The sequence below is a fragment of the Dendrobates tinctorius genome, unplaced genomic scaffold, assembly GCF_039654945.1.
Source record: "Dendrobates tinctorius isolate UK_male_01 unplaced genomic scaffold, ASM3965494v1 ptg000040l, whole genome shotgun sequence".
Classification (NCBI taxonomy): Eukaryota; Metazoa; Chordata; class Amphibia; order Anura; family Dendrobatidae; genus Dendrobates; species Dendrobates tinctorius.
Genome location: NW_027361708.1, coordinates 25,713,570 through 26,001,927, shown reverse-complemented (window position 1 = coordinate 26,001,927; position 288,358 = coordinate 25,713,570). Strand labels below are relative to the sequence as shown.

General features: G+C 44.5%; 1 long non-coding RNA gene across 1 annotated transcript; it reads left to right on the top strand.

The window, feature by feature from the left end:
* The first annotated feature begins 84,433 nt into the window (after nucleotides 1-84,433).
* LOC141088753 (uncharacterized) lies at nucleotides 84,434-217,878 on the top strand. The gene is made up of 5 exons (XR_012232047.1): nucleotides 84,434-84,611; nucleotides 86,232-86,359; nucleotides 210,810-210,894; nucleotides 215,664-215,774; nucleotides 217,662-217,878. It is a non-coding gene; the product is annotated as an uncharacterized lncRNA (long non-coding RNA).
* Nucleotides 217,879-288,358: the final 70,480 nt, after the last annotated feature.

Genomic DNA, 288,358 nt, shown 5'->3' with positions numbered 1-288,358 from the left:
TGGCTAAATTTGCTGCAAAAAAAGGACTATGTATGAGGCAGTGACGCACGCTGAGCGGACTACAGCTAGCGGTGGCTGTAGAACACACTGCAACGTGAGCTGCACTCACACACAGAGAGACCTATCAGACAGCCAAAAACAGTGCAGAGAAATGGGCTATAGCACTGAAAGGCTGCTGAAAGGCTCCGCTGTCCACTCCTTTAGTGTTTGCAACCAACGTATATGGATACGTATGGAAGCACACTATACAGGAGAAAAAAAAAGCAGCAATAAAAGAAAAATGTGTATGAGGCAGAGACACACGCTGGGCGGCCTACAAGCAGATGTGCCTGCAGGACACACTACACAGCGTGGGTCTGCACTCACACAGCCCTTGCAGACAGCTGTGAAAACAGCACTGCTAGGGAGAAGCAAGCTACAGTGGTGGTTTATGTAGCCTGGATAAAGCACAATATTGTTTTTAGAATCGCTATTTCTAACTGTCCCTCACAGTCTTCAACAGCAGCCTGTCCCTAACTGAATTCACAGCAGAGTGACCAGAAATGGCGGCTGCAGCGCTTTTTACAGTGCATCTTGACATCATTTCAGCAGCCAATCACAGCCATGCCAGTAGTTAACATGCCTACATGCCTAACAGGATACTCCCACACTTCTGAGGATCCCCATTGGCTGAATCAAATCGAGCGGGCTCCTAGCATTATGGGAACTTCCGATTCCGGTATTCGATATGAAAAAAGTATCGGAACTAAGTATCGGAATTCCAATACAGCTAATATCGGCCGATACCCGATACTTGCGGTATCGGAATGCTCAACACTACTAATGACATAGAATCGTCAAGACCAGAGGGAACAGGAAATCCCACCATAGTATCTTTTACGGTTTCTGACAAACCCTCCTGAAAGAGAGCTGCCAAGGCACCATCATTCCAAGTGGTGAGAACCGCCCACTTTCAGAATTTTTGACAGTACAGTTCTGCAGAATCTTGACCCTGGCTCAATGCCAATAGGGTCTTTTCAGCTTGATCAATCGCATTAGGTTCATCATACAACAACCCCAAGGCCTGAAAAAATGCGTCCACATTAGTTAGAATAGGATCATCTGGTACTAAAGAAAACGCCCAATCCTGGGGATCACCGCGCAGCAAGGAGATGACAATTTTAACCTGCTGCGCAGAGCTCCCCGATGAGTTAGGCTTCAAGGGAAGAAATAATTTACAATTATTCTTAAAATTCAAAAATTTAGACCGATTCCCAAAAAACACATCAGGAGTGGGGATTTTTGGTTCAGCAGCGTGTGAATGAGCAAGATAGGCAGAAATTGCTCGCACTTCAGCAGCAAGCTGCTCCACACGATCAGACAATTGCTTAAACTCCATCAGAAAAATAAAAAATATTCCTCCTACGGCCTCAGAAAAAAAGAGGAAAAAATATACACAAAAAAAAATTCTGACACCTTTTTCCTTTTTTTTTGTTTAAACAATTCCTTCCTGCTTTTGAGTACCCTAGAATCTGCGGTATGGCTGGTGATTCTGTTATGATTGAGTCACCGAGGAGGAAAAAACAAAACACAAGCTCAGCCCAGAAAATCAGAGAGGTTGGAAACTAGCGGATTGTAGACCCCTAATCCTATCACACAACTAGCAGTAGCCGTGGAGTGTTCCTACGGTGATCCTAGACACCTCGTCACAGCCGGAGATCTACATAAGCCAAAAGAGAGAAAAGGGAAAAACTGACTGCCCCAGAGCAGACCCCAAAGCAATAGGCAGCCCCCAACATATAATGACGGTGAAGCAAGATGAAAACACTAACACAGATAGAAAGATAGGTTGAGCAAACAATGGGGCCCAAGCTAACTAAAAAGGACAGGACAGGACAGAAAAGCTGCTGTCTGCAATCCGAGAAAACCCTGCTAAAAAATATTACCAACACAACTGATAAGCAAAAAGGACCGTGAAGTAACTAGACTTCAAATCCTATACCAGCACTCAGAATATTCTGGAAGCAGAGCAAAAACTTATCTTTGGGAATCAGGAATCAGACTGGTCTCCAAGAATCCAGCAGAGAAATCACCAGCGACTCAGAAGGGCGTCGGCTGCCTTATATCCAGTCTGAAGTTCCCGTTACCCAGTCACCATCTACCTGATCAGGTGTTTGGTTTCTTTCATCTAAATCAGCCTCACTATCTTCCTTCACCAGAAGAGGGAGATCCTCGGACACAAAAGATGAATGAACAGATGAGCTCACAACATTCTTTTAGTGTGTGACAGCTTCCAAACATAAAAATTCGCTATAAAAACTCACTATAAATTGTAAATCAAACCTGCTTTATCACCCCCTTAGTTAGGCTACTTTCACACATCAGGTTTTCGGCGTCAGGCGCGATCCGGCGTCGTGCCGGAACGCCGGATCCGGCAAATGTTTAGTAAAACCGGATGTGACGGATCCGGTTTTCTGCCGAATCCATCTTGTTCTTGACAGACAAAACCGGATCCGTCTCATCCGGTTCATCCGTTTTTCTATCCGTTTTTCGACGGATTACGCCGGATCCGGTTTTTAAAATTGACCCTTGTGGCCTTCCGAACGGGATTGGCTACTGGAAAACTATATATAGAGTGTTCCTACAGCCCTTCTTTGACAGGTTGTAGAGGAGAAAGTGCAGGTTGGAGAGAAGAGCAAGTTACTGGCGAAGATGGATGTTGTGATTGGAAATATTTTGAAGAATTTGGCGGATTTTATAGCGGAGGCGAATCGTTTGAGGGTGATTGTTCTGGAGAAGGAGAGAGCGAGACAGCAGCGCATCAGGCATCGTAGACGACGTTTGTGGATCCACCCCAACACAGCCAAGAGAATGACGCGTGGGGTCTATTCTACACTCTGCATGGACCTTCGACGAAACCTGGATAAATTTTTTGGATATGTTCGGATGAAAATGGAGAATTTTGATTACTTGGTGGAGCGCATTGCACACCTCATAAGAAAAGCAGACACCTATTGCCGCTTCTCTGTTTCACCCGCAGAGCGTCTGATGGTGACTTTAAGGTAAGCCACATTTATTGGATGTGATCGCATCAGAGCACACTTTCACTGCAATCTTGTTGGTGGTAGTTTGTATCTCCAAGTGTTATAGCTGAGTTTTGGTATGTAATGCTGTGATTTTAAACTAATTGATTGTTTTTTAATTCCCCACAGATTTCTTGCAACTGGAGAATCCCTTTCGTCACTGCATTTCCAGTACAGACTCGGGATTTCCACCATATCAGGAATAGTGAAGTACACATGCCGTGCACTGTGGGACTCCTTAGCTGAAGAGTTTTTACCAGAGCCCACAACAGAGAGGTGGATTGAAATTGCTGACAAGTTTCAACAGATATGTCAGTTTCCCAACTGTTTGGGCACTGTGGACAGGAAACATATCCGCATTGTAAAGCCAGCCGGATCGGGATCGGAATATTTCAATTACAAGAAATATTTTTCAATTGTCCTCATGGCCATCGCTGACGCGGAATACAAATTTATTGCTGTGGATATTGGGGCCTATGGCCGCTCCAATGACTCTCAAGTTTTCAAACTGTCTGCCATGGGGCGTAAACTGTATGGAAACACCTTCCACTTCCCACCCCCTAGACCGCTGCCGCAAACATCTGGTCCACCTATGCCATTTGTCTGTGTAGGGGATGAAGCCTTCCAGCTGTCAGAACACCTTTTGAAACCATACTCTAGCAGAGGATTGACAAGACCAAAACGCATTTTTAATTACCGCCTCACAAGAGCAAGAAGAATGGTTGAATGTACCTTTGGTATTCTGACAGCCAAATGGCGGGTCTTATTGACTGCGATCAACCTCAAGACAGAAACTGTTGACGAGGTGATCAAAGCTTGCGTGGTACTCCACAATTTTGTTATCTGCAAGGAACCCATTTCCATTGAGGACACCTCTGAAGAAACCACCTTGCAAGATTACCATGACATTACCACTAGAAGTTCTGTGACGGTTTCAGTAATGAGGGACAATTTTGCACTATACTTTATGTCACCTCAAGGCAGAGTACACTGGCAGGATGACAGAGTGTGAAAGATTTGTGCCCTAACCAAACTTGTGTACCTTCTGTACCAACAGTATATACCTTTGCCAACCAAAGTTGGCTATCTTGTCATGGTCTCTATTTTTAGCTTTAGGCCACAGGTGTGTACCTGGTTGTGTTTTATGCAAAGTATTTCACCTTTTAACAAAAGTTGTGTACATTGTTATGAAATCACCAACAATAAACACAACTTTTTAGGTGAAATACTTTGCTTCAAACACAACCAGGAACACAACTGTGGCAAAAAGCTAAAATTTACCCACAGTTATATACCTGGTTTTGAATACCTTTTTACCTTTTAAATACCCTTTATTTAACCTTTTTTTTAAACATATTTTGCCGCAGAAAGAAATGACAGACAACCAGTGTAAACAATAATTTAACTTTTATTTAAAATATTTTTTTGTTTGTAAACTGTTAAAAAAACTTTTTTAATAAAGGTTTGAAAAAAAACTGGGCATTTTTATTACAAAACACATCATAAATCTGTGTAGTGTGGGGTGGAAATACTGCTGGAGGGGCTGCGGGACACTTCGACACTGGGAGTGTGGAGAGAGGATTGGGATCGTGGTGGGGAAGGAACAGTTAGAGGTGATGGTGTGGAAAAAGCTACAGAATGGGTGGACATGTGGGAGGCAGAAGAGGTGGTGGGCGGTGGATTGGAGGGTTGGGCAGGGACTGTAGGAGCAGATGATGTTGATGGAAAGTTGTATGGGGAAGGAGTTTGGTACGGGGAAGGAGTTTGGTACTGGGCAGGTTGCTGGAAGTGGGTAGATGTCTGGTACTGGGGAGGTTGCTGGTACTGGGGAGGTTGCTGGTACTGGGGAGGTTGCTGGTATGTAATAGGAGGGGGAGGATGGAAAGTGGCTGGAGGGGGTGCAGATGATGTAATAGGAGGGGGAGGATGGAAAGTGGCTGGAGGGGGTGCAGATGTAATAGGAGGGGGAGGATGGAAAGTGGCTGGAGGGGGTGCAGGTGGAGGAACTACAGTGGTGGGAGGTGGAGGTTGGGAGGTAACCTGCTGTAGAGCACCGTGGCACGAATGCATTACATGCATCTGCTGGGTAGGAGATAGTGTTGCCATGCGCTCCACAACAGACCTGAAAAAGGTGTGGTTTGGCGAAGATCTTGCTTCTGAATGCATGGTTTGCAGAAGTGTCTTCACCTCCAGAATGCTGGAGTTGATCTGCTGAAAGCCTGTGGAGATTTGCTCTGACAAGACTTTTAGACAGTTCTGGAAAGATGCATTCAGATGCAAGAACTCTGGTGCATAACTCTTTTCCTGACCCCTCTGCCGCTGCCGCCCAGTACCCGCAGGTGTACTAGAGGTGGCAGGGGCAGAAGGGTGGGGTAAAGGGAAAGCGATCTCCTCACCAGCAGCTTCATGTAATGTAGGCGGCCACGATGCTCCTCTGCTGGTGGATGGGACAGATGGGTCGAATGTGTGGGAAGGCTGGGAAGGTGCAGATGTATCGGGGCGGTCGAAGTGTCCCTCGGTGCTGGTCTCCTCAGGGATCGCCTCAGAAGGGTCCAATCGTGCAGGCTCCCGAGTGCTGCTCACCGTGCTGTGGAATAGAATCATAGAATCATAGAATCGTAGAGTTGGAAGGGACCTCCTGGGCCATCTGGTCCAACCCCCTGCTCAAAGCAGGATTCGCTAACTCATCCCAGTCAGATGTCTGTCCAGCCTCTGTTTGAAGACTTCCATTGAAGGAGAACTCACCACTTCTCGTGGCAGCCTGTTCCACTCATTGATCACTCTAACTGTCAAAAAGTTTTTTCTAATATCTAATCTGTGTCTCCTCCCATTCAGTTTCATCCCATTGCTTCTAGTCTTTCCTTGTGCAAATGAGAATAAAGTTGATCCTTCTACAATGTGACAGCCCTTAAGATATTTGTAGACAGCTATTAAGTCTCCTGTCAGTCTTCTCTTTTGCAAACTAAACATTCCCAAATCCTGCAACCTTTCCTCATAAGACAGGGTTTGCAGACCGGTCACCATTCTGGTCGCTCTTTTCTGAACTTGCTCCAGTTTGTTGATGTCTTTTTTAAAATGTGGTGCCCAAAACTGGACACAATATTCCAGATGAGGTCTGACCAAAGAGGAGTAGAGGGAAATAATGACTTCACGTGATCTAGACTGTATGCTTCTGTTAATACATCCTAGAATTGCATTTGCCTTTTTTGCTGCTGCATCACACTGTTGACTCATATTCAGTCTGTGATCTATTAGTATACCCAAGTCTTTTTCACATGTGCTGTCACTTAGCCCTATTCCTCCCATTCTATATATGCTTTTTTCATTTTTATTGCCCAGATGTAGTACTTTGCATTTCTCCCTGTTAAAAACCATTCTGTTAGTTGCTGCCCACTTCTCCAGTTTATTTAAATCTTTTTGAATCCTCTCTCTCTCTTCTCTAGTATTAGCTATCCCTCCTAGCTTTGTGTCATCAGCAAATTTAATCAGTTTACCCTCAATTCCTTCATCTAAATCATTGATAAAGATGTTGAATAGGAGGGGGATAGGAGGGGGAATAAAGAGAAGAAAAAACAATTAAAATAGTGACATGGTATGGCCCTGGCTGAAAAAAAAAAAGTTACATCTAAACATTTTTTTGTCACATGTGGTGTGTAATATTTACCTTCTGGTGAGCATTGTCTCCCGGAGGAACGACAGGGCTCGTGCGTACTTGTACTTGTTCCTGCGTCCTCCAGATCCACTCGGGGCCCGCATCTCTTTATTGAACTCCTTCTTGAAACGATCCCTCACAGACCACCACCGCTTCACAATTCTCTCCCCTGAAACAAGAAAGGACAAAGTGGTTAGTATACAACATCAGTGTTTCCCAAACTCCAGTCCTCATGGTCCCCAGGGGTCATGTTTTCAGGATTTCCAAAGTAAATAGAAATCCTGAACACATGATCCGTGGGGACCACGAGGACTGTAGTTCGGGAAACACTGGTTTAAATCAAGCAACCGGTACTGTATATACTTACGCTCTTTAATCTGGGCCCGAGCTTCGAGGTCCTCCCAGCGGTCCACAAGGAGCGAACAGATTTCCTCCCAGAGTCGTCGGGTAACGATCAGGTCAGCGTGGCGGCGGTCAGCCATATTCCAGAGCGGCTCCCTTTCTCTGACGAGATCGATGAGGTGGTCCACATCAATCCCTCCATCCTCACCGTCAGAGTCGGGAGCACGCTGTGAAGGCTGTTAAAGAAAAAGACAAAAATAACATAATTAGCCTCCACAAAAGAAATGAAATAAAAAGTGCAAAAAAAACAAAGCAAAAATATTTATACTTACACGCTGGTGACCGCCGCGCTGCTGTCGCCGACGACCCTGGGAGGCACTGCGAGGACCTCTTGGCCGAGCACCAGATTGGGAAGACTAGAGAAGAAAACAAAAAATGTTATGTCTTTGGATGTAGGCATTTGTTTGCTGTGTGTGGTCTGCAGAACATTGTTTTCTATGTGTTGTGTGTAGTGTGATGTTGTGTTTCTGCGTTTGATGCAAAAAACTTACCAATTGTGAGCCCACTCCAAGTGTCTGTCCACCCCTTCCTTCTTCTTCTGGGAGCTCCTCTTCATCTTGTGATTCCTGTTTTGAAATAAAAGGCAATGAATACACATATATTACAGAGATGATGGATTTTGGAAATAAAAACTTACCGTCAAACGCTGACGATGCGAGGGAGGGCTCCCAGAAGAAAATGTGCTGTCTTCCTCATGGCCAGACTCCATGGCTGTGGGTGGTGTTTCTGCTGCTGCCATTGCTGCTGCTGCTGCTGCATCTATTGGGCGGCTGTTGAATAAAGAGAAACAAAGGGCCAATGAATATCTTGATATTCCATAGCCCTAGTTTGGAGGAATGGGGGATTTGATAATTACCGTCTCTCATCTGCTGCTGGACTCCCCTCCCGTTGTTCAGCATGCTGCTCCATTTGGGGTGGTGCTGATGGTGCTGCTGCTGCAGATGTCTGCTGCCTTCTCCTGCTCCTGGTTCTTGGCTTGGGTGGCATGTTGGGTGTGGCTGAGGGTCCCACTGTCTTGCTTTTATATATGTCTTGTGGGCAGAGCTACTGAGCATGCTCAGACCAAAGAAACCGGATCCGGCCGCCGGATCCGGCTGTCGCCGGATCAGGCGCATTGCGGCGCTCATAGGCTTTCATTGTATGAAAAAGCCGGACACTCCGGATCCGGCGTGTCCGGCTTTTTCGCCGGAGACAAAAAACGTTACAGTAGCCGTTTTTTCCAGACGCCGGATCGCGTCACATTGCCAGATCCGGCGAAAATCGTATGAAACGCATGGCCATCCAGCTCGATCCGGCTCTAATGCAAGTCAATGGGGGGGAAACCGGATCCGGCATTGCATTTCGCCGGATCCGGTTTTAGTCAAAAGCGCCGGATCGCGCCTGACGCCGAAAACCTGATGTGTGAAAGAGGCCTTAGGGAAAAAATAAAATAAAAAAAGTATTTATTTTCATTTTCCCATTAGGGTTAGGGTTATGGTTGGGATTAGGGCTAGGGCTAGCGTTAGAGCTAAGATTAGTTTGGGGCTAAAGTTAGGGATAGAGTTGGGGCTATAGTTAGGGTTTGGGTTGGGCTAAAGTTAGGATTACGGTTACGGTTGGGATTAGGGTTAGGGTTGGGATTAGGGTTAGGTTTGGGATTAGGGTTAGGGTGTGTTAGGGTTAGGTTTGTGGTTAGGGTTATGGCTTGGGTTGGGATTAGGTTTAAGAGTTTTTTGGGGTTAGGGTTGGAATTAGAATTGGAGGATTCCACTGTTTAGGCACATCAGGGGCTGTCCAAACACGACACGGCATCCGATCTCAATTCCAGACAATTTTGCATTGAAAAGTCAAACGACGCTCCTTCCCTTCCGAGCTCTGCCATGCGCCCAAACTATGGTTTACCTGCATATGTGAGGTATCAGTGTACATCTTTTGGGGTCCAATTTCTCCTGTTACCCTTGGTAAAATAAAAGCAAATTGGATCTGAAGTAAATTTTTTGTGAAAAAGTTAAATGTTCATTTTTTTAAATATTCCAAAAATTCTTTGAAGCACCTGAAGGGTTGATAAACTTCTTGAATGTGGTTTTGAGCATGTTGAGTGGTGCAGTTTTTAGAATGGTGTCACTTTGGGGTATTTTCTATCAAACAGACCCCTCAAAGTGACTTCAAATGTGATGTGGTCCCTAAAAAAATGGTTTTGTAAATTTTCTTGTAAAAATGAGAAATCGCTGGTCAACTTTTAACCCTTAAAACTTCCTAAAAAAATGGGTTCCAAAATTGTGCTGATATAAAGTAGACATGTGGGAAATGTTACCTATTAAGTATTTTGTGTGACATATCTCTGTGATTTGAGGGCATGAAAATTCAAAGTTGGAAAATTGCAAAATTTTCAAAATTTTTGCAAAATTTCCATTTTTTTCACAAATAAACGCAATTCATATCAAAGAAATTTTACCACTATCATGAAGTACAATATGTCACAAGAAAACAATGTCAGAATCACCGGGATCTATGGAAGCATTCCCGATTTATTGCCTCATAAAAACAGTGGTCAGAATTGTAAAAATTGGCCTGGTCATTAACATGCAAACCACCCTAGGGGGTAAAGGGGTTAAAATGTTTATATACAAAAAAACGATACCATTTACAGTAGATACCATACGAATGAAATACAGATGTAAAAACATAGAAATGGATGAAACACAGATGGCATGGGGATCCAATTGTGGATATCATTATTGCATGTTTTCTGAATGAAAAGCAAGCAAATTTCAGACTAAATGGAGCTCGGTCTTGGAAGAATGAAAAGGCAAAAGCATGAGAATGAAAAATACTTTCAATAAGAAGAGATTAATGGAAGAGAAGTGTCATGGATAACCATTACATATAGATATTTACAGTACATTACATTTCAACAATGGAATTCTAATGTTCAAAAGTCAATTATTAAAAACCTTTTTTGAATTTTTTTCTTTACTGCAGATCTTACACTTCGGAGTACAAAGTTTATGCTACGTTTTTAGTCTGGCATTAGACAAAAACAGCGAGATCTGAAAAAAAATAATCCCAACAGTTCAAATGTTTAAATGTATTTCATGAAAATGTGCATCTATTTCCTCAACTTGCATTGATTAAATGCAAAATATGACTTTGTAAGCTCTAGGTTAGGCAGGCTGCATGACTAATGAATAAGAATGTGCAAAACAGCTGGACTTTTTCATTAATTACAACCTTGTTACGTCCAGGAAACTATGAGGAATTCTGAAAATAAAGGTCAAGGAAATAGTTCATTTCTTGCCAGATAATGAACTGAGTTTTCAACATGTACAATGTAATACATCACTCTATATAGCATTTGGGATACACACAGTTTTGATGTTAATTGGTAGCAGTGCGCAAATCCTATAAAATGACTCTAAAATTGGACAGTGAGTGGAGAGTGTTTTAGGTTCTTTTCTTACTGTACTGTGTGTTGGATTACTAGAAGATGGTGGTCCTTATCTGTATATTTGAATCATATTCATTCCTTTTTACAGTTGAATGTGTGAATAAAGATTCCAAATTCCAACTGAATTAGTGTTAATCCATTAGGTCTGCAACAAAAAAGTAAAAATCAGGATAAGATTAAGTCTCTTGTCAAAAATTAAACTACTGATGACCTATCTTAAAAATAGGTCCAGTATATGAGATATATTATATATAAAATATGAGCTCCATGGCGCTGTGATATACTGCATCCTTAGGCCGAGTTTAGATAAGTGTATGAAAAATCGCTTGGTTTTCATGCTGAAAAAAAGACACTTAAAGGCTACTTTCACACGCACATAAAAAACGCATCAATACATTGCAATACATTTTGGAGTAGATCCTATTTATGCCTGAGGATGAGTAGATTCTACTCCAAATCTTGTGGCAACAAATTGGAAGTTTATTACCCTTACCACCTGGATTAACATTTGTCAGTGCACAGAGCCTGAAATCAAGTGCACTCCTCTCTCCTTTACTTATTATCTCCTCTCTCCTTTTGATGTGAGTGCATCAGATGGAGCAGCAACCATAATTGGATTATACAGCACTTTTCAGTAGTTTTACTAAGAATAATCTGATCAGGTGAGTGACTAATCCTACAATTCACCCTTTTCTGTTGTCCATGGTGTTACACAGGGAGCACCTCTTGTTTTTTTATCTCTTTATATCTTAATAAGTGTATTAGATCCATGAAAAATGCATGTCTTATGGATGGTAACACTTAAGGGGGCTTTACACATAGCAATATCGCTAGCAATATCGCTAAAGCGTCACCGATTTTGTGACGTAGCAGCGATATTGCTAGCGATATCGCTACATGTGATACTCACCTCCGACTGGCTCCCCCGCTGGCTATCGCTGATCGCGCAAGATCGGCCCGGTCCTTTTCTCGTCGTCGGCTTCCTGCTGGCGCCGACGAGCGAGCCATGGACGCAGGCGGAAGACGGACACCCTCGCCGCTTCTGAAAGGTAAGTGCAACCTTCGACCTCTGCTGCATCGCTAGTGAGATCTGCCTGTTTGGCAGCTCACTATCGACCATTTAGCAATGCACTAGTGATCCTGACCGGGTCATATCATAGTCGCGATCGCTGGTGCATCACTAAATGTAAAGTGGCCATTACTCTTATGGATGTATCAGAGGCTGCAGACCACTGCAGTACATCTGTCTGCAGAAGGCCTCTGTTGTTTGCTTAGCAGACTAGTGGTCACTTCCCCGGTGCTAATGACCACACCGAGACCTGAGTTTTTATAACTCCCTACTTTCTGTTGGGAGGTGTGGGTGTTATTTTAGAATTCGACCTTTTATTTCTTCGACTCTGCAAAAACTCATACTGTTTCTCTTATGTGTTCTCGTCTGGACTATTGCAACTCTCTACTAATCTGCCTCCCTTTTACCAAAATATCCCCTCTCCAATCTGTCTTGAATGCTGCAGCCAGGATCATATTCCTCACCAATCGTTATACTGATGCCTCTACCTTCTGCCAGTCATTGCACTGGTTACTCATCCACTCCAGAAACTAGTACAAACTTATTACCCTCACCCACAAAGCTCTCCATGGCTCAGCACCACCCTACATCTCCTCCCTTGTCTCAGCCTACCACCCTACCCGTGCCTTCTGTTCTGCTAATGACCTGAGGTTAACATCCACAATAATCAGAACCTCCCAGTCCTGTCTTCAAGACTTTTCACGTGCTGCACTAATTCTTTGGAATGCACTATCCAGGTTGATAAGATTAATCCCAAATCCCCACAGTTTTAAGTGTGCCTTAAAACTGCATTTGTTCAGACTGGCCTACCGCCTCAACTCATTAACCTAATTATCACTGTGTGGCTCAATCAAAAATATTTTTTACCATATTCATGTTTCTTGCATCATGTTTTCACATGTTTTATGCATTTAATAGCTCTCTGTGTCTGTACTGTTATGTACTTAGGCTGTTAACTGGTTCATGCAGCATTAAAGGAACACCGGATTCGTACACTATGTCTCGTCCGAACAATGAAAGCAATTGTTACCATCCACCTTTTATGTCTCTCCTTTTTCCTTATAGATTGTAAGCTTGCGAGTAGGGCCCTCATTCCTCTTCGTATCTGTTTTGATCTATATTTATTGTTATGTGGTAATGTCTATTGTTTGTCCAAGTCCCCTCTATAATGTAAAGTGCTGCGGAATATGTTGGCACTATAGAAGTAAAACTATTATTATTATTATTTGCATTTCTCTGTTGAGACTTGGAGCTGTAGCAGTCTGCTAGCATCTTCTTGGAGTTTGGAGGGCGTTGGCGTTTCTCTGTGAGTCTAATCAAGCTAAGTGTCCCCTTAGTTTTATATATCATTCCTGTCTTTAGTGTTAATGGACTTATTAAACTGCATAATACAGTGATGCTATTTCTAGCCTAACAAGTTTTTTTGTATTTTGATGTAGAATGGCAGCACAAAAAACGCTGTAGAAAAATGTCACTGATGCAAAAGATAGCAGTATTGCAGGAAAATTTGCACAGTAATGAGGGACAATTTTGCACTATACTTTATGTCACCTCAAGGCAGAGTACACTGGCAGGATGACAGAGTGTGAAAGATTTGTGCCCTAACCAAACTTGTGTACCTTCTGTACCAACAGTATATACCTTTGCCAACCAAAGTTGGCTATCTTGTCATGGTCTCTATTTTTAGCTTTAGGCCACAGGTGTGTACCTGGTTGTGTTTTATGCAAAGTATTTCACCTTTTAACAAAAGTTGTGTACATTGTTAGGAAATCACCAACAATAAACACAACTTTTTAGGTGAAATACTTTGCTTCAAACACAACCAGGAACACAACTGTGGCAAAAAGCTAAAATTTACCCACAGTTATATACCTGGTTTTGAATACCTTTTTACCTTTTAAATACCCTTTATTTAACCTTTTTTTTAAACATATTTTGCCGCAGAAAGAAATGACAGACAACCAGTGTAAACAATAATTTAACTTTTATTTAAAATATTTTTTTGTTTGTAAACTGTTAAAAAAACTTTTTTAATAAAGGTTTGAAAAAAAACTGGGCATTTTTATTACAAAACACATCATAAATCTGTGTAGTGTGGGGTGGAAATACTGCTGGAGGGGCTGCGGGACACTTCGACACTGGGAGTGTGGAGAGAGGATTGGGATCGTGGTGGGGAAGGAACAGTTAGAGGTGATGGTGTGGAAAAAGCTACAGAATGGGTGGACATGTGGGAGGCAGAAGAGGTGGTGGGCGGTGGATTGGAGGGTTGGGCAGGGACTGTAGGAGCAGATGATGTTGATGGAAAGTTGTATGGGGAAGGAGTTTGGTACGGGGAAGGAGTTTGGTACGGGGCAGGTTGCTGGAAGTGGGGAGATGTCTGGTACTGGGGAGGTTGCTGGTACTGGGGAGGTTGCTGGTATGTAATAGGAGGGGGAGGATGGAAAGTGGCTGGAGGGGGTGCAGATGTAATAGGAGGGGGAGGATGGAAAGTGGCTGGAGGGGGTGCAGATGATGTAATAGGAGGGGGAGGATGGAAAGTGGCTGGAGGGGGTGCAGATGTAATAGGAGGGGGAGGATGGAAAGTGGCTGGAGGGGGTGCAGGTGGAGGAACTACAGTGGTGGGAGGTGGAGGTTGGGAGGTAACCTGCTGTAGAGCACCGTGGCACGAATGCATTACATGCATCTGCTGGGTAGGAGATAGTGTTGCCATGCGCTCCACAACAGACCTGAAAAAGGTGTGGTTTGGCGAAGATCTTGCTTCTGAATGCATGGTTTGCAGAAGTGTCTTCACCTCCAGAATGCTGGAGTTGATCTGCTGAAAGCCTGTGGAGATTTGCTCTGACAAGACTTTTAGACAGTTCTGGAAAGATGCATTCAGATGCAAGAACTCTGGTGCATAACTCTTTTCCTGACCCCTCTGCCGCTGCCGCCCAGTACCCGCAGGTGTACTAGAGGTGGCAGGGGCAGAAGGGTGGGGTAAAGGGAAAGCGATCTCCTCACCAGCAGCTTCATGTAATGTAGGCGGCCACGATGCTCCTCTGCTGGTGGATGGGACAGATGGGTCGAATGTGTGGGAAGGCTGGGAAGGTGCAGATGTATCGGGGCGGTCGAAGTGTCCCTCGGTGCTGGTCTCCTCAGGGATCGCCTCAGAAGGGTCCAATCGTGCAGGCTCCCGAGTGCTGCTCACCGTGCTGTGGAATAGAATCATAGAATCATAGAATCGTAGAGTTGGAAGGGACCTCCTGGGCCATCTGGTCCAACCCCCTGCTCAAAGCAGGATTCGCTAACTCATCCCAGTCAGATGTCTGTCCAGCCTCTGTTTGAAGACTTCCATTGAAGGAGAACTCACCACTTCTCGTGGCAGCCTGTTCCACTCATTAATCACTCTAACTGTCAAAAAGTTTTTTCTAATATCTAATCTGTGTCTCCTCCCATTCAGTTTCATCCCATTGCTTCTAGTCTTTCCTTGTGCAAATGAGAATAAAGTTGATCCTTCTACAATGTGACAGCCCTTAAGATATTTGTAGACAGCTATTAAGTCTCCTGTCAGTCTTCTCTTTTGCAAACTAAACATTCCCAAATCCTGCAACCTTTCCTCATAAGACAGGGTTTGCAGACCGGTCACCATTCTGGTCGCTCTTTTCTGAACTTGCTCCAGTTTGTTGATGTCTTTTTTAAAATGTGGTGCCCAAAACTGGACACAATATTCCAGATGAGGTCTGACCAAAGAGGAGTAGAGGGAAATAATGACTTCACGTGATCTAGACTGTATGCTTCTGTTAATACATCCTAGAATTGCATTTGCCTTTTTTGCTGCTGCATCACACTGTTGACTCATATTCAGTCTGTGATCTATTAGTATACCCAAGTCTTTTTCACATGTGCTGTCACTTAGCCCTATTCCTCCCATTCTATATATGCTTTTTTCATTTTTATTGCCCAGATGTAGTACTTTGCATTTCTCCCTGTTAAAAACCATTCTGTTAGTTGCTGCCCACTTCTCCAGTTTATTTAAATCTTTTTGAATCCTCTCTCTCTCTTCTCTAGTATTAGCTATCCCTCCTAGCTTTGTGTCATCAGCAAATTTAATCAGTTTACCCTCAATTCCTTCATCTAAATCATTGATAAAGATGTTGAATAGGAGGGGGATAGGAGGGGGAATAAAGAGAAGAAAAAACAATTAAAATAGTGACATGGTATGGCCCTGGCTGAAAAAAAAAAAGTTACATCTAAACATTTTTTTGTCACATGTGGTGTGTAATATTTACCTTCTGGTGAGCATTGTCTCCCGGAGGAACGACAGGGCTCGTGCGTACTTGTACTTGTTCCTGCGTCCTCCAGATCCACTCGGGGCCCGCATCTCTTTATTGAACTCCTTCTTGAAACGATCCCTCACAGACCACCCCCGCTTCACAATTCTCTCCCCTGAAACGAGAAAGGACAAAGTGGTTAGTATACAACATCAGTGTTTCCCAAACTCCAGTCCTCATGGTCCCCAGGGGTCATGTTTTCAGGATTTCCAAAGTAAATAGAAATCCTGAACACATGATCCGTGGGGACCACGAGGACTGTAGTTCGGGAAACACTGGTTTAAATCAAGCAACCGGTACTGTATATACTTACGCTCTTTAATCTGGGCCCGAGCTTCGAGGTCCTCCCAGCGGTCCACAAGGAGCGAACAGATTTCCTCCCAGAGTCGTCGGGTAACGATCAGGTCAGCGTGGCGGCGGTCAGCCATATTCCAGAGCGGCTCCCTTTCTCTGACGAGATCGATGAGGTGGTCCACATCAATCCCTCCATCCTCACCGTCAGAGTCGGGAGCACGCTGTGAAGGCTGTTAAAGAAAAAGACAAAAATAACATAATTAGCCTCCACAAAAGAAATGAAATAAAAAGTGCAAAAAAAACAAAGCAAAAATATTTATACTTACACGCTGGTGACCGCCGCGCTGCTGTCGCCGACGACCCTGGGAGGCACTGCGAGGACCTCTTGGCCGAGCACCAGATTGGGAAGACTAGAGAAGAAAACAAAAAATGTTATGTCTTTGGATGTAGGCATTTGTTTGCTGTGTGTGGTCTGCAGAACATTGTTTTCTATGTGTTGTGTGTAGTGTGATGTTGTGTTTCTGCGTTTGATGCAAAAAACTTACCAATTGTGAGCCCACTCCAAGTGTCTGTCCACCCCTTCCTTCTTCTTCTGGGAGCTCCTCTTCATCTTGTGATTCCTGTTTTGAAATAAAAAACAATGAATACACATATATTACAGAGATGATGGATTTTGGAAATAAAAACTTACCGTCAAACGCTGACGATGCGAGGGAGGGCTCCCAGAAGAAAATGTGCTGTCTTCCTCATGGCCAGACTCCATGGCTGTGGGTGGTGTTTCTGCTGCTGCCATTGCTGCTGCTGCTGCTGCATCTATTGGGCGGCTGTTGAATAAAGAGAAACAAAGGGCCAATGAATATCTTGATATTCCATAGCCCTAGTTTGGAGGAATGGGGGATTTGATAATTACCGTCTCTCATCTGCTGCTGGACTCCCCTCCCGTTGTTCAGCATGCTGCTCCATTTGGGGTGGTGCTGATGGTGCTGCTGCTGCAGATGTCTGCTGCCTTCTCCTGCTCCTGGTTCTTGGCTTGGGTGGCATGTTGGGTGTGGCTGAGGGTCCCACTGTCTTGCTTTTATATATGTCTTGTGGGCAGAGCTACTGAGCATGCTCAGACCAAAGAAACCGGATCCGGCCGCCGGATCCGGCTGTCGCCGGATCAGGCGCATTGCGGCGCTCATAGGCTTTCATTGTATGAAAAAGCCGGACACTCCGGATCCGGCGTGTCCGGCTTTTTCGCCGGAGACAAAAAACGTTACAGTAGCCGTTTTTTCCAGACGCCGGATCGCGTCACATTGCCGGATCCGGCGAAAATCGGATGAAACGCATGGCCATCCAGCTCGATCCGGCTCTAATGCAAGTCAATGGGGGGGAAACCGGATCCGGCATTGCATTTCGCCGGATCCGGTTTTAGTCAAAAGCGCCGGATCGCGCCTGACGCCGAAAACCTGATGTGTGAAAGAGGCCTTAGGGAAAAAATAAAATAAAAAAAGTATTTATTTTCATTTTCCCATTAGGGTTAGGGTTATGGTTGGGATTAGGGCTAGGGCTAGCGTTAGAGCTAAGATTAGTTTGGGGCTAAAGTTAGGGATAGAGTTGGGGCTATAGTTAGGGTTTGGGTTGGGCTAAAGTTAGGATTACGGTTACGGTTGGGATTAGGGTTAGGGTTGGGATTAGGGTTAGGTTTGGGATTAGGGTTAGGGTGTGTTAGGGTTAGGTTTGTGGTTAGGGTTATGGCTTGGGTTGGGATTAGGTTTAAGAGTTTTTTGGAGTTAGGGTTGGAATTAGAATTGGAGGATTCCACTGTTTAGGCACATCAGGGGCTGTCCAAACACGACACGGCATCCGATCTCAATTCCAGACAATTTTGCATTGAAAAGTCAAACGACGCTCCTTCCCTTCCGAGCTCTGCCATGCGCCCAAACTATGGTTTACCTGCATATGTGAGGTATCAGTGTACATCTTTTGGGGTCCAATTTCTCCTGTTACCCTTGGTAAAATAAAAGCAAATTGGATCTGAAGTAAATTTTTTGTGAAAAAGTTAAATGTTCATTTTTTTAAATATTCCAAAAATTCTTTGAAGCACCTGAAGGGTTGATAAACTTCTTGAATGTGGTTTTGAGCATGTTGAGTGGTGCAGTTTTTAGAATGGTGTCACTTTGGGGTATTTTCTATCAAACAGACCCCTCAAAGTGACTTCAAATGTGATGTGGTCCCTAAAAAAATGGTTTTGTAAATTTTCTTGTAAAAATGAGAAATCGCTGGTCAACTTTTAACCCTTAAAACTTCCTAAAAAAATGGGTTCCAAAATTGTGCTGATATAAAGTAGACATGTGGGAAATGTTACCTATTAAGTATTTTGTGTGACATATCTCTGTGATTTGAGGGCATGAAAATTCAAAGTTGGAAAATTGCAAAATTTTCAAAATTTTTGCAAAATTTCCATTTTTTTCACAAATAAACGCAATTCATATCAAAGAAATTTTACCACTATCATGAAGTACAATATGTCACAAGAAAACAATGTCAGAATCACCGGGATCTATGGAAGCATTCCCGATTTATTGCCTCATAAAAACAGTGGTCAGAATTGTAAAAATTGGCCTGGTCATTAACATGCAAACCACCCTAGGGGGTAAAGGGGTTAAAATGTTTATATACAAAAAAACGATACCATTTACAGTAGATACCATACGAATGAAATACAGATGTAAAAACATAGAAATGGATGAAACACAGATGGCATGGGGATCCAATTGTGGATATCATTATTGCATGTTTTCTGAATGAAAAGCAAGCAAATTTCAGACTAAACGGAGCTCGGTCTTGGAAGAATGAAAAGGCAAAAGCATGAGAATGAAAAATACTTTCAATAAGAAGAGATTAATGGAAGAGAAGTGTCATGGATAACCATTACATATAGATATTTACAGTACATTACATTTCAACAATGGAATTCTAATGTTCAAAAGTCAATTATTAAAAACCTTTTTTGAATTTTTTTCTTTACTGCAGATCTTACACTTCGGAGTACAAAGTTTATGCTACGTTTTTAGTCTGGCATTAGACAAAAACAGCGAGATCTGAAAAAAAATAATCCCAACAGTTCAAATGTTTAAATGTATTTCATGAAAATGTGCATCTATTTCCTCAACTTGCATTGATTAAATGCAAAATATGACTTTGTAAGCTCTAGGTTAGGCAGGCTGCATGACTAATGAATAAGAATGTGCAAAACAGCTGGACTTTTTCATTAATTACAACCTTGTTACGTCCAGGAAACTATGAGGAATTCTGAAAATAAAGGTCAAGGAAATAGTTCATTTCTTGCCAGATAATGAACTGAGTTTTCAACATGTACAATGTAATACATCACTCTATATAGCATTTGGGATACACACAGTTTTGATGTTAATTGGTAGCAGTGCGCAAATCCTATAAAATGACTCTAAAATTGGACAGTGAGTGGAGAGTGTTTTAGGTTCTTTTCTTACTGTACTGTGTGTTGGATTACTAGAAGATGGTGGTCCTTATCTGTATATTTGAATCATATTCATTCCTTTTTACAGTTGAATGTGTGAATAAAGATTCCAAATTCCAACTGAATCAGTGTTAATCCATTAGGTCTGCAACAAAAAAGTAAAAATCAGGATAAGATTAAGTCTCTTGTCAAAAATTAAACTACTGATGACCTATCTTAAAAATAGGTCCAGTATATGAGATATATTATATATAAAATATGAGCTCCATGGCGCTGTGATATACTGCATCCTTAGGCCGAGTTTAGATAAGTGTATGAAAAATCGCTTGGTTTTCATGCTGAAAAAAAGACACTTAAAGGCTACTTTCACACGCACATAAAAAACGCATCAATACATTGCAATACATTTTGGAGTAGATCCTATTTATGCCTGAGGATGAGTAGATTCTACTCCAAATCTTGTGGCAACAAATTGGAAGTTTATTACCCTTACCACCTGGATTAACATTTGTCAGTGCACAGAGCCTGAAATCAAGTGCACTCCTCTCTCCTTTACTTATTATCTCCTCTCTCCTTTTGATGTGAGTGCATCAGATGGAGCAGCAACCATAATTGGATTATACAGCACTTTTCAGTAGTTTTACTAAGAATAATCTGATCAGGTGAGTGACTAATCCTACAATTCACCCTTTTCTGTTGTCCATGGTGTTACACAGGGAGCACCTCTTGTTTTTTTATCTCTTTATATCTTAATAAGTGTATTAGATCCATGAAAAATGCATGTCTTATGGATGGTAACACTTAAGGGGGCTTTACACATAGCAATATCGCTAGCAATATCGCTAAAGCGTCACCGATTTTGTGACGTAGCAGCGATATTGCTAGCGATATCGCTACATGTGATACTCACCTCCGACTGGCTCCCCCGCTGGCTATCGCTGATCGCGCAAGATCGGCCCGGTCCTTTTCTCGTCGTCGGCTTCCTGCTGGCGCCGACGAGCGAGCCATGGACGCAGGCGGAAGACGGACACCCTCGCCGCTTCTGAAAGGTAAGTGCAACCTTCGACCTCTGCTGCATCGCTAGTGAGATCTGCCTGTTTGGCAGCTCACTATCGACCATTTAGCAATGCACTAGCGATCCTGACCGGGTCATATCATAGTCGCGATCGCTGGTGCATCACTAAATGTAAAGTGGCCATTACTCTTATGGATGTATAAGAGGCTGCAGACCACTGCAGTACATCTGTCTGCAGAAGGCCTCTGTTGTTTGCTTAGCAGACTAGTGGTCACTTCCCCGGTGCTAATGACCACACCGAGACCTGAGTTTTTATAACTCCCTACTTCCTGTTGGGAGGTGTGGGTGTTATTTTAGAATTCGACCTTTTATTTCTTCGACTCTGCAAAAACTCATACTGTTTCTCTTATGTATTCTCGTCTGGACTATTGCAACTCTCTACTAATCTGCCTCCCTTTTACCAAAATATCCCCTCTCCAATCTGTCTTGAATGCTGCAGCCAGGATCATATTCCTCACCAATCGTTATACTGATGCCTCTACCTTCTGCCAGTCATTGCACTGGTTACTCATCCACTCCAGAAACCAGTACAAACTTATTACCCTCACCCACAAAGCTCTCCATGGCTCAGCACCACCCTACATCTCCTCCCTTGTCTCAGCCTACCACCCTACCCGTGCCTTCTGTTCTGCTAATGACCTGAGGTTAACATCCACAATAATCAGAACCTCCCAGTCCTGTCTTCAAGACTTTTCACGTGCTGCACTAATTCTTTGGAATGCACTATCCAGGTTGATAAGATTAATCCCAAATCCCCACAGTTTTAAGTGTGCCTTAAAACTGCATTTGTTCAGACTGGCCTACCGCCTCAACTCATTAACCTAATTATCACTGTGTGGCTCAATCAAAAATATTTTTTACCATATTCATGTTTCTTGCATCATGTTTTCACATGTTTTATTCATTTAATAGCTCTCTGTGTCTGTACTGTTATGTACTTAGGCTGTTAACTGGTTCATGCAGCATTAAAGGAACACCGGATTCGTACACTATGTCTGGTCCGAACAATGAAAGCAATTGTTACCATCCACCTTTTATGTCTCTCCTTTTTCCTTATAGATTGTAAGCTTGCGAGTAGGGCCCTCATTCCTCTTCGTATCTGTTTTGATCTATATTTATTGTTATGTGGTAATGTCTATTGTTTGTCCAAGTCCCCTCTATAATGTAAAGTGCTGCGGAATATGTTGGCACTATAGAAGTAAAACTATTATTATTATTATTTGCATTTCTCTGTTGAGACTTGGAGCTGTAGCAGTCTGCTAGCATCTTCTTGGAGTTTGGAGGGCGTTGGCGTTTCTCTGTGAGTCTAATCAAGCTAAGTGTCCCCTTAGTTTTATATATCATTCCTGTCTTTAGTGTTAATGGACTTATTAAACTGCATAATACAGTGATGCTATTTCTAGCCTAACAAGTTTTTTTGTATTTTGATGTAGAATGGCAGCACAAAAAACGCTGTAGAAAAATGTCACTGATGCAAAAGATAGCAGTATTGCAGGAAAATTTGCACATCTCATATGAACTGGCTATACTGTAGGAGAAATATAGTGATGCTATTGACATTCAACCAAGTCTGTATGCTTTGTATACAGGTAAATACTTCTGATTTTACTAAAAAAAAACAGGAAAAGGTGAATGCCACAACATAATGGAGAATAATTAGCAAAAGTAGAAATTTAAAACAGAACATTTAATGATACATTAAAAGGTTTAAAGATGCAATGAAACATATAAAATCAGATCCCTCAAGAACCTGCAAAGACTACTGCAGGCTCAATGAGGGCACCAACTGTCTATACTGTATTACCTATGCCAGTACCACTGGCATGTAGTGAAAGACCCGATGGAGTATAACAGAATTACATATGCCAGTACTACTGACATGTTGTTAAAGACCGAATGAGATATTACAGATCCATACAAATAAACTAGAATGGTATCACCCAATTCCGGTTGTTGCTTGGACCTCTGGAAAGAATTTTGCAAACCCTCATGTGGAGCTGTGCGCATTAAGCCACTGAGAAGTCATCCATGTCATGGGTTGAAATCAATATGCCATTTCAGAATGAAACAAAGCCTCCAAACGTATTTCATCCCATCAAGGACTCATCAGGGGAAAGGGAAGCCAAGATAGAAGGACTCCACCATGTCATGTGGAAAGAATGAGCCTCCCATGAGAGGCATTTTTTTAAATTCTGAAATGGCATAATGAATTCAACCCATAAAATGTGACCAGTGTACTGAGCATAGCATCATGGGTATTATATAGACCTGATGACACTATGTGGCCAGCCAGTCACAGTAATGCCACAACCAAGATGACTATGGCATTACAGTGAATGCAGGCAATCCCCACATGTCTGTCGACTGTCTAGAAAGCACTAAACATGACGGGCGGGGACTCCAGCTCCCGCTCAAGCATTAAAAAAACATTTTGCTGCGTAACAAGCATCTCGATCAGACTGATGTTTGAATGAGTAATGAGTAGTGACGACCATGCTCGCTCATCACTATTGCTGTCATCTAAAAAAGGAGCAGACACATTGCCTAGCATTTAAAATTTAGCACCACCCCATCACTGACATCAGACCCATAAAAGGACGCAGTAGGCTCTACCTGGACCAATCACATCACAGAGTTGGATCCCTGCTTCTATGATGTCATGGAGGGTTCAGCCACAGCAGCTAATAGTAACATAATTTTCCCAGTAGGTATGCACCATGCAGTCTGTAAACAGGTGTATACAATATAATAGAAGGGCACCACAGCATAAATGTATAGCTACTGGCCATTGTTAGAATGCCTATTGTTCAAAACTGCAATGGTAATCTAAAGTTAAAAATAGGTAAATCACAGTGTACTGTACATATACACTTAACGTAGCTAATGGACAAAAATATAATTTCCCATCACTCAGAACCATCACTAGCAGCATAAATCGCAATGCCAGGCACTATCATGCAGATAGACTGCTAGGAATTATGCTTAATTGCAGTTTAATTAATACAACATTTAAACATGATCCAAATAGTGAATAAATCACAATGCAATTGCCAGAATGATAAACACTGATATTCAAATAGAATGAAAGGATATGGACGTAATAGGATCTTAATGAATTCATATGAATGGAACAAATAAAATAGCATCACTGAGATCCATTGGTTTCATACTCTTAAACCAGGGTCACACTTGCAAGTGCAATGTGAGAAACTCGAGCGAGTCTCTTACATCATTGCCCTGCACTGCCAACGGTGGTTCAGACCGGAGCGTTCAGCTGCAAGAAAGACATATTGCACTCGCAAGTGTGACTGTGTCCTTAAAGCACAAAATCCACTGAGCCTCCTTGTTCAGGACCCTGTTGACAAAATCTCTCTTTCTCAGGGATGGGTGGGCAATCTCTATTCCCTGAAAACTCAGATATTGGGCATCATTCCCATAATTAGAACATGTGAATGTTTTGCCACTAGTTTTCCTTCCCTTCTTTTGATGTCCCCTACATGTTCTAGAATATAGGGTCTGAAGTGTTAGCGTGCCACTTGGCGTTGCATCGGCTTAGCAGTCTAAATACACGTAATATGTATGGGGCAAGGGATTTTAGTGGTCTATTATGAATATGGGAGGACAGCTGTTAGTGCGATCAACTTTGTGTGGATATTGAAGGCATTGTGCCACCCTAAAATTTAACCACTAGCGTGCTGAATCATCGGTACTCTGCAGCCACTATACGGATTAATTCACTGCCGACATGGGCATTGAAGTATGGCTTCAAATTGTGTGCACTATGTCACTTTAACATCAATATTCTTCACTAGTTGCATTGCATAATTGGTACATTAATTACATAGCAAGCATATGCATCAATCTGGACTATGGGTGGACAGTTAATGGTGTGATTATTTATATGTGGAAATCGAATATATTGTGTCACCTAATTATTTAACTATTGGTGTACCAAGTTATTTATACTTTGTAGCCACTATAGTGTTTGATTCACTGCCAACAAGGGCATTAAATAGGGCTTCTAATTGGATGCACTATGTCACTTTAATACCAATATACTGAATTATTTGAACTGTATAATTGTTGGCATATTAATTACTTAAAAATTATAAGCAATAATATGGACCACACACATATTCTCCTGTATATTGTTGTATTGCTGTAGCTGACCTTCTGGTGTGCTACTGGGTTTGAGGTATCCCATTTTTATTTGTACAGTATATGTTTTTTATTATTGATTAAAATAAAGTAATATTTTTTATAAATAATTCCTTTAGTCATATATACTTCTTGATCCTGACATGGTTGAATTGCTGTAGGGATCAGTATGTTTATGTATTGTTTGAAGTGTTGCCAATTCCGGTTTTAGGAAAATGGGCTTGGGTAGTGTGCTCAACATGTTCTACAATATGTCTGCGGAATTGACAGATGATCTTCAATACATATATCAGTAAGCATGGGCATGTAATCAGATAGACAAGGCCAGTTTAGAAAATCTATACAGGTATACTTAGAACCCATCAAAACACTATCAAACTCTGATCAGAATTGAACAAAGTCACGCTTCTTACATTTAACACATTTAAAGCTTCCTTTGGGTATAGTAAGGTGTTGCAAAACTATTAGACATAAAATATAACTTTTAATCAATAAATATTAAAATATGTAAACAAACTAAGTGTTAAGTAGATGAAAGATGCTTTATCACTCAGCAAAGGTGCCATAAGTAAGATCTCTGGAGCTCATCAGCTGATGAACTTGTGTGCCCTCTCTCATGGCAGCTCGGTACTATACACTGTGGGAGTGATAAGGCTCATGTCAGTGCATTGCCAGATGTGACTGTTCCACAAGTAAGATTGCCGTGGGACACTCTTGATAACATGGACTATGGTGGGCAGGAGAGTATTATTATTATTTAGTACTATAGCGCCATTCATTCCATGGGGCTTTACATGTGAGGAGTGGAATACATAAAACGAGTACAGTAATCTTAAACAATACAAGAGACCCACTGGTACAGGAGGAGAGGGGACCCTGCCTGTGAGGGCTCATAATCTGCAAGGGATGGGTGAGGATACAGTAGGTGAGGGTAGAGCTGGTTGTGCAGCAGATTGGTGGAATGAGGGTTGCTGCAGGGTGTAGGCTTTTCAGAAGTGGTAGGTTATCAGGTTCCTTTTGAAGGTTTCCAGGGTAGGCGAGAGTCTGATAAGTTGGGGTAGAGAGTTCCAGAGAATGGGGATGTGTGGGAGAAATGCTGTATGCGATTGTGGGAAGAGCAGATAAAAGAGGAATAGAGAGGCAGCAAGCTTGTGGGACTGGGGAGAGTGAGCAGCCATTTGCTTTAATTGATAGGTCTCTTGAGGGAGTTGAATGAGATGAGGGAAAGATGATGAATTCTGTTTCATCCATATTAAGATTTAGAAATCTAACAGAGAAGAAGGATGAAATAGTGGATAGACAATGTGGTATTCTGGTCAGTATGGAGGTGATACCAGGTCCAGAGAGGTAGATCTGTGTGACTTCAGCATAGAGGAGATACTGAAAATTGTAAGATTCTATGAGTTGTCCCAGGCCGAAGGTGTAAATGGAGAAGAAAGAAACGCGTAATTAAAATTTAACTTTTATTTCATATGAATTAAAAAAACTAATTTATTTCTATATACATGCATTCAGTGCGGATGTATATTGGGTCACAAGTTGATGTTAATTGTGACCCATTAATTCCAGGTAGTGGTAGAGTTATCAAAATAAATAGGAATTCTAGTCTAGTGTCCCTTATCGTTCTCAGTCTGATTAGGTCCCATAGTTAATAAATTCAGGTTTTAAAACCAGGGGTAAGAGCAGATATTAATGTTTATTATACACATGACTTTACAGTGAAGCAAAAAAATTATTTGATCCCTTGCTGATTTTGTAAGTTTGCCCACTGACAAAGAAATTAACAGTCTATAATTTGATGGGTAAGTAAATTTTAGCATTGAGAGGTAGAATATCAAAGTAAAATCCAGAAAATCACATTGTATAAATTATATAAGTGTATTTGCATTTTGCAGTGCGAAATAAGTATTCAATTCCTCTGGTAAACAACAAATTGGTTGGAAAACCCTTGTTGGAAAGCACAGCAGTCAGATATTTTTTGGAGTTGATGATGAGGTTTGCGCACATGTCAGGAGGAATTTTGGTCCACTCCTCTTTGCAGATCATCTCTAAATCATTAAGATTTTGAAACTGTCCCCTGGAAACTCGGAGCTTCTACTCGCTCTATAAGTTTTCTATGGGATTATCGTTGTTTTTGCTGGTATAAAAATTGACTCAATTGCAGTCAATGGATGAAAAATGCTAAAAATCTGCAGAAAGAGTTGACTTGCTGTAGAATAAAATGCACTGCAAATAGTCAAAGTAAAATTACCAATCATGTGAACAGCAGATCATGATTCTCATTGAATTAGCTGGCCTAAGGATTCCCTAGCAATACCGGCTCTATTCCGAGTGGGAAAAATGCTGCAAAAATGCATAAACGCACTGTATACACACAGTCTTGACCTCAACCTGACCAGAAATGACAAACAGATGAAAAACAACAACAGGGACCACCTATAAAATAGACAAAATAAAAGTGAACATCAAAAGATTATTATTGCACAAATGAAAAGCAGTTGAAAAACACCAAAATCTAGAAAAAGCCATAAATACAAATATGGATTGCTCCCATATAAACCATAAAGTGAACCTGTCATCAGGATTTTGCTAAGTAAACTACAGACATTGTCAGGTTGGCACCATTACACTGATTAAAATTATACATGGGTTGATGAAATCCATCTTGTGTTTGTTTAATCTGCATGTGCAGTTTTAAGTTAATGAGATTCTTATGCTACAGGGTATGCCCGCGGTTGGGTCTTGTTTTGGTGCTCTGTTCTCATATTCATCCATATGGGCTTAAATGACAGTTTACTGAACCTTCAGTGATCTGCATCCTATTTTTAATGCTGCTTTTGCTCAGTTCATATTTTGGTCTTTAAAAGAAAAATTAAATACAGGAAAATGGCACAGATGGCACATGCACAATATCATCTATCGGTGTGCCAATAGAAGCTACTGTGGAGGCGCCACCTCCATTTTGTTGGATTATAAAAAATATGGCTACATCAAAATGGCACCAGCGGTGGCATTACTGCAGTAGCATCTATTGGCAAGATATACACACATGGTCAAAATTGTTAATACCCCTTGTTTAATGACAGAAAAACCCACGGTGGTGACAGAAATAACTTGAATCTGAAGAAAATAATAAATCAAAAATCTATGAAAATGATCAAATGAAAGTCAGACATTGCTTTTCAACCATGCTTCCACAGAATTTAAAAAAAAAATTAAACTCATGAAATAGGCCTGGACAGAAATGATGGTACCTGTTATGAATGGGTCACCGAGGAGGATGGCAGGAACAGGCTAAGCCACCAAGAAACCAGAGAGGTTGGTAACTCAGCGGATTGCAGACCCCTGATTCTAACAACACAACTAGCAGTAGCCATGGAGCGTTCCTACGATGCCCTAGACGCCTCGGCACAGCCAGAGAACTAACTAAGCCTCAAGCCTGAAAGGTAAAATATAAATTGCCCCAGAGCAGATCCCCAAAGGAATAGACAGCCCCCAAACATATATTGTCGGTGAGACAAGATGAAACACAAACACAGGCACAAAATAGACTGAGCAAATGATGGGGTCCAAACTGTCTAGCTAGGACAGGACAGAAAAGATACTGTCTGCAATCATGCAAAAACCCTAAAAAACACATCTGATATACAAAAAACCTGAGGCCACATGACCTCACCCCCGCTAGATCAGCACTCTGATGTTAACTGGAAGCAAAGCAAAAGATACTAATATAACAGGGGATTGAACAAACTAGCACAAGCTGTAACATATGGAGAAGGGCCCAGCGCTGCCCCAGCAGGGAGTATGCTGAACCCTTGCAACAAAGCAGAGAGCAAAAAAAAGGCTCAACCAGATAAGATGCAAAGGATTAGCAAAATAATCACTTAACTGAACCATGCAGAACAGGCAGGAGACTGAAGAGCTCAAAATGCACAAGGAGCAAATCACCAGCAACCACTAAGGGAAGCCTGCTCACTTATATGCTCCCAGCCAGTAATTCCAGATTCCCAATCATCGTCGTCAGGTGGCAAACTACCATCAGACTGGCCAGCTCCACTACTCCCAGTAACCACCAGAGGGAGCTCCAGCTCTGAAGTTCGAGCAAGGGAATTCACAACAGGTACCCTTAACTTAATATTTTCTGGCACAACCTTTTGAGGCAATCACTGCAATTAGACAATTCCTGTAACTGTCAATGAGCCTTCTGCATACCACGTATATTTCAAACTGAGAATTGACTTATTTTGTAAGTTTCAAAAGTACACACACAGAAACAACGACAAACTTTTGAAGGTGAGTTGACATAAAATGTGGTAAGTACAAAAATGTAAATTCAAAAGAGACTGTAAAATTTTTGCTAAAAAGTATGTAAGAATTGACATACTAAACATTTGTTTAAGTTGTTTCACAGTTCAGGCATCGTCGTTAATTTATGGCGGTACATTGCCCACACAAGGATTTATGGCAAGTCATACAACTTCCAACTGATCTATTCTTTTTGCATTTTTGTTTTGCCAGGCAAAATTTTGCTTGCAGCATCACATCAGAAGAATTTGTGACTTTGGACACGCCACGCTTTCACTGAAATCTAACATAAGGATCACCCAACTCTGTAACAAGCTTTTGCAAAAGCATCTTGTGTGAAATGTTTTCGGAGGTCATCTCCTTGTACACTATCCAAGCATTTATGCATTTATACCTGCTAAGTCGAGGGTATTTTCAAATGAGTGAACAGGCCATCTCTGAGTACATGTTCTTGTGTGTATTTGTGTGCCATTTGATCTACGACATCTACTCCGTATTTAGTTTCATTATAAAACATTACGGTTTCAGGAGTTTTTTTGGCAGATTCCAAAGCAACGTCGACATCGAAATGGATGGAACTTAAAATTATAACATTCTTGCTTAGATTCCCTTGATACACAGCAAGTGTAAAATCATCTTCGTTTATAAAAACTTTAGTGTTGAACAAGTTTTCCTTCATTGATTTGATCTCTTCAGGCACTTCTCGTCTTTTCTTATTTATCGTTCCCACAATGGTCGTTCCCTGGCTTTTTATTTGTTTAGCAAGTTTGACTGACGTAAAATTGTTATCTGTGGTAACATTTCTTCCTATTTTCAAAAACAGCTGCGTTAGTTTCATGACTATGTGGTCAGCTAAACGGCCATCAGTACAGTGTGAAACATCTTTTCCAAGATAAGGGAAGCCATTTTCAAGATATTTGATATCCATGTCAACAGTTAGCCAATATTTATGGCCGTATTTGTCCGGCTTGGCAGGAACATACTGAGTGAAGGGACACCTAGTTTTGCTGGGAAAAAGTTGTTCATCAACAGTAATGTACGGGCCAGGTTTGTAAGAAGCAATGCAGTCTATCCCACACTATAGAAAATAGAGTAAACTTGTCTTTTTTGAGTCACTGGGATCAATTGGACTTCTCATAAAATCTTAGGTAATGCAAAATTTCTACAAAACGGATCCTAGATATCGTCGTTTTACAAAATGGTATTCCCCAGTCATTTGACCAAATACTGGCAATCGAGTGATGGCTCTTGCCTGATATTTCGTGAGCGTAAAATATTGCAATAAATGCCTCTAGCTCCTCATCAGAAAGAATAAAATCTTCATCATTTTTAAAGCGTGCTTCTGCAATTGTACATCTTTTTATGTGAGTCAAGATGAATGAATCGAAATATAATAGCCATGCACTCAAAGGACTATCACTAATTATATTCCTTCTCGACTACCCTGTAGAGCCAGGTGCTTCTATAAGTATGTTTTGGTCTGCACACCTACCAGGTAAGTGTTCTCCAATCTCGAGAGGTTTCCTTCGAATTCCATCCACTGAAACAAGCATTCCTGGAGATTCATCATTGCCTTATGTGGTGTTGGTTGCTGCATCGCCTTCATTGCCACCATCATCTGTTGAGGACACATTTTTGTGATACTTTGCAGATTGTTTCTGTTCATGACCTGGAGGATGGTCGCGAGGCTACAACGCCGCACTAGCGTGATCCCCAGTTGATGAGCTTGCAACTTCTAGAAAAAAGTTGTTGAATATTTTGTATTTTTCCTTTGTAACTCAGTGTATGGAAGAACAAATAAATATACATAACTACCTACCTTCCGGATTTGTTCCTTCTGAATCTTCAGATTCACTAGAAACGTTTTGAGGATTGAAATCTTCATCAGTGTCAGCATCAAATTGATTTTCCTCCATTTTGCATTCCGATTCATCCCCCGGTATTGAATGTAAAATAGCAAGAATATCGTCAGGCTTTAGCGCACTTCTTCTAACCATATTAGCAATTAGCAAAACTGCTGGACGTATTCTACAGAAATTATGTAGTCCACTCAAGAGTTCACTGGTTCACTGATGGATGTCCTGTATATGTCAAGTATATTTGCAAAAATACTAATTATTCTAAGTCTAAGCCAACATTTATTCTAAACTTATTCTAAACATACAAGTAACTGAAAAGTTAAATAAATAATAACATTTAGTGACAAAGACTAGCAAAATATAGTAGGGAGTCAAAGTGACTCCCTTTCGTAAATAAAGGTAAATTTTGAAAATCTTTTTTTTCAAAAATTGTCACAAAATCTTTTTTTGCATCCTAAATGAGTAAAATCACCGTGTCTCAAGTCAGAATTCGGAAAAATGTAGTCAAAGAAGAGACATTAAAATTGCAAGACATAAAAATGACTCCATTGGTAGTTCTAGTATTGTAACATTTCTTTCAGGGTGTTGGCTATTGGCAAGAAAAGCTCTTTTCAACAGTTCTTACATGGAAACCCTCTTGTTTTGCAAAAGCAGGTTATTCTGCCAGACTGATGCCAGATTTGCGACATTTCAACCTCCTGAAATTCGACACTGCATATGGTAAAGTATCTCTTTCATCAGCATAAAGTTTGAGTGTGGGATCCTTTAAGATCTACAGCTTAAACTGCCTACTGAATTCCTTAGAAAAGTAACCAAATTTTACAGTAGGGAAAAAAAAACACTCAGCAGAATGCAAGAGGGGCTGGGGTAATAACAGCAACATGTACATTTTCCTCACCAACATGTGTCTGTTGGGGATAAAATCATGAAAAGGACAATAGCAATGCAGTCCATGATGACAGATCATTGCTACCATCCAGGTTGAAAATTATATAACCCCAGATATGGATCACAGAATGGGACAGAATGTCAGACAGGTGAGGGATATGGTTCTTTTTTATTTTTGCTTTATTACAGAAGACCATGGCTTCAATGGAATGGGCATTATGGGAGCATAACTGCTTGATGTTTTTAAATAAAAATGGAAAAGTATGTTTTGCTTTAATTTCAAATAAAAGACTTTATACTTGCTGTGTGTTTACTTACAATACAACTATATGATTTGTAATGGATTGATGTCTTATAAATGCCTCTCCATTTCTAAGCCATGGGCTTTTTGTTACCAGACAATGCAAAGTTTACTTCAACCCCACAGATATGGACCCCTCTTGCCACCACCATAGGACAAGTGGTAAGAGCTGGGTAAAATGCCAGAATTGGCACATGAAATAGATGTGCATTTACTGGGCAGTTGCACACTACTAATTTTAAGCTGGGGGTCAATATCCATTGCCCCTTACCAGCCTGAGAATTCCAGTCTCCAGTTGTCTGCTTTAGCAATGCTGGTTGTCAAAAAAGGGGGGGTCCATACTGGTTTTATTTAAATAATTTAAAAAGAGCGTGAGGACCCCACTACTCTTGATACCCAGCCTTGCTGAAGCTGAGAGCTGATGGTTGCAGCACGCAGATGTCAGTTTTGCCTGGCTGGTTATCAAAAATACATGGGAACCCTCATTTTTTTTTATTCATAACGCAGTTGCTGGTTGATGAATACTCCCGTCAGCCGGCGTCTGCTGTCTCTGTTATTAGCATCTTCAGGTGTGGGTTTATGGGAGTGGTAGTCCCACTAGCTGATTCCTGTGACTGGAGGTAAACTTTTTACATCTGATCACAGCTGTGGGCTGGCACCAACATTTGACAGTGTGGGAGCTGTGGCTCTCTGACAAGCGGTAATGATCTTTTGGCCAATTAGAGGCAGTGTTTGCCACGCTGTCATGCAGATGTCAGCGTGGCAAAAATGGAAGTTCAGACCCCCCTATTCATGTGAATGGGGGTCGGGTTTGGATTCAGGTAGTGTTCTGGTTAGTGTTGAGCATTCCGATACCGCAAGTATCGGGTATCGGCCGATACTTGCTGTATCGGAATTCCGATACCGACTTCCGATATTTTTTCAATATCGGAAGTCGGCATCGGAATCGGAAGTTCAAAGTTGATTGACAGCCTGACGTCATCATGATGCGCGGTGTGTGCGCATCATGATGCGCCGTCATTTTGGGCCTTCCGGGGGTCTCTGCCGGCCTGCCGGGGGGCTGTGCCGGCCTGTCGGGGGGCTGTGTGGACTGCCCGGGGTCTGTACCGGCCTGCCGGGGGGCTGTGCCGGCCTGCCGGTGGTCTGTGCACCCTGTGGGGGTCTGTACCGGCCTGCCGGGGGGCTGTGCCGGCCTGCCGGTGGTCTGTGCACCCTGTGGGGGTCTGTACCGGCCTGCCGGGGGGCTGTGCCGGCCTGCCGGGGGGCTGTGCTGATGTCCGGGGGTCTGTGCAAGCATCGTCCGATGGGACTACAAGTCCCATCTGGCGATGCCTGCTACCATGACAGTGATTGACACATTAGCCAATGATGGGACAGTAGTAGTCCCATCATCCGGCTAATGTGTTAAATGTTAAAAAAAAAAAAAAAAATACTACATACATACTACATGCATGCTACATACATACTACATGCTACATACATACTACATACATACTACATACATACTACATATATACTACATGCATGCTACATACATACTACATGCTACATACATACTACATGCATGCTACATACATACTACATGCTACATACATACTACATACATACTACATACATACTACATGCATGCTACATACATACTACATGCTACATACATACTACATATATACTACATGCATGCTACATACATACTACATGCTACATACATACTACATATATACTACATGCATGCTACATACATACTACATGCTACATACATACTACATATATACTACATGCATGCTACATACATACTACATGCTACATACATACTACATATATACTACATGCATGCTACATACATACTACATATATACTACATGCATGCTACATACATACTACATGCTACATACATACTACATATATACTACATGCATGCTACATACATACTACATGCTACATACATACTACATATACTACATGCATGCTACATACATACTACATGCTACATACATACTACATACATACTACATGCATGCTACATACATACTACATGCTACATACATACTACATATATACTACATGCATGCTACATACATACTACATGCTACATACATACTACATATATACTACATACATACTACATACATACTACATGCATGCTACATACATACTACATGCTACATACATACTACATATATACTACATGCATGCTACATACATACTACATGCTACATACATACTACATATATACTACATACATACTACATACATACTACATGCATGCTACATACATACTACATGCTACATACATACTACATATATACTACATGCATGCTACATACATACTACATGCTACATACATACTACATATATACTACATACATACTACATACATACTACATGCTACATACATACTACATATATACTACATGCATGCTACATATATACTACATGCTACATACATACTACATATATACTACATGCATGCTACATACATACTGCATGCTACATGCATGCTACATACATACTATATACATACTACATGCTACATACATACCACTTATATACTACATACATACTACATACAATACATTCATACAATACATACATAGACATACAGTACATATAACATAGAGTAACATACTTACCAATACTTGTCACATTGTTCCCCGAAGCCATTGTCTTTTACGGAATAAATATTAACATAACAAACCACAAAAATGCTCACCCACGATCCGAAGCAGTCCACGAGTGTGTCCCACGACGATCTTGGGTAGAGAACTGCAGCATCAAAAGTCCCTAGTCCCTAGTCCCTAGTCCCTAGAAATTCCCACGCAGCAATGGCATAAAGTGAGACTAGGGACTTTTTTTTTTTTTAAGTGGCGGAGGAATACAGTGCGGAAGGATACCTACCTTCCGTCATTGGATTCCTGCAGCCCGTAGAGAACGGCAGCAACAGCTGATGCTGCAGTTCTCTACCCAAGATCGTCGTGGGACACACTCGTGGACTGCTTCGGATCGTGGGTGAGTATTTTTGTGGTTTGTTATGTTAATATTTATTCCGTAAAAGACAATGGCTTCGGGGAACAATGTGACAAGTATTGGTAAGTATGTTACTCTATGTTATATGTACTGTATGTCTATGTATGTATTGTATGAATGTATTGTATGTAGTATGTATGTAGTATATATGTGGTATGTATGTAGCATGTAGTATGTATGTAGTATGTATGTAGCATGCATGTAGCATGCAGTATGTATGTAGCATGCATGTAGTATATATGTAGTATGTATGTAGCATGTAGTATGTATGTAGCATGCATGTAGTATATATGTAGTATGTATGTAGCATGTAGTATGTATGTAGCATGCATGTAGTATATATGTAGTATGTATGTAGCATGTAGTATGTATGTAGTATGTATGTAGTATGTATGTAGTATATATGTAGTATGTATGTAGCATGTAGTATGTATGTAGCATGCATGTAGTATATATGTAGTATGTATGTAGCATGTAGTATGTATGTAGCATATATGTAGTATGTATGTAGTATGTATGTAGCATGCATGTAGTATATATGTAGTATGTATGTAGCATATATGTAGTATGTATGTAGCATGTAGTATATATGTAGTATGCATGTTGCATGCATGTAGTATATATGTAGTATGTATGTTGCATGTAGTATGTATGTAGTATGTATGTTGCATGTAGTATATATGTAGTATGAATGTAGCATGTATGTAGTATGTAGTATGAATGTAGCATGTATGTAGTATGCATGTTGTATGTATGTAGCATGTAATTTTTTTTTTTTTTTTTTTTTTACATTCAACACATTAGCTGGATGATGGGACTACTACTGTCCCATCATTGGCTAATGTGTCAATCACTGTCATGGTAGCAGGCATCGCCCGATGGGACTTGTAGTCCCATCGGACGATGCCTGCACAGACCCCCGAAGCCTGCACAGCCCCCCGGCAGGCCGGCACAGCCCCCCAGAGCCTGCACAGCCCCCCGGCAGGCCGGCACAGCCCCCCGGCAGGCCGGCACAGCCCACTGGAGCCTGCACAGCCCCCCTGGCAGGCCGGCACAGCCCCCCGGCAGGCCGGCACAGACCACCGGAGCCTGCACAGACCCCCTGGCAGGCCGGCACAGCCCCCCGAAAGGCCCGTACAGACCCCAGAGAGGCTGTACAAGGGAAAAACAGGATTTTTCTTATTCCGATACCGGAAGTGCCATAGACTTGAATGGGACTTCCGGTATCGGAATCGGCGATACCGATACTTTTTTTTAAGATCGGCCGATCCATTCCGATCAGATACTTTGAAGTATCGGACGGTATCGCTCAACTCTAGTTCTGGTACATGAACCAAACCCGAGCATCAAGGGGTTCACCCATCACTATTTGGTATGTAATACTCAAAAAAGTATTGGTATTTGGCCAGTCTATGCGCTAAATATCTTGTTTTATACTGTAATTTTTCATAAAAATGTTTCAGATTATTTCATACTTACATTACACAGTGTTTTCCCATTTTCTATGTCAATAATGCAGTTCAATGTTCTGGTTATCATTCTTAGCAATTCAGATGCAACCTTATGGTTTAAGTAGACCCAATCAAGATATGACTTTCACAGGTTCAGAATCTGCCATCTTCGTAACAGGCGATTAAGAACACGATAGCAGTGGTAGGGAGTAGAAATGCAGCACAGTTATAAAGGTAAACAGTATCAGCCACTAGTGGTCAATTCGCAGAAGGAGAACAAAAGCAGGCAAGATCTTGTAACCAAGTAAAAGGGACTAAGTTTTTCAGTTTCTGTTGGTGTATCTTTAGGCTGCCCTGGTTTATTTCACAGTGAGCAATGTGCCCTTGGTAAAGAACATAAAGTGGAAAAAAATGGAGTACTCAAAGGAGCAGCAGGGATAAAATAGGAGCAAAAACTGGGCATTTGGATTTGGTGAAAGGCCCTTTTCTTTAAGTGCCTTCTTTTTTAATTTATTTGAAGGTTTGAAATAATATTTGCTATTTAGATATTTTGGGTCATAAAATTATTTAGGAGTCTGAGTTAATTTTAAAGTGTGCTGAGGTTTGAATTTATTATGGGTCTGACTCGGGTTCTAAATTCATTTATTGTTGCAGTTTGATTACATTTGATTTCTGGATCTGATGTTAAGGCCACAAAACAATAATGTCCCATAGAGTTTCTTTTAGGCCGGAGTCACACTAGCGAGAAAATCGGACGAGTGCAATGCGATAAAAAAATCGCATTGCACTCATCCCAATGTTAATCTATGGAGCAGCTCCCAGCATCCAATACTAACTAAACAATATATTAACTATTCACATTGCCTTTGAGAGCATTTGCATTACATTATTCTTTCTATGCAAATTGCCTCTTCAGAGAAAAAGAGGACTTGAACTCTATAGCGCCACCTGTTGGTAGTAGCGATTCTACAAGTCACAATCAACCCTCTTTTTCTCTGAAGAGGCAATTTGCATATTATTTTCCCAGAGGAGCATTGCATGGCGAATAAGCCTCCTTACCTTGACAAGCCAGAGCTGGCATGTCACTCTCCACAAGGAGAAACCTTACCCCTTAGACCTCAGTCCAGAGCCTCTTACCTAGCCAAATAAGTTCTCATACTTTGCACTGACAAGGGCCAATAGCCCAAAACACCGTGTCTGCAAATTGAGATTCTGATTTGGCTTTTATCCTTAGTCATATTACAAGACTCGTTAAAGGGTTGATTGTGACTTGTAGGATCGCTACTACCAATAGGTGGCGCTGTAGAGTAAAAGTCTTCTTTCTCTCTGAAGAGGCAATTTGCATATTAAATTTCCCAGAGGAGCATTGCATGGCGAATAAGCCTCCTTACCTTGACAAGCCAGAGCTGGTATGTCACTCTCCACAAGGAGAAACCTTACCCCTTAGACCTCAGTCCAGAGCCTCTCACCTAGCCAAATCAGATCTCATACTTTGCACTGACGAGGGCCAATAGCCCGAAACACCGTGTCTGCAAATTGAGATTCTGATTTGGCTTTTATCCTAAGTCATATTACAAGACTCGTTAAAGGGTTGATTGTGACTTGTAGGATCGCTACTACCAACGGGTGGCGCTATAGAGTTCAAGTCCTCTTTTTCTCTGAAGAGGCAATTTGCATATTATTTTCCCAGAGGATCATTGCACGGCGAATACGCCTCCTTACCTTGACAAGCCAGAGCTGGCATGTCTCTCTCCACAAGGAGAAACCTTACCCCTTAGACCAATATTCTTTCTAAAATTTCTAAGACAGAGTTGATAAAAAGCTACAGGACAATAAGAGGGTACATTCACATATCCATATTTTTGGACTGGGTTAAAAAAAAACTGACTTAATGTCAGTGTGAAAATAAATCTGTTTTTCAGATAAGAGTCACCAATTCAAGTCTATGGGCGTGCAATAAAATTAGATGTTCCATGTGGAATTCTATTTTTAATGATGCAATTATTTACAGGCGAAACTGTATTTGGACTTGTAAGTTTTATTGACTTCTGATTTATAAAACCAAATGATATATGGATGTAAAAAGTGGCCATGCACACAGCATAGACTTAGCATACAAAATGAACATAGATGCATATGGGTGACAATACTAATGAAAAATCAAGCGTTTTTTCCTGGATAAAAATCAGATGATTCTTTATACGTTTACTTTATCCTAGCCTTAGATGGAAGAATTTGCTATTGGAGTAGTTCTATTAAAATGTATGGCAAATGTGAAAGATTGATCTTAACTGCCCAGATCTTAACATAAAACACTTTAAAGTAAGAACATTATTAAACAAGCCCTAAGCCTACAGTTACATGAACATTCAGATATTAAAAAAGACATTAATCCAGATATCTGCTGAATTAGTGAAGGGCTAAGGCCCTGGCAAATGTCTCACTGTGACTCTCATATACAAGCGGATTTTTTTAAAGAAAAATGTTTTATTAAGCAAAGTTGTTATAATTGAATCCTAAAACCAGCAAATGTCTTATGTGAATTCTTGATAGCCTAACCTAGGGATATTATATCCTAGAAATACGTTTAGGCTATATTCACACATTACCTTTTTGCGCCTTTTTTTTCAGTGTTACCTTATGCAAATTTTCTGCTGCTTTTCACAGTACCAACAAAGTCAAAGAAATTAAAAGAAAAACTCATGCACACGCCTTGATTTTTTTTCCTATTTTTTTTTTACAAAATGCAGCATGTCATTTGTTTCAGCATTTTTTCAGCATTTTCCATCCATTGGGTAGTGCAACAACGCTGCAAAAACTAAGCAAAAAATGCAGGTATCAGGTTGTGCTACGTTTGCTGATGAAGTTGAATTAGATTTTTTTATGCACAAAACTTTATCTGCATGCACGAGAGACAAATGTAGCCTAGCAAAAACGCAACAACAAAAAAAAGCCACAAAGATTAAGCAGAAAACACAACACAACATGTTTACATAGCCTTAAAGTGTTTTAGGGATGGAATTCCAAAAAGTAAGAGATGTCGCTGACATTGCCCTGATCTTTCTGAATCCTAAGCAGATATAGTTTCTAGGTATTTGTTGAGGTAGGCCGGGATCACACACAGCGAGATACGGCCGAGTCTCGCAGGTTAAAACCAAGCTCTGGCACTGGCACTCCGGAGTGGAGCGTGCAGCCGCACAGCAATACATGGCGCTGCACGCTCCGCTATGGAGTGCTGGTGCCAGAGCTTGGTTTTAACCTGTGAGACTCGGCCGTATCTCGCTGTATTGTGACTCCGGCCGTACTCTGATAACGGTCAGACCAAATGTAGTTTGTCCCACCATTTCCTAAACATTTCCAGTAATAATGGCATCCAGCTCCTGGAACTATAAAGATTACTCAACTGATACATTGGTGCAGAAATATAGATACAAGTTGCATTTTTGACTTTTTCCTGCTAACTGAAATCTAATGGCCTTTTTTTCTTCTCATCGCCTAATAAGAAAATGTACTCCGGAAAAAGCACAGAGCCATGTGAGATAAAAGTGAAATATTTCCTATCATTTACTGTTTACTGCTTCAGCAGAATCTCTGTACAGCTGCTGGTAGCGGAAATATCCACCCATGCCTCAGTTAATCTCCTAATTGAAAGATTACTGTGCAAGGTGCACTTGATTATAGATGGTGCTAATGAAACAGTAGCCGTAAAGGAGAAAAATGGCATGTTTATTGCAGCCCCTTATCTGTCTCAGCTGTAAATTATCGGATATTTAATGCCCACCAGAAATGCTGAAAACTGTAATCAAAAGTGTAGCATGGCGTGTGTAAATAAATGAAGAATAACATTCATGTTCTGATGGGTATTTAAAACTAGATTATATATTTTTAATTTTATCGGTGTGTGTATATAGTGTCGTCATCATCATAGCACTGTAAATTGATAACATTTAAAGGTACAGTAAAATTCCCATAATCTGAACTCAATATCACCTGGCTAACACTGAATTACGAAATATCTTTGAAAATACTTGAAAATCTGTGCTGGCGAGAGTAAAATACTTTCAGGAAGAAAGGCCAAAAGAAATTAAGACAAGATACAATATGTTTAGACTTTTTTCACACCCCTTCAATAAAAGACACAGCAATGCAATTTTAAATGGATTGTACTGACAGGCACCACTGATTATAAGGGGGTACAGTCGGATAATTGTTCTTTCTTTTGACAAGAAAAATAACAAGTGCAGTGTAGGGATGAGCAAACATGCTCGGTGATATGCAGCTTTCACTCGAGCATCATGGTGCTCGGATGTACTCATTACTTGACAATCTATTGGCAATAGTGATGAGCGAGAGTGCTCAGATAAGGTGTTATTCTGGCACGCTCATATCCTAATTGAGTATTGCTTGAAAAAAATGGTACGGTCACCTCGGCTGCATGTCTCGTGGTTGTTCGACAGCCACAGCACATGCAGGAATTGCCTAACAAACCAGCAATCCCTGCATGCATTGTGGGTTGTGGCTGTCGATCAACCGCGAGACATGCAGCCACAGCATCTCAAGCAGCTAATGGGCGATGCACTATGTAAAACTCGAATTTTCACCCTTTATTTTTGGCGCCTGTTAAACAGCTCATAAGCATGCGGGGATTGCCTGCTCATCACTGTAATGCCATAGCCATCTTGGTTGTGGCATTACTGTGATTGGCTGGCCATGTGACATCATCAAAGGTTATAAAAGAACAACTGCCTCCTGGATCGGCACACCAATGCCATTGAAGAGCTCTGTGACACTTCATATTGGAGGGCGAGAGTGCTAGTCTATTCCTGTGTGCAATCTATAACAAATCCGAGACCTGTAGTGTTGGTACTGGTGCTAAAGCTCCCCACCATCCTATAGAATGTAAGCACACAAGGGCAGGATCCTCTCTCCCCTCTATATCAGTCTGTGATTGTTAGCTTGTTTACTATAAGTGATATCTGTAATTTGTATGTAATCCCTTCTCATGTTCAGCACCATGGAATCAAAGGTGCTATATAAATTAATAATAATAATAATAATAATAATAATAATAATAATAAAGCTGAACCATCATACTAACAGCCTTTCCAAGGGATAATAGTTTGCTGTGCTTGACGGAGAGAGAGTTACAGGAGCAGGGAGAGTGAAAGAATCTAATCTATAGACAGGGATTAGGGCTCTGCAGTCCGTTGGCATACATATAGCTGCAGCTTTTTTGGGTAGAGTGAAAAAAATTAATAAATTTTGATCCATTGAGTATTACATGATTTGCATTATTTTTTTTGTGTTATATAACACTCAAAAAAAGTTAAAATATTTATCTGGGTTAAATTTCGTATCCATACAATATTATGTATTCTTGATTATTTTGTTTTTATATGCAACACTTCAAAAAGCATTTAAAATGTTTGTATGCTTAAATTTCTCAGCCATACCGTTTCTGTGGTCCATTTCTGTGGTCTCTAATACTAGAAAAAAGCGTTAAAAAATTCACCTGATTACATTTCTCACCATTACACTAATCTTCTGTGACATTATTTAACACTACAAAAAAAAGTTAAAAAATATTGGCAAGATTACAGTTCTCCTCCATACACTATTCTTTGGTCTGGCTGACATTTCCTGTGATCTATAAAACTGAAAAAAAAGCATTTTTAAAATTTTGAAAGGTTAAATTTTTCAGGCGTACAGTATTATTTGGTCTGGGGTACATTTCTGTGATTTATAGCACTCAAAAAAGTGATAATTTTTTACCGTTAGTCATCCAAACAGTGTAAGGTGCTTAGTGGGTGGCAAATATGGCAAAAGCATGCGAGACTCCCAAGGGAGTGATCTCAGGAATATCAGAACCAGAGGACGCTGGCGCAACAGCAGAGATGGCAGGAGCATGTGTTCTTGATCCAGCCCATATCCTGGACCCACCAAAGCTCAAACCCAGGCAGCATCCTTTCCTGCTGGGGTTCTTGTGGACTTCAGACAGGAGAGCCAGGATTCAGGAAGTGGACTGTGGGGCCTAGGCTGGTAGGAAGAGACAAAGGTGAGCCAGAACCAGGCCTGTGAAAATGTTATGGGGCCCTTCTAACCATAACCTTATGACAGTTGGCAATGTGGGGAGTGGTACTTGTGAGTGTCATCAGAGAAGGGGGTCCATTGAAGAGTTTTTGACTTCTCATTACATCTTGCTCAACCATCAGGGAGCAGAGATGGAACACTTGCCTCAAAGGCGTCAAGAGCTGATGGCTGGAACTAAGATCACACTCCTCAAAATGGAGAGGCAACATCGCTGGTAAGCAGTTGGTGTGATCCCACATGATGATGTGAACCTTTTTGTGGAATGAACAGGCCTGGGAGAGGCTCCTTGAGGAGGATAAAGACAGGGCTGCTACCACCCCACAGAGATGACATAGTTCCCTACCTCCTATGCTTGAGCAGTCGATGAAGCAAGTGACACAGGGGGCTGTTGCCCATTTCTATATTTTGGTGTTCTAGCACTACCTGAAGCCGGGTCACTTACAGCTCAGGCACCTAGGAATTGAACTCCAGGAAGAAGGTGGAGGCAGTAATCCCAGCCTCAAGAGGAGGGAGAAGAAGTAGCAGACACCAGAAGAGAATTACTGCATTACTCTGCTTATAATTTTTTCCTGGCTTTGTACTTTGCGCAAAGCCTTTGTGATGGTAGGAGTACAGCACATACATTTTTTAAATATTTGAATGAGGACTGCAAGTTGTTGCCTTTCAGGGCTCTATGGATGACTCTCCGTCCTTATAATTTTTTCCTGGTTTTAATAACATCTATACAGTTTAACATGGTTATTTTTGCATTATGATGGTATGTAAAACTTGGTGGTATGTAACACGAAAAAAGCATTTAAATATTTTGTTTAAAATTTAAAAATTTTGATGGGTTACATTTCTCAGCCATATAGTATTACGTGTTTTCAGGTACATTTTCTTCATACATAAAACTCAAAAATCTTTTTACAAATTTACCGTATATACTCGTGTATAAGCTGAGATTTTCAGCCCATTTTTTGGGGCTGAAAGTCCCCCTCTCGGCTTATACACGAGTCATATACCGGGGGGATCGGCGGGTGTGTCAGATCATACTCACCCTTCTCTGCAGCTCCCCTGCTTGTTCCATGTTGTCGGCGCTGCTCTCTTCCTGCTTCAGCTGTCAATTGGTACCCGCTCATTAAATATGCGCATATTTAATGAGCGGGTACCACGTGACCGCTGAACCCGGAAAAGAGCAGCACCGACAACATGGAACAAGCTGGGGAGCTGCAGAGACAAGCGCCAGGACCCGGTGAGTATGAACGGGGGGGGAGGCATATTCACCTGTCCCTGCGCTCTGCTGTCTTGCGTCCTCTGCAGTGACATTCAGGTCAGAGAGTGCTATCGCTCTCTGCCTGCACAGTCACTGCAGAGCGCAATGCTGATGAGCAGGGGGCAGCGACGGAGGTGAATATACAGGTTTTTGTTTTTTTTTTAAGGGAGGCAGCGGCAGCAGCAACTTGATGGGGCCACTCACTGTGCATGATAACTGGGGCCACTCACTGTGCATGATAACTGGGGCCACTCACTGTGCATGATAACTGGGGCCACTCACTGTGCATGATAACTGGGGCCACTCACTGTGCATGATAACTGGGGCCACTCACTGTGCATGATAACTGGGGACACTCACTGTGCATGATAACTGGGGCCACTCACTGTGCATGATAACTGGGGCCACTCACTGTGCATGATAACTGGGGCCACTCACTGTGCATGATAACTGGGGCCACTCACTGTGCATGATAACTGGGGCCACTCACTGTGCATGATAACTGGGGACACTCACTGTGTATGATAACTGGGGCCACTCACTGTGCATGATAACTGGGGCCACTCACTCTGCATGATAACTGGGGCCACTCACTGTGCAGCGTAACTGGGGCCACTCACTGTGCAGCGTAACTGGGGCCACTCACTGTGCAGCGTAACTGGGGCCACTCACTGTGCAGTGTAACTGGGGCCACACACTGCAGATAACTGAGACCACTCACTGTGCACCCTCGGCTTATACATTAAGTTTTCCCAGTTTTTTTGTGGCAAAATTAGGGGGGGTCGGCTTATACTCGGGTCGGCTTATACTCGAGTATATACGGTATCTATAATATATTGCTCACACATAGGGTATTATGCTTTCTTGGGGGCTTTTTCTTGCTATCTAATCCTCTAAAAAAATTTAAAAATATGTATCGGTATTATTTGGTACATTTCCTTGGTCTATAACCCTCAAACAAGTATAAAAATTGATTGGTAAAGTATATTTTTCATCCATAAAATTTTACATATTCTTGGTATATTTGGTTGCTATATAAGCCTCAAAAAACTTATTCGAAGTTTTATCGGTATTATATTGCTCACCTATAGACTATTCAGTGATTTGGAGTACATTTTGTTGGTATTAAAGTAATGTTTGGAGTCTGCATGGAATAACTACTTTTCAAGCACTGAGCCCGAACACGAACTTCTCTAGGAAGTCCTTGCTACTGCTTAGGTTCGGCACCCCAAACACTGGATTTTTCTCGCACAGTGTTTGCGTCGGTGGTGCTGGTCAGTGGTAAGATTATTACCTCTGTCACAGCAGCATCGGCGGATGGGAGTACTACTCCCATCAGCCAACGACTGCTGAAGCTGAACTTTCTTGCGGTGACCTGCGGTAAACTCACTGAGCTCAGTGCTGCATCATGAGCCCTTTTCTCACTAAGGATACCGCAGTTCATGGGCCCGGCTGGGAGCGCAGCCTCAGTGACCTGCGCTAACATCGATGACATCGCTGCTAGTCAATGTAGCTGCATTCATAACAGCTCATTCTCTCATAGTTTTCAGCCTGGGTGGTCACATCTTGGCACTTTCCAGGTTAAAAACTATTTATCGCAGACATGGATTATGTCATGGGACAAAACATCTGACAGGTGAGGGATACTGTTGCTTTTCCTTTTTGTTTTTGTATATACGAGACAAGGGTTTCAATTGAATGGGCATTTTTGTTATTTTTTATTTTATGTTTTTTACAAGGAATTAAGGGTTCAATAAAATGGGAGTTATGTGAGCATAACTATGTTTTTGTATATTTAAATAAAGTAAAATGGTGTGTATTTCAAATATAGGACTTTATTCTTGCTGTGTGTTTATTTACAAAATGACCAACGGATTAGCAATGAATAGGCATTTTACAGTATAGCTGTCTATCATTTACTAACCCATAAGTTTGGCGTAACCTGACAATACAAAGGTGACATCAACCCTACAAATATTAACCCACTTGCCACTGCCACAGGGCAAGAGGGAATAGCTGGGCAAAGCAGCAGAATTGAAGCATATAAAAGATATGCCTTTTCTGGAGTGGCTGCTTACTGCTATTTTAAGGCTGGGGGGGGGCATATCCATGGCCCCTTATCAGCCTGAGAATATAAGCCTACAATGGTCTGCTTTAGCTTAACTGGTTGTCAAAAATGGGGGGACTCCACACTGTTTTCCGAATTTAAAAAAAACACTAGTACAAACCACTAAAATACTTGGGTACTCATTACTCGAGTCGAGCAAATCATAATGCTCAGGTGCCCAACCTGAGTAGTGGGTATAATGGAAGTCAATGGGAAACACCACAATTTTTGCAGCCTATCCCCCCGGGAGGTGGAAAAAGCCCCAAAATGGAATGGGAAAAGTATGGAGAAGAACCCTGGAATCATCTCTGAAGAATCACTGCTGGCAACACTGTTATCAGAGCTTTACACCACTTTTACTGACTGCCAATATAACATACAAAACCGCCGTCAAAATAGATTTGACAGGGAAAAATTTTAAGAAACATTCTTTTGAGGATAATGACTTGTATTTAAGCCAAAATATGTGAAAAAAACATTGTACAGAAAATGCAATTTTTATCATTTTAAAACTTTATCTGTCCATTTGGTGTGAGACATAATCAGACACATCCTGTTTAATTTATGAAGACGGGACTCAAAGTCACCATTTTTTTCAGGCCCATTAGGATGACACCACTATTTGTAGAGGGCTATCAGGTGGAGCTTACTATTGTTAGTGGGCCATCAAGCGTTCTTCACTCTAATTTTAGAAGGCAAGCAGCCAGCCCTCACTAAGCATTTTTGGAGGGCCAGCAAACTACTGCAATATGATATATCCATTTGAGTTGGGCATCTGGCGGCCCTTACAAATTATAGAGGGACAGCAGGAGGCCATCAATATTTTTAGGAGGCCAGCAGGACTTTTGTGGACATATGAGACCAAGCCATATTTTTTGGTAAGGTACATCATTCTACTGCCTACTGTAAATGGAATGAGGCCAACAAATAAAAGAACACAGTGTTTACAGTGAAATATGGTGGTGGCTCAAATATACTTGGGGGCAGTTTTGCTGCCTCTGGCCCTGAGAGCCTTGATTGTGTTCAAAGTATCATGAAATGTGAAGATTTCCAAAGGATTTTTTGTCGCAATGTAATGCACAGAGTCTGAAAGCTGGGTTTGTATCCTAGTTTATGGGTTTTCCAGCAGGACAATGACTTCAAACATACTTAAAGAAGCACCCAGAAATAGATGAAAACAAAGCACTCGAGATGTCATAAGAGGTAATTCCAGCTCCAGCAGTGTAAAGTGTCCCACCACTGCCTCTTAGGCTGGTTTCACACTAGCGTTTTATCGAGCAGCGCATTGTGTGCTATCGGGCGCAGCGCATCATGCACTATCGGGTGCACGCGCAATGTTCCCCTATCTTTAACATGGCAATCGCAGGGTCTTGTGATTGTACGCGTTCATCAGCGTTTAGTGTGCGCTGCACATTTTACAGGTGTGCGCCCAGACGCGCCGTACGCTACATGTTGCATTTTTTTTTCCACCTACATCGTTAAAAAAATCGCGAGCGCACATTGTGCGCCCAAAAATAGCATTACAGTCTATGTGTTCGCTGACTTGCACTTGGCTGCGTGCACGTCAGCGCCTTATGCGCGCACACAATTTGATTAAACAATGTCTAGACACTTGTCTTAACCTCCTCCTAAACAATCAACATTGTTTGGGAGGAGTGTGGATAAAAGAAGGTGTCTTCAGGGTCAGACAATTACTCTACAGACAGCCTTGCAGAGAGACCAGATAAGAACCTATAAGAAGCTTCCACCTGTGGATTCAAGCTTCAGGAGCCAAAATGTGAGTATTCTTCAACATAATGTCTGTGTGTCCTGTACAATTTTATAATGTACTAATGTATCTTTTGTTTACATTTCAGCATGTCTTCTTCTGGATCACTGTATTTGCCATCTCGGCAAGAACTGGCCCAAGCTGATCGTGAGGTGAGGATATTGCTGCCTTTGGGTAAGTATAGCTGCCTCTAGAAATGTGTTTTCATTTTTTTTTTCTTTACAGACAACGGGCACGGGCAGTGAAGATGAAGTGCGGGAGCAGTCTGAGCGGGAGCGGTCTGAGCAGGAGCAGTCTGAGAGGGAGGATTCTGAGCGGGAGCAGCGTAGTCAAGTCGTGGTGAGGAGACGCAATGTATATAATGTGGTTTTTTTCTATCTTTATTTTCATCTTTTATCTTTCTCCTTCTCTGTTTCTTTTTGTATCTTTTTAATTCTCCAAAATTCCAAACATTCTAATATTTTTTTTTTATAGGTTCCACAATGGGAGACAATGAGCACCTGATCCGCCTAGTTGAGGAGCGTATCCCGTTGTGGGACAGCCGTGACCAGCAGTACAAAGACACAGTGGTGACCCGGCAGCTCTGGAATGAGGTGGCCGCAGCGATGATGGATGGCTGGGACAGCGCCTCTCCGAGTTCAAAAAGGGCGTTCAGTAAGTATAAAGATGCACTGTGATACTGCATTGATTTTTGGTCCAGATGGTGCTGATGTGTTTGTGGCAAGATATATTCTTGCATCAAACACACCAATGCCTTGTGGAAAACAGTGATTGATTTTTGTATTCAACTGCTGTCTTTAAGCTGCATTGATTTCTGGTCCTGATGGTGCTGTTGTGTTTTTTGCAAGATATATTCTTGCATTAAACACAACAATGCCTTGTGGAAAACAGTGATTGATTTTTGTATTCAACTGCTGCATTGATTTCTGGTCCTGATGGTGCTGTTGTGTTTTTTTGCAAGATATATTCTTGCATTAAACACAACAATGTCTTGTGGAAAACAGTGATTGATTTTTGTATTCAACTGCTGCATTGATTTCTGGTCCTGATGGTGCTGTTGTGTTTTTTGCAAGATATATTCTTGCATTAAACACAACAATGCCTTGTGGAAAACAGTGATTGATTTTTGTATTCTACTGCTGCATTGATTTCTGGTGCTGATGGTGCTGTTGTGTTTTTTGAAAGATATATTCATGCATTAAACACAACAATGCCTTATGGAAAACAGTGATTGATTTTTGTATTCAACTGCTGCATTGATTTCTGGTCCTGATGGTGCTGTTGTGTTTTTTGCAAGATATATTCTTGCATTAAACACAACAATGCCTTGTGGAAAACAGTGATTGATTTTTGTATTCAACTGCTGCATTGATTTCTGGTCCTGATGGTGCTGTTGTGTTTTTTGCAAGATATATTCTTGCATTAAACACAACAATGCCTTGTGGAAAACAGTGATTGATTTTTGTATTCAACTGCTGCATTGATTTCTGGTCCTGATGGTGCTGTTGTGTTTTTTTGCAAGATATATTCTTGCATTAAACACAACAATGTCTTGTGGAAAACAGTGATTGATTTTTGTATTCAACTGCTGCATTGATTTCTGGTCCTGATGGTGCTGTTGTGTTTTTTGCAAGATATATTCTTGCATTAAACACAACAATGCCTTGTGGAAAACAGTGATTGATTTTTGTATTCTACTGCTGCATTGATTTCTGGTGCTGATGGTGCTGTTGTGTTTTTTGAAAGATATATTCATGCATTAAACACAACAATGCCTTATGGAAAACAGTGATTGATTTTTGTATTCAACTGCTGCATTGATTTCTGGTCCTGATGGTGCTGTTGTGTTTTTTGCAAGATAAATTCTTGCATTAAACACAACAATGCCTTGTGGAAAACAGTGATTGATTTTTGTATTCAACTGCTGCATTGATTTCTGGTCCTGATGGTGCTGTTGTGTTTTTAGCAAGATATATTCTTGCATCAAACACACCAGTGCCTTGCAGAAAAACAGTGATTGCTTTTTCAACTGCTGTCTTGATCCTGTTTTCACTCTTGCTCTGGATGATACTGTTGTTTTGGCTGCTACATATATTCTAGCAGGAAACATAACAGTGTCCTCAGGAACAACAGTGACTGCATTGTGTCTATAATTTATTTCTGCTGCAGCATTGACTGTTTGCAAAGTTGTATCAGGTGTGTGTGCTGATAATTAAGTTGCCTTCAGTGCATTGTCTAACGTTTAATTTTTTTTTTTCCCAACAGTGAACAAAATCCTCACACGTTGGCGCTCGATGAAGGAACGCTTCAGCACTGATATTCATGCTGAGGGACAGGTTCGGAGTGGTTCAGCAGTAAGGCGCAGAAGAAAGTACTGCTATTATCGAGAGTTGGCTTTCCTGAGACCGGTCCTTGCCAGCAGAGCGTAAGCTTTTTTTTTTTTTTTTTGGTTTGTTATTACTATGTGCTTTTCAATTCCACAGGTGATGCTTCTTGTAAATGCATGATACTAATGTTTTCCCTTTCTTTCCACAGTACTTGGAGCAGCACCCTGCAACCTGTCCCGGGAGCTGTTCTTCATCGATCGACTTCGGACCAGTCCCAGCCATCCGACAGCCAGGAAGCATCTTGCAAGTCAGCAACACAGACAGCTGGTGACCAGGAAGCTGGTCCATCAGGTGTTCCCCTGTCCCAGGTCTCTGTCACTGGTTATGCAGGCACTACCCGCCAGTGGCAGAGGGCCTCGGATAGGCCTGTCATGCCCGAGTTCATGCTCTTGAGCGAGGCCTTTAAGGACAGCCTCAAGGCGCTGTCCGCCAGAATGGAAAGTGTTTTTTCCCTGATCGAACGTGGTTTTAACCACATGGAACACTGCTTCCACTCTGTTGATCAGCGCCTTGACCGTCTGGAGGCTGACCTCAACAGACCAGCGCACCATTTTTTCAGTAAAATTGAACAGGGCATGGTGGAAAACCTTAGTCCTGAGCAACAGCTGAGTGTGTTACAGGCCTGCAACACTGCTTACTTGCAGGCTATGCAGCAGAATCAGCATGTTCAGCAGTCAGTGGTGTCATTTCCAACAGTTCCACTGCTGACTCGCTACACATCCCTACCGACTTCTGCTGCATACCACTGCACGGCCACCTGCTTTCCCAGCGAAGCCGGACACCACTACACCACCCGAAGTCTGAGTGATGCTGGACACTCCTCCGTCACCACCACTATGGCCAGCGCTGCTCCTGTATGGAGCACCACCACCGCCACAGCACCACCAGCTTGGAGCCAAACCACCACAGAACCTGCTTGGGCCACCGACACCACCAGTCAACATGAAAAGAGCACCGCCAGCACTCCTCAGCAAAAGAGCACCGCCAGCACTCCTCAGCAAAAGAGCACCACCAGCACTCCTCAGCAAAGGAGCACCGTCAGCACTCCTCATCAAAGGAGCACCACCAGCACTCCTCATCAAAGGAGCACCGCCAGCACTCCTCATCAAAGGAGCACCGCAAGCACTCCTCATCAAATGAGCACCACCACCACTCCTCTTCTTAAGAGCACCGCCACAAAGTCTCCTCCTCGGAGTCCCCCAAGAACTTCGGCTGAGATCCCAGACAGGCAGCCTCCTTCTAGGAGCACCGACACGACAACTTCTTTGAGCACCGACCCAACTTTGTCCCCTTCTAGGAGCACCGCCACTGCCACTTCAAGCAGCACCGCCACCGCCACCACAGAGCAGCAAAGGGGTGATCCCCATTCACTATTTTACAGGGCAACGCCACAGTCCACCATCATCAAGCGGTCGAGCAATGTAAGGCGGTCACAGGGTGCACGTCGGTCCGGGCAGGATACTCCAGTGGCAAAGAAAAGGAAAGAAAAAACTTTGTTCATCCATCCACCCTCTCCTCCTAATGTGTCTCAACCTGCCTCCATGTCCATTCCAGAGCTCCCTTTCCCCAGTACTTTCGTCGTCCCTTCTCCTAGAACCCCTTCTTCAACCTCCAGTCATTCCTCATCTCTCCACACACCCAAGCATCCCAATGTTCCCCCAAACGTAATTCCTAATAAAAATTTCTTTTTTTATTTTATTTTTTGTTAAAAAATAAATGTGCAACTGGGCTTTCAAAATATTTGGATTGGTTACTGTCTCAATCGCCGACTAAACACACTGCGCCGTACACACACTGCGCCGTACACTTAGCGTTTTTGCCACCAGATATCTCCATTACTGAGACATGTTTTTTGTGTCAGTCTTGGAGATATGTGTTGTCAACGAAACCAATCTACATGACTTGTCTTTTCCACAGCAGTCTCTACATTCTTGTTATATTGCACCGACTGGATCCAGCATGGTTCCACAACTACAGTCCTCAAGGGCCACCAACAGATCATGTTGTATGGAATCCTCTTTTTTTTTCTCTTGTGAAGCAGTTATCAACAGAGCTATGGATTTCATGACAACATGATCTGGTAGTGAACCTTGAGGACTCAAGTAGTGGAACCCTGCTGGATCCAATCTGTGCAATATTACAAGAATGTAGAGACTGCTGTGGAAAAGAAAAGTAATGTAAATTGGTTTTGTTGACAACATATATCTCCAAGACTGACACAAGAAACATCAGTAATGGAGCTATCTGGTGTATTGCACACACTGACTTGAGCAGGGTTCCCCAACTACAGTCTTCAAAGCCAACAAACAAATCATGTTTAAAGTAATTCCATTTGAGGGAAAAAAAAACCTTTAAACAGGATCTGTTGGCTGACATTTAGGACTACATTTTGGAAACCCTGGCATAGAGGATGGTGTTGAGTGCAAGGCATATATATGGTTAACTTGCCTTTTTTGTACCGTCCTCATTTATCTATTAGAGAAAAAGCAAGGAACTATAGATATACCTTGTAATTTGCCACATACTCTATTATGTGTTTGTTGAAGAAACAAATTAATGATGGTGAAAATAAATGTTCTATCTAGTTGACAAATACCCTGACCTTGCATCACTATGACACCTGGGCAGGTCAATAGAGTTTGAACCTGCAGCGTTACTTAACTCTCCATATATTTTGCATAAGAGTGTAGTGATGCTGCAGTTTAATCTGTATTGTAATGTCCATTTGATAAGTATTCAGCATGACACAAGGTCTGGGTACTTTACCAGTGTGCTTTCTACATGAAATCCATAGTGGTGTTATATTTTTGTAAAATCACGCCATGTGACAAAGTTGCATTATCTCCACCGTCGCTGTTAATTGAACACACACTGAAGAGATTATAAAGGTAGTACAACTTGTGTGTATGTATAGTTACCTACTCAGGAGTATTAGTGAATTCAGGATGCACAAAACACAGCATCATAAATTCACTGATACACCTGGATACTTGCTAATGGTTTTGGGAGTGTAAAAACAGAGAATGCACTCATTACAGGTATCAAAACTTTTTTTTATTAACATACCAACAACATGTATCAAAAACGTTTTTTTTATTAACATAACATGAAAGTTTTTTGCACCATTTGCACTTGCCATTCCACCCGTCCTACATCTGAGTTGAAGTATGCCGCAAATTGGTCCCTCATTTAGCCAACTTCAACGGATGACCTGAGAGGGTGCTGAGTAAATTCAGGCAATGGATTAGGAGCATCATCAAGATCTAAGATCGGGTGCTCTCAAGAAATTACAAAATTATGTAGTACAACACAGGCCTTCACCACCTCATCCACTGTTTCCAGTTTCAGATTAATAGCTGTGCCAAGAATGCGCCATCTAGATACAAGTATACCAAATGCACACTCTACTGTTCTCCTCGCCCTGGTGAGCCTGTAATTAAAAATTCTTTTGTTGAAGTCCAAGTCATGGCTGGAGTAGGGTTTGAGCAGGTTTTGGCACATCTGAAATGCTTCATCACCAACCATTACAAAGGGCTGAGGCAGACCTTTGGTGTTGAGAAGAGGCCGTAGCATGGGGAAATTGAAGTTGTTGCCATACAACCTCCTGCCCATGTCCGAGTTCTTAAAAGCCTGGGAATCATTCCCACGGCCAAATGCCCCAATGTCCACTGCAATAAACATATAGTCTGCATCCGCAATGGCCATCAGTACAGTAGAAAAGTACTTTTTGTAGTTGTAGTACTCAGAGCCTGTTCTTTTGGGCTTGATAATCCGGATGTGTTTCCCATCAACCGCTCCCAAACAGTTAGGGAAATTGCAGACAGTCCAGAATCTTTCGGCAATTTCCAACCACTTTTCTGCAATTGGCAGGGGCATGAATTCGGGACAAAGAACGTTCCACAAAGCCCGGCAGGTGTCAGCTACAATTCCAAACAACGTGCAGATTCCAATCTGGTACTGGAAGTGCAGTGACGAGAGGGTCTCTCCAGTAGCCAGGAATCTGTGACACAAACAAAAAAACAAAAATTAATACACACGTTAAATTAAAAAAAAAAAAACAATTATATATCTGCAGCCTTTGGTTCAATACATAACATCAAAAAATTACCGCAGCCTTTAGTCAACTACATGGCAGAACTATAATTCTGCCAGATTTGGAAGAGCACATGTCACAACCAAGAAAAATCTGCAGGCATTGGTTTAGCAAAACAACGTACCTTAATGTGACCAGGAGCCGTTCCTCAGGAGTAATCGCACGACGGAGCTGCGTGTCCTGTCTCCGGATGGCTTCTTTTACCCGACCAAGCAAATAGTTAAAAGTTTCTTGGGTCATCCGGGTATAATCTGTAAGCCTCAGCCATCCTCATGTCCAGGTCCAAGTCAAGGTCAAAACTCTTCCAGCGCAGATCCATGTTTCTCAAGTCAAATGCAAGCAAATGTAAAGAATTCAGCTGTAAACAGGGGCTATATAAAGAATTTCCATAAGACACGCCCACTGGTTTCCCATTGGTGGAGTGTGTTGCAAGAATTTTTCAAGGATTTTTTCTCCTGTTTATTGCGCATAAGAAATGCAAACGCATGAAAAACGCTTACAAACGCATAAAACGCTGCAATTTTTTGTTGTTATGCGCACAATAATGCTACAAAAAAAGTGTTTACAAGCGTTTGCATGAGCTTTTGACATGCATTTCATGTGCGCTCGATACGCTGCACTAAAAGGCGCAAGTGTGAAACTAGCCTTACATACAAATGATAAAGAGGAACTGTGAATAGACACATTAAATTAGTTAATTGTGCCTGCTTTGATGAATTTCTCAGTGTAGAACATTGGTAACATTGTAAAAAACATGAATCGGTCAGTGAGTCAATGGAAAAAAGCAGCAGCAAGGTAAGTAATTTATAAGGCATTTTTCCCTGATGAGATGCCTGACATATGATACACCTATTGGAACACCTCACAGCAGATGAATTGCAGATAAGAATGGTATTATTGTAAAATATAGAAGAGAAAAACAAAATTTGGCACTCCTAGTACAGATGCAAGAAAAAATGAAAATAATTTTGGTATAGGTACATGCAGTTTGACGTTTCGACCAACACTAGGCCCTCATCAGAACTATAATACATAGAAAAAGAACAAAAAAAAGTTTGTTTTTTGTTTTTTTTCAATGTACTGTACAATAGGAAATCAATACAGCGATAATGACTAGTGATTAGCGAGCACTAAAATGCTCGGGTGCTCGTTGCTCGGGTAAAGAAAATTGGAATGCTCAGGTGCTCGACACGAGCAATGAGCCCAATTTAAGTATATGAGAAAACTGAATATTTTTATCGCAACCCCCTGAGGGTCTAAAAACGTCTGAAAATGATGTTCTCAAATGATATTGGAACAACATGAGGAAGACCCCTGGAAGCATTTCTGACTCCAAGGTCACAGCTCGACCAATGTTGTCAGACTCTTACGCCATTTTTACAGGCACACAATAAAACATACAAAAATTAAATAAAAATGGATGTTCCTGAGAAATATGTTAAGGAACATCCTTTCCAAGGTAATTACTTTTATATAATGCAAAATAGATAACATAAAACTAAAATATTCCTCCACCACTTGGGCTAGGTTCACACGAAGCATTTTTGATGAGTTTTTCAACTTTACCATTGCTTTCAACCAAGACAAATGCATTCACAGGGAAATGTTATTTTAACATTTTACAACTTTATCTGGCCATGTGGTGTTTGACACATCATCAGACACATCCTGTTTCATTTATGAAGGAGGGATTCTGAAAGTCACAGAGAGTGGCAGAGCTGGCCAAAATTTTGACGCACCCCAACAACACATTGAACAGACATCAGGGATGACCACATGAAATCAAAGTTCCAAGTATTCATTTGGTACTCCCATGCTGTTTGCTTATGCATTTATTGCAAGGCCTGACCTGCACCAAAGTTACACACACCCCAAAAAGCTTTTGAAACATGTACTGGATGGCCACATGAAAACCAAAGTTCACATTATTCATTTGGAACTCTCATACTCAGGGGTGAACCTAGCCTCTCTGCTGCCTGTGGTGAACAGCAAAATGATGCCCCCCCACACAAAGTAAATTTTCATATCTACCCTGTAAAACTGAGTACAATAGTGGACATTTTGATTTAGATAAATAGAAAAAAAAGGTGTCCAAACACAAGGATGTCAGCGAGATCACACGCACATACAAGAGCAACACAGGTATCCAGAACAAGGGTCATTTATGCCAATGGTAGGCGTGGCACAGGGCCGGACTGGGGAAAAATGAAGCCCTGCCACACAAATCCCACCAACCCACAAACTATAATACTCATCAGCCCCGATCAGTGAATTTTTGCTATACTTTGTTGTCCCTTCATCACTCTCTTAAAGAAGTTATTTGAAGAGCCACATGTGAATGGCACCACAGTGCATATGATTGACCACAACTCCATTTACATGGTGCTCTTCAAAGCTACGTTTCCCTGGATCATGGGGGTCCCTGAGGCCAGATCCACAACAAACAAAAAGTCATCCCCTATCCCCACATAATGCTCCATACAGTATAATGGGCCCCATATATTACTTCATAAAGTATATCGGGCCCCCATATATTACTTCATACAGCATAATGGGCCCCATATATTACTTCATACAGCATAATGGGCACATACACTCACTGGCCACTTTATTAGGTACACCTGTCCAACTGTGTGTTAAGACTTAATTTCTAATCAGCCAATCACATGGCGGCAACTCAGTGCATTTAGGCATGTAGACATGGTCAAGACAATCTCCTGCAGTTCAAACCGAGCATCAGTATGGGGAAGAAAGGTGATTTGAGTGCCTTTGAACGTGGCATGATTGTTGGTGCCAGAAGGGCTGGTCTGAGAATTTCAGAAACTGCTGATCTACTGGGATTTTCACGCACAACCATCTCTAGGGTTTACAGAGAATGGTCCGAAAAAGAAAAAAAATCCAGTGAGCGGCAGTTCTGTGGCCGGAAATGCCATGTTGATGCCAGAGGTCAGAGGAGAATGGGCAGACTGGTTCGAGCTGATAGAAAGGCAACAGTGACTCAAATTGCCACCCGTTACAACCAAGGTAGGCAGAAGAGCATCTCTGAACGCACAGTGCGTCGAACTTTGAGGCAGATGGGCTACAGCAGCAGAAGACCACACTGGGTACCACTCCTCTCAGCTAAGAACAGGAAACTGAGGCTACAATTTGCACAAGCTCATCGAAATTGGACAGTAGAAGATTGGAAAAACGTTGCCTGGTCTGATGAGTCTCGATTTCTGCTGCGACATTCGGATGGTAGGGTCAGAATTTGGCGTAAATAACATGAAAGCATGGATCCATCCTGCCTTGTATCAACGGTTCAGGCTGGTGGTGGTGGTGTCATGGTGTGGGGAATTTTTTCTGGGCACTCTTTGGGCCCCTTGGTACCAATTGAGCATCGTTGCAACGCCACAGCCTACCTGAGTATTGTTGCTGACCATGTCCATCCCTTTATGACCACAATGTACCCAACATCTGATGGCTACTTTCAGCAGGATAATGCGCCATGTCATAAAGCTCGAATCATCTCAGATTGGTTTCTTGAACATGACAATGAGTTTACTGTACTCAAATGGCCTCCTCAGTCACCAGATCTCAATCCAATAGAGCATCTTTGGGATGTGGTGGAACGGGAGATTCGCATCAGGGATGTGCAGCCGACAAATCTGCGCCAACTGTGTGATGCCATCATGTCAATATGGTCCAAAATCTCTGAGGAATGCTTCCAGCACCTTGTTGAATCTCTGCCACGAAGAACTGAGGCAGTTCTGAAGGCAAAAGGGGGTCCAACCCCTTACTAGCATGGTGTACCTAATAAAGTGGCCAGTGAGTGTATATTACTTCATACAGTGTAATGGGCCCCATATATTACTTCATACAGTATAATGAGCCCCATATATTACTTCATACAGTATAATGGGCACCATATATTACTTTTGATAGTAGTAGTGATTTGTTTGTACCCTGTTGTCTGGGGCTGGCACACTTTATGGGGGTGCTCTGGGCATATAATTATACACCAATATAAGGAATGAGAGGCTCAATGTGACCAGTGACACCTAGTTTCCTACTCCTCTTATTCTACTGGTACTGTGGACACACTGACTGGTACTGAGGAAAAGAAAGAAAGAACAGACAGAGAAAGAAAAAAGAGAACAGAGAGAAAGAAGGAAAAAAGAACAGAGAGAGAAAGAAAGAGGGGAAAGAAGAGAGAGATAAAGAAAGAAGGGAAATAAAGAAAGAACAGAGAGAAAAAGAAAGAAGAAAGAAACAAAGAGAGAAAGAAAGAACAGAAAGAAAGAGGGGAAAGAAACAACATAGAGAGAAAGAAAGGGAAAAGAAAGAACAGAGAGATAGAGAGAAAGAAAGAACAGAGAGAGAAAGAAAGAGGGGAAAGAAAAAACAACAGAGAGAGAAAAAAAGAAAGAGGTGAAAGAAAGAACAGAGAAAGAAAGAAAGAAGGGAAAGAAAGAAAGAGCAGAGAGAGAAAGAAAGAACAGAGAGAGAGAGAAAGATTAGAGAGAGAAAGAAAGAGGGGAAAGAAAAAAGAACAGAGCAAAAGAAAGAACAGAGAGACAGAGAAAGAAAGAGAGGAAAGAAAGAACAGAGAGAAAAAAAAGAGTGGATAGAAAAAAGAACAGAAAGAAAAAAGAAAGGAGAAAGAAAGAACAGAGAGGGAGAGAGAAAAAGGGGGAATGAAAGAAAGAACAGAGAGAAAGAGAGGAAAGAAAGAACAGAGAGAGAAAAAGAAAGAACAGAGTGAAAGAAACAAAGAAACAAAGAAAGAGAAAGAAAGAGGGGAAAGAAAGAGAACAGAGAGAGAGAAAGAAAAAAACAGAGAGAAAAAGAAAGAATAAACAGAGAAAGAAAGGGGGAAAGAAAGAACAGAGAGAAAGAAAGAACAGAGACACAGAATGGAAGGGAGGAAGGAAAGAAAGAACAGAGAGAGAGAAAGAAAAAAAGAAAGATTAGAGAGAGAAAGAAAAAACAGAGAGAAAGAAAGATTCTATAAAGATACTATAGCAGCCCGTCTTCCATTGTAATGCCCACTTGAGTCTCCCGATGCAGGACATATTATGATTTGCTCACATGGCCGGCATCCCCAAGTCCAAGGCGATCCCGCTGTCCGCACTGTTGGAGGAGGACACGGTGATGGATCTGAAGCATTCCCTGAAGTGCTTCCATGGTTCCGTCACAATCTCCTCCCAAAATTACCTCATTTCCGGTCAGCTTCTAGCACATCACTTCCAGTGGAACATCTCGTGCAAATTTTAAAGTGCTCCTCGGGGCTTCGCCATGTACTCCTGTGTCCACGGGAAAAGTAAGCTGGGGCAGTGGGGCAGACTCTCTCTCAAAATCGGGACTGTCCCCCTGGAAGGTATGAATGCTCCCCACCATACACCTTGTACACATATGGCTCCGCACATCTCATACACACACGGTTCTGATTTTTATGCCTCGTACACACACGGCTCTGCTCTGTGCACCTCGCACACACATGGCTCCACTGAGTACACACATGGCTTCACTCCGTAAACCTCGTACACATGCGACTCTTCTCCGTACACCTTTTACACATGTGGCCACGCTCTGTACACCTTGTACCTTGTACCCACATGGCTCCACTCCGTAAGCCTTGTACACATGCGTCTTTGCTCCATACACCTCATACACATGCGGCTCCGCTCCGTACACACACGGCTCCACTCTGCACACACATGACTCTGCTCCACTCTATACATACATGGCTCAGCTCCATATACTTCATACACACAGGGCTCCATTTTGTACGCCCCATACAAATGCGGCTCTGCTCAGTACACACGTGGCTCCGCTCTGTACACCTCGTACACACGCGGCTCTGCTCCGTACACCTCATACACACGTGGCTCTGCTCTGCTCCGTACACCTTGTACACACGCGGCTCGTACACATCTCCACTCCATACACCTCGTATACATCTCTGCTTCATACATCTAGTACACGCACGGCTCCGTATACTTTGTACACACATGGCTCTGCTCCGTACACCTTGCACACGCGCAGCTCCGCTCCATACACCCTGTACATGCGGTTCTGCTCTGTACACCTTGTACACACATGGCTCTGCTCCATACACCTCATACACACACGGCTCCGCTACGTACACCTCGCACACGCGCGGCTCCGCTATGTACACCCTGTATACACGTGGCTCCGCTCTGTACACCTCGCACACAAGCGGCTCTGCTCCGTACACATTGTACACACATGGCTCTGCTCCAAACACCTTGCACATGCATGGCTCCGCTCTGTACAACCTGTACACGCGCGGCTCTTTTCAGTACACTTTGTACACACATGGCTTTGCTCTGTACACCTCGCACACGCGCGGCTCCACTCCGCACACCTTGTACACACATGGTTCTGCTCCGTACACCTCACACACGTGCGGCTCTGCTCTGTACACCTTGTACACACATGGCTTTGCTCTGTACACCTCGCACACAAGCGGCTCCACTCCGTACACCTTGTACACACATGGTTCTTCCCCGAACACCTTGCACATTTGTGGCTCCGCTCCGTACACCCTGTACATGTGTGGCTCTGCTCAGTACACCTTATACACACATGGCTTTTGTCAGGATCCTGTCAGCGTCGGCAAACTGCCACGGCTGAGCAGGGTGACTTACCCACACTACGGGAGGGCCCGGGGTCCGATACTGCAGTGAAAGTTCAAGCAGACAGAACCTGCGACACTGAAAGTAGTAAGGAGTAAAAGGACCTACGATCTTGTGACTGCAGGGGGCGGGGCTTAGCATCCTACTGCTGCAGATTATGTAATATACTTACTGCAGGGATACTGTAGTAGAGGAGAGGGAAACGCAGATCAGACAAGCAGAGGTCACACTCCTGCTCTTACTCCTCCTCCTTCTTCATTGTCAACCAATCCACTTTGGAATGGCATGAGGCTGGGCTGTTTGTAATCCACCCATATGCTTCCCTGCTCCATCTCATCGTGCTCAGCCTGCAAAGCCACCTCTTTGATTGTGAACAGAGATCATTTCAGAAGACAGAGATTTGGGATGGTGATGCTAGTTATGGCGTCATCGTGGCTACCCATCTTGGTGAACTCCTCAAAGTTTTGTAGGATGATACATATGTCTGACATCCATGTCCACTCCTGAGGTCTTTGTGTGGAGTCTGAACTGAATACCGACGGTCTTTTTGATGCTGGTAGTAAACAGCTGCCCTCTTCTGTTCACAAATACTTTACAACAGGTGAAGTGTTGAGTTCCAACTAGGGATGGGCGAATCCTGAAATACTCGGAATCGCTAGACTGTAACGAGTCCGAGTCGGAAACTCGCTACTTGTTGCAAGTCTAGCGAGTCCAATGTTAATGAATGGGGATGCGAGTATTGCAGCGATTCCTGTGCTGGGGAGAGAGAGAGATATTACTACAAGCAATTCTAGTTTCTTAGCGATTTTGTGTCCCCCTGCTGACACAAAATCGCTAAGAAACTAGAATTGCTTGTATTAAACTCTGAAAAAAAAAAAAATAGGAGTCTTAGCGATTTTGTGTCCCCCTGCTGACTAGTGTTGAGCTTTCCGATTGGCTGCCGAAATGACGTCATCATGATGCGCTGTCTGTGCGCATCATGATGCGCCGTCAGTTCGGGCCTTCGAGGGGGCTGTGCCGACTGTCCGGGGGTCTGTGCCGGCCTGCCGGTGGTCTGTGCAGGCTCTGGTGGTCTGTGCCGGCCTGCCGGGGGGCTGTGCAGGCTCCGGTGGTCTGTGCCGGCCTGCCGGGGGGCTGTGCCGGCCTGCCGGGGGGCTGTGCAGGCTCCGGTGGTCTGTGCAGGCTCCGGTGGTCTGTGCCGGCCTGCCGGGGGGCTGTGCTGGCCTGCCGGGGGGCTGTGCAGGCTCCGGTGGTCTGTGCAGGCTCCGGTGGTCTGTGCCGGCCTGCCGGGGGGCTGTGCAGGCTCCGGTGGTCTGTGCAGGCATCGTCCGATGGGACAACAAGTACCATCGGGCGATGCCTGCTACCATGACAGTGATTGACACATTAGCCAATGATGGGACAGTAGTAGTCCCATCATCCGGCTAATGTGTTGAATGTAAAAAAAAAAAAAAAATGACATGCTACATACATGCTACATACATACAACATACATACTACATATATACTACATGCAACATACATACTACATATATACTACATGTAACATACATACTACATATATACTACATGCAACATACATACTACATACATGCTACATACTACATACATACTACATGCATGCAACATACAACATATATACTACATGCATGCAACATACATACTACATATATACTATATATACACTACATGTAACATACATACTACATATACAGTGGGGAAAAAAAGTATTTCGTCAGTCAGCAATAGTGCAAGTTCCACCACTTAAAAAGATGAGAGGCGTCTGTAATTTACATCATAGGTAGACCTCAACTATGGGAGACAAACTGAGAAAAAAAAATCCAGAAAATCACATTGTCTGTTTTTTTTTCATTTTATTTGCATATTATGGTGGAAAATAAGTATTTGGTCAGAAACAAGCAATCAAGATTTCTGGCTCTCACAGACCTGTAACTTCTTCTTTAAGAGTCTCCTCTTTCCTTCACTCATTACCTGTAGTAATGGCACCTGTTTAAACTTGTTATCAGTATAAAAAGACACTTGTGCACACCCTCAAACAGTCTGACTCCAAACTCCACTATGGTGAAGACCAAAGAGCTGTCAAAGGACACCAGAAACAAAATTGTAGCCCTGCACCAGGCTGGGAAGACTGAATCTGCAATAGCCAACCAGCTTGGAGTGAAGAAATCAACTGTGGGAGCAATAATTAGAAAATGGAAGACATACAAGACCACTGATAATCTCCCTCGATCTGGTGCTCCACGCAAAATCCCACCCTGTGGGGTCAGAATGATCACAAGAACGGTGAGCAAAAATCCCAGAACCACGCGGGGGGACCTAGTGAATGAACTGCAGAGAGCTGGGACCAATGTAACAAGGCCTACCATAAGTAACACACTACGCCACCATGGACTCAGATCCTGCAGTGCCAGACGTGTCCCACTGCTTAAGCCTGTACATGTCCGGGCCCGTCTGAAGTTTGCTAGAGAGCATTTGGATGATCCAGAGGAGTTTTGGGAGAATGTCCTATGGTCTGATGAAACCAAACTGGAACTGTTTGGCAGAAACACAACTTGTCGTGTTTGGAGGAAAAAGAATACTGAGTTGCATCCATCAAACACCATACCTACTGTAAAGCATGGTGGTGGAAACATCATGCTTTGGGGCTGTTTCTCTGCAAAGGGGCCAGGACGACTGATCCGGGTACATGAAAGAATGAATGGGGCCATGTATCGTGAGATTTTGAGTGCAAACCTCCTTCCATCAGCAAGGGCATTGAAGATGAAACGTGGCTGGGTCTTTCAACATGACAATGATCCAAAGCACACCGCCAGGGCAACGAAGGAGTGGCTTCGTAAGAAGCATTTCAAGGTCCTGGAGTGGCCTAGCCAGTCTCCAGATCTCAACCCTATAGAAAACCTTTGGAGGGAGTTGAAAGTCCGTGTTGCCAAGCGAAAAGCCAAAAACATCACTGCTCTAGAGGAGATCTGCATGGAGGAATGGGCCAACATACCAACAACAGTGTGTGGCAACCTTGTGAAGACTTACAGAAAACGTTTGACCTCTGTCATTGCCAACAAAGGATATATCACAAAGTATTGAGATGAAATTTTGTTTCTGACCAAATACTTATTTTCCACCATAATATGCAAATAAAATGAAAAAAAAACAGACAATGTGATTTTCTGGATTTTTTTTTCTCAGTTTGTCTCCCATAGTTGAGGTCTACCTATGATGTAAATTACAGACGCCTCTCATCTTTTTAAGTGGTGGAACTTGCACTATTGCTGACTGACTAAATACTTTTTTTCCCCACTGTATACTACATGCTACATACATGCAACATACATACTACATACATGCTGCATACTACATGCATACTACATACAACATATATACTACATATGCTACATGTAACATACATACACTCTACATGCTACATACATGCAACATACTACATACATGCTACATACATGCAACATACATGCTACATACATACAACATATATACTACATATATACTATATATACTACATGCTACATACATACACACTACATGCTACATACATGCAACATACATACTACATACTATATGCATATTACATACATACTACATACATACAACATATATACTATATATACTACATGTAACATACATACTACATATATACTACATGCTACATACATGCAACATACATGCTACATACTACATGCATACTACATACATACAACATATACTACATGTAACATACATACTACATACATGCTACATACATACTACATACATGCTACATACATACCACATGCATGCAAGATGCATACTACATATATACTGCATATATACTACATGCATACAACATACATATATACTACATACAATACATACATATAGACATACAGTACATATAACATAGAGTACATACTTACCGTCACTTGTCACTTTGATCCCCGAAACCATTGTCACCTGAGGGTTAAATATCAAAATAAAAAAACACCAATATACTTACCCCGATCCGCAGAAGTCCACGAGGGTCCCACGTCGATCTTGCGTGGAGAACAGCAGCATCAGCTGATGCTACCATTCTCTACCAGCTCCAGGAATACAATGACGGAAGGTAGGTATCCTTTCGCACTGTATTCCTCCACCACTGTAAAAAAAAAGTCCCTAGTCTCACTTTATGCCATTGCTGCATGGGAATTTCCCACGCAGCAATGGCATAAAGTGAGACTAGGGACTTTTTTTTTTTTTTTTAAAGTGGTGGAGGAATACAGTGCGGAAGGATACCTACCTTCCGTCATTGTATTCCTGGAGCTGGTAGAGAACGGTAGCATCAGCTGATGCTGCTGTTCTCCACGCAAGATCGACGTGGGACCCTCGTGGACTTCTGCAGATCGGGATAAGTATATTGGTGTTTTTTTATTTTGATATTTAACCCTCAGGTGACAATGGCTTCGGGGATCAAAGTGACAAGTGACGGTAAGTATGTACTCTATGTTATATGTACTGTATGTCTATATGTATGTATTGTATGTAGTATATATGTATGTTGCATGCATGTAGTATATATGCAGTATATATGTAGTATGCATGTTGCATGCATGTAGTGTATGTATGTAGTATGTATGTAGTATGTATGTTGCATGTAGTATATATGTAGTATGTATGCTACATGTACTATATATAGTATATATGTAGTATATATGTTGTATGTATGTAGTATGTATGTAGTATGCATGTAGTATGTAGCATGTATGTTGCATGTATGTAGCATGTAGTATATATGTTACATGTAGTATATGTAGTATGTATGTAGTATGCATGTAGTATGTATGTTGCATGTAGTATATATGTAGTATGCATGTTGTATGTATGTAGCATGTATGTAGCATGTAATTTTTTATTTTTTTTACATTCAACACATTAGCCGGATGATGGGACTACTACTGTCCCATCATTGGCTAATGTGTCAATCACTGTCATGGTAGCAGGCATCGCCCGATGGGACTTGTAGTCCCATCGGACGATGCCTGCACAGCCCCCCGGTAGGCCGGCACAGACCACCGGCAGGCCGGCACAGCCCCCCGGCAGGCCGGCACAGACCACCGGAGCCTGCATAGCCCCCCGGCAGGCCGGCACAGACCACCGGAGCCTGCACAGACCACCGGCAGGCCGGCACAGACCACCGGCAGGCCGGTACAGACCCCCGGACAGTCGGCACAGCCCCCCCGAAGGCCCGAACTGACAGCGCATCATGATGCGCACAGACAGCGCATCATGATGACGTCATTTCGGCAGCCAATCGGAAAGCTCAACACTAGTCAGCAGGGGGACACAAAAATCGCTAAGACTCCTATTTTTTTTTTTTCAGAGTTTAATACAAGCAATCTAGTTTCTTAGAGATTTTGTGTCAGCAGGGGGACACAAAATCGCTAATAAACTAGGATTGCTTGAATTAAACTCTGAAAAAACTAGGATTGCCATTGATTTGTATTGGACTCGTTACTGTGCGAGTAATCGCTTGGAAATTTGCAGAGTACCGACTCCTGCGAGTCCCCTACTACTCGCAGAGTAACGAGTCCTAACGAGTAGATTCGCCCATCCCTAGTTCCAACACTTGGAGACATCACACATCAGTCGGTGAGCCGGAAGCTGCAAACACTGCTGAAGCACTGCAAGGGCAGTGGAAGCTGGAGCTGACTTTCTAAAATGGGCAAACAGGCGGTGTACTTTGACAAGCAGATCTGGAACCTCTGGGTAGCTTTTGAAAACAATTGAACAATGAGAATAAGCACATGGGCCAGGCATGGTACGTGTGTGAGCTCGCCTCGCCTCGCCTCGAAGCCGCCACCAGGTTCTGGCCATTGTCACACACGACCATGACTGACTGTAGGTTCAGCAGTGTCAGCCCCACATCTGCCTGCTCTTTTCTGAGCTGTCAACAAATCTTCACAATTGGGCGGTTTGTCAACTAAGCATTTTATCTTCAGTACAGCCTGTTGATGCTTGGCTGAAGCAGTGCTGCAATGCTTCCAGCTTGTAACTGATGTGATCATTTTGGAGATGGAGGCTGAAGAGGAGGAGGAGGAGGAGGTGCAGGAGCTGTAGACTGTGGGGTCAACCCGCAATCCTTGGTGTCGGGAGGATGTGTTCCATCGCAAGGTCCCTCTGGGTCCCAACTTCCACTATGTTAACTCAGTGTGCCGTCAGCGAGATGTAGCATCCTTGCCCACCAGCATTTGTCCATGTGTCTGTGGATAGGTGGGCTTTCAAAGTAACAGCATTGTTTAGGGCACAGGTAATTTTGTGGGTCACGTGCTTGTGTAATGCTGGGACGGCACACCTGAAGAAATAGTGGTGGCTGTGGAACAAATACCTTGGGATGGCCGCTGCCATTAGGTTGTGGAAAGTTTTCATCTCCATGAGCCTAAAAGGCAACATTTCGAGCGCAAGCAGATGAGAAATATGTGAATTTAGTTCAGTGGCCTGTGGGGTGTTGGCTGCGTATTTACTCTTGCATTCCATTGACTGGGGTATGTACAACTGAAGACTGTGCTGGGACAAGGACTTGGACGTGCTTGATGATGGTGGTAAAAATAAAAAACAGTAAAAAACAAAAAACAAAAAAACATATAAAAAACAAATCTGAACGGAGAAAGTAAGTTAATGTGTATGCACAATGTAAGTGCATATTAACACATGACCATTAACCAGAGAAAAGAAAAAGCAAAAAACACAAATATCCTGAACTAAAAAGTAAAAAATATACTGCAAATAATGCATAAGGTAGTAATAATAATAAGGGTATTTAGTAAACATAATTTTATTATTATTACTACCTTTATGCATTATTTGCAGTATATTTTTTACTTTTTAGTTCAGGATATTTGTGTTTTTTGCTTTTTCTTTTCTCTGGTTAATGGTCATGTGTTAATATGCACTTACATTGTGCATACACATTAACTTACTTTCTCCATTCAGATTTGTTTTTTATTCATTTCATTGTGCATTCAGTGCATATATGGGTGTGACCGCCCTTTTTCTGAGCTGGGAAAGCCATCCAGTCTGACCTAAGCTGTTACTAGTGGTTCAGCCGCTCGATCCTTATTCACATTCACATCACTTGGCAAGTGAAAAGGTTTTAAATACTAGAGTAGGGACTGTCCCACAAGGGTTGCCGTGACGTGGCGGGATGTCTTGTACATTATTTTGATCAAAATTATGTTTACTAAATACCCTTATTACTACCTTTATGCATTATTTGCAGTATATTTTTTACTTTTTAGTTCAGGATATTTGTGTTTTTTGCTTTTTGTTTTCTTTGATGATGGTGGTAGTTGAGTGTGGGCAATGACAGGTGCAGGACAGGAGGCATCTTCGCATGCAATGTGGACAGGCGATTGGCTTGCATGCACAACAGTAGAAGAAGCAGTGTTTTCACCCACAGACACTGTCAGGTGCTTTGCTGCCATGTGCTTGATCATGCTGGTGGTGGTTAGGCAGTTAGTTTTGCAACCCGTGCTGATGCAGACATGGCAGGTGGTGCAAATGGCCTGTTTTGGGTTATTGACAGTCTTTAAAAAACAACCAGACTCGGGTAGACCTAACAGTTGTTCTGCCAACTTCTGTCCTTTTGGTGTTACGAGGAACGGTTGCCTGCCTTCTGCCTTCGGACACCACAGTGATTCTTCCTGCCTGTTGGGGTGGGTGCTAAGCCTCCCTCCCCCTGTGTGTTGCTGTCTTTACTCTGCATGTCCTCCTGCCAGGTTTGGTCAGTTACTATATCATACACCACCTTGGCTTCCACTTCCGTACCCTAGTCCTCCTCCTGACTTTCTGGCAATTGTGTTTCATCATCGTCCACCTGTTGTGACACCTTTCTACGGTCACCTTCGTGTTAACATGGCTGCTCAAATATTTGGGCATCACTACATGCAATCTCATCTTCATGTGGACTGGGCGAGAGGCCAAAATCTTTAAATGAAAAAGAGAACAGCTCTTCGGAGTGCCTAAGTATGGGATCAGTTGTCTCTGTGCATTCAGCATGGTGGGAGTTAGGAGGATCAGGGTGAAGAATATGTGCTCCAGACTCATGGCTACTCAGACTTGACCGTGTGGAAGACAGGGTGCTGGTGGTTGTTTACAAGTGACTGGAAGCATTATTGTCTATCCAACCAACAACGTTTTGATACTGCTCTGGTTTCAATAGTGCTGTTCTGCGGTCCTCTATGAATTCAGCCAGGAAGGTCATGCGAGAAAATGTGTTTGTTTTGGCCAAATTTCAGCTTGCACATGGCTTCGGCCTCTGCATGTACCATCACCATCACGTCCACTTCCCCATCCCTTCCCACGCGCCTTTCCGATTTTAAATGGACTTCAATATTTTCCACGTTCACTACAAATGGCTGAATTGGGAGCGAACTTGCATGTGATCCGTGTGCAGAAAAAACACACTTTAAAATATCTGGAATGTAGGTAGAAAATTATTTTTTGTTATCAATCCGGTGTCAATAACTAGGGTAAGACACAGCAAATACAGTGGTATGGAGGCCTAAAATGCCACAATTTGTAGCCCACAGATAGATCAGGCGTCTGATGGAGATACTAAACTGTTCAATATGTGGCCTGCATTTTTTTTCACCCCAAAATAGTGTATAAAACTAGGGTAGCAAACAGCAAATGCAGTGGAAAGGAGGCCTGATATGCCACAATTTGTAGCCCACAGATTGATGAGATGTCTGATGTAGAGTTGAGCGAAACAGATTGGTCAAATTTAAAAGTCGGATTTCCCAGAATGCTTGCACGTGACTTTTTTCAGCCACTAAGCAAGGACATACACTGTGGGCAACGAGATGACATGTGCAGCGTCCGGGGAGAGCGAGAGTTTTCGCGCACTTTAAAAAAGCGGTCCGGCATGTAGGTGTGTTTACTGTCCTCCACTCCCTGCCAACTTTGCTTCCCCATTGACTTGCATTGGGTTTCGTGTTTCAGTTGGACCTTCGACTTTTCACGATAGTTGGCCGATTTCGTTCAACTCGACTTTTGAGAAACTCGGGTTTTCTCTAGTCTGGTGGAGATTCTACACTGTTCAATATGTGGCCTGTATTTTTTTATTTTTTACCCCAAAATAGTGTATAGAACTCGGGTAACAGACAGCAAATACAGTGGAATGGAGGCCTGAAGTGCCACAATTTGTAGCCCACAGATAGATGAGGCATCTGATGAAGGCACCACACTGTTCAATATGTGGCCTGCATGTTTCAATTTTTTAACCCAAAATAGTGAATAGAACTAGGGTAACAGACAGCAAATACATTGAAATGCAGGTCTGAAATGCAACAACTTGTAGGCCACAGATAAATGAGACATCTGATGGAGATAGTCCACCTTCAAATATCTGGCCTGTATTTTTTTATTTTTTGCCCAGCTTAATTGTGTCAACAAGTATGCTAAGAGAAAACAAAAAAAAAAAATCTATGGAGGCCTGAAATGGCACAATTTTGAGTGTAATGATATGCGATCCGTGTGACGGATAAAACCCAATGTAAAATATCTGCCCTGTAGCTAAATATTTTTTTGGCAGCTAAGTATTTCTTGGGCAGCAAAATGGTGTCAAGAAATTATATAATACATAGTATTTTGGCGTGCTCGGAGATTTAGTTTCTGTCGAGGCAGCTGCATGATCTGCGGCTTCTAGACAGCCTGAATACATGTGGGGATTCCCTAACAAACAGACATTCCTCACATGTATTCAACCTCTCTGGCAGCCACAAATCATGCAGCTGCTTGACAAAAGCTAAATCTTCGAGCATACCAAAATACTGAGAGGACACCCGAGCATGCTCGGGAAAACCCGAGCAACGAGTATACTCGCTCATCACTAACCATTGCATATGGTTGCTTAATCATCAGCGATTCACTGAGTAACACTCACCTAAAAAGGGCATAGAAAATCCAGGAAAAGTGCTCGTGATATGCACTGCCATGCCAGGGGTGAGGCACTAACATTGTTGTAGAGAGAATGGGTTTAAAAAGGGAACCAAATGACTTCTTTGGCGTTGTCACGCCACAGTCCCGGAAATACGCCACCAGAGGTGATGTCAAAGGACTGGAGGAATAAGATTTTCCCCTATCTCCAGTTAGTATATATGCTAGTGTAGCTACAAATATGTCTCCTCACTACAGATAATCGCGATAAAGGTTCCGGAAAACAGGAAAGGTTTAGCTTGAATTCCGCAGTCTTAAAGAAACAGAGCCTAGATAGTATATGTTAAGCATAAATGGAGATTACTCCAGTATGTGATAAGAAGTGTGCATATGACATATGGGGAATAGGGAAGCCATGAAATACCTCAGAAGCTATAATAATAATAATAATAATTTTTATTTATATAGCGCCAACATATTCCGCAGCACTTTACAATTAAGCGGGGACATGTACAGACAATAAATTCAATACAAGTTAAGACAATTCAAACAGTGACATTAGGAGTGAGGTCCCTGCTCGCAAGCTTACAATCTACAAGGAAATGGGGGGACACAGTAGGTGAAAAATGCTTGTTAATTCAGGTCTGGCAATTATAATACATAGGGATTTTCATATAAAGCTGCATGATCCGGTCATCAGCCCATGTGTTTAAGTGCAATAGACAAGTATCAAGTGCAGTTATCATGTGCATGAAGGGTGTGGAGACAGATGAATAGTAGGGTGCAGATTTAGAATAATATTTGGAAGGAGGGAACAGGGCAAAGTTAGCTTGCTGGGTAGTTGATGTGGTAGGCTTGTTTGAAGAGATGGGTTTTCAAAGCGCGCTTGAATAGGTCAGGGCTAGGTATCAGTCTGATCGCCTGGGGAAGTGCATTCCAGAGAGCTGGAGCAGCACGAGAGAAGTCTTGGAGGCGGAGGTGCGAGGTTCGGATTACGGGGGATGTTAGTCTTAGGTCATTTGTAGAACGGAGGGCACGTGTAGGGTGATAGACAGAGATGAGAGAGGAGATATAAGGCGGTGCAGAACAGTGGAGAGCTTTGTGGGTGAGAGAGATGAGTTTATACTGGACCCTGTAGCGAATAGGTAGCCAGTGTAATGACTGGCACAAGATGGAGGCATCGGTGAAGCGGCTGGACAGAAATATGACCCTGGCTGCCGCATTCAAGATGGATTGGAGAGGAGAAAGTTTGGTAAGAGGGAGACCGATCAGAAGAGAGTTGCAGTAGTCCAGGCGAGAATGAATAAGAGCGACAGTAAGAGTCTTAGCAGTTTCAAAGGTGAGAAAAGGTCGGATTCTGGAGATGTTTTTAAGATGCAGGTGACAAGAGCGACTGAGTGATCGGATGTACGGAGTAAAGGAAAGTTCAGTGTCGAATATGACCCCAAGACAGCGGGCATGCTGCTTGACAGTTATGGTTGAACCCTCCAGGGTTATTTCGATGTTAGGTAGAGTGAGGTTAGTAGAGGGGAGAAACACAAGAAGTTCAGTTTTAGAGAGATTTAGTTTCAGATAGAGGGAGGACATGATGCTAGAGACAGCAGACAGACAATCCTTGGTATTTTGAATTAGGGTAGGGGTGATGTCAGGGGAAGAAGTGTATAATTGGGTGTCATCAGCATAGAGATGATACTGGAACCCAAATCTGCTGATTGTTTGTCCAATAGGGGCAGTGTATAAAGAGAAGAGGAGGGGGCCTAGGACTGAGCCCTGCGGGACCCCGATAGTCAGGGGACGAGAAGAGGAAGAGGAGCCGGAAAAAGATACAGTGAAGAAGCGGTCAGAGAGGTAGGAGGAGAACCAGGAGAGGGCTGTGTCCTTGAGGCCTATAGAGCGGAGCATAGTGAGGAGGAGCTGGTGATCCACAGTGTCAAATGCGGCAGAGAGATCCAGGAGAATCAGCAGGGAGCAATGACCTTTCGATTTAGCTGTTATTAAATCATTAGAGACTTTAGTGAGGGCAGTTTCAGTAGAGTGTAAAGAGCGGAAACCAGATTGTAAGGGGTCGAGAAGAGAGTTATCCGAGAGATAGCGGATTAGACGGGAGTGGACCAGGCGTTCCAGGAGTTTAGAGATGAAGGGAAGGTTAGAGACAGGTCTGTAGTTAGCAGTGCAGTTCTGGTCCAGGGATGGCTTTTTAAGTAAAGGGGTTATGATGGCATGTTTAAATGAGGAGGGAAATATACCTGAAGAAAGATAGAGGTTAAATATTTTAGTCAGGTGAGTGGTGACCACTGGTGAGAGAGACTGCAGGAGCTGTGAAGGAATAGGGTCACTGTTGCAGGTTGTAGGCCGAGCAGAAGAGAGGAGCTTGGAAACTTCTTCTTCTGAAACAGGCTCAAAGATGTCTAGTGAGCTTGAGGTGCGGCAGGGAAGGGGATCCAGGCACTGAGGAGATAGGGCTGAGATATCCTGATGGATGTGGTTGATTTTTTCTAGGAAATAAGTGGCCAGATCCTCACCGCTGAGGTTGGTGATGGGGGCCTGTACTTTAGGTTTCAGGAGGGAGTTTAAGGTTTCAAAAAGTCATCTTGGGTTGTTGGATAGTGAGGTGATGAGGGTGGTGAAGTAGGATTGTTTGGTCAGATGAAGGGCAGAGTTATAGGTTTTGAGCATGAACTTATAGTGGATGAAGTCTTCTGCTAAGAGAGATTTTCTCCACTGCCGCTCTGCACACCTCGAGCAGCGCTGAAGAAAGCGTGTTTGCGTTGTGTGCCAGGGCTGCCGTTGTCTGTGTTGGGTCTTTCTGCGTATAGAAGGTGCTGCTTCATCTAGGGCATTCTTCAGTGTATTATTGAAGTGTGACAATGCTATGTCTGGACAGGAGAGGGTGGAGATGGGGGCTAAAGATGTGTGGAGATTGTCCCTAAGCTGTTGGGTATTAATGGTACGTGTATTCCGATAAGTGTGGTAAGTGGGGGTGTTCCGGGTGAGGAGACAATTCTTGACAGAGAAGGAAAGAAGGTTGTGGTCCGAGAGCGGGAGGGGTGAATTAGTAAAGTCGTGCAGCGAGCCGGGACGGGAGAAAACCAGGTCCAGAGTATTCCCGTCCTCATGTGTAGGAGAATTAGTAAACTGTGAGAGGCCGAATGAAGAAGTTAGAGAAAGAAGATGAGAGGCAGACTGGGAGAGCGGATCATTGATGGGGATGTTAAAGTCTCCCATGATGAGGGTGGGGATGTCACAGGATAGAAAGTGAGTAAGCCAGGTGGTGAAGTGGTCTAGAAACTGGCGGGAGGAGCCTTGAGGGCGATAAACAACCGCCACTCGTAAGGAGAAGGGCTTAAAGAGTCTGATGGCGTGGACTTCAAAGGAAGGAAATGTAAGTGAGGGAACCGGGGGGATGACCTGGAAAGCACATTGTGATGAAAGGAGCAAACCAACACCTCCACCCTGTCTGTTCTCAGGTCTGGGGATATGTGAAAATTTTAGCCCACCAAACGAGAGAGCGGCAGCAGCGGTGGTGTCTGAATGCTGGATCCAGGTTTCTGTAATAGCCAGAAGGTTAAGGGAATTAGAGAGAAAAAGATCGTGAATGTAAGTCAGTTTGTTACACACAGACCGTGCATTCCAGAGAGCACATTGGAAAGTGAGAGGAGAAGGCATGCACTGAATGTTAATAAGATTAGCAGGGTTTCTATATGCAGATGGAGGAGAGTAACGTATGCTGGTGGAGGGAGGCCCAGGGTTGGGGGAGATGTCACCTGCAACTATTAAAAGGAGAAAAAACAGAAAAAGCAGGTGGTGGGATGATTTGTATGAACGTTTTGAGTGCTGCATGGTGGTTTTGGATGGTTTGGTGTGGGTAAGAAATGTCAATAGAGCCTCAGAGTTATACATGGGAGAGGGGAAAAGGGAGGGGTGGATATGCAGAGAGTGCACAGAATGTGTAAAAGGGCAGGCGAGTTGTTAGAAAGCAGAGGTGAAGACAAAAAAGCAGCAGGTTGATATGATCAATGCATATGTAGTACGACTGACCAAGAAGCATGCGTGCATGAAAAACTTATGCACCTTACCTGTCTCCTGCCCTATCCAACTGCATTGTATAACTGCAAAACACTTGATCCCGTTGCACTTAATATCTGTTGCACGCGTGCTATCCCAACCAGAGCTAAATATATATGAAATGAAATGTCTGCTAGCTTCAGCCACCAAAAGGCCACAATCAGTAATTAACCAATTAGCACAAGGCCAGAGCAGGCATTACTATGCAGGGTAAATAACTAACGCTGGACAAGGCCATCAAACAGAGAAAGGGAAAAAAAACCTTTCTACACTTCAAAGCAGAAACCAAATAGTTAAAAAAAAAAAATAAAGACCCACCACAGGAGTGATGGAATGAAATACCATAAAAATATCTGGCAATATATGATGCAGTTCACACTTGTCAGACAGCATACATGGATGATGGAATGAAATACCATAAAAATATCTGGCAATATATGATGCAGTTCACACTTGTCAGACAGCATACATGGATGATGGAATGAAATGCCATAAAAATATCTGGCAATATATGATGCAGTTCACACTTGTCAGACAGCATACATGGATGATGGAATGAAATACCCGTGTGAAGAAGAGAAGAGAGGAACATCAGCTTCAATGCATTGTCTAACTGCAAAACACTTGATCCCGTTGCACTTAATATCTGTTGCACGCGTGAGCCCGCACGCGTGCTATCCCAACCAGAGCTAAATATATATAAAAAGCTATAATTATGACACAGCAATAGGCAGTCAATTATACAAAAATAGAAATAATAAAAAAATAAAAAATAAAAAACAAAATAATAAAAATAAGAATAAAAATAGAAATAAAGATAATAATTATAAAAAAAAAAAAAATAAAAAAAAATGTTAGTTTGGATTACTAGTAATGAGCGAGCAGGCTCGGTAATGCTCGTTACTCGCCCAAGTATCGCTGTACTCACAGTACTTGGCGAGCACTGAGCATTTCCAGGATTACTCGGTGGGAGCTTGTTCTCTGCCCTGCAAGTTTGGTGCTCTTTAGAATGCCAATCAACATGCAGGAATGTCTGCCATGCACTGTAATGCCACAGCCATCTTTGTTGCGGTATTACAGTGATTGGCTGGCCGCAGTGCATCATCAGGTCTATAAGAGACCTGCCGACGCCCTGCTCGTCAGTCACATCTGGAATCAGACAGTGTAGGAAGAGCTGCTGCTAAGATAGGGTCAGATTTGCGGGTTTATAAGTTAGTGTGGGTATACCATCATAGAATCCATAAATCCAGCTAAACCAACAGTCTTACTAAGGACTAATTACGGGGTATATAGATTGCAGTGCTAGGTAGGCAGGGGAGTGCATGTGGCTATATACATATCAGTGCAGGGCATGCAGGCACTGTAGGTGGGTATATAGATATCATTACATACATCAAGAGGGTCTATTCCATCACTGTCTGCTGCTGCTAGCTATTGCCTATATTGACTGTATATACCTAGCCCCAGGAATCAGTGGCTAGAAATAATTTTTTTGCATCCTAATCCTGATTATTTTATTCCAAAGCATCTCCATTTGCTTGTTGACAATGCAGACTATAGCCATATCCATTTAATAGTACAGTGTGAAAATCCAACAATTTTGAAAGGGTTAGCCCATCCCAGGCACCACATCTGAGTGTGCAGAAAAATCTGCAATTTTTTGTGGCACTGTAGAATTTTTTGGGCGTGTCTTATACAATTTTTTCACACCATTTTGGTGCCAAAAAATATTTAGCTACAGGGCAGATATTTTACACTGTATTTTTTCTGCCACATGCATCGCATATGATTGCGCTCAAAATTTTGCCATTTCAGGCCTCCATAGAATTTTTTTTGTTGTGTCATAGCTTACTTATTGATACAATTTTGCTGGCCAAAAAAAAAAAAAAAGAAACAGGGCAGATATTTGAAAGTGGGTTATCTCCGTCAGATGCCTCATCAATCTGTGGACTACAACTTGTTGCATTTCAGGCCTCCATTCCACTGTATTTGCTGTCTTTTACCCTAGTTCTATAGACTATTTTGGGGTAAAAAATAAAAAAATTCAGGCCACATAATGAACAGTGTGGTATCTCTGTCAGACACCTATTCTATCTGTGTGCTTAAAATAGTGACATTTGATGGCTCATTCAACTGTTTTTGCTGTGTGTTACAATAATTCTATACAGTATTTTTCTTCAAAAAACAAAAATACAGGCCACTTATTGAACAGTGTAGTGTCTCCTTCAGATGCCTGATCTATTTGTGGGCTATAAATTGTGGTATTTCAGGACTACATTCACTTTTTTTGCTGTGTCTTAGCCTAGTTCTATAGACTATTTTGGGGTAAAAATTAAAAAATACAGGCCACATATTGAACATTGTGGTATCTCTGTCAGACGCCTCTTCTATCTGTGTGCTAAAAATAGTGCATTTGAGGGTTCCAGTCAACTATTTTTGCTGTGTCTTACTCTAATTCTATACAGGTTTTGTCTGTAAAAAAAAAAAAACAAAATACAGGCCACATATTGAACAGTGTGATATCTCCATCAAACGCCTCTTCTATCTGTGGGCTGAAAATTGTGGCATTTGAGGGCTCCATTCAACTGTTTTTGGTGAGTCTTACCATTATTTTACACAGTATTTTTCTGTAAAAAAAAAGTACAGGCCACATATAGAACACTACTGTGGTATTTCAATCAGGTGCCTGATCTATCTGTGGGCTACAAATTGTGGCATTTCAGGCCTACATTCATATTTTTTGTTGCGTCCTACACTAGTTATATAGACTATTTTGTGGAAAAATAAAAAAATACACGTCGCATATTGAACAGTGTGGCATCTCCATTAGATGCCTGATCTATCTGTAGGTTACAAATTGTGGCATTTCAGGCCTACATTCACCTTTTTTTGCTGTGTCTTACACTAGTTCTATAGACTATTTTGAGGTAAAGAATAAAAAAAATATAGGCCACATGTTGAACAGTGTGGTATCTCTGTCAGACGCCTCAGCTATTTGTGGGCTACAAATTGTGACATTTCAGGCCTCCATTCCACTGTATTTGCTGTGTCTTACCCTAGTTATTCACACCAGTTTGATAACAAAAAATTAATTTTTACCCACATTCCAGATATTTTAAAGTGTGGTTTTCCCGCACACGGATCACATACAAGTTCGCTCCCAATTCAGACATTTGTAGTGAACATAGAAAATATTGTAGTCAATTCAAAATGAGCAAGGTGCTTGGCAAGGGATGGGCAAGTGAACATAATGGTGATGGTGCATGCAGCGGTCAAGGCCATGGGCAAGCTGAAATTGTGCCACAACAAACACCGACATCTTCAAGCATGACCTTCCTGGCCGAATTCATAGGGGACTGCATAACAACACTTTTGAAACCAGAACAGTGTCAAAATGTTGGTGGTTGGATAGCCGATAATGCTTCCAGTCACTTTTCCACCACCACCAGCACCCTTTCTTCCACACGATCAAGTCTGAGCAGCCGTAAGTCTGGACTGCATACTCCTCACCCTGATCCTCCTTCAACCCGCCCTGCCAAGTGCCCGAAGCCAACTGAATCTTGGACACTCCAAAGAGCTGTTCACTTTTCCATTTATAGATTCGGGCTTCTCGCCCAGTCCACTTGAAGCGGGGCAAGATGAGATTGCATGTAGCGATGCCCAAATATTTGAGCAGCCACGTTCACACGAATGCGACTGTGGGAACATGTCACAACAGGTCGATAATGATGAGGCACAATTGCCAGAAATTCAGGAGGAGAAGCAGGGTGCGGAAGTGGGAGCCGAGATGGTGGATGATATAGTAACTGACCCAACCTGGCAGGAGGACATGCAGAGTGAGGACAGCATCACACAGGGGGAGGGAGGCATAGCACCCCAACAGGCAGGAAGAAGCAGTGTGGTGTCAGCAGACAGAAGGTGGGCAACCACTCCTCATAACACCAACATGAAGGAAGTTAGCAGCACATCTGTTAGGTCATGCCGAGTCTGGTTGCTTTTTAAAGACTCTGTTAATAACCCCAAACAGGCCATTTGCACAACATGCCATGCCCGCATCAGCAAGGGTAGCAAAACTAACAGCCTGACCACCACCAGCATGAACAGGCACATGGCAGCAAAGCACCCGACTTTGTGGGCAAAACACCAGGCTCCTATGTACCATCCTGCAAAACTTTGAGGAGTCCACCAAGATAGTGAGCATCATTGATGCCATAACTAGCATCACCATCCCTCTTCTCTGCCTTCTGAAACGGTCTCTGCTCACAATCAAAGAAGTGGCATTCCAGGTTGAGCATGATGAGATGGAGTAAGGAAGCATACAGAGTGATTACAAACAGCCCAGCCTCATGTCATCCCAACGTGGATTAGTTGATAATGAGGAAGAGGAGGAGGAAGAACAGGAGCTACTTTCATGCGCTATAGATGGTACTACAACCACAACTGTCATACCGTCTGTTCAGCGTGGATGGCATGAGGACAGGGAGGAAGAGGAGGGCATGGTCATTCGTGCTCTTAGTGAGGAAACAGAAGTCTTGCCTGTTAGCAGTCTGCCACACATGGCTGACATTATGTTGCGATTAGTGATGAGTGAGTATACTCGTTGCTCGGATTATCCCGAGCATGCCCCGGTGTCCTCCAAGTATTTTAGAGTGCTTGGAGGTTTAGTTTCTGTTGATGCAGCTGCATGATTTTCGGTTGCTAGAAAGCCTAGATACATGTGGAGATTCCCTAGCAAACAAAGCATTCCTCACATGCATTCTGGCTGTCGGCAGCCATGAATCATTCAGCTGCATTAGCAGAAACAAAATCTCCGAGCACACCAAAATACTCAGAGGGCACCTGAGCATATTCAGAAAAACCTGAGCAATGAGTATACTTGCTCATCACTAGTTGCACTGCTTTTCCCGTGACCCTCGTATTGTCAAAATTTTGGCTGACCGTCATTACTGGTTGGTGACACTTCTAGACCCATGATAAAAGAATAGCCTTTAATGTCTTCTTCCAGAGGCAGACAGGTGAACTAAAATGTTGCAGTACCAGAAGGCTCTTGTTGCAGAATTATTAAAAAAATTACCATCTGAAAACGCTGGCAGCAGAGGTCATAGTTCATTAGAAAAACAAGGAGCACAGGCAGGAGAGACACAACTCTAATCCTGCAGATACAGGGGAACACTGGCAAAGTTCTGGGAGACTTTTCTCCAACCCTTCCATCGCAATGGCCCTGAGACGTGGGGTACTCTCACAGTACTCTTTTGGAAGATGGTGAGGGAGTACCTTGCTGACCGTACCAACGTCCTCCAAGATTCCTCTGTGCCTTTTAATGATTTGGTATCAAAGCTGGATGTGTGGCATCAAATGGCTCTCTACGCCTTGGAGACCCTGGCCTGTCCTGCTGCTAGCATTTTGTCGGAGCACGTCTTTAGTGCCGCTGGTGGAATTATATCTGATAAGCGCATCCACCTGTCAACTGAAAATGCTGACAGGCTCACTCTTCTAAGAATGAACAAGGGCTGAATTGAGCCATACTTCTGTACACCACAGCATGATAACAGTGAAACCTAACCTCAAATCCAGTGTCTTTTTTGGGGATGTATAATCCCATGCACCTCTTCATACCCACACATGGGTAGCTGCTTCCTGATTTTGGCTATTTGCTGTTATCCTCCTTCTTCTCCTCTTCCTCATCATCCACCACCACTAGATCTCCAGTGTGAGCATGTTCCAAGATTCAACAGCCAAGTAATTTTTTTCATTGGTGTTTATGATGCCCATTCCAAAAATATTTGCACTCTATGTTGAGGTGTCCCTCCCTCAGGGTAAAATGTTTTTCATCCTATACACTTAGTGTGTGGGCATTACAAGTAAAGGGGACGCATTCCTTTAAACTGAGAAAACATTTTTCAGAGACCATCCTCCACATTTCTTCCTTGTGGGATTGGAGTGTAGCAAATTTTTGGCAGAGTTTGTGTTCTTTTCATGGGCAAAATTTAGGTGACTTAAAACAATCTGAAAAATGGGAACTTTGGTTTCATGTGGCAATCCAGTAGATGTGTTCAAAGGCTTATTGGGGTGCATGTAATTTGGTGCAGGGCAGGCCTTGTATTCAAAGTAAAAGCAAACAGTATGGGAGTACCAATGAATAATGTGAGCTTGGTTTTCCTGTGGCCATCCAGTGCCTTGGTTGAAAGGCTTAATGGGGTGCATGTATCTTTGGTGCAGGGCAGGCCTTGCATTCAATGCATAAGCAAACTGTAGGGGGGCACCAAATGACTAATGTGAACTTGGTTTTCCTGTGGCCATCCGGTATGTGTGTTCAAAGTCTTATTGGGGTGCGTATAACTTTGATTCAGGGAAGGCCTTGCATTCAATGCATAAGCAAAGAGTATGGGAGTACCATTGAATAATGTGAACTTGTTTTTCCTGTGGCCATCCACTACATGTGATCAAAGGCTTATTTGGTGGCGTTTAACTTTGGTGTAGGGCAGGATTTGCATTCAATGCATAAGCAAACAATATGGGAGTGCCAAATTAATAATGTGAACTAGGTTTTCCTGTGGCCATCCAGTACCTCAGTTTAAAGGCTTATTGGGGTGCATGTAACTTTGGTGCAGGGCAGGACTTGCATTCAATGCATAAGCAAACAGTATGGGAGTACCAAATGAATAATGTGAACTTGGTTTTCCTTTGGCCATCCAGTACATGTGTTTGAAGGCTTAATGGGGTGCTTGCATCTTTGGTGCAAGGCAGGCTTTGCATTCAGTGCATAAGCAAACAGTATGGGAGTACCAAATAACTAATGTGAACCTGGTTTTCCTGTGGCCATCCAGTGCCTTGGTTGAAAGGCTTAATGGGGTGCATGTAACTTGAGTGCAGGGCAGGCCTTGCATTCAATGCATAAGCAAACTGTAGGGGGGCACCAAATGACAAATGTGAACTTGGTTTTCCTGTGGCCATCTAGTATGTGTGTTCAAAGTCTTATTGTGGTGCGTATAACTTTGATGCATGGAAGGCCTTGCATTCAATGCATAAGCAAAGAGTATGGGAGTACCAATGAATAATGTGAACTTGTTTTTCCTGTGGCCATCCAGAACATTTGATCAAAGGCTTATTTGGGGGCGTTTAAGTTTGGTGTAGGGCAGGACTTGCATTCACTGCATAAGCAAACAATATGGGAGTACCAAATGAACAATGTGAACTAGGTTTTCCTGTGGCCATCCAGTACCTCTGTTCAAAGGCTTATTGGGGTGCATGTAACTTTGGTGCAGGGCAGGACTTGCATTCAATGCATAAGTAAACAGTATGGGAGTCCCAACTGAACAATGTGAACTTGGTTTTACTGTGGCCATCCAGTATATGTGTTCATAGGCTTATTGGGGTGCATGTAACTTTGGTGCAGGGCAGGCCTTGCATTCAATGCATAAGCAATCAGTATGTGAGTACCAAATTAACAATGGGCACTTTTGTTTTCCTGTGGCCATCCAGCACCTCAGTTCAAAGGCTTATTGGGGTGTGTGTAACTTTGGTGCAAGGCAGGCCTTGCATTCAGTGCATAAGCAAACAGTATGGGAGTACCAAATGACTAATGTGAACTTGGTTTTCCTGTGGCCATCCAGTACGTGTGTTCAAATACCTATTGGGGTGCGTGTAACTTTGGTGCATAGCAGGACCTGCATTCAATGCATAAGCAAACAGTATGGGAGTGTCAAATGAATACTTGGAGCTTTGGTTGCATGTGGTCAACCATTATGTCTGTTCACTGGTTTGTTGGGGTGCGTTCAAATTTTGGGCAGCCCTGCCACCCACTGCATACGTAATAACAGTATAAGAGACCCAATGTTTAATAATGGGAACAACAAAGCATAGCCGGCTGATGGCTCTCTAAGAATAGTGAGGGCCATCTGCTGGCCCTATAAAAACAGACTTTGTGACTTTCAGAGTCCCTCCTTCATAAATGAAACTGTGTCTGATGATGTATCACAAACCATATGGCCAAATAAGGTTGTAAACTGTTAAAGTGACATTTCCCAGTGAATGCATTTGTCTTGGTTGAAAACAATGGTAAAGTTGAAAAACACATCAAAAATGCTACGTGTGAACATAGCCCAAGTGGTGAAGGAACATTTTGGTTTTGAGTTATTCATTTTGCCTTATATAAAAGTCATTACCCTGGAAAAGATGTTCATTAACATATTTCCCTGGAAAAGGCATTTTGGTTTCGTTTTTGTATGTTTTAGTGTGCGCCTGTAAAAGTGGCGTCACACTCTGACAATATTGGTCACAGCAGTGACCTGGGAGTCAGAAATGCTTTCAGCGGTATTCACCATGATGTTCTCATGTCATTTGAGCACTGTTTCCATCATATTCAAATGTTTTTAGACTTTAAAAGGACCCCCAGGGGTGGGTCGCTGTAAAAATTCTCGGTTCTCCCATAGACTTACATTGGGCTCAATGCTTGGGTCGAGTATTCCTATTTGCTCGACCCAAACAATGAGCACCCGAGCATTTTAGTGCTTGTTCATCACTAGTTTTAACCCCTTTATGGCCTTAGACATATCCATACGTCCAGGTCGCCTGGTACTTACCAACCATGGACGTATGGATACATCTAAGCGATTCTGCATGCACAGAGGCTGTAATCGCGTGACCGCTGCAGAGAGTCAGTTAATTCTGATAGCTAACACCCGGCTCTCAGCACCAGGTGTGGTGCCTGCAATGCTCCCAGCACTTTGTTCCCCGAAATGCTGCAATTGTTGTGATCACAGCTTTTAGTGAGCAGGCAGAATGAGGAAAGCCACTGGATCAGAGACACTGCGATGTCACTGCAGGGTCCCGATCTTTTCCATGGTGATCCAATGTCATCATGATGGCATCCAGGTTACTAGACACCAGCAAGTTAGTTACATCATGCACAATGCATGATCTAACGAACTTCTCTCTGCAGGTCTGACAGGCTATAAGGTATAGCAAAGCTCCTGCAATGCTATACCTTATAACTCTGATCAGACTGCAGAAAATGAAAGTCCCATAGTGGGAATAAGTACAAAAAAGTAAAAAAAGATGTTAAAACATTTTTTCTTAAATCAAAAAATAAAAGAACAAATAAAAATGTATTGTGCCCAAAAAGAAATATTATGAATAAAAAAAACAAAAACAAAAAAATACAGATATTTGGTATCAATGCATCCGCAAAAATCTGTAAGGATTCTGGACTTTCTTTTGTGTCTGTTTGCCCTGTTCCAAGATGGAGTCTTGTATCTCACCCTGCCATGGAACTTCCTGTCTGTCCTGATTATTTAAGTCCAGGTCGTGTGCTCTTTGCCTGAGTATATTGTTGCTGTTAGCTCCTGCTGGTGGACTTGCTGTGGCTCAGTACGCTGCCTCTCCTCGTTCTGCTGCCTACAGTCCTCTGGGTGTCTCCCTGATGCTGTCTGTGCTTAAGTACTATCTGGACTTCTAGCTTGAGCTATTCACCCCTGGAACTGCTGAGGCTTATAAGGAATTCTGACATCATCTTCTCCTCTAGGTCAGTGTTTGTGTGGGCTGCTGTGCGGAACTTGTGTGGGACTTACAGCGCAAAAGGTATACATAGTGACCTTGTCTTGTTAATGCCACTCATGTATAAAGCTGGATTTCCATGTTTAAGTACCGAGTGCATTCCCACCTTTATGATTGCTGGACTTCTACACTTTAGTCCTGTGTGTGTGCTCATTCTTAATATCGCTGTAACGCCTCATTAAATGCGATGTGCTTACTCACATACTTTCTGCTGGACTCCTATGTTTAGTGCCTTGTAAACACCATTGTTATATTACTGTTGGACTGGTTATATAAGCGGTCGCATCCCACTCTTCAGCTACTTTGGACATTTCTATATTGACATGTGTTTTCATTATAATTGCAGGAAGGGCTCTGTTAGTTTTTCTTTACTTGCATCATTTCATATTGTGCTGTGTTTTTGTTACTATTGCAGGAAGTGCCCTGTTAGTTTTGTTACACTTGATAAATATACTTATTTGCATCAATTTTGGTCTCAGTGTCATATTATCCCATGCAATCAGATTCCGCAGTGCCCATATAATTGTTACACAACCTGACCTATAAAATTAAAAAGGAAAAAAATTCCAGCGATGCGGAGGGCAGCTAAAATATATAATCTTTAATCCGACTTCAATAAAAACATAATCTGGCACAATTTGTCGGGTACACTGCAAGCAGAAACTGATCAACTTGCAGTGTACCTGACAAATTGTGCCAGATTATGTTTTTATTTAAGTTGGATTAAAGATTATATCTATTAGCTGCCCTCTGCATTGCTGGATTTTTTTTTTTCCTTTTGTTCAGTCTGCTCATGTGGATCCGTGCTGGGCAGAGGTCAGCAGAGAGAGATTCGAACACCGTATGTGGTGAGCTGCCTAGACCCTCTTTTTCACCTATAAAATTGTTCCACTAGTTAACCCCTTTAGTGAGCATTGTAAAATAACAAAAAAAACATTAGGCAAAGAAGGATCCTTTATCATCATACCTCAGATCAAAAAGTGTAACAAAATGCAATAAAAAAGAGAAATGTAAAGAAAAAAGAAAAATGGTGTAGCTGAAAACGGTATAGCCAAAAAATAAAGTTATAGCTTAGAATAAAACACTGCAAAAATTTTTTTTCTAGAAAATAGTTTTTATTGTGTAAAAGCACCAAAACATAAAAAAGCTTTATAAATGGGCTATCACTTTATTTGTACTGACCCGAAAAATAAAGCTGCCTTATCAATTACCAGAAGGCATAAAAAATCCTGAATTGTTTTATTTATTCTGCCTCCCATAAATCGGAATAGAAAGTGATCAAAAAAATGTCATGAGCCCGAAAATGGATGGTACCAATAAAAATGCAAACTTGTCCTGCAAAAAACAAGCGCTCATATGGAAAAATTATAGCTCTCAAAAATGATAATGCGAAAATTAGCTTTTGAAATAACAAAAAACATTTTTTAGTGTGAGACAGCACTGAAGCAAAAAAAAAAACTGATATAAATCTGCTATCGCTGTAATCGCTCCGACCTGACAATTTAAAGTGTCTAATCACTTATACTGCAGTGCACGGGCACAACAATGGCAGTTTTCACTCCGCAACATCCACTGATGCTTCTTTCAGGAAAACACTCTTGAAGTCAGAAATGGCAGTACACCTGTAGATAAATTCAGAAGAAGCAGAGCAAAACGTGCGCGTCGGGGCAGAGGAACGGGACTCCTATCCATGTGCTTAACGCTGCTAGGATCCAGGTAAAGGTCTCCATGACTTCCATTGGCGGTTTTACACTATCGGGTAGTTTGGGATAGTTTGCCCGTTTTGGGTGCAGCATGTTTTTTGTGACATTAATGCTCTTATTTGAAACTTGTAATAATTCCTTTGAGTAGATGTTTATTGATTTATAAGTGTCAGTCATTATCTGCTGCACCTAATTAAATGGACATGGTTATCTGTCTATATCCATTCCTTTTGTTTACTGTTGGTACAATTTATGAGAATATGTGGGTTGTGTAACTGGAGTAATGTAGATATCATAATTTTGGGGCAAATCATTCCTACCTTTAGATACTAATTAATTGGGTGGTTATTGTGTCCTATTGTGCAGCAATATTTGATAGTAAGTAAGAGTCCTATGCTATGTACCTCTTTTCTTATCTTGTATCTTTTTTGCTATATTTTGTATATTACTCTTGTCAATAATAAAATGTGATTTTATGAATAATATTTTGTTTTTTGCTCACTTTTTCTTTGCTGTACTGTTAGCAGAGAGATGGTGTAAATTGATACATTGGGTTTATGTAGTATTGTCTATTTGTGCCTCTGATTTACATTTTTGCTTACTCTGGATTCTCCAAAGCAGTGAATGGCGGCTATTTTTTCATAAAATTCCAAGTTAAACTTTATTCACCTGTACTGATTTTTTTTGTAAATTTATTCGTATCCTATGTTCGATTTAGTATAGGCAAGGCTAATTCTCTCCTCTATGAAGTTGCATACTGGTCAATTACAACAAACTAGAAAATGCTAAACATGATTCATACTGAAAAGCATGGTTATTCATATACGTTTATGAACAACTTAAAGAAATCTAATAAAATTACTTTAGAATGAAATAATGATAAAGGAACTTGGAACACATAAGTGATGTGTGTCGTTGCTTACCAATTCTACTGATTAAGAAAATGCAAAAAAGCATGTATTGGGTACATGTCCAAGATTTGATGCCTATAGGAGGAATCACACTGTGAAAGCCAGTGCTTTTCCCTAAGGTTAATGGTGTGCAGCCAGTTTGACACTGTTTGCTGTTATTTTTTCCATGTTATCTATTCCAAACATATATTACAGAAACTGACCTAAAGGCATTCCTTTATCATTATATGCTTTGATTTTCTTTCATCTTCTGTCATTACATATTATCCTTGCTTGGTTTATGTGAAATGTTTTAAAAAAGGCACAAACTTCAAATAATGATTAAAAAAGGTTATCATGCTTGTAAAATGTGGTAAAACCCGAATAACATACATGCAATCTTAAACTGATTTGATCATGTACATAATATGATTTACATTCTAATTCTTAAATAAAGAATGTTGATTCATTTATAATTTCTCAATAGCAAAAGATGTACGGTGGCTCAGTGGTTAGCACTGTAGAGCTGGACCCCTGCGTTCAAATCCCACCAAGGACCACATCTGCAAGGAGTTTGTATGTTCTCCCTGAGGATTTCCTCCGGGTTCTCTGGCTTCATTCCACACCTCAAGGACATACTGATAGGTAATCTAAATTGTGAGCCCATCATCAGTGATGATGGTGTCTGTAAAACACTGTGGAATTAATGGTGCTATATAAGTGAGTGTAATAAATAAATATTTGAGAACAAGAAATGTCAAAGCATTTAGTTTTTGCAAAAACCACATCTTTTCAAGATTTTAAAAGCTTTTAATACATGACTATGTTTCTTGACATTTATAGAAATAAGGCCATGTCAAAACTTTGAATATTTGGTTAATGTTTTACCAAAACCTGGAGTGTTTGATTCAGAGGTAAAGTATAAAAAAAAAAGTGCACCAATTCTGCATTTATCACCTACTCTTGGTTTTGGCTACAAATACAAACCCACTCTTGGTTTTGGCTGACAAAAAGCCATCCAAAGAATATTTACAATTGAAATAGAAAAAAGGCAGAAGAACAAAAAAGCAGGAACAGTAAATTATGAAGAACTACAAATAATGCTGCCTTTTGTAAATTTCCATCTGCTCAGTTAAATTATTGAGTGTTAACATACGGTTCCACCATTTCTTATAGCAACACAACATGGCTAATCAATACAGCATATTAAAGAGGTTGTCCACTACTTGAACAACTCCTTCTTGATCTAAATGTTTGACCCTGATAAAATAAAAAACTTATACTCGCCTCCCTTGCTGGCGCCGTTCCCACATTGTTGGCACTCACACTGCCTAGAGTTCTTGTGCTGCTGTTGGACATGTGATTCCGGCCCCCAATCAGTGCTGGCATCACTGTCTCCACCTTAGTACGGATTGAATATGAAGAGGATGTCCGGGGTGCAGTTGATCTCGGACTTCTTTTCCATGTTTAATTTTACAGGAGGTGGAGACAGTGACATCAATGCTGATTGAGCGACAGAGTCACACATCACAACAACAGCATGGGAGCCCTGGGAGAGCGAGTAAAGTCACTGTGGGAATGGTGCCAGTACGAGAGGTGACTTTAAGCTTTTTCCTGTTTTATCGGGGTCAAACATGCCTTTTGAGAAGGGAAATTGACTGAGCTGAGGTCACAGGAGTCACTGAGCCTGTGCAAGCTGACTCCCATTCATTCCCCAGTAGTTTACATCCCAAGCACTTGTATTAGCACCTCCCCCTTGTAAACTGATTATCCCCAGATATGGATTGCGCTGTGGGAATGACTGTACATCGGACAGGTATTGTATATTGTTGGCTTATTTTTAATTTTTTTTACAGGAGTTCGAGGGATTCGAGATGGGTTTAGCAGTGTAATAAAGATGAAAAAATGTGTGGTGTATTGTTTCATTATAAGACTTTATTCTTATTGTGTGTTTATTTAACTCTTTACTATAGGATTAATAATGGATAGGTGTCTTATTGACACCTCTCCATTACTAAGCCAGGCTTTATGTCACCTTACAATAGAAAAGTGACATTAACCCCTTATTGCCCTACTTATCACCACTACAGGCAAGTGGGAAGAACCCTATAAAGCACTAGAACAGGAGCATCTAATAATTGCGCCTTTTCTGGGCATTTGCCGGCTGCTGTTATTGGGCTGGGGGGGCCATATTCAAAGCCCCTTACCAGCATGAGAATAGCAGCCCGCACCTGTTAGTTTTGCTGGGTTGGTTCAAAATATAAGGGAGAGCCCACATCAGTTTTTTCATTAATTCTTCCCTGCTCGCACTGTTGCCAGCAGAGCAGGGAGAATGACAGCCACGTTTAGCACCACATGCAGGGTAACAGCGCTTACAGTAGTGCTACTCCCCAGCGGCCAGCCGTGCTCCCGGAGGACAGTGTACACTGTTCTCTGTGTGCACGTGTAGCGGCACATGCGTCTGGGTCAAAACGGACATGTCTGCGTGTTTTGCACACGGACACACGGTCCGCGAAAACACACTGCCATCTGCATAGACCCATTAATTTGAATGCGTCTACGTGGGTCAGTGTCTCCGGTACATGAGAAAACTGTCACCACATGTACTGGAGCCACTGACGTGTGAAACCAGTCTAAGATGAAAGGGGAGGAAGAAATGCATAAGCATAAATTGTCTATGTTGTGAATGAGTTAATATACCTTATAGACTTAAATAGCCATTTTGATTGAAAAGAATATAAGATAGGACATGAAACAAGCATAAAAGGAATGCCCCACCAACAAAGTTCATTTTATTTAATAGATCACAATTGGATATGTTATTTTTTTTAACTATACATGGAAATAACTTCCTTTAGAGAAATCCACAGCTGAGATTCTGTGCTGTCCTATCTGTATACTCTCTTTTGTTTCCTCCTCTGGCCATGTGGTATGTGAAGACCAAGCTACTCCATGGGTAGCAAAAGCCAGTACACAGTACATAGCAGGGGCACATAAATAAGATCATCTCAGCACAGGAACTTTTTTTTTATTTTTATGGAACTTATTTTTATTCCAAGATTTATTAACCCCTTAACTCCCAGAGCTTTTTTTTCAGTTTTGCATTTTCATTTTTCTCTCCCCTTCTTCCCAGAGCCATAACGTTTTTTTATTTTTCCATCAATATGGCCATGTGGGGGCTTATTTTTTTGCTGACCGAGTTGTACTTTTGAATGACATTATTGGTTTTAGCATGTCGTGTACTCGAAAACGGGAAGTAAATTCCAAGTGCGGTGAAATTGCAAAAAAAAGTGCAATCCCAAACTTGTTTTTTGTTTGGCTTTTTTGCTTGGTTCACAAAATGCTTAAACCTTCCTGCCATTATGATTCTCCAGATCAATATGAGTTCATAGTTTGCTAAAAAAAAATTGTGCCATTTTCCGATACCCGTAGCGTCTCCAGTAGAGTTGAGCGACTTTTGGATTTTTAGGGTCGCGTTTCGTTTCGTGAAACCCGACTTTTCCAAAAGTCGGGTCGAGCAAGATCGTCCGATTATAGGGAAAAGTCGGGGTCGTCCCGAAACACGAAACCCAATGTAAGTCAATGGGGAATAAAAGTCGGCAGTGAGAGGAGGACAGGAAACACACCTACAGTGCCCATTTGAATACCAAAAGCATCAATTCTTCTTAAGCTTGTCAACCTTAATTAACTTCATAATACAAGTTACACACTGAAAAATGGGGGTTATTTGGCTACAGTTGTGGGGGGAGGGCTGTTTCCAGGTTTTCATGTGCCCTGGGTGAAAGAGCGCCCCTTTAACACATACCACAACTCATCATGCTCCGATACGGAAGAGAAATAGCGGTATAGTACAATGAAAAATACTTCACTTTTTACATCTCATGACGAGGCCCATCTATTTCTCCATACAGAATCATTGGTCCCATATAATGTTTGAAACAGTATATGATGAGCTCCACATAATGCTACAGTATATGTTGGTCCCCATGGATGAAGCTCCACTGTCTTATGGGCCCAAATAATGCTCCAAACATAATGGGCCCCATTTCTAATGCTCTAGTGTATAATGGGCCCTGTAAATGCTGCTCCAGTGTCTGATGTCCACCTTTGGAATGTTCCAGTGTATGGTGGGCCCCATCTATCATTCTCCAGAGTATAGTGCTCCCCAAAAATTGCTGTCCCAACATTGAAAACAATCAAATAAGTCTCCTCGCTAGGGAATCCCTGTACTTGTCTGGACTCCTCGTCGTCCCCATCTTCCATCTCACTGCACAGTATTTCAACTTTGCAAGTGCTGTGATCCTGAGCAAGCAGGGGGGGCCCACTCGTTGGCGACGGCACTGGCACAGGGCCCCTGATAGTACGGTGGTGTGTCTGATGGTGGGTGGGCCGAACCTGCACTTTCATCTGCAGCTTCCTCTTTGTCACCGTGTAAGATGGAACTATATATGGGAAGGGTAACCTGAGTTTCATCAGGGTCAGATTCAGGCCGTGTAGCGTGCGAGGGGAATGTAGTGGTCTGGGTCAATGTACCAGCAGATTCATCGAGCAGTGGCTGGGCATCAGTGCACTTGTGTCGCCCCCAGGAGTACGGTCGCCACAGTGGCATTACCTTCCTCCTAGGGAGTGTGATGTCATGCTTGGGAGCAACGAACGATCTCTCTAGCAGGTTAACTGATTGGGCGGCGTTATTCCCACGAGTCATGACCCTCCAAACAGCGTTCATGAAGGCAAAGTGTTTGTTTTACGTGGGCAGTATGGTTGCAAAGCTGAACCTTAAAGGAATGTCCAGAAGGGCACCACCAGGAGTGGAGCCTACGGTTAAATTTGACTCCACCTGGGAAACCTCAAACATGCCAGCTACAGAACAGATGCACACATTGCAAGCTTAATTCCGTTAACGAACGAGACTCCGTCATGCCCCGCGGTCCGAGTCCGGTTTACTAGAGGGACACGTGAGGCTCTGGCACATGAGATTGGCCAATAACTGGTGTGTCATGCCCTTACATGTCCGTGGCTGCATGTGCGCTACACTGAAAAGGCCAGCGTTTGTCGCTTACAGGTGCAGATAACCCGCTGAACAACGTTAGTGATGGGGATCACTGATTACATTTATTACCCGCGAACAATGATTTCCCAGTAAGTGCAGGTCAACCGCAGTTCCGGAATTAGGCCTAACCGTCATTCCTGAAAAAATGAAAAACTTACGTGTGCAAACCACAGGTGCTGTAGCTTGCTTAACAGCTTGCCAGCCGTTCTCACGCCCAGTATGGATTACATGTGATTGCACAAAGGTTAGAAAGGGGACCGTATCCCCAGATAACATGTATGGATAGCGTACACATTCAAAATATATGTCTATACATCAGGAGGCAGGCTCAAACGGTGTCAGGCCCAGTATGGATTGCACGTGATTGCACAAAGGTTAGAAAGGGTACCGTATCCCCGGATAACATGTATGGATAGCGTACACATTCAAAATATATGTCTATACATCAGGAGGCAGGCTCAGACGGTGTTAGGCCCAGTATGGATTGCACGTAATTGCACAAAGGTTAGAAAGGGTACCGTATCCCAGGATAACATGTATGGATAGCATAGTGTACACATTCAAAATATATGTCTATACATCAGGAGGCAGGCTCAGACAGTGTTAGGCCCAGTATGGATTGCACGTGATTGCACAAAGGTTAGAAATGGTACCGTATCCCCGGATAACATGTATGGATAGCGTACACATTCAAAATATATGTCTATACATCAGGAGCCAGGCTCAGACGGTGTTAGGCCCAGTATGGATTGCACGTGATTGCACAAAGGTTAGAAAGGGTACCGTATCCCCGGATAACATGTATGGATAGCGTACACATTAAAAATATATGTCTATACATCAGGAGGCAGGCTCAGACGGTGTTAGGCCCAGTATGGATTGCACATGATTGCACAAAGGTTAGAAAGGGTACCGTATCCCCGGATAACATGTATGGATAGCGTACACATTCAAAATATATGTCTATACATCAGGAGGCAGGCTCAAACGGTGTCAGGCACAGTATGGATTTAACGGCCCAGACTACACAGCGGAGGAGCAGGGAGAGGTAAAGATTGCAAATGCTGGGGCCCTGCCCAAGCAAGGGGGGCCCACTCGTGGGCATCGGTACTGGCACTGGGCCCCTCATAGTACGGCGGTGTGTCTGACATCGGGTGTGCACCACCACCGTCAGAGACACTTGATTGCACTATGAGAGACCCTGTGCCAGTGCCCGCGCCCAAGAGTCGGCCTACCCACCTGTCCAGGGCAATGGCACTCGCACGGTGTCATGTGCTAGGTGGTGACCCCGGCCATGGGGGGGGGAGGCAGCACAGTTAGGGAGTTTTAGAAAGTGGCATATGTTGATGTTGGACATTCAGCTGATGCAAAAGGTGAAATAGGTCAAGTCCCAGGAAGAGGTGGACCAAAGCAAGCCATTTTTCTGTCACCCTATGTGTCATCAGGGGAAGGTGGGACAAAATCCTTGGAAACCCATGCGTGGTTCATTTTAATGAAGGTTAGATCATCCACATTTTGGGTTGACAGACGGGTCCTTTTTTCTGTCAGGATTGATCCAGCTGCACTGAAGACTCTTTCCGATAGCACACTTGCAGCTGGGCAAGCGAGGTCCTGTAAGGCATATTGTGCCAATTCAGGCCAGGTGTCCAGTTTAGCGGCCCAATAGTCAAAGGGGAATGACCTGTGTGGGAGAACATCGATATGGGAGGAAAAGTAGTTTGTAACCATAGTTGACAACTGCTGTCTCCTGTCACTTTCCATCGATGCAGTATTACCAGTTGTGTGAGCGGTACTTGAAAAATCAGTCCACAACATTGTCATGAAACCCCTGCCTCCAATGCCACTTCTGCTGTGTGCACCACGAACACCTCTGGCAAGCTGCCCCCGGCCCGTACGGCTCGTGTGAGAACCATCACCGCTCCTGTGTGCTGGGAATGCCTCAAGCAACCGATTTACCAGAGTTGCTTGTTTATTAGCCAATATTAGGTCAAGGTTCTCCTGTGGCATGATGTTTTGTAATTTACCTTTATAGCGTGGATCCAGGATGCTGGCCAACCAGTAGTCGTCATCGTTCATCATTTTGGCAATGCGGGGGTCCCTTTTTAGGATCAGCAAGGCATAATCTGACATGTGGGCCAATGTTCCCGGTGTCAATGATGCACTGCGAGTGCTGGTTGGAGGAGCACTTTCTGGCAAATCCACATCCCTCCAGTCACGCACAAACCCTGTACCAGACCTTGCCACGCCAACATTTTCACTTGCCCCACGAGATGCATCCTCCTCCCCTAAGTAATCATCCCCATCATCCTCCTCCTCCTCCTCCTCTTCTTCCTCCACCTCGTCCAGGAGAGGTCCCTGAGCAGAAAATGGCTGAATGTCATCAAGGATTCCCTCCTCCTCTTCTTCCTCATCAACATTGGCTGCAGAAGCCTGCTCCTTAAGGTGCGTGAAAGTTTGCATGAGCAGACGCATAAGTGGGATGCTCATGCTTAGGATGGCGTCGTCTGCGCTTACCAGCCGTGTGCATTCCTCAAAACACTGAAGGACTTTACAGAGGTCTTTCAGCTTCGAACACTGCACACCTGTCAACTCCATGTCTGCTTTCAAAGTGCCTGGCCGTGTATCCTCCCACAAATGCATTATGGCCTGCCTCTGCTCGCACAGCCGCTCCACCATGTGCAGGGTGGAGTTCCACCTTGTTGCAATGTCGATAATGAGGTGGTGGTTGGGAAGGTGGAGCAATCGCTGCAGCTTCTGCATACGAACGGAGTGTACAGGCGACCGGCGGATGTGCGCGCACAGTCTTCGCACCTTCTGGAGCAGGGCTGTTAACTCCGGATAATTTTTGAGGAAGCACTGCACCACCAGGTTCAAGGTGTGAGCCAAGCAAGGTATGTGGCTGAGTTTTGAAAGGGCTATGGCTGCCACAAAATTACGGCCGTTATCACTAACTACCTTGCCTGCCTCAAGATGTACACTGCCCAGCCATGACTCAGTTTGTCGCTTCAAGTACTCGGCCAGCACCTCGGCGGTGTGTCTGTCGCCCAAACACATCATCTGCAACACAGCCTGCTGACGCTTTCCACTAGCTGCTCGATAAGGGGACACCTCGTGTGCAACAGTGGCAGCTGCAGATGGAGTGCTCGTACGACTGCGCTCTGTGGACGAGCTTTCGCTTCTGGAGGAGGAGGAGGAGGAGGGTCGAATGCCTACAGCCAACTGTTTCCTATACCGTGGGCTAGGCAGCACTGTCCCACCACCGCTGTCCCCTGTGGACCCTGCATCCACCACATTAACCCAGAGCGCAGTGATGGACACGTAACAGCCCTGGCCATGCCGACTGGACCATGCATCAGTTGTGAGGTGCACCTTTCCGCTCACTGACTGCTTGAGTGCATGGACAATGCGGTCTTTCACATGATGGTGGAGGGCTGGGATGGCTTTGCGAGAGAAGAAGTGGCGACTGGGTAGGTCATAGCGTGGTACTGCATAGGCCATGAGTTCACGGAAAGCTGCGCTTTACACCAACCGAAAGGGCATCATCTCAAACGAGATTAGTTTGGCAATGTGGGCGGTCAAACCCAGTGTACGCGGATGAGAGACTGAGTACTTTCTTGACCTACTCATAGTGTCTGGGAGGGTGAGCTGGACTTGAGAGCTGCATATGGTGGAAGTAGCGGTGGACAGGGCGGACTGAGAGAGGGTTGATGATGGTGATGGAGTTGGTGTCCTTTCTGATGGCCTAGAATCAGTCTTTCAGTGTGGGAAACAATGTAGCGTTGCTGACTACCTTCGTTGTGATCAGTTGCACATGTGGCACTTGAGGTTTGGTGTTGTGTCCACGCTTGCAAGTGCATGGTGTTTAAATGTCTAAGCATGCAACTGGTATTCAAATTTTTCAGATTTTTCCCTCGGCTAAAGGTCTTTGCGCACTTCTTACAGATAACCTTGGCCTGATCATGAGGATTTTGTTCAAAAAAGTGCCACACTGCACTCTTCCTACTTTGGCAGACATTTTGCGGCCTAGCACGCTGTGATCTTTTGACCCTCTGGACAAGCTGTCCAGCAACTCTTTTGATTTTTGGAACCTGTCTTTGGAGTGCTCCGGGCCTGCCAGATAACAGCTGTTGCGATGTCGATGTCTGCTGTGGATGCTCCTCATCTGAGCTATTGTAAGCAGCACCCTCTTCCCCCAATGGATGCCAATCTGGGTCAACAACCGGGTCATCCATCACCTCATCTTCAATGTCATGTGCACCTTCCTCTGTGTCACCGTGTATGGTGGTATAGTGTGCGGGAAGGGGCACCTGAGTCTCATAAGGGTCAGAATCTGGCTCTGTACACTGCGAGGACAATGTAGTGCTCTGAGTGAATGTACCAGCAGAATCATCCATCAGCGGCTGTGCATCAGTGCACTCCATGTCAGATTCATCTTGGCCTGGGTAATTCACCATTTGACTTGATAATCCAGGCATGGTATGTGAAAACAGCTCCATGGAGTAATCAGTAGTATGGCCTGCGTCATCCTTCAATCTTGGTTGGGGTGAAGGACACAAGGAAAGGTGTGGTTCATGAACATGAGCCTCCAATGACGACTCAGTGCTTTTACTTTTTACAACTGAAGAAGAGGAGGCGATAGAGCTGGAGGCTGAGTCAGCAATGTAAGACAAAACTTTTTCCTGATGCTCTGGCTTTAAAAGCGGTTTGCCAACTCCTAGAAAACTAAGCCTTCGAAGCCTTATGGAGCCAGACGATGACGTAGGCTCAACACCTCCTGCATTCGGTCCTATTTTGCTCTTGCCACTACCATCAGATCCACCACCAACACCATCATTACCAGCTGCCAACCCCCGCCCAATTCCACGGCCTCTTCCACCAGCCTTCCTCATTTTTGGTAGAAATGTAGACAAAATCCAACAAACTATATAGTAATGTAAAACAAGGTACAAGGTGTCTATAGGACAGGGGAGATTTTGAATTTCTGCTCACACTAGTGGACACTGGACACTTTTGGATTGTGTGAGGCCCACTGAATATCTGAGCGCTATGTGACAGGCTCGATGGCACAGCTGTGACCAAAGTGACTAGAGGATAAGTGAGATTTTGAATTTCTGCAGACACTGGACACTTTTGGATTGTGTGAGGCCCACTGATATCTGAGCGCTATGTCACAGGCTCGATGGCACAGCTGTGACCAAAGTGACTAGTGGATAAGTGAGATTTTGAATTTCTGCAGACACTGGACACTTTTGGATTGTGGGAGGCCCACTGAATATCTGAGCGCTATGTCACAGGCTCGATGGCACAGCTGTGACCAAAGTGACTAGAGGATAAGGGAGATTTTGAATTTCTGCAGACACTTGTGGACACTGGACACTTTTGGATTGTGTGAGGCCCACTGAATATCTGAGCGCTATGTCACAGGCTCGATGGCACAGCTGTGACCAAAGTGACTAGTGGATAAGGTACAGGAAAGATGTATATCTTTGTACAGTGTTAGCCAGTACATAGAAAAATATTCAGGATTGAGAGTCCTCAGTAGTTGATACCTTTTAATGGCTAACTGAAAAGATGGTAATACATTGCAAGCTTTCGAGACTACTCGGGTCTCTTCATCAGGCTAGACTAATACAAAATCTGAAGTCACATATTTATGCATTTTTTCTAGGCTGTATTGTGCATAAATATGTGACTTCAGATTTTGTATTAGTCTAGCCTGATGAAGAGACCTGAGTAGTCTCGAAAGCTTGCAATGTATTACCATCTTTTCAGTTAGCCATTAAAAGGTATCAACTACTGAGGACTCTCAATCCTAAATATTTTTCTAGAGGATAAGGGAGATTTTGAATTTCTGCAGACACTGGACACTTTTGGATTGTGTGAGGCCCACTGAATATCTGAGCGCTATGTCACAGGCTCGATGGCACAGCTGTGACCAAAGTGACTAGAGGATAAGTGAGATTTTGAATTTCTGCAGACACAGGACACTTTTGGATTGTGTGAGGCCCACTGAATATCTGAGTGCTATGTCACAGGCTCGATGGCACAGCTGTGACCAAAGTGACTAGAGGATAAGTGAGATTTTGAATTTCTGCAGACACTGGACACTTTTGGATTGTGTGAGGCACACTGAATATCTGAGCGCTATGTCACAGGCTCGATGGCACAGCTGTGACCAAAGTGACTAGAGGATAAGTGAGATTTTGAATTTCTGCAGACACTGGACACTTTTGGATTGTGTGAGGCCCACTGAATATCTGAGTGCTATGTCACAGGCTCGATGGCACAGCTGTGACCAAAGTGACTAGAGGATAAGTGAGATTTTGAATTTCTGCAGACACTGGACACTTTTGGATTGTGTGAGGCCCACTGAATATCTGAGCGCTATGTCACAGGCTCGATGGCACAGCTGTGACCAAAGTGACTAGAGGATAAGGGAGATTTTGAATTTCTGCAGACACTTGTGGACACTGGACACTTTTGGATTGTGTGAGGCCCACTGAATATCTGAGCGCTATGTCACAGGCTCGATGGCACAGCTGTGACCAAAGTGACTAGAGGATAAGTGAGATTTTGAATTTCTGCAGACACTGGACACTTTTGGATTGTGTGAGGCCCACTGAATATCTGAGCGCTATGTCACAGGCTCGATGGCACAGCTGTGACCAAAGTGACTAGAGGATAAATGAGATTTTGAATTTCTGCAGACACTGGACACTTTTGGATTGTGTGAGGCCCACTGAATATCTGAGCGCTATGTCACAGGCTCGATGGCACAGCTGTGACCAAAGTGACTAGAGGATAAGGGAGATTTTGAATTTCTGCAGACACTTGTGGACACTGGACACTTTTGGATTGTGTGAGGCCCACTGAATATCTGAGCGCTATGTCACAGGGTCGATGGCACAGCTGTGACCAAAGTGACTAGAGGATAAGTGAGATTTTGAATTTCTGCAGACACTGGACACTTTTGGATTTTGTGAGGCCCACTGAATATCTGAGCGCTATGTCACAGGCTCGATGGCACAGCTGTGACCAAAGTGACTAGAGGATAAGGTACAGGAAAGATGTATATCTTTGTACCGTGTTAGCCAGTACATAGAAAAATATTCAGGATTGAGAGTCCTCAGTAGTTGATACCTTTTAATGGCTAACTGAAAAGATGGTAATACATTGCAAGCTTTCGAGACTACTCAGGTCTCTTCATCAGGCTAGACTAATACAAAATCTGAAGTCACATATTTATGCATTTTTTCTAGGCTGTATTGTGCATAAATATGTGACTTCAGATTTTGTATTAGTCTAGCCTGATGAAGAGACCTGAGTAGTCTCGAAAGCTTGCAATGTATTACCATCTTTTCAGTTAGCCATTAAAAGGTATCAACTACTGAGGACTCTCAATCCTGAATATTTTTCTAGAGGATAAGGGAGATTTTGAATTTCTGCAGACACTGGACACTTTTGGATTGTGTGAGGCCCACTGAATATCTGAGCGCTATGTCACAGGCTCGATGGCACAGCTGTGACCAAAGTGACTAGAGGATAAGTGAGATTTTGAATTTCTGCAGACACTGGACACTTTTGGATTGTGTGAGGCCCACTGAATATCTGAGCGCTATGTCACAGGCTCGATGGCACAGCTGTGACCAAAGTGACTAGAGGATAAGGGAGATTTTGAATTTCTGCAGACACTGGACACTTTTGGATTGTGTGAGGCCCACTGAATATCTGAGCGCTATGTCACAGGCTCGATGGCATAGCTGTGACCAAAGTGACTAGAGGATAAGGGAGATTTTGAATTTCTGCAGACACTTGTGGACACTGGACACTTTTGGATTGTGTGAGGCCCACTGAATATCTGAGCGCTATGTCACAGGCTCGATGGCACAGCTGTGACCAAAGTGACTAGAGGATAAGGGAGATTTTGAATTTCTGCAGACACTTGTGGACACTGGACACTTTTGGATTGTGTGAGGCCCACTGAATATCACAGCGCTATGTCACAGGCAGAAATTGGCTAGTGTATCACAAATTACAAGGTGTATGCAGAATTGGGCAGAGTAGGAATCTCTAGAGTGCAGGTCTGTAAGAACGGAACATGTCCTCGTCTTATTCTCACAGAGTGACACAGATAGCTTCACTGTGGCTGTGATAACAGCCGTTACACGGTACTGTGTGAGGAGCGTACACCGCTGTATGGTGTGAAAAAATGCACGCTCAGTACCTCAGCAGGACAAAAAAAAAAAATTGGGATTGCTTTTAAAAAAGCAGTTTGCAGCTCAGTACCTCAGCAGGACAAAAAAAAAAATTGGGATTGCTTTTAAAAAAACAGTTTGCAGAGCAGTGGGTAAACAACAATGCAGCTGTCAGGAAGCCTTAGAAGGCAGCCCAACAACCAACACCACTGATACACCACAATATAGCCTCCCCTTGCACTGCACACACAGTGACTGGTGTGTTATACAGGCACAATCGCTAGCAGCAGAAGCAGTTTTTTTTTCTTCTTCCCTGCCTAACGCTCTCCCTACAGAATCAGCACCAACCTCTCCCTATGCTAAGATCGGCAGAAGTAAGATGGCGGTCGGCGTGCACGCCCTTTTATACCCCCTGTGACGCCCACCAAAGCAAGCCAATCACTTGCATGCCCTTCTGAAAGATGGTGGTGACCCGTGCCTATGTCATCACGTAGCCCACAGTGTCCGTGGATCCTGATTGGCTCAAAACCGCAAAACAAACTTTTGAAACGCGACTTTGGCGCGTAAGTCGCCGACCTCGTGGCCGACCTCATCCTAGGGTCGGGTTTCGTTTCATGAAACCCGACTTTGCCAAAAGTCGGCGACTTTTGAAATTTTTCGACCCGTTTCGCTCAATTCTAGTCTCCAGTTTTCGTGATCTGGGGTTGGGTGAGGGCTTATTTTGCCCACTGAGCTGACAATTTTAAGGATACCATTTATGTGAAAATATGATCTTTTGGTCGCCCGTTATTGCATTTTAATGCAATGTCGCGGTGACCAAAAAACCTTAATTCTGGCGTTTCTACTTTTTTTCCCTCTACGACGTTTAGCATCGGGTTAATCCTTTTTTTATTGATAGATCGGGCGATTCTGAATACAGCAATACCTAATAGTGTTTTATTTTGTATGGGGAGAAAGGGGGGTGATTTAAACTTTTATTTTTTTCATATTTTATAAAAAAAATAATAATTTTGGCATGCTTCAATAGCATCAATGGGAGGCTAAAAGCATCCACAACTCGATTGGTTCTACTACATATAGGCGTTGAGCAGATTGCATATATGTTGCAGAATTACAGCATTGCTATGAAAGCCGGCCACCGGGTGTCTCTCATAGCAGTGACTCATCAACAACCATAGAGGTCTCTATGAGACCTCAGGTTGTTATTTCAGTGCATCGCTGACCCCCGATCATGTGACAGGGTCAGCGATGCGCTCATTTCCTGTCCGGTGGCTGGAAGCGCCAGTTAAATCCCGCTGAAAGCATTTGACAGCGGGATTTAACTAGTTAATAGGCACTGGTGGATTGCCTATTGTGGGCACATGTCAGCCCATCAAATCAAGGAAGTGTGCAAAAATTCTCCAAATATATATTTTACAGTATGAGCTTTTTAACGAATCAGGAGCGTTTGACTCCAATACTCCTTCTCATCAGGACCAGCTTTGCTCAATCAGATCTCAATGAATCATGGTCTTTGTTAGGTAGACTGTTGTGTTTTAATTTCTGGAATTATGAGATTTTTCATTTAGCCTTAAAAAAAAATATGGTTTGCCCATCTTACAATGCAGGAGGCACATTTTCTGTGACACACAAGCTGCATTGATCGTTATGGATCCTATGTTATGTTTATATATATTGACGGTGAGATACTGACCCGTGTGAACCCTCATAAGACATATGGCTGATCATATTTAATTCTTATATATTGTTAATATATTTGGTTGGCATATTTTGTCTATTCTGTCATGTGTGTCTATATCAGCTACACATATTCATTAGCTTATGTTGTTATTCAATGCTACGGCTTTGTAATAATTATTTGGGCCTATCAATTAAATTGGTGTGTGCTCCAAAGGTTCCCTTTAATAGGGATCATTCTATTTCCTGTGTATTCCTGCAGTTTATTACCCTGTATTGCTTTTGGGTCATTTACCAGATATATCCTATTGTATTGCACTGTAGTACTTTATTGTTTAGTAATGATGGAGGTTTTTGAATATTCAGTCCTTTCGGGGGTCATTTAGGGACAGCCTGCTTTGAGTGAGGGCTCCGTATTGAATTTAGGGTGCCAACCTCTGCAGCAAGGTAGGGCAAGTGAAGATTATTACACTTCCACTACCCCTTTTAGAATGGCTTTCTCCCTATCTATGGTTATTAACAGTATTATGTAGATATGTCCTTTATCCTATAGTGTGTTATGTTTACGTACGGGTATTTTTTAGCTGCAGGAATAAAAGTTACATTTTAGGAGTAATTCTTTTTCACAGATTAAATAAGGCCTTATAGTTGGCCCTCTTGTTTCACTTTTAAGAAGATGCTCACCTTCACAGAAGTTCCTGTTACAATCTTGTATATAACTTACAAGGGCATAAGTCAATGTAATTTGGGTATAGTTTGAGAGAGGTAGAATTCATGTTGAAGTCTATCCATACAAACCTTCTATGTCTCTAATTTTAATGACAGCTAGCTCACTTACACCTCAGTGATTTCCTTTTTTTCATGTCAAAGAGGACACCTAAAATGATTAAATAAAAGTGAAATTGTTATGAAGTTTGTATAAGGAATATGACAATCAATGATCTCTTTATATTAAAGATGAAAGGCAGTTTCTCTTGTTGGTGCAGATTTCTTCATAAACTGACCAGCATTACTGTCCATAGGCTGTAGATGCAAGAACATGTCATCATCAAAAAAGCAGCTTTCCCACGTGGGTTGTTTCACAATTGGTGGAGTCTAATGGACCAGTCTAGTCACAGGCTTTTCCATTAACAACCATTTTACACACAATAGTGCTCTGCAGTTTTTCCAGAAGGTAGCACAAACAAGAGACAGTGGACAACCCCTTTGAGTCTTCATTTTTCTATTATTCATGTTTCATTACAAATTAATAATGCATTAGCAAATGAAAACTTAAATTACCATGCTATGCTTTTATATACAGAATGTGACATCAGGTGTGAAAAGTCAATAATCTAAGGGGAAATAAGATTTAAAGCCATGCATATTTCAATATTTACTACAAACACGAGAAGTTTTACATTGGAGGAAATTTTTGAACTTTAAATATTAGAAGAATATATAATTAGAGCTGGGCGGACACCTGGATATTCGGGTCCAATGGGTTGAGCCAAACAGTTACAAAAAAAATTTGGGTTCAGGAAACAGAACAGTACCCAGACTCGAATCAGAACTCGGACCCAATTGACTTGAATGGGATGTCCGAACATCCAGTGTTTGGCACACTGTCATGTGTATGACAGTGCCACAAGCACTGCTTTTGATTGGAGGTAAAATTGTCACCGCCAGTCAGACAGCCGCTGTGATCAGAGGTATAAAGTTTACCTCCGGTCACTGGTGTCAACTGATAGGACTACTGCTCCCATCAGCTGACATTTGCTGCCGATAATAACAGTGAGAACAGGAGCAGCTGTTGGGAGAATTCTTCATAAGATACCTGCTCTGAAAAACCATTTAAAAAAAGGCGTCGGTTCCACCATATTTCTGTTTACCAGCCAGGCAAAATTCACAGTTGGTGAGAATAGAAGACCATAAAGGATACCATTTAGACAAAATACCATAAGACTACTAACCATGTGATTAGTTCTCAGGCATACATAGGATAGACACTCCAGGATATATCATAAATAAAAATATATTATAAAATTCACAGCTAGTGGCTGCAACCCTCAGCTGTCAGCTTCAGCAAGGCTGAAGATACCTGCTTTGAAAAACCATTTAAAAAAAGGCGTCGGTTCCACCATATTTTTGCTTACCAGCCAGGCAAAATTCACAGTTGGTGAGAATAGAAGACCATAAAGGATACTATTTAGACAAAATACCATAAGACTACTAACCATGTGATTAGTTCTCAGGCATACATAGGATAGACACTCCAGGATATATCATAAATAAAAATATATTATAAAATTCACAGCTAGTGGCTGCAACCCTCAGCTGTCAGCTTCAGCAAGGCTGAAGATACCTGCTTTGAAAAACCATTTAAAAAAAGGCGTCGGTTCCACCATATTTTTGCTTACCAGCCAGGCAAAATTCACAGTTGGTGAGAATAGAAGACCATAAAGGATACCATTTAGACAAAATACCATAAGACTACTAACCATGTGATTAGTTCTCAGGCATACATAGGATGGACACTCCAGGATATATCATAAACAAAAATATATTATAAAATTCACAGCTAGTGACTGCAACCCTCAGCTGTCAGCTTCAGCAAGGCTGTTTATCAAGAAAAGAGGGGTCTCCATGCTGTATTTTTTAATTATTTAGATAAACAATTATAAAAAAGGCATGAGGTCCCTCCATTTTTGACAACCAGCCAAACTAAAGCAGACAGCTAGGGGTTGGTATTCTCAGGCTGGTAAAAGGACATGTATATTGCCCCCAGCCTAAAAATGGCTGCCCACAGCAGCCCAGAATAGGCGCATGTACAGTATCAGATGCGCCAGTTCTGGAGCTTTGCCCGGATCTTCCCACTTGCCCTGTAGTGTTTGCAAGTAGGGGTAAAAATTGCGGGAAAAGAAGAAAAGTTCCAGCTTTAGGTAAAATTCCCAAAATTATCTTTATTTCATCAAAATGAATTAAAAGTAGTGGACAGGATGGTCAGCTTGACAAAGAACAATCATGTTCGAAACGCATTGCTTGCATCCTGTCCACTACTTTTAATAAATTTTGATAGAATAAAGATAATTTTTGGAATTTTACCAGAAGCTGGAACTTTTCTTCTTTTCTCTGTATTTGCCAACTTGAAAGGTTGGCTCGTGGTTCCGTGAATGCTGGATTTTAATGAACTTCAAAAGTTGAGCTGTCATGATCTTTTTTCTGCTTTTGTACTAAAAATTGTGGGGTTGATGTCACATTTGTATTGTCAGGTGACATCAAGCCCATGGATTGCTAATGAAGAGGGGTCTATAATACACCTATCCATTACTAATCCTATAGTTGTATGATAAAGACACAACCAGAATGAAGTCTTTTATTTGAAATAAAATAAAACACACTTTTACCTTTGTATTTAAAAATAACAATCACAGTTATACTTACCTAACACCCGTTCCATTGAATCCTTCATCTCCTATAATAAAATAAAATTAAAAACAACAATAACCCACACATGTCAGTCTTTCTTTCCCATGTCATAATCCATGTCTTAAGAATAAACAGTTTTCTCCTGGTGAACTGAGGTGAACTCACCTCTGCATTGTAAGACTTTCTCATGGTATAGCGGAGATTTCACTGAAGTCACTGCAGTTCAGTCCAGATGTGAATGCAGCCTCAGTGTCTGACGGTAATCTCAATGATGTTATCACTAGTCACTGATGCGGTGCTCGCAGCAGCTCATTCACCAGCGCTTTCAGCCTGGACGGTTGCATTTTGGCTTCGTTCAGGTTGAAAATTATTTATCCACCAGACATGGATTACGGCATGGGACAGAGCAATGGACCGGTAAGGGATATTGTTGTTTTTTTTGTTTTTTTTTTAACTACAGGAGATGAGGGATACAGTGGAATAAGGTGTTAGGTGATTATAACTCTGTTTGTTGTTATTAAATGAAAAAGTAAAAGTATTGTATTTTATTTCAAATAAAATACTTTTTTTCTGGCTGTGTCTTTATTTACCATATAACAATAGTATTAGTAATGGATGGGTGTCTTATACATGCCTCTCCATTAGTATTCTATGGGCTTGATGTCACCTGGCATTACAAAGGTGACATCAACCCCACAAATTTAATCCCCACTTGCAATTGCTACAGAACAAGTAGAAAGAGTGCCCTGTCATGATACAGGATGGGATTTTGTCTTTGTCCCATCCTGGTCAGACAGGGGTTAATTGTTTCTGCCTCTCTCTGGCAGAGTTAGTTAAATTCACTGCACACTCAAACAGACTTTATGCAAATAGGTGTTCATTTTATTACATGTGGGAGCCAAACAGGAATATAGCACACAGTGGAAGCGATATAAATAAAAGACGTTTCGGCTCAGCCCGAGCCTTTATCATATTATCGCTTATTCCAATATTGGAGGTTTGTATAGGGTGCAGAAGGAGAGGAGAATGTCTGAAGAAGAAAGACAAAGATAAATGGCTGAGGTGTGCTGAGAGAAGGAAGCGCTCCTGCGCCTGTCAGTGGTGAGTACAGTGGGTCCCTTCTAGGTTCTGAGGATCTGGGATGGATGAAAAATCCTTAGAGTGTATTTTAGTTAAGTGCCATGTCAGTTCAAAAACAAACTTAGTCAGAGTGTCATATTGCATAGACAACTGTTGTGGAAAATACAATGTAAGGGGCATAGAGAGTAGAATTTCAATATTTGCAGATGACACTAAACTCTGCAGGGTAATCAATACAGAGGAGGACAATTTTATATTACAGGTGGATTTATGTAAACTAGAAGCTTGGGCTGATAAATGGCAAATGAGCTTTAATGGGGATAAATGTAAGGTCATGCACTTGGGTAGAACGAACAAGATGTATAATTATGTGCTTAATTGTAAAACACTGGGCAAAACAGTCACTGAAAAAGACCTGGGTGTATGGGTGGATGACAAACTCACATTTAGTGGCCAGTGTCAGGCAGCTGCTGCAAAGGCAAATAAAATAATGGGATGCATTAAAAGAGGCATAGATGCTCATGAGGAGAACATAATTTTACCTCTATATAAGTCACTAGTGCGACCACACTTAGAATACTGTGTACAGTTCTGGTCTCCGGTGTATAAGAAAGACATAGCTGAACTGGAGCGGGTGCAGAGAAGAGCGACCAAGGTTATTAGGGAACTAGGGGGTCTGCAATACCAAGACAGGTTATTACACTTGGGGTTATTTAGTTTGGAGAATCGAAGGCTTAGGGGTGATCTTATTACAATGTATAAATATATGCGGGGACAATATCAAGACCTTTCTAATGATCTTTTTACTCTTAGACCTGTGACTGGGACAAGGGGGCATCCTCTACGTCTGGAGGAAAGAAGGTTTAAGCATAATCACAGACGCGGATTCTTTACTGTACGAGCAGTGAGACTATGGAACTCTCTGCCATATGATGTTATAATGAGTGATTCCCTACTAAAATTTAAGAGGGGACTGGATGCCTTTCTTGAAAAGTATAATATTACAGGGTATATACACTAGTTTCCTTAGTGTTGCGTTGATCCAGGGAGCTAGTCTGATTGCCGTATGTGGAGTCGGGAAGGAATTTTTTTCCCCAATATGAAGCTTACTGTTTGCCACATGGGGTTTTTTTGCCTTCCTCTGGATCAACATGTTAGGGCAAGTTAGGATAGGATATGGGTTGAACTAGATGGACTTAAAGTCTCCCTTCAACCTTAATTACTATGTTACTATGTTACTATGTAACCTGGGAGCACTCCCAAATAGGATTTCATATAGGCTGAATTTGGCTGGACCGGCTAGTGTGTGTTTGACACTAAACATTGCGAGGGGAAGATTTTCATGCCATGACTTCCCTGTTTCTTGTTCTCCTTTGAGCATTTTTGTTATTAGTATCCCATATTACGTCTCAACTTTGCCACTGCTCTGTGGAGTGTGTAAGGCCAACTCTGTTACGGCGGCGGAACACGCTTAAAAAAAATATAAATAAACGTGGGTCCACCGTGCGGCAGGTGATATAACCGCTGCTACAGAGGCAGAGCACTATGGCGGCAATCTGCACGGGGTTAACTGCACCCTAAGTGCACAGAAGCAAGCTCTGTTATGCTCATAGAGCTGCAGACAAAAGAATAAAGTAATACGCTAAGTCTGTTCGGGGACACAGACTAACAGCCAAACTGTCACGGTATAAATAGTCACAGAAGTAGCCTTAAGCAGCAGGACTACTCCCTCTAGACCTACCGTGAAATCAGACAGGAGGCGTCGCAACTGCAGACGCGGAAAAACTGCAACCGCAGCGCGGTGTGAACGGAGCCACAGAGAAGACACCGCAATCTCGCTGGCGCGATGCAGGACGCTAGCTGCTGAGAACGTATAGCTGGAGCGCACTGACGCTAGCGCTGCTACTGGCGGCTGCCCAATCACTCACACAGTCGTAATATCAGAGGGAAGGGGTTTCATAATAAGTCAGCCACCAGTCCAAGCATCCATCACCATACATACAGCAGCAGTATGAAAATACTAGCCCATGGCATAGCGGCCATGCGCACTTTTTATAGCGTACGGGACCTGCCAGAAATCTCCAGAGCCCTGAGCTAAGCCAATGGAATCAGGAGCAGGACCTGAGCACCTGACTCCTGAACTCCAATGGGAGCTCATTCCAGGAGCATGCTCAGAAGCTGGCTGAAAGGACTTAGCCTCTGGAGACAAATGTGAGGATCTGGATCTCTGCATAAGTATGGCAGGACACAGATTCCTAACACTCTGTCCCTAAGGCTTCCCATATCTCTTTTGTCAGACTGGCTGTGAATGCAGATCATTGGTCAGTTTCTATGGTATCTGGAAGTCCATATCTGCACATTATCTCATAAAGTAGTTTTTTTAGTTGTTTTAGCTGACTGTTTTTTCACGGGAAAAGTTTCTCGCCACCCTACCACCACTAAGTCATATTCAAACACCCCTGAATATGGCATTTGTATGTGATCAATCTGTATGCACCTAAAATGGTCTAGGGTTTTGGCTGTGCACTTCTCTGGTGTCTTTTGTGTTTTCCCTGTTTTGCAGTGGGCACAAACAAGACATCCCTTTGCGACGTTTGTGACTACTGTTGAAAAGCCTGGTGCATGGTAGTACTGTTTCACAAGATTGTGCATCTTCATTTTTGATTGGTGGGTCATGCCATGAGCCCATCTGGCTATCATGGGGTAGAAGACCCTTGGGAGGCAGGGTTTTCCTCTGTGCAATATCAGGTGTGGCTCCATTCTTGATCTATTCTTATTTTTCATCTTGGTATGCTTGCTTCTGCAGCTTCAAAAGCATAAACTTAATAGTTTCATAGGTTTAAAAAGACCTAGGTCCATCAAGTTCAACCTTACTTCACCATTTATTCATTCTGTCACTAAACTAAATATAACCCACAATGTTATGTGTTTTGAAGAAATCATCCAGCCCTTTTGAAAAAGCTGTTCTAGTGTCTGCCATTACTACCTGTTGTGGCAGGGCATTCCACGTTCTGACTGATCTAACTGTAAGGCCGGGGTCACACTGGCGAGGAATACGGCCGAGTGAGAGGCGCTAAAAGCACGCATTAGACACGGACAAATGATTCTCTATGGGGTCCCTCGCACCAAGCGTATATTTCTCATCCGTATTCTATGCTCCGTGCCAATCGCAGCATGCTGCGATTGTGAGCGTACTACGCCTGTAGTACGCCAATGCAAGTCTATGGGTGCGCAAAAAATACAGATTACACATGGACCACACATGTGACTTGCGAGAAATACGCACCCAGTGTCTTTTAGCAAAGCCGGCAATTTAGTGCGCTATACAGTAAACTCACACTGACAGTTTTAATAAAGAAACAAAAGAATAGATATATACACATAGAATACATATATATATATCTATATATATCTATATATCTATATATATATGCATTCTATGTGTCTATATCTATATCTATATCTATTCTTTGGTTTCTGTTTAGAAACCCTGTCATAGGGCTCCATTATATGTCCATTTTGCAAGCCTGCGAAAAAATCTCGCCATACGGATGCCATACGGATGCTTACATGCGCAAAATACGCGACCACACCTTGATTACGGTTGACATACGGAGCACTGTTTAGGGGCCATTCATCCATATTACGCATGTAAAATACTGACCGTATTTTGCGTCGGTTAGTGTGACCCCGGCCTAAGGCCTCATACCGATTGGCGATAAAAAAAAAAGGTCCGACTTCTGAACTGGAAAAAAGGGTGGAGTGTTATGCCAGTGTCATGCGATTTCTATGCGATTTTTTTTTTTCCATCCGTTTTTCATCCGTTTTTTTTTCCCAGCCACTCTTTTTCTACAGTCATTTACAGGACCATTTACAGTGTTCTATACCACAGAATGGTGATGTATCCGTTAAAAACGGATGGAAAATGGATGGTCCGTTTTTGGTCCGTTTTTTTAATCGCACCCATTGACTTCTATTGGCAAAAATCGCTGCAAATCGCAGCATGCTGAGATTTTTTTTTTCTCAGACCGATTTTGGCTGAGAAAAAAATCGCAAGTGAGATGTCACCCATTCACTAACATGGGTCAGAGTGCAATCCGATTAAAAATCGGATTGCAATCGTCCGATTTTATCGCCAGTGAGTATGAGGCCTAAAGAACCCTTTTCTATTTAGCTGTCGGAAAAGTCTTTCTTCCACCCATTATGAGTGCCCCTGGTCCTCAGTATGGTCCTTGGAAGGAATATGTCATGTGCTAGTCCTTTGCGCTGACTACACAGTTATTTATACATGTAAATGAGATCCCTTCTGAGGCGTCTTTTTTCTAAGCTAAACAAGCCCAACTTTTCCAACCTCTCATCATATGAGAGGCCTTCCATCCCTTGCAATAATCTAGTTGCCCACCTTTGAACTGACTCTAACTTCTAAATATCCTTTTTAAATGTGGAGCCCAAAACTGGATCCATATTCTAGTTGTGGCCTCACAAGTGATTTATAAAGGGGTAAAAATACATTGGGATTGCTGGATTTTATTGCTCTTTTTATACACTCTAAAATCTTGCTTGCTTTTGCGGCTGTTGCTTGACATTGAATACTGTTGCTCAGATTACATGTAATCAGAATACTCAAGTCCTTCTGTTGTTTTGTAGTCCCATGTATGGTCCCATTTAATGTGTATGCAGCAATAGGATAAGAAATCTTCTCACAGGATTGTTCATCAACTCGGTTGTTCTCTGTTTCTGGGTAAATTAAAGACTATAGATGAGATGTTTCTGTGGCAAGTGGTAGCATTGCTTCATTTTTGCTATTTTATCAGCCAACCTATTGCCCACTGCTTCCGTTTAGGTTCCTCCAGTACGTACCTTAACCGTTATCTTTGCAACTCTTTCTGGCATCAATAAGTTCACCATCAGTTCTTGGTTTGCTTTATGGTGTCTTACAGGGGTTCCATTAGCCAATGCAAAGTCTCTTGCACTCCAGATTTGTCCATTGTCGTAACAAACATCCATAGTGGGAGTTGGTATAAAGGTTCACTTTCCGTTGTGCCACCATCTTCCATGCTTCTATCAAGGCACACAGTTCTGCTTCCTGTACGGACAGAAATGCAGGCCATGGTTGTGCTAGATGCACAGTGTCCTCAGTGACCACTGCTATACTCGTGTGGAAATGACCTTCTTGGTCTGCATATCTTGATCTAACAAAAAAATGAGTCAGGTCAGGATATTCCACAGTCACTGTCCATCAACACACCACAGGCTTGGATCCACCCGTGGCTATTAGTACGTTAAATGCCGCGGTCAAACTGAATACAAATGCATGGGCCATGCACATTGTGAATAAGTCGGTAGGACAGTATTCACACCACCAAGAGACTAAAACATAGAGAAACACAGTACAACAAATGTGAAAAAATACTCTGCTGTAAAAAAAAAATCGAACAATAAACAGCAAGTGCTAGTAAAAAGATGATAACAAAACAGGGTATTTAGTTGATACGTTTTTTGCAAAAAATGTATACTAAGACACTCTACCAGATGCCAAAGTATATCCATCAGAGTAGTCCTAACCAAAGTATTTAAAACCTGACCATGTGAACAGTACCTATATGAGCAGGATTCAGAAAGGTAATGTCTGAAGTGGACACGCTGTGTGAGACGGCTTTATATGTGCATGGCCCACATGAGAAGTGTGCTGACAGCAGCATTTAACAAACGCTTCCGGCAATCGCGACGGAAATCCGCCCACCGATGACACGCGTCACGTGATCACTGGTCACTGGTGTGTTGGCATCAGAACCGGAGGGCTCCTGCAGACCTTTATGGTTGTCAGTGCCATCTTGCTTTGAGTGCCACCCATTGGTCATCGCTAGTGTTGAGCATTCCGATACCGCAAGTATCGGGTATCCACCGATATTAGCTGTATCGGAGTTCCGATACTTTTTTCATATCGAATACCGGAATCGGAAGTTCCCATAATGCTAGGAGCCCGCTCGATTTGATTCAGCCAATGGGGATCCTCAGAAGTGTGGGCATATCCTGTTAGGCATGTAGGCATGTTAACTACTGGCATGGCTGTGATTGGCTGCTGAAATGATGTCATGATGCACTATAAAAAGCGCTGCAGCCGCCATTTCTGGTCACTCTGCTGTGAATTCAGTTAGGGACAGGCTGCTGTTGAAGACTGTGAGGGACAGTTAGAAATAGCGATTCCACAAAACATATAGTGCTTAACCCAGGCTACATAAACCACCACTGTAGCTTGCTTTTCCCTAGCAGCGCTGTTTTCACAGCTGTCTGCAAGGGCTGTGTGAGTGCAGACCCACGCTGTGTAGTGTGTCCTGCAGGCACGTCTGCTTGTAGGCCGGCCAGCGTGTGTCTCTGCCTCATACACATTTTTCTTTTATTGCTGCTTTTTTTTTCTCCTGTATAGTGTGCTTCCATACGTATCCATATACATTGGTTGCAAACACTAAAGGAGTGGACAGTGGAGCCTTTCAGCAGCCTTTCAGTGCTATAGCCCATTTCTCTGCACTGTTTTTGGCTGTCTGATAGGTCTCTCTGTGTGTGAGTGCAGCTCACGTTGCAGTGTGTTCTACAGCCACCGCTAGCTGTAGTCCGCTCAGCGTGCGTCACTGCCTCATACATAGTCCTTTTTTTGCAGCTAATTTAGCCAGATTTTTGCTCCTATATTAGTGTGCTTCCAACCGCATCCATTGTCATTGGTTGGTTGCAAACACTATATAGGATTAGATAGAGGAGCCTTTTTGCTGGCTTGTGCCCTTCAGGGCCAGCCAGGCTAGTATCACCCTATTTTTTGGAGCCTCATCAATTGCATTGTAGGTTAGCTTCCTGCATTGTAATCGCTCCAAAAAGTTTGTGATACTATAGCTTTCAAACTTTGGTCACATCTTTTCCTTTCCCCCCACCCAAAAAAAAGGAAATAAAGTTCACCAAACACTCCACTTTACAGTTGTCTAGGCCACATTAGATCATATTAAAGTGTAGTACACACACTCTTAGCCAAATTAGTGTTTCTTATACTGGTTAGCAGGTGTTCAGGAATAAGAACACTAAGCCACCCCTTTTTTACTTTTCTGCCTATCTTTATCAGTCTACCAAGATGAAGAAGGCAGGGAGTAAGGCACGTGGTCGTGGCCGTGGAGTTTCAGCAGGGAGAGCACGGGGGGATTCAGCAGGGAGAGGACGTGGGGATTCGGTGTCTGCTGCGGCCACCAGTGACCCGGCATCCCCCACTTTTACCAGGCAACAGTCCTTCATGCGCAGCTTTGTAGGACCTCGCCGTAACCCACTGCTGCGTGACGAACAAATTGAAGCCGTTGTTGGATGGATGGCAGCTAACGCATCCACTTCAATGACTTCCGCATCCTCCCAAGGCCAGAGCACTGAAGAGAAACCATCTGTCTCTTCACCACCTGCCAAATTGCCCAGGCAGTCTAAGAGCCCTGGACAGGAGCCATCTCAATCTTTACTTCTGTTCTCAGAATCTGTTGGCTTGGAAAGAGGTGGCCAGCCAAGCAGCATTCTAGAGCGTGAAGAAGAGGGAGTATGCAATGATGCGCAACTGCTTTGTCCCTCTGAATCTGAAGAGGCGGGTGGGCCAGTGCCTATGGTCAGCACACCTCAGTATGCATCAGATGATGATGAGACTCAGTTGCCAATTTCTGGTGCGTACGGTGCTGGCGAGACAACCCAGGACCAGCCGGTGCTTGAAGAGGGGAGTGGAGATGATGAGGTCCTTGACCCATCATGGCGTCAGCCACAGGAAGGTGGTGGGAGCAGCTCTGAGGAAGAGATTCCCCGAACGGCCAAAAGAGGAGGGAGAGGGCGGGGGCAGACTTGGTTGCCTGTAGCCTCCACTGTGGCACCCGTGAGGAACAATCCTCTTCCAAAACACAAAACGGGCGCTCCCAGGACTTGCAGTGCGTGGTCTTTTTTTGACACAGTTGCAGATGACATTTCCTTTGTCAAATGCAAGCTGTGTCATCAGAAAGTGAAACGAGGGAAAAATGTGACCAACCTCAATACCACAAATATGTGGAAACATGTGCGTACCAAGCACGAGGTGGAGTTACACAGACACACTGAAGATGTAGGCCAACCTTCAGCAGCACCTACCACCTCTTCAGCTCGTGTTGGGGCCTCTTCCTCCAGCTCACACACAGCTGGTTCGGCTTCCTCACTGGAACGCCATGGAAGAACCACTGCCACTGTTGTCCAGAGACCCAGTGAAATTCCACCCACTGAACCACGTTTGCAGTCATCAGCACCCTCCCAGGCCACTCACCAGCAATCGGTAGCACAGGCATGGGAGAAAAAGCGGCCATACTCGGCAAACCATCCCCGAGCACTGGCTCTGAATGCCGGCATTGCCAAACTACTGGCCCTTGAGATGCTGTCATTCAGGCTGGTGGAGACTGACACCTTCCTGAACTTTATGTCATTGGCAGTTCCACAATACAATGTGCCCAGCCGCTTTTATTTCAGCAGGCAAGCTGTCCCTGCCCTGCAAAAGCATGTGGAGGGAAAAATTAAAAATGCGCTACTAAATGCCGTCAGTAGCAAGGTCCACCTGACCACCGATGCATGGACCAGTAGCCATAGACAGGGACAATACCTTTCCCTCACTGCCCATTGTGTCAATGTTGTGGAGCCGGGTACAGATCTTGAGAGTGGCTCTGTACGTATTCTGCCAACTCCAAGGATTGCAGGAATGCAGTCTGTACATATTGAGTCCTCCTCCTACTCTAGTTTCTCGGAATCAGCACTGCGTGAGCCTGTTAGGCCAGATATGAGCACAGGTGTGGCCAAACGTCAACAGGCCATCCTTAAATTAATTTCTTTGGGGAATCGGAGCCACACAGCACAGGAGCTCTGGAATGCCATCAAGCAGGAGAGCAATGTGTGGTTTGTGCCAGCGAATTTCCAGCCAGGTTTGGTAGTGAGTGACAATGGCCGAAATCTAGTGGCAGCTCTGGGCCTAGGCAACCCCACTCACATACCATGTCTGGCACACGTGCTCAATTTGGTCGTGCAGAGCTTTCTGAGGGACTATCCGGATCTTGATGCACTGCTGCACAAGGTTCGCCTAGAGTGTGCTCACTTGCGGCGTTCCAGCATGGCAAGATCGCGCATTGCATCTCTGCAACGCCGATTCCGCCTGCCAGAACATCGCATCATATGTGACCTCCCCACCAGGTGGAATTCAACGTTACATATGTTGGAGCGGTTGTGTGAGCAGCAGGCAGCAGTAATGGAGTACCAGCTGCATCAGGCGCAAACAAGTCGCACTGTGCGCCGGACACACTTCACCACTAGAGTTGAGCGACTTTTGGTTTTTTAGGGTCAAGTTTCGTTTCGTGAAACCCGACTTTTCCAAAAGTTGGGTCGCGCAAGATCGTCCGATTATAGGGAAAAGTCGGGGTCGTCCCGAAACACAAAACCCAATGTAAGTCAATGGGGAATAAAAGTCGGCAGTGAGAGGACAGGAAACACACCTACAGTGCCCATTTGAATGCCAAAAGCATCAATTCTTCTTACTTATGCTTGTCAACCTTAATTAACTTCATAATACAAGTTACGCACTGAAAAATGGGGGTTATTTGGCTAAAGTTGTGGGGGGGGAGGGCTGGCTCCAGGTTTTCATGTGCCCTGAGCGAAAGAGCGCCCCTTTAACACATACCACAACTAGAGTTGAGCGATACCGTCCGATACTTCAAAGTATCGGATCGGAATGGATCGGCCGATCTTAAAAAAAAGTATCGGTATCGCCGATTCCGATACCGGAAGTCCCATTCAAGTCTATGGGACTTCCGGTATCGGAATAAGAAAAACCCTATTTTTGCCTTGTACAGCCTCTCTGGGGTCTGTACGGGCCTTTCGGGGGGCTGTGCCGGCCTGCCAGGGGGTCTGTGCAGGCTCCGGTGGTCTGTGCCGGCCTGCCGGGGGGCTGTGCCGGCCTGCCGGTGGTCTGTGCAGGCTCCTGTGGGCTGTGCCGGCCTGCCGGGGGGCTGTGCCGGCCTGTAGGTGGTTTGTGCAGGCTTCGGGGTCTGTGCAGGCATCGTCCGATGGGACTACAAGTCCCATCGGGCTATGCCTGCTACCATGACAGTGATTGACACATTAGCCAATGATGGGACAGTAGTAGTCCCATCATCCGGCTAATGTGTTGAATGTAAAAAAAAAAAAAAAAAAATTACATGCTACATACATGCTACATACATACAACATGCATACTACATATATACTACATGTAACATACATACTACATATATACTACATGCAATATGCATACTACATGCATGCTACATACATGCTACATACTACATACATGCTACATTCATACTACATATATACTACATGCATGCAACATACATACTACATATATACTACATGCATGCAACATACATACTACATATATACTACATGCATGCAACATACATACTACATATATACTACATGCATGCAACATACATACAACATATATACTACATGCATGCAACATGCATACTACATATATACTACATGTAACATACATACTACATATATACTACATGCATACTACATACATGCTACATACTACATGCATGCTACATACATACTACATGCATGCTACATACATACTACATGCATGCTACATACATACTACATGCATGCTACATACATAATACATGCATGCTACATACATACTACATGCATGCTACATACATACTACATACATACTACATATATACTACATGCATGCTACATACATACTACATGCTACATACAAACTACATGCAAGCTACATACATACTACATGCTACATATATACTACATACATACTACATGCATGCTACATACATACTACATGCTACATACATACTACATACATACTACATGCATGCTACATACAATACATTCATACAATACATACATAGACATACAGTACATATAACATAGAGTAACATACTTACCAATACTTGTCACATTGTTCCCAGAAGCCATTGTCTTTTACAGAATAAATATTAACATAACAAACCACAAAAATACTCACCCATGATCCAAAGCAGTCCACGAATGTGTCCCACAACGATCTTGGGTAGAGAACTGCAGCATTACGGGCTGCAGGAATCCAATGACGGAAGGTAGGTATCCTTCCGCAATGTAACAAGTATTGGTAAGTATGTTACTCTATGTTATATGTACTGTATGTCTATGTATGTATTGTATGTAGCATGCATGTAGTATGTATGTAGTATATATGTGGTATGTATGTAGCATGTAGTATGTATGTAGCATGCATGTAGTATGTATGTAGTATATATGTGGTATGTATGTAGCATGTAGTATGTATGTAGTATGTATGTAGTATGTATGTAGTATGTATGTAGCATGCATGTAGTATGTATGTAGTATGTATGTAGCATGCAGTATGTATGTAGCATGCATGTAGTATATATGTAGTATGTATGTAGCATGTAGTATGTATGTAGCATGCATGTAGTATGTATGTAGTATATATGTGGTATGTATGTAGCATGTAGTATGCATGTAGTATGTATGTAGTATGTATGTAGTATGTATGTAGCATGCATTATGTATGTAGCATGCATGTAGTATATATGTAGTATGTATGTAGCATGTAGTATGTATGTAGCATGCATGTAGTATATATGTGGTATGTATGTAGCATGTAGCATGTATGTAGCATGCATGTAGAATATATGTAGTATGTAGCATGTAGTATGTATGTAGCATGCATGTAGTATGTATGTAGTATATATGTGGTATGTATGTAGCATGTAGTATGTATTTAGTATGTATGTAGCATGCATGTAGAATGTATGTAGTATGTATGTAGTATGTATGTAGCATGCAGTATGTATGTAGCATGCATGTAGTAAATATGTAGTATGTATGTAGCATGTAGTATGTATGTAGCATGCATGTAGTATATATGTGGTATGTATGTAGCATGTATGTAGCATGCATGTAGTATATATGTGGTATGTATGTAGCATGTAGCATGCATGTAGCATGCATGTAGTATGTATGTAGTATGTATGTGGTATGTATGTAGCATGTAGCATGCATGTAGTATGTATGTAGTATATATGTGGTATGTATGTAGTATGTATGTAGTATGTATGTAGTATGCATGTAGTATGTATGTAGTATGTATGTAGCATGCAGTATGAATGTAGCATGCATGTAGTATATATGTAGTATGTATGTAGCATGTAGTATGTATGTAGCATGCATGTAGTATATATGTAGTATGTATGTAGCATGTAGTATGTATGTAGCATGCATGTAGTATATATGTGGTATGTATGTAGCATGTAGCATGCATGTAGTATGTATGTAGTATGTATGTAGTATATATATATATTTTTTTTTAAACATTTAACACATTAGCCGGATGATGGGACTACTACTGTCCCATCATTGGCTAATGTGTCAATCACTGTCATAGTAGCAGGCATCGCCCGATGGGACTTGTAGTCCCATCGGACGATGCCTGCACAGACCCCCGGACATCAGCACAGCCCCCCGGCAGGCCGGCACAGCCCCCCGGCAGGCCGGTACAGACCCCCACAGGGTGCACAGACCACCGGCAGGCCGGTACAGACCCCGGGCAGTCCACACAGCCCCCCGGCAGGCCGGCAGAGACCCCCGGAAGGCCCAAAATGACGGCGCATCATGATGGGCACACACCGCGCATCATGATGACGTCATTTCGGCTGTCAATCAACTTTGAACTTCCGATTCCGATGCCCATGCCCGATATTGAAAAAATATCGGATGTCGGTATCGGAATTCCGATACAGCAAGTATCGGCCGATACCCAAAACTTGCGGTATCGGGATGCTCAACACTAACCACAACTCATCATGCTCCGATGCGGCAGAGAAATAGCGGTATAGTACAATGAAAAATACCTCACTTTTTACATCTCATGACGAGGCCCATCTATTTCTCCATACAGAATCATTGGTCCCATATAATGTTTGAAACAGTATATGATGAGCTCCACATAATGCTACAGTATATGTTGGTCCCCATGGATGAAGCTCCACTGTCTTATGGGCCCAAATAATGCTCCAAACATAATGGGCCCCATTTCTAATGCTCTAGTGTATAATGGGCCCTGTAAATGCTGCTCCAGTGTCTGATGTCCACCTTTGGAATGTTCCAGTGTATGGTGGGCCCCATCTATCATTCTCCAGAGTATAGTGCTCCCCAAAAATTGCTGTCCCAACATTGAAAACAATCAAATAAGTCTCCTCGCTAGGGAATCCCTGTACTAGTCTAGACTCCTCGTCGTCCCCATCTTCCATCTCACTGCACAGTATTTCAACTTTGCAAGTGCTGTGATCCTGGGCAAGCAGGGGGGGCCCACTCGTTGGCGACGGCACTGGCACAGGGCCCCTGATAGTACGGTGGTGTGTCTGATGGCGGGTGGGCTGAACCTGCACTTTCATCTGCAGCTTCCTCTTTGTCACCGTGTAAGATGGAACTGTATATGGGAAGGGTAACCTGAGTTTCATCAGGGTCAGATTCAGGCCGGGTAGCGTGCAAGGGGAATGTAGTGGTCTGGGTCAATGTACCAGCAGATTCATCAAGCAGTGGCTGGGCATCAGTGCACTTGTGTCGCCCCCAGGAGTACGGTCGCCACAGTGGCATTACCTTCTTCCTAGGGAGTGTGATGTCATGCTTGGGAGCAACGAAGGATCTCTCTAGCAGGTTAACTGATTGGGCGGCGTTATTCCCACGAGTCATGACCCTCCAAACAGCCTTCATGAAGGCAAAGTGTTTGTTTTACGTGGGCAGTATGGTTGCAAAGCTGAACCTTAAAGGAATGTCCAGAAGGGCACCACCAGGAGTGGAGCCTACGGTTAAATTCGACTCCACCTGGGAAACCTCAACCATGCCAGCTACAGAACAGATGCACACATTGCAAGCTTAATTCCGTTAACGAACGAGACTCCGTCATGCCCCGCGGTCCGAGTCCGGCTTACTAGAGGGACATGTGAGGCTCTGGCACATGAGATTGGCCAATAACTGGTGTGTCATGCCCTTACATGTCCGTGGCTGCATGTGCGCTACACTGAAAAGGCCAGCGTTTGTCGCTTACAGGTGCAGATAACCCGCTGAACAACGTTAGTGATGGGGATCACTGATTACAATTATTACCCGCGAACAATGATTTCCCAGTTAGTGCAGGTAAACCGCAGTTCCGGAATTAGGCTTAACCGTCATTCCTGAAAAAATGAAAAACTTACGTGTGCAAACCACAGGTGCTGTAGCTTGCTTAACAGCCGTTCTCACGCCCAGTATGGATTACACGTGATTGCACAAAGGTGAGAAAGGGTACCGTATCCCCAGATAACATGTATGGATAGCGTACACATTCAAAATATATGTCTATACATCAGGAGGCAGGCTCAGACGGTGTCAGGCCCAGTATGGATTGCACGTGATTGCACAAAGGTTAGAAAGGGTACCGTATCCCCGGATAACATCTATGGATAGCGTACACATTCAAAATATATGTCTATACATCAGGAGGCAGGCTCAGACGGTGTCAGGCACAGTATGGATTGCACGTGATTGCACAAAGGTTAGAAAGGGTACCGTATCCCTGGATAACATGTATGGATAGCGTACACATTCAAAATATATGTCTCAGGAGGCAGGCTCAGACGGTGTTAGGCCCAGTATGGATTGCACGTGAGTGCACAAAGGTTAGAAAGGGTACCGTATCCCTGGATAACATGTATGGATAGCGTACACATTCAAAATATATGTCTCGGGAGGCAGGCTCAGACGGTGTCAGGCCCAGTATGGATTGCACGTGAGTGCACAAAGGTTAGAAAGGGTACCGTATCCCCGGATAACATGTATGGATAGCGTACACATTCAAAATATATGTCTATATATCAGGAGGCAGGCTCAGACGGTGTCAGGCCCAGTACGGATTGCACGTGATTGCACAAAGGTTAGAAAGGGTACCGTATCCCCAGATAACATGTATGGATAGCGTACACATTCAAAATATATGTCTATACATCAGGAGGCAGGCTCAGACGGTGTCAGGCACAGTATGGATTGCACGTGATTGCACAAAGGTTAGAAAGGGTACCGCATCCCTGGATAACATGTATGGATAGCGTACACATTCAAAATATATGTCTCAGGAACCAGGCTCAGACGGTGTTAGGCCCAGTATGGATTGCACGTGATTGCACAAAGGTTAGAAAGGGTACCGTATCCCCAGATAACATGTATGGATAGCGTACACATTCAAAATATATGTCTCAGGAGGCAGGCTCAGACGGTGTCAGGCCCAGTATGGATTGCACGTGATTGCACTAAGGTTAGAAAGGGTACCGTATCCCCAGATAACATGTATGGATAGCGTACACATTCAAAATATATGTCTATACATCAGGAGGCAGGCTCAGACGGTGTCAGGCCCAGTATGGATTGCACGTGATTGCACAAAGGTTAGAAAGGGTACCGTATCCCCAGATAACATGTATGGATAGCGTACACATTCAAAATATATGTCTCAGGAGGCAGGCTCAGACGGTGTTAGGCCCATTATGGATTGCACGTGATTGCACAAAGGTTAGAAAGGGTACCGTTTCCCCGGATAACATGTATGGAAAGCGTACACATTCAAAATATATGTCTATACATCAGGAGGCAGGCTCAGACGGTGTCAGGCACAGTATGGATTTGACGGCCCAGATTACACAGCGGAGGAGCAGGGAGAGGTAAAGATTGCAAATGCTGGGGCCCTGCCCAAGCAAGGGGGGCCCACTCGAGGGCGTCGGTACTGGCACTGGGCCCCTCATAGTACAGCGGTGTGTCTGACGACGGGTGTGCACCACCACCATCAGAGACACTTGATTGCACTATGAGGGACCCTGTGCCAGTGCCCGTGCCCAAGAGTCGGCCTACCCACCTGTCCAGGGCAACGGCACTCGCACGGTGTCGTGCGCTAGGTGGTGACCCCGGCCATGGGGGGGAGGCAGCACAGTTAGGGAGTTTTAGAAAGTGGCATATGTTGATGTTGGACATTCAGCTGATGCAAAAGGCGAAATAGGTGAAGTCCCAGGAAGAGGTGGACCAAAGCAAGCCATTTTTCTGTCACACTATGTGTCATCAGGGGAAGGTGGGACAAAATCCTTGGAAACCCATGCATGGTTCATTTTAATGAAGGTTAGATCATCCACATTTTGGGTTGACAGACGGGTCCTTTTTTCTGTCAGGTTTGATCCAGCTGCACTGAAGTCTCTTTCCGATAGCACACTTGCAGCTGGGCAAGCGAGCTCCTGTAATGCATATTGGGCCAATTCAGGCCAGGTGTCCAGTTTAGCGGCCCAATAGTCAAATGGGAATGACCTGTGTGGGAGAACATCGATATGGGAGGAAAAGTAGTTTGTAACAATAGTTGACAACTGCTGTCTCCTGTCACTTTCCATCGATGCAGTATTACCAGTTGTGTGAGCGGTATTTGAAAAATCAGTCCACAACATTGTCATGAAACCCCTGTCTCCAACGCACATCTGCTGTGTGCACCACGAACACCTCTGCCAAGCTGCCCCCGGCCCTTACGGCTCGTGTGAGAACCATCACCGCTGCTGTGTGCTGGGAATGCCTCAAGCAACCGATTTACCAGAGTTGCTTGTTTATTAGCCAATATTAGGTCAAGGTTCTCCTGTGGCATGATGTTTTGTAATTTGCCTTTATAGCGTGGATCCAGGATGCTGGCCAACCAGTAGTCGTCATCGTTCATCATTTTGGCAATGCGGGGGTCCCTTTTTAGGATCTGCAAGGCATAATCTGACATGTGGGCCAATGTTCCCGGTGTCAATGATGCACTGCGAGTGCTGGGTGGAGGAGCACTTTCTGGCAAATCCACATCCCTCCAGTCACGCACAAACCCTGTACCAGACCTTGCCACGCCAACATTTTCACTTGCCCCACGAGATGCATCCTCCTCCCCTAAGTAATCATCCCCATCATCATCCTCCTCCTCCTCTTCTACCTCCACCTCGTCCAGGAGAGGTCCCTGAGCAGACAATGGCTGAATGTCATCAAGGATTCCCTCCTCCTCTTCCTCCTCATCAACATTGGCTGCAGACGCCTGCTCCTTAAGGTGCGTCAAAGTTTGCATGAGCAGACGCATAAGTGGGATGCTCATGCTTAGGATGGCATCGTCTGCGCTTACCAGCCGTGTGCATTCCTCAAAACACTGAAGGACTTTACAAAGGTCTTTCAGCTTCGACCACTGCACACCTGTCAACTCCATGTCTGCTCTCAAAGTGCCTGGCCGTGTATCCTCCCACAAATGCATTATGGCCTGCCTCTGCTCGCACAGCCGCTCCACCATGTGCAGGGTGGAGTTCCACCTTGTTGCAATGTCGATAATGAGGCGGTGGTTGGGAAGGTGGAGCAATCGCTGCAGCTTCTGCATACGAACGGAGTGTACAGGCGACCGGCGGATGTGCGCGCACAGTCTTCGCACCTTCTGGAGCAGGGCTGTTAACTCTGGATAATTTTTGAGGAAGCACTGCACCACCAGGTTCAAGGTGTGAGCCAAGCAAGGTATGTGGCTGAGATTTGAAAGGGCTATGGCTGCCACAAAATTACGGCCGTTATCACTAACTACCTTGCCTGCCTCAAGATGTACACTGCCCAGCCATGACTCAGTTTGTCGCTTCAAGTACTCGGCCAGCACCTCGGCGGTGTGTCTGTTGCCCAAACACATTATCTGCAACACAGCCTGCTGACGCTTTCCACTAGCTGCTCGATAGGGGGACACATCGTGTGCAACAGTGGCAGCTGCAGATGGAGTGCTCGTACGACTGCGCTCTGTGGACGAGCTTTCGCTTCTGGAGGAGGAGGAGGAGGGTCGAACACCTACAGCCAACTGTTTCCTATACCGTGGGCTAGGCAGCACTGTCCCCTGTGGACCCTGCATCCACCACATTAACCCAGTGCGCAGTGATGGACACGTAACGGCCCTGGCCATGCCGACTGGACCATGCATCAGTTGTGAGGTGCACCTTTCCGCTCACTGACTGCTTGAGTGCATGGACAATGCGGTCTTTCACATGATGGTGGAGGGCTGGGATGGCTTTGCGAGAGAAGAAGTGGCGACTGGGTAGGTCATAGCGTGGTACTGCATAGGCCATGAGTTCGCGGAAAGCTGTGCTTTCCACCAACCGAAAGGGCATCATCTCAAACGAGATTAGTTTGGCAATGTGGGCGTTCAAACCCAGTGTACGCGGATGAGAGACTGAGTACTTTCTTGACCTACTCATAGTGTCTGGGAGGGTGAGCTGGGCTTGAGAGCTGCATATGGTGGAAGTAGCGGTGGACAGGGCGGACTGAGAGAGGGTTGATGATGGTGATGGAGTTGGTGTTCTTTCTGATGGCCTAGAATCAGTCTTTCGTTGATATAACAGTGGGATTCCCTGACTGCTGTGGCCTTGCAACGACACCTCAACATTTGCTGCTGTGGGGTGGGCTTACAGTGGGGGAAACAATGTAGCGTTGCTGACTACCTTCGTTGTGATCAGTTGCACATGTGGCACTTGAGGTTTGGTGTTGTGTCCACGCTTGCAAGTGCATGCTGGTTAAATGTCTAAGCATGCAACTGGTATTCAAATTTTTCAGATTTTTCCCTCGGCTAAAGGTCTTTGCGCACTTCTTACAGATAACCTTGGCCTGATCATGAGGATTTTGTTCAAAAAAGTGCCACACTGCACTCTTCTTACTTTGGCAGACATTTTGCGGCCTAGCGCGCTGTTATCTTTTGACCCTCTGGACAAGCTGTCCAGCAACTCTTTTGATGTTTGGAACCTGTCTTTGGAGTGCTACGGGCCTGCCAGATAACAGCTGTTGCGATGTCGATGTCTGCTGTGGATGCTCCTCATCTGAGCTATTGGAAGCAGCACCCTCTTCCCCCAATGGATGCCAATCTGGGTCAACAACTGGGTCATCCATCACCTCCTCTTCTATGTCATGTGCACCTTCCTCTGTGTCACCGTGTATGGTGGTATAGTGTGCGGGAAGGGGCACCTGAGTCTCATCAGGGTCAGAATCTGGCTCTGTACACTGCGAGGACAATTCAAATTAACCTGATTTTAAGGCAATACCACAAAAAACACATGAAAGAAAGAAAAAAAAAAAAAAAAAAAATTATATATTTTTTATATACACTCACTGGCCACTTTATTAGGTACACCTGTCCAACTGTGTGTTAAGACTTAATTTCTAATCAGCCAATCACATGGCGGCAACTCGGTGCATTTAGGCATGTAGACATGGTCAAGACAATCTCCTGCAGTTCAAACCGAGCATCAGTATGGGGAAGAAAGGTGATTTGAGTGCCTTTGAACGTGGCATGATTGTTGGTGCCAGAAGGGCTGGTCTGAGTATTTCAGAAACTGCTGATCTACTGGGATTTTCACGCACAACCATCTCTATGGTTTACAGAGAATGGTCCGAAAAAGAAAAAAAATCCAGTGAGCGGCAGTTCTGTGGCCGGAAATGCCTTGTTGATGCCAGAGGTCAGAGGAGAATGGGCAGACTGGTTCGAGCTGATAGAAAGGCAACAGTGACTCAAATTGCCACCCGTTACAACCAAGGTAGGCAGAAGAGCATCTCTGAACGCACAGTGCGTCGAACTTTGAGGCAGATGGGCTACAGCAGCAGAAGACCACACCGGGTACCACTCCTCTCAGCTAAGAACAGGAAACTGAGGCTACAATTTGCACAAGCTCATCGAAATTGGACAGTAGAAGATTGGAAAAACGTTGCCTGGTCTGATGAGTCTCGATTTCTGCTGCGACATTCGGATGGTAGGGTCAGAATTTGGCGTAAACAACATGAAAGCATGGATCCATCCTGCCTTGTATCAACGGTTCAGGCTGGTGGTGGTGGTGTCATGGTGTGGGGAATTTTTTCTTGGCACTCTTTGGGACCCTTGGTACCAATTGAGCATCGTTGCAACGCCACAGCCTACCTGAGTATTGTTGCTGACCATGTCCATCCCTTTATGACCACAATGTACCCAACATCTGATGGCTACTTTCAGCAGGATAATGCGCCATGTCATAAAGCTCGAATCATCTCAGATTGGTTTCTTGAACATGACAATGAGTTCACTGTACTCAAATGGCCTCCTCAGTCACCAGATCTCAATCCAATAGAGCATCTTTGGGATGTGGTGGAACGGGAGATTCGCATCAGGGATGTGCAGCCGACAAATCTGCGCCAACTGTGTGATGCCATCATGTCAATATGGTCCAAAATCTCTGAGGAATGCTTCCAGCACCTTGTTGAATCTCTGCCACGAAGAATTGAGGCAGTTCTGAAGGCAAAAGGGGGTCCAACCCGTTACTAGCATGGTGTACCTAATAAAGTGGCCAGTGAGTGTATATAACAATAATAATGAAATGGTTATAATTCTATTAGTATACCTTTTTCAACGTGTATAAGTGTGTGCCACTGGAAGAATGGTAGACCATTCGAGAAAAGATTTGTAAACCGAATCAAAGAAAAACCCAAATTTTGGTCAAAAAATGTATATAAAAATTAAATAAGATATATGAATAATAAAAAAGTCATAAAACAGATATACGATTAAAATACCTTTATTAAGTAATAGTAATACGAATACATATAAAAAAGATGTGTGCTCAAAAGAATTTTATATATACACCTATATAGGTTAATAAAGCACGGCGTTCCCCATTAATAAATAACTATATTTTATCCCTCTATACATTGGCTCCTTAAAAAAGTGACATAAAATATATGGAGACCATATAGGCTCAAACAAGTGTCTGTGCATAGAACCATGTGGTGATGCAAAACAATCAACAAGGAGAGAAACCAATGTGATGGTATAAAGTGCAAAAAATGCAAATTCCAAAAATAAATAAAAGAGTGAGTGTAGGGGAAAGGAGGGAAGAATAGAGGGTATATACCTTGGAGGAACGCTGCTGGATGAGCTACACACGCCCGACGTACGTTTCGGAATGAATCCCTCGTCAGGGGGTCAACTGCGAGGACAATGTAGTGCTCTGAGTGAATGTACCAGCAGAATCATCCATCAGCGGCTGTGCATCAGTGCACTCCATGTCAGATTCATGTTGGCCTGGGTAATTCACCATTTGACTTGATAATCCAGGCATGGTATGTGAAAACAGCTCCATGGAGTAATCAGTAGTATGGCCTGCGTCATCCTTCAATCTTGGTTGGGGTGAAGGACACAAGGAAAGGTGTGGTTCATGAACATGAGCCTCCAATGACGACTCAGTGCTTTTACTTTTTACAACTGAAGAAGAGGAGGCGATAGAGCTGGAGGCTGAGTCAGCAATGTAAGACAAAACTTTTTCCTGATGCTCTGGCTTTAAAAGCGGTTTGCCAACTCCTAGAAAACTAAGCGTTCGAGGCCTTATGTAGCCAGACGATGACGCAGGCTTAACACCTCCTGCATTCGATCCTATTTTGCTCTTGCCACTACCATCAGATCCACCACCAACACCATCATTACCAGCTGCCAACCCCCGCCCAATTCCACGGCCTCTTCCACCAGCCTTCCTCATTTTTGGTAGAAATGTAGACAAAATCCAACAAACTATATAGTAATGTAAAAAAAGGTACAAGGTGTCTATAGGACAGGGGAGATTTTGAATTTCTGCAGACACTTGTGGACACTGGACACTTTTGGATTGTGTGAGGCCCACTGATATCTGAGCGCTATGTGACAGGCTCGATGGCACAGCTGTGACCAAAGTGACTAGAGGATAAGGGAGATTTTGAATCTCTGCACACACTTTTGGACACTGGACACTTTTGGATTGTGTGAGGCCCACTGATATCTGAGCGCTATGTCACAGGCTCGATGGCACAGCTGTGACCAAAGTGACTAGAGGATAAGGGAGATTTTGAATCTCTGCACACACTTTTGGACACTGGACACTTTTGGATTGTGTGAGGCCCAATGAATATCTGAGTGCTATGTGACAGGCTCGATGGCACAGCTGTGACCAAAGTGACTAGAGGATAAGGGAGATTTTGAATCTCTGCACACACTTTTGGACACTGGACACTTTTGGATTGTGTGAGGCCCAATGAATATCTGAGTGCTATGTGACAGGCTCGATGGCACAGCTGTGACCAAAGTGACTAGAGGATAAGGGAGATTTTGAATCTCTGCACACACTTTTGGACACTGGACACTTTTGGATTGTGTGAGGCCCACTGATATCTGAGCGCTATGTGACAGGCTCGATGGCACTGCTGTGACCAAAGTGACTAGAGGATAAGGGAGATTTTGAATCTCTGCACACACTTTTGGACACTGGACACTTTTGGATTGTGTGAGGCCCACTGATATCTGAGCGCTATGTCACAGGCTCGATGGCACAGCTGTGACAAAAGTGACTAGAGGATAAGGGAGATTTTGAATCTCTGCACACACTTTTGGACACTGGACACTTTTGGATTGTGTGAGGCCCACTGATATCTGAGCGCTATGTCACAGGATCGATGGCACAGCTGTGACAAAAGTGACTAGAGGATAAGGGAGATTGGATTGCTTTTAAAAAAGCAGTTTGCGGAGCAGTGGGTAAACAGCAATGCAGGAATGTCAGGAAGCCTTAGAAGGCAGCCCAACAACCAACACCACTGATACACCACAATATAGCCTCCCCTTGCACTGCACACACAGTGACTGGTGTGTTGTGCAGGCCAAATCGCTAGAAGCAGAAGCAGTTTTTTTGTCTTCTTCCCTGCCTAACGCTCTCCCTACAGAATCAGCAACCTCTCCCTATACTGAGATCGGCAGAAGTAAGATGGCGGTCGGCGTGCACGCCCTTTTATACCCCCTGTGACGCCCACCAAAGCAAGCCAATCACTTGCATGCCCTTCTGAAAGATGGTGGTGACCCCTGCCTATGTCATCACGTTGCCCACAGTGTCCGTGGATCCTGATTGGCTGAAAAAGAGCGCAAAACAAACTTTTGAAATGCGACTTTGGCACGTCAGTCGCCGACCTCGTGGCCGACCTCATCCTAGGGTCGGGTTTCGTTTCATGAAACCCGACTTTGCCAAAAGTCGGCGACTTTTGAATTTTTTCGACCCGTTTCGCTCAACTCTATTCACCACCACTGAGTGGGCCACTATGAGGGACATCTGCCAAGTTTTGCGTGCCTTCGATGACTCCACGCTGATGGCCAGTGCAGATGATGCACTAATCAGCATGACTGTCACCCTCATCTGTCTGCTTCAAAAAACCTTACAAGCACTAAGTGAGGAGGTTTTTGAAGAGGTCGAGGATGAGCAGTCAGAAATGCCATCTGCTTCTGGCAAGTCTGCGAAACGTGCTTCCACACAAAGGTCCAGGTAGGGGACACTTAGTGAGGAGGATGACGAGGAGTCAATGGAGGAGGAGGAACATATCTCTCCAGAGGAGGGAGGTACACAAGGCTCTAGTAGTCAGTGTGTACAGCGAGGGTGGGGTGATGCTGAGCAGGCAGAGATGCTGCCTCAAGCTGGGGACAGCGTTTCCGGTCCAGTTGGCAGTCTGCAGCACATGGTTGATTTCATGCTGCAGTGCTTGTTAAATGACCGCCGCATCGCCAACATTCTCCACACGGCTGATTATTGGGTGTACACCCTCCTAGATCCTCGCTACCGGGACAACTTACAAAGCCTCATACCACAGTTGAACCGGGAGTGAAAAATGCGGGAGTACCAAGAAACACTTGTGCAGGCCATCATGTTCTCCATTCCCCCCACAAGTGTTGCTGGTAGTGCTTTTCAAAGCAGCCATGTGGGTAGAGGCAGTGGAGGAAGCTCTGCACAAAGAGGTAGCAGAGGCAGTGCCGCAGGACAAGGCAAGGCCAGTATGGCCCAAATGTGGAAAAGTTTTGTGGGACTGCCACAAACAGCTACACCATCACAGACGGCTCCAGTCAGCAGGAGGCAACGTTTCCGTCAGATAGTGAAAGACTACTTGTCGTGCCCTGTTAGTGTTCTCCCAGATGGCTCTTCCCCGTTCAAGTATTGGGTCTCTAAGCTGGATACATGGCCAGAGCTTAGCCAGTATGCATTGGAGGTGCTGGCTTGCCCTGCTGCCAGTGTATTATCGGAACGTGTCTTTAGTGCTGCAGGTGGTGTGGTAACAGACCGTCGCACGCGACTATCCGCCGATAATGTTGACCGGCTTACTTTTGTGAAAATGAACAAGGCCTGGATCTCACCTGAATTTGCCAGTCCTCTTCCAGAATAAATAATTGGCTGGCAACAGGATCCAGGTCTCCTGTTGTGTTCATGTTTCTATGACCTGAGCTTTATTTCCTGGACTACAGCAACGCCCGTTGTTGCTCAGAAGTGCTGTCCACACAGACAAAACACTCGCTCATGTGTAAGTGGGGTTCGGTAACATCAGCTGATCCCCTGCTGTGTGTACGGCAAACTCTCCTGCTGCCTACAACTTCTGACTACCTCTGATTTAATATGTTCTCTGATTTGCCCTCTGTCTCCACTCTGTTTTGAGTATTTCCTCCGGCCTACAACACCGCCTGTTTCTGCTCTCAAGTGCCGTCTGCACAATCCACACTTGTTCCTGTGGTACCTGGGTCCTGTAACATCTGCTCATCTCCAGAGTTGAGCACGGCAATGTCTCCTGCTTTGTCTACATTCCCACTACTTGTAGTGGAAATGTGGACAGAGCAGAAGACATTGCCTGACTCACCTCTAGGGAGAAGCTGCTGTTACAGAACCCCAGTAACACAGGAACAAGTGTGGGTTGTGCAGACGGCATTTCAGAGCAGCAACTGGCGTGGTTGGAAGCCAGAGGAAATACTCGAAACAGAGTGAAGACAGAGGCCTAATTGGAGTACGTTGACAGTTAGTAGTAGTCTAGAAACAATCGCAAACTGCCACCAAGTAGGCCTCGGCCTACTACCTGATTTTCCCTGGGCTCCGACACCGCCAGTTGGTGCTCAGAAGTGCTGTCCGCACAGACAAAACACTCGCTCATGTGTAAGTGGGGTTCGGTAACGTCAGCTGATCCCCTGCTGTGTGTATGGCAAAGTGTCCTGCTCCCTCCACAGTCAAACAACCTCAGATTTACACCTGGCTCCAAGTAGGCCTCGGCCTACTACCTCATTTTCCCTGGGCTCCGACAACGCCAGTTGGTGCTCGGAAGTGCTGTCCACACAGAAAAACACACTCGTTCATGTGAAAGTGGGGTTCAGTAACGTCAGCTGATCCCCTGCTGTGTGGAGGGCAAACTGCTGCTGCCTCCAAATTTTAGCTACTTCAGATTTAAACATTCTCTGATTTGGCCTCTGTCTTCACTCTGTCTCTAGTATTTCCCCTGACCTCCAACACCGCCAGTTCCTGCTCACAGTTGCCATCCACGCATTCCACACTTGTTCCTGTGTTCCTGGAGTTCTGTAACGTGAGCTGATCCCCAATGTGTGTCCGGCACTGTCTCCTGCGCTGTCCACCTTCCCACTGCAAGTGGTGGGAATGTGGACAGAGCAGGAGACATTGGCAGACAAACATCAGGGGATCTGCTGACATTACAGAACACCAGTAACACAGGAACACGTGTGGATTGGGCAGACGGCTACTGTACACATAAACTGGCGGTGTTGGTAGTCACGTGAAATCCTGGAAACAGAGTGGAAACAGATGCCTACTTGGAGCACGTTGACAGTCTGTTGTAGCCTACAAACAATCTAAAACTGCCACCAAGTAGGCCTCGGCCTGCACCCTGGTTCTCCCTGGGCTCCAACAACGCTAGTTGGTGCTCGGAAGTGCTGTCCACACAGAAAAACACACTTGTTCATGTGGAAGTGGGGGTCAGTAATGTCAGCTGATCCCCTGCTGTGTGGAGGGCAAACTGCTGCTGCCTCCAAATTCAAACAACGACTTATCTTAAACTGCCTCCAAGTAGGCCTCAGCCTACAAAATGACTATCCCAGGGCTCCAACAATGCTAGTTGGTGCTCAGAAGTGCTGTCCACACAGAAAAACACACTCGTTCATGTGAAAGTGGGGTTCGGTAACGTCAGCTGATCCCCTGCTGTGTGGAGGGCAAAGTGTCCTGCTCCCTCCAAAGTCAAAATACCTCAGCTTTACACCTGGCTCCTAGTAGGCCTCGGCCTGCACCATGATTGTCCCTGGGTTCCAACAACGCTAGTTGGTGCTCGGAAGTGCTGTCCACACAGAAAAACACACTCGTTCATGTGAAAGTGGGGTTCGGTAACGTCAGCTGATCCCCTGCTGTGTGGAGGGCAAAGTGTCCTGCTCCCTCCAAAGTCAAAATACCTCAGCTTTACACCTGGCTCCTAGTAGGCCTCGGCCTGCACCATGATTGTCCCTGGGTTCCAACAACGCTAGTTGGTGCTCGGAAGTGCTGTCCACACAGAAAAACACACTTGTTCATGTGAAAGTGGGGTTCGGTAATGTCAGCTGATCCCCTGCTGTGTGGAGGGCAAACTGCTGCTGCCTCCAAATTGTAACTACTTCAGATTTAAACATTCTCTGATTTGGCCTCTGTCTCCACTCTGTCTCTAGTATTTCCCCTGACCTCCAACACCACCAGTTCCTGCTCACAGTTGCCGTCCACGCATTCCACACGTGTTCCTGTGTTACTGGGGATCTGTAACGTCAGCAGATCCCCCAATATGTGTCCGCCACTGTCTCCTGCGCTGTCCACCTTCCCACTGCAAGCGGTGGGAAGGTGGACAGAGCAGGAGACAGTGGCAGACACGCATCAGGGGATCTGCTGACATTACAGAATCCCAGTAACACAGCAACACGTGTGGATTGGGCAGACGGCTGCTGTACGCATAAACTGGCGGTGTTGGTGGTCATGTGAAATCCTGGAAACAGAGTGGAGACAGATGCCTAATTGGAGCACGTTGACAGTCTGTTGTAGCCTACAAACAATCTAAAACTACCACCAAGTAGGCCTCGGCCTACACCATGATTGTCCCTGGGCTCCAACAACGCCAGTTGGTGCTCGGCAGTGTCTTTGGCACGGGGACTCCCTGTTGCCCAGCCTGGTTCCAGCACGCCTGCTGTTTCCGGGTAGTGTCAAGGTCACTATGCCACCAATCCGTTGTCCTGTCGTCTCGCGGCCGGGTTAGCCGACTCTACGGTGCCTGCAGTTTAGGTGACTCCTATGTGGGCTGCGGGAACAGGCACTGAAGGCTGGATCCGTAGTGCCAATGGGACATGGACCCCCTGTAGGACTGTGGGTTTCGGTAACTGCGGCCGGCTTGCGGCCTGGCTACTTTGCTTTCAATGGGTACCTTCTGCTACCCACCCGGGTTCCAGCACTGTCCGCTGGTTCTCGCCAGAACCTTTGGCCTAGGTGCCTCCATCTCGGTATCCGAAGTCCAGCACCATCAGCTGGTCCTTGGTAGTGCTTTTTAGCACAGGTACCTTCTGCTTAGTAACCATGGTCCAGCACCGTCAGTTGGTCCTCGGTAGTGCCATTGGCTCTTGTTCCTTCTGCTACCCATCCGGGTGCCAGCACTGTCTGCTGGTTCTCGCCACAGCCTTTGGCCTTGGTGCCTCCATCTCGGTATCCGAGGTCAAGCACCGTCAGCTGGTCCTTGGTAGTGCTTTTTAGCACAGGTACCTTCTGCTTAGTAACCGTGGTCCAGCACCGTCAGTTGGTCCTCGGTAGTGCCATTGGCTCTTGTTCCTTCTGCTACCCATCCGGGTGCCAGCACTGTCTGCTGGTTCTCGCCAGTTTCTCAGCCTTCTTGTACCTTCTGCTACATTTCCAAGATCAAGCTTTTTGAAATTGTCTTTGGTAATCCTTATTGATCTCCATGATGATGACCCTGATGATGACGACTCTGAAGACCACACCAAAGAAGACCAGAAATATGACCCTAAATAATAAGACCAAGAGGAAAAAGAACATGAAGACAACCACCAAGATACAGAACAAAAGACAGAAGAACAAGAAGCAGAAGAAGCAAAAGCAGAAGAACAGAAAGCAGAAGAACATTAAGCATAAGACAAAAAATCAGGATAGAAGAAATCAAAATTATAAGCAGAAGAAGACTAAGCAGTAAATGGGGGTGAGTCCGTTCCTCCTCGTGGTGCCCCTGGAAAATGCCTGCTGCTGCAGGCCAAACTGAACGCGGACAAATCCTGTTGTAAATCTTTTGTGACAGGCAGAACGTAAGGTGTAATCTTATAACTTTTATAGATAAGTACTACAGGAATACCTGTCACCATAAGAAAATGAAGAAAAAGAAGAATAGGAAGAAGATGAAGAAATAGCATATGAAAATTAATAATAGCTGAATAAGAAGAATATGAAGAATGGAAAAAAAAAATTAATGGGAAGAAGGTGAAGAAGAAGATGAATAAGGTGAAGAAAAAGTTGATGAAAAAATGCTACTGCTGCGGATCATGAAGGAGAAAGTGTGGGAGAAGTACAAAAGAAGGTGAAGAGCATGGAAGTTGCAAAACATACATATCTGACTAAATATAAAAAGTTAACATAGTCAATATCTTTTTAACTCCGAACGTCTTGAAAAAAAAAATTGGAATTAATGCTATGCCATGTGATTTGAATAAACCACTATGCTTTTAATGTCTCCTCCACCTCCCACAATACATTCTACATGATTCTTATTTGTTTTCAATTATGTAGAATTAGCCAACAAGGAAATAAAGGCCTTTTTTTAATTCCGATACCGGAAGTCCCATTGACTTGAATGGGACTTCCGGTATCGGAATCGGCGATACCCGATATTTTTTTCGTATCGGGCGATACCATCCGATACGATATTTTTGGTTATTGAACGGTATCGCTCAACACTACTCATAGCAAGTAATTCTACTACATAGAGGCGATCTGATCATCACCTCTATGTAGCAGAGTTGATAAGGTTATGGCAGCTTCAAATCTCCCATGGAGACTATTGAAGCATGCATAAAGTAAAAAAAATGTTTTTTTAAGTTTAAAAAAAATAAAAAAATTAAAAGTTCAAGTCACCCCCCCTTTCGCCCCATTCAAAGTAAAACAATAAAAAAACAAACATACACATATTTGATATTGTCACATTCTGAATTGCCTGATCTATCAATAAAAAAAGGATTAACCTGATCGCTAAACAGCGTAGCGAGAAAAAAGTCAAAACGCCAGAATTACGTTTTTTTGGTCGCCGCGACATTGCATTAAAATGCAATAACGGGCGATCAAAAGAACGTATCTACATCAAAATGGTATCATTAAAAACAACAGTTCAGTGCACAAAAACAAGCCCTCACCCAACCCGAGATCGAGAAAAATGGAGACACTACTATCGGAAAATGGGGCAATTTTTTTTTTTTTTTAACAAAGTTTGGAATTTATTTACCAGTTAGATAAAAAGAACCTAGACATGTTTGGTGTCAATTAACTCGTAATCACCTGGAGAATCATAATCGCAGGTCAGTTTTAGCATTAGTGAACCTAGTAAAAAAAAAAAGCCAAACAAAAAAAAAGTGTGGGATTGCACTTTTTTTTTGCAATTTCATCGCACTTGAATTTTTTTTCTCCCTTTTTCTAGAACAAGGCAAGTAAAACTCATCCTGCAAAAAAAAAAACAAGTCCTCACATGGCCATATTGATGGAAAAATAAAAAAGTTATGGCTCTGAAAAGAAGGGGAGCAAAAAACGAAATTGTAAAATGAAAATATCTCCGGGGGTTAAGGGGTTATGGAATGCCATAAATTCATGTTACCATTACATTTAAGAAAAAGGTCCCAACTTCTTTAAGATTTTTCTATTTTCTTGTTGCAATATTATCCACACGATATGTTACATGCAGTATTTTGTTGCTTTTGTACTTAAATGGTCATAATATCAGTTTTATGTTAAGAAAGAAAAAACTTGACAAAATAAAGAAACTAATTTATAACTTTCTTTAGCTCAAGAAACACACATCAGTATAACTGCTCTCCATTGTCAGTCTCAGTATATATTGCAATAACAATACAGTATGTATTGCAGTTGGTTGCAGATATTTTTGACTAAATTAATCTATTTGAGCAATTGGTGTTAGCCACATAGGAACTGAATATATCATTTAGCTTTTTTCCCACTCAGCAGTAAAAATGAGAGACGTTCTAACTTCAGCAGTAAAACTAACTGATACATTCTGAGAAAGTTTCTGCTGAACATATAGAAGCAATGCAAATAACTCCTCTACTAGACTCCCTTCGCTGCAGGTGATTCTTCCTTTCTCTTTCATCTAAAAGTTCTCAGCCCTTCGGTTTCTTACTGTACGTTGAGTTTCTTTATGTCACTTTGAGGACGGAGATTTAGAACTTATGACATTTCTTTTTACTTCAGCTGTCTTTTCAGTTTCAAGAATTGCTACATATACATCCCATGTGAATGAACCTGTTTCAATCCTCTTGTTCTTTCGCTATGTTATTGTTTATTTCCTGCATGAAAGGCATTCAGGTCAGTGCAAAAAAAAGAAGAGGTTTTTATTTATCACATCTCAAACAAAAGTCATTAGAATCTACTGTGCAATCTATTAGGAACTAACGAAAGCCTTGATCATACAGTGCCTTGAAAATGAAGAGTTCATACATGTGAATTTTTTCACATTTTTTCACAAAATTTAAATGTTTATTTGGATTGTCTGTGATATACCAACATAAAGTAGAAAGTATTTGTTAGGTGTAAAGGAAGTGATACATTGTTTTCTAAATATTTTCAAAATACAAATCTGAAAATTGTGATATGCATTTCTCCTCATCTTCTCTGAGTCAATGCTTTGCTGGATCATCATTCACTGAAAGTCTTTTGGGGTTTGTCTTTACCAGATTTTCACATCCAGAGGCTGAAATTTTTGCCCATTCTTCTTTGAAAACTAGTTCTAGATTAGTGAGATTGGATGGAGACATCTATGAACCTCAATTTTCAAGTCTTACCATAAATTCTCAGTGGGATTGATGTTTGGATTTTGTCTAGTCCATTCACACACATAAATATGCTCTTTCCAACTTCCCATCAACTCTGATCAGCTTCCCTGCCCCTGCTGAAGAAAAGCATTCACACAGAATGATGCTGCCACTAATATGTTTTGCGAGGGGACTGGTGTTTTCAGGTTGATGAGCAGAGTTAATTTTAGCTCAAAAAGTTTTTCTTTGCTCCCATATGATCAGAGCACCTTCTTTGACATGATAGCTGTGTGCCCTACATCGAATTTTGCAAGCTGCAAACATGACTTCTCATGTTTTTCTTTCAAAAGTGGCTTTCTTTTTGCCACTTTACTATAAAGGTCAGATTTGTGGAGTATCTAACTAAGGCCATATACACAAGGTAGCATTTTAGTCAGAATTTTACATCAGTATTTTTAGGTCAAAATTAAGAGTGGAATAATCATAGGTAAAGCATAAAATACACATATGCACCACTTCTGCATTTTTCTTTTCAAATAATTTTATTGGTTTTTAGTAATTAAACAGGGTAAGGGAAGAAAGGGAGGAAAGGGAATGGGAAGTATCTCCTTCCAAGAATGTTACCCCATAATAAGGATTGGCGATTTTATTTTCCTTTCATGTTGTTATTCGCTATATGCTATTTAATGCCTATTTGTGGGTTCTCTAGTTTTACATTTCTTCTGTACCTGTACAAGGTTCTTCACTTCTGCATTTTTAACCTATATTTTATAGACTGAAACATATGGTAATTTCCTTTACACATCGCAAATACTTTCTACTGAGTGTTAGTATATTAAATAAAATCCCAATACAGTACATTTAGGTCTGTGGGTGTAACATGAAAAAATGTGGAAAATTCCTGGTAGTATGAAAGCTTTTTGTCATGATCCAGACTGGCTTTTTCCTGGTCTGGTCATGTCAGGACTCGAGTTAACTTTTCTTTGCCTCGTTCTGTTGTCAGGTCGGCTATTCCTTTGCTCTGCATCCTGCAGGCAGCGTCAGTTATATTATCTGCCTACAGCATACATGAGTAGCTGACTGTGACGGAGTCAGCTTCTGTGATGTATTCAGCTGAGTCGATTTCTAGAGTAGACTCTCTGGGTCGTGGCATCCACCCACCTAGGGCGAGCTGACCTGGTGAGGACCACCATATACAAGGAGTGTCAGGGGCAAGACCAAGGGGGTGAGCCACCATGACTGCTGGAACTAGACAGCCGGCTCAAGAAAGACACAAATGTGAGTGTCTGGCAACAGGGAACGTGCAGGGTACAAGCACGGTGCAAGACATGGCAAAGCATGGTTACAGGGTTTCTCCGGTAGAGCGTGGTCTCAGGGGTTTCACCAGGTACAAGACGTAATAATGAGGACACAATGAAGCGTAGCTAGGCGCGTGCGAGGACAAGCCAAGGTACAAAGCATGGTACGTGCTAGGTGGCATGCGAGGGTCCAAGGCAGGGTGCATGCTAGGAGACATGCCAGGGTCCTAGGTTCAAGGCAAGGTGCGTGCTAGGAGACACACCAGGGTCCTAGGTTCAAGGCAAGGTGCATGTTAGTTGACACACCAGGGTCCAAGTTTCAAGGCAAGGGCCTGTGCATGCTAGGAGACACGCCAGGGTCCAAGGTTCAAGGCAAGGTGCATGCTAGGAGACATGCCAGGGTCCTAGGTTCAAGGCAAGATGCGTGTTAGGAGACACGCCAGGGTCCAAGGTTCAAGGCAACATGCGTGCTAGGAGACATGCCAGGGTTCAGGCTAGGGCCTGTGCATGCTAGGAGGCACGCCAGGGTTCTGGTAGGGGCCTACGCATGCTTAGAGAAGCACGGGGAGGCATGCCAGGGTGCAGGCAAGGGCTTGTTCGTGCCAGGGGGGCACACCAGGGTACAGTGCAGGGACAGCGTGAGTACAAAGAAGCACAGAGAGCACGGCTGGGGCACTGACAGGCTGGTCAGGCTGAGGCACAGACAGGTGAGCATGACTAAGGCAGCATGACTGAGGCCCAAACCAGTGGACACAGTTAAGTCACTGGCCAGCAAGCACGGCTGAGGCACAAACAGGCTGGCACGACACTGGCGGACACGGCTGAGGCACAAAAAGGCAGGCAAGGCAGAAGGTGTGCCAGGAGGCACAACAGAGTACAGGTCAGAGTACAGGACCAGAGCATGTGCCAGGAGGCACAACAGAGCATGTGTTATGAATGAGTCACCGTAGGAGGCAAAAGCAGAAATGCTAGCTAAGTCCAGAAAACCAGAGAAGTTGGCAGCTATCGGATTGCAGACCCCTGAACCTATCAACAACAACTAGCAGTAGCCGTGGGGGGGTTCCTACAATGCACTAGACCCCTCGATCACAGCCGGAGAACTGCCTAGCCTAAAGACAGAAAGGGAAATCTAAACTGCCCCAGAGCAGACCCCAAAGCAATAGGCAGCCCCCAACATATAATGACGGTGAAGCAAGAAGAAAAAACACTAACACAGATAGAAAGATAGACTGGGCAAATGATGGGGCCCAAGCTAACTAGACAGGACAGGATAGGAAAGCTGCTGTCTGCAATCCGTGAAAAACCCTATGAAAATAAGAGCCAACAGACTGACAGGGAAAAAGGCCCTGAAGACGCTAGGCTTCAAAAAGACTATGTCAGTACTCAGGTATTTTCTGAACACAGAGCAACCGACAAAAAAGGAATTCAGCTCACCCCAGCAGGGAATGGCAGAATCCAGAAAAGCAAGGCAAACTAAAACCAAAACACAAATGCTAAAAGGCAAAGCAGAAAACTTAGCTTTTGAGGAGCAGGAATCAGACTGGTCTCCTAGAATTCCACAGAGAAATCACCAGCGAGGAGGAAGGGCGTTGGCTGCCTTATATCCAGTCAGAGATCCCCGTCGCCCATTCATCCTCTCCCAGCTCAGGTGCTGGGTAATCAGCCTCACTACCTTCCTTCACCAGAAGAGGGAGTTCATCAGACCTCAATGGTGAAGGGGAAAATGAACTCATAACAGTACCTCCCCCTTGAGGAGGGGTCACCGAACCCTCATCCACGCCACCAGGGCGATCAGGGTGAGCCCGATGATAGGCACGCACCAATCTTTTGGCATGAATATCAGAGGCAGAGACCCAGGAATTATCCTCCTGACCATAACCCTTCCACTTAACCAAATACTGGAGTCTCCGTCTAGCCAGACGGGAATCCAGTATCTTCTCTACCTCATATTCCATGTTACCTTCAACCAATACAGGGTCCGGAGGTGCCACCCCAGGAACTACTGGTTCAACAAACCTCTTCAACAAGGACTTATGAAACACATTATGGATTTTAAATGTGACAGGAAGAGCCAACCGAAAAGAGACCGGATTAATGATCTCCAAAATCTTGTAAGGCCCAATAAATCTAGGCTTAAACTTAGGAGAAGCTACCTTCATAGCGATATTTTTTGAGGATAACCAAACCATATCACCCACCTTAAACTGGGGACCAACGGTCCTATGTCAGTTGGAAAACCGCTGGGCCTTTTCCTGGGAGAGAGATAACTTATCCACCACTTGGTCCCAGATCTGGTGCATTCTCTCCACCACAGTGTCAACACCTGGGCAGGCAGAAGGCTCCACCTGCCCTGAAGAAAATCGAGGATGAAACACAAAGTTACAAAAAAAAGGTGACATCAAAGTGGCAGAACTAGCTCTATTATTTAAAGCAAATTCAGCCAAGGGCAAAAATGAAACCCAATCATCCTGATCAGCGGAAATAAAACATACGACTCCAAGGTCTGGTTTGTTCTCTCCGTCTGCCCATTGGTCTGAGGGTGAAATGCAGAGGAGAAGGACAACTGAGTTCCCAGCTTGGAACAGAACGTCCTCCAAAATCTAGACACAAACTGAAATCCTCTGTCAGAAACAATGTTCTCAGGAATCCCGTGCAAGCGAACCACCTGTTGCAAAAACAGGGGCACCAACTCAGAAGAAGATGGCAACTTAGGGAGTGGTACAAGATGAACCATCTTAGAGAACCTATCACAAATCACCCAAATAACAGTCATTCTCTGAGAGACAGGCATATCAGAGATGAAATCCATTGAAATATGGGTCCATGGCCTCCTGGGGACCGGGAAAAGCATCAACAACCCACTAGAGTGAGAACAAGGTTTAGATGGGGAGCAAGTCCCACAGGACTGCACAAAATTTCTGACATCACGAGACAAGGCGGGCCACCAAAAAGACCGACTCACCAGATCTCTAGTACCAAAAATACCTGGATGACCAGCCAATGCAGAGCAATGAACTTCAGACATCACTCTCTTCTTCCACTGGTCCGGAACATACAACTTTCCACTGGGACAATGCTCAGGTTTGTCCTCCTGGAACTCTTCCAGAGCACGTCTCAAATCGGGCGAGATGGCAGAAAGAACTACCCCTTCGCCTAAGATGGTAGCAGGCTTGGTCACCACAGGAGAATCAGCAAAGAAGCTCCTAGAAAGAGTGTCAGCCTTGACATTCTTAGTGCCAGGAAGAAAAGAGACCATAAAATCAAAATGTGTAAAAAACAAGGCCCATCTAGCCTGTCTAGGGTTCAAGCGTTTGGCCGACTCCAGGTAAATCAAATTCTTGTGGTCAGTGAGGACCACGACTTGATGTTTAGCTCCCTCCAACCAATGTCTCCACTCCTCAAATGCCCATTTCATGGCCAACAGTTCCCGATTCCCCACATCATAGTTACGTTCAGATGGGGAGAACTTTTAGGTAAAGAAAGCACAGGGATTCATTTTAGATGTTACAGGATCCTTTTGGGACAAAACAGCTCCTGCACCAATCTCAGAAGCGTCCACCTCTACCTGGAACGGGAGTGAGACATCAGGTTGCCGCAAAACCGGGGCAGAAGTGAATCTTCGCTTCAGCTCCTGAAAGGAAGAAACAGCCTCCGGAGACCAATTCAACACATCAGCACCCTTCTTAGTCAGATCAGTCAATGGCTTGACAATACTAGAAAATTTTGCTATAAATTTCCGATAAAAATTAGCAAAACCCAAAAACTTCTGAAGGGCCTTCAAAGAAGTGGGCTGAACCCAATCATAAATGGCCTGTACCTTGGCCGGATCCATTTCATTAGTTGACGGAGACAAAATAAATCCCAAAAATGAAATCCTCTGTACAAAAAAAGGCATTTAGATCCTTTGACATACAGGGAATTCTCCCTCAAGATCCGGAACACCGTCCGAACATGTTCCACATGAGAATCCCAATCCTTGGAGAACATCAAAATATCATACAGATACATAATCAAAAATTTATCCACAAAGTCTCGGAAAATGTCGTTCATGAAGCACTGGAAGACAGAAGGGGCATTAGTGAGCCCAAAAGGCATCACCAGGTACTCAAAATGTCCCTCTGGAGTATTAAACGCCGTCTTCCATTCATCCCCATGCTTAATGCGGATAAGATTATACGCCCCCCTGAGGTCAAGCTTGGTAAACCAGCAAGCACCTTTAACTCTGGAGAATAGATCCGAAATCAGGGGTAACGGATACTGATATTTAATAGTAATTTTGTTGAGGGCACGATAATCAATACAAGGCCTTAATGAACCATCCTTTTTGGCCACGAAAAAAACCCAGCACTTAATGGTGAAGAGGATAGTCTAATATGACCCTTCTCCAATGCCTCCTTAATATAGGATGGCATAGCCTCGTGCTCGGGTACAGATAAATTGAAGAGCCGACCCTGGGGAAATTTACACCCCGGGCTCAGTTCAATTGCACAGTCATAACTCCTATGAGGAGGCAAAGACGCAGACTCATTCTCACTAAATACATCATAAAAGTCCGCCAAATAGTCAGGAACATCATACGACTGAGGAGAGGTGGAAAAAACCGGAGGCTCACTAAGGGCACACCAACAACCCCAACTCACCACAGACACAGATTTCCAGTCCAAAACTGGATTATGAATTTGCAACCAGGGAAACCCCAGAACAATGGTATCATGCAAATTATGCAACACCAAAAATCTGCAATTTTCTTGATGGTTTGGGGCGACCCGCATTACCACCTGGGTCCAAAACTGAGGTTTATTTTTCGCCAAAGGAGTAGCATCAATCCCCCTCAAAGAGATAGGCGTCCGCAGAGGTGTCATAGAAAATCCACAACGTTTCGCAAAATCCAAGTCCATTAGGTTCAGGGCTGCTCCCGAATCCACAAAAGCCTTGCCAGAAAATGCGGACAGGGAGCAGATCAGAGTAATTGCCAGAAGAAACTTAGGTTGAACACCACCCACAGAAAACGTGTGTGCAAAACGTTTCTCTCGTTTAGGACAGACAGAAATAATATGCGAGGCATCTCCACAAAAAAAACACAGCTTATTACGCTTTCTGAGCTCCTGACGTTGCTCCCTGGACAAAACTCTATCACATTGCATAGGTTCAGACACTTGTTCAACAGGTGGTAACACCTCTCGTGCAGTCCTGCGTTCACGTAAACGCCGATCAACCTGAATAGCTAATGACATAGAATCGTCCAGACCAGAGGGAACAGGAAATCCCACCATAGTATCTTTTAGGGCTTCTGACAAACCCTTCCGAAAGAGAGCTGCCAAGGCATTATCATTCCAGGCAGTAAGGACCGCCCACTTTCGGAATTTTTGACAGTACAATTCTGCAGAATCTCGACCCTGGATCAATGCCAACAGGGTCTTTTCAGCCTGATCAATAGCATTAGGTTCGTCATACAACAACCCCAAGGCTTGAAAAACTGCGCTCACATTAGTCAGACTAGGATCATCAGGTTTCAAAAACGCCCAATCCTGGGAATCGCCACGCAGCAAAGAGATGACAATTTTAACCTGCTGCGCTGAGCTCCCTGACGACTTAGGCCTCAAGGCAAAAAATAATTTACAATTATTTTTGAAATTCAAAAATTTAGACCGATCCCCAAAAACACATCAGGAGTAGGGATCTTTGGTTCAGCAGCATGTGAATGAGCAATGTAGGTGGAAATTCCCCGCACTTCCGCAGCGAGCTGCTCCACACGATCAGACAATTGCTTTATCTCCATTGAGAGATTAAAAAATTCCCCCTATGGCCTCAGAGATATAGAGGAAAAAATATACACAATTTTTTTTTTTTTTTTTAATTCTTTCCTGCTATTCAGTACCCTAGGATCTGCGGTATAGCTGGTGATTCTGTTATGAATGAGTCACCATAGGAGGCAAAAACAGAAATGCTAGCTAAGTCCAGAAAACCAGAGAAGTTGGCAGCTATCGGATTGCAGACCCCTGAACCTATCAACAACAACTAGCAGTAGCCGTGGGGGGTTCCTACGATGCCCTAGACCCCTCGATCACAGCTGGAGAACTGCCTAGCCTAAAGACAGAAAGGGAAATCTAAACTGCCCCAGAGCAGACCCCAAAGCAATAGGCAGCCCCCAACATATAATGATGGTGAAGCAAGAAGAAAAAACACTAACACAGATAGAAAGATAGACTGAGCAAATGATGGGACCCAAGCTAACTAGACAGGACAGGATAGGAAAGCTGCTGTCTGCAATCCGTGAAAAACCCTATGAAAATAAGAGCCAACAGACTGACAGGGAAAAAGGCCCTGAAGACGCTAGGCTTCAAAAAGACTATGTCAGTACTCAGGTATTTTCTGAACACAGAGCAACCGACAAAAAAGGAATTCAGCTCACCCCAGCAGGGAATGGCAGAATCCAGAAAAGCAAGGCAAACTAAAACCAAAACACAAATGCAAAAAGGCAAAGCAGAAAACTTAGCTTTTGAGGAGCAGGAATCAGACTGGTCTCCTAGAATTCCACAGAGAAATCACCAGCGAGGAGGAAGGGCGTCGGCTGCCTTATATCCAGTCAGAGATCCCCGTTGCCCATTCATCCTCTCCCAGCTCAGGTGCTTGGTAATCAGCCTCACTACCTTCCTTCTCCAGAAGAGGGAGTTCATCAGACCTCAATGGTGAAGGGGAAAATGAACTCATAACAAGCATGAGTCAGAATACAGGAACAGAGTATGTGCCAGGAGGCACAACAGAGCACAAGTCAGAATACAGGAACAGAGGATGAGATAGAAGAAAGGAAAGTCACGCAAGCCAAGGTACAGGACACAAGGCAAAGTGCAAGACACGAAACTAGTATAGGACATGAGACAAGTACAAGCACAGAGTGTGTGCAAAGAAGCACAACACGGCAGAGTGCAGGGGCACAGAATACAGGGAGCAACCGGGCAGAGACCAAGCAACTCGTGCAGGGAAGCAATATGATAATCAGGCCCCAACCATAGGAAGGGGAGGACTGATATAGGGCATTAGCACCTGGATTTCTGGGTCAGGACCATGGGGAGGACTTCATGGTCAGGTCCTCCAGAACCATAGAGAGGACCGCTAGATCAGGTCCTCCTGGACCATAGAGAGGATCGCTCGGTCAGGTCCTCCAGGACCAGAGAGAGGATTGCTGGATCAGGTCCTCCTGGACCATAGAGAGGACCACTGGGTCGGGTCCTCCAGAACTATAGAGAGGATTGCAGGATCCAGCTTGTGGAGTTTGCATCTACCTGCAGAGTTGCAGCTTGACACTTTTTCAATGCACTATATGTAATCTAAATATTATATAGAAGTCATACACACTGCATTTTACTCCTTTCATCAGCTCTGCTGAGGCAAAGCAAATTGAGGGCAAAAATGTAACCATTTCTCAACATATGGCTTACTCGGTACATCAAAAAACAACTTCCTGACCTTGATGTGCGCTTACAAGTCGAGCCAGCATTTTTTCCAAGAGATGATGTTGTAAATAGCCTTCATTTATTATAAAAGCCACAGGTAGAGTGGAGCTCTGCCCACAGCTGTTACCTGTTAAATGCAGCTGTTAATCTGTGACAGCGGAATTTACATCGCTCTAGCAAGTGGACGAGTCCTTCTATGTACCCATAGGTAGACCCATAAAGTGATGTTTGGGCAACAATGGGTTACTATTATGAACAGGAGTCTGCTGAAGACTCTTGTGCATGTCATGAAGGTACTCCTATAAAAGCAAGCCCATGACAATTATTCATGGGAGGGCCTGCTATTTGCTGTATGCAGCAATACTGGAGTATTTCTTTATTTAGCACTGGTGATTGGATGATCGTAAGTTCAATTCCAATAAGGGTACTAACAAATACAGTGAAAAGTAAAAAAAAGTTTTAAAAAATAGAAAATAAAATTCAAAAATTCAAATCACCAATTATCTTCCTCATTAAAAATTTTGAAATAAAAGAAATTAAAAATGTACTTATTTCATATTGCTATGTTCATAAACTAACCATTAGTGTTGAGCATTCGGATACTGCAAATATCGGGGATCGGCCGATATTCGCGGTATCGGAATTCCGATACTGAGTTCCGATACTTTTTGCATATCGAATATCGGAATCGGAAGTTCCCATAATGCTATGAGCCAGTTTGATTTGATTCAGACAATGAGGAATCCTAAGAAGTGTGGGCACATCCTGTTAGGCATGTAGGCATGTTAACTAATGGCATGGCTGTGATTGGCTGCGAGCAGACCACCCAGCTGCTCCTCCCCCAGACACACGCTGAACAGTGATCTATGGAAAGTGAAACTAGTGAGGGAGGAGGAAACGACAAGTTCTCATTTCAATGCCAGAACACCCCCCCTGGACGTTTATCTTAGAAGCAAGAGATGATATCTTGGAAACCGTGCAGACTAGCCACAGAAGGTAAATTAATTATTGTCAGCATTCTGCAGCCTAGATTTGCACTGAGATTATGTGAAAAGCCCAGACAACCTGTTCTGTTATGTATTTCCGCCAAGTTGGATCGCCCGCCAGGGCTGGTGGGGTACTCGGTACTGGGCCCGTTGGTTTCAATGGGAGATGTCACGGTAGCTGTGACCCGGTCCGTGGCCTTGGGCGTCCATTGTAAAAGGGAAATGTTGAACGTGTGGATGATGATTAAAGTTTATGAGTGAATGATTCATGACGCCACCTGTGGTGGTCGGCAATGAAGATATTAAGCCAACGCTGCAGACAGATCCTCTGGGACAGATGGTGTGGTGCAGCAATGATGTTGTGGCCCTCCATAGGTAGGGCTGTAGTCCCAGGGCAGTGTAGATGGAGAGGTAGTGAAGAGACGTAGATGGTGCAGTGCCAGGCACAGAGATGCAGCAGTGCTGAGTGTGTTGGCACAGGAATGACTGGAGAACACCAGGGCATGTAGTTCCAAAGCTTTACTCACAGTCTGTTGTGCATACATGTGCCCGCATCCATGCCGTGTCCTCCGTTTCAGGGGCTCAGTCAACCTCCAAGCTAGATGAAGCACTCCGTTACAACATTCCGACAACATGTGCCTTTTCTGAAATTCTCCCTCTATTGCTACACAACCCCTTTAACATAGTCAATATCTTTGTAACTCCGAACATCTTAAAAAAAAAAAAATAATTCCTGCTATTCCATTTGATTGGGCTAAACCTCTATGCCTTTAATGTCTCCTCCACCTCCCCCATTACATTCTACATTATTCTTTGTTGTTTTCCTTCATGTAGAATTAACCTACAAGGAAAGAAAGGGTTTATTTTAATCCCGATATTTCTGTCCCATTGACTTGCATTGGTTTCCGGTATCAGAATCGTCGATATCCGATACTTTTTGGGTATCAGTCCGATCCAATCCGATCCGATATTTCCCGATATCGGAAGGTATCGCTCAACACTACTAACCATTAGTGTTGAGCGATACCGTCCGATACTTAAAAGTATCAGATCGGATGGTATCGGCCGATCTAAAAAAAATATCGGGTATCTCCGATTCCGATACCGGAAGTCCCATTCAAGTCTATGGGACTTCCGGTATCGGAATAAGAAAAACCCTATTATTGCCTTGTACAGCCTCTCTGGGGTCTGTATGGGCCTTTCGGGGGGCTGTGCTGGCCTGCCGGGGGGTCTGTGCAGGCTCCGGTGGTCTGTGCCGGCCTGCCGGGGGGCTGTGCCGGCCTGCTGGGGGGTCTGTGCAGGCTCCGGTGGTCTGTGCCGGCCTGCCGGGGGGCTGTGCCGGCCTGCCGGGGGGTCTGTGCAGGCTCCGGTGGTCTGTGCCGGCCTGCCAGGGGGTCTGTGCAGGCTCCGGTGGTCTGTGCCGGCCTGCCGGGGGGCTGTGCCGGCCTGCCGGGGGGTCTGTGCAGGCTCCAGTGGTCTGTGCCGGCCTGCCGGGGGGCTGTGCCGGCCTGCCGGTGGTCTGTGCAGGCTCCGGTAGTCTGTGCAGGCATCGTCTGATGGGACTACAAGTCCCATCGGGTGATGCCTGCTACCATGACAGTGATTGACACATTAGCCAATGATGGGACAGTAGTAGTCCCATCATCCGGCTAATGTGTTGAATGTAAAAAAAAAAAAAATACATGCTACATACATGCTACATACATACTACATACATACAACATGCAAACTACATATATACTACATGTAACATACATACTACATACATGCTACATACTATATGCATGCTACATACTACATACATGCTACATATATACTACATACATAATACATATATACTACATGCATGCAACATACATACAACATATATACTACATGCATGCAACATGCATACTATATATACAGTATACTATATATACTACATGTAACATACATACTACATATATACTACATGCAACATGCATACTACATACATGCTACATACATACTACATACATAATACATATATACTACATGCATGCAACATACATACAACATATATACTACATGCATGCAACATGCATACTACATATATACTATATATACTACATGTAACATACATACTACATATATACTACATGCATACTACATACATGCTACATACATACTACATACATACACTACATGCATGCAACATACATACTACATATATACCACATGCATGCAACATGCATACTACATATATACTGCATATATACTACATGCATGCAACATACATACAGTGGGGCAAAAAAGTATTTAGTCAGTCAGCAATAGTGCAAGTTCCACCACTTAACAAGATGAGAGGCGTCTGTAATTTACATCATAGGTAGACCTCAACTATGGGAGACAAACTGAGAAAAAAAAATCCAGAAAATCACATTGTCTGTTTTTTTTTTCATTTTATTTGCATATTATGGTGGAAAATAAGTATTTGGTCAGAAACAAGCAATCAAGATTTCTGGCTCTCACAGACCTGTAACTTCTTCTTTAAGAGTCTCCTCTTTCCTCCACTCATTACCTGTAGTAATGGCACCTGTTTAAACTTGTTATCAGTATAAAAAGACACCTGTGCACACCCTCAAACAGTCTGACTCCAAACTCCACTATGGTGAAGACCAAAGAGCTGTCAAAGGACACCAGAAACAAAATTGTGGCCCTGCACCAGGCTGGGAAGACTGAATCTGCAATAGCCAACCAGCTTGGAGTGAAGAAATCAACTGTGGGAGCAATAATTAGAAAATGGAAGACATACAAGACCACTGATAATCTCCCTCGATCTGGTGCTCCACGCAAAATCCCACCCCGTGGGGTCAGAATGATCACAAGAACGGTGAGCAAAAATCCCAGAACCACGCGGGGGGACCTAGTGAATGAACTGCAGAGAGCTGGGACCAATGTAACAAGGCCTACCATAAGTAACACACTACGCAACCATGGACTCAGATCCTGCAGTGCCAGACGTGTCCCACTGCTTAAGCCTGTACATGTCCGGGCCCGTCTGAAGTTTGCTAGAGAGCATTTGGATGATCCAGAGGAGTTTTGGGAGAATGTCCTATGGTCTGATGAAACCAAACTGGAACTGTTTGGTAGAAACACAACTTGTCGTGTTTGGAGGAAAAAGAATACTGAGTTGCATCCATCAAACACCATACCTACTGTAAAGCATGGTGGTGGAAACATCATGCTTTGGGGCTGTTTCTCTGCAAAGGGGCCAGGACGACTGATCCGGGTACATGAAAGAATGAATGGGGCCATGTATCGTGAGATTTTGAGTGCAAACCTCCTTCCATCAGCAAGGGCATTGATGATGAAACGTGGCTGGGTCTTTCAACATGACAATGATCCAAAGCACACCGCCAGGGCAACGAAGGAGTGGCTTCGTAAGAAGCATTTCAAGGTCCTGGAGTGGCCTAGCCAGTCTCCAGATCTCAACCCTATAGAAAACCTTTGGAGGGAGTTGAAAGTCCGTGTTGCCAAGCGAAAAGCCAAAAACATCACTGCTCTAGAGGAGATCTGCATGGAGGAATGGGCCAACATACCAACAACAGTGTGTGGCAACCTTGTGAAGACTTACAGAAAACGTTTGACCTCTGTCATTGCCAACAAAGGATATATCACAAAGTATTGAGATGAAATTTTGTTTCTGACCAAATACTTATTTTCCACCATAATATGCAAATAAAATGAAAAAAAAACAGACAATGTGATTTTCTGGATTTTTTTTTCTCAGTTTGTCTCCCATAGTTGAGGTCTACCTATGATGTAAATTACAGACGCCTCTCATCTTTTTAAGTGGTGGAACTTGCACTATTGCTGACTGACTAAATACTTTTTTGCCCCACTGTATATACTACATACAATACATACATATAGACATACAGTACATATGACATAGAGTACATACTCACGTCACTTGTCACTTTGATCCCCGAAGCCATTGTCGCCTGAGGAATAAATATCAAAATAAAAAAACACCAATATACTTACCCCGATCCGCAGAAGTCCACGAGGGTCCCACGTCCATCTAGCGTGGAGAACAGCAGCATCAGCTGATGCTACCGTTCTCTACCAGCTCCAGGAATATAATGACGGAAGGTAGGTATCCTTCCGCATTGTATTCCTCCACCACTTTAAAAAAAAAAAAGTCCCTAGTCTCACTTTATGCCATTGCTGCGTGGGAAATTCCCACGCAGCAATGGCATAAAGTGAGACTAGGGACTTTTTTTTTACAGTGGTGGAGGAATACAGTGCGGAAGGATACCTACCTTCCGTCATTGTATTCCTGGAGCTGGTACAGAACGGTAGCATCAGCTGATGCTGCTGTTCTCCACGCAAGATGGACGTGGGACCCTCGTGGACTTCTGCGGATCGGGGTAAGTATATTGGTGTTTTTATATTTTGATATTTATTCCTCAGGCGACAATGGCTTCGGGGATCAAAGTGACAAGTGACGGTGAGTATGTACTCTATGTCATATGTACTGTATGGTTATGACAAACAGAGCAATAAAAAAGATTTGATGTAAAGTGCTTGTCACACTAAGCGATATCGCTACCAATAGCGCTATAACGTCACCGGTTTTTGTGACGTTATAGCGATATTGCTAGCGATATCGCTATGTCTGATACTTACCTCCGACCACTCCCCCGCTGGTTATCGCTGATCGCACGAGATTGTCCTGGGCCGTTTCTTGCCGTCAGCTTCCTGCTGGACTTCCTGTGGCGCCGACGAGCAACGCATGGACGCGGGCGGGAGGACGTCAGGATCGCCGCGTCTGACAGGTAAGTAACGACCCCCGACCACTGCTATGTCGCTGGTGAGATCTGCCTGTGTGGCAGCTCACTAGCGACCACTTAGCGATGCACCAGCGATCCTGACCGCGTCATATCGCTGGTCGGGATCGCTGGTGCATTGCTAAGTGTGACAGTACCTTAAGGATACAAAAAATGAAAGGGTGACAAAAAAATCTCCCTTTTTCCTAAGTGGTTAAAGAGATTTTGTGGCTCATTTGACTGCACCCTTGAGATTTCTTATACTGTGCACACTGTACATTGTGAGAATACTCCTGTCCTGGCTTCGGGAGTTAGCAGTCTTGTAACTGCAAGTATCAATCTGCATACTTTCGGATACATTCTTTCTATTGAGCGACTCCAGGCCCATGTAGCTGATAGGTGAAAGCTGGGCTAGGAAAAGGTATTTTGGTGCTCTAGGCTATTGAAGCTGATGGTTCCCTCACACCTCTTCATGAATACACAACCTCCAAGTAAATTAATGAGTCAGAGACTGAAGTAACATGACTTCTAGTGCATCCTCTCTCCTATGGGTCAGGTAACAAGCTGTGACAACCATTTCCTCTTGTGTTATCCTTATTTACTTTTGTTGGTATTTTTTGGTGAAAAAGTTGTGGAATTTAGGGGTGAGGCTTAACAAGCAGTGCAATTTCAAAGTTAGAGGTATAGAATCACTCATTGTTTTGGAACCATTTGTGCAATACAAGAGACATATAGCAATATTCATCCCTGACTTCCTAAATTTTAAGTGTAAGACTCAAGGATAGTCATGGCAACTAATATAGCTATACTATATAATGGGGGCCATTTGGTTTCAATTAAAGTGTCCAGCATTTGGCAGATACTATAATGGAAGTAAAATAGACCCCATTATAGATAGAGTGATTTACCTGATTGTTTTTGCATCCGCCATGCGAGAAATACAGTATGTAACAATGCTGATGGTTAGAGTTGAGCGACTTTTGTTTTTTTAGGGTCGCGTTTCATTTCGTGAAACCCGACTTTTCCAAAAGTCGGGTCGAGCAAGATCGTCCGATTATAGGGAAAAGTCGGGGTCGTCCCGAAACACGAAACCCAATGTAAGTCAATGGGGAATAAAAGTCGGCAGTGAGAGGAGGACAGGAAACACACCTACAGTGCCCATTTGAATGCCAAAAGCATCAATTCTTCTTTCTTAAGCTTGTCAACCTTAATTAACTTCATAATACAAGTTACGCACTGAAAAATGGGGGTTATTTGACTAAAGTTGTGGGGGGGAGGGCTGGCTGCAGGTTTTCATGTGCCCTGGGCGAAAGAGCGCCCCTTTAACACTAGAACTACTGATGGAGTCATTTTGACTCCTTTCGTTTTTTATTTCTCTTCTGTGACTACATTTTTCAGAATTCCGGCTTGAAACTCGGTGACTTTTCCTCAAATATGATGTGAAAAAAGATTTTGTGAGAATAAATAATTTTGGTGAAAAATTTGCGCGTTTTTTTCAAAATTTACCAAGAACTACTGAAGGGAGTCATTTTGACTCCCTACTATATTTTGAGGTCCTTTTGTCACTAAATGTTGCTATAAAGTTTTGTGCATAATTTTTTCACTCTGTCTTATTTACCCTGATGTTCATATAGATGTAGTTCAATTTACATGTCAACGTTTCACATTTTCCTTGTGTTTTACCTGCTTGTATTACTGTGTAATACTGAACAAAATAGCTTGTTTACTCTAGGCTCTTATCTTATGCTAATGAAGGGTGGTGTTTTTCTAAGGTCCTAGCAGGAGACAGTATTCTGGATAGTAACTTTACTTTCAGTTCAGCTGAAGAGACAAAGAGAACAGACGCAGGCATAGGAGCTCTGAAGACTCATACAGGTATGAATTGTTATGAAATAGTTTAGCTGTCTGTCAACTGATTCAGCCCACCTACTTTTGAAGGTGGCAGAACAGTTATTATTTCTTTTAGTTTTCATTTCATTTCTATTTTTCAGCAGGGAACTATATAGAATTATGGAATTTGTGAGGAATATGGAGAGAAGACGTTTGATAAAGCCTCAGGATATTCTGGCTACTTTGCAATCCATACCGGAGGATGAATCCGAATCCGAATTGCAGGAACATGTATTTGATTCTGACAGTGATGAAGATTTCATTCCTCAGAACATATCAAGTGAATCTGAAGACTCAGAAGGAACAAATCCAGAAGGTAAGTAGTTATGTGTATTTATTTGTTCTTCCACACACTGAGTTAGGGCCTGTGCACACTAGCAGAATTCTGGCTAAAAAGCAAAGGAACAACCATCGTGGGAACACTGAACAAGATAAGGCGAGAAGTGCCTAAAGAAATAAAATCCATGAAAGAGGAATTGTACAACACTAAAGTGTTTAGAAATTAAGACAATTTTACACTTACAGTATATCAAGGAAAGCCCAACAAAAATGTTGTCATTTTGAGTTCCGTCCATCCAGATGTTGTTGTTGCGTCTGATTCCGCTAAAAAAACTCCAGAAACGGTAAAGTTTTACAATGAAACAAAATATGGAGTAGATGTAGTGGATCAGATGGCACGAAAATATACCACACGAACATGCACAAGGAGATGGCCTGTTCATGCATTTGAAAATGCCTTAGACTTTGCGGGTATAAATGCATGGATAATATTCAAGGAGATTACCCACCAAAAAATGTCACGCAAGGCATTTTTGCAAACGCTTGTGAGACAGTTGAGTGGTCCTTATGTCACAGATAGGGAAAAGGGTTCCACGTCCCAAGTTTCTACATGCTCAGAAGTGATGGTTCAAACAAAATTTTGCCAGATCAAAGAAAAGTGCAAGAAAAATAGATCTGTCGGCAATTGTAAGACTTGTGGTAAGTCTTTGTGTGGGCAATGTACTGCCATAAATCAAAGGCAATGCCTAAAATGCGAAACACCAAATGTTTAGAAGGTGAATTCTGCGCTATATTTTCATTTTTATGCTCCTCCACCTACATTTTCTCTGCTTTTTGTTCTTCAGTTGTTGTTTATATGTGTGCACTTGAATAAAAAAAAATGTTTGAAAAACGTCTATTATAATTATTGTTATTTTCTGTAGAAAAATAAGAAAAGCAGAAAAAAAACAATCAAAAGCATTACTGTTGGATCTCACAATAATAATACATTACAAAAAATATAATTATTAATAAATAACCACAAATGAAACTCTAAAAATAAACGACAACAAGCATGGAGTCAAAATGACTCCTTTCAGTAGTTCTAGGCGGGGTCACGAGTCCAGTAGTCCTAGTGTTAACACATACCACAACTCATCATGCTCCGATACGGCAGAGAAATAGCGGTATAGTACAATGAAAAATACCTCACTTTTTACATCTCATGACGAGGCCCATCTATTTCTCCATACAGAATCATTGGTCCCATATAATGTTTGAAACAGTATATGATGAGCTCCACATAATGCTACAGTATATGTTGGTCCCCATGGATGAAGCTTCACTGTCTTATGGGCCCAAATAATGCTCCAAACATAATGGGCCCCATTTCTAATGCTCTAGTGTATAATGGGCCCTGTAAATGCTGCTCCAGTGTCTGATGTCCACCTTTGGAATGTTCCAGTGTATGGTGGGCCCCATCTATCATTCTCCAGAGTATAGTGCTCCCCAAAAATTGCTGTCCCAACATTGAAAACAATCAAATAAGTCTCCTCGCTAGGGAATCCCTGTACTTGTCTGGACAGGTGCTGTAGCTTGCTTAACAGCTCGCCAGCCGTTCTCACGCCCAGTATGGATTACACGTGATTGCACAAAGGTGAGAAAGGGTACCGTATCCCCAGATAACATGTATGGATAGCGTACACATTCAAAATATATGTCTCAGGAGGCAGGCGCAGACGGTCTTAGGCCCAGTATGGATTGCACGTGATTGCACAAAGGTAAGAAAGGGTACCGTATCCCTGGATAACATGTATGGATAGCGTACACATTCAAAATATATGTCTCAGGAGGCAGGCTCAGACGGTGTTAGGCCCAGTATGGATTGCACGTGATTGCACAAAGGTTAGAAAGGGTACCGTATCCCTGGATAACATGTATGGATAGCGTACACATTCAAAATATATGTCTATACAGCATGAGGCAGGCTCAGACGGTGTTAGGCCCAGTATGGATTGCACGTGATTGCACAAAGGTTAGAAAGGGTACCGTATGCCTGGATAACATGTATGGATAGCGTACACATTCAAAATATATGTCTATACAGCATAAGGCAGGCTCAGACGGTGTTAGGCCCAGTATGGATTGCACGTGACTGCACAAAGGTTAGAAAGGGTACCGTATCCCCGGATAACATGTATGGATAGCGTACACATTCAAAATATATGTCTCAGGAGGCAGGCTCAGACGGTGTTAGGCCCAGTATGGATTGCACGTGATTGCACAAAGGTTAGAAAGGGTACCGTATCCCTGGAAAACATGTATGGATAGCGTACACATTCAAAATATATGTCTATACAGCATGACGCAGGCTCATACGGTGTTAGGCCCAGTATGGATTGCACGTGATTGCACAAAGGTTAGAAAGGGTACCGTATCCCTGGATAACATGTATGGATAGCGTACACATTCAAAATATATGTCTATACAGCATGAGGCAGGCTCAGACGGTGTTAGGCCCAGTATGGATTGCACGTGATTGCACAAAGGTTAGAAAGGGTACCGTATCCCTGGATAACATGCATGGATAGCGTACACATTCAAAATATATGTCTATACAGCATGAGGCAGGCTCAGACGGTGTTAGGCCCAGTATGGATTGCACGTGATTGCACAAAGGTTAGAAAGGGTACCATATCCCTGGATAACATGTATGGATAGCGTACACATTCAAAATATATGTCTCGGGGGCAGGCTCAGATGGTGTTAGGCCCAGTATGGATTGCACGTGATTGCACAAAGGTTAGAAAGGGTACCGTATCCCTGGATAACATGTATGGATAGCGTACACATTCAAAATATATGTCTCAGGGGGCAGGCTCAGATGGTGTTAGGCCCAGTATGGATTGCACGTGATTGCACAAAGGTTAGAAAGGGTACCGTATCCCTGGATAACATGTATGGATAGCGTACACATTCAAAATATATGTCTATACAGCATGAGGCAGGCTCAGATGGTGTTAGGCCCAGTATGGATTGCATGTGATTGCACAAAGGTTAGAAAGGGTACCGTATCCCTGGATAACATGTATGGATAGCGTACACATTCAAAATATATGTCTATACAGCATGAGGCAGGCTCAGACGGTGTTAGGCCCAGTATGGATTGCACGTGATTGCACAAAGGTTAGAAAGGGTACCATATCCCTGGATAACATGTATGGATAGCGTACACATTCAAAATATATGTCTCAGGGGGCAGGTTCAGATGGTGTTAGGCCCAGTATGGATTGCACGTGATTGCACAAAGGTTAGAAAGGGTACCGTATCCCTGGATAACATGTATGGATAGCGTACACATTCAAAATATATGTCTCAGGGGGCAGGCTCAGATGGTGTTAGGCCCAGTATGGATTGCACGTGATTGCACAAAGGTTAGAAAGGGTACCGTATCCCTGGATGACATGTATGGATAGCGTACACATTCAAAATATATGTCTATACAGCATGAGGCAGGCTCAGATGGTGTTAGGCCCAGTATGGATTGCACGTGATTGCACAAAGGTTAGAAAGGGTACCGTATCCCTGGATAACATGTATGGATAGCGTACACATTCAAAATATATGTCTATACAGCATGAGGCAGGCTCAGACGGTGTTAGGCCCAGTATGGATTGCACGTGATTGCACAAAGGTTAGAAAGGGTACAGTATACCCGGATAACATGTATGGATAGCGTACACATTCAAAATATATGTCTCAGGAGGCAGGCTCAGACGGTGTTAGGCCCAGTATGGATTGCACGTGATTGCACAAAGGTTAGAAAGGGTACCGTATCCCTGGATAACATGTATGGATAGCGTACACATTCAAAATATATGTCTATACAGCATGAGGCAGGCTCAGACAGTGTTAGGCCCAGTATGGATTGCACGTGATTGCACAAAGGTTAGAAAGGGTACCGTATCCCTGGATAACATGTATGGATAGCGTACACATTCAAAATATATGTCTATACAGCTTGAGGCAGGCTCAGACGGTGTTAGGCCCAGTATGGATTGCACATGATTGCACAAAGGTTAGAAAGGGTACCGTATCCCTGGATAACATGTATGGATAGCGTACACATTCAAAATATATTTCTCAGGGGGCAGGCTCAGACGGTGTTAGGCCCAGTATGGATTGCACGTGATTGCACAAAGGTTAGAAAGGGTACCGTATCCCTGGATAACATGTATGGATAGCGTACACATTCAAAATATATGTCTCAGGAGGCAGGCTCAGACGGTGTTAGGCCAAGTATGGATTGCACGTGATTGCATAAAGGTTAGAAAGGGTACCGTATCCCTGGATAACATGTATGGATAGCGTACACATTCAAAATATATGTCTATACAGCATGAGGCAGGCTCAGACGGTGTTAGGCCCAGTATGGATTGCACGTGATTGCACAAAGGTTAGAAAGGGTACCGTATCCCCGGATAACATGTATGGATAGCGTACACATTCAAAATATATGTCTCAGGAGGCAGGCTCAGACGGTGTTAGGCCCAGTATGGATTGCACGTGATTGCACAAAGGTTAGAAAGGGTACCGTATCCCTGGATAACATGAATGGATAGCGTACACATTCAAAATATATGTCTCAGGAGGCAGGCTCAGACGGTGTCAGGCACAGTATGGATTTGACGGCCCAGATTACACAGCGGAGGAGCAGGGAGAGGTAAAGATTGCAAATGCTGGGGCCCTGCCAAGCAAGGGGGGCCCACTTGTGGGCGTCGGTACTGGCACTGGGCCCCTCATAGTACAGCGGTGTGTCTGACGGCGGGTGTGCACCACCACCGTCAGAGACACTTGATTGCACTATGAGGGACCCTGTGCCAGTGCCCGCAACCAAGAGTCGGCCTACCCACCTGTCCAGGGCAACGGCACTCGCACGGTGTCGTGCGGTAGGTGGTGACCCCGGCCATGGGGGGTGAGGCAGCACAGTTAGGGAGTTTTAGAAAGTGGCATATGTTGATGTTGGACATTCAGCTGATGCAAAAGGCGAAATAGGTGAAGTACCAGGAAGAGGTGGACCAAAGCAAGCCATTTTTCTGTCACCCTATGTGTAATCAGGTTAAGGTGGGACAAAATCCTTGGAAACCCATGCGTGTTTCATTTTAATGAAGGTTAGATCATCCACATTTTGGGTTGACAGACGGGTCCTTTTTTCTGTCAGGATTGATCCAGCTGCACTGAAGACTCTTTCCGATAGCACACTTGCAGCTCGGCAAGCGAGCTCCTGTAAGGCATATTGGGCCAATTCAGGCCAGGTGTCCAGTTTAGCGGCCCAATAGTCAAAGGGGAATGACCTGTGTGGGAGAACATCGATATGGGAGGAAAAGTAGTTTGTAACCATAGTTGACAACTGCTGTCTCCTGTCACTTTCCATCGATGCAGTATTACCAGTTGTGTGAGCGGTATTTGAAAAATCAGTCCACAACATTGTCATGAAACCCCTGTCTCCAACACCACTTCTGCTGTGTGCACCACGAACACCTCTGCCAAGCTGCCCCCAGCCCGTACGGCTCGTGTGAGAACCATCACCGCTGCTGTGTGCTGGGAATGCCTCAAGCAACCGATTTACCAGAGTTGCTTGTTTATTAGCCAATATTAGGTCAAGGTTCTCCTGTGGCATGATGTTTTGTAATTTGCCTTTATAGCGTGGATCCAGGATGCTGGCCAACCAGTAGTCGTCATCGTTCATCATTTTGGCAATGCTGGGGTCCCTTTTTAGGATCCGCAAGGCATAATCTGACATGTGGGCCAATGTTCCCGGTGTCAATGATGCACTGCGAGTGCTGGTTGGAGGAGCACCTTCTGGCAAATCCACATCCCTCCAGTCATGCACAAACCCTGTACCAGACCTTGCCACGCCAACATTTTCACTTGCCCCACGAGATGCATCCTCCTCCCTTAAGTAATCATCCCCATCATCCTCCTCCTCCTCCTCTTCTTCCTCCACCTCGTCCAGGAGAGGTCCCTGAGCAGACAATGGCTGAATGTCATCAAGGATTCCCTCCTCCTCTTCCTCCTCATCAACATTGGCTGCAGACGCCTGCTCCTTAAGGTGCGTCAAAGTTTGCATGAGCAGACGCATAAGTGGGATGCTCATGCTTAGGATGGCGTCGTCTGCGCTTACCAGCCGTGTGCATTCCTCAAAATACTGAAGGACTTTACAAAGGTCTTTCAGCTTCGACCACTGCACGCCTGTCAACTCCATGTCTGCTCTCAAAGTGCCTGGCCGTGTATCCTCCCACAAATGCATTATGGCCTGCCTCTGCTCGCACTGCCGCTCCACCATGTGCAGGGTGGAGTTCCACCTTGTTGCAATGTCGATAATGAGGCGGTGGTTGGGAAGGTGGAGCAATCGCTGCAGCTTCTGCATACGAACGGAGTGTACAGGCGACCGGCGGATGTGCGCGCACAGTCTTCGCACCTTCTGGAGCAGGGCTGTTAACTCCGGATAATTTTTGAGGAAGCACTGCACCACCAGGTTCAAGGTGTGAGCCAAGCAAGGTATGTGGCTGAGTTTTGAAAGGGCTATGGCTGCCACAAAATTACGGCCGTTATCACTAACTACCTTGTCTGCCTCAAGATGTACACTGCCCAGCCATGACTCAGTTTGTCGCTTCAAGTACTCGGCCAGCACCTCGGCGGTGTGTCTGTCGCCCAAACACATCATTTGCAACACAGCCTGCTGATGCTTTCCACTAGCTGCTCGATAGGGGGACACATCGTGTGCAACAGTGGCAGCTGCAGATGGAGTGCTCGTACGACTGCGCTCTGTGGACGAGCTTTCGCTTCTGGAGGAGGAGGAGGAGGAGGGTCGAACGCCTACAGCCAACTGTTTCCTGTACCGTGGGCTAGGCAGCACTGTCCCACCACCGCTGTCCCCTGTGTACCCTGCATCCACCACATTAACCCATTGCGCAGTGATGGACACGTAACGGCCCTGGCCATGCCGACTGGACCATGCATCAGTTGTGAGGTGCACCTTTCCGCTCACTGACTGCTTGAGTGCATGGACAATGCGGTCTTTCACATGATGGTGGAGGGCTGGGATGGCTTTGCGAGAGAAGAAGTGGCGACTGGGTAGGTCATAGCGTGGTACTGCATAGGCCATGAGTTCGCGGAAAGCTGTGCTTTCCACCAACCGAAAGGGCATCATCTCAAACGAGATTAGTTTGGCAATGTGGGCGTTCAAACCCAGTGTACGCGGATGAGAGACTGAGTACTTTCTTGACCTACTCATAGTGTCTGGGAGGGTGAGCTGGACTTGAGAGCTGCATATGGTGGAAGTAGCGGTGGACAGGGTGGACTGAGAGAGGGTTGATGATGGTGATGGAGTTGGTGTTCTTTCTGATGGCCTAGAATCAGTCTTTCGTTGATATAACAGTGGGATTCCCTGACTGCTGTGGTCTTGCAACGACACCTCAACATTTGCTGCTGTGCTAACCGGTGGGCTTACAGTGGGGGAAACAATGTAGCGTTGCTGACTACCTTCGTTGTGATCAGTTGCACATGTGGCACTTGAGGTTTGGTGTTGTGTCCACGCTTGCAAGTGCATGCTGGTTAAATGTCTAAGCATGCAACTGGTATTCAAATTTTTCAGATTTTTCCCTCGGCTAAAGGTCTTTGCGCACTTCTTACAGATAACCTTGGCCTGATCATGAGGATTTTGTTCAAAAAAGTGCCACACTGCACTCTTCCTACTTTGGCAGACATTTTGCGGCCTAGCACGCTGTGATCTTTTGACCCTCTGGACAAGCTGTCCAGCAACTCTTTTGATGTTTGGAACCTGTCTTTGGAGTGCTCCGGGCCTGCCAGATAACAGCTGTTGCGATGTCGATGTCTGCTGTGGATGCTCCTCATCTGAGCTATTGTAAGCAGCACCCTCTTCCCCCAATGGATGCCAATCTGGGTCAACAACTGGGTCATCCATCACCTCCTCTTCTATGTCATGTGCACCTTCCTCTGTGTCACCGTGTATGGTGGTATAGTGTGCGGGAAGGGGCACCTGAGTCTCATCAGGGTCAGAATCTGGCTCTGTACACTGCGAGGACAATGTAGTGCTCTGAGTGAATGTACCAGCAGAATCATCCATCAGCGGCTGTGCATCAGTGCACTCCATGTCAGATTCATCTTGGCCTTGGTAATTCACCATTTCACTTGATAATCCAGGCATGGTATGTGAAAACAGCTCCATGGAGTAATCAGTAGTATGGCCTGCGTCATCCTTCAATCTTGGTTGGGGTGAAGGACACAAGGAAAGGTGTGGTTCATGAACATGAGCCTCCAATGACGACTCAGTGCTTTTACTTTTTACAACTGAAGAAGAGGAGGCGATAGAGCTGGAGGCTGAGTCAGCAATGTAAGACAAAACTTTTTCCTGATGCTCTGGCTTTAAAAGCGGTTTGCCAACTCCTAGAAAACTAAGCGTTCGAGGCCTTATGTAGCCAGACGATGATGCAGGGTCAGCACCTCCTGCATTCGGTCCTATTTTGCTCTTGCCACTACCATCAGATCCACCACCAACACCATCATTACCAGCTGCCAACCCCCGCCCAATTCCACGGCGTCTTCCACCAGCCTTCCTCATTTTTGGTAGAAATGTAGACAAAATCCAACAAACTATATAGTAATGTAAAACAAGGTACAAGGTGTCTATAGGACAGGGGAGATTTTGAATTTCTGCACACACTTTTGGACACTGGACACTTTTGGATTGTGTGAGGCCCACTGATATCTGAGCGCTATGTGACAGGCTCGATGGCACAGCTGTGACAAAAGTGACTAGAGGATAAGGGAGATTTTGAATCTCTGCACACACTTTTGGACACTGGACACTTTTGGATTGTGTGAGGCCCAATGAATATCTGAGCGCTATGTGACAGGCTCGATGGCACAGCTGTGACAAAAGTGACTAGAGGATAAGGGAGATTTTGAATCTCTGCACACACTTTTGGACACTGGACACTTTTGGATTGTGTGAGGCCCAATGAATATCTGAGCGCTATGTGACAGGCTTGATGGCACAGCTGTGACAAAAGTGACTAGAGGATAAGGGAGATTTTGAATCTCTGCACACACTTTTGGACACTGGACACTTTTGGATTGTGTGAGGCCCACTGATATCTGAGCGCTATGTGACAGGCTCGATGGCACAGCTGTGACAAAAGTGACTAGAGGATAAGGGAGATTTTGAATCTCTGCACACACTTTTGGACACTGGACACTTTTGGATTGTGTGAGGCCCACTGATATCTGAGCGCTATGTGACAGGCTCGATGGCACAGCTGTGACAAAAGTGACTAGAGGATAAGGGAGATTTTGAATTTCTGCACACACTTGTGGACAGTGGACACTTTTGGATTGTGTGAGGCCCACTGATATCTGAGCGCTATGTGACAGGCTCGATGGCACAGCTGTGACAAAAGTGACTAGAGGATAAGGGAGATTTTGAATTTCTGCACACACTTGTGGACAGTGGACACTTTTGGATTGTGTGAGGCCCACTGATATCTGAGCGCTATGTGACAGGCTCGATGGCACAGCTGTGACAAAAGTGACTAGAGGATAAGGGAGATTTTGAATCTCTGCACACACTTTTGGACACTGGACACTTTTGGATTGTGTGAGGCCCAATGAATATCTGAGCGCTATGTGACAGGCTCGATGGCACAGCTGTGACAAAAGTGACTAGAGGATAAGGGAGATTTTGAATTTCTGCACACACTTGTGGACAGTGGACACTTTTGGATTGTGTGAGGCCCACTGATATCTGAGCGCTATGTGACAGGCTCGATGGCACAGCTGTGACAAAAGTGACTAGAGGATAAGGGAGATTGGATTGCTTTTAAAAAAGCAGTTTGCGGAGCAGTGGGTAAACAGCAATGCAGGAATGTCAGGAAGCCTTAGAAGGCAGCCCAACAACCAACACCACTGATACACCACTATATAGCCTCCCCTTGCACTGCACACACAGTGACTGGTATGTTGTGCAGGCCAAATTGCTAGCAGCAGAAGCAGTTTTTTTTTCTTCTCAGCAGGACAAAAAAAAAATTGGGATTGCTTTTAAAAAAGCAGTTTGCGGAGCAGTGGGTAAACAGCAATGCAGGAATGTCAGGAAGCCTTAGAAGGCAGCCCAACAACCAACACCACTGATACACCACTATATAGCCTCCCCTTGCACTGCACACACAGTGACTGGTGTGTTGTGCAGGCCAAATCGCTAGCAGCAGAAGCAGTTTTTTTGTCTTCTTCCCTGCCTAACGCTCTCCCTACAGAATCAGCAGCAACCTCTCCCTATACTAAGATCGGCAGAAGTAAGATGGCGGTCGGCGTGCACGCCCTTTTATACCCCCTGTGACGCCCACCAAAGCAAGCCAATCACTTGCTTGCCCTTCTGAAAGATGGTGGTGACCCGTGCCTATGTCATCACGTTGCCCACAGTGTCCGTGGATCCTGATTGGCTGAAAAAGAGAGCAAATCAAACTTTTGAAACGCGACTTTGGCGCGTAAGTCGCCGACCTCGTGGCCGACCTCATCCTAGGGTCGGGTTTCGTTTCATGAAACCCGACTTTGCCAAACGTCGGCGACTTTTGAATTTTTTCGACCCGTTTCGCTCAACTCTACTGATGGTGGTTCTGGTGCAGTATACCTTTACTGATAGTGGTTCTGGTAATGTACTCCTCTACAGATTTGAAAAGATAAGTAAAATTCAGCTCACCCCTGAGAGTCCAAGGCAATAGAAAAATAGAAGTGGATCCAGCTCCCTCTCAGGGCTTATTTAAAAATCAGCAAACTTTTATTAGGTTATACTTTAAAAATTGAAGATTACAAACAAATATCTCAGATGACATGGCAATTGTTAGCGTGGCTGGTCTGGAGCCAGAATCTCCAGGAATGGACCCTCTGGGCCGTGGCACCGAGGGGCCCCGGGCGAGCTGCCAGGTGAAACCGACCCCTATACAGGGACCGTTAGGAGCAGGCCCAGGAGTTCGAGTACCACGGTAGCGGGTACCGAGAGGGTCGGCTCAGGATGGATTGGAGTAGGAGTGTGGGACTGAAGTGTAGATAACAGAACAGAGCTGGAACACAAGAGACAGGAGCGGAGTAAGACTGTAGACTGGAACGTGGAGGGACTGAAGTGTAGATGACAGGACAGAGCTGGAACATAGGAAACAGGAATGGAGTAAGACAATAGACTGGAACATGGAGGGATGGCTGGAGCAGGAACACAGGAGACAGGATTAGTAACATAGTAACATAGTTATTAAGGTTGAAGGGAGACTTTAAATCCATCTAGTTCAACCCATATCCTATCCTAACTTGCCCTAACATGTTGATCCAGAGGAAGGCAAAAAAAACCCATGTGACAAACAGTAAGTTTCACATTTTCACATTGGGGTAAAAAATTCCTTCCCGACTCCACATACGGCAATCAGACTAGCTCCCTGGATCAACGCATTATTAAGGTAACTAGTGTATATACCCTGTAATATTATGCTTTTCAAGAAAGGCATCCAGTCCCTTCTTAAATTTTAGTAGGGAATCACTCATTACAACATCATATGGCAGAGAGTTCCATAGTCTATTGCAGACCCCCCAGTTCCCTAATAACCTTGGTCGCTCTTCTCTGCACCGGCTCCAGTTCAGCTATGTCTTTCTTATACACTGGAGACCAGAACTGTACACAGTATTCTAAGTGTGGTCGCACTAGTGACTTATATAGAGGTAAAATTATGTTCTCCTCGTGAACATCTATGCCTCTTTTAATGCATCCCATTATTTTTTTTGCCTTTGCAGCAGCTGCCTGACACTGGCCACTAAATGTGAGTTTGTCGTCCACCCATACACCCAGGTCTTTTTCAGTGACTGTTTTGCCCAGTGTTTTACAGTTAAGCACATCATTATACATCTTGTTCGTTCTACCCAAGTGCATGACCTTACATTTATCCCCATTAAAGCTCATTTGCCATTTATCAGCCCAAGCTTCTAGTTTACATAAATCCTCCTATAATATAAAATTGTCCTCCTCTGTATTGATTACCCTGCAGAGTTTAGTGTCATCTGCAAATATTGAAATTCTGCTCTCTATGCCCCTACAAGGTCATTAATAAATATGTTAAAAAGAAGCCGGCCCAAAACTGACCCCTGTGGTACCCCACTGCTAACCGTGACCCAGTCCGAGTGTGCTCCATTAATAACCACCCTTTGTTTCCTATCCCTGAGCCAGCTCTTAACCCACCTACACATATTTTCACCTATCCCCATTGTTCTCATTTTATGTATCAACCTTTTGTGTGGCACCGTATCAAAAGCTTTTGAAAAGTCTATGTACAACACGTCCACTGCATTCCCTTGGTCCAGTCCGGAACTTACCTCTTCATAAAAGCTTATCAGATTAGTCTGACAGGAACGGTCCCTTGTAAACCCATGTTGATATTGGGTCATAAGGTTATTCTTATCCAGATACTCCAGTATAGTATCTCTTAGAAAACCCTCCAGGATTTTACCTACAGTTGAGGTTAAACTTACTAGTCTATAATTTCCAAGTTCAGTTTTTGTCCCCTTTTTGAATATTGGCACCACATTTGCTATACGCCAGTCCTGTGATACATTAGAGGAGGATGGAATTGGAACAACGGAGGCAGGACTGGAGTAGGACGGAAGGACTGGATCAGGATGGAACAGGAACACCGGAGGCAGGACTGGAGTAGGACGGCAGGACTGGAGCAGGATGGAACTGGAACACCGGAGACAAGACTGGAATAGGACAACAGGACTGGAGCAGGATGGAACAGGAACACCGGAGGCAGGACTGGAGTAGGACGGCAGGACTGGAGCAGGATGGAACAGGAACACCGGAGGCAGGACTGGAGTAGGATGGCAGGACTGGAACAGGATGGAACAGGAACACCGGAGGCAGGACTGGAGTAGGGCAGGGGACACGGATAGCCGGACTGTGAGGCTGCTGCAGGGAGCACATGAGAACGGGACTGTGAGACTGCAGAGAGCACAAGAAGAAGCAAGGCCCAGTGTGCCAGGAAACACAACGATCAGGCGCCTCCCTCAGGGGGAAGCGGCCTGATATGCCCCTGTCTGGTCTGCCATTGGTCAGGGGGTGCTTCCGGGTCAGGGCATAGCTGGAGCACAAGAAGCAGAAGGGAGGCGCGGCCACGACCTATGGCGCATGGGCATTGCATGCAAAGATGCCGTCGGCCGCATGCCGGTCAGAGGTGACCGCCGAGGATGTCGGGCGGTGAGGGGCTGCAGCGTGGGAGCGATGGCTGGGTGAGTATGCAGAGACGGTGTGACAGTACCCCCTTCCCTAAGCCGCCCTCCACGGAGATTAGCAAGAAATCTCTTGAGGATTCGAGGAGCATTGATATTCTCCCGAGGTTCCCAGGATCTCTCCTCAGGACCAAAGCCCTTCCAGTCAACAAGAAAAAATGTCCTACCTCTAACCTTCTTCATGGCGATAATATCCTCCAATTCAAAGACATCATCGGCACCCACCGGCTGAGGACTGGAATCAGGCAAGGAATGGAAGCAATTCAGCACCACAGGTTTCAGGAGAGAGATGTGGAAGGTGTTTGGGACCCGGAGCTAAGCAGGCAACCCCAATTTGTAGGGGACTTCATTGATATGTCCAAGAATTTCAAACGGACCAATTTAGCGTGGCCCCAACTTGTAGGAAGGCAGTTTCAACCGGATGAATTTTGATGAGAGACAGACCTTGTCCCCAACACGATAGGGTGGAGGATCCAATCTCTTCTTGTCAGCATAATTCCTCATCCGATCAACGGACTTCTTGAGAGACGTGTTGGTCTCTGTCCAAATCTCCGAAAATTCGGAGGACAAAGCATTGGCCGCGGGTACCTCGGAGGCAGGGGTTATCGGAAGGGGAACACCAGGATGTCTGCTGAACACAATGAAAAACAGAGACTTGGCCGAGGACTCGCCAACATGGTTGTTGTAAGTGAACTCTGCCCAGGGAAGAACGTCAACCCAATCGTTCTGGTGGGCGTTGGAGAAATGACGTAGGTACCCAGTCAACGTCTGGTTGGTACGCTCCACCTGCCTGTTGGACTGTGGATGGTAGGCCGAGGAGAAGTCAAGGGAAACGTTCATGAGCTTGCAAAGTGATCGCTAGATCTTGGAGGTGAACTGAACCCCTCTGTCCGACACAATGCGTTGAGGTAGTCCATGGAGTCTGAAGACTTGGTGGATGAAGACTTTGGCCAGCTCCAGAGCCGAGGGGAGACCGGGCAGAGGGACGAAGTGGGCCATCTTGGAAAAACGATCCACCACCACCAAGATAGACTGTGCAGCCAGAAGAACAGGGTAGGTCGGTGATGAAATCCATGGCGATGTTTTCCCAAGGAACCGCAGGGACGGGCAACGGCAGCAACAAGCCGGGCGGAGGTCTTCGTGGCACTTTGTTTTTTTCACAGGATGGACAAGAAGCCACAAAATCGAGTACATCTTGGCAAAGCGTGGGCCACCAGCAGTGGCGCACGATAAGATCCAGGGTCTTCTTAGTCCCGGCATGGCCGGCCAGTTTGGAGAAGTGCCCTCATAGGAGGTCTTTTCGCTTGAGGTTCTCAGGCACAAGCGTTTTGCCAGGAGGAGGTGCAAGCCAGTTCACTGGAGCCACTGTGATGATCCTAGTGGGGTCAATGATATGCGAGGGATCCTCCATGGTTTCGTGTGGCTGGAAGACCCTGGACAGAGCGTCGGCTTTGGTATTTTTGTTGCCAGGATGGAAACGGAGCTCGAAGTCAAATCGGGCAAAAAACAAGGACCATCTGACCTGACGAGGGTTGAGTCTCTGGGCAGATTGGAGATAGGCCAGATTCTTGTGATCCGAGAAGATGACAAAGGGATGGACAGCTCCTTCCAGGTGGTGACACCACTCCTCCAAGGCCAACTTGATGGCCAGAAGTTCCCGGTCACTGATCGAGTAGTTACATTCGGATGGAGAAAAGGCCTTCGAGAAAAGGCCACAAGGGTGCAGACGACCGGAGGCGGATCTCTGGGACAATACTGCCCCGGCACCTGTCGAGGAAGCGTCCACCTCGAGTAAAAAAGGTCGGTTGATCTCCGGGTGAAGCAGGACCAGAGCCGTGGAGAAAGCCCATTTTAGGGTCAGAAAGGCCTCTTCAGCCTCCGGAGGCCAATCCTTGGGAGTAGTCCCTTTACGGGTGATAGCAGAAATAGGTCTTGTGATTGCGGAAAAGTGAGAGATGAATTGCCAGTAATAATTGGCGAATCGGAGAAATCGTTGTATCGTCCTTACTCCGACGGGGTGAGGCCATTTGAGAATGGCAGACAACTTCTCGGGGTCCATCCTCAGTCCAGCGTCAGAGATAATGTATCCCAGAAATGGCAGAGAGGTCTGTTCGAAGAGACATTTCTCTATCTTTGTATACAGGCGGTTCTCCCGAAGACGCTGTAACACCAAGCGGACACTCTTTCTATGGGACGAGAGATCCGGCAAGAAGACGAGGATGTCGTCCAAGTACACAACCACACAGGAGTGCAAGAGGTCCCGGAAGATCTCATTGACGAACTCTTGAAACACCGCAGGAGCATTGCAGAGACCAAAGGGCATAACCAGGTACTCGTAATGGCCGTTTTGAGTGTTGAAAGCCGTCTTCCACTCGTCTCCAGCGCGGATACGGACCAGATTATAGGCTCCTCTGAGGTCCAGCTTAGAGAAGACCTGAGCGCCTCTGACACAGTCAAACAACTCCGGAATGAGTGGAAGAGGGTATCTGTTCTTGATGGTAATCTCATTCAAGCCCCTATAGTCAATGCACGGCCGTAGAGTTCTGCCCTACCTTTTTGATGAAGAAAAACCCGGCTCCCGTGGGCAACGAGGATTTCTGAATAAAGCCTTTAGCGAGGTTCTCCCGGACGTACTCGGATATGGCTGTGGTCTCAGCGGGAGACAGGGGTAGATTCTGCCCCTTGGAGGGGTTGAACCGGGAACAAGTTCAATTGGGCAGTCAAAAGGCCGGTGTGGAGGAAGGACCTCCGCTTCCTTCTTATTAAAGACATTGGTGTAGGAACTGTAGGCTGGAGGGAGACCTGGAAGGTCTGGGGGTGGCCGAGGAGCGGCCGCCAGGCAGACAGGAGTCAGTCAGCGAGCTTGGCACGGGTGCCCCCAGCGGAGTATCTCCCCAGAAGACCAGTTGAGAACAGGCTGATGAGTCCTTAACCATGGGAGACCATATAGAATGGCGTGGGACAGCTTAGGCAAAACGTAAAAGGCTATCTTCTCTCGATGTAAGGCACCAACTTGCAACTCCACTTCTTCAGTGACCAAGGTGACGGTCACCTGTAGCGGTTTGCCATCCACCACGGCAATCTGGAGAGGGTTAGATAGAGCAACCACGGGAATTTGGTATTTGTCCACTTCTTCAGGCCGAATGAAGTTACCTGCCGAGCCCAAATCCACGTAGGCCACCTCAGACTCACGTCTCTCCCCTGAAAGCAAAAGAACAGATATAATAAGAGGTTGAGAGGGATCATCATCACCTAGGGAAGCCTCTCTTACCTTACCTAGGCGGAGGAGTTTCCCTGTCTCTTAGGACAGGTGCGGATATAGTGTGATGAACCTTCGCAATAAAGGCACAGACCTTGTGCCCGCCTCTCTTGCTGACACAACTCGGCCAACCTGAGGTGGTCTATCTGCATGGACTCGACCGAGGAGGAAGATGGGGACCCGGCCGAACGAGGACTGGCAGAACAGGTGAGAAGGGGAGCTGGCCTGGTGGACCTCCTGTCTCTCGCTGACTCCCGAGCGCACTCCTGAAAGCGAAGGTCAATGCGGGTAGCCAGCGAGATAAGGTCCTCTAAGGTGGGCGGGGTATCTCGACCTGCGAGTTCATCTTTTATTCTGCCTGAAAGACCGCGCCAGAACGCCCCTACCAAAGCCGTGTTATTCCAGCCGAGCTCGGAGGAGATGCGAAAGCGGATAGCATACTGTCCGACCATGAGAGAACCCTGATGTAGGTTAAAGAGTGACTCGGTGAGAGCGGCTAACCGACCCAGCTCATCGAAGACCCTGCGAAAAGTATCCAAGAAAACCGGAAGACTTGAGACAACGGGATCGTCACATTCCCAGAGAGGATTCAACCAGGACAGGGCCTCTCCCTCCAGATGGGACATAATAAAGGCTACTTTGGCCCCGTCAGAGGGATATTGCTGCTGCAACCATTCAAAGTGGAGGCTACACTAATTTAAGAACCCCCTGCAGAGCTTGGGATCCCCAATGAAGTGAGGCGGTTTCCGAGGCGGGGCATCGGGAGAGGTGTAGGAGCGGAGGGAGGAGACGGAGTTGCGGCGGCAGACTGGAGAACCAACAAGAGGCTAACAAAGGAGGCTATGTAAGACAAAATATGGGCTTGAGTATCTTGTTGCTGGCCCAGCTCCTGTTGAAGACTGGCCAGTAGATTGGCAGTTCAAGGATTGGCCACCTGCAGGGCCGACAAACGGGTGTCCATAGACTTCATGACAGACATAATGTGTCCCTGATTCTCCCTCAGGAAGAGTAACTTTTTCTGGGTAGCAGCAGTAGTACCGGCGGAGTCCATGGCCTGATCGCATTGTTAGCATGGCTGGTCTGGAGCCGGAATCTCCAGGAGTGGACCCTCTGGGCCGTGGCACCGAGGGGCCCCGGGCGAGCTGCCAGGTGGAACCGACCCTATACAGGGACCATTAGGAGCAGGCCCAGGGGTTCGAGTACCACGGTAGCCGATACCGAGAGGGGCGGCTCAGGATGGACTGGAGTAGGAGTGTGGGACTGAAGTGTAGATGACAGAACAGAACTGGAACACAGGAGACAGGAGTGGAGTAAGACTGTAGACTGGAACGTGGAGGGACTGAAGTGTAGATGACAGGACAGAGCTGGAACACAGGAGACAGGAATGGAGTAAGACAGTAGACTGGCACGTGGAGGGATGGCTGGAGCAGGAACACAGGAGACAGGATTAGAGGATGGACGGAAGGACTGGAGCAGGATGGAACAGGAACACCGGAGGCAGGACTGGAGTAGGATGGCAAGACTGGAGCAGGATGGAACAGGAACACCAGAGGCAGGACTGGAGTAGGACGGCAGGACTGGAGCAGGATGGAACAGGAACACAGAAGGCAGGACTGGAGTAGGGCAGGGGACACAGATAGCCAGACTGCGAGGCTGCTGCAGGGAGCACACGAGAACGGGACTGTGAGACTGCAGAGAGCACAAGAAGAAGTAAGGCCCAGTGTGCCAGGAAACACAACGATCAGGCGCCTCCCTCAGGGGGAAGCGGCCTTATATGCCCCTGTCTGGTCTGCCATTGGTCAGGAGGTGCTTCCGGGTCAGGGCATAGCCGGAGGGCAAGAAGCAGAAGGGAGGCGTGGCTGCGGCCTATGGAGCATGCGCATTGCATGCAAAGATGCCGTAGGCCGCGCCTGTCAGAGGTGACCGCTGTGGCTGTCGGGCAGTGAGGAGGGGCTGCGGCATGGGAGCGATGGCCGGTTGAGTATGCAGAGACGGCGTGACAGCAATAACAGGGGGTGGTATTTAATGAAACCATACGCTTTTCGAGCAAACAGCTCTTTAACACTGGTTACCAGTTCATTACTGGTTCTTTTGTAATCTTCAATTTTTAAAGGATAACCTAATAAAAGTTTGCTGATTGTTAAATAAGCCTTGAGAGTGAGCTGAGTCCACTTCTATTTTTTCTACTCCTCTACAAATGGTAGTTCTGGTGACATATTCCTGCTTGGATAGTGGTTCTGGTGACAAATCCATTTAGTGTTAGTTGTCTTGGTGTTTTACTGATGCTCTAGTGTTGTATTCTTTTACTAGTGATTGTTATGGTGATGTATTCATCACCATAATCATTATGAGTTCATGAAAATGAAACTAAAATCATCATCAGTACATTGAACACCAGGGCCAACAACAGCATACAAATACAGCACCAGAACCACCATCAGTAAATAAAAGAGTCACTAGAACCACCATTAGTACATTAATTTATCACTAGAATCAGTATCAGAAAATAAATACAAAACAGTTCCATCATCAGTACATGAATACATCACAAGAACCAACATAAATACAAAAATAAATCACCAGAACCCACAATGAGTACTGTACATGAATATATCACCAGAATCACAATAAGAGCTAGAATACAAGAAACAAAGCTTAGTACAGCAATCAATTTTAATGTCAAGGTAGTCTCATATACAATTGTACTGCATGAACCTACAATTCCCAGTGTGTTATTAACAATGGTATGATAATACTGTGAGTTGATGTTAACAGTAGTGATGAGCGAGTATACTCATTGCTCGAGTTTTCCTGAGCATGCTCGGGTGTCCTCCGAGTATTTTGGCGTGCTCCGAGATTTAGTGTTTGTCGACACAGCTGCATGATTTGCGGCTGCTAGCCAGGCTGAATACATGTGGGGATTCCCTAACAAACAGGCATTCCACACGTGTATTCAGCCTGTCTACAAGTCGTAAATCATGCAGTTGTGTCGACACAAACTAAATCTCCAGGAACCTTACATCCAGGCACCTTGTAGGTTCCATTTTCTCTGAATGTATTGTTCTCTTTCTTCTCTTCTTCATCTGGTCCAGACAACATGATGAGTTTTCCCATCAACAGCTGTTCTCTGCAGACTTCCATCTTCTCTGGTCTTCTGCAACACATCTTCATATCATGCTCATAAAACTAAGAGTATTATTAAAATGCTGAGTAAAAATATCTGTCCATAAGAAGTCCTAAATAAGCATCTTTATTGCCCCACGCTGTCTACCTTGATTAAAGATAACCACCCTAATCTCTGCCATTATCAGCTATAACCACCATACCATCCATTCTTAGGAACCATGACCTATACCATGGCTGTTCCCTCTCTAATGTTTTCCTTTATACTGTACTCTCTATCACTCCACATTATCCCCCTTGCATCCTAACCTTTCTCCATACTGTGCCCTTATTTCAAGATGCCCTTATACTGCCCATCATGTTAGTCTCTCCAAACTGTAACCACTCATCACACTGTCCCCCTACATGGTATGATGGTCACCACCTATACAGTTTGATGTCCATTACTGCTCCCCATTATATAGTGTGATGGCCACCACAGCACTCTATACAGTATTATGACTCCCCAGTCCCGGATGCCTTATACTGTCCAATGACAGCATGAGAACCACGGCACAACAAACACCCAGTGTTTGGATGGCCAAACTCAAACAGTAACACTGTTTTCCTGGGGAAATCCATGTTTGGTGTCTGTGCCCGAACAGTAGGTGTTCAGTCCGGATAGGATGCTGAACTTTACTGTTCGGGTTCGCTCATCTTTAATCATCAAGCTTCCTCCACCCAACGTAACAGTTGTTCAATTTTTCCCTTGTTTGTAATTTTTCCCTTGTTTCTTCAAGACCCACTGCATCCATCAAAGCCTACTTTATTGACTTTCATCTCAGTGCTCCAAATCACCCGTTTCCAATCTTTTTCTGTCCATTTTTTGTACTTTTTTGCTAACTTAAGCAGTACCTTCTTTTGATGATATGGAAGTCAAGGCTTCTTCAGTTCTTTTCAGGCCATCATTACAGATTTCTGTAATGTGCATTGCATGGTGCTTGCATGGACGTCTGTAATTTTGATATTGCGAAGCATACAAGCCACCTCTACTGCCGTGTTTGTCATGCTAGAACTGATAGACCTTGGCATGAGATGACGTTTTGACTCCCATATTTGCCTGAACTTCCATCTCTTGGGGTTTTAATGGAAGGACATTCTTCATTTCATATTCTTTTGATTGTCGTGGCACTCACATGATGTAATTTTGCAATCGTCTTGGTTGAGAAACCACCATCGATGAGCTGATTTACATTGTTTCTCTTTTCTTGGGAAATCTTCTTCATGGCTGTTCCTTAATTCAAACCAGTGATCTTTTGCTTGGGAATCAATCTAATAACAGACAGCTATTAAAGAATTTGAAAACTGGTTGTATTTTGTAGTATACGGTAAGAAAAAGATTTTTCCGCCACCAAGAGCTTGTAAGAATGCAGTGACATGACAATATCTGCTTAACTAATCATATGCATCTCATCTTCAAAACAGTAGTGGATGGTGAGATATGGAACCTGAAAGTCAAAAGTTCAAAACATTTTTATCCTTTTGATCATCAATGTAAATGACATAGTTGTCGTCATGCACCCGTTGCTCCTAACCTGGCACCGGAGCATCCTCACAGCATGCAGTGTACATGATGTGAGTATTTGCAAGTCTGCAGTCACATAGAGTGACAGGTCGGACAACCTCTTAAAGACTTGTATTGTTTAAGTATGATGTGTCCAATTCATTAAGAGATATATGCCTTTTAATTAATTCAATGCGCTTCTCAGTCATGGAGAGAAGTTGCATCTATGGAATAAGAAATGACAGCTGTTTTGTTGAAATTGATGAGAGGTTGTAGCCACACCCCATCGCATCTTCCCCAATTTTGGTAGAGATGCTTCAAACTGGTGTGAAAATACTGTATATACTCGAGTATAAGCTGACCCGAGTATAAGCCAAGGCCCCTAATTTTGCCATGAAAACTGGGTAAGCTTAATGACTCGAGTATAAGCCGGGTGTACATTGTCCCCTCATCACTGTCCTGCTCTGTTTGGCTCTCCCCCCTCCCAGTACATATGGCTCAGCTCTCTGTCCTCCCCCATGCTCCCCTTCTTCCTGCCTTCAGCGGTCACATGGTACCGCTCATTAAACTCATGAATATGCTTCCACGCCTATAGGCATCCATATTCTTGAGCTTAATGAGTGGTACCATGTGACCGCTGAAGGCACGAAGAAGCTGTCAGCGCTGGACAACGGAGGATGCAGGGGACGTTCAGCGAGGCATGGGAGGGGTGAGTGTGACTTCCCAGCCACCGGCTCCTGCCGCCGCTCCCCCTCCCCCGCTGGTTTCTGCTGAATGACTCGTGTATAAGCCGAGGGGGCATTTTCAGCACAAAAAAATGTGCTGAAAATCTCAGCTTATACACAAGTATATACGGCAATTAATTTGATGATGAATCAACCCTATTGTGATTTTCCAGACCCTCCAACAAAACCCTAGAGTGCAATTTTTATCTGGCAGTGTCTAACTTTTTAGAAGGACACAAAAACGTAGTGGATGACCTGCTTGTGACAATCTAAAAAAGCTGAAAATAAGAAACAGCACTTTGTACTCAGTATTTTATGTTGGGTGTACTGTTTGAATCCAGTCTGAAACCCATTTCATTCATATGGATCACACAATAGAAGAGGCTTCTTTCTTAGGGTACTTTCATATTTCGTTCTGTGTCCCTGTCGTGGCATACATCCAATATCCCCCACAAAAGAAGGTCTGGACGCATGTGCCGACATGGCTATAGACTATAATGGTGATGGCAGATTGCACGTGTAATCTGCCATGCACTCTTTTTGGGAATGTACACCTACAGGAGGTGGACACTCAGACATAGTAGAGTGGTATTTAACATGGGCTGGCATGGGGGTGAGTCCTTTCATTTGCCCATGATGTGCTTGTGTGTCCCCGATGGGTTGCTGTAACAGCAGGGAGTCTGTTGAAAACTTCTGTGCTTGTCATTATGGAGCTCCCTTGAAACTCCACCTGTGGCCAGGCTTCAAAGAAACTGTGATTTGTATTAATGAGCTTCAACAAAAATAAGCCCTTGCATTGTGTACATATATATGTGTGTGCATACACAAGGTACTTATTAGATTTCTAATTTATTAAGTGATGTGCATCTTTTAATGAATTAGGTGCATCTTTGTCCAATGGCCCAGTTCATTAAGACTGGCATTGAGCAGGCCAGGGTCATTGTTCTCATTAGCACTTGAGATGAGAGAACTTGTTTCTCTCTCTCTCTCTTTCTCTCTCTCTCTCTCCTTCCCGGCCAGCGGTTCCTTTAAAATTCTTCATTCTGCGGATCCGTCACAAAACGGATCCTGTGTCATCCGTTCACATCAGTTGGGAACGGATCCGCTTTCCCGCCTTTTTGGCGGATTTTAACTGACACAAAAAACTGAAGTGTGAAAGTGACCTTAGGAGTTGATCGTCAGCTTTAGATAATAGAATAGGTACCGTTTGTAAAGGGGAGAGTATTTTAGGAAAGGAAACCATTTTAATAAGGTGAGCTTTACCCGCGAAAGATAATTTAAAAGTCATCCAAGATTGTATTTCCTGAGTAATGGCAGATATTAAAGTTCCGATATTAAGTTGGTAAATAGTATGTGGGTTGGAAGGTAGAAGAGTACCAAGATATCGTAAAGAACCATGCCCCCACTGAAATGGAAAAGGGAAGGGCACTTTTGTCTAGCATTCTTGAAGATCGCTAAAGCCTTGGATTTGTTAAAACTTATGCAGAAACCCGAGATTTCTCCAAATTTATGGAAAGCCCCCATTATGAAAGGAATGGACTCCTTAGGATTGGCTATCATGAGTAGTATGTTGTCAGCGAATGCCAAGGACTTGAGTGTAAGGTGGCCTATCCCAATTCCCTCAAAGGAAGGAATCATCTCCAGATATCTAAGTAGAGGGTCTAGGGCAATATTAATCAATAAGGGGGATAAAGGAAATCCCTGCCTCGTACCTGAAAATTGAGAAAGGGGATGACTGAATACCATGGAGCCATATTGAGGACTGAGGAGTGGTGTAAATCATCCGGATAAAATTGAAAAAGGAAAATCCAAACATTCTGTATTTTAGAGTTCGGATGAGGTGGGACCAAGATACCTGGTCAAAAGCCTTATCGGCATCAAGGCTAACCAAGATGTTTCGTTTATCTTTGGTTTGATGACTATGAATAACAGCGGCTAATGCCGTTATAATATTGTAGGTCATGGATCCGCCATGGACAAAGCCCGTTTGTAATGTGGTGAGGATATTAGGAAGTATAGATTGTAATCTGTTGGCCATAATTTTGGTGAGCAATTTGAAATCTACATTTAAAAGGGAGATTGGGCGGTACGAGACAGGGAGAAGGGGGTCTTTACCCTGTTTTGTAGTAATGAAAGGCTCGCTTCATTGAAGCGGTCAGGAAGGGAACTTGAATCTATAATATGATTAAAAAGAGAGGTAAGGTGGGGTATAAGTAATGGTTGCAATATTTTATAGAATTCTGATGAGTAACTGTCCGGGCCAGGGGCTTTAAGCAATTTAAGAGACTGGATGACCAATCCAACTTCCCCAGGAGAGAGAGGTTTATTTAAAATTTCTCTTTAAGAGATGGAAAGTTTTGGTGGATCATCCTTGTCATGGAAATGATAGCCTTCTTTCTGAGAATCGTTGGGTGGGTCATAAAGATCTGCATAAAAATCTCTAAAAACCGCGCATATTTGAAGTGGTTCACGGATAATGGAACCATTAGGATGTTTGATGTTGGTGATTTTAGTAGCCTTTTTGAAGGGTTTCGTTAGTGATGCCACAAGGCACCCATGGTTTACTGCCCCAGCGAAAGAAGCGGTTACGTTCGTAGGCAAGGTGGTTATGCGCTTGTTCATGCAGTAAGGTGTCTAGATTATGTTTAGCAGTGAGGTAAGCCTCCTTGGATAAGGAAGTATTGTGTAGCAAGAAATATCTGTAGGTTTGAGTGAGCTGGTCAAGAAAAGGTCGCAAGGAGGACAACAATTTCTTCTTTTTCTGAGACACATAAGAGATAATATGTCCTCTGAGCACTGTTTTAGCGGTAATCCAGAATAAACTGATGTCTTCTAAGTGTTCCAAGTTATCTTCCATGTATGTCTCCCACCAGCCATCCAAATACTTTTTTAAATCATCCGACGTAAAAAGATATGAGGGAAAACACCAACGAAAGGAGAGAGTTTTCCTTGTGGGAAGGTCTATGGTAAGTAGGACAGGAGAGTGATCTGAAATAACCATTTGAGGAATCTCAACCGATTTTAAAGATGAAAAAAGAATGGTAGATGTTAGCCAGTAATCAATGTGAGTGTGTATGTCGTGAACCCTAGAGTAAAACGTATATTCTTTTTCCATAGGATGTCAGCATCTCCAGGAATCCAATAAGTCAAGCCTATCTAATAAGGGATGCAGGTGGTGAAGTAGACCTATCTAAAAAGATATCATGAAGAGCATTTAAATCCCCTCCTAATAATATATTAGTAGGATGCCAGCTATTGATGACTTCTACAAGCTTAGAACAAAAGGAAAGGCTAGCCGCATTAGGTGCGTAAACATTAATAAAGCAGTATTCCCTCTGCTCAGCAAGGATCCTAATCAGCAAATATTGTCCAGCCTTGTCTCTTACCACATCTTGAATGAAGTATTCAAGGTCTCTATGGAACGGGATGGCAACCCCACGTTTCTTCTTTGAAAAATAAGCCTCTCTGCAGTCCTTGTAATGCTTGTTACGGAGCAGAGGATGTTTTCCACGAATCCATTGAGTTTCCTGCAAAAACACAATGTGTGGGCGTATACGGGTAACATGGTGTAAAACTTTCCAGCATTTTACTGGAGTATTGAGCCCAGCCTCGTTCCAAGATAACAATTTGAGAGAGTCTACATTATTGTCAGGAGCTATAGTATTAGAGTCAGCCATATTAGCCTATGCCACTTTGAGGCCATGAAAGAGTAATATCAGAGAAGAAACAACTGGGCAAAGGTCTGTCCCAGCAAGCAAACCCTAACATCCAGAAAAACAAATTAAAAACCGTGCCTAGGGAGGAAAAGCCCAACCCCCCCCCCCCCAACAAACCCACATGCAATAGAGAAGCCACAATAAGCATTATATAACAGTATCTCGACTAAGACCTCCCATAATCATAATGCAGTAATAAACAGCGTGCATTAAGTAGAAACTGAAAGAGTAGAGTTGAGCGAAACGGGTCAAAAAATTTCAAAAGTCGCCGACTTTTGGCAAAGTCGGGTTTCATGAAACGAAACCCGACCCTAGGATGAGGTCGGCCACGAGGTCGGCGACTTACGCGCCAAAGTCGCGTTTCAAAAGTTTGTTTTGCGCTCTTTTTCAGCCAATCAGGATCCACGGACACTGTGGGCAACGTGATGACATAGGCACGGGTCACCACCATCTTTCAGAAGGGCATGCAAGTGATTGGCTTGTTTTGGGGTCATCACAGGGGGTATAAAAGGGCGTGCACGCCGACCGCCATCTTACTTCTGCCGATCTTAGCATAGGGAGAGGTTGCTGCTGATTCTGTAGGGAGAGCGTTAGGCAGGGAAGAAGAAAAAAAAACTGCTTCTGCTGCTAGCGATTGTGCCTGTACAACACACCAGTCACTGTGTGTGCAGTGCAAGGAGAGGCTATATTGTGGTGTATCAGTGGTGTTGGTTGTTGGGCTGCCTTCTAAGGCTTCCTGACAGCTGCATTGCTGTTTACCCACTGCTCTGCAAACTGCTTTTTTAAAAGCAATCCCAATTTTTTTTTTTTGTCCTGCTGAGGTACTGAGCTGCAAACTGCTTTTTTAAAAGCAATCCCAATTTTTTTTTTTGTCCTGCTGAGGTACTGAGCGTGCATTTTTTCACACCATACAGCAGTGTACGCTCCTCACACAGTACCGTGTAACGGCTGTTATCACAGCCACAGTGAAGCTATCTGTGTCACTCTGTGAGAATAAGTCGAGGACATGTTCCGTTCTTACAGACCTGCACTCTAGGGAGATTCCTACTCTGCCCAATACTACATACACCTTGTAGTTTGTGATACACTAGCCAATTTCTGCCTGTGACATAGCGCTGTGATATTCAGTGGGCCTCACACAATCCAAAAGTGTCCAGTGTCCACAAGTGTCTGCAGAAATTCAAAATCTCCCTTATCCTCTAGTCACTTTGGTCACAGCTGTGCCATCGAGCCCGTGACATAGCGCACATATATTCAGTTGGCCTCACACAATCCAAAAGTGTCCAGTGTCTGCAGAAATTCAAAATCTTACTTATGCTCTAGTCACTTTGGTCACAGCTGTGCCATCGAGCCTGTGACATAGCGCTCAGAATTCAGTGGGCCTCACACAATCCAAAAGTGTCCAGTGTCTGCAGAAATTCAAAATCTCACTTATCCTCTAGTCACTTTGGTCACAGCTGTGCCATCGAGCCTGTGACATAGCGCTCAGATATTCAGTGGGCCTCACACAATCCAAAAGTGTCCAGTGTCCACAAGTGTCTGCAGAAATTCAAAATCTCCCTTATCCTCTAGTCACTTTGGTCACAGCTGTGCCATCGAGCCTGTGACATAGCGCTCAGATATTCAGTGGGCCTCACACAATCCAAAAGTGTCCAGTGTCTGCAGAAATTCAAAATCTCCCTTATCCTCTAGTCACTTTGGTCACAGCTGTGCCATCGAGCCTGTGACATAGCGCTCATATATTCAGTGGGCCTCACACAATCCAAAAGTGTCCAGTGTCTGCAGAAATTCAAAATCTCACTTATCCTCTAGTCACTTTGGTCACAGCTGTGCCATCGAGCCTGTGACATAGCGCTCAGATATTCAGTGGGCCTCACACAATCGAAAAGTGTCCAGTGTCCACAAGTGTCTGCAGAAATTCAAAATCTCCCTTATGCTCTAGTCACTTTGGTCACAGCTGTGCCATCGAGCCTGTGACATAGCGCTCAGATATTCAGTGGGCCTCACACAATCCAAAAGTGTCCAGTGTCCACAAGTGTCTGCAGAAATTCAAAATCTCCCTTATCCTCTAGTCACTTTGGTCACAGCTGTGCCATCGAGCCTGTGACATAGCGCTCAGATATTCAGTGGGCCTCACACAATCCAAAAGTGTCCAGTGTCTGCAGAAATTCAAAATCTCACTTATCCTCTAGTCACTTTGGTCACAGCTGTGCCATCGAGCCTGTGACATAGCGCTCAGATATTCAGTGGGCCTCACACAATCCAAAAGTGTCCAGTGTCCACAAGTGTCTGCAGAAATTCAAAATCTCCCTTATCCTCTAGTCACTTTGGTCACAGCTGTGCCATCGAGCCTGTGACATAGCGCACATATATTCAGTGGGCCTCACACAATCCAAAAGTGTCCAGTGTCTGCAGAAATTCAAAATCTCACTTATGCTCTAGTCACTTTGGTCACAGCTGTGCCATCGAGCCTGTGACATAGCGCTCAGAATTCAGTGGGCCTCACACAATCCAAAAGTGTCCAGTGTCTGCAGAAATTCAAAATCTCACTTATCCTCTAGTCACTTTGGTCACAGCTGTGCCATCGAGCCTGTGACATAGCGCTCAGATATTCAGTGGGCCTCACACAATCCAAAAGTGTCCAGTGTCCACAAGTGTCTGCAGAAATTCAAAATCTCCCTTATCCTCTAGTCACTTTGGTCACAGCTGTGCCATCGAGCCTGTGACATAGCGCACATATATTCAGTGGGCCTCACACAATCCAAAAGTGTCCAGTGTCTGCAGAAATTCAAAATCTCACTTATGCTCTAGTCACTTTGGTCACAGCTGTGCCATCGAGCCTGTGACATAGCGCTCAGAATTCAGTGGGCCTCACACAATCCAAAAGTGTCCAGTGTCTGCAGAAATTCAAAATCTCACTTATCCTCTAGTCACTTTGGTCACAGCTGTGCCATCGAGCCTGTGACATAGCGCTCAGATATTCAGTGGGCCTCACACAATCCAAAAGTGTCCAGTGTCCACAAGTGTCTGCAGAAATTCAAAATCTCCCTTATCCTCTAGTCACTTTGGTCACAGCTGTGCCATCGAGCCTGTGACATAGCGCTCAGATATTCAGTGGGCCTCACACAATCCAAAAGTGTCCAGTGTCTGCAGAAATTCAAAATCTCCCTTATCCTCTAGTCACTTTGGTCACAGCTGTGCCATCGAGCCTGTGACATAGCGCTCATATATTCAGTGGGCCTCACACAATCCAAAAGTGTCCAGTGTCTGCAGAAATTCAAAATCTCACTTATCCTCTAGTCACTTTGGTCACAGCTGTGCCATCGAGCCTGTGACATAGCGCTCAGATATTCAGTGGGCCTCACACAATCGAAAAGTGTTCAGTGTCCACAAGTGTCTGCAGAAATTCAAAATCTCCCTTATCCTCTAGTCACTTTGGTCACAGCTGTGCCATCGAGCCTGTGACATAGCGCTCAGATATTCAGTGGGCCTCACACAATCCAAAAGTGTCCAGTGTCCACAAGTGTCTGCAGAAATTCAAAATCTCCCTTATCCTCTAGTCACTTTGGTCACAGCTGTGCCATCGAGCCTGTGACATAGCACTCAGATATTCAGTGGGCCTCACACAATCCAAAAGTGTCCAGTGTCTGCAGAAATTCAAAATCTCACTTATCCTCTAGTCACTTTGGTCACAGCTGTGCCATCGAGCCTGTGACATAGCGCTCAGATATTCAGTGGGCCTCACACAATCCAAAAGTGTCCAGTGTCCACAAGTGTCTGCAGAAATTCAAAATCTCCCTTATCCTCTAGTCACTTTGGTCACAGCTGTGCCATCGAGCCTGTGACATAGCGCTCAGATATTCAGTGGGCCTCACACAATCCAAAAGTGTCCAGTGTCTGCAGAAATTCAAAATCTCACTTATCCTCTAGTCACTTTGGTCACAGCTGTGCCATCGAGCCTGTGACATAGCGCTCAGATATTCAGTGGGCCTCACACAATCCAAAAGTGTCCAGTGTCTGCAGAAATTCAAAATCTCATTTATCCTCTAGTCACTTTGGTCACAGCTGTGCCATCGAGCCTGTGACATAGCGCTCAGATATTCAGTGGGCCTCACATAATCCAAAAGTGTCCAGTGTCCACAAGTGTCTGCAGAAATTCAAAATCTCCCTTATCCTCTAGTCACTTTGGTCACAGCTGTGCCATCGAGCCTGTGACATAGAGCTCAGATATTCAGTGGGCCTCACACAATCCAAAAGTGTCCAGTGTCCACAAGTGTCTGCAGAAATTCAAAATCTCCCTTATCCTCTAGTCACTTTGGTCACAGCTGTGCCATCGAGCCTGTGACTTAGCGCTCAGATATTCAGTGGGCCTCACACAATCCAAAAGTGTCCAGTGTCCACAAGTGTCTGCAGAAATTCAAAATCTCCCTTATCCTCTAGTCACTTTGGTCACAGCTGTGCCATCAAGCCTGTGACATAGCGCTCAGATATTCAGTGGGCCTCACACAATCCAAAAGTGTCCAGTGTCTGCAGAAATTCAAAATCTCACTTATCCTCTAGTCACTTTGGTCACAGCTGTGCCATCGAGCCTGTGACATAGCGCTCAGATATTCAGTGGGCCTCACACAATCCAAAAGTGTCCAGTGTCTGCAGAAATTCAAAATCTCACTTATCCTCTAGTCAATTTGGTCACAGCTGTGCCATCGAGCCTGTGACATAGCGCTCAGATATTCAGTGGGCCTCACACAATCCAAAAGTGTCCAGTGTCCACAAGTGTCTGCAGAAATTCAAAATCTCCCTTATCCTCTAGTCACTTTGGTCACAACTGTGCCATCGAGCCTGTGACATAGCGCTCAGATATTCAGTGGGCCTCACACAATCCAAAAGTGTCCAGTGTCTGCAGAAATTCAAAATCTCACTTATCCTCTAGTCACTTTGGTCACAGCTGTGCCATCGAGCCTGTGACATAGCGCTCAGATATTCAGTGGGCCTCACACAATCCAAAAGTGTCCAGTGTCCACAAGTGTCTGCAGAAATTCAAAATCTCCCTTATCCTCTAGTCACTTTGGTCACAGCTGTGCCATCGAGCCTGTGACATAGCGCTCAGATATTCAGTGGGCCTCACACAATCCAAAAGTGTCCAGTGTCTGCAGAAATTCAAAATCTCCCTTATCCTCTAGTCACTTTGGTCACAGCTGTGCCATCGAGCCTGTGACATAGCGCTCATATATTCAGTGGGCCTCACACAATCCAAAAGTGTCCAGTGTCTGCAGAAATTCAAAATCTCACTTATCCTCTAGTCACTTTGGTCACAGCTGTGCCATCAGGCCTGTGACATACCGCTCAGATATTCAGTGGGCCTCACACAATCCAAAAGTGTCCAGTGTCCACAAGTGTCTGCAGAAATTCAAAATCTCCCTTATCCTCTAGTCACTTTGGTCACAGCTGTGCCATCGAGCCTGTGACATAGCGCTCAGATATTCAGTGGGCCTCACACAATCCAAAAGTGTCCAGTGTCCACAAGTGTCTGCAGAAATTCAAAATCTCCCTTATCCTCTAGTCACTTTGGTCACAGCTGTGCCATCGAGCCTGTGACATAGCGCTCATATATTCAGTGGGCCTCACACAATCGAAAAGTGTCCAGTGTCCACAAGTGTCTGCAGAAATTCAAAATCTCCCTTATCCTCTAGTCACTTTGGTCACAGCTGTGCCATCGAGCCTGTGACATAGCGCTCATATATTCAGTGGGCCTCACACAATCCAAAAGTGTCCAGTGTCTGCAGAAATTCAAAATCTCACTTATCCTCTAGTCACTTTGGTCACAGCTGTGCCATCGAGCCTGTGACATAGCGCTCATATATTCAGTGGGCCTCACACAATCCAAAAGTGTCCAGTGTCTGCAGAAATTCAAAATCTCCCTTATCCTCTAGTCACTTTGGTCACAGCTGTGCCATCGAGCCTGTGACATAGCGCTCAGATATTCAGTGGGCCTCACACAATCCAAAAGTGTCCAGTGTCTGCAGAAATTCAAAATCTCCCTTATCCTCTAGTCACTTTGGTCACAGCTGTGCCATCAAGCCTGTGACATAGCGCTCATATATTCAGTGGGCCTCACACAATCCAAAAGTGTCCAGTGTCTGCAGAAATTTAAAATCTCACTTATACTCTAGTCACTTTGGTCACAGCTGTGCCATCGAGCCTGTGACATAGCGCTCAGATATTCAGTGGGCCTCACACAATCCAAAAGTGTCCAGTGTCCACTAGTGTGAGCAGAAATTCAAAATCTCCCCTGTCCTATAGACACCTTGTACCTTGTTTTACATTACTATATAGTTTGTTGGATTTTGTCTACATTTCTACCAAAAATGAGGAAGGCTGGTGGAAGAGGCCGTGGAATTGGGCGGGGGTTGGCAGCTGGTAATGATGGTGTTGGTGGTGGATCTGATGGTAGTGGCAAGAGCAAAATAGGACCGAATGCAGTAGGTGTTGAGCCTGTGTCATCGTCTGGCTCCATAAGGCTTCGAAGGCTTAGTTTTCTAGGAGTTGGCAAACCGCTTTTAAAGCCAGAGCATCAGGAAAAAGTTTTGTCTTACATTGCTGACTCATCCTCCAGCTCTATCGCCTCCTCTTCTTTAGTTGTAAAAAGTAAAAGCACTGAGTCGTCATTGGAGGCTCATGTTCATGAACCACACCTTTCCTTGTGTCCTTCACCCCAACCAAGATTGAAGGATGACGCAGGCCATACTACTGATTACTCCATGGAGCTGTTTTCACATACCATGCCTGGATTATCAAGTCAAATGGTGAATTACCCAGGCCAAGATGAATCTGACATGGAGTGCACTGATGCACAGCCGCTGATGGATGATTCTGCTGGTACATTCACTCAGAGCACTACATTGTCCTCGCAGTGTACAGAGCCAGATTCTGACCCTGATGAGACTCAGGTGCCCCTTCCCGCACACTATACCACCATACACGGTGACACAGAGGAAGGTGCACATGACATTGAAGAGGAGGTGATGGATGACCCAGTTGTTGACCCAGATTGGCATCCATTGGGGGAAGAGGGTGCTGCTTACAATAGCTCAGATGAGGAGCATCCACAGCAGACATCGACATCGCAACAGCTGTTATCTGGCAGGCCCGCAGCACTCCAAAGACAGGTTCCAAAAATCAAAAGAGTTGCTGGACAGCTTGTCCAGAGGGTCAAAAGATCACAGCGTGCTAGGCCGGAAAATGTCTGCCAAAGTAGGAAGAGTGCAGTGTGGCACTTTTTTGAACAAAATCCTCATGATCAGGCCAAGGTTATCTGTAAGAAGTGCGCAAAGACCTTTAGCCTAGGGAAAAATCTGAAAAATTTGAATACCAGTTGCATGCTTAGACATTTAAACACCATGCACTTGCAAGCGTGGACACAACACCAAACCTCAAGTGCCACATGTGCAACTGATCACAACGAAGGTAGTCAGCAACGCTACATTGTTTCCCCCACTGTAAGCCCACCGGTTAGCACAGCAGCAAATGTTGAGGTGTCGTTGCAAGGCCACAGCAGTCAGGGAATCCCACTGTTATATCAACGAAAGACTGATTCTAGGCCATCAGAAAGAACACCAACTCCATCACCATCATCAACCCTCTCTCAGTCCGCCCTGTCCACCGCTACTTCCACCATATGCAGCTCTCAAGTCCAGCTCACCCTCCCAGACACTATGAGTAGGTCAAGAAAGTACTCAGTCTCTCATCCGCGTACACTGGGTTTGAACGCCCACATTGCCAAACTAATCTCGTTTGAGATGATGCCCTTTCGGTTGGTGGAAAGCGCAGCTTTCCGCGAACTCGTGGCCTATGCAGTACCACGCTATGACCTACCCAGTCGCCACTTCTTCTCTCGCAAAGCCATCCCAGCCCTCCACCATCATGTGAAAGACCGCATTGTCCATGCACTCAAGCAGTCAGTGAGCGGAAAGGTGCACCTCACAACTGATGCATGATCCAGTCGGCATGGCCAGGGCCGTTACGTGTCCATCACTGCGCACTGGGTTACTGTGGTGGATGCAGGGTACACAGGGGACAGCGGTGGTGGGACAGTGCTGACTAGCCCACGGTATAGGAAACAGTTGGCTGTAGGCGTTCGACCCTCCTCCTCCTCCAGAAGCGAAAGCTCGTCCACAGAGCGCAGTCATACGAGCACTCCATCTGCAGCTGCCACTGTTGCACACGAGGTGTCCCCCTATCGAGCAGCTAGTGGAAAGCGTCAGCAGGCTGTGTTGCAGATGATGTGTTTGGGCGACAGACACACCGCCGAGGTGCTGGCCGAGTACTTGAAGCGACAAACTGAGTCATGGCTGGGCAGTGCACATCTTGAGGCAGGCAAGGTAGTTAGTGATAACGGCCGTAATTTTGTGGCAGCCATAGCCCTTTCAAAACTCAGCCACATACCTTGCTTGGCTCACACCTTGAACCTGGTGGTGCAGTGCTTCCTCAAAAATTATCCGGAGTTAACAGCCCTGCTCCAGAAGGTGCGAAGACTGTGCGCGCACATCCGCCGGTCGCCTGTACACTCCGTTCGTATGCAGAAGCTGCAGCGATTGCTCCACCTTCCCAACCACCGCCTCATTATCGACATTGCAACAAGGTGGAACTCCACCCTGCACATGGTGGAGCGGCTGTGCGAGCAGAGGCAGGCCATAATGCATTTGTGGGAGGATACACGGCCAGGCACTTTGAGAGCAGACATGGAGTTGACAGGTGTGCAGTGGTCGAAGCTGAAAGACCTCTGTAAAGTCCTTCAGTGTTTTGAGGAATGCACACGGCTGGTAAGCGCAGACGATGCCATCCTAAGCATGAGCATCCCACTTATGCGTCTGCTCATGCAAACTTTGATGCACCTTAAGGAGCAGGCTTCTGCAGCCAATGTTGATGAGGAGGAAGAGGAGGAGGGAATCCTTGATGACATTCAGCCATTGTCTGCTCAGGGACCTCTCCTGGATGAGGTGGAGGAAGAAGAGGAGGAGGAGGAGGAAGATGATGGGGATGATTACTTAGGGGAGGAGGATGCATCTCGTGGGGCAAGTGAAAATGTTGGCGTGGCAAGGTCTGGTACAGGGTTTGTGCGTGACTGGAGGTATGTGGATTTGCCAGAAAGTGCTCCTCCAACCAGCACTCGCAGTGCATCATTGACACCGGGAACATTGGCCCACATGTCAGATTATGCCTTGCTGATCCTAAAAAGGGACACCCGCATTGCCAAAATGATGAATGATGATGACTACTGGTTGGCCAGCATCCTGGATCCACGCTATAAAGGCAAATTACAAAACATCATGCCACAGGAGAACCTTGACCTAATATTGGCTAATAAACAAGCAACTCTGGTAAATCGGTTGCTTGAGGCATTCCCAGCACACAGCAGCGGTGATGGTTCTCACACGAGCTGTACGGGCCGGGGGGCAGCTTGCCAGAGGTGTTCGTGGTGGACACAGCAGAAGTGGCGTTGGAGACGGGTTTCATGACAATGTTGTGGACTGATTTTTCAAGTACCGCTCACACAACTGGTAATACTGCATCGATGGAAAGTGACAGGAGACAGCAGTTGTCAACTATGGTTACAAACTACTTTTCCTCCCATATAGATGTTCTCCCACACAGGTCATTCCCCTTTGACTATTGGGCCACTAAACTGGACACCTGGCCTGAATTGGCACAATATGCCTTACAGGAGCTTGCTTGCCCAGCTGCAAGTGTGCTATCGGAAAGAGTCTTCAGTGCAGCTGGATCAATCCTGACAGAAAAAAGGACCCGTCTGTCAACCCAAAATGTGGATGATCTAACCTTCATCAAAATGAACCATGCATGGGTTTCCAAGGATTTTGTCCCACCTTCCCCTGATGACACATAGGGTGACAGAAAAATGGCTTGCTTTGGTCCACCTCTTCCTGGGACTTGACCTATTTCGCCTTTTGCATCAGCTGAATGTCCAACATCAACATATGCCACTTTCTAAAACTCCCTAACTGTGCTGCCTCCCCCCCCCATGGCCGGGGTCACCACCTAGCGCACGACACCATGCGAGTGCCGTTGCCCTGGACAGGTGGGTAGGCCGACTCTTGGGCGCGGGCACTGGCACAGGGTCCCTCATAGTGCAATCAAGTGTCTCTGACGGTGGTGGTGCACACCCGCCGTCAGACACACCGCCGTACTATGAGGGGCCCAGTGCCAGTACCGACGCCCACGAGTGGGCCCCCCTTGCTTTGGCAGGGCCCCAGCATTTGCAATCTTTACCTCTCCCTGCTCCTCCGCTGTGTAGTCTGGGCCGTTAAATCCATACTGTGCCTGACACCGTTTGAGCCTGCCTCCTGATGTATAGACATATATTTTGAATGTGTACGCTATCCATACATGTTATCTGGGGATACAGTACCCTTTCTAACCTTTGTGCAATCACGTGCAATCCATACTGGGCCTAACACCGTCTAAGCCTGCCTCCTGATGTATAGACATATATTTTGAATGTGTACACTATCCATACATGTTATCCGGGGATACGGTACCCTTTCTAACCTTTGTGCAATCACGTGCAATCCATACTGGGCCTAACACCGTCTGAGCCTGCCTCCTGATGTATAGACATATATTTTGAATGTGTACGCTATCCATACATGTTATCCGGGGATACGGTACCCTTTCTAACCTTTGTGCAATCACGTGTAATCCATACTGGGCGTGAGAACGGCTGGCGAGCTGTTAAGCAAGCTACAGCACCTGTGGTTTGCACACGTAAGTTTTTCATTTTTTCAGGAATGACGGTTAGGCCTAATTCCGGAACTGCGGTTGACCTGCACTTACTGGGAAATCATTGTTCACGGGTAATAATTGTAATCAGTGATCCCCATCACTAACGTTGTTCAGCGGGTTATCTGCACCTGTAAGCGACAAACGCTGGCCTTTTCAGTGTAGCGCACATGCAGCCACGGACATGTAAGGGCATGACACACCAGGTATTGGCCAATCTCATGTGCCAGAGCCTCACGTGTCCCTCTAGTAAGCCGGACTCGGACCGCGGGGCATGACAGAGTCTCGTTCATTAACGGAATTAAGCTTGCAATGTGTGCATCTGTTCTGTAGCTGGCATGTTTGAGGTTTCCCAGGTGGAGTCGAATTTAACCGTAGGCTCCACTCCTGGTGGTGCCCTTCTGGACATTCCTTTAAGGTTCAGCTTTGCAACCATACTGCCCACGTAAAACAAACACTTTGCCTTCAAGAACGCTGTTTGGAGGGTCATGACTCGTGGGAATAACGCCGCCCAATCAGTTAACCTGCTAGAGAGATCGTTCGTTGCTCCCAAGCATGACATCACACTCCCTAGGAGGAAGGTAATGCCACTGTGGCGACCGTACTCCTGGGGGCGACACAAGTACACTGATGCCCAGCCACTGCTCGATGAATCTGCTGGTACATTGACCCAGACCACTACATTCCCCTCACACTCTACACGGCCTGAATCTGACCCTGATGAAACTCAGGTTACCCTTCCCATATACAGTTCCATCTTACACGGTGACAAAGAGGAAGCTGCAGATGAAAGTGCAGGTTCGGCCCACCCGCCATCAGACACACCACCGTACTATGAGGGGCCCTGTGCCAGTGCCGTCGCCAATGAGTGGGCCCCCCCCTGCTTGCTCAGGATCACAGCACTTGCAAAGTTGAAATACTGTGCAGTGAGATGGAAGATGGGGACGACGAGGAGTCCAGACAAGTACAGGGATTCCCTAGCGAGGAGGCTTATTTGATTGTTTTCAATGTTGGGACAGCAATTTTTGGGGAGCACTATACTCTGGAGAATGATAGATGGGGCCCACCATACACTGGAACATTCCAAAGGTGGACATCAGACACTGGAGCAGCATTTACAGGGCCCATTATACACTAGAGCATTAGAAATGGGGCCCATTATGTTTGGAGCATTATTTGGGCCCATAAGACAGTGGAGCTTCATCCATGGGGACCAACATATACTGTAGCATTATGTGGAGCTCATCATATACTGTTTCAAACATTATATGGGACCAATGATTCTGTATGGAGAAATAGATGGGCCTCGTCATGAGATGTAAAAAGTGAAGTATTTTTCATTGTACTATACCGCTATTTCTCTGCCGTATCGGAGCAGCATGAGTTGTGGTATGTGTTAAAGGGGCGCTCTTTCGCCCAGAGCACATGAAAACCTGCAGCCAGCCCTCCCCCCCCACAACTGTAGCCAAATAACCCCCATTTTTCAGTGCGTAACTTGTATTATGAAGTTAATTAAGGTTGACAAGCTTAAGTAAGAAGAATTGATGCTTTTGGCATTCAAATGGGCACTGTAGGTGTGTTTCCTGTCCTCCTCTCACTGCCAACTTTTATTCCCCATTGACTTACATTGGGTTTCGTGTTTCGGGACGACCCCGACTTTTCCCTATAATCGGACGATCTTGCTCGACCCGACTTTTGGAAAAGTCGGGTTTCACGAAACGAAACGCGACCCTAAAAAACCAAAAGTCGCTCAACTCTATGAAAGAGTAATCATGCAGGTATATATAAACAGATGAAACATCTAGAAATAGAACAACTAGAAAAAAATTACAAAAACCATGAAATTGAAATCAAGTGGCCGGAGAAGAGGCTTGGGAGGAGCACTTCACCCCCTCCACGGCTTCATTAGGGTCAACAAAAAACATCGTCTTTCCTTGGAGTTCCACCCTCAGACGTGTCGGGTAAAGAGGGGCAAAGCGGGAGCCTCTGTCATGCAGAAGTTTACAAACTGGAGCAAAGGCAAAGCGCTTGGCCACCACCACAGCAGAATAATCTTGAAACATAAGAAGAGAGTGTCCCTCCATATTTCACAGCAGACATTGCCCGAAATGTCCAAAACATTAGCATTTTGTCCTGAAAATTAAGTATCTTAGAAATAACAGGGCGAGGGTGGGCATTGGATTCTGGATTTGGAGGTCCAAGTCAGTGGGCTCATTAGACCATCATGGAGCCTGGTCGGTCAGGCAAAGTGCTCGTGGGAGCCAGAAGGAAGTAAAGTGGTGGAGATCCTTTACTGATTCGGGAATGCCGATGACGCAGAGATAGTTTCGACGGCTCTGGTTTTCCAGATCATTAAATTTGTCTTGGAGCTGCTCTATTACATGTTCCTTATCTTTAAGCTGAACAGCATAGGACTGTACAGTGTCCTCCAAATCACTGATCCGCTGTTCTGCTGCCAAAATTTTGCTTGGAATGGTCGGAAAACTGGGAGGTGATCGAGTCCACGAGTCCAATGATGATTGAAAGGAAAAAAGTCTTGCATCTATTTTTGGCATAAGTTGCTTTGTGATAGAGTCAGCAATGGTTTGTAGGGATTCTTTAGACATGACGGAGTTAGAATCTGAGTGATTCTGCAGCAGATGGGGAATTCCCCTGTTGTATAACTGCACAGGAGGAGAGGAAACACAGCCACCGGCAATCACACAGAACCCGATCAGCAATCTTCCCTCTCTCCCTCCCCGGGTGCAACAAGCCTCAGCATCAGCAGGTAAGACAGCAGATGGGTAGGGAGAGGTCTGGTCCAAAGGGTATCTTACTGCCAGCAGGGTCTTCACCACAGATGCAGCGGGGTGGCCCCCCTGTGATGGATGGTGGTGGCAGGCCTCCCTAAATGCTATGTGCTGGTGGCTCCCAGAAGTTCACTCACTCCTCAGCCGGTCCTCCGTGTAGATCTGTCACAGATGGATGGAGGAGAAGGCGTGCAGGGACCAACCCCAGCCACAGGAAAAACTTTTTCAGGCAGGGGGACTACAATTCAGGCTCTGTAGTAGGCCGCAGATTGAAGAGGCTGTGCAGGCAATCTCAGGCTGGAGAAGTTGGCTTAAAACTGCTGCTTTCTGGTCCCCAGGGCCCTGGCAACCCACCAGAGCAGAGCAGGATGGTTAGTGAAACACTATTAAGGATGGATGGCACGGATTGACTCCTCTGGGTGTGGAGCTCCCTCATGTGTGTCTGATCCCTGCGGCAGCCATCTTGGAGCTCCTAGATCAATCATTTTTGCTCAATGTGTGTGACACCATGACACATTTCAGCATATAACTCTTTTGTGCTGCTAATATTGTCCTTGAACCTGAAGTCCACATGTCAGAATCTAAATTGTTTGTTCTAAAAGCAAAACAACTCACAGAAGTTACTTTTGTCACTTACAATGCTGCTGCTAATGTTTTTACATTGACGACTCCATGTTGCTGTGGTTGGAAATTTATAACTGGGATGCACACTGTGTGTCTCACTGCTGTCTTGGGGAAAACCACTTTTAAGATTGTCTAGAAGTGTGTTTCGATAGTCCAGTATGCATGCGTTCCTTTCCATGGGGGAATCAATATGGTAGGTAAAGGGGAAATGGGAGAGTTGTCAGCTCACCAGTCTTCTGCAGATTTCCTTATTTGAACATGCACAGAGCCGCCCTGATTAGAGGCGTGATCCACAAAGAAAAATAGAAGAGAAAAATATCTCCAGCGTGTGGTCCAATAAAATCAATTTCTTTATTCAAATCATCTTAAAATGGATGTATCAAATGTACAATCAGGAAAACAGAATAGGGTTAACCAATGCGGTCTTAGTTATGGTATGTAATGAGGTCCCTTGTCCAAACCTTAAATAATTAGCAGCACAAGAAAACACAGGTGCAGTAATTAAAAACCTTAAAAACACAGCCATATCCATTTGGACTAGATGAAGTAGCAAAAATACATATCATAAAGAACCTATATTATATAATGAAATACATTAATTGAGATTTTATTAGGATAGTTCAAAAAGACTCACATATGAAAAACTTTTTACAATAACCTCTGGCTTATCATAACACCTGAAAAACTAATTCAATCATATTGCAATATGGGATGTTTGTTTAAGCCGAAAGGCACTCTTGTATTTAATTTAAAAATCCAAAAGAATTCGCGATTCAGAATTCTGCATCTGAAATCGCCTCCTCGAATAGACTTATTAACCTTTTCAATGCCTGTGGCAACAATGGTATTAGTACTACCCGCATGAACCGTTTTAAAATGGTAAGATACCGCTGAGATATTATGAGTAGTAGAGCTCGCAGCTTCAGAGAGATGTTTTCTAAATCTATTTTTGAACGGGCCAATCGTGCATCCTACATATTGTAATTTGCAGGCTACACATTCTATCAAATAAATTAAACCCTCCATGTTGCAGTTCATATAAGTAGTAATTGGCTAAGATAGACCCGTTACAACAGACGTGAATCTTTTAATTTTACGTAAGTGGTTGGAGGTTTTGCAAGGGTTATGTCCACACTTATGCAAGCTACTTTAATTTAACCACATATTGTTTACTTTTTTTGACTACTCATAAATAAATTCAAAGAAAGTGTATGTCCTAATGATGGCGCTTTTTTGCCACAAAATGCAGATGAGAATTATTTAAAATTTGAGACAGTTTAGAATCACTGTGTAAGATGGGAACATATTTCCTTATAATATTATCCATCAAAAATTGAAAGCAGCATGCCTGAAGTTCAATATGATGATGTTTTATTCAGCCCATCGGGCTATGTGCCCATTCAGTGCGACGTTTTGGTCCAGAAAGAGTGCAGACCTTTCTCAAGCAGACTGCTTGAGAAAGGTCCGCACTCTTTCTGGACCGAAACGTCGCACTGAATGGGCACATAGCCCGATGGGCTGAATAAAACATCATCATATTGAACTTCAGGCATGCTGCTTTCAATTTTTGATGAATACTTTAAAGGTTTGGTATATGCCTGGGAGCGTGCACTCACTTTTTTCTCATTTTTGTGCTGCTTTTTATTTTTCACTGTCCTTATAATATTAGTGATAGTATCAAATTGTGGGTGGAATTCGGTGACAAAATTAATACTATAAGAAATTTGTTCCTTCCTGGCCAACCTACTGCACTCCAAAGTAAGTGTACTTCTATTAATATTATTGACAACAGTTTGCACCTTATGGAGAGTCCAATTCGGATAACCTCTATTTCAGAGTCTATCAATGGTCTTTTGGTTTCCACCTCATAAGTGGCCAAAGATGTACAATTTATTTTTAATCTTATCAGTTCCCGCTTGGGTATGTTATTAATTACATGTTTAGGGTGAGATGAATGTGCTTCCAAGATGGAATTGGTATCAGTATATTTTCTGTATGGGGAAATAGAAATTGAATTTGTATTAGAATCAGCCAATAAAAAAATATCCAAAAAATTCACTGCTGAATTTTAAAATATTGTAAGTGAAGGAAAAATTAAATTAATTTGAATTGATATAATTAATGAAATCAATAATTTCTTCTTGTCCCCCTTTCCATATGAGCAGCAGGTCATCTATGTAGTGACCAAAAAAGTGTATTTTATCAATGAAAGGATTTTGGAATCACATTCATCTCACCCTAAACATGTAATTAACGCAGAGTTCTGAATCGCGAATCCTTTTGGATTTTTAAATTAAATATAAGAGTGCCTTTTTTGGCTTAAACAAACGCCAAGATCTCATATTGCAATATGATTGAATTAGATTTTCAGGTGTTAGGATAAGCCAGAAGTTGTTATTGTAAAAAGTTTTTTCATATGTGCGTCTTTTTGGATTATCCTAATACAATCTCAATTAATGTATTTGATTATATAATATAGGTTCTTTATGATATGTATTTTTGTTACTATTTCATCTAGTCCCAATGTATTTGACTGTGTTTTAAGGTTTTTAATTACTGCACCTGTGTTTTCTTGTGCTGCTAATTATTTAAGGTTTGGACAAGGGATCTCACTTCATACCATGACTAAGACCGCAAGAGGTTGAAGCGCGTTGGTTGTCACGGGGACCCTATCCTTTTTCCTGATTGTATATTTGATACATCCATTTTAACATGTTTTGAATAAAGAAATTGATTTTATTGGACCACAAGCTGGAGATATTTTTCTCTTCTATTTTCTATGGGGGAAGCATCTTACAAAATTTACTCTTGTACAGTGAATCTAACAGAGTGGCAACCTAATAGTTAGTTACAGGCATCATGTTGAAGATAGTGCAGCAAGAAGGCACTCTTGTGTCAGGCGCTTCCATGAGGTCAAAATACATGCATTGGTGGTGGGGTAAAACTCAAGGCTTCTTCCTCCTTCCCCATCCACCAACCATGGACAACAGAGAGGGGATCATCATCCTCTTCATCTACTGACAGTTGCAGATCCATTGCCTCTTCCAATTCATCCTCCTCCATTTGTTCCTTACCTCCTGCACCTTCACTAACAGTTTTTTCTGGCACCATGAAACCCCTTCGGTCGCTGCAATCCATCCTCCAATGGCACCAACCTGTGCGATGACAGTCCATGTCGTAGAGATATTGTCATCCCTTCCACACCCTCCTCTTCCTCTGGGACCACCATCTACTCCCACAGACTACTCAAAGTGTGTTCCAGCTTTTAGATGAGTGAAAAAGTGATGCTGATTATGACATCATCAGCACTAACAATCTTAGTAGCCATTCTGAAACTGCGTAGAAGGGTGCTGATGTCCTTCATCTGTGCCCACTCTGGAATGATTTACACCACATCCATACTGCATTGGCACAGGCTATGCAAAAGGACAAACTGCACCAGGGCTCATCAATGCTGCCACTATTGCTGCAACATGTGCAGAGTGCAATTCCAAATGTCGGGACACTGCAAATCAGTTAACTGGTAGGCCAAAAGACCTCTGTAACAATGCAAGTCAATGACCTGCTGGGTGCAATCATCGAAAGTGAGGACTAGAGTTGAGCGAAACGGGTCGAAAAAATTCAAAAGTCGCCGACTTTTGGCAAAGTCGGGTTTCATGAAACGAAACCCGACCCTAGGATGAGTTCGGCCACGAGGTCGGCGACTTACGCGCCAAAGTCGCGTTTCAAAAGTTTGTTTTGCGCTCTTTTTCAGCCAATCAGGATCCACGGACACTGTGGGCAACGTGATGACATAGGCACGGGTCACCACCATCTTTCAGAAGGGCATGCAAGTGACTGGCTTGCTTTGGTGGGCGTCACAGGGGGTATAAAAGGGCGTGCACGCCGACCGCCATCTTACTTCTGCCGATCTTAGTATAGGGAGAGGTTGCTGCTGATTCTGTAGGGAGAGCGTTAGGCAGGGAAGAAGACAAAAAAACTGCTTCTGATGCTAGCGATTTGGCCTGCACAACACACCAGTCACTGTGTGTGCAGTGCAAGGGGAGGCTATATAGTGGTGTATCAGTGGTGTTGGTTGTTGGGCTGCCTTCTAAGGCTTCCTGACATTCCTGCATTGCTGTTTACCCACTGCTCCGCAAACTGCTTTTTTAAAAGCAATCCCAATTTTTTTTTTTTGTCCTGCTGAGAAGAAAAAAAAACTGCTTCTGCTGCTAGCAATTTGGCCTGCACAACACACCAGTCACTGTGTGTGCAGTGCAAGGGGAGGCTATATAGTGGTGTATCAGTTGTGTTGGTTGTTGGGCTGCCTTCTAAGGCTTCCTGACATTCCTGCATTGCTGTTTACCCACTGCTCCGCAAACTGCTTTTTTAAAAGCAATCCAATCTCCCTTATCCTCTAGTCACTTTTGTCACAGCTGTGCCATCGAGCCTGTCACATAGCGCTCAGATATTCATTGGGCCTCACACAATCCAAAAGTGTCCAGTGTCCAAAAGTGTGTGCAGAGATTCAAAATCTCCCTTATCCTCTAGTCACTTTGGTCACAGCTGTGCCATCGAGCCTGTCACATAGCGCTCAGATATTCATTGGGCCTCACACAATCTAAAAGTGTCCATCCAGTGTCCAAAAGTGTGTGCAGAGATTCAAAATCTCCCCTATCCTCTAATCACTTTGGTCACAGCTGTGCCATCGAGCCTGTCACATAGCGCTCAGATATCAGTGGGCCTCACACAATCCAAAAGTGTCCAGTGTCCAAAAGTGTGTGCAGAGATTCAAAATCTCCCTTATCCTCTAGTTACTTTGGTCACAGCTGTGCCATCGAGCCTGTCACATAGCGCTCAGATATCAGTGGGCCTCACACAATCCAAAAGTGTCCATCCAGTGTCCAAAAGTGTGTGCAGAGATTCAAAATCTCCCTTATCCTCTAGTCACTTTGGTCGCAGCTGTGCCATCGAGCCTGTCACATAGCGATGAGATATCAGTGGGCCTCACACAATCCAAAAGTGTCCAGTGTCCAAAAGTGTGTGCAGAGATTCAAAATCTCCCTTATCCTCTAGTCACTTTGGTCACAGCTGTGCCATCGAGCCAGTCACATAGCGCTCAGATATCAGTGGGCCTCACACAATCCAAAAGTGTCCAGTGTCCAAAAGTGTGTGCAGAGATTCAAAATCTCCCTTATCCTCTAGTCACTTTGGTCACAGCTGTGCCATCGAGCCTGTGACATAGCGCTCAGATATCAGTGGGCCTCACACAATCCAAAAGTGTCCAGTGTCCAAAAGTGTGTGCAGAGATTCAAAATCTCCCTTATCCTCTAGTCACTTTGGTCACAGCTGTGCCATCGAGCCTGTCACATAGCGCTCAGATATCAGTGGGCCTCACACAATCCAAAAGTGTCCAGTGTCCAAAAGTGTGTGCAGAGATTCAAAATCTCCCTTATCCTCTAGTCACTTTGGTCACAGCTGTGCCATCGAGCCTGTGACATAGCGCTCAGATATCAGTGGGCCTCACACAATCCAAAAGTGTCCCGTGTCCAAAAGTGTGTGCAGAGATTCAAAATCTCCCTTATCCTCTAGTCACTTTGGTCACAGCTGTGTCATAGAGCCTGTCACATAGCGCTCAGATATCAGTGGGCCTCACACAATCCAAAAGTGTCCAGTGTCCACAAGTGTCTGCAGAAATTCAAAATCTCCCCTGTCCTATAGACACCTTGTACCTTGTTTTACATTACTATATAGTTTGTTGGATTTTGTCTACATTTCTACCAAAAATGAGGAAGGCTGGTGGAAGAGGCCGTGGAATTGGGCGGGGGTTGGCAGCTGGTAATGATGGTGTTGGTGGTGGATCTGATGGTAGTGGCAAGAGCAAAATAGGACCGAATGCAGGAGGTGCTGACCCTGCGTCATCGTCTGGCTACATAAGGCCTCGAACGCTTAGTTTTCTAGGAGTTGGCAAACCGCTTTTAAAGCCAGAGCATCAGGAAAAAGTTTTGTCTTACATTGCTGACTCAGCCTCCAGCTCTATCGCCTCCTCTTCTTCAGTTGTAAAAAGTAAAAGCACTGAGTCGTCATTGGAGGCTCATGTTCATGAACCACACCTTTCCTTATGTCCTTCACCCCAACCAAGATTGAAGGATGACACAGGCCATACTACTGATTACTCCATTGAGCTGTTTTCACATACCATGCCTGGATTATCAAGTGAAATGGTGAATTACCCAGGCCAAGATGAATCTGACATGGAGTGCACTGATGCACAGCCGCTGATGGATGATTCTGCTGGTACATTCACTCAGAGCACTACATTGTCCTCGCAGTGTACAGAGCCAGATTCTGACCCTGATGAGACTCAGGTGCCCCTTCCCGCACACTATACCACCATACACGGTGACACAGAGGAAGGTGCACATGACATAGAAGAGGAGGTGATGGATGACCCAGTTGTTGACCCAGATTGGCATCCATTGGGGGAAGAGGGTGCTGCTTCCAATAGCTCAGATGAGGAGCATCCACAGCAGACATCGACATCGCAACAGCTGTTATCTGGCAGGCCCGTAGCACTCCAAAGACAGGTTCCAAACATCAAAAGAGTTGCTGGACAGCTTGTCCAGAGGGTCAAAAGATAACAGCGCGCTAGGCCGCAAAATGTCTGCCAAAGTAAGAAGAGTGCAGTGTGGCACTTTTTTGAACAAAATCCTCATGATCAGGCCAAGGTTATCTGTAAGAAGTGCGCAAAGACCTTTAGCCGAGGGAAAAATCTGAAAAATTTGAATACCAGTTGCATGCTTAGACATTTAACCAGCATGCACTTGCAAGCGTGGACACAACACCAAACCTCAAGTGCCACATGTGCAACTGATCACAACGAAGGTAGTCAGCAACGCTACATTGTTTCCCCCACTGTAAGCCCACCCCACAGCAGCAAATGTTGAGGTGTCGTTGCAAGGCCACAGCAGTCAGGGAATCCCACTGTTATATCAACGAAAGACTGATTCTAGGCCATCAGAAAGAACACCAACTCCATCACCATCATCAACCCTCTCTCAGTCCGCCCTGTCCACCGCTACTTCCACCATATGCAGCTCTCAAGCCCAGCTCACCCTCCCAGACACTATGAGTAGGTCAAGAAAGTACTCAGTCTCTCATCCGCGTACACTGGGTTTGAACGCCCACATTGCCAAACTAATCTCGTTTGAGATGATGCCCTTTCGGTTGGTGGAAAGCACAGCTTTCCGCGAACTCATGGCCTATGCAGTACCATGCTATGACCTACCCAGTCGCCACTTCTTCTCTCGCAAAGCCATCCCAGCTCTCCACCATCATGTGAAAGACCGCATTGTCCATGCACTCAAGCAGTCAGTGAGCGGAAAGGTGCACCTCACAACTGATGCATGGTCCAGTCGGCATGGCCAGGGCCGTTACGTGTCCATCACTGCGCACTGGGTTAATGTGGTGGATGCAGGGTCCACAGGGGACAGCGGTGGTGGGACAGTGCTGCCTTGCCCACGGTATAGGAAACAGTTGGCTGTAGGCGTTCGACCCTCCTTCTCCTCCTCCTCCTCCAGAAGCGAAAGCTCGTCCACAGAGCAAAGTCGTACGAGCACTCCATCTGCAGCTGCCACTGTTGCACACGATGTGTCCCCCTATTGAGCAGCTAGTGGAAAGCGTCAGCAGGCTGTGTTGCAGATGATGTGTTTGGGCGACGGACACACCGCCGAGGTGCTGGCCGAGTACTTGAAGCGACAAACTGAGTCATGGCTGGGCAGTGTACATCTTGAGGCAGGCAAGGTAGATAGTGATAACGGCCGTAATTTTGTGGCAGCCATAGCCCCTTCAAAACTCAGCCACATACCTTGCTTGGCTCACACCTTGAACCTGGTGGTGCAGTGCTTCCTCAAAAATTATCCGGAGTTAACAGCCCTGCTCCAGAAGGTGCGAAGACTGTGCGCGCACATCCGCCGGTCGCCTGTACACTCCGTTCGTATGCAGAAGCTGCAGCGATTGCTCCACCTTCCCAACCACCGCCTCATTATCGACATTGCAACAAGGTGGAACTCCACCCTGCACATGGTGGAGCGGCTGTGCGAGCAGAGGCAGGCCATAATGCATTTGTGGGAGGATACACGGCCAGGCACTTTGAGAGCAAACATGGAGTTGACAGGTGTGCAGTGGTCGAAGCTGAAAGACCTTTGTAAAGTCCTTCAGTGTTTTGAGGAATGCACACGGCTGGTAAGCGCAGACGACGCCATCCTAAGCATGAGCATCCCACTTATGCGTCTGCTCATGCAAACTTTGACGCACCTTAAGGAGCAGGCGTCTGCAGCCAATGTTGATGAGGAGGAAGAGGAGGAGGGAATCCTTGATGACATTCAGCCATTGTCTGCTCAGGGACCTCTCCTGGACGAGGTGGAGGAAGAAGAGGAGGAGGAGGATGATGATGGGGATGATTACTTAGGGGAGGAGGATGCATCTCGTGGGGCAAGTGAAAATGTTGGCGTGGCAAGGTCTGGTACAGGGTTTGTGCGTGACTGGAGGTATGTGGATTTGCCAGAAAGTGCTCCTCCAACCAGCACTCGCAGTGCATCATTGACACCGGGAACATTGGCCCACATGTCAGATTATGCCTTGCGGATCCTAAAAAGGGACCCCCGCATTGCCAAAATGATGAACGATGACGACTACTGGTTGGCCAGCATCCTGGATCCACGCTATAAAGGCAAATTACAAAACATCATGCCACAGGAGAACCTTGACCTAATATTGGCTAATAAACAAGCAACTCTGGTAAATCGGTTGCTTGAGGCATTCCCAGCACACAGCAGCGGTGATGGTTCTCACACGAGCCGTACGGGCCGGGGGCAGCTTGGCAGAGGTGTTCGTGGTGCACACAGCAGAAGTGGCGTTGGAGACAGGGGTTTCATGACAATGTTGTGGACTGATTTTTCAAGTACCGCTCACAAAACTGGTAATACTGCATCGATGGAAAGTGACAGGAGACAGCAGTTGTCAACTTTGGTTACAAACTACTTTTCCTCCCATATCGATGTTCTCCCACACAGGTCATTCCCCTTTGACTATTGGGCCGCTAAACTGGACACCTGGCCTGAATTGGCACAATATGCCTTACAGAAGCTCGCTTGCCCAGCTGCACGTGTGCTATCGGAAAGAGTCTTCAGTGCAGCTGGATCAATCCTGACAGAAAAAAGGACCCGTCTGTCAACCCAAAATGTGGATGATCTAACCTCCATTAAAATGAACCACGCATGGGTTTCCAAGGATTTTGTCCCACCTTCCCCTGATGACACATAGGGTGACAGAAAAATGGCTTGCTTTGGTCCACCTCTTCCTGGTACTTCACTTATTTCGCTTTTTGCATCAGCTGAATGTCCAACATCAACATATGCCACTTTCTAAAACTCCCTAACTGTGCTGCCCCCCCCCATGGCCGGGGTCACCACCTAGCGCACGACACCGTGCGAGTGCCGTTGCCCTGGACAGGTGGGTAGGCCGACTCTTGGGCGCAGGCACTGGCACAGGGTCCCTCATAGTGCAATCAAGTGTCTCTGATGGTGGTGGTGCACACCCGCTGTCAGACACACCGCTGTACTATGAGGGGCCCAGTGCCAGTACCGACAGCCACGAGTGGGCCCCCTTTGCTTGGGCAGGGCCCCAGCATTTGCAATCTTTACCTCTCCCTGCTCCTCCGCTGTGTAATCTGGGCCGTCAAATCCATACTGTGCCTGACACCGTCTGAGCCTTCCTCCTGATGTATAGACATATATTTTGAATGTGTACGCTATCCATACATGTTATCCGGGGAAAAGGGACCCTTTCTAACCTTTGTGCAATCACGTGCAATCCATACTGGGCCTAACACCGTCTGAGCCTGCCTCCTGAGACATATATTTTGAATGTGTACGCTATCCATACATGTTATCCGGGGAAAAGGGACCCTTTCTAACCTTTGTGCAATCACGTGCAATCCATACTGGGCCTAACACCGTCTGAGCCTGCCTCCTGAGACATATATTTTGAATGTGTACGCTATCCATACATTTTATCTGGGTATACGGTACCCTTTCTAACCTTTGTGCAATCACGTGCAATCCATACTGGGCCTAACACCGTCTGAGCCTGCCTCCTGAGACATATATTTTGAATGTGTACGCTATCCATACATGTTATCTGGGGATACGGTATCCTTTCTAACCTTTGTGCAATCTTGTGCAATCCATACTGGGCCTAACACCGTCTGAGCCTGCCTCCTGAGACATATATTTTGAATGTGTACGCTATCCATACATGTTATCTGGGGATACGGTACCCTTTCTAACCTTTGTGCAATCACGTGCAATCCATACTGGGCCTAACACCGTCTGAGCCTGCCTCCTGATACATATATTTTGAATGTGTACGCTATCCATACATGTTATCTGGGGATACGGTACCCTTTCTAACCTTTGTGCAATCACGTGCAATCCATACTGGGCCTAACACCGTCTGAGCCTGCCTCCTGATACATATATTTTGAATGTGTACGCTATCCATACATGTTATCTGGGGATACGGTACCCTTTCTAACCTTTGTGCAATCACGTGCAATCCATACTGGGCCTAACACCGTCTGAGCCTGCCTCCTGAGACATATATTTTGAATGTGTACGCTATCCATACATGTTATCTGGGGATACGGTACCCTTTCTAACCTTTGTGCAATCACGTGCAATCCATATTGGGCCTAACACCGTCTGAGCCTGCCTCCTGAGACATATATTTTGAATGTGTACGCTATCCATACATGTTATCTGGGGATACGGTACCCTTTCTAACCTTTGTGCAATCACGTGCAATCCATACTGGGCCTAACACTGTCTGAGCCTGCCTCCTGAGACATATATTTTGAATGTGTACGCTATCCATACATGTTATCCGGGGATACGGTACCCTTTCTAACCTTTGTGCATTCACGTGCAATCCATACTGGGCCTAACACCGTCTGAGCCTGCCTCCTGTGACATATATTTTGAATGTGTACGCTATCCATACATGTTATCTAGGGATACGGTACCCTTTCTAACCTTTGTGCAATCTTGTGCAATCCATACTGGGCCTAACACCGTCTGAGCCTGCCTCCTGAGACATATATTTTGAATGTGTACGCTATCCATACATGTTATCTGGGGATACGGTACCCTTTCTAACCTTTGTGCAATCACGTGCAATCCATACTGGGCCTAACACCGTCTGAGCCTGCCTCCTGAGACATATATTTTGAATGTGTACGCTATCCATACATGTTATCTGGGGATACGGTACCCTTTCTAACCTTTGTGCAATCACGTGCAATCCATACTGGGCCTAACACCGTCTGAGCCTGCCTCCTGAGACATATATTTTGAATGTGTACGCTATCCATACATGTTATCCGGGGATACGGTACCCTTTCTAACCTTTGTGCAATCACATGCAATCCATACTGGGCCTAACACCGTCTGAGCCTGCCTCCTGAGACATATATTTTGAATGTGTACGCTATCCATACATGTTATCTGGGGATACGGTACCCTTTCTAACCTTTGTGCAATCACGTGCAATCCATACTGGGCCTAACACCATCTGAGCCTGCCTCCTGAGACATATATTTTGAATGCGTACGATATCCATACATGTTATCCGGGGATACGGTACCCTTTCTAACCTTTATGCAATCACGTGCAATCCATACTGGGCCTAACACCGTCTGAGCCTGCCTCCTGAGACATATATTTTGAATGTGTACGCTATCCATACATGTTATCTGGGTATACGGTACCCTTTCTAACCTTTGTGCAATCACGTGCAATCCATACTGGGCCTAACACCCTCTGAGCCTGCCTCCTGATGTATAGACATATATTTTGAATGTGTACACTATCCATACATGTTATCTGGGGATACGGTACCCTTTCTCACCTTTGTGCAATCACGTGCAATCCATACTGGGCCTAACACCGTCTGAGAATGATAGATGGGGCCCACCATACACTGGAACATTCCAAAGGTGGACATCAGACACTGGAGCAGCATTTACAGGGCCCATTATACACTAGAGGATTAGAAATGGGGCCCATTATGTTTGGAGCATTATTTGTGCCCATAAGACAGTAGAGCTTCATCCATGTTGACCAACATATACTGTAGCATTATGTGGAGCTCATCATATACTGTTTCAAACATTATATGGGACCAATGATTCTGTATGGAGAAATAGATGGGCCTCGTCATGAGATGTAAAAAGTGAGGTATTTTTCATTGTGCTATACCGCTATTTCTCTGCCGTATCGGAGCATGATGAGTTGTGGTATGTGTTAAAGGGGCGCTCTTTCGCCCAGGGCACATGAAAACCTGGAGCCAGCCCTCCCCCCCCACAGTCTGTAGCCAAATAACCCCCATTTTTCAGTGCGTAACTTGTATTATGAAGTTAATTAAGGTTGACAAGCTTAAGTAAGAAGAATTGATGCTTTTGGCATTCAAATGGGCACTGTTGGTGTGTTTCCTGTCCTCCTCTCACTGCCGACTTTTATTCCCCTTTGACTTACATTGGGTTTTGTGTTTCGGGACGACCCCGACTTTTCCCTATAATCGGACGATCTTGCTCGACCCGACTTTTGGAAAAGTCGGGTTTCACAAAACGAAACGCGACCCTAAAAAACCAAAAGTCGCTCAACTCTAGTGAGGACACATTGACATTGCTTTCTGCAGCAGCACATCTAGGCCAGGAAAGTGGAGGATAAATTGCTGTAACACCAGGTTGAGGGTGTGAGCCATGCAAGTCATATTTTGAGTGTCAGAATATGTGCATGACAGGACGGAAAACACTGATTCTTATTGGTGGTACAATCATTACTGCCAGTCAAACAGCTGTGGTTCCCACACTGTCAAATGACAGCGTAAGCCAGCAATTGTGATCAGAGGTATAAAGTTTACCTCGGGTCACTGGCACAGGCTGATGGAACTACTGTTCTGATCTGCCTACGCATGCCACCGCTAATAACAGCGAGAGCAGGAGATGCTGATAGGAATATTCATTAGCTGTCACCTGCATTCAAAATAAAAAAAAGTCATGGTATTTTTCATAACCAAGCAGACAAAACTGAAACCTGGGGGCTGCAAATCTTAGCTGTCAGCATTAGTAAGGCTGGTTATCAAGAATTGAGGGGTCCCCATGCTGTTTTTTAATTATTTAAATAAATAATTAAAAAAGTGCTGTAGTGCGTTCCCCATTTTGATAACCAGCCTTGCCAAAACAGACAGCTGGGGCTGGTATTCTCAGTCTGGTAAGGGACCAAGGATATTGCATCCCCCAGCCTACAAATAGCAGTCCGCAGCCTCCCAGAAAAAGCACATCTATCAGATATGCCAATTCTGGCACTTTTCCCAGCTCTCCCCACTTGCCATGTAGCGGTAGCAAGTGGTGGTTCAAATTTGTGCTGTTGATGTCACTTTTGTATTGTCCGGTGGCATCAAGCCCGAGGCTTAGTAATGGAGAGGCATCTATAAGAATATAGCTGTATTGTAAATAAAGGCGCAGCAAGCATAAAGTACTTTATTTAAAATAAAAATAAAACTCACTTCTTTTTTATTTATAAATAACAAATCTAGTTCTACTCACTTACAGCCCATTCCATTGAATTCCTCGTCTCCTTGTAATAAAATAAAAACTGAAAACAACAACAATATCCCTCATCTGTCCGAAGTTCTGTCCCACGTCGTAATCCATATTTGGGGATTATTAGTCTTCAACCTGGACTGTGTCAAGATGTGACTGCCCAGGCTGAGAAGCACTAATGAATGAGCGGCTGCAAGCATCAAATCAGTGAGTAGCGGTGAAAGGGAGTAGAGTAGCTCATCCAGTAACATAAGGCAAAACTTTTGCCTAAAGTCCCCACAACCCTTTTCATAGATACTCAACTATCCTCCTCCAAAAACAACTTCTCCACCATAATGGAAGATCAACTTTCCTCTTTATTTTCCAAATCATGCCTCACCACCTGTGAACTTGAGCCAATCCAGTTCCACCTCATGCCAAACCTTAACACAGTCTTCATCATAACCCTAACTCTCCTCTTTAACCAGTCACTAACAACTGTTGTCTTCCCCTCATACTTCAAACATGCTTCAATCTCACTCATGCTCAAAAAGTCTTCTCTTGACCCATTCTTTGTGAATAGCTATCACCCTATATCACTTCTCCCCTCTGCCTCAAAACTGCAAGATCAACACACCCATTTTGAACTGTTCTCCCACCTCTCCACCTGCTTCCTCTTTGACCACTTACAGTCTGTCTTTCGACAGCACCATTCCACTAAAACTGCTATGACAAAAGTCACCAGTGACCTACAAACCTACACATGCAGGCGACACTCCTTTGTCCTCCTCCTGGAGGACCTGTCATCTGCTTTTGACACAGTGGACCATTCCTTCTCATTCCTTCATACTCTCTCATATCTTGGCATCACAGACTTGGCTCTTATCTTGGATCTCCTCATACTTAACAGACTGGACATTGTGTCTCCAGCTCGCATAACACCTCCTCATCTCATCCCCTATCTGTCGGTGTCCCCCAAGGTTCAGGTCTTGGATTCCCCATCTATCCCTTCAACCTGTGAGAGTTAATGGAGTCTCACAGCTTTCATATATAAATGAGGGCTTTGACTAGTTTATGGGTTGTTAGTGTCCCCAGGCTAGTCAGCCCACTTAACATGTTATCACTGTTAGGCAGGGTATTTCGGTATCTAGCCACAACCGCTGGTTGTGCTGGGGGCGCCAAGAACCTGAAAGGTACCCGTTAATACTATTCAGCTAAATCCAGCTGCTCCAGGCTCCTCACATTGATTTGATATATGGCTTTTAGTATCCATTTCACCAGGAAAGATGTATATCTTTGGACCGTGTTAGCCAATAGATAGAAAAATATTCAGAATTGAGAGTCCTCAGTGGTTGATACCTTTTAATGGCTAACTGAAAAGATGGTAACACATTGCAAGCTTTCGAGACTACTCAGGTCTCTTCTTCAGGCTAGACTAATACAAAATCTGAAGAGTCACATATTTATGCACAATACAGCCTAGAAAAAAGGCAACGGATAAGACAAGTGACGTGAAGCAGAACTATCAATATGGGAGTATAAATTTATCATGACCTTTGACACTCTCGTGCTGTAATGAATGTGTCGCATGGATTTATGTCTTCTTGCATCAATTAAGGAATTTGCTTTCAAGACCTGGTGGGGGCATCACAACACATTAGGGGACCCCAATCAGAGGACTATAAAACATCCAGACTCCTTATCTATGTACTGGTCCAATATTTATGTTTCTCCCTCTCCCATATTGATAGTTCTGCTTCACGTCACTTGTCTTATCCATTGCATTTTTTCTGTGTTGTATTGTGCATAAATATGTGACTCTTCAGATTTTGTATTAGTCTAGCCTGAAGAAGAGACCTGAGTAGTCTCCAAAGCTTGCAATGTGTTACCATCTTTTCAGTTAGCCATTAAAAGGTATCAACCACTGAGGACTCTCAATCCTGAATATTTTTCATTTCACCGGGTAAACTTATAAATATAATAATATAATTTCCCTGGATTTCTTTTGGGTTCTAGGAGCCATAGTGCTTTTTCAGAGCTTTTATACTACCAGTAACATAGAAGCCCCCTATATTTCCATTGACAGGTGATTGACCTGAGTGGGGACTTGCTATTTTTGTGGTTTCAGTTGAATCTTTTCTTGGGAACATTTTACATAACGTTTGGGATTACATTTATCTGGTGCACTAGATGGCACTTACTTTCCATCTAAATCATCAAGTGACATGATACAGATGAAAACCCTGAGGGAGGTACTCACTATAATGAAGAAGCAGAGTTACTCTGGACTCTGTCTAGTCTCTATTCATAGGAGGCACGGAAAAAATAAAAAAGCCGACCAACAGTCCAAAATTCAGAATAATATAAATTTTTAATAGTATATCAGGTTAAAATTTATGTAAGGCCAAAATTGTAAAATAGTAAAAAATCAATAAATATCTGTATGCTACAATAAGGGGGCGCACTTATACAGCTTGCATATAATAAGTAGATGTGGATTATATCTCAGTGCTATGGCTAAAAAAATAATTCCGAGAAGTCTTCGAATTCAGGTTAGACCATCATTTCCTATTGATGATGATGAATTCATTAAAACATGGGAGGAACTTTGCAATAACACATCCAAGCGCTTTATGGAATTATTAATTAAATCCAACATCAAAACCCTTATGGAGTTAGGTAAACGCTTGGATGACTTATTGAAACAGACCAAGACAGATCTATCTATGTAAAGTTTTCAGGGGATGAATACCCAGATTGAGAAACAGATGGAAACATTATTCAAAATATACAAGAAGCTCAAACTAACAAATATTATTGTGACCTTTGAGACTTCCAAAGCAATAATGTATATCAGTGGAGGAAAACTAAATCTGAACAGCTATTGGCACCCAATTTATCTGTTTGTTTGGTCACATCTGCAAGTGATACATCTGTCAACTCATCATTTTCAATGACTACACGCTTTGGTTCGAAACATAGGCGGAATCGGGATCAGAGAAACTTCCCCTAGAAACGGAATGTGGATGAATCCCCTGACAGAAGCAGACGTGATTCAAATCTGAAGGTAATTAACCTTAGCACACATGTCCTCTCGGTTACAGATATAGTGGCACTCTCTAAGAGTCTTTCCTTTTCCCCACAATCGAATTTTCATATTTTTTCTGTGATTAAAGATCTACACATTTTCGCACGCTCTCTTATATTTAAGAAACATTTTCATGATCAGACTTTAACCCCTTAACGACCGCCGATACACCTTTTAACGGCGGTAATTAAGGGTACTAAAACCACAGCGCCGTTAATTCACGGCGCTGTGATTTAAGTGAATAGCGCCCCCCAGTGTCGGATTTTCTCCGGGGTCTCAGCTGCCAGGGGTAGCCGAGACCCCAGAGAACATGAATCGGTCGGTTTTTACCGACCCCCGCTTTTGCGATCGCCGTTATTAACCCTATAACGGCGACCGCAAAAAAAAAAGCCGCGATTTTACATTTAATTTCTCTCTCCTCTGATGTGATCGCACATCAGAGGAGAGAGAAATAGGGTCCCTGATCCCCCCCAGTACCTCTCCGTGGCCCTCCGTCCCCTCCCGGTGGTCCCACGTCCCGCCGGCATCCTCCGATGGGCGCCGCCATCTTGAAAATGGCGGGCGCATGCGCAGTGCGCCCGCCAGGAATCTGCAGGCTCCGGCTGGCAGATTCCATTCATTTTTTTGATCACTATGATAAACGATTATAGTGATCAAAATAAAAAAAATAGTACATAACCCCCCCGTTTATCACTCCCTTATATAGGCCAATATAATGAAATAAAGAAAATATTTTTTTTTTCAGTTTTCCATTAGGGTTAGGGTAGGGTTAGGGCTAGGGTTAGGGTTAGGGTTGGGCTAGGGTTAGGGTTAGGGTTAGGGTTGGGCTAGGGTTAGGGTTGGGCTAGGGTTAGGGTTGGGCTAGGGTTAGGGCTAGGGTTAGGCTAGGGTTAGGGCTAGGGTTGTGCTAGGGCTAGGGTTAGGGCTCGGGTCACGACTAGGGTTAGAATTAGGGTTAGGGCGAACTAGAATTAGGGTTAGTATTAGGATTAGGGATTAGGGTTGGGATTAGGGTTAGGGTTAGGATTAGGGTTAGGGGTGTGTTGGGGTTAGGGTTGGAGCAAGAATTGAGGGGTTTCCACTATTTGCCAACTTTGGGGGTCTAAAAATTGGGGTCTAAAAAATCACTTTTGTGGAAATAAAAAAAGACTTTTTATTTTCACGGCTCTGCGTTTATAAACTTTTGTGAAGCGCTTGGGGGTTCAAAGTGCTCACCACACATCTAGATAAGTTCATTAGGGGGTCTAATTTCCAAAATGGGGTCACTTGTGGGGGGTTTCCACTGTTTAGGCCCATCAGGGGCTCTGCAAGCGCAACATGATGCCCGCAGACCATTCCATCAAAGTCTGCATTCCATAATGGCACTCCTTCCCTTCCGAGCTCTCCCATGCGCCCAAACAGTGGTTCCCCCCACATATGGGGTATCAGCACACTCAGGACAAATCGCATAACAACTGTGCGGGTATGATTTCTCCTGTTACCCTTGTAAAAATAAAAATTTGGGGGCGAAAAGATTATTTTTGTGGGAAAAAAATGGATTTTTTATTTTCACGGCTCTACGTTATAAACTTCTGTGAAGCGCTTGGGGGTTCAAAGTGCTCACCACACATCTAGATAAGTTCATTAGGGGGTCTAATTTCCAAAATGGGGTCACTTGTGGGGGGTTTCCACTGTTTAGGCCCATCAGGGGCTCTGCAAGCGCAACATGATGCCCGCAGACCATTCCATCAAAGTCTGCATTCCAAAATGGCACTCCTTCCCTTCCGAGCTCTCCCATGCGCCCAAACAGTGGTTCCCCCCACATATGGGGTATCAACACACTTAGGACAAATCGCATAACAACTGTGCGGGTATGATTTCTCCTGTTACCCTTGTAAAAATAAAAATTTGGGGGCGAAAAGATCATTTTTGTGGAAAAAAAATGGATTTTTTATTTTCACGGCTCTACGTTATAAACTTCCGTGAAGCACTTGAAGGTTCAAAGTGCTCACCACACATCTAGATAAGTTCCTTAATGGGTCTAGTTTCCAAAATGGGGTCACTTGTGGGGGGTTTCCACTGTTTAGGCCCATCAGGGGCTCTGCAAGCGCAACATGATGTCCGCAGACCATTCCATCAAAGTCTGCATTCCAAAATGGCACTCCTTCCCTTCCGAGCTCTCCCATGCGCCCAAACAGTGGTTCCCCCCCACATATGGGGTATCGGCGTACTCAGGACAAATCGCATAACAACTGTGCGGGTATGATTTCTCCTGTTACCCTTGTAAAAAATAAAAATTTGGGGGCGAAAAGATCATCTTTGTGGAAAAAAATAGATTTCTTATTTTCACAGCTCTACGTTATAAACTTCTGTGAAGCCCTTGGGGGTTCAAAGTGCTCACCACACATCTAGATAAGTTCCTTAATGGGTCTAGTTTCCAAAATGGGGTCACTTGTTGGAGGTTTCCACTGTTTAGGCACATTAAGGGCTCTCCGAACGCAACATGGCATCCGATCTCAATTCCAGCCAATTCTGCGTTGAAAAAGTCAAACGGCGCTCCATCCCTTGCGAGCTCTGCCGTGTGCTGAAATAGTGGTTTACCCCCACATATAGGGTATCGGCGTATTCAGGAGAAATTGTACAACAAATTTTGTGGTTGATTTTCTCTTTTAACACTTGTGAAAATAAAAAAAATTGGTTCTGAAGTAAATTTTTTGCCATAAAAAGTTAAATATTAATTTTTTCCTTCCACATTGCTTTAGTTCCTGTGAAGCACTTAAAGAGTTAATAAACTTCTTGAATGTGGTTTTGAGCACCTTGAGGGGTCTAGTGTTTAGAATGGTGCCACTTTTGGGTATTTTCTGTCATGTACACCCCTCAAAATGACTTTAAATATGATGTGGTCCCTAAAAAAAATGGTTTTGTAAATTTTGTTGTAAAAATGAGAAATCGCTGGTCAACTTTTAACCCTTATAACTTCCTAACAAAAAAAAATTTTGCTTCCAAAATTGTGCTGATGTAAAGTAGACATGTGGGAAATGTTATTTTTTAAGAAATTTGTGTGACACATCTCTGTGATTTGAGGGCATAAAAATTTAAAGTTTTAAAATTGCAAAATTTTCAAAATTTTCGCCATATTTCCATTTTTTTCATAAATAAACACAAGATTTATTGAAGAAATTTTACCACTAATATGAAGTACAATATGTCACGAAAAAACAGTCTTAGAATCAGCGGGATCCATTAAAGCGTTCCAGAGTTATAACCTCATAAAGGGACAGTGGTCAGAATTGTAAAAATTGGCCTGGTCATTAAGCTGCAAACTGGCTCTGTCGCTAAGGGGTTAAATAGCATGTTTCCAACAGAAACGGAGCAGGAGGCTCTAAGAAACTTGGAGGAGTTGGCGAAAGTGGTAAGATCCCTATATCTATGCGCCACAGGTCTAAAAAGTTTCCAGCTTTATCCACATGTCCCAATGTGGATTTATTTGTGAAGCTAGCTTCTAAGTATTTGGAATTAATTCCTAGAAAAATGAAATATGATAATCTTTCTAGTGAGGAACGCAATTCCTTGCAAAAACTTTGTGAGTGGACGATGTTGTAATTAAACCGTCCAATCAAGGTGGTAATATTATCATTTACCCGTTTCAATTACCGTATATACTCGAGTATAAGCCGACCCGACTATAAGCCGACCCCCCTAATTTTGCCACAAAAAACTGGGAAAACTTATTGACTCGAGTATAAACCTAGGGTGGGAAATGCTCCATAGATTATTACCCCATATGGTGTCCCCAGAAGAAGCTCCATAGATTATTCCCCCATATTCTGCCCCCATAAGAAGCTCCATAGATTGTTCCCCCATATGCTGACCCCAGAAGAAGCTCCAGATTATTCCCCCATATGCTGCCCCCATAAGAAGCTCGATAGATTGTTCCCCCATATGGTGACCCCAGAAGAAGCTCCATAGATTATTGCCCCATATGCTGCCCCCATGCTGCTGCTGCATGTAAAAATAAAAAAAATGACATACTCACCTCTCCGTCGCTGGGTGTCAGGTGCCGGTGTCACTGCTGGCACCTGAGATACTCACGTGTCCTGCGTCCATGGCTGCTCACCGCTGTCTGCCACGTCATCAGTCAGTGACGTTCAGACTGCAGGGGGCGCAGCGCGCACTAACCACGTCACCGCGCCCTCTGCAGTCTGAAGTCACTGACCGATGACAGACAGCAGCAAGCAGCCATGGACGCAGGACAGGTGAGTATCGCTATACTTACCTGTCCTGACGCTGTATCTTGAGCCCCCAGCTTCTCCCCGTGCTCTCTCTTCCTGCCTTCAGCGGTCACGTGGTACCGCTCATTAAAACTCATGAATATGCACATATTCATGAGTTTTAATGAGCGGCACCACGTGACCGCTGAAGGCAGGAAGAGAGAGCACGGGGAGAAGCTGGGGGCTAAAGACACAGCGTCAGGACAGGTAAGTATGACCTGACACCCCCGCCCCCCCTCCCCCTCCGACCCCCTTCGTATATGACTCGAATATAAGACGAGAGGGGGACTTTCAGCACAATTTTTTGGGCTGAAAATCTCGGCTTATATTCGAGTATATACGGTATATGAGCAAGAGGCATTCTGGCAACTAGGCAATAAACAGTGCTACAAAAAGATGACATATAATCCATCTAATTCCTTTGGCACAGAATTACAAAATTTATTAACTAGAGCGCATAATGATGGAATTTCAAAAGATCTGTTTTTGGCCCTACAGGTTCCAGAACCAGTAATTCCAACGCTATACCTGATACCGAAAATTCACAAAAATAAAGAAATTCCTCCTGCTAGAACGATTGTTTCGGGAATTGGCAATTGCCTAGAACAGGTGAATAAATTCATTGATGCTAAGCTTCAACCGTTGGCGGAATGTTTGCCATCACATGTGAAAGATACAATGGATATTTTGAAAAAAATTGACAGACTATTTATTGGTAATGACACTCTTCTGGTTACATGCGATGCTGAATCATTGTATACCAATATATGCCACCTTGAAGGGATCGAAGCCATTAAATTTTATATGGAATCCTCTGACTCATCTGATATGACAATGTTTCTTACACAGTTGTTGGAGTTTTCTTTATGTCACAGTTTCTTCACATTGAAGGTGTCCTTCTACACACAACTCCAGGGGAAAGCAATGGGTGCAGCTTTTGCACCTTCTTACGCCAATCTGTTCCTGGGGCTGTGGGAGAGGGACCTCTTTATGTCTGATGGGCTGTCGTTAGTGGACCGTGTTCTTTTTTGGCACGGTACATCGACAACATCTTTTTAATCTGGCAAGGGACATCTGATGAATTGGAGCTATCCATTTCTGGCTTGAATAGTAATAATAGGAACATTAATTTGACCTATGCTTCAAATTCCCGTGTAGTTGATTTCCTTGACGTTAGACTCAGACGTGATGAGAATAATATATTACAGACCGATATTTTTCGGAAACCACCCGCTGGGAATGCTCTGTTGCACACCACGTCTGCTCATCCCCAATCCGTTGTAAAATCAGCACCAATTGGCCAGTTTCTTCAACTTGGAGAATCTGTTCCTTGGATGAGGAATTTGAAAATCAAGAACAAGATCTCAAGCTGAGATTTTATGACCGTGGGTACAGTCGTTGTGTGGTCAAACGTGCCTATCAGAGAGCTAAGCACTCATCACGCAATGAATTGCTATACTCTAGTAGAACATCTGAAGCAACCAAGAAAGTGTGTTTTTTTACAAAATATAGTGCTCAAGCAGATTATATCCGTAAATGTCTCAGCAAGTCTTGGCCTATTTTGCATGCTGACTCCATATTGGCCAAATATTTAACTGAGAGACGACAAATAACATTTCGTTGAGCCAATAACTTGAGGGATTACTTGGTAAAAAGCTATTATGTGACTGCTCCAAAATCAACTTTTTTGGATAATTTTCCTGCTTTGGATAATGGTTCTTATCCATGAGGCGAGTGTGTAGCATGCTCAAACATGGAACTGGCAAAAACTTTTTTAACTAAGAAAGTACACGCACGAATAGAATTAGGCATCGCATAACGTGTATCTCTAAAGCAGTTGTATATTTTGCAACATGCCCATGCAACAAAATATATATAGGCCTATCTACAAGACAATTAAAAATATGGATACACGAACATGTTCTGAGTATAAAAGCAGCTGAATGTGAAAATGACATGGATAACTTGAAGATCATCCCCAAACATTTTAAACTCCACTATAATTGTGACAGCTCTCAATTGAGAGTACGGGGATTGACTTAATTACAACAGATATTGGGGGTGCAAAAATAAGCCGTAAACTTGCACAATGCGAAACAAAGTGGATTTGGGAACTGAGCACAGTCCGTCCACTAGGTCTCAACGAGAATAATAGTTTTGCCCCATTTCTCTGACCATCATTATTATATTATTTTATTATATTATATAAATTTTTAAATAAAAAAAAATACTATACTCTCATTTTGTATATAGCCTTCAGGAGGCGGTTTTAATTATTTTGTAGCATTATTTTGTAGTATTTTTAGTTTATATGCATTTTAATTTATATATTGATATTTAATAAATATACATTAACAAGTAGGTATGTTTTAATAATATTTATATTTTATATGGGTATTCAATCAATTTATCAGGCTGTACATTGCTGTGTCTTATTTACTTATGTTCTTTTTTTACATAATACTAATTCTCGTCATTTATTTTCCTGTTTTTTAGATTATGACATTCAATTATAATATTTGCATTTATTTGTGAATATTAGCGGAACTCTGTAGCTGTACACCCCTAGACTAATCTGAAGAATTCTGAGAAGATGGCACTCGTCTTATCATTATTATGATCCACATTTATTAGTTACATCTATTTTCATTTTTTTTATTTTTGTTTGTCTTTCATTATTCTGTTTCTATAATATATAAATTATTATATGATATATGCTATTATTCTCATAATTTTGACTTGTCGGTCAGCAGCATCTTGCCGGCTGGTTGGGGTACGCGCGTGTGGCAGTGTTGGCTGTGATGCCCGTTTATTGCTGTGTCTTTTTGCATCCTGGCAGCAAATTGTTTTGTTGCTTGGATGCTTGACGCGTCTGGTTCGGTCTCCCCTTCACTTCCTGCTTCACGAGCGTCACTCGGCACCTTCAGCTTAGCAAACTTCGCTGTTTCTGGTGTAAAGGACGCTTGGCCCTTGATGCTGCATCACGTGATTTAAGTGAGTCATAATTCCTCCTGCTCATGCATAGGTCATTGACAACAGACTATACATTGGCTTTCTCTGGGTATGCGTGGTAGCTTCATTGGCTCACTCGATCTAAGCAGCAACAACTAATGCCGTATGACGCTCTCCTTTCTTATTGGATGCCTTTTTCTTACCCCTTTTTTGTGATTGGCTATGCATAATATTTATACCTACCACTCTCCTGTTGGCGCCACCCCCTGATGAAGGCAGCGTGCAGAAACACACGTTGGGGAGGGCGCCCATCCAGGAGACCAGGAGCACATTGCATTATTTTGTAAGTTAACTGATACTGTTATTATATATTGTTTACCGGTTTTAATATATATGCTTACTACTGGTCACTTATTATATGATGTGGACACACTACACCCGGAGGTGTATTTCTGCACTGTTGCACTTCACCATTTTATTGAGTGTGTTTTTTCTCATGATGTGGACACCCGGTGGTGTCTTTTTGCACTGTGGCACTTTACTATTTTACTGAGTATGTTTTTTCTTGTATATGGTTTGTCACATGCACTATATATGTAATTATTCCTTAATAGTTTCATGAAAAAGCACCCCATTTATATTAGTAAAATAAATACACAGATGTATGACATTAATAAAATGTGTATATAAGTGGACATAACAGGACAATCGCACATCATGCATAAAATATATGAAAAAAACGCGAAAAAAGGGTCCAATGCAAGGAATTACAAATTTATAACAATAATTAACAGGGAGCGTGCATAATATCTATAAGAATATAATACAAAGTTTGAACATTCCACATAATCCCTTATTATTATAGCAACCAGTCACTATATCCTAAGAAGAAACCTAAGTGACACTACCTCCAGTGGTGGAACCTGCCACCACTCATGGTTTTTACTAGATCTAAAGGAACCACCAAATGAATTCACAAAATGATATTACCTTGAGACTGGTCAGTAGTATGAGTCCACCCAGGTATACCCTCCCCGATGCACATTTCGGCTAGATGGCCATCATGAAGCGAGCCATCAACATGGAAGAGGTGTTCGTGGTGCACACAGCCGAAGTGGCATTGGACACAGGGGTTTCATGACCATGTTGTGGACTGATTTTTCAAGTACCGCTCACACGACTGGTAATACTGCATCGATTGAAAGTGACAGGAGACAGCAGTTGTCAACTATGGTAACAAGCTACTTCTCCCATATCGATGTTCTCCCTCACCGGTCATTCCCGTTTGACTATTGGGCCTGTAAACTTGACACCTGGCCTGAATTGGCACAATATGCCTTACAGGAGCTTGCTTGCCCTGCTACTAGTATGTTATCTGAATGAGTCAGTGCTGCTGGATCAATCCTGACAGAAAAAAGGACCCGTCTGTCAACCCAAAATGTTGATGATCTAACCTTCATTAAAATGAACCATGCATGGGTTTCAAAGGATTTTGTCCCACCCTCCCCTGCTGACACATAGGTTGCCAGAAAAGTGCCTCGGTTTTTTCCTCCTCTTCCTCGGACTTGCCCAATTACGCCCTTTGCAGCAGCTGAATGTCCAGCCAACACATCTCCATATGCCAATTTTAAACCTCCCTAACTGGGCTGCCTACCCCTCCCCCAATGGCTGGGGTTAAGACCTGGCGCACCTGGGCAAGTGCCGTTGCTCTGAACAGGTGGATGGGCCTACTGATGGCCGACGGCATTGGCTCAGGGCCCCTCATAGTACAATACAGTGTCTCAGACAGTGACAGGGCCCACTCGCCGTCTGACACACCAGCGTACTATGAGGGGCCCTGTGCCAGTACCGTCGACCACAATTGTTCCCCCCCGCTTGGTCATGGTCACAGCACTTGCAAGTTGCAATACTTACCTCTCCCTGCTCCACCGCTGTGTAGTCTGTGCAGTTAAATCCTTCACAGGGACGGCTACTAGAAATTTGGTGTATTGATCAATGATGGTTAAGATGTAGCTATAGCCTGTCCTGCTGGCCTCTACCTTCAGATGATCAATGGCTACCATTTGAAATGGACATCAACTTACAAGCAGATGCAGTTGTGGCTTATGATCACCTTTCACAGTTGTGATAGTCACAGATGTGTGACATTCTTGCCACCATTTTTCAATGTCTCCTCTCATGCCAATCCAATAGAATCGCCTACGGCCTGTGGCTCCTGTATTTTGCACTCCAAAATGACCAGACGCATCATGATAGGCAGTGAGGACCATGGGTACATCTCTCCCTGTGATCACAATTTGATGGAGACGAGTAACGGTGATGTGATCCACGCTACTGCGATAAAGCAATCCTTTCTTCACAAAGAACCTTTTTCGCTTTCTCCACAGACACAGTAATTGAGGGTCTGCATCGCCTCTGCAACATCTACCGGGAGGTTTTCCCGCCATGAGTAATTCCAAAATTTCTGCTAACACTCGACTTTGCGTCTATACTTGTATCCATGTAGTTTCCAGTAGCGGAGATTCTTGACTGGCTTACTGAGATTGAAATATATACGAAGATTTAAAAGTACCACAACACTGTATACTGGTGTATACTATGAATACCTTTCCCTTTTTCTACTTTTGTAATTCTGGTGTAATACATAATGAGCCTGTGAGTGTCTGTGTCTGACTCCGGAATTATAGACGGAAATTTAACCCTAGACTTGACACACCTGGTATGTGCTGATACTGTACCTTGTTTCAAAAATTTGTATTAAGGTATCATCTGTAGGATAACCAACTGTGGGGGGGACCCTCTTCTTGCCGCAGACAAACACGAGACTGAGACAGAGTTTGTATTGAACAGGTCCGTTTTTAGTGTCCATCCTTCTGTCGACAACAGCAATTCACCACAGCCGTTTCACATTTCTCTGTACACAGGCCCCGGTACCTTCACTTCCTTTGTAACTATAATCGTGGCGTCCTCTGTGGCTCTTCCACTGTGGGTGGCCTAGGCCCAACCACCACAGTGCTGCACCAGTCTGAGCACACAATCCGTATGATAGCCCAGGCCATCTTCGTCTGCTGCTACCGTCCTTTGGGCCACCCCCGTGACCGCCTCAACTGTCAGTCCTCTCTGGAGCCTTTCCACTGTCTCTCTTTCCTCAGCAGAACTTACTCTTTACTGTGCTCCCTTCGCTGACTGACTCTTCCAGAACCTTCACTCAGCCTTTTATACTTCCAGTTCTGGTAACCCCGCCCACCATCACCTAACAGTTTCTCTGACCAATGGCAGTTATTCAGTCCCATTCCTACACTATCCACTGCCCTCCAATGGGCAAGCTAAAACACTGCACCCTTTCTCTTTATCTTAGCGGTTTCACACCTACACTGCGCTACAAATCTGCTTCTCACTACAGGCTGGTTTGTCTGTCAGTCCACCTTCCCTACATCATCCATAGTGAGTGAGCGTGTGTGGGATACTCCTTCTATATATATGGTGAATCGGAGAAACAAATTTTTACACTATACTGAATACAGCTTGCATCTTGTTATACAGTACCTTTGTTCGACATTTAGCATTACGGTCAAATCCATACTGTGTAAGCATCTGAGAGTGACTATGGGACTATTTATATGGAGATTTCAATTGTACCCTAAAAAATATATACTTGCTATCTTGTTATCCAGGACCTTTTTTACAACATTTTTTATTATGGTCAAAACTAGAGTTGAGCGAAACGGGTCGGTCATATTCAAACGTCGGTGACTTTCGCTGAAGTCGGCTTTCATGAAACTAAACCCGACCATAGCGTGAGGTCGGCCACGAGGTTGGTGACCATAGCGCCAAAGTCACGTTTCAAAAGATGCTTCCAGCGCCCTTTTTCAGCCAATGATGGAGTATGCACACTGTGGGCAATGCGATGACATAGGCATCGGTCACCACCATATTTGAGAAGGGCATGCAAGTGATTGGCTGGCTTTGTGTGGTGTCACAGGGGCTATAAAAGGGCGTGAACGCCGACCGCTATCCTACTTCTGCCGATATTAGCATTAGGGAGAGGTTGCTGCTGCTGATTCAGAATAAGGGACAGCATTAGGCAGGGAAGAAGAACCAAAAAACTGCTTCTGCTGTTAGCGATTTCCACTTACAACAGTTTGTGTGCAGTGACAGGGGAGGCTCTGTTTTTGTGCATCAGCTCTGTTGGTTATTAGGCTGCCTTATAAGGCTCCCTGATAGCTGCATTGCTGTTTGCACACTGCTGTGCAAACTGCTTTTTTAAAAGCAAAAATACTTTTCTTCCTCTATTCTGCACAGTTACCAAGTGTTAATTTTTCCACCCTTTTTGTGTGCAGCAGTCCTGCTTATTAGGCTGCCTGCGTCCATACTTGGACTGAGAGCATCATTGTCACCGTCCTCAAATCTCTAGTGAGATAAAAATTCTCACCAATCCTATAGACTAGAGTTGAGCGACTTTGCCTTTTTTTGGGTCGAGTCGGGTTTCATGAAACCCGACTTCCGCAAAAGTCGGGTCGAACGAAATCGGCCAATTTTTGTGAAAAGTCGAAGGCTGACTGAAACACGAAACCCAATGCAAGTCAATGGGGAAGCAAAGTCGGCAGGGAGTGGAGGCCAGGAAACACACCTACAGTGCCTTTTTGAATGCCAAAAACATAAAATCTTATTACTGAAGCTTTTCAACCTTAATTTACTTCATAATACTAGTTACGCACTGAAAAATGGGGATTATTTGGCTAAATTTGTGGGGGGATAGGGCTGGCTCCAGGTTTTCATGTGCCCTGGGCCAAAGAGCTCCCCTTTAACACATACCACAACTCATGAAGCTCCGATACGGCAGAGAAATAGCAGTATAGTACAATGAAAAATACTTCACTTTTTACATCTCATGACTGATATCCATTTTAAATTCTCCAATAGCTCCAAGAACAGACAGTATCTTACTCCATACAGTATTATGGCCACCGCATAGTGTGCTATACAGAGTAATGAGGCCCATATATTTCACCATACAGAATCATTGGTCCCATATAATGTTTCAAACAGTATATGATGAGCTCCACATAATGCTACAGTATATGTTGGTCCCCATGGATGAAGCTGCACTGTCTTATGGGCCCAAATAATGCTCTATATATAATGGGCCCCATTTCTAATGCTCTAGTGTATAATGGGCCCTGTAAATGCTGCTCCAGTGTCTGATGTCCACCTTTGGAATGCTCCAGTGTATGGTGGACCCCATATATAATTCTCCAGAGTATAGTGCTCCCCAAAAATTGCTGTCCCAACATTGAAAACAATTAAATAAGTCTCCTCAAATACGTCTCCTCGCTAGGGAATCCCTGTACTAGTCTGGGCGTACAGACGTGATGTCATTGCGCTCTCTGATCAGAATATCACTGTCAGGAAACGCGGAAGACGTCATGGCGGTGGAGCAGGGAGAGGTAAGTATTTCAACTTTGCAAGTGCTGTGATCCAGAGCAAGCAGGGGGTGCCCACTCATTGGCGACGGCACTGGCACAGGGCCCCTCATAGTACGGCGGTGTGTCTGACGGTGGGTGGGCCGAACCTGCACTTTCAGCTGCACCTTCCTTTTTGTCACCGAGTAAGGTGGTACAGTATATGAGAAGGGTAACCTGAGTTTCATCTGGGTCACATTCAGGCTGTGTAGAGTGCGAGGGGAATGTAGTGGTCTGGGTCAATGTACCAGCAGAATCATCTAGCAGTGGATGGGCCTCAGTGCACTTGTGGCGCCACCAGGAGTACGGTCGCCACAGTGGCATTACCTTCCTCCTAGGGAGTGTGATGTCATGCTTGGGAGCAACGAAGGATTTCTCTAGCAGTTAAACCAACACACAACACATTTCCCACTCCAGGCCAGCAGGGAGACCTCTGAACCTGACTGCTGAGGAGCTGCTGTCTGTGGTCGGGAGGAGGTAAGTTAGGGCAGTCTGTGAAGGGAAGGGGAACTGTGTGAACGTGAGAAGGGGAGCTGGAGGATGAGCAGAGTTAAGGCTCACTCCTAGCTTGAGCGCATGGTCCGGATTCCGGTCTCTGAGTTTGTAGGGACACTGACGTTCCTGCAGCAGAAACCGGAGGAAGTAGCAGCTGTAAATGCTCTGTACACAACTAAGGCTCGGAGGCCCCAGCAGTGACGTGTGGGAGCCAGAAGGAAAAGGCTATGGCTGCCTGCCATACGAGAAAGTTCCAAGAGAGAGTCAACAGGGGGAACTTCATTGAACTCAGCACTGTGAGAACCTCAGGTAAGCGCTAGAACGGAGGCCACACTACCTATCTGCAGAGAGAGAATTCCAAATTGGCTTCCAGACTGACCAACTCCTTCTCCATCTGTACTCTGGGTCCTGGACGGCACTTACCAAGTACAGGTAAAGGAACTGCACGACTGTGTCTGTCTTCTTTCTCCTGCGCTTGGCGCATGGCTCTGCTACGTCCTGTGCACCCCATCTACCAACTCTTTCATGTGCCCTGCGACAATGGCCATACCTATGCAGGGCTTCTACATCTTAGCTGCACCATAACTTCTGTCCCAGAGAAGCGCCACTGCAGCACTGGTCAATCTACTTAGAAACCACAGGTGGCGTCGCGTATCATTCACCTATAAACGTAATTCACCCCTTTGCTTGGACGCCCAGGGCCACGGAACGGGTCAACACCACTGTGACACCTTCCAGGGAGACACCGTCCCGGTACCGATTAACCCCACTGCCCTGCCTGTCCACCCACACTCCATGTCAGATTCATCTTGGACTGGGGAATTCACGATTTGACTTGATAACCCATGCATGGTGTGATAGAAAGAGCTACATGGACTAATGTGAAGTGTGGCCTGCTGCATCATTCACTTTGGGTGGGGGTGCAGGAGACAAGGAAAGGGTTTCTTCCTGACCAGGAGCCAGCACTTGATGACTCAATGCTTGCATTTTTTTAAACTTCAGAAGAGGAGGGCATATTTGCTGGATTCTGTTTCGGCAATGTAAGCCCAAACCAGTTCCTCATGGTCCGGCTTTAAAAATGGTTAACCTACTCCCAGAAAAGGTAGCCTTCCAGGCGTTCCGTAGACAGACCTTGACGCAGGCTCAACACCTCCTGCCATAGCTGCTATTGTGCTTTTGCCACTACCAGCAGATGCACCACCACCATCAGCACCAGCTGGCCCACCAACGCCCACGTCCGTGGCCTCTTCCACCAAACTTCCAAATTTAGCACAAAATAGACACAAAATAACATCACATATATGGTACTGTATCAGAAGCGTACAGCTCTATTCAGTCAAAGGATAATTGTCAATCTCCATATATATTCCATCAGTCACACAGAGACATTCCCAGGCTCAGTATGGATTAGACAAGAATATAAAAAGTAGACAAAGTGTACAGCATCATCAGATAGCAGGTATATACTGTATAGCATAGTTTAAACATTAACAATGTACATCTATATATCATGAGTAGTGTTGAGCCACCCCGCTAGTGTTTTGGTTCGTCGCACAGGAGGCAAGTTTGTTGAATGTTCGTCGAACCACACTGAAAACAATGGCAGGCAAACACAAACACATACTAACACATAGAAAACAATTACAAAACACCTTAAATGGTGTCCCAAAGCCGACAAAATGCTCAGAAGCCAAAAATAACATATGGAAAAAGACAACTACATTTACAAATGAGGTGGAGGAGTAAAAGGAGGAGGTGGAGGAGACACAGATCTAGGCTTGTCATGCCCTTATGAAGTCAAGAAAGTCTGGACTAAAAATGTAAAAACCAAACCCAAAAAAACAAAATCTGAAAAGGAACACGATCATATACCGTCGTACTTCCCACCAATAAATTATGGCAACTGGCGATCGGGCTTCATTATTCCCATGAACCTCCAAACAGCGTCCATGAAACCAAAGTGTTTGCTTTCCGGGGGCAGTATGATTGCAAAGCTGAACCTTAAAGGAATGTCCAAAAGGGCACCACCAGGAGTGGAGCCTGCAGCTTAATTGGACTCCACCCGGGAAACCACAACCATGTCACCTCCAAAAAAGATGCACACATTGAAAGATTTGTCGATTGTGTGTGTGTGGTGTGGTATGTCCATTTGTAGTTGTGCTAGCAATTTGTCAGCTTTATTCCGATAACGATCGAGACTCCGGCATGCCTCTGTGGTACGCGTAAAGCTTACTAGAGGGATACGCGAGGCTCTGGCACGCGCGATCGAGCAATAACAGGGCTATCATGGCCTTCCATGTCCGGGGCTACATGTGCGCTACACTGAAAGGACTATCTTTTGTCGCTGACAGGTGCAGATAACCCGCTGAACACCGTTAGTGATGGGGATCTGGGATTCCAATAATTCGCCGTGAGCGATGATTTCCCAGTAAGTGCAGGTCAACAGCAATTCCTGATTTTGGCCTAACCGCCATTCCAGAAAAAATACAAAACATTACGTGTCCAAACCACAGGTGCTGTAGCTTGCTTAACAGCTCTGCAGCCGTCCTCAGGCCCAGTATGGATTCTACAAGAGTCGAGAAAGTTGATAAAGGGTACAGTTTCACTGGATAACACGTATACTGTATATGTTGCAAAGTTTACACATTAAAAACCTATGTGTATCGATCAGGAGGCAGGCTCAGACAGTCTCAGGCCCAGTATGGATTAGACCAGATTGTACAAAGTTGAGATAGGGTACATTATCAATGGATAGCAGGTACATAGAGCATAGTTTAAACATTTAAAATCTCCGTGTTCTCTGCATGGATTACACAACAATCTAAAAACTAGAAAAAAGGAAATGTATTTCAAGCGTACACCATGATACACTTTTGGTGGTATTTTTAAATCTTCATTTATATTTCTGTCTCAGTAAGACAGCCCAGACTCTCTGCAATAGGAAATTACATGCATACAATTATTTACCTAAAGGCTAGTGATTGCAGAAATCTACGAATTACTATTCATGGGAACAACTTCCGTCACAATTCTCAGAGGCAATGCTGACCCTCAATTAATTAGTGTGTGGACACAGCAAAAACCTTTCTTTGTGAAGAAAGTGTTGATGTATCGCAGTACCGTTGATCCCATCGCCGTTACTCATATCCACCCAATTTTGATCACAGGGAGAGATGTAAACATGGTGCTCACTGCCTATCATGATCTGTCATTTAACTTTGGAGTGCAAAACACAGAAGCCACAGGACGTAGGCGATTCAATTGGATTGGCATGAGAGGGAGGGCACATTTAAAAATGTGCGCTGGAATGTCACACGTCTGTAGGTAGGAAAACTTTTAAAGATGATGAGAAACCACCACTGCATCTCATTGTGAGTCGACGTCCATAAAAAATGGAAGCCATTGATCATCTGAAGCTGGATCCCAGCCAGCGGGACAGGGCATAGCTACGTCTTAACCATCATCTTCTATCAGTTCACCAAATTTGAAGTGCCAGTCCCAGTGATGGATTTGACAGCCCAGACTACGCAGCAGAGGAGCAGGGAGAGGTAAACATTGCAAATGCTGGGGCCCTGCCCAAGCAAGGGGGGCCCGATCGTGGGTGTCGGCACTGGCACTGGGCCCCTCATAGTATGGCAGTGTGTCTGATGGCGGGTGTGCATCACCACCATCAGAGACACTTGACTGCACTATGAGGGACCCTGTGCCAGTGCCCGCGCCCACGAGTCGGCCCACCCACCTGTCCAGGGCAATGGCACTCGCACGGTTGCGTGCGCTCGGTGGTGACCCCGGCCATTGGGGGGAGGAGGCTGCTCAGTTAGGGAGGTTTGCAAAATGGCATATCTTGATGTGGGACATTCACCTGCTGCTAAAGGCGAAATTGGTCAAGTCCCAGGAACAGGCGGACCAAAGAAAACAATTTTTCTGGCAACCTATGTGTCATCAGGGTAAGGTGGGACAAAATCCTTGGAAACTCATGCATGGTTCATTTTAATGAAGGTTAGATCATCCACATTTTGGGTCGACAGATGGGTCCTTTTTTCTGTCAGTATTAGGCCGGTTTCACATTAGCGCTTTTTAAGCGCACGCACGGCCGGGGGTAGCTCCGCCCCCGAGCCGGCTCTCTGCCCGGCGTGCCCGCCCCTTGCTTGTATCGCCGCCTACTAGCGGACAGCGGAGCCTGCGATCGGCGCACCCTATCTTTAGCATAGGGTGCGCAGATCGTGCGCAGGCCGTGCGCTAGTTGCGCTTTGACCTGCGCTGCGCACTTTTGACGGTGCGCCGTGCGTGCCAAAATCAAACTTTTCGGATTTTGGCGCGCACGGCGCACCGTCAAAAGTGCGCAGCGCAGGTCAAAGCGCAACTAGCGCACGGCCTGCGCACGATCTGCGCACCCTATGCTAAAGATAGGGTGCGCCGATCGCAGGCGCCGCTGTCCGCTAGTAGGCGGCGATACAAGCAAGGGGCGGGCACGCCGGGCAGAGAGCCGGCTCGGGGGCGGAGCTACCCCCGGCCGTGCGTGCGCTTAAAAAGCGCTAATGTGAAACCGGCCTTAATCAAGCAGCACTGAAGACTCTTTCCGATAGCACACTTGCAGCTGGGCATGCGAGCTCCTGTAAGGCATATTGTGCCAATTCAGACCAGGTGTCCAGTTTAGCTGCCCAATAGCCAAAGGGGAATGACCTGTGCGGGAGAACATCGATATGGGAGGAAAAGTGGTTTGTAACCAAAGTTGACAACTGCTGTCTCCTGTCACTTTCCATCGATGCAGTATTACCAGTTTTGTGAGCGGTACTTGAAAAATCAGTCCACAACATTGTCATGAAACCCCTGTCTCCAACGCCACTTCTGCTGTGTGCACCACGAACACCTCTGCCAAGCTGCCCCCAGCCCGTAGGGCTCGTGTGAGAACCATCACCGCTGCTGTGTGCTGGGAATGCCTCAACCAACCGGTTTACCAGAGTTGCTTGTTTATTAGCCAATATTAGGTCAAGGTTCTCCTGTGGCATGATGTTTTGTAATTTGCCTTTATAGCGTGGATCCAGGATGCTGTACAACCAGTAGTCATCATCGTTCATCATTTTGGCAATGCGGGGGTCCCATTTTAGGATCTGCAAGGCATAATCTGACATGTGGGCCAATGTTCCCGGTGTCAATGATGCACTGCGAGTGCTGGTTGGAGGAGCACTTTCTGGCAAACCCACATCCCTCCAGTCACGCACAAACCCTGTACCAGACCTTGCCACGCCAACATTTTCACTTGCCCCACGAGATGCATCCTCCTCCCCTAAGTAATCATCCCCATCATCATCCTCCTCCTCCTCTTCTTCCTCCACCTCGTCCAGGAGAGGTCCCTGAGCAGACAATGGCTGAATGTCATCAAGGATTCCCTCCTCCTCTTCCTCCTCGTCAACATTGGCTGCAGACGCCTGCTCCTTAAGGTGCGTCAAAGTTTGCATGAGCAGACGCATAAGTGGGATGCTCATGCTTAGGATGGCGTCGTCTGCGCTTACCAGCCGTGTGCATTCCTCAAAACACTGAAGGACTTTACAGAGGTCTTTCAGCTTCGACCACTGCACACCTGTCAACTCCATGTCTGCTCTCAAAGTGCCTGGCCGTGTATCCTCCCACAAATGCATTATGGCCTGCCTCTGATCGCACAGCCACTCAACCATGTGCAGGGTGGAGTTCCACCTTGTTGCAATGTCGATAATGAGGCGGTGGTTGGGTTGGTGGAGCAATCGCTGCAGCTTCTGCATACGAATGGAGTGTACAGGCGACTAGTGGATGTGCGCGCACAGTCTTCGCACCTTCTGGAGCAGGGCTGTTAACTCCGGATAATTGTTGAGGAAGCACTGCACCACCAGGTTCAAGGTGTGAGCCAAGCAAGGTATGTGGCTGAGTTTTGAAAGGGCTATGGCTGCCACAAAATTACGGCCATTATCACTAACTACCTTGCTTGCCTCAAGATGTATACTGCCCAGCCATGACTCAGTTTGTCACTGAAAGTACTCAGTCAGCACCTCCGCGGTGTGTCTGTCACCCAAACACATCATCTGCAACACAGCCTGCTGACCGTCTCCACTAGCTACTCGATAGGGGGACACCTCGTGTGCAACAGTGGCAGTTGCAGATGGAGTGCTCGCACGACTGCGCTCTGTGGACAAGCTTTCGCTTCTGGAGGAGGAGGAAGAGGGTCGAACGCCTACAGCCAACTGTTTCCTATACCGTGGGCTAGGCAGCACTGTCCCACCACCGCTGTCCCCTGTGGACCCTGCATCCACCACATTAACCCAGTGCGCAGTGATGGACACGTAACGGCCCTGGCCATGCCGACTGGACCATGCATCAGTTGTGAGGTGCACCTTTCCGCTCACTGACTGCTTGAGTGCATGGACAATGCGGTCTTTCACATGATGGTGGAGGGCTGGGATGGCTTTGCGAGAGAAATGGCGACTGGGTAGGCCATAGCGTGGTACTGCATAGGCCATGAGTTCGCGGAAAGCTGCGCTTTCCACCAACCGATAGGGCATCATCTCTAACGAGCTTAGTTTGGCAATGTGGGCGTTCAAACCCAGTGTACACGGATGAGAGACTGAGCACTTTCTTGACCTACTCATAGTCTCTGGGAGGGTGAGCTGGACTTGAGAGCTGCATATGGTGGAACTAGCGGTGGACAGGGCGGACTGAGAGAGGGTTGATGATGGTGATGGAGTTGGTGTTCTTTCTGATGGCCCAGATTCAGTCTTTCGTTGATATAACAGTGGGATTCCCTGACTGCTGTGGCCTTGCAACGACACCTCAACACTTGCTGCTGTGCTAACCGGTGGGCTTACAGTGGGGGAAACAATGTAGCGTTGCTGACTACCTTCTTTGTGATCAATTGCACATGTGGTACTTGAGGTTTGGTGTTGTGTCTATGCTTGCAAGTGCATGCTGGTTAAATGTCTAAGCATGCAACTGGTATTCAAATTTTTCAGATTTTTCCCTCGGCTAAAGGTCTTTGCGCACTTCTAACAGATAACATTGGCCTGATCATGAGGATTTTGTTCAAAAAAGTGCCACACTGCACTCTTCCTACTTTGGAAGACATTTTGCGGCCTAGCACACTGTGCTAATTTGGCCGTCTGGACAAGCTGTCCAGCAACTCTTTTGATTTTTGGAACCTGTCTTTGGAATGCTCCGGGCCTGCCAGATAATAGCTGTTGCGATGTCGATGTCTGCTGTGGATGCTCCTCCTCCTCATCTGAGCTATTGGAAGCAGCACCCTCTTCCCCCAATGGATGCCAATCTGGGTCAACAACTGGGTCATCCATCACCTCCTCCTCTATGTCATGTGCACCTTCCTCTGTGTCACCGTGTATGGTGGTATAGTATGCGGGAAGGGGCACCTGAGTCTCATCAGGGTCAGAATCTGGCTCATTACACTGTGAGGACAATGTAGCGCTCTGAGTGAATGTACCAGCAGAATCATCTATCAGTGGCTGTGCATCAGTGCACTCCATGTCATATTCATCTTGGCCTGGGTAATTCACCATTTCACTTGATAACCCAGGCATGGTATGTGAAAACAGCTCCATGGAGTAATCAGTTGTATGGCCTGCGTCATCCTTCAATCTTGGTTGGGGTGAAGGACACAAGGAAATGTGTGGTTCATGAACATGAGCCTCCAATGACGACTCAGTGCTTTTATTTTTTGCAACTTCAGAAGAGGAGGCGATAGAGCTGGAGGATGAGTCAGCAATGTAAGCCAAAACTTTTTCCTGAAGCTCTGGCTTTAAAAGCGGTTTGCCAACTCCTAGAAAACTAAGCCTTCAAGGCCTTGTGGAGCCAGATGTTGACGCAGGCTCAACACCTCCTGCATTCGGCCCTATTTTGCTTTTGCCACTGCCATCAGATCCACCACCAACACCATCATTACCAGCTGGCAACCCCCCGCCCAATTCCACGGCCTCTTCCAGCAGCCTTCCTCATTTTTGGTAAAAATGTACACAAAATCCCACAAACTATATAGTAATGTAAAACTAGGTACAAGGTGTATATAGGACAGGGGAGATATAGAATTTCTGAACACACTTGTGGACACTGTTGGATTGTGTGAGGCCCAGTGAATATCACACCACTATGTCACAGGCTCAATGTCGCAGGTGTGAAAAATGTCACTATAGGACAGGGGAGATGTAGAATTTCTGAACACACTTGTGGACACTGTTGGATTGTGTGAGGCACAGTGAATATCACACCGCTATCTCACAGGCAGAAATTGGCTAGTGTATGACAAACTACAAGGTGTATATAGAATTGGGCAGAATAGGAATCTCCCTAGAGTGTAGGTCTGTAAGAACGGAACAAGTCCTCGACTTATCCTTACAGAGTCACACACAGATCGCCTCACTGTGGCCGTGATAACAGCTGTTACACGGTACTGAGAGAGGAGCGTGCACGTACACCGCTGTCCGCTGTCCGTAAAATTGTCAAGCTCCGTGTTTTTTAAGTATACGGACTGGCACACACTGTCTCTCTATAGTTTTGAATGTGATCAAACAGCAAATATACTTAACTGTTTGAAAACCAGACAAAACTAGAAGGTAGAGGTCTGTAAGAACGGAACATGTCCTCGACTTATCCTTACAGAGTCACACACAGATAGCTTCACTGTGGCCGTGATAACAGCCGTTACACGGTACTGTGTGAGGAGCGTACACCGCTGTATGGTGAGAAAAAATGCACGCTCAGTACCTCACCAGGACAAAAAAAAATGTGGATTGCTTTTAAAAAAGCAGTTTGCAGAGCAGTGGGAAAACAGCAATGCAGCTATCAGGAAGCCTTATAAGGCAGCCTAACAACCAACACAGCTGATCCAGCAAAATATAGCCTCCACTTGCACTGCACACACAGTGACTGGTGTGTTGTACAGGCAAAATCACTAGCAGCAGAAGCAGTTTTTGGTGTCTTCTTCCCTGCCTAACGCTCTCCCTACAGAATCAGCAGCAGCTCTCCCTATTCTGAGATCAGCATTAGTAATATGGCGGTCGGCGTGCAAGCCCTTTTATACCCCCTGTGACGCCCCCCAAAGCAAGCCAATCACTTGCATGCCCTTCTCAAAGATGGTGGTGACCCCTGCCTATGTCATCACGTTGCCCACAGTGTCCGTGGATCCTGATTGGCTGAAAAAGGGCGGAAAACAAACTTTTGAAACGCGACTTTGGCGCTAAAGTCGCCGAGCTCGTGGCCGATCTCACCCTAGGGTCAGGTTTCGTTTCATGAAACCCGACTTTACCAAACGTCGGTGACTTTTGAAATTTTTCGACCCGTTTCGCTCAACTCTACTCCCTAGCACACAATCTTCAGAATAAAAATAAAATTGATCACAGATGGGAAATATGGGCATTTTACTCACTGGCAGTACCTATTAATTCAATATAATTAATTATTTTTTGTAGTGTGGTTCTGTTTTTCTTATGAAAATTGATAATAAATATTCAATTAAAATATTCTATCACCTCTGCAAAGAAACATATACAGTATTGTTAAATCTTGTTATGTGTTGCAATATATTGGAATATCTATCGTTTCTTTGAAATCTTTATAACTCATGTTGCAGGTGCAAACTTCAGTTTCTGAAAGTATCTCTTAATTTTCAAACATATTTTTTTTTAAATAAATTAAAAGTCATCCAAAAACAGTGGAATGAAATATTTTGGGGATATTTAAAGTGTTAGACAATTTCAATGTGACCAAAACTGAGCAGGCAAACATCTGAGAATGTCTTTCATGTGTCACTGCTTTTCTGTTTGCACATTGAACACGTTACACTCCAAAGCACTCATACTGTAGATTATCTTTGAAAAAAAAAGAAAAGAAATAAAGAGAGTTAACAAAACCAAAGCAAGCATAAATATCGAGACTGCACTATAAAACTTTTTTTTTTCAAACATCTCCTTTTTTCATTACTAGGCCAGTCAGCAATCCTTTGTCATGAAAAATGTGACTATTTTAATGTCATAAGTCACAGTGGCCTTTTCCCTGCCATCTACAATGTTATTCATACAAATTTCTATCTCCAATTTTTAAGAGCAAAATTTAAATTGCTAACAAATAGGGAACAAAGTTTTATAATACCTTACCTTCCACGAGACCACCGCTATATGATAAATGAAGTAGTATGGAAGATGAACAAATATATAACCTTTCATAGTGAAAACCATTCATCAACTGTGAAGAAACTTATCAACTGAGGTGGAAAATGCACTTTATTAAAAGCTCCTCAGTGAGAGGATTTAAGAGAAGGTTATGTTATGATTTTATATATATTTCTAAGCTATACTAAATAAACTGCTAGTGCTATTCTACTGTATTTATTTCAGGTTGTCCATTACCTTCAAATGTTAAGAGATGATAGAGATTATTTATAAAAGAAACAAAGAAATAATACTTACTACTAAAATTCCCTGCACTCCTGAGAAGCAAAAAAATCTCTCTCAAGTGCAAAAGTAATGGTGTCCCAACCAGGAGTAAACTGGAGTCAAATAGGAACTGTAATGGTCAGCTGACTTGTGGCTGGGACATTACTACTTCCAATGATAGACACAGACAGTAGAGGGCCACTGTGCCAATTACGTTTGGTATCTTTATGTTTGAAGCATGATATGTGGGAAAAGGTTGAAAAGTTCCAGGGGGCTGAATACTTTCGCAAGGCACGCTACATTGTTACTTTACAGTCCAATAATGTATTTGCTATAGAAGTTGTATGCTGTTTTGAAGTTGAAAGTGGGCCAGCTTACCTTTATTAATAGGTTGCACCAACAGTATTTACTCTCCCGATTAATTCCATTTATTATGAAAACCACTTCAGCATCAGAACTGAGGGGCAAGGGACTATAGTCTGGCAACGGGGGGGGGGGCAGAGGAGTTGGTTTACCAGGGTCTGGTGCTCAGAGCTCCCACTGAGCTGCTATCACAGTTAACTATATCAGCGTGCCCAGCACATCGATACAGTTAAGCCCAGCAGTAAAGCTGGGAGACATTTTCTCCACTGTTACTCTCTGTTGTGTATACTGCAGGTCGCTTTAAGCCCACTGTCTATAGAACAGCTGGTGATATGCTATTGTAAAGACACGATTTCAGAGTCTCGGCATGGTTTCATCATCTCACCGTGTTGGGACTGTGATTGTTCATTGGTCTGACCACTTTTTGCAGGCTGGACTTGTCAGGATCTTGGATTTGGTGGGTATAGAATGTTTTAAATTGTATTTAAAACATATAATGGTGCTATGAGTGCATCATAAAGTATTGGGGCTCTGATACATTGTGGGGGTTCCCCTGATACGTTGTAAGGACTACTGTTTCAAATCCTTTGAAACCCATGCGTGGTTCATTTTAATGAAGGTTAGATCATCAACATTTAGGGTCGACAGATGGGTCCTTTTTTCTGTCCGGATTGATCCAGCAGCACTGAAGACTCTTTCAGATAACACACTAGCAGCAAGGCAAGCGAGCTCCTGTAAGACATAGTGTGCCAATTCAGGCCCAGGTGTCCAGTTTACAGGCCCAATAGTCAAAGGGGAATGACCTGTGAGGGAGAACATCGATATGGGAGAAGTAGTTTGTAACCATAGTTGACAACTGCTGTCTCCTGTCACTTGTAATTGATGCAGTATTAGCAGTCGTGTGAGCGGTACTTGAGAAATCATTCCACAACATGGTCATTAAACCCCTGTCTCCAATGCCACTTGAGCTGTGTGCACCACGAACACCTCTTCCTTTGTGCCCACTACGGCTCGTGGGAGAACCAGCACCACTTCTGTGTGCTGGGAAAGCCTCAAACAAACGGTTTACCAGAGTTGCATGTTTGTTAGCCAATATTATCTGTAGGTTCTCCTGTGGCATGATGTTGTCTAATTTGCCTTTGTAACATGGATCAAGGATGCTGACCAGCCAGTAGTCATCATATTTCATCGTTTTGGAAATGCTGGGGTACCGTTTTAGGATCCGCAAGGCATAATCGCACATGTGGACCAATGTTCCAGGTGTCAATAATGCACTGCCACTGCTGGGTGGAGGAGCACTTTCTGTCAAATCCACATCCCTACAGTCACGCACAAACACTGACCTTGGAATGCCAACATTTCCTCTGAGAAGGATCCCTGAGAAGCATCCTCCTGCCCAAAATAATCATCCCCCTCATCCTCCTCCTCCTCCTCTTCCTCTTCTTCCTCCACCTCGTCCAGGACAGTTCCCTGACCAAACAATGGCTGACTGTCAGCAAGGCTTCCCTCCTCCTCCTCCTTCTCCTGTTCCTCCTCCGCTGCAGACGTCAGATCCTTAAAGTGCGTCAAAATTTTTATGAGAAGACGCATAAGTGGGATGCTCATGCTTATGATGGTGTCATCTGCGCTTACCAGCCATGTGCATTCCTCAAAACACTGAAGGACTTTACAGAGGTCTTTCAGCTTTGACCACTGCACACCTGACAATTCCATGTCTTCCCTCAAACTGCTTGCCTGTGTATCCTCCCACAAATGTATTACAGCCTGCCCCTGTTTGCACAGCCTGTCAACCATGTGCAGGGTGGAGTTCCACCTTGTTGCAACGTCTATGATAAGGCGGTGCATGGGGAGGTGGAGCAATCGCTGCAGCTTCTGCATACGAGTGGAGTGGACGTTTGAGTGACGGATGTGCGAGCACAGTCTTCGCACCTTATGGAGCATTATTAATGGATATGGATAATTATTAAGGAAGCACTGCATCACGAGGTTCAAAGTGTGAGCCAGGCAAGCTATGTGTGTGAGTTTTGCACGGGCTATGGCTGCCACAAAATTACGGCCATTATCACTGACTACCTTGCCTGGCTCAAGATGTAGAGTGCCCAGCCATGACTCAGTTTGTCGCTGCAAGTAGTCAGCCAGTACCTCCGCGGTGTGTCTGTTGTCACCCAAAGACATCATCTTTAACACAGCCTGCTGACACTTACCACTAGCTATTTGATAGTGGAATACCTCATGTGCAACACAGCCAGCTGCGGATGGAGTACTCGTGCGACTGCGCTCTGTGGACGAGCTTTCACTTATGGAGGAGGAGGGTCGAAAGCCTACAGCCAACTGTTTCCTATACCGTGGGCTAGGCAGCACTGTTCTATGGCCGCTGTCCTCTGTGGAGCCTGCATCCACCATATTAACCCAGTGTGCAGTGATGGACACGTAACGGCCCTGGTCATGCCTACTGGACCATGCATCTGTTGTGAGGTGCACCTTTTCACTCACTGTTTGCTTGAGTGCATGGAAAAGGCGGTCTTTCACATGCAGGTGGAGGGCTGGGATGGCTTTTCGAGAAAAGAAGTGCCGACTGGGAAGGTCATAGCGTGGGACTGCGTAGGCCATGAGCTTGCGGAAAGCTTCGCTTTCAATCCAACGGTAGGGCATCATCTCTATGGCAATGTAGGCGTTCAAACACAGTGTACGCGGATGAGAGGATGAGTACTTTCTTGTCCTACTCAGAGTGTCTGGTAGGGTGAGCTGGACTGGAGAGGTGCATGTGTGGGAAGTAGAGGTGGACTGGACGGAGTGAGAGGGGGTTGGTGATGGTATTGATGGTGATGGCCTAGATTCAGTGTTGTGTTGCAAAACCATTGTGATTCCCTGAGTGCTTTGGCCTTGCGACGACACCTCAACATTTAGTGCTGATGGTGTGCTTAACGGTGGTGGTGGTCTTACAGTGGGGGAAGCGATGGAGCGTTGCTGGCTACCTTCAGTCAGAGCAGGTGCACATGTGCTACCTGAGGTTTTGTAGTCCGTCCACGCTTGCAAGTACATGTTGATTAAATGTCTAAGCATACAACTGGTATTCAAATTTCTGAGTTGTTTACCTCGGCTAAAGGTACTTCTGCACTTCTTACAGGTTACCTTTGCTTCATCAGTAGGATTTTAGACAAAGACGTGCCACACTGCACTCTTCCTACTGTGGAAGACATTTTGAGACCTTGCACACTGTGCTAAGTTGACCGTCTGGCCAAGCTATCCTGCAACTCCTTTTTTGGTCCACGTTTTTGGACAGCTACGGGCCTGCCAGATAACCGCTGCTGCGATGTCAATGCCTGCTGCGGATAATTCTCCTTATCTGAACTATTGTCAGTGCCATCCTCCTCCCCCAATGGATGCCAATCCGGGTCAAGAACTGAGTCATCCATCACCTCCTCTTCAAAGTCATCTGCACATTCCTCTTTACCTTCCTCTGTGTCACTGTATAAGCTGGTATAGTATGCAGGAAGGGGCACCTGAGTTTCATCAGGGTCAAATTCTTGCTCAGTAGACTGCGAGGGCAATGTAGTGCTCTGGGTCAATGTACCAGCAGAATCATCTAGCAGTGTCTGTGCATCAGTGCACTCCATGTCAGATTCATCTTGGACTGGGGAATTCAGGATTTGACTGGATAACCCAGGTATGGTATGTGAAAAGAGCTCCATAGAGTAAACTGAAGTGTGGGCTGCCACATCCTTAACTTTTGGTGGGGGTGAAGGACACAAGGAAAGGTGTTTTTCCTAACCAGATCCCTGCACTGACGACTCTGTGCTTGCAGGTTTCGAACGTTCAGAAGAGGAGGCAATAGAGCTGGTGGCTGTTTCGGCAATGTGCGCCAAAACCTGTTCCTGATGCTCTGGCTTTAAAAGCGATTTTCCTACTCCAAGAGAAGGGAACCTTACAGGCCTTCTTGGGCCAGACGATGACGCAGGCTCAACATCTCCTGCCTTAGCTGCTATTGTACTTTTGCCAGAACCTGCCAATGCACCACCACCATCAGTACCAGCTGCGCCCCCCTGCCCACGTCCGTGGCCTCTTCCACCATACTTCCTCATGTTTGGGAAAATGTACCAAAAATACCAGCAGGGAGATACAGGGAGTACTGTATGAGGAGCGTCCAGCTGTGTAAGGAGTATTAAAAAAATTAAATCTACGTATATATTTTGTTAGTCAATGACGCTCTCCCAGTATGTATTTGACCATAATCCAACAAGCAGATATACGGAACTGTATCAGAAGTGTACAACTGTATACGTTTTTTGTGTAACTAACAATCTCCGTATATGTATTTACGGAGTGTCACACACACACGCTGACTCTGTATAGATGTGACTGTAATGCGAACGGCAGATATACAGTACTGTTTAAGAATCGGACAGCTCTATACGGTGTCTGTATGGAAAATTGTCAATCTCCGTCTATTTTTATACGGAGAGATACATGCTGTCTCTGTATAGTTTTGACCATTATCAAACAGCAGATATACGAAACTGTTTGAAAAGCAGACAGCTCTATAAGGTGAAAAGCGGACAGCTCTATAAGGTGTAGGTTTGGAAAATTGGAAAATCTCCTCGGCTTCTTTTTCTAGAGTCACACACAGATAGCTTGTATTTGTCTGTGATATCAGCCAGTACACAGTAGTGTGTGAGGAGCGTACACCGCTATATGGTGTCTGAATGGAAAATTGTCAATCTCCGTCTATTTTTAAATGGAGTGACACATGCTGTCTCTGTATAGTTTTGACCGTAATCAAACAGCAGATATACGAAACTGAAAAGCGGGCGGCTCGCTAAGGTGTAGGTCTGGAAAAATGGAAAATCTCCTCGGTTTGTTTTTCCAGAGTCACACACAGATAGCTGTATTTGTCCGTGATAGCAGCCAGTACATGGTAGTGTGTGAGGAGTGTACACCGCTATAAGGTGTCTGTATGGAAAAATGTCAATCTCTGTCTATTTTTATACGGAATAAAAAAGGAAGCATACTGTAGTGCCATAACATGCAAATATGAAAAATGAATTGCATTACTGCATTAGAAATATGAAAAATTTAGAAAGTTTAGCGCATGAAATGGCCAAGTTATGTGTACCTGGAAGCCACGTTAAGGCATTTCTCATTTTCCAGGTCCCTGTCTATGCCAATCCTCACTAAGACTGAAGTCTCCATCTGAATGGGAACCTATGAAAAATCCTCTGTTTAGACTGAAGTCTGTATCTCTGTGGAGGGGAAGTGGCCCTGCTTTGATTAAAAACGCCTGCGGCTAACAGGTGGAGTGCTCAGTCAGAAAGTAAATGAATGCAAATTTCAAAAACTGACCGTCACATCCAAGCATAAACATTGTGTGAACAGGTGCTTAACCTAGAGTTACCAACTCATATACATTCAAGCAAAATAGGAAGCACACTGTAGTGCCATAACATGCAAATATGAAAAATGAATTGCATTACTGCATTAGAAATATGAAAAATTGAGAAAGTTTACCGCATAAAATTTACTTTATTTTGTCATGCCCCTCACTCTCCTAAAAGAAGATATTTGAAGACCACATGTGAATGCTGCCATAGTGCATGTGATTGACCACAGCTGCATTTATATGGTGCTCTACAGAGCTATGATTTTCAGGACCATAGGGGTCCCAGTAGTTGGATTTCTAGCAATTGGAAAGTTATCCCCTATGGATAGGAGAATGAATTATTTGGGATATTCCATTTAAACAGGTTTTCCAATATTTATTTTTATTTTGCCATAGTACAGTAAGTAAGATTGAAAATACTAAACCAATATTGACCCTCCCAAAGTCCAATGTCGCCTCTTCGGCAACAAGACAGGAGACGTGGTACTGTGCAGTGCATACAGGACCAGCTCCAGGTTTTTGTGGGCCCCTAGTGAAAGGGTCTCAGTGGGCCCCCTTAACACATACCACAATTCATAATGCACAGATACAGCAGAGAAATATAGGGATAGTACAATGCCAAAGATTTCACTTCTTACATTATATGAGTGATATCTATTGCGCATTGTACACTATGTCAGAAACCAGACAGTATATTGCTCCATAGAGAATAATGGGCCACATATATTGCTCCATACAGAATAATGAGCCCCATATAATGTTCCATACAGAATAATGAGCCTCACATAATATTCCACACGGTATTATGGGTACCACATAGTGCTCCATACAGTATAATGAACCCCATATTTTGCGCCATACAGAATAATGAGCCCCATATATTGCTCCATACAGTATTATGGGTACCACATAATGCTCCATACAGTATAATTAACCCAAATATTGCTCCATACAGAATAATGAGACCCATTTAATGTTCCATACAGAATAATGAGCCCCATGTATTGCTCCATGCAGAATAATAAGCCACATATAATGCACCATACAGTCTTATGGGTACCACATAGAGCTCTATACAGTATACTGAGCCCATATATTGCTCCATACAAAATAATGAGCCCCATGTAATGCTACATGCAAAATAATGAGCCACATATAATGCTCCAAACAGTATAATGAGCCCCATATAATATTCCATGCAGTATATGATGGGCCCCATATATTGTTCCATACAGAATAATCCCCATATAATGATCCTTACAAAATAGATCCCATATAATGCTCCATACAGTATATGATTGGCCCCATGTAATGCTCCAGGATATAATGGGCCCTATATATTGTTCCAAAGAGAATGGGCCCCATATTATGCTCCATGTATAAAGGGCCCCATGTGATGCTCCATATATAATGGGCCCCATGTGATGCTCCATATATATTGGGCCCCATATGATGCTGCACTATATGATGGGCCCCATATAATGCTCCATACAGAATGAACCCCATATAGTGATCCTAACAGAATAGATCCCATATTATGCTCCATACAGTATATGAAGGGACCCATATAATGCTCCAGTATATGATGGTCTGATGGTCCCTATATATATTGTTCCAAAGAGAATGGGCCCCATATAATGCTCCATATATAAAGGGCCCCATATGATTCTTAATATATATTGGGCCCCATATGATGCTCCATTATATGATGGGCCCCATATAATGCTCTGGAGACTAGCTAGGCCACTCCAGGACCTTCATATGCTTCTCATGAATCAACTCCTTCATTGACCTGGAGGTGTGCTTGGGATCATTATCATGCTCAAAGACCCATCCAAAGACCCATCCCTTGCTGATGGAAGGAGGTTTGCACTCAAAATCTCAAGATACATGGCCCCATTCATTCTTTCATGTACATGGATCAGTCATCCTGATCTTTTTGCAGAGAAACAGCCCCAAAGCTTAATGTTGCTACCGTCATGTTTCACAGTAGGTATGGTGTTTGGGCCCGGACATGTACCGGCTTAAGCAGGGGGACATGTCTGGCACCGCAGGATCTGAGTCCCTGGTGGTGCAGTGTGCTGCTGATGGTAGACTTTGTTACGGTAGTCCCAACTCTATGGAGGTCATTCAATAGGTCCCATGTGTGGTATTGGGATTTTTGCTCATCGTTATTGTGATCTTGCATGGGAGGGAGATTATCAGTGGTCCTACAGTTGATTTCATCACACCAGGCTGCTTGCATATTGCAGATTCAGTCTTCCCAGCCTGGTGCAGGGCTACAATTTTGTTTCTGGTGTCCTTGGACAGCTCTTTGATTTTCACCATAGTGGAGTTTGGAGTGTGACTGTTTGAGGTTAGATACAGGTATATTTTATACTGATAACAAGTTCAAACAGGTGCCATACTACAGGTAATGAGTGGAGGACAGAGGTGGCTCTTAACCCCTTTACCCTCAAGGGTGGTTTGCACGTTAATGACCGGGCCAATTTTCACAATTCTGACCACTGTCCCTTTATGAGTTAATAACTCTGGAATGCTTCCATGTACTTCATGTTAGTGGTAAAATTTCATTGATATGACTTGTGTTTATTTCTTAAAAAAAACGGAAATTTGGCGACATTTTTGAAAATTTAGCAATTTTTCAAATTTGAATTTTCATGCCCTTAAATCACAGAGTTATGGCATACAAAATACTTAATAAGTAACATTTTTCACATGCCTGCTTTACATCAGCACAAATTTGGAACCAATTTTTTTGTTAGGAAGTTATAAGGGTTAAAAATTAACCAGCAATTTCTCATTTTTACACCACCATTTTTTGGGGGGACCACATCACATTGGAAGTCACTTTGAGGGGTCTATATGATAGAAAATACCCAAAAGTGATACCATTCAAAAACTACACCCCTCAAGGTGCTCAAAACCACATTCAAGAAGTTTATTAACCCTTCAGGAGCTTCACAGGGATTTTTTGACTGTTTAAAGAAAAAAGAACATTTAACTTTTTTTCACAAAAAATTATTTCAGGTCCAATTTTTTTAGTTTCCGAAGGGTAAGAAGAGAAATTGGACCCCAAAAGCTGTTGTCCAATTTTCCTGAGTACGCTAATACCCCATATGTGGTGGGGAACCACTGTTTCGGCGCATGACAGAGCACAGAAGGGAAGGAGCGCCGTTTGACTTTTTCAATGCAATATTGCCTGGAATTGAGATCGGACGCCATGTCGTGTTAGGAGAGCCCCTGATGTGCCTAAATAGTGGAAATTCCCCCACAAGTGACACCATTTTGGAAACTAGACCCTCAAGGTACTTATCGAGATGTGTGGTGAGAATTTTGAACCCCCAAATGCGTCACAGAAGTTTATAACTTATAGCCATAAAAATAAAGTCATATTTTTTCAACAAAAATGATATTTTCGCCCTCAATTTTTTATTTTTCCAAAGAGTAACAGAAGAAATTGGACCTCAAGTGTTATTGTGAAATTTGTCCTGAGTACACTGATTCCCCATATGTGGGGGTACACCACTGTTTTGGTGCATGGCAGAGCTCTGAAGAGATGGAGCACCGTTTGACTTTTTCAACGCAAAATTGGCTGGAATTGAGATCAGACGCCAAGTAGCGTTTTGAGAGCCCCTGATGTGCCTGAACAGTGGAAACCCCCAAATTCTAACTCTTACCTTAATCCCAACACACCCCTAACCATAATCCCAACCCTAACCCTACCCTAACCCTAGCCCTAACACTAACGGGAAAATGGAAACAAATGCATTTTTTTCAATTTCAATTTTTTTCGGTCAACAATACAGCGCACTTTGCACAAGGAGAAGCTGTATGGGAGAGTGATGCGAAAGAAGCCATTTCTGCAAGCACGCCACAAACAGAGTCGCCTGAGGTATGCAAAAGCACATTTGGACAAGCCAGTTACATTTTGGAAGAAGGTCCTGTGAACTGATGAAACAAAGATTGAGTTGTTTGGTCATACAAAAAGGCGTTATGCATGCGCTGTATTGTTGACCGATGCACAGTGACACCATCTGCAGCAAGATGATGCTGCAGGTCTTTGGAGGTGGTCTGTGGATTGTCCTTGACTGTTCTCACCATTCTTCTTCTCTGCCTTTCTGATATTTTTCTTGGCCTGCCACTTCTGGGCTTAACAAGAACTGTACCTGTGTTCTTCCATTTCCTTACTATGTTCCTCACAGTGGAAACTGACTGGTTAAATCTCTGAGACAACTTTTTGTATCCTTCCCCTGAAAAGCTATGTTGAATAATCTTTGTTTTCAGATCATTTGAGAGTTGTTTTGAGGAGCCCATGATGCCACTCTTCATAGGAGAATCAAATAGGAGAACTACTTGCAAGTGGCCACTTTAAATACCTTTTCTCATGATTTGATACACCTGGCTATGAAGTTCAAAGCTCAATGAGGTTACAAAACCAATTTAGTGCTTCAGGAAGTCAGTAAAAAGTAGTTAGGAGTGTTCAAATCAAGAAAATGATAAGGGTGCCCATACTTTTGCACCGGTCAAATTTTGTTTAAATGCAGATTGCACATTTTCTGTTAGTACAATAAACCTCATTTGAATCCAGAAATATAACTGAGTCCATCAGTTATTAGACATATGAAACTGAAATACCTGTTGCAAAAACCAAAATTGTTATAAAGAAAAAAGGTTAACATTAATAGGGGTGCCCAAACTTTTACATATGACTGTATACACACACACACATACACACATAATAAGAACAGATACTGAGAATTACACCAGGTGTAAATGACAGAAGAAGTATACACAGCATACACAGCTCCACAATGTATACTGTGTTAAGGTATATAGAGTGGAGCTGTGTATATATTATACAGTGTAGAGATGTGACAGTGTATCTAGTATAGATTCCACACTATGAAAAATATAAACAGCAACATACTACATAAACATCTGTATGATATATATATATATACGGTGGGGCAAAAAAGTATTTAGTCAGTCAGCAATAGTGCAAGTTCCACCACTTAAAAAGATGAGAGGCGTCTGTAATTTACATCATAGGTAGACCTCAACTATGGGAGACAAACTGAGAAAAAAAAATCCAGAAAATCACATTGTCTGTTTTTTTTTCATTTTATTTGCATATTATGGTGGAAAATAAGTATTTGGTCAGAAACAAAATTTCATCTCAATACTTTGTGATATATCCTTTGTTGGCAATGACAGAGGTCAAACGTTTTCTGTAAGTCTTCACAAGGTTGCCACACACTGTTGTTGGTATGTTAGCCCATTCCTCCATGCAGATCTCCTCTAGAGCAGTGTTGTTTTTGGCTTTTCGCTTGGCAACACGGACTTTCAACTCCCTCCAAAGGTTTTCTATAGGGTTGAGATCTGGAGACTGGCTAGGCCACTCCAGGACCTTGAAATGCTTCTTACGAAGCCACTCCTTCGTTGCCCTGGCGGTGTGCTTTGGATCATTGTCATGTTGAAAGACCCAGCCACGTTTCATCATCAATGCCCTTGCTGATGGAAGGAGGTTTGCACTCAAAATCTCACGATACATGGCCCCATTCATTCTTTCATGTACCCGGATCAGTCGTCCTGGCCCCTTTGCAGAGAAACAGCTCCAAAGCATGATGTTTCCACCACCATGCTTTACAGTAGGTATGGTGTTTGATGGATGCAACTCAGTATTCTTTTTCCTCCAAACACGACAAGTTGTGTTTCTACCAAACAGTTCCAGTTTGGTTTCATCAGACCATAGGACATTCTCCCAAAACTCCTCTGGATAATCCAAATGCTCTCTAGCAAACTTCAGATGGGCCCGGACATGTACAGGCTTAAGCAGTGGGACACGTCTGGCACTGCAGGATCTGAGTCCATGGTGGCGTAGTGTGTTACTTATGGTAGGCCTTGTTACATTGGTCCCAGCTCTCTGCAGTTCATTCACTAGGTCCCCCAGCGTGGTTCTGGGATTTTTGCTCACCGTTCTTGTGATCATTCTGACCCCACGGGGTGGGATTTTGCGTGGAGCACCAGATCGAGGGAGATTATCAGATTTCTTCACTCCAAGCTGGTTGGCTATTGCAGATTCAGTCTTCCCAGCCTGGTGCAGGGCTACAATTTTGTTTCTGGTGTCCTTTGACAGCTCTTTGGTCTTCACCATAGTGGAGTTTGGAGTCAGACTGTTTGAGGGTGTGCACAGGTGTCTTTTTATACTGATAACAAGTTTAAACAGGTGCCATTACTACAGGTAATGAGTGGAGGAAAGAGGAGACTCTTAAAGAAGAAGTTACAGGTCTGTGAGAGCCAGAAATCTTGATTGCTTGTTTCTGACCAAATACTTATTTTCCATCATAATATGCAAATAAAATGAAAAAAAAACAGACAATGTGATTTTCTGGATTTTTTTTTCTCAGTTTGTCTCCCATAGTTGAGGTCTACCTATGATGTAAATATATATATACAGTATATGAGTATGTGTGTCTGTGTCCAGCTGCAGCAATGAGACTCATGGGTCTTTCCCACCTGGTGATCAAGTACCTGCACGGACTGGATTATGAGTAAATCGTTCAATAGGAGAACAAAAAAAAAAAATCCAGCAAGAACTCAGCAAACCAGGGTTGGAGTAAAATGATGCTTTTCTTTATTTCTTCAACAAGGTTAAAAAGACGACCCACAAGAATCAGGAACCAGAGTTCATGGCAGAAATAAACGCAAATGGGACTACGTGTTTCGGCGGCCTAATCCGCCTTCTTCACGGTCCAAACCTAATCACATATATATACAGTATATATATATACTAGCTGAAGAGCTCGGCATTGCCTGGGCATAGTAACCAACTGTGGTTCGTTATAACAAATTGTAATGATTATATTGCACATAAAAACATTTCACATCATATATTCAACACTGCAGATTTGCAACACAAATTAACTAAACGATTACCCAAGTATTGATAGTATTTTATTTTCAACTCATTCAATAGCCGTTTGATAAACAACATGTGTATCTGTGAATCTAATCCTATCCTGTGTGATTCTGACTGCTGAGCCGTGTATCTAATCCTCTCCTGTGTGATAATGTTTGCTGAGCTGTGTACCTAATCATCTCCTGTGTGATACTTTCTGCTGAGCTGTGTATCTAATCCTATCCTGTGTGATAATGTCTGCTGAGCTGTGTACCTAATCCTCCCCTGTGTGATACTTTCTGCTGAGCTGTGTATCTAATCCTGTTGTGTGTTACTGACTGCTCAGCCGTGTAACTAATCCTATCCTGTGTGATACTGACTGCTGAGCCATATACCTAATCCTATCATGTATGTTACTGGCTGCTCAGCCGTGTATTTAATCTTATCCTGTGTGATACTGACTGCTGAGCTGTGTACCTAATCCTCCCCTGTGTGATACTTTCTGCTGAGCTGTGTATCTAATCCTGTCGTGTGTTACTGACTGCTCAGCCGTGTATCTAATCCTATCCTGTGTGATACTGACTGCTTAGCCGTGTATCTAACCCTATCCTGTGTGATACTGACTGCTGAGCCATGTACCTAATCCTATCATGTATGTTACTGGCTGCTCAGCCGTGTATTTAATCTTATCCTGTGTGATATTGACTGCTGAGCTGTGTATCTAATCCTATCCTGTGTGATACTGACTGCAGAGCCATATATCTAATCCTACTCTGTGTGATACTGTCTGCTGAGCCGGGGTATCTAATACTATTCTGTGTGATACTGACTGCTGAGCTGTGTATCTAATCCTATCCTGTGTGATACTGTCTGCTGAGCCGTGTGTCTAATCCTCTCCTGTGTGATACTGACTGCGGAGCTGTGTATCTAATCCTATCCTGTATGATACTGACTGCTGAGCCATGTATCTAATCCTATCCTGTGTTATACTGACTGCTGAGCCATATATCTAATCCTATTCTGTGTGATACTGTCTGCTGAGCAGTGTATCTAATACTATTCTGTGTGATACTGTGTGCTGAGCTGTGTATCTAATCCTATCCAGTGTGATACTGTCTGCTGAGCCGTGTATCTATTCCTATCCTGTGTGAGTGATACTGACTGCTGAGCTGTGTATCTATTCCTATCCTGTGTGATACTGACTGCTGAGCTGTGTATCTAATCCTATCCAGTGTGATACTGTCTGCTGAGCCGTGTATCTATTCCTATCCTGTGTGATACTGACTGCTGAGCTGTGTATCTATTCCTATCCTGTGTGATACTGACTGCTGAGCTGTGTATCTAATCCTATCCTGTGTGATACTGACTGCTGAGCCATGTATCTAATCCTATCCTGTGTGATACTGGGCTCCACCTGCATTCTGTGTCAGAGGGTGGTCTGTGTTGGCATGGTAATAAATTGTGTTATTTCCAGCTTTACAGAAGGATGATAACACCATAGAAATGATAATAATAGGCAAAATTGTTTGGTGAATTTGAGCGCACGGGGTTAAAATTTCGCCTCACAACATAGCCTATGATGCTCTCGGGGTCCAGACGTCCAACACACAGGGCGCACCGGATGCTATTCAGGGAGTCGACCCTCTTCTCAGGGTTTCCCAATACACCGGCCTCACCAGGTCCAGGGGCTTAGCGGGGACTCTTCAGGAGATCCATCTCCTCCTGAGACTGCCCAACACTCACGCCTCACCAGGTCCAAGGTCATACCACGTGCTCCAGGGATCCGATTCTTCTCCCAGAACCTCCCAACACTGACCCTCCAGGACCTTGCTCACTGAACCCTCCAGGTACACAGTCTTTATCACTGACCCCAGTCAGTACAACACGAACACCTGTCCGTTACCTGTGTCGGCTACACAGGTCCTCAGTTACCTCTTCTCCACAGAGGCACCCTACCTATCACCAGTCTCTTTATCACTGACCCCGGTCAGTACAACACGGTTTCCACGACCGTCTCCTGCTGCCCGCACAGGTTCTCAGACCCCTCTACCACAGAGGTGTCCTATAAGTTTATTTCTCCTGGAGAAATAGCTGCACTGGGCTCACCGATCCAGACAGTGCCTTACACACTAGGCCGCCCCATGGTTCCAGAACAACAGCCGGGCAGTGGCCTCCTCAACCGTCAGCCCTCCTGGCTCAGTGTTGCCAGCACTGCAGCATATGCCTTCAGAAACCGTTGCTCTTAGCAACCAAAACTTTGCAGTCCTCTTCCGTTGCTCCCAGCAGCAAGGCTATAACAATGCCAATAGGTTTCTCCACCAATTATGAGGTAGCGCTGTCATTCAGTTAGGGAATCACTCGCTTGGCAGCAAATAAAACACATCCGGCACCGGGTTTTCATAAACCATAACATAGTCCATGCGGTTTATTCCGCCATCATAAACCCACAGCAGCAATATAAACTTCACATTACAGCATAGCTTCCATGACACAGGCTCTTCAGCCTCAGTGTTATCTCACCCCGCCAGGGTTAGCTCACAGTTCCTTCACCATGCGACAGACGTCTATTCCCTCCGGGGAATTCCCTGGCACATGCAGGCCTTCACAAAGCATTCCCTGCTGTCAGGAAGATGCCCCATCTCTCTCTCAGACAGGGCCTTCCACACTGGACCAACCAGGTCCCAGCATTCACCCCATGTGACCTACCCTGGCCACATTATATGGTCCATAGCCACGCCCACCGGGTCACATGACTATGACCTCCTCACAGGTCCTTCAACCACTCACACTCTTTACAATAGTGTTCTTTAAACACACCCCCTGGGTGGGTTTGTAGGTAACTAGTCCTGCCCGTCTCCCAAGTTACCTGGAGACTTCTCCCTGACACATTGAAACAACACCTCAGCAATGTCATTGCTGATCAACACATAAGTCTCCATCTCATGGCCACCCACCTTGAGATACATAACGGTCATTCCATATTCTGCCACTCAACCTCTCTCTTGGGACATCCACACAGCGCCCCCTAGTGGACACAGTGGTTACTACACCACTATATATATATATATACACTCACTGGCCACTTTATTAGGTACACCATGCTAGTAACGGGTTGGACCCCCTTTTGCCTTCAGAACTGCCTCAATTCTTCGTGGCAGAGATTCAACAAGGTGCTGGAAGCATTCCTCAGAGATTTTGGACCATATTGACATGATGGCATCACACAGTTGGCGCAGATTTGTCGGCTGCACATCCCTGATGCGAATCTCCCGTTCCACCACATCCCAAAGATGCTCTATTGGATTGAGATCTGGTGACTGAGGAGGCCATTTGAGTACAGTGAACTCATTGTCATGTTCAAGAAACCAATCTGAGATGATTCGAGCTTTATGACATGGCGCATTATCCTGCTGAAAGTAGCCATCAGATGTTGGGTACATTGTGGTCATAAAGGGATGGACATGGTCAGCAACAATACTCAGGTAGGCTGTGGCGTTGCAACGATGCTCAATTGGTACCAAGGGGCCCAAAGAGTGCCAAGAAAAAAATTCCCCACACCATGACACCACCACCACCAGCCTGAACCATTGATACAAGGCAGGATGGATCCATGCTTTCATGTTGTTTACGCCAAATTCTGACCCTACCATCCGAATGTCGCAGCAGAAATCGAGACTCATCAGACCAGGCAAAGTTTTTCCAATCTTCTACTGTCCAATTTCGATGAGCTTGTGCAAATTGTAGCCTCAGTTTCCTGTTCTTAGCTGAGAGGAGTGGTACCCAGTGTGGTCTTCTGCTGCTGTAGCCCATCTGCCTCAAAGTTCGACGCACTGTGCGTTCAGAGATGCTCTTCTGCCTACCTTGGTTGTAACGGGTGGCAATTTGAGTCACTGTTGCCTTTCTATCAGCTCGAACCAGTCTGCCCATTCTCCTCTGACCTCTGGCATCAACAAGGCATTTCCGGCCACAGAACTGCCGCTCACTGGATTTTTTTTCTTTTTCGGACCATTCTCTGTAAACCCTAGAGATGGTTGTGCGTGAAAATCCCAGTAGATCAGCAGTTTCTGAAATACTCAGACCAGCCCTTCTGGCACCAACAATCATGCCACGTTCAAAGGCACTCAAATCACCTTTCTTCCCCATACTGATGCTCGGTTTGAACTGCAGGAGATTGTCTTGACCATGTCTACATGCCTAAATGCACTGAGTTGCCGCCATGTGATTGGCTGATTAGAAATTAAGTCTTAACACACAGTTGGACAGGTGTACCTAATAAAGTGGCCAGTGAGTGTATATATATATATATATATATATATATATATATAAAAGTAAAAAAATAGGCAGCACTCAAATTAAATGTGAAAAAAAGTGGATATCCACTTTTTTTCACATTTAATTTGAGTGCTGCCTATTTTTTTACTTTTGTTAATTTGGCTGTTTGGACACTGCTGAATAGGTTTTGCACTAACTATTTAATTTTGGTAGTGCTGCCCTTTTTTGATTTTTATATATATATATATATATATATATATAGAAATATAAGAGAATTGGGATCCAGCAAAAAGATGAAAGTTCACCAGAATTATAAAATCTTCTTCTTTATTTATCCATTAAATCATATAAAAAATATATGAGGAACTCCAATCAATTGGTAACATTCCAGCAAGGGACTACATGTTTCAGCACTATGTGCCTTCTTCACGGTCCATGCTGGATCCCAATTCTCTTATATTTCTATTTGTTGGGGCATACTCCCTGCCTGAATCCGTGCAGAATATAAGGTGAACACCGACTATTGCATTAAGAGGAACTCCTTTATGGTGAGCTGGCTATATGTTTTTTACATTGTTTGAATATATATATACACTCACTGGCCACTTTATTAGGTACACCATGCTAGTAAGGGGTTGGACCCCCTTTTGCCTTCAGAACTGCCTCAATTCTTCGTGGCAGAGATTCAACAAGGTGCTGGAAGCATTCCTCAGAGATTTTGGACCATATTGACATGATGGCATCACACAGTTGGCGCAGATTTGTCGGCTGCACATCCCTGATGCGAATCTCCCGTTCCACCACATCCCAAAGATGCTCTATTGGATTGAGATCTGGTGACTGAGGAGGCCATTTGAGTACAGTAAACTCATTGTCATGTTCAAGAAACCAATCTGAGATGATTCGAGCTTTATGACATGGCGCATTATCCTGCTGAAAGTAGCCATCAGATGTTGGGTACATTGTGGTCATAAAGGGATGGACATGGTCAGCAACAATACTCAGGTAGGCTGTGGCGTTGCAACGATGCTCAATTGGTACCAAGGGGCCCAAAGAGTGCCCAGAAAAAATTCCCCACACCATGACACCACCACCACCAGCCTGAACCGTTGATACAAGGCAGGATGGATCCATGCTTTCATGTTGTTTACGCCAAATTCTGACCCTACCATCCGAATGTCGCAGCAGAAATCGAGACTCATCAGACCAGGCAACGTTTTTCCAATCTTCTACTGTCCAATTTCGATGAGCTTGTGCAAATTGTAGCCTCAGTTTCCTGTTCTTAGCTGAGAGGAGTGGTACCCAGTGTGGTCTTCTGCTGCTGTAGCCCATCTGCCTCAAAGTTCGACGCACTGTGCGTTCAGAGATGCTCTTCTGCCTACCTTGGTTGTAACGGGTGGCAATTTGAGTCACTGTTGCCTTTCTATCAGCTCGAACCAGTCTGCCCATTCTCCTCTGACCTCTGGCATCAACATGGCATTTCCGGCCACAGAACTGCCGCTCACTGGATTTTTTTTCTTTTTCGGACCATTCTCTGTAAACCCTAGAGATGGTTGTGCGTGAAAATCCCAGTAGATCAGCAGTTTCTGAAATTCTCAGACCAGCCCTTCTGGCACCAACAATCATGCCACGTTCAAAGGCACTCAAATCACCTTTCTTCCCCATACTGATGCTCGGTTTGAACTGCAGGAGATTGTCTTGACCATGTCTACATGCCTAAATGCACTGAGTTGCCGCCATGTGATTGGCTGATTAGAAATTAAGTCTTAACACACAGTTGGACAGGTGTACCTAATAAAGTGGCCAGTGAGTGTATATATATATATATATATATATGCGCACAACTCTGCATTATATACTATATTAAGACAGCATTATCTTATCTCTATATATAAAAATCAATGTGTGTGTGCATTACCCACTAATCACAAAACATCTTTCATTTCACCAGAGCTGTTGAAAAGAAGCTAAGCTGTGATTGGTTGCTATGACCAACAGTTTTCCTTGCAACCAATCACTAAGCATCTCTCATTTCACCAGAGCTGGTTAAAAGTAGCTGAGCTGTGATTGGTTGCTATGTGCAAGTTTTCCCACTTGATAACACCTCAGCATACACTGACATGGTGGGAGAAATCTAGCATCCCCAGGAACATAAGCTCCAGCCATCGTCTGTCCCCCAGAAAGGAGCAGTGAGTGCATGACAAAAATGACTCCCCCCTCCCGTGTGGTATCATTAAGTGACACACATGAAAGTGCACATATTAAATTTCATGTGGATTTAATATTTTCTCACAGACACTTTTATGTTATGAATGGGTAGCCGAGGAGGAAAATAAAAAACAACACAAGCTAAGTCTCAGAAAACCAAAGAGGTTGGTAACTATGCAGACTGCAGACCCCTGATCCTAACACGCAACTGGCAGCAGTCGTGGAGCGTTCCTACGGTGGTCCTAGATGCCTCGTCACAACAGGAGAAACTAAATAAGCCTAAAGCAGGAAAAGGGGAAAACTAACTGCCCCAGTGCAGACCCCAAAGGAGAGACAGCCCCCCACATGTATTGAGGGTGATAAAAGATGAAAACAAACAAAGGCAGGAAAACAGGCTGAGCAAACAATGGCCCCATTGTTAACTAGAAAGGAAAGGAAAGACACTGTCTGCAGTCTGCCAAAAAACCCTAGAAAATGTCCAACACAACTGATAGCAAAATTAACCCTGAAGTCACTAGATTTCTCCCACTATATCAGCACTCTAAAATATTCTGAGACAGAGCAAAAATCTAAAAGGGACGAAAAAAAGGCAATTTGGCAAATAAGAGTGGAAATTCAGCACAGCCCAGCCGGGCTGGCTGACCACAGAAAAAACTGAAAAGACCAACAAGAGCAAGTGTGAACATTAGCAAAAAACAAACTTATCTTTAGAAGACTGGAACAGAGCTGAGTCCTAGACCTGAGAAACAGACTGAATCACTAGCAACAGGATAGGGCATCGGCTGTCTTATATCCAGTCTGATACTCTACTATCCTCCTCACCAGGTGGCAGATCACTACCACTCAAACCAACCTCACCACCTCCCATCACCACCAGAGGGAGAACAGAAGGGGAACTTTACTGGTGGAGCAGAAAATGAGCTCATAACAGTCCCCCCCTTGAGGAAGGGTCACTGAACCCTCATCCATGCCACCAGGCCGATCAAGATGGGCCCGGTGAAAAGCACGAACGAATTTATTGGCATGAATATCAGAGGCAGAGACCCAATAATTATCCTCCTGGCCACAAACTTCCTGTTATGAATGAGTCACCGTAAGAGGCAAAAACAGAAATACTAGCTAAGTCCAGAAAACCAGAGAAGTTGGCAGCTATCGGATTACAGACCCCTGAACCTATCAACAACAACTAGCAGTAGCCGTGGGGGGTTCCTACGGTGCCCTAGACCCCTCGATCACAGCCGGAGAACTACATAGCCTAAAGACAGAAAGTGAAATCTAAACTGCCCCAGAGCAGACCCCAAAGCAAAAGGCAGCCCCCAACATATAATGACGGTGAAGAAAGATGAAAAAACACTCACACAGATAGAAAGATAGGCTGAGCAAACGATGGGACCCAAGCTAACTACATGGGACAGGATAGAAAAGCTGCTGTCTGTAATCCGCCAAAACCCTATCAAAACAAGAGCTAACAGCTGATAGGGAAAAAAGCTCTGAAGACGCTAGGATTCAAAAAGACTCTATCAGTACTCAGGTATTTTCTGAAGACAGAGCAAAAAGGAATTCAACTCACCCCAGCAGGGAATGGCAGAAATTCAGAAAAACAAGGAAAAACAAAACCAAAACACAAATGCAAAAAGCAGGGCAGAAAACTTAGCTTTTGAGGAGCAGGAATCAGACTGGTCTCCTAGAATCCCTCAGAGAAATCACCAGCAAGGCAGAAGGGCGTCAGCTGCCTTATATCCAGTCATCAATTCCCGTCACCAAGTCATCATTATCCTGCCCAGATGCTTGGTAATCAGCCTCACTACCTTCCTTCACCAGAAGAGGGAGTTCATCAGACCTCAATGGTGAAGGGGAAAATGAACTCACAACAGTACCTCCCCCTTGAGGAGCGGTCACCGAACCCTCATCCACGCCACCAGGGCGATCAGGGTGAGCCCGATGAAAGGCACACACCAATCTTTTGGCATGAATATCAGAGGCAGAGACCCAGGAATTATCCTCCTGACCATAACCTTTCCACTTAACCAAATACTGGAGTCTCCGTCTAGCCAGATGGGAATCCAGTATCTTCTCTACCTCATATTCCATGTTACCTTCAACCAATACAGGGTCCGGAGGTGCCACCCCAGGAACTACTGGTTCAACAAACCTCTTCAACAAGGACTTATGAAACACATTATGGATTTTAAATGTGACAGGAAAAGCCAAACGAAAAGAGACCGGATTAATAATCTCCAAAATCTTGAAAGGTCCAATAAATCTAGGCTTAAACTTAGGAGAAGCCACCTTCATAGTGATATTTTTTAATGATAACCAAACCATATCACCAACCTTAAACTGGGGACCAATGGTCCTATGTCGGTTGGAAAACCGCTGGGCCTTTTCCTGGGAGAGAGATAACTTATCCACCACTTGGTCCCAGATCTGGTGCATTCTCTCCACCCCAGTGTCAACACCTGGGCAGGCAGAAGGCTCCACCTGCCCTGAAGAAAATCGAGGATGAAACCCAAAGTTACAAAAAAAAGGTGACATCAAAGTGGCAGAACTAGCTCTATTATTTAAAGCAAATTCGGCCAAGGGCAAAAATGAAACCCAATCATCCTGATCAGCGGAAATAAAACATCTCAAATACGACTCCAAGGTCTGGTTTGTTCTCTCCGTCTGCCCATTGGTCTCAGGGTGAAAAGCAGAGGAGAAGGACAACTGAATTCCCAGCTTGGAACAGAAAGTCCTCCAAAATCTAGACAAAAACTGAACTCTTCTGTCAGATACAATGTTCTCAGGAATTCCGTGCAAGTGAACCACCTGTTGGAAAAACAGGGGCACCAACTCAGAGGAAGATCGCAACTTAGGGAGTGGTACAAGATGAACCATCTAAGAGAACCTATCACAAATCACCCAAATAACAGTCATTCTCTGAGAGACAGGCATATCAGAGATGAAATCCATTGAAATATGGGTCCATGGCCTCCTGGGGACCCGCAAAGGCATCAACAACCCACTAGAGCGAGAACAAGGTTTAGACCGGGAGCAAGTCCCACAGGACTGCACAAAATTCCTGACATCACGAGACAAGGCGGGCCACCAAAAAGACCGACTCACCAGATCTCTAGTACCAAAAATACCTGGATGACTAGCCAATGCAGAGCAATGAACTTCAGACATCACTCTCTTCTTCCACTGGTCAGGAACATACAACTTCCCACTGGGACAACGCTCAGGTTTGTCCTCCTGGAACTCTTCCAGAGCACGTCTCAAATCGGGCGAGATGGCAGAAAGAACTACCCCTTCGCCTAAGATGGTAGCAGGCTTGGTCACCACAGGAGAATCAGCAAAGAAGCTCCTAGAGAGAGCGTCAGCCTTGACAATCTTAGTGCCAGGAAGAAAAGAGACCACAAAATCAAAACGTGTAAAAAACAAGGCCCACCTAGCCTGTCTAGGGTTCAAGCGTTTGGCCGACTCCAGGTAAATCAAGTTCTTGTGGTCAGTGAGGACCACGACTGGATGTTTAGCTCCCTCCAACCAATGTCTCCACTCCTCAAATGCCCATTTCATGCCTAACAGTTCCCGATTCCCCACATCATAGTTACGTTCAGATGGAGAGAACTTTCGGGAAAAGAAGGCACAGGGATTCATTTTAGATGTTACAGGATCCTTTTGGGACAAAACAGCTCCTGCACCAATCTCAGAAGCGTCCACCTCTACCTGGAACGGGAGTGAGACATTAGGTTGCTGCAAAACTTGGGCAGAAGTGAATCTTTGCTTCAGCTCCTGAAAGGAAGAAACAGCCTCCGGAGACCAATTCAACACATCAGCACCCTTCTTAGTCAGATCAGTCAATGGCTTGGCAATACTAGAAAATTTTGCTATAAATTTCCGATAAAAATTAGCAAAACCCAAATACTTCTGGAGGGCCTTCAAAGAAGTGGGCTGAACCCAATCATAAATGGCCTGTACCTTGGCCGGGTCCATTTCAAAAGTTGACGGAGACAAAATAAATCCCAAAAAAGAAATCCTCTGTACCCCAAAAAGGCATTTCGATCCTTTGACATACAGGGAATTCTCCCTCAAGATCCGGAACACAGTCCGAACATGTTCCACATGAGAATCCCAATCCTTGGAGAAGATCAAAATATCATCCAGATAGATAATCAAAAATTTATCCACAAAATCTCGGAAAATATCGTTCATGAAGCACTGGAAGACAGAAGGGGCATTAGTGAGCCCTAAAGGCATCACCAGGTACTCAAAATGTCCCTCCGGAGTATTAAACGTCGTCTTCCATTCATCCCCATGCTTAATGTGGATAAGATTATACGCCCCCCTGAGGTCAAGCTTGGTAAACCAGCAAGCACCTTTAACTCTGGAGAATAGATCCAAAATCAGGGTTAACGGATACTGATATTTAATAGTAATTTTGTTGAGGGCACGATAATCAATACAAGGCCTTAATGAACCATCACTTTTGGCCACGAAAAAAAACCTAGCAACTAAGGGTGAAGAGGATGGTCTAATATGACCCTTCTCCAATGCCTCCTTAATATAGGATCGCATAGCCTCGTGCTCGGGTACAGATAAATTGAAGAGCCAACCCTTGGAAATTTACACCCCGGGCTCAGTTCAATTGCACAGTCATCCTATGAGGAGGCAAAGACGCAGACTCATTCTCACTAAATACATCATAAATATCTGCCAAATAGTCAGGAATAGAGTTGAGCGACTTTTGGTTTTTTAGGGTAGCGTTTCGTTTCGTGAAACCCGACTTTTCCAAAAGTCGGGTCGAGCAAGATCGTCCGATTATAGGGAAAAGTCGGGGTCGTCCCGAAACACGAAACCCAATGTAAGTCAATGGGGAATAAAAGTCGGCAGTGAGAGGAGGACAGGAAACACACCTACAGTGCCCATTTGAATGCCAAAAGCATCAATTCTTCTTACTTAAGCTTGTCAACCTTAATTAACTTCATAATATAAGTTACGCACTGAAAAATGGGGGTTATTTGGCTAAAGTTGTGGGGGGGAGGGCTGGCTGCAGGTTTTCATGTGCCCTGGGCAAAAGAGCGCCCCTTTAACACATACCACAACTCATCATGCTCCGATACGGCAGATAAATAGCGGTATAGTACAATGAAAAATACCTCACTTTTTACATCTCATGACGAGGCCCATCTATTTCTCCATACAGAATCATTGGTCCCATATAATGTTTGAAACAGTATATGATGAGCTCCACATAATGCTACAGTATATGTTGGTCCCCATGGATGAAGCTCCACTGTCTTATGGGCCCAAATAATGCTCCAAACATAATGGGCCCCATTTCTAATGCTCTAGTGTATAATGGGCCCTGTAAATGCTGCTCCAGTGTCTGATGTCCACCTTTGGAATGTTCCAGTGTATGGTGGGCCCCATCTATCATTCTCCAGAGTATAGTGCTCCCCAAAAATTGCTGTCCCAACATTGAAAACAATCAAATAAGTCTCCTCGCTAGGGAATCCCTGTACTTGTCTGGACAGGTGCTGTAGCTTGCTTAACAGCTCGCCAGCCGTTCTCACGCCCAGTATGGATTGCACGTGATTGCACAAAGGTTAGAAAGGGTACCGTATCCCTGGATAACATGTATGGATAGCGTACACATTCAAAATATATGTCTATACAGCATGAGGCAGGCTCAGACGGTGTTAGGCCCAGTATGGATTGCACGTCATTGCACAAAGGTTAGAAAGGGTACCGTATCCCTGGATAACATGTATGGATAGCGTACACATTCAAAATATATGTCTATACAGCATGAGGCAGGCTCAGACGGTGTTAGGCCCAGTATGGATTGCACGTGATTGCACAAAGGTTAGAAAGGGTACCGTATCCCCGGATAACATGTATGGATAGCGTACACATTCAAAATATATGTCTATACAGCATGAGGCAGGCTCAGACGGTGTTAGGCCCAGTATGGATTGCACAAAGGTTAGAAAGGGTACCGTATCCCTGGATAACATGTATGGATAGCGTACACATTCAAAATATATGTCTATACAGCATGAGGCAGGCTCAGACGGTGTTAGGCCCAGTATGGATTGCACGTCATTGCACAAAGGTTAGAAAGGGTACAGTATCCCCGGATAACATGTATGGATAGCGTACACATTCAAAATATATGTCTATACAGCATGAGGCAGGCTCAGACGGTGTTAGGCCCAGTATGGATTGCACGTGATTGCACAAAGGTTAGAAAGGGTACCGTATCCCCGGATAACATGTATGGATAGCGTACACATTCAAAATATATGTCTATACAGCATGAGGCAGGCTCAGACGGTGTTAGGCCCAGTATGGATTGCACGTGATTGCACAAAGGTTAGAAAGGGTACTGTATCCCTGGATAACATGTATGGATAGCGTACACATTCAAAATATATGTCTATACAGCATGAGGCAGGCTCAGATGGTGTTAGGCCCAGTATGGATTGCACGTGATTGCACAAAGGTTAGAAAGGGTACCGTATCCCCGGATAACATGTATGGATAGCGTACACATTCAAAATATATGTCTATACAGCATGAGGCAGGCTCAGACGGTGTTAGGCCCAGTATGGATTGCACGTGATTGCACAAAGGTTAGAAAGGGTACCGTATCCCTGGATAACATGTATGGATAGCGTACACATTCAAAATATATGTCTCAGGAGGCAGGCTCAGACGGTGTCAGGCACAGTATGGATTTGATGGCCCAGATTACACAGCGGAGGAGCAGGGAGAGGTAAAGATTGCAAATGCTGGGGCCCTGCCCAAGCAAGGGGGGCCCACTCTTGGGCGTCGGTACTGGCACTGGGCCCCTCATAGTACAGCGCTGTGTCTGACGGCGGGTGTGCGCCACCACCGTCAGAGACACTTGATTGCACTATGAGGGACCCTGTGCCAGTGCCCGCGCCCAAGAGTCGGCCTACCCACCTGTCCAGGGCAACGGCACTCGCACGGTGTCGTGCGCTAGGTGGTTACCCCGGCCATGGGGGGGGAGGCAGCACAGTTAGGGAGTTTTAGAAAGTGGCATATGTTGATGTTGGACATTCAGCTGATGCAAAAGGCGAAATAGGTGAAGTACCAGGAAGAGGTGGACCAAAGCAAGCCATTTTTCTGTCACCCTATGTGTCATCAGGGGAAGGTGGGACAAAATCCTTGGAAACCCATGCGTGGTTCATTTTAATGAAGGTTAGATCATCCACATTTTGGGTTGACAGACGGGTCCTTTTTTCTGTAAGGATTGATCCAGCTGCACTGAAGACTCTTTCCGATAGCACACTTGCAGCTGGGCAAGCGAGCTCCTGTAAGGCATATTGGGCCAATTCGGGCCAGGTGTCCAGTTTAGCGGCCCAATAGTCAAAGGGGAATGACTAGAGTTGAGCGATACCGTCCGATACTTCAAAGTATCGGATCGGAATGGATCGGCCGATCTTTAAAAAAAGTATCGGTATCGCCGATTCCGATACCGGAAGTCCCATTCAAGTCTATGGGACTTCCGGTAGCGGAATAAGAAAAACCCTGTTTTTGCCTTGTACAGCCTCTCTGGGGTCTGTACAGAACTTTCGGGGGGCTGTGCCGGCCTGCCAGGGGGTCTGTGCAGGCTCCGGTGGTCTGTGCTGGCCTGCCGGGGGGCTGTGCCGGCCTGCCGGTGGTCTGTGCAGGCTCCGGTGGGCTGTGCTGGCCTGCCGGGGGGCTGTGCCGGCCTGCCGGGGGGGCTATGCCGGCCTGCCGGGGGGCTGTGCCGGCCTGCCGGGGGGCTGTGCAGGCTCCGGGGGGCTGTGCCGGCCTGCCGGGGTGCTGTGCCGGCCTGCCGGTGGTCTGTGCAGGCTCCGGGGGGCTGTGCCGGCCTGCCGGGGGGCTGTGCCGGCCTGCCGGTGGTCTGTGCAGGCTTCGTGGGTCTGTGCAGGCATCGTCCGATGGGACTACAAGTCCCATTGGGCGATGCCTGCTACCATGACAGTGATTGACACATTAGCCAATGATGGGACAGTAGTAGTCCCATCATCCGGCTAATGTGTTGAATGTAAAAAAAAAAAAAAAATTACATGCTACATACATGCTACATACATACAACATGCATACTACATACATGCTACATTCATACTACATACTACATACATGCTACATTCATACTACATAAATACTACATATATACTACATGCATGCTACATACATACTGCATGCTACATACATACTACATGCTACATACATACCACATATATACTACATACATACTACATGCATGCTACATACATACCACATACATACTACATACATACTACATGCATGCTACATGCATGCTACATGCTACATACATAACACATATTTACTACATGCATGCTACATACATACTACATGCTACATACATACCACATACATACTACATGCATGCTACATATATACTACATACATACTACATATATACTACATGCATGCTACATACATACTGCATGCTACATACATACTACATGCTACATACATACCACATATATACTACATACATACTACATGCATGCTACATACATACCACATACATACTACATACATACTACATACATACTACATGCATGCTACATGCTACATACATAACACATATATACTACATGCATGCTACATACATACTACATGCTACATACATACCACATACATACTACATGCATGCTACATACATACTACATGCATGCTACATACATACTACATGCTACATACTACATATATACTACATGCATGCTACATACATACTACATGCTACATACATACTACATATATACTACATGCATGCTACATACATACTACATGCTACATACATACTACATATATACTACATGCATGCTACATACATACTACATGCTACATACATACTACATATATACTGCATGCATGCTACATACATACTACATACATACTACATATATACTACATGCATGCTACATACATACTACATGCTACATACATACTACATATATACTACATGCATGCTACATACATACTACATGCTACATACATACTACATATATACTACATGCATGCTACATACATACTACATACATACTACATGCTACATACATACTACATATATACTACATGCATGCTACATACTACATGCTAGATACATACTACATATATACTACATGCATGCTACATACTACATGCTACATACATACTACATGCATGCTACATACATACTACATACTTACTACATGCATGCTACATACATACTACATGCTACATACATACCACATACATACTACATATATACTACATGCATGCTACATACATACTGCATGCTACATGCATGCTACATACATACTACATACATACTACATGCTACATACATAACACATATATACTACATACATACAATACATTCATACAATACATACATAGACATACAGTACATATAACATAGAGTAACATACTTACCAATACTTGTCACATTGTTCCCCGAAGCCATTGTCTTTTCCGGAATAAATATTAACATAACAAACCACAAAAATACTCACCCACAATCCGAAGCAGTCCACGAGTGTGTCCCACGACGATCTTGGGTAGAGAACTGCAGCATCAGCTGATGCGGCCGTTCTCTACGGGCTGCCGGAATCCAATGACGGAAGGTAGGTATCCTTCCGCACTGTATTCCTCCGCCACTTAAAAAAAAAAAAGTCCCTAGTCTCACTTTATGCCATTGCTGTGTGGGAATTTCCCACGCAGCAATGGCAAAAAGTGAGACTAGGGACTTTTTTTTTTTTAAGTGGCGGAGGAATACAGTGCGGAAGGATACCTACCTTCCGTCATTGGATTCCGGCAGCCCGTAGAGAACGGCCGCATCAGCTGATGCTGCAGTTCTCTACCCAAGATCGTCGTGGGACACACTCGTGGACTGCTTCGGATCGTGGGTGAGTATTTTTGTGGTTTGTTATGTTAATATTTATTCCGGAAAAGACAATGGCTTCGGGGAACAATGTGACAAGTATTGGTAAGTATGTTACTCTATGTTATATGTACTGTATGTCTATGTATGTATTGTATGAATGTATTGTATGTATGTAGTATATATGTGGTATGTATGTAGCATGTAGTATGTATGTAGTATGTATGTAGCATGCATGTAGCATGCAGTATGTATGTAGCATGAATGTAGTATATATGTAGTATGTATGTAGCATGCATGTAGTATATATGTAGTATGTATGTAGCATGCATGTAGCATGCATGTAGTATGTATGTAGCATGCATGTAGTATGTATGTAGTATGTATGTAGTATATATGTAGTATGTATGTAGCATGTAGCATGTATGTAGTATGTATGTGGTATGTATGTAGCATGTAGTATGTATGTAGCATGCATGTAGTATATATGTAGTATGTATGTAGCATGTAGTATGTATGTAGTATGTATGTAGTATGTATGTGGTATGTATGTAGCATGCAGTATGCATGTAGCATGCATGTAGTATGTATGTAGCATGCATGTAGTATGTATGTAGTATGTATGTAGCATGCATGTAGTATGTATGTAGTATGTATGTAGTATGTATGTAGCATGCAGTATGTATGTAGCATGTATGTAGTATGTATGTAGTATGTATGTAGTATATATGTAGTATGTATGTAGCATGTAGTATGTATGTAGCATGTAGTATGTATGTAGCATGCATGTAGTATATATGTAGTATGTATGTAGCATGTAGTATGTATGTAGCATGCATGTAGTATATATGTAGTATGTATGTAGCATGTAGTATGTATGTAGCATGTAGTATGTATGTAGCATGTATGTAGTATGTATGTAGTATTTTTTTTTTTTTTTTAACATTTAACACATTAGCCGGATGATGGGACTACTACTGTCCCATCATTGGCTAATGTGTCAATCACTGTCATGGTAGCAGGCATCGCCAGATGGGACTTGTAGTCCCATCGGACGATGCTTGCACAGACCCCCGGACATCAGCACAGCCCCCCGGCAGGCCGGCACGGCCCCCCCGGCAGGCCGGTACAGACCCCCACAGGGTGCACAGACCACCGGCAGGCCGGCACAGCCCCCCGGCAGGCCGGTACAGACCCCCACAGGGTGCACAGACCACCGGCAGGCCGGCACAGCCCCCCGGCAGGCCGGTACAGACCCCCACAGGGTGCACAGACCACCGGCAGGCCGGCACAGCCCCCCGGCAGGCCAGTACAGACCCCGGGCAGTCCACACAGCCCCCCGGCAGGCCGGCAGAGACCCCCGGAAGGCCCGAAATGACGGCGCATCATGATGCGCACACACCGCGCATCATGATGACGTCAGGCTGTCAATCAACTTTGAACTTCCGATTCCGATGCCGAATTCCGATATTGAAAAAATATCGGAAGTCGGTATCGGAATTCCGATACAGCAAGTATCGGCCGATACCCGATACTTGCGGTATCGGAATGCTCAACACTAGGAATGACCTGTGTGGGAGAACATCGATATGGGAGGAAAAGTAGTTTGTAACCATAGTTGACAACTGCTGTCTCCTGTCACTTTCCATCGATGCAGTATTACCAGTTGTGTGAGTGGTATTTGAAAAATCAGTCCACAACATTGTCATGATACCCCTGTCTCCAACGCCACTTCTGCTGTGTGCACCACGAACACCTCTGCCAAGCTGCCCCCGGCCCGTACGGCTCATGTGAGAACCATCACCGCTGCTGTGTGCTGGGAATGCCTCAAGCAACCGATTTACCAGAGTTGCTTGTTTATTAGCCAATATTAGGTCAAGGTTCTCCTGTGGCATGATGTTTTGTAATTTGCCTTTATAGCGTGGATCAAGGATGCTGGCCAACCAGTAGTTGTCATCGTTCATCATTTTGGCAATGCGGGGGTCCCTTTTTAGGATCCGCAAGGCATAATCTGACATGTGGGCCAATGTTCCCGGTGTCAATGATGCACTGCGAGTGCTGGGTGGAGGAGCACTTTCTGGCAAATCCACATCCCTCCAGTCACGCACAAGCCCTGTACCAGACCTTGCCATGCCAACATTTTCACTTGCCCCACGAGATGCATCCTCCTCCCCTAAGTAATCATCCCCATCATCCTCCTCCTCCTCCTCCTCTTCTTCCTCCACCTCGTCCAGGAGAGGTCCCTGAGCAGACAATGGCTGAATGTCATCAAGGATTCCCTCCTCCTCTTCCTCCTCATCAACATTGGCTGCAGACGCCTGCTCCTTAAGGTGCGTCAAAGTTTGCATGAGCAGACGCATAAGTGGGATGCTCATGCTTAGGATGGCGTCGTCTGCGCTTACCAGCCGTGTGCATTCCTCAAAACACTGAAGGACTTTACAAAGGTCTTTCAGCTTCAACCACTGTACGCCTGTCAACTCCATGTCTGCTCTCAAAGTGCCTGGCCGTGTATCCTCCCACAAATGCATTATGGCCTGCCTCTGCTCGCACAGCCGCTCCACCATGTGCAGGGTGGAGTTCCACCTTGTTGCAATGTCGATAATGAGGCGGTGGTTGGGAAGGTGGAGCAATCGCTGCAGCTTCTGCATACGAACGGAGTGTACAGGCGACCGGCGGATGTGCGCGCACAGTCTTCGCACCTTCTGGAGCAGGGCTGTTAACTCCGGATAATTTTTGAGGAAGCACTGCACCACCAGGTTCAAGGTGTGAGCCAAGCAAGGTATGTGGCTGAGTTTTGAAAGGGCTATGGCTGCCACAAAATTACGGCCGTTATCACTAACTACCTTGCCTGCCTCAAGATGTGCACTGCCCAGCCATGACTCAGTTTGTCGCTTCAAGTACTCGGCCAGCACCTCGGCGGTGTGTCTGTCGCCCAAACACATCATCTGCAACACAGCCTGCTGACGCTTTCCACTAGCTGCTCGATAGGGGGACACATCGTGTGCAACAGTGGCAGCTGCAGATGGAGTGCTCGTACGACTGCGCTCTGTGGACGAGCTTTCGCTTCTGGAGGAGGAGGAGGAGGAGGGTCGAACGCCTACAGCCAACTGTTTCCTATACCGTGGGCTAGGCAGCACTGTCCCACCACCGCTGTCCCCTGTGGAACCTGCATCCACCACATTAACCCAGTGCGCAGTGATGGACACGTAACGGCCCTGGCCATGCCGACTGGACCATGCATCAGTTGTGAGGTGCACCTTTCCGCTCACTGACTGCTTGAGTGCATGGACAATGCGGTCTTTCACATGATGGTGGAGGGCTGGGATGGCTTTGCGAGAGAAGAAGTGGCGACTGGGTAGGTCATAGCGTGGTACTGCATAGGCCATGAGTTCGCGGAAAGCTGTCCTTTCCACCAACCGAAAGGGCATCATCTCAAACGAGATTAGTTTGGCAATGTGGGCGTTCAAACCCAGTGTACGCGGATGAGAGACTGAGTACTTTCTTGACCTACTCATAGTGTCTGGGAGGGTGAGCTGGACTTGAGAGCTGCATATGGTGGAAGTAGTGGTGGACAGGGCGGACTGAGAGATGGTTGATGATGGTGATGGAGTTGGTGTTCTTTCTGATGGCCTAGAATCAGTCTTTCGTTGATATAACAGTGGGATTCCCTGACTGCTGTGGCCTTGCAACGACACCTCAACATTTGCTGCTGTGCTAACCGGTGGGCTTACAGTGGGGGAAACAATGTAGCGTTGCTGACTACCTTCGTTGTGATCAGTTGCACATGTGGCACTTGAGGTTTGGTGTTGTGTCCACGCTTGCAAGTGCATGCTGGTTAAATGTCTAAGCATGCAACTGGTATTCAAATTTTTCAGATTTTTCCCTCGGCTAAAGGTCTTTGCGCACTTCTTACAGATAACCTTGGCCTGATCATGAGGATTTTGTTCAAAAAAGTGCCACACTGCACTCTTCCTACTTTGGCAGACATTTTGCGGCCTAGCACGCTGTGATCTTTTGACCCTCTGGACAAGCTGTCCAGCAACTCTTTTGATGTTTGGAACCTGTCTTTGGAGTGCTCCGGGCCTGCCAGATAACAGCTGTTGCGATGTCGATGTCTGCTGTGGATGCTCCTCATCTGAGCTATTGGAAGCAGCAACCTCTTCCCCCAATGGATGCCAATCTGGGTCAACAACTGGGTCATCCATCACCTCCTCTTCTATGTCATGTGCACCTTTCTCTGTGTCACCGTGTATGGTGGTATAGTGTGCGGGAAGGGGCACCTGAGTCTCATCAGGGTCAAAATCTGGCTCTGTACACTGCGAGGACAATGTAGTGCTCTGAGTGAATGTACCAGCAGAATCATCCATCAGCGGCTGTGCATCAGTGCACTCCATGTCAGATTCATCTTGGCCTGGGTAATTCACCATTTGACTTGATAATCCAGGCATGGTATGTGAAAACAGCTCCATGGAGTAATCAGTAGTATGGCCTGCGTCATCCTTCAATCTTGGTTGGGGTGAAGGACACAAGGAAAGGTGTGGTTCATGAACATGAGCCTCCAATGACGACTCAGTGCTTTTACTTTTTACAACTGAAGAAGAGGAGGCGATAGAGCTGGAGGCTGAGTCAGCAATGTAAGACAAAACTTTTTCCTGATGCTCTGCCTTTAAAAGCGGTTTGCCAACTCCTAGAAAACTAAGCGTTCGAGGCCTTATGTAGCCAGACGATGACGCAGGGTCAGCACTTCCTGCATTCAGTCCTATTTTGCTCTTGCCACTACCATCAGATCCACCACCAACACCATCATTACCAGCTGCCAACCCCCGCCCAATTCCACGGCCTCTTCCACCAGCCTTCCTCATTTTTGGTAGAAATGTAGACAAAATACAACAAACTATATAGTAATGTAAAACAAGGTACAAGGTGTCTATAGGACAGGGGAGATTTAGAATTTCTGCACACACTTGTGGACAGTGGACACTTTTGGATTGTGTGAGGCCCACTGATATCTGAGCGCTATGTGACACGCTCGATGGCACAGCTGCCTGTGACCAAAGTGACGAGAGGATAATGGAGATTTTGAATCTCTGCGTACACTTTTGGACACTGGACACTTTTGGATTGTGTGAGGCCCACTGATATCTGAGCGCTATGTGACACACTCGATGGCACAGCTGCCTGTGACCAAAGTGACGAGAGGATAATGGAGATTTTGAATCTCTGCGTACACTTTTGGACACTGGACACTTGTGGATTGTGTGAGGCCCACTGATATCTGAGCGCTATGTGACACGCTCGATGGCACAGCTGCCTGTGACCAAAGTGACGAGAGGATAATGGAGATTTTGAATCTCTGCGTACACTTTTGGACACTGGACACTTGTGGATTGTGTGAGGCCCACTGATATCTGAGCGCAATGTGACACGCTCGATGGCACAGCTGCCTGTGACCAAAGTGACGAAAGGATAATGGAGATTTTGAATCTCTGCATACACTTTTGGACACTGGACACTTGTGCATTGTGTGAGGCCCACTGATATCTGAGCGCAATGTGACACGCTCGATGGCACAGCTGCCTGTGACCAAAGTGACGAAAGGATGATGGAGATTTTGAATCTCTGCGTACACTTTTGGACACTGGACACTTGTGGATTGTGTGAGGCCCACTGATATCTGAGCGCTATGTGACACGCTCGATGGCACAGCTGCCTGTGACCAAAGTGACGATAGGATAATGGAGATTTTGAATCTCTGCGTACACTTTTGGACACTGGACACTTGTGGATTGTGTGAGGCCCACTGATATCTGAGCGCTATGTGACACGATCGATGGCACAGCTGCCTGTGACCAAAGTGACGAGAGGATAATGGAGATTTTGAATCTCTGTGTACACTTTTGGACACTGGACACTTGTGGATTGTGTGAGGCCCACTGATATCTGAGCGCTATGTGACAAGCTCGATGGCACAGCTGCCTGTGACCAAAGTGACGAGAGGATAATGGAGATTTTGAATCTCTGCGTACACTTTTGGACACTGGACACTTGTGGATTGTGTGAGGCCCACTGATATCTGAGCGCTATGTGACACGCTCGATGGCACAGCTGCCTGTGACCAAAGTGACGAGAGGATGATGGAGATTTTGAATCTCTGCGTACACTTTTGGACACTGGACACTTTTGGATTGTGTGAGGCCCACTGATATCTGAGCGCTATGTGACACACTCGATGGCACAGCTGCCTGTGACCAAAGTGACGAGAGGATAATGGAGATTTTGAATCTCTGCGTACAATTTTGGACACTGGACACTTGTGGATTGTGTGAGGCCCACTGATATCTGAGCGCTATGTGACACGCTCGATGGCACAGCTGCCTGTGACCAAAGTGACGAGAGGATAATGGAGATTTTGAATCTCTGCGTACACTTTGGACACTGGACACTTTTGGATTGTGTGAGGCCCACTGATATCTGAGCGCTATGTGACACACTCGATGGCACAGCTGCCTGTGACCAAAGTGACGAGAGGATAATGGAGATTTTGAATCTCTGCGTACACTTTTGGACACTGGACACTTGTGGATTGTGTGAGGCCCACTGATATCTGAGCGCTATGAGACACGCTCGATGGCACAGCTGCCTGTGACCAAAGTGACGAGAGGATAATGGAGATTTTGAATCTCTGCGTACACTTTTGGACACTGGACACTTGTGGATTGTGTGAGGCCCACTGATATCTGAGTGCTATGTGACACGCTCGATGGCACAGCTGCCTGTGACCAAAGTGACGAGAGGATAATGGAGATTTTGAATCTCTGCGTACACTTTTGGACACTGGACACTTGTGGATTGTGTGAGGCCCACTGATATCTGAGCGCTATGTGACATGCTCGATGGCACAGCTGCCTGTGACCAAAATGACGAGAGGATAATGGAGATTTTGAATCTCTGCGTACACTTTTGGACACTGGACACTTGTGGATTGTGTGAGGCCCACTGATATCTGAGCGCTATGTGACACGCTTGATGGCACAGCTGCCTGTGACCAAAGTGACGAGAGGATAATGGAGATTTTGAATCTCTGCGTACACTTTTGGACACTGGACACTTGTGGATTGTGTGAGGCCCACTGATATCTGAGCGCTATGTGACACGCTCGATGGCACAGCTGCCTGTGACCAAAGTGACGAGAGGATAATGGAGATTTTGAATCTCTGCGTACACTTTTGGACACTGGACACTTGTAGATTGTGTGAGGCCCACTGATATCTGAGCGCTATGTGACACGCTCGATGGCACAGCTGCCTGTGACCAAAGTGACGAGAGGATAATGGAGATTTTGAATCTCTGCGTACACTTTTGGACACTGGACACTTGTGGCTTGTGTGAGGCCCACTGATATCTGAGCGCTATGTGACACGCTCGATGGCACAGCTGCCTGTGACCAAAGTGACGAGAGGATAATGGAGATTTTGAATCTCTGCGTACACTTTTGGACACTGGACACTTGTGGATTGTGTGAGGCCCACTGATATCTGAGCGCTATGTGTCACGCTCGATGGCACAGCTGCCTGTGACCAAAGTGACGAGAGGATAATGGAGATTTTGAATCTCTGCGTACACTTTTGGACACTGGACACTTGTGGATTGTGTGAGGCCCACTGATATCTGAGCGCTATGTGACAAGCTCGATGGCACAGCTGCCTGTGACCAAAGTGACGAGAGGATAATGGAGATTTTGAATCTCTGCGTACACTTTTGGACACTGGACACTTGTGGATTGTGTGAAGCCCACTGATATCTGAGCGCTATGTGACACGCTCGATGGCACAGCTGCCTGTGACCAAAGTGACGAGAGGATAATGGAGATTTTGAATCTCTGCGTACACTTTTGGACACTGGACACTTTTGGATTGTGTGAGGCCCACTGATATCTGAGCGCTATGTGACACGCTCGATGGCACAGCTGCCTGTGACCAAAGTGACGATAGGATAATGGAGATTTTGAATCTCTGCGTACACTTTTGGACACTGGACACTTGTGGATTGTGTGAGGCCCACTGATATCTGAGCGCTATGTGACACGCTCGATGGCACAGCTGCCTGTGACCAAAGTGACAAGATGATAATGGAGATTTTGAATCTCTGCGTACACTTTTGGACACTGGACACTTGTGGATTGTGTGAGGCCCACTGATATCTGAGCGCTATGTGACACGCTCGATGGCACAGCTGCCTGTGACCAAAGTGACGAGAGGATAATGGAGATTTTGAATCTCTGCGTACACTTTTGGACACTGGACACTTGTGGATTGTGTGAGGCCCACTGATATCTGAGCGCTATGTGACACGCTCGATGGCACAGCTGCCTGTGACCAAAGTGACGAGAGGATAATGGAGATTTTGAATCTCTGCGTACACTTTTGGACACTGGACACTTGTGGATTGTGTGAGGCCCACTGATATCTGAGCGCTATGTGACACGCTCGATGGCACAGCTGCCTGTGACCAAAGTGACGAGAGGATAATGGAGATTTTGAATCTCTGCGTACACTTTTGGACACTGGACACTTGTGGATTGTGTGAGGCCCACTGATATCTGAGCGCTATGTGACACGCTCGATGGCACAGCTGCCTGTGACCAAAGTGACGAGAGAATAATGGAAATTTTGAATCTCTGCGTACACTTTTGGACACTGAACACTTGTGGATTGTGTGAGGCCCACTGATATCTGAGCGCTATGTGACACGCTCGATGGCACAGCTGCCTGTGACCAAAGTGACGAGAGGATAATGGAGATTTTGAATCTCTGCGTACACTTTTGGACACTGGACACTTGTGGATTGTGTGAGGCCCACTGATATCTGAGCGCTATGTGACACGCTCGATGGCACAGCTGTGACAAAAGTGACTAGAGGATAAGGGAGATTGGATTGCTTTTAAAAAAGCAGTTTGCGGAGCAGTGGGTAAACAGCAATGCCAGCGTGTCAGGAAGCCTTAAAAGGCAGCCCAACAACCAACACCACTGATACACCACAATATAGCCTCCCCTTGCACTGCACACACAGTGACTTGTGTGTTGTGCAGGCCAAATCGCTAGCAGCAGAAGCAGTTTTTTTGTCTTCTCCCCTGCCTAACGCTCTCCCTACAGAATCAGCAGCAACCTCTCCCTATACTAAGATCGGCAGAAGTAAGATGGCGGTTGGCGTGCACGCCCTTTTATACCCCCTGTGACGCCCACCAAAGCAAGCCAATCACTTGCATGCCCTTCTGAAAGATGGTGGTGACCCGTGCCTAGGTCATCACGTTGCCCACAGTGTCCGTGGATCCTGATTGGCTGAAAAAGAGCGCAAAACAAACTTTTGAAACTCGACTTTGGCGCGTAAGTCGCCGACCTCGTGGCCGACCTCATCCTAGGGTCGGGTTTCGTTTCATGAAACCCGACTTTGCCAAAAGTCGGCGACTTTTGAATTTTTTCGACCCGTTTCGCTCAACTCTAGTCAGGAACATCATGCGACTGAGGTGAGGTGGAAAAAACCGGAGCCTCATTAAGGGCACACCGACAACCCCAACTCAACACAGACACAGATTTCCAATCCAAAACTGGATTATGAATTTGCAACCAGGGAAACCCCAGAACAATGGTATCATGCAAATTATGCAACACCAAAAATCTGCAATTTTCTTGATGGTTGCCACCTGGGTGCAAAACTGGGTCCAAAACTGAGGTTTATTTTTCGCCAAAGGAGTAGCATCAATCCCCCTCAAAGGGATAGGCGTCCGCAGAGGTGTCATCGGAAATCCACAACGTTTAGCAAAATCCAAGTCCATTAGGTTCAGGGCTGCTCCCGAATCCACAAAAGCCTTGGCGGAAAATGTGGACAGGGAGCACATCAGAGTAATTGCCAGAAGAAACTTAGGTTGAACACCACCCACAGAAAACATGTGTGCAAAACGTTTCTCTCGTTTAGGACAGACAGAAATAATTTTCTCCACAAAAAAAACACAGCTTATTACGCCTTCTGAACTCCTGACGTTGCTCCCTGGACAAAACTCTATCACATTGCATAGGTTCAGACACTTGTTCAACAGGTGGCAACACTCGTGCAGTCCTGCGTTCGCGTAAACGCCGATCAACCTGAATAGCTAATGACATAGAATCGTCAAGACCAGAGGGAACAGGAAATCCCACCATAGTATCTTTTACGGCTTCTGACAAACCCTTCCGAAAGAGAGCAGCCAAGGAATTATCAGTCCAGGTAGTAAGGACCGCCCACTTTCGGAATTTTTGACAGTACACTTCTGCAGAATCTCGACCCTGGCTCAATGCCAACAGGGTCTTTTCAGCCTGATCAATAGCATTAGGTTCATCATATAACAACCCCAAGGCTTGAAAAAATGCGTTCACATTAGTCAGAATAGGATCATCTGGTTTCAAAGAAAACGCCCAATCCTGGGGATCGCCACGCAGCAAAGAGATGACAATTTTAACCTGCTGCGCGGAGCTCTCTGACGAGTTAGGCTTCAAGGCAAAAAATAATTTACAATTATTTTTGAAATTCAAAAATTTAGACCAATCCCCAAAAAACACATCAGGAGTAGGGATCTTTGGTTCAGCAGCATGTGAATGAGCAAGGTAGGTGTAAATTCCCCGCACTTCCGCAGCGAGCTGCTCCACACGATCAGACAATTGCTTTATCTCCATTGAGAGAAAAAAAATTTCCCCCTAGGGCCTCAGAGATATAGAGGAAAAAATATACACACTTTTTTTTTTTTACACAATTCTTTCCTGCTATTGAGTGCCCTAGGATCTGTGGTATGGCTGGTGATTCTGTTATGAATGAGTCACCGTAGGAGGCAAAAACAGAAATACTAGCTAAGTCCAGAAAACCAGAGAAGTTGGCAGCTATCGGATTACAGACCCCTGAACCTATCAACAACAACTAGCAGTAGCCGTGGGGGGTTCCTACGGTGCCCTAGACCCCTCGATCACAGCCAGAGAACTACATAGCCTAAAGACAGAAAGGGAAATCTAAACTGCCCCAGAGCAGACCCCAAAGCAATAGGCAGCCCCCAACATATAATGACGGTGAAGCAAGATGAAAAAAACACTCACACAGATAGAAAGATAGGCTGAGCAAACGATGGGGTCCAAGCTAACTACATAGGACAGGATAGAAAAGCTGCTGTCTGTAATCCGCCAAAACCCTATCAAAACAAGAGCCAACAGCTGATAGGGAAAAAAGCCCTGAAGACGCTAGGCTTCAAAAAGACTCTATCAGTACTCAGGTATTTTCTGAAGACAGAGCAAAAACGAATTCAGCACACCCCAGCAGGGAATGGCAGAAATCCAGAAAAACAAGGAAAAACAAAACCAAAACGCAAATGCAAAAAGCAGGGCAGAAAACTTAGCTTTTGAGGAGCAGGAATCAGACTGGTCTCCTAGAATCCCTCAGAGAGATCACCAGCAAGGCAGAAGGGCGTCGGCTGCCTTATCTCCAGTCAGCAATTCCCGTCACCCAGTCATCATCATCCTGCCCAGATGCTTAGTAATCAGCCTCACTACCTTCCTTCACCAGAAGAGGGAGTTCATCAGACCTCAATGGTGAAGGGGAAAATGAACTCACAACACCTTCCATTTGACCAAATACTGGAGTCTGCATCTAACCAAACGAGAATCCAATATTTTCTCTACCTCATATTCCATATTGCCTTTACCAACACAGGGTCAGGAGGTGCAGCCACAAGAACTACTGGCTCAACAAACCTCTTCAACAGTGATTTGTGAAATACGTTATGGATTTTGAACCTAACTGGAAGAGCCAATTGAAAAGAAACAGGATTAAGAATCTCCAAAATCCTATAAGGTCTCATAAATCTTGGCTTAAATTTTGGAGATGCAACCTTCATAGGAATATTCTTAGACGACAACCAAACCATATCACCCACTTTAAACCGGGGACCAAAGGTCCTATGCCGGTTGGAAAAACGCTGGGCCTTTTCCTGAGAGAGAGACAATTTATCCACCACTTGGTCCCATATCTCCTGCATTCTCACAACCACAGTGTCCACACCTGGGCAGGACGAAGATTCTACTTGCCCTGAAGAGAATTGAGGATGAAACCCAAAATTACAGAAAAAGGGTGACATCAAGGTGGCAGAACTAGCTCTATTGTTCAGCGCAAATTCGGCCAAGGGCTAAAATGAGACCCAATCATCTTGATCAGCAGATATAAAACATCTTAAATAAGACTCCAAGGTCTGGTTTGTTCTCTCAGTTTGCCCATTGGTCTGGGGATGAAATGCGGAGGAGAAGGATAACTGAATTCCCAGATTGGAACAAAAGGCTTTCCAAAATCTGGAAACAAACTGGACCCCTCTATCGGACACAATGTTCTCAGGAATCCCGTGTAACCGAACCACCTGTTGTAAAAAGGGTACCAACTCAGCGGAAGATGGCAACTTTGGAAGTGGTACAAGATGGACCATTTTCGAAAATCTATAACAAATTACCCAGATAACAGTCATTCTCTGAGAGACAGGAATATCAGAAATAAAATCCATTGAGATATGGGTCCATGGCCTCTTGGGCACCGGCAGGGGCATCAGCAACCCACTAGAACGAGAACAGGGTTTAGATCGAGAACAAGTCCCACAGGACTGTACAAAATTCCTGACATCACGAGATAAGGCAGGCCACCAAAACGACCGACTCACCAAATCTCTGGTACCAAAAATACCTGGATGACCAGCCAATGCGGAGCAATGGACTTCAGACATCACTCTCTTTCTCCACTGGTCCAGAACATACAATCTTCCCATAGGGCAACGCTCAGGTTTATCCTCCTGAAATTCCTCCAGGGCATGTCTCAAATCGGGCGAAATGGCAGAAAGAACTACCCCCTCACCTAGGATAGTAGTAGGCTTGGTCACATTAAGAGAATCAGCAAAGAAACTCCTAGAATGGGCATCTGCCTTAACATTCTTAGTGCCCGGAAGAAAAGAGACCACAAAATTAAAACACGTGAAAAACAAGGCCCATCTAGCCTGTCTAGGATTCAAGCGCTTAGCCGACTCCAGATAAGTCAGAGTCTTGTGATCGGTGAGGACCGCAAATTGATGTCTAGCTCCCTCCAACCAATGTCTCCACTCCTCAAATGCCCATTTCATGGCCAACAATTCCCGATTCCCTACATCATAGTTGCGTTCAGATGGGGAGAACTTTCGAGAAAAGAAGGCACAGGGATTCATCTTAGATGTCACAGGGTCTTTTTGGGACAAAACAGCTCCTGCACCAATCTCAGAAGCGTCTACCTCCACTTGAAATGGAAGTGAGACATCAGGTTGCTGTAAAACTGGAGCTGAAGTAAACCTCCGCTTAAGCTCCTGAAATGCTGAGACAGCCTCAGGAGACCAATTCAGCACATCAGCTCCCTTCTTGGTCAGATCAGTCAGTGGTTTGACAATACTAGAAAAATTACCTATATTACGATAGAAATTAGCAAAACCCAAAAACTTCTGAAGAGCCTTCAAAGAAGTAGGCTGAACCCAATCATAAATGGCCTGTACCTTGGCCGGGTCCATTTCAATAGTCGATGGAGATAAGACAAATCCCAAAAATGAAATCCTCTGTACACCAAAGAGACATTTCGATCCTTTAACAAACAGGGAATTCTCCCTCAAAATCTGAAACACAGTCCGGACATGTTCCACATGGGAATCCCAATCATTAGAAAAGATCAAAATATCATCCAGATAGATGATCAAAAACTTATCCACGAAGTCTCGGAAAATATCATTCATAAGGGACTGGAAGACAGAAGGGGCATTGGAGAGCCTAAAAGGCATCACCAGGTACTCAAAATGTCCCTCCGGAGTATTAAACGCTGTCTTCCATTCATCCCCGTGCTTGATGCGAATAAGATTATACGCCCCCCTGAGGTCAAGCTTAGTAAACCAGCAGGCACTCTTAACTCTGGAGAATAAATCAGACATCAGAGGTAGCGAGTACTGATATTTAACCGTCATCTTGTTAAGGGAACGATAGTCAATTCACACTCTTAATGAACCATCTTTCTTGGCCACAAAAAAAACCCCAGCACCTAAAAGTGACGAGGATGGTCTAATATGACCCTTCTCCAATGACTCCATAATATAGGATCGCATAGCATCATGTTCGGGTACAGATAAGTTAAAAAGCCGACCCTTGGAAAATTTACACCCAGGCATCAACTCAATTGCACAGTCATAACTCCTATGAGGGGGCAAAGACACAGACTTACTCTCACTAAATACATCAGAGAATTCAGCCAGGTAATCAGGAACATCATGAGACTGAGGAGAGGTGGAGAAAACAGGAGCGTCCCTAAGAACACACTGACAACCCCAACTCACCACATACACAGATTTCCAATCCAAAGCTGGGTTATGAGTTTGCAACCAGGGGATCCCCAGAACAATAGTGTCATGCAAATTATGCAGCACCAAAAATTTACAATTTTCCTGGTGGTCAGGGGCAACTCGCATTATCACCTGGGTCCAAAACTGAGGTTTATTCTCCACCAACGGAGTGGCATCAATACCCCTCAAAGGAATAGGCGTCTGCAGAGGCGTCATGGACAAACCACAACATTTAGCAAAGTCCAAATCCATCAGATTCAGAGCTGCTCCTGAATCCACAAAAGCCTTAGTGGAAAATGTGGACAAGGAGCAGATCAGAGTAATTGCCAAAAGGAACTTAGGTTGTATACTGCCCACAGCAAATGTGTGTGCAAAACGTTTCTCTCATTTAGGGCAGACAGAAATAGTATGAGAGGCGTCTCCACAGAAAAAACGAAGCTTATTACGCCTTCTAAACTCCCGACGTTGCACCCTAGACAAAACCTCATCACATTGCATAGGTTCCGACATTTGTTCAAAAGGTGGCGGCGCCTCCCATGTATTTTTACGTTCACGTAAACGCCGATCAACTTGAATGGCTAATGCCATAGAGCCATCCAGACCAGAGGGAACAGAAAATCCCACCATAACATCTTTTACGGTCTCTGATAAACCTTTCCGAAAGAGGGCTGCCAATGCATTATCATTCCATGTAGTAAGGACCGCCCACTTTTGGAATTTTTGACAATATAACTCTGCAGGATCCTGACCCTGGTTCAATGCCAACAGGGTTCTCTCAGCTTCATCAATGAAATTAGGTTCATCATACAACAACCCCAAGGTCTGAAAAAATGCATCCACATTAGTCAGAATAGGATTTTCAGAGAAAACGCACAATCCTGGGGATCGCTGCGCAGCAAGGAGATGACAATTTTAACCTGCTGCGCAGAGCTTCCCGATGAGTTGGGCTTCAAGGCAAGAAATAATTTACAATTATTCTTAAAATTCAAAAATTTAGACCGATCCCCAGAAAACACATCAGGAAAATAGGCTGAGCAAACGATGTGGCTAACTAGAAAGGAAAGGAAAGGAAAGACACTGTCTGCAGTCTGCCCAAAAAAAACTACAAAATGTCCAACACAACTGATAGCAAAATTAACCCTGAAATCACTAGACTTCTCCCACTATATCAGCACTCTGAAATATTCTGAGACAGAGCAAAAAGAGGCCAATCTAAAAGGGACAAAAAAAAGGCAATTTGGCAAATAAGAGTGGAAATTCAGCACAGCCCAGCCGGGCTGGCTGACCACAGAAAAAACTGAAAAGACCAACAAGAGCAAGTGTGAACATTAGCAAAAAACAAACTTATCTTTAGAAAACTGGAACAGAGCCGAGTCCTAGACCTGAGAAACAGACTGAATCACCAGCAACAGGATAGGGCGTCGGCTGTCTTATATCCAGTCTGATACTCCAGAAATCCAATCACTATCCTCCTCACCAGGTGGCAGATCACTACCACTCAAACCAACCTCACCACCTCCCATCACCACCAGAGGGAGAACGGAAGGGGAACTCTCAACTGGTGGAGCAGAAAATGAGCACATAACACTTTTATGCATTATTGATGTGTTACTGTGCTCTGATTCTGTGCGTTTTTTTAAAGTGCTACTTTCCCCATAATTCACCTGATGTGAGATATTAGGAGTAGTAGTCCGGTGGCACTGGCTGAAGGGACGATGTGGGATAGTAGGGGTTGTTGTCTGGTAGCTCTGGCTGACGGGATGATGTGGGATATTATAGTGAATGTGGCTATGCGGAGTGGGCGGGACTATACACTCAGTTTTATATACTGTATATAGACATAATCATTATAATTTGTTATAACTAACCGTAGTTAGTTACTATGTCCGGGCAGCGCCGGGCTCTTCAGCTAGTATACTATGATGTTGCATGTATCCCATAGGGATCACACATGTATATGAGTATAACTTAGGAGACACCACAACTGCTAAATATATCACATTGTGATTGCTGTATATACAATATATAAGTGATTCTATGACTGCTGTATAGGTGGTACTGCAACTATACACAGCAGTTGCAGTATCATATCCATAATGTATACTCAGCAGTCACAGTATCGCCTGTATAAGGTACATAGACAGTTGCATATACATTATCTAGGTGATACTGTGACTGGTGTGTATAGTTGCAATATCATATATTTAACATATACAGTTTCACCTATTTATTGTATTTATGACAGTAACAGTATCCCCTATATATTGAAAATAGACTGCTGTATATAAATCATATAGGTGATACTGTGACTCTGCTATATATGCATTAGATAGGTGATACTGTGGCTATGCTGCATATACATTGTCACAGTATCCCCTATATAATGTATATAGACTGCTGTATATAGGGGAGGATTATATATATATATATATATATATATATATATATATATATACAGTATATATATATATTCACACAGAAGAGTGGCAATATTACTTGTATAATGTGCATAAAGCTGTCTATATACATTATGTAGGGGATACTGTGACTGCTATATATACAATATGTGAGTGATACTGCTGTATATATTTTGCATAGGTGATACTGCATATAATGTATATACAGCAGTCACAGTATCACCTATATATTGTACATAGACTGCTGTGTATACATTATATACAGTGGGGCAAAAAAGTATTTAGTCAGTCAGCAATAGTGCAAGTTCCACCACTTAAAAAGATGAGAGGCATCTGTAATTTAAATCATAGGTAGACCTCAACTATGGGAGACAAACTGAAAAAAAAATCCATAAAATCACATTGTCTGTTTTTTTTTTCATTTTATTTGCATATTATGGTGGAAAATAAGTATTTGGTCAGAAACAAAATTTCATCTCAATACTTTGTGATATATCCTTTGTTGGCAATGACAGAGGTCAAATGTTTTCTGTAAGTCTTCACAAGGTTGCCACACACTGTTGTTGGTATGTTGGCCCATTCCTCCATGCATATCTCCTCTAGAGCAGTGATGTTTTTGGCTTTTCGCTTGGCAACACGGACTTTCAACTCCCTCCAAAGGTTTTCTATAGGGTTGAGATCTGGAGACTGGCTAGGCCACTCCAGGACCTTGAAATGCTTCTTACAAAGCCACTCCTTCATTGCCCTGGCGGTGTGCTTTGGATCATTGTCATGTGGAAAGACCCAGCCACGTTTCATCTTCAATGCCCTTGCTGATGGAAGGAGGTTTGCACTCAAAATCTCAAGATACATGGCCCCATTCATTCTTTCATGTACCCGGATCAGTCGTCCTGGCCCCTTTGCAGAGAGACAGCCCCAAAGCATGATGTTTCCACCACCATGCTTTACAGTAGGTATGGTGTTTGATGGATGCAACTCAGTATTCTTTTTCCTACAAACACGACAAGTTGTGTTTCTACCAAACAGTTCCAGCTTGGTTTCATCAGACCATAGGACATTCTCCCAAAACTCCTCTGGATCATCCAAATGCTCTCTAGCAAACTTCAGACGGGCCCGGACATGTACAGGCTTAAGCAGTGGGACACGTCTGGCACTGCAGGATCTGAGTCCATGGTGGCGTAGTGTGTTACTTATGGTAGGCCTTGTTACATTGGTCCCAGCTCTCTGCAGTCCATTCACTAGGTCCCCCCGCGTGGTTCTGGGATTTTTGCTCACCGTTCTTGTGATCATTCTGACCCCACGGGGTGGGATTTTGCGTGGAGCACCAGATCGAGGGAGATTATCAGTGGTCTTGTATGTCTTCCATTTTCTAATTATTGCTCCCACAGTTGATTTCTTCACTCCAAGCTGGTTGGCTATTGCAGATTCAGTCTTCCCAGCCTGGTGCAGGGCTACAATTTTGTTTCTGGTGTCCTTTGACAGCTCTTTGGTCTTCACCATAGTGGAGTTTGGAGTCAGACTGTTTGAGGGTGTGCACAGGTGTCTTTTTATACTGATAACAAGTTTAAACAGGTGCCATTACTACAGGTAATGAGTGGAGGAAAGAGGATACTCTTAAAGAAGAAGTTACAGGTCAGTGAGAGCCAGAAATCTTGATTGCTTGTTTCTGACCAAATACTTATTTTCCACCATAATATGCAAATAAAATAAAAAAAAAACAGACAATGTGATTTTCTGGATTTTTTATTCTCAGTTTGTCTCCCATAGTTGAGGTCTACCTATGATGTAAATTACAGACGCCTCTCATCTTTTTAAGTGGTGGAACTTGCACTATTGCTGACTGACTAAATACTTTTTTGCCCCACTGTAGGTGCTACTAAGATTATACACAGATTTAGCAGCCAGTATCACCTATATAATGTACAGTATATACAGCAGTCAATATAGATTATACAGGTTGTACTGCAAGTGCTGTTTATACAGAAAACAAATTTTCCATACTGGGAATCAGCTAGGTCCCTGAGATAGGGGGAGGATGAAAAGCTGAGGTGGGTCCATTGTTGGGCGTGCACAGGAGCAGATCCCTGGCTGTGACTGGTGGTACAGCATGAAACAAAAAAAGCTGCTCTGATGCAGGTACTGGCCAGTGTCCAGCGTCAGACAGAAGAGCTCTGCGTGCCTGGCAACCCTTTCAAACCTTTGAAAGAAGGCCCTGTGAATGTGCACTCTCATGCTTGAGAATATGGGAAGCAAGATGTGCCACAGTCTGCGCTGCTGAATCCACAAAATCACCTGGGATGCAAGATGTAGTAACAAAGTACTGCTTTATTCCTTCCTACGCGTTTTGGCGCCCTTCCTGGCACCTTCCTCAGGGATATTATAGATATCATCTATAGATTGCATCCCAGGTGATTTTGTGGATTCAGCAGCGCGGACTGTGGCACATCTTGCTTCCCATATTCTCTGGCAGTTTTTCCACTTTGGAGTGGTCGGTGGAGGTCCTGCAGCAGCTGATACTGTTATGTCTTCAAGCCAGTTGTGGGTCACACAACCGGAATAGGTGAGTGGAACTGCATTACACCACTCACATCGTAGTGTCACTAGTGATAGGGCGCTATTGCGCCTCTTGTTCCCCCACCCTTTTTGTATTGACACTCTCATGCTTGAATGCCACACACTGACAGGGGCCGCAGCCACGCGTGTGCACGTGCGAGCTGACAAGGGCCACCGTGGCGAGCATGTACTGACAAGTGCCACAGCAACCCTTGTTAGCTCATGCAAGCAACATAGCGAGCATACACAGGGCCTTAAGATGTTTTAAAGGGCCAGTGGCAAACTTTGTATTACAGAGTCACCAGCCCACCGGGCATATGCCCGGCCATGGCAGGTTAGCAATCCTGGCCTGGTTCTTCTATAGGTATACTGCTGCTGCAACCTAAAAACAAAAGACCTTTTCAGGGCTACATATTTTTTTACCAGAAAGTTTGCAGGCATGTATTACATACCGACTTTAAAATGCTCAAGGTGTGCGGTAAGTGACGGGAAGTAGATGTGCTGCTTATGGCGTATGCAGAGGCCCAGACCATGGCTGAGGTGAAACTGTGTCTGCTTCGGGAGTAAAACCAATACGCTCATCCATGAGACCTAGCTTCCTGCCTCATTATGCAGGGGGGCATGGGACACCACACTTGAAGCTAGAACAGTGCAAACAAGTGGTCAGTTGGATGGCAGATAATGCCTTCAGTTTGTTTTCCAGCTACACCTTGTCTTTAAAATAATCCACTCTCAATAGCAAAGAGTCTGGGTCACATAGTACTCACCTTGATCCTCCTTCCACCCACCATGGTGAGTCCAAGGAGACAAGTGATCCCACACTTGGACAGTCTTTACATTTACATTTATTGATTCTGGCCTCTCCCACTGCATTTTCCAAGAGGACATGAGGACATCATGTGTTGTGCTGAAAAAATATTTGAGCAGCCACGGTCAGAAGAAGGCAACCTTAAGGAATCACAATTAGTGTCTCAAGCAGTGGATAATGATGAGACACATTTGCCATCAAGTGATGTTGTTAAGTCAACAAGTCAAGAGGACCAGAGTGTGTAAGTGTCAGATGAGGTGGTTGACAATGAAGCCACTGATCCAAACTCGGAAGGTGCAGAGCAAGGACAGGAGTCCAGAGGGGGAGAGACCCACAGCACCACAATAGGCAGGAAGAGGCAGTAGGATAGCCAGAGGAAAAAGGCGGCAACTGTTCCCCAGAGTACCCACACCCAGCAAATTCCCAGTCTAAGGGTTACGTGCTCTCCAGTCTGGCACTTCTTTAAACAAAATGCGTACGGTAAAAGAGCAGCAATTTGCAAATTATGCAATACCAAGATCAGCAGGGGTTTGACCACTACCAGCCTAACCTTTACCAGCATGTTCAGGTACATGCCACCAAAGCAAATGACTAGGAAAGATGAACGTCTGGCTCTACAATCAATGTTTGTGGGTGAAACCACTGCCTCTTCCTGCATGCTCCATGCTTGCCAATCCCCTTGAATGGCTTATGCCCTGCACCTGTTGTTGCACATTCATTAATACCATCAGCAACCATGTCCAATTCTTTATCCCAGTGCAGCGTTCAGCTGTCCCTACCCCAGGCCTTGGAACGCTAATGATAATTTCCAGCCACTCTCCCAAAGGTCCAAATAGTAAACACTAAATGAGCATTTTTCCAGACAGCTTGCCCTGGAAATGTTGCTGTTTAGGCTTGTAGACACTGAGGCTTACCAAAACAACCTCATGGCAGTTATCAGGATCCTGACAGCACCGGCGTACATCCTCCGCTGAGCAGGGACTCACCCGCACTGTAGGGACCCCTGGGGACCAGAATAGCCAGAAAGTATAGGTGCACAGGACCTTAGTGAGGATGTTTAGCAAGCCAGCACGAGACCTACGGTCACGTGACTGCAAGGGGGCGGGGCTTAGCGTCCTGCTTTCACAGAAGACAGCAAACTCAGAGTCAGGCAAAACGGAGGTCGTTCGCAATACGGACAGCGAGGTACAGAAGGGGTAAACAGACGGGAGGTAAGACAAAGCCAAAGGTCATACACAAGAGGGCGATGCGGTACCAAGGGGACGAGCAGAGAGAAGTCAGGTCACAAGCAGAGAGTCATACATGAGAGGTAGCGCAGTACAAGAGGGACAGGCAGGACTCGTAACAGGGACAGAACCGAATCAAGAAACAAACAAGCAAGCAAGATATCAGGCACAAGGGACACGTACGCGAAAGGTCAACTAACTCAGCAGAGGGCAGGAGTATAACTGACACCGGACCTAGGTCCAGTGAGCATTAAATAGCCGCCCTCTGCCAGGGAGAGGCGGAATAATTAACCCCCAATCAGACCAGGATGGGCCAAAGCGAAACCCCGTCCTGGATCATGACAGTAACCTCCTCTCAATGGGGGGCCACTGGACCCCCAGGTCTCTCAGGATACTTTTCGTGAAAGGCCCGGACCAACCGATCTGCATGAACTGATCAAGCAGGAACCCACGAGCGTTCTTCAGGACCAAAGTCTTTCCAATGTATCAGATATTGAAGGGCACGACGGACCAACCTGGAATCGACAATTCGTTCCACCTAGTACTCCGACTGCCCGTCTACCAAAACCGGTGTTGGGGAAGCTGATGATCCCTCCCCAGCGGACCTCACAGGTTTCAAAAGGGCCTTATGAAAAACATTTGGGATCCGCAGAGATGGCTGGAGACGTAACCGAAAAGCCACCGGGTTAAGTGCCTAGGTAATTTCATAAGGACCGATAAACTTGGGTCCAAGCTCCGCAGAGGAGACCTTGAGTCTTATATTCTTGGTGGACAACCATACCTTATCCCCAATCTGCAATACCGGTCCCGCGGATCATTTTTTGTCCGCAAAAAATTTAAACTTGTCCTGGGCCTTCGTAATATTACTCTGGACCTCTCGCCATACCTCCCCCCCCCGCCCGATCGTCTCATCTGCCCTAGGACACCCAGAATTCAAACGGGAAAATTCTCCAAAATGAGGATGAAACCCATAATTGCAAAAAAAGGAGATGTACCCGTAGACTGGTTAACACGGTTATTAAATGCAAACTCAGCCACCGGTAACACAGAACACCAATCATCTTGTCGGTCTGGAGTCAAGCAATGCAGAATTTGCTCCAGAGACTGATTGGTCCGCTCGGTCTGCCCATTAGTCTCTGGATGATAAGCGGATGAAAAGGACAGACCAATACCCAACCTTTTACAAAAAGCCCTCCAAATCTGGAAACAAATTGCACTCCTCTATCAGACACCACATTCAAGGGTACCCCATGCAGCCGCACCACATGCTCAACAAACAATCTGGACAATGTTTCCGCATTAGGTAGAGCTGCCAAAGGTACAAAATGTGCCTGCTTACTAAACCTGTCCACCACAACCCAGATGACGGTATTACCCTTGGAGGGGGGAAGGTTGGTGATGAAATCCATGGACAAATGCGTCTATGGTCTCTAAGGAATTGGCAGTGGTACCAATTCCCTGGCCGGCCGGTTTTGGGGGGTTTTTGCACGGGCACAAACATCACAAGCAGACACATATTCCCCAACATCAGAGGCTAAAGCAGACCACCAGAATACTCTAGCAATGGCCTTCCGGGTAGCCGAAATCCCTGGATGTCCACCCAGAACTGAGTCATGGAACTCCCGGAGGACCTTAAGGCGAAGCTGAGCTGGCACAAAAAGTTTGTCCACCGGCTTAGCCGGAAGTGCAAGAGACTGGGCTTCCCGAATCTCTCATTCCAACATATTCGAAATACCTGCCACCACCACCCCAGGCAGAAGAATGGAGGATGGAGGTTCCGGGGGGGACACCGGATCTAGACTGTGTGAAAAGGCATCTGCTCTGACATTTTTAGATCCTGGCCGAAAAGTGATCGAGAAGTTGAATCGGGAAAAAAAGTGACCACCTAGCCTGTCTAGGAGTCAACCTCTTAGCTGACTCAATATAAGCTAGGTTTTTGTGGTCTGTAATTACGGTTATAGGATGAACAGCCCCCTCCAAAAAATGCCTCCATTCTTCAAAGGCCAACTTAACTGCCAGAAGTTCTCGATTTCCCACATCATAGTTTCTCTCCGCAGTAGAGAATTTCTTTGAGAAAAGGGCGCAAGGTCTTAAATTGGTCAAAGTGGCGGGTCCTTGGGACAATACCGCCCCCACCCCCACCTCTGAGGCATCTACCTCAACAATAAATGGTTCAGACGGGTCCAGTTGAACAAGAACCAGGGCTGACATGAAACATGTTTTCAAAAACTGAAATGCCGCTACCACTGCGGTTGACCAATTCTTGATATCGGCCCCCTTTTGAGTCATGCCTGTCAGGGGTTTAACCACCTGTGAGAACCCCTTTATGAATTTGCGATAGTAATTGGCAAATCCTAGGAAACGCTGCAGAGCCTTCAAATCACAAGGTTGAACCCACTCGACAATGGCCTGCACCTTATTAGGATCCATGCGATACCCTTCAGCAGACACGAAAAACCCCAGAAACGACAGTTCCTGAACAAAAAACAAACATTTTTCCAGTTTAGCAAAGAGACAGTTCTCCCGGAGCCTTTGGAGAACTGCCCGAACATGACCAATGTGAGTCTGTTTATCAAGAGAATAGATCAATATGTCATCCAAGTATACCACCAAAAAACGTCCAATAAAATCAGAGAACATGTGATTTATGAAGTTTTGGAAGGCCGCTGGAGCATTCGTCAAGCCAAAAGGCATGACCAGATTTACAAACAACCCTTCAGTAGTGAGAAAAGCGGTTTTCCATTCATCTCCGTCTCGGACTCGGATAAGGTTATACGCTCCCCGTAGATCTAATTTCGAAAACCACTTAGCTCCGGACAATTGGTTGTATAAATCAGGAATAAGTGGAAGGGGATACGTATTCCTCACAGTTATCTTACTTAACTCACGAAAATCGAGGCATGGGCGTAAACCACCATCTTTTTTCGTTACAAAAAAGAACCCCGCCACCACAGGAGAAACAGAAGGACGAATGTGTCCCTTACGGAGGCTCTCGGAAATATACTGCTTCATCGCAGCCCATTCTGGACCCGAAAGGTTATACAAGCGGGCCTTGGGCAATTTAGCACCTGGAACCAGGTCAATGGCACAATCAAATGGGCAGTGTGGTGGTAAAACCTCAGCCTCTTTTTCGGAGAAAACATCCTTATAGTCTATCAGGCACTCCGGAATACCTTCCAGACCCACGGACGACACAGACACAGTATGAAGACATTTCTCAGAACAATGAGGACCCCATTTTACAATGTCCCAACATTCCCAATTAATTACAGGATTATGCAATTGTAACCAGGGGAACCCCAACACCAGTCCCGCTGGCAGGTTGTCCATCACAAAACATGAAATACGTTCCTGGTGCAAGGAACTCACTTTAAGGAGAAACTCTTCAGTACGAAACATAATGTCATTTTTTACCAGTGGTGTTTTGTCAATGGCCACAAGGTGAATAGGAGTCTCCAAC